Source organism: Sinohyriopsis cumingii, chromosome 7 (assembly GCF_028554795.1).
Source record: "Sinohyriopsis cumingii isolate HCF-2022 chromosome 7, ASM2855479v2, whole genome shotgun sequence".
In the NCBI taxonomy this organism is placed as follows: Eukaryota; Metazoa; Mollusca; class Bivalvia; order Unionida; family Unionidae; genus Sinohyriopsis; species Sinohyriopsis cumingii.
Window position 1 is genome coordinate 25,485,466 of NC_142967.1, and position 288,358 is coordinate 25,773,823.

General features: G+C 36.4%; 3 protein-coding genes across 4 annotated transcripts; all 3 read left to right on the forward strand.

Annotated features, from left to right (window-relative positions):
- Positions 1-35,127: 35,127 nt before the first annotated feature.
- LOC149794916 (uncharacterized) lies at positions 35,128-44,023 on the forward strand. 2 transcript variants are annotated; one of them, XM_089964558.1, is made up of 3 exons: positions 35,128-35,250; positions 38,163-38,280; positions 40,712-44,023. In XM_089964558.1, the coding sequence occupies exons 2-3, from the start codon at positions 38,181-38,183 to the stop codon at positions 42,997-42,999; spliced, it is 2,388 nt and encodes a 795-aa protein (XP_089820684.1). In that variant the 5' UTR covers positions 35,128-35,250; positions 38,163-38,180; the 3' UTR covers positions 43,000-44,023. The 2 variants fall into 2 exon arrangements, with proteins under 2 accessions (XP_089820684.1, XP_089820685.1); XM_089964559.1 differs by having other exon boundaries at positions 35,189-35,250; positions 38,168-38,280.
- A 23,986-nt stretch (positions 44,024-68,009) lies between these two features.
- LOC149794917 (uncharacterized) lies at positions 68,010-177,975 on the forward strand. Its single transcript, XM_089963731.1, has 28 exons — positions 68,010-68,111; positions 70,685-70,815; positions 73,008-73,142; positions 73,851-73,891; positions 76,632-76,700; positions 82,425-82,648; positions 89,679-89,796; positions 91,589-91,711; positions 92,188-92,237; positions 96,569-96,635; positions 97,609-97,747; positions 106,078-106,183; positions 111,371-111,436; positions 116,560-116,878; positions 117,383-117,547; positions 119,620-122,217; positions 122,713-122,957; positions 123,558-123,704; positions 134,093-134,218; positions 138,059-138,263; positions 140,304-140,449; positions 141,059-141,273; positions 142,203-142,352; positions 143,550-143,634; positions 155,541-155,702; positions 168,532-168,715; positions 168,932-169,017; positions 177,856-177,975. The coding sequence occupies exons 2-28, from the start codon at positions 70,691-70,693 to the stop codon at positions 177,973-177,975; spliced, it is 6,216 nt and encodes a 2,071-aa protein (XP_089819857.1). The 5' UTR covers positions 68,010-68,111; positions 70,685-70,690.
- A 4,327-nt stretch (positions 177,976-182,302) lies between these two features.
- On the forward strand, positions 182,303-258,357 carry LOC149794918 (centrosomal protein of 192 kDa-like). Its single transcript, XM_089964560.1, has 13 exons — positions 182,303-182,539; positions 188,505-188,605; positions 199,508-199,562; positions 203,291-203,356; positions 212,080-212,185; positions 213,868-214,075; positions 215,575-215,654; positions 222,525-222,620; positions 228,537-228,662; positions 239,888-240,123; positions 243,070-243,193; positions 247,551-247,615; positions 248,128-258,357. Exons 1-13 carry the CDS (start codon positions 182,310-182,312, stop codon positions 248,273-248,275), a joined length of 1,641 nt encoding a protein of 546 aa, XP_089820686.1. The 5' UTR covers positions 182,303-182,309; the 3' UTR covers positions 248,276-258,357.
- Positions 258,358-288,358: the final 30,001 nt, after the last annotated feature.

Consider the following 288,358-nt stretch of genomic DNA (forward strand, 5'->3'; position numbering starts at 1 on the left):
ATATTAGTACTTCACGCCATGCAGTACATAACACGACCCATATACCCATTACAAAGAACTTTTCTCATCTCAAATTACTAAACCTGTATACATAAAAATATCCAGAGAATTCCTTGTTAAGAAATTAGGGAATGTTCGTTTTACGAGACTACTCCGTTCTGTCACAAAGTCTCGGGAATGATGTACATCGTGAATTTTATTCCTAGAAATTGACAAATTACTTGGGTTGAGAAATACCGTCTCAACAGCGACTCCCCGTATGAAAAAAATCGCTAAAATCTAACAAAGAGAGAGACAGAGACAGATAGACAGGCGGGCAGGCAGAGACATGTAGACAGGCGAGCAAGCATAGACAGACAGACAGGCTGGCAGGCAGAGACAGATGCACAGGTTGTCAGGCAGAGACAGACAGACAGGCGGGCAAGCAGAGACAGACAAACAGGCGGGCAGGCAGGATTGTAGACAGAGATATAGAGCGAGGGAAAGCAACGCAGATTCAGTGACATATACGTACTATGATTCTTAGAATGATGTGCCAGTGTATGTTATGTTTATCAAAGCGACATCGTTGTGACTCCACTAAACTAGACCTTACAAGGGCGTTTCAAGTTTCATAAATAAACCTATGGCATCCTTTGTAGTTGTTGTTGTTGTTGTTGTAGTGAGGTTTAACGCCATTTTCCAGCACAAGATAGGCTATATATGGCGGCCAGTATTAATGGTGGAGGAAGAACCCGGGAAAACCTCGGAAAGAACCACCGACCCACAAGAAGCCACTGGCAAGCTTTCTCACATACCCACATTGGCCGAATCCGAGACTCGAACCCATGCAGACAGAGGTGAGATGGCAGTGATCCGTAACGGAGAGCGCTTTAGACCACTCGGACACTCGGGGCCCCTTCTCCTTTGTTGTTTCCCTTCAATCGTATGGTAGCATCAGTGTAAAAACGTTTAAAAGTAAAAACATAAAGAAAGAAAGACAGGCAGACAAACAGACAGACACGGTAAAATGAAAAGTCAGTTGGCTATGCATCGATGGATAAAACTCAGATATGGGTTAAATATACAATTGCATGCATGCAGTAATTTTCTTATTAGTTATATGAAACACCAAATATTATCTTGTAGCAGGCAAATGTATCCTTATGCGTTTCTGCCCTAACTGTTTCTCGTATGAACAACCTATTAGTCAAGCTAATTGGCGACAAAATATGCTAAGAATCATGCAAAATATTACAAGAATTATCAAACATTTTATAACCTTCCATTTAACATCAAAGATAGGATATCGTGTCTATAGCAATTTTTATAACAGACGTGCGTGGCGATTACCTAGTACCAAGGTAATATGATTAAAGTGGCTTGCCAAAGGACACAAGTCACCCGATACGTCCATTGTTACAGCCTACAAGCCTGGAATTGTTGATATTGTTAAGGCCTTCAAACCGCAACAACGTATATGTTCGTACGATGCAGTATACGTTATGTAGCTGTAACAATGGACGTATCAGGTGCACAAGTCGACCCTTGCTGAAAAAAATGATAGGATTCAAACCCCCCACTAATTTGTCAGGAGTAGGTTACGTTAACCTTTGAGCCACTGAAAATCCTGCCTACATTAGTCGTCTCGTGCGACACTGTGTAGGGCGCATCAGTCCTGTATTACAACCTTAAGGCCGCGGGAACTAGATCTTCACGATCGTATATGGCTGCCTTTTTGTATCAATCACTTTAATGAAAGTGTTTGATGAACTGTAGCATTATTCGGTTCTATTCAATTTGTGAAAATTCTATAATTCATTCATCAAATAAAAATGACGGAGAAAATTTGAGCATTGGGTTGTATCAACTCTGCTTTTCTACTTATAAATATATCAGCTTCTAAAAGAAGTGAATGAAACGATCGATTTCGAAATGTATTATATAGTGAAAACTGTCTAGGTGTCTGACTTCTATGCCAGAGAGTAATATCTCTCGTTGTTCAAAATCCCCTCTCTTTGGCGATATATTAATGAATGTTTCAGAAATTGTTTTCATAGCTAACATCGTGACTTGTCAGCTTGAAATGCAGACAGTTTGGTATGCATCAAAAGATAAACAGTTTGGTTGCACTCAACAGTTTGTATTTTGGCATAGGGTTTGATTTCTTTTTAAAGAAAAAGAATTTCCCAGGCTTTCCTCACTGGATATCGTGGCTATTTAAAAAAGACCGTGTATATCTTAGTTACTGTTAACATAGCTTGTTAATTCACTTTATTTTGATGTATGATTGGTGTGTGTTATTTGAGTTATAGAGTATACATCTTGGCCTTATATCAGATTTTGCACCTCTCAAAAGACTGCTCCGTCCGCTTGATCATTTATATTTCCTGGACATTAAAGTATTCTTTATATGTATATTTTTTTTTACTTTTTATTCATGACTGCAAATTGAAGTGATTATCTATAGCTAAATTTTGTACACGCGTGTATGTTCTTTTTTAAGATAAAAAGAGTGTAGATTGCGTGGGATCTATAAATATTTGTTGACGTAGGAGTTTACGACCATTAATAATGATATTAATAATACGTGTTGACAGCTTTGGGGTAATTTCTCATTGGCTGGTGGGTTCTTAGAAGAGTTAAGTTATTTCCAATTTTATTGGGCAGGTTACATGAATATGTATTTTCAAATATTAGATTGAGTAGTAATATCTGTCACGTGGGATATATTGCTACATATAGTCTCAATAGACTCTTGAACATGTAAGTGAGGAGAGAACTGAGCAATCAGATTTTGGATTCATTCCTATTTTGCATTCTTTTTTCTCATGTTGAAATCAGTCTGCAGACGTGTTTGATGTTGTGTTTAGATAATTCGAGAGGAGATATTTGTTAAAATAATTAATTGGAATTATAAAGTGCTCAAAGGAATTCTGGACAATGCCATTGTGATACGTACATTCAATGATCTGTAATTCATTCAGAACATCTGATTATTTTTGACTTGAATAGAATTTTTCAGGATTATTTTTTATTCCATCCATAATACTGTAAGTACCTTTTACATGTTCATTTTATAACTTTGATAATTAAATTATTTAAATTTTTCAAAACTTGATGGTTTTGCATCTTTGTGTTACTTAGTTTATGACCATAAAGTCGTAACAAAAAAAGGTAACTTAACCTTAAACCGGTCACACTCTCAAAAGTACATGCCAGCTGTTGATGAAAATGGAAGAGAGGAAGGAAGAAACCAACGGGTGAATGAACGAACAAAAGAATGAAAAGCAATATTGATGGACAGAATACATTAATTGATGAGTGCGTTAATGAATCAGTGAACGAACTGATTAAAAGGAATTGATTCTATACAAGTTATACAACCCTTCATCAAGTAACTATTATAAAGTATATAATGTATTTCATCTCATTCTTCTTATTCTTACTCTACCCTAGAGCGAGACTGATATGCTAGTAACTGGGCTGGTAGAGAATGTGATAGTGATTCATCATGTTTAAATAGACGACACACTCAAGCACTTTATAAAGAACTCTGATGTACGAGACCGAACGATAATTACTGGCCATTGCGAGATCTCCTTTTCTGAACAATGTGTACATATTTGCTCATTGATCAATTCTTTGGGACGTTGCAAATTTTGAAAGAATATTGAAAAAGGTGCGAAATCACTGGATGGGGCCAACTCTGTAGACCTTTCATTGAGTAGTTTTGTGAATACATCATCAGGACCAGCACCTTTTTAAGGGTATATACCATTTGGAAAATTTTGAAATTCTAAACATATTGCTACGTTATCAGTTATTTTTTATACGTTTAGAAATATACATGACGAAGCAATATCAACGGAGTAGTTAATAACGCCACTGAACCGTGTGCTCATTGTTTCATTTGTGGATCTGTTCCTGTTAATTTGTTCTTTGTCATAAACGGGTCAATGCCCTGGCTTCGTATGTACTTCCACAATGGTTTCGAATCTAAAGTTAGATTCCCAATCATGTTGTTGACGTAACAGTTTCTTTTATTTCCACTTTTACTACTTCCATTTTATTCATAATTTTTATTGCCATTTCACTTTCTTAGAAGTTACGTTTCTTCTATTAACTAATTTTGTTAGTAATCACAGCTGATCTACTCAAGTCTGAAAGAAAATTTTTATAGACTATAGTAGTTTGACAATAATGAATAATTTTCCCGTTTTCTTCCATATCGTCTCGCTCTTAAGACTGTTTAAATATTGGAAGCTTGCAACGTTGCCAGCTTCGGGTCTCGCTGAATCAAAAATTATTTTAGCCAACGAAGGAAATTTTCTAAGACTTCGTTTTCTATTTGTAGGTGATACTTGTTTAGAGAGAAAGTATTAGCTATGAGATGATGAGTACTAAAATGATGAGGCAAGCGAATGCATGAGGTCTATTCGAATACTGAGGTCACACTGAGGTTTAATATTTCTTTCTCAAGATGGAATCTAGATTTTGTTCTAAGTCATGATCATTCATAATGTCAATCAAGGATTGGTCCTCCGGTCAGTAAATGTATTTCCAATATGCATTTTATATTTGTCCGGTTAATGTTATTATAATTTAAATTCACCATAATTTGTATGTGAGCTCATGAGATTTTATCTTCTCAAGTTATTTTCCCAAGAAAAGATTACTGTTCACTAGGACTGCTAGATCTTACATATGTGACCAAACCTATTTTGACCCATTGTCCAATTTGGCCAGATACTTTCATGTCAGGTCTTTATGTTGTAGTAATAATAACCCTTCGTTATTTAAAAGTATATCATCCCAGCATATTAGAATTACATCCCTCTGGAAATAACTCGTCGATTCTTACAGAATTTTCCACTTCATTTTCTTCGATAGCCATGATATCTGGTTTTTCAACATCTATAAAGGGAAGTAACTTCTTATCACTAATGCTATTTGCCTTTGTTGATGCAAACTTCTGATTTATTTCTTCTTTTACATGTATAGGTACTTACATTTGGCTTTGAATGAAATTCAATTACCGTAATTACATTTGGCTTTAAATGAAATTCAATTACCGTAATTATATTTGGCTTTGAATGAAATGTAAGCATTTTCTTGCTTATCTTAGGTATTTGGATTTCTTTTTTACTTTCGGTGGTTCGGTTGTTCTCAATTTTAGGACATATCTATGTCCATGGCATAAATTATATTCTGAATGGCATATGTATGAGCAATTACTGCGTATCCATCAGCTGCAGTAGTCATATTGCACAGCCTTGTACGAACTGAGAACCTGTCCATTACAATGCCCATACTCTGCTTTACACTTGGTGCAAATTCAACGATTTTAGTCTGGTATTATCAGTCCTTATTAGTCATCACTTTGCTTGTAACTTGCCTTGAACACAATCCGCAAAGGTTATTGTTAAGACCAGGACTGAGTTCAGTATCGCCTGCTAGAACCAGTAACAATACCATATTAAGATGGTATCGTTGCTTAAAATCTTTTAAAAGTATGTTATTATGATCTCCAGGTTTGCTGACATGGGCTAAATATTACAAGAGGTCCGAAAGGCCGGACTCTATTAACAAATAATGCCCTTCTTCACATTCTCTGAGGACATAAAGTACTAAAATGTAAATATACTAAAAGTTGAATTTGGGAAATATGAGCTATGCTAAAGTCGGATTTTAATCCATAACTAAATTGCCCCACATTTATTTCAGTAGATGGAATGGTAAAGTTAGGAAATGTGTGATCTGTTGTTGAAGGCGACGCGAACAAAGGCCAGGAAAATACAACTTCAAAACGCATAATTGACAGAGGTAAACTTGTGTCGCACAGCAGCGATGATAAGCATTTTGTACTACTGCTACAACAATAATTACACTATATACATGTAACACCACCCTACCTTGAGACAAAGCACGTCTACATAGCTCAATCTCAAAAGTAACAAACATGTTTGAAAATTCATCCACAAACCAAGTTAGTAGAGCTGAAGAGGGGTTTTGTTCTTTGTTCTTTATATTACGTTCTTTCTCCTACACCGTAGCATCTACTCTCTAATAAAAGGGTGAAAAGATGAATACCAATGGCATTTGCATCACCTTCAAATTTTCCAGTTGGGAGCAGCAAAGTCTGTAACTACAAGTTAATACACCTGTATTTCGCCGTCCAATCAATTTTAAAGACAGAAACCTGCATTTTTATATTATGTGCGGTTGTGGTTATGTGTTTATACATATGCTTGCGCGTGCTTGCTTGCTTGTGTGTGTGTGTGTGTGTGTGTGTGGTGATGATGATGATAAATGAAATCCTAAGTCAATAGGTTTTTCTTGTTTGAAAGTGTATTAAATCTTAAAAGGAATCCTTTTTTTTCTTCTTTCTTTTGTTATTCAAATTTGATTTCAAGACATTGTATACAGCCTTATATGAGTAGATAGCATGTACAGCATCGCTTATTTGGGTTAGGAAAACTGACCGTGAATTGACCCCTTCCATCCCCTCAGGGACAATAAAACTGACCCATTCCCTCAATACTGCCTGCAAGGTCCGGCGGATATGAGTATGCGCGAATTTTGTAACATAAAAGGTGGTCTAACTTATATGTTGTTCATTTAGAACATGATTTGTACAAGAATTCCCCATCAAATTTAACATAACTTTTATTTATATTAGCATATGATTAAATTTGTCTTAGTTTCAACCGAGTAGGGAAGTACGAAACTACGTTATTGGAGGCAATTATGACTCCATTTCAGTTGGATTAAGGTTTTCGAAACGTGAAGAGGGAAACCAACATTAACAATGACAATCTAACATTACTCTATGGAGATTTCCTTTTTTTTTGTTTTGCAATTAAACAGCAATCATCAGACTCAAGACCAACATCAACATGGCTACCTCTAGAGAAAACCATTAACGTTCATTGAGTCACTTGAGGTAGTATAGTACCAATTTTATTTCACCAATGACTTTATTTTTTTTTATCATTAGAAAATGTTGTTTCCTTATGTAAACTTTAATATGTCACCAGCCATGAATACTTTCATTCTCTGAAATTATATGTAATGCTCTGAACCAGGTTGTGGAAACATATCACCATAACCTACTTTGCGTTCAGCTGCAATTGATGCTATGTTATTCATAGGTAGTAAGTATAATTTTATTTGAAGTAATATCATCTTTTCCTGGCGACAGTTCCGTGTCCAAGATTACAATTACCTCCTCCAATTAGAAATATGGAGGTCTAATACCAAAGCAGCACAGTCCCAGTCCGATGCATCATTCCGGATATCATCCTTCCTTTCCTCAGACTTTACATACATACACGTGGGGGGTTGGGGCCCTTCAGTCCTATCCTTTTATATATTTTAACCTACCTTTTTTCCCAAGTGAATGTGTTATTCTGTTATTTTTGTTAGAAATTTTGGATGTCCCCGTTCGCTCATTTGTTTAATTTTGTTTTTATCCTGTGCACACGTTGATTTGGAGGTGCTGAAATTAATACATTCCCTTGTTGCTTCCAATATTAGGGTAGGTATTACCCTTTTATAATTTTGCACAGGTATTTTGTGTTGGACTATTTCATTTCAGCCGTTCAGCAATGCCTGAAGATTTTGCCAAATGCGGCTTAAAGGTTAAGTTGGACACCTATTTGGCGCACTAAATATGCATATTGAGACCGATGTCTTTAATGAGCCTTATGGGAAGATGGAGTGTGAGATTTAGCACAAGGCGCTGTTTCTATAGTAACAGGAAAAATGAAGCTTCCTCTTCTTCTTCCAGGATAGACCATTCCCCTATCAACCCAAAGAAAACCCACCCCTGTGCCAGGGAGGTATTAAAAGCATCAGAAACACTTTCCTATATTCGAGAGTTGCCAGATTGTATGTCCCAATATGGATAAAGGCATTTCTCAGTTTCAGGTAAAACACTGATACTCCAAAGCAAATCATGTCTCTCTGGCGTAAGAAAAGTGTGGTCTGCTTGACCTTTCTCATCAAAGGGTAAATATCACTGATTATTTAAAGTTCCATGATTATGACTACTCTTGCTTATCTTTGTCTGTCGACCAGTCCTTGATCAGTCAAGGAGCGAGACACTGGATTAAGTCAATGGTCACTGGGCACTAGTCACCAAGCATTCGACAGAAACCAGTCACGAGGTACCATAGATTCGCACACCGACCTTTTTCTCGGCGGTCGTCTGTAACCTTTTAAGGGAAGTATCTCTGTTTTCAGCATGACAGTAAACACTCCCTCTCTGTGTTGATGGCGTTGTCGGCTGAGCTGTACTGGAATATCACCTTAGATTCATCTAAAGTCTTGCTGGATCACAGCAAAGATCTATTTGAGAAATCGCAGTGGACTTGGACTCCATGTCGGCTGGTTAATCGAATGGTGTCCTCTCAATATCCGAGAGATCAGCAGCACCAAACGCGAGCCGCCGTTCAAGGCGGTTAAACCAGAAAATAAGTGTCACTGGGTCTCTGATGTCTGTGGTGCACCGTCTAAACGCTTTAAGCAGGGACCCAGGCAGAACCGTCAAACTACTTTAAAACTCGTTCCCATTCATCATTTGCTCAACAGGCAGGCATAAGTCGCTCCATCTCCCGCAAATATCCCTTCATTCTGATGTAGGTACCAGTTTTTGCTTCTCATGGACCAAACACTAAAACAATGAAATAACTAAACTAGCAAAAAACGTTTGTAAACTGAATGGCATCCATGATCATACCCAGGCCAGCACGTGTCGGCTGTCGCAGTGTGTTATTGGATAAAAGCACTTAGCTACTTGTTTCCTTGGAATGATAATGTATCGAGAGTACTGTTAAAAAATAACAGTCAAGGAAAGATGACTATGTCCACCCTTACAAGAGTGACAGATGTATAAATCACATTCAACTCTATCCAGAAATGCAAAGTCAAGACCATTAGAACACACTGAATGAGAAGAGTAAGAACCCATTCCAACAAAGAAATTCAAGTAAGAAAGACAGACAATGAAAAAAAAAACCAAAGAATAAGAAAATGGACATTTGTGTTGTGTTATGAAATTTCATTGTGATTATTATTACAAGAGAATAGACCAGGACCAAAACTGAGAAAGGATCTAAGACAGGTGGAGGAAAAGAGAGGAAGGAAAAAAGTGAGGGGAGCAGCGGCAGCAGGTTTCGGAGCTGCCCTTAGTTCCGCAGGCGAAATATTTGGGAGCTAAGCATATGAGCCTAATTTTATGCTACCTGCCTCCCGCAGCGAAATAAGGATTAGGACTAGATAATTATGCATTTATTGAGGCCGGTCCAGAATGGGAGAGGAGTTGTCCTGGATACAGACAAACACCAACCCTCCCGGAAAGCAAAGCAACGTCTCTTTTCAGGACAATTGTGTTCTTTTGAAAATAGAAAACCATTGCCAATCTGAGTGTTTAATGTTTGTATTTGCTCGTATGTAAACCTCACACCAGTGTGATACTGTATAAATATGTTTATGGGCATTGAGTAAGCAAAAACTCCTAACATTGTGTGTGAAAATATATAAATACCTTTGCTGGTATAGTGTATAAGCACTCGTATCTTTTTCAGGGATATTCGTGTGTATGTTACGTTATTAAGGGTTTTTACTTATGTTCCATCCCCTTCTTTTGCATCCTATCGCTCTTGTGTGACTGTATATAAGTATATTTGTTTGTAAAGTTTGTATATATTCGTACCCTTTTCATTAATTAATTAGTGTGGGTTTTGGTCAATCAGACGGCGTGTTGATATAATGTATGTATATATTCCTTTTGTAAGACTACATTTTCTTTATCTGCCACGCAGTCCCATTATGTTAAATATGTGGACGTTTCTAAAACTGAATTTCCTATTGTCGCTAGAGATTCCCAGACCTAATGTTAATTTCCCATTTTTGTCGCCAGGGTGTCCCCAATTACTGTTAAGCACATTTCGTTTGTGCACTCTCCCCTCACCTCACCTGCCCACACCCAGTCCAGCCAAAGCAAAATATAAAATTAAAAAATAAAAAATGATTAAAAAAAACCCAACATATATGTAATGTTACGATGTTGTCAGTCGGGTCTGTATAGTTTCTAGTCCCTCCAGCCATAGTTATGTACCGAGTCTACCTTAACAGATTTTAAATATGTGGTGGTCAAGCACATTTGTTTTAAAAATTCATATATCAAAAATACTTCACACAAGTGTCAGAATCGGTATTTTTAATATTTGATGTGGATACATTGAATATTTTATGCTAAAAATAACCCCACCAAATAATTTATGATATATTATATTCTACACTATAAATATAAAAATTATAGTTTATTATATATTAATTCAAAGTCAGTATATAATAAAACTAATGCATGATATCTTAAATTCGATCGTTTATTATATATTGTTGTGAGTATATACCATAAAATGAAATTTTGTTCTAGAAATTTACAGAATAAACGCTATGATGCCTCAACATACTATTCGTTCCCAATTAACATGAAAATCGATTTGCTTGGCAAGTGAGATCAAATGAACAGCAATGGTTTGAGGTTAATATTAAAGTAGTCTGTAGCAGACAGGATACGTAAGCTCGAGATCGAAGTTACAGTAGTCCCTGGCAGACTGGATTCGTAGGCTTGAGGTCGAAGTTATAATGGTCCCAGTTTGACCAGTTATCAATGTTGACAGCTTTCTATGTAAGAACAAACGTTTATACTAAAAACAATATGATGTTCATTTAGTATTTATGTTTAAATATATATCATCAATTCAGTTTGTGATATTATCATGATTATGCAATAAATTCGAATAAAGAACGTCATACATTGTTTTAAAATATTAATGTAAAATTTCATAATATAATATTTAATATTTTTAAAAAATTAGGATATCAAAAGGTGAATTTTATATTATGCATTAAAATATACTCTAAAAAGGAAGAAAAGACTTAAAAGACGCCTAACAGGTAACTGTTTAGTTCGTAGTATCGAGTTTAGTATTGGACCCGGAATAGGACGCAGTAAAAAACGAGGACGATGGATATGAGTGCCCCTGGATTATACTGCACTGATTTATGTCGGTAATATATCGCGGCTATTGCTATTGTCTTATTTTGCCCCGATAACCGACGTTAAATAATATTTCTTGTGTCTGTTAGTTTGTATTCTGAGTAGATATAAAAGTGACTGCCAGAGTTTGAATTTCTATTACGTTTTCTATATATTTTAAGATTACAAATTTATACGTGATCAAGAAAGCCAATGATAAAAGCACGAATTATTTTTTAACAAAATGCAAATGGTCCGATTCTGTCGTGTTAAGTGACTGAGTTTTGTGTTAGATAGGAACAGGATACATATTCTTATGCTAACTGCATATCGACCGTCATTCTCGCAACTTGAATAAACCATTTATCCAGAATTTGTTCTCGCGCGTTTGTATAATGTAGTATGCAAATGAATCTCTTTACCAAGCGATTCACACATTCGCGTGGGTTCGGCAAGAAGTCATTTGTTTCCCCCTTATTTCCAAAAACTTCTAGACAACAATCATTTGTCAACTAAAGTTCTAACAACGCGCCAGGAATTTAATTATTTTTTCTTTAATCAATCAATGACCACAAAATATCCCAACTTCACAGTTGCATAACAGCTTCATAGTTATATGGCGACCTCACGACTGCCTGGTGTCTCCTTAGATTTCCGTAACGTAGCGCCGTACTTATATACCATAACATAACATATGAAACCTAAAACATTAAATACAGGGGACTATTATCATGCTCTATCCCAGGGTCAGGCGAACCTGACTTCACCTATATCACTCCACAATATTTACATTCAGAGCAACAATAATAGGCGTTTCGAAGTAATGGAACATGCCCTTCTCCATTATTCCAATGCAAAAAAATAAATATTAGTCCCTATCAAAGATATTGTAATAGAGTTGGAGTATGCGCACTTGGTTATAGCGCCCCGTTTTAAGGAATTCTTAGATTTGTATGATTACTTGTGTGATTATTGGAATTCGGCGCAATGGAAATATCCTTAGCCCGAAATAATTAGCCAGTTACCAGGAGCAAACGTTACAGAGTGAAGTGTTAGTGAGTTTCCATGATACCATGATTCACTAGTAGTGAATTCAGGCCAAAATGGAATGAATGTCCCTGAATACCAAAGTCCCTTTTATAAGCTAGTGGTGCACATTGATGGTGTGACTGCAGGTTGAGATCGAGGCTGTGCTGGATACGTGACCCTCGATTTGTAAATAGTTTTTTTTGTGTGTGAAGTAAACAATTTTTATTCTCGGAGGAAAATGATTGGTTCTTATCAAAGACATTCAGCGGCTACGTGATGATTTATATGTAAATATTATCACGTGACCCTTGTACGGGCATCTGTTTTGCGTAAAATTCAAGTTTTAATCCATCGTTTCAGAGAAATGATCTCAGTCGGGCTTCTAAACACTGAGACGTAAATGTGCTTCTTTTGTTGTGTCATTCTGGAAATCACATTTTATTGTTTATTCCAATTATCTGGATTCAAAAAAAGTGCGTTTCTCTGGAAATATTTTTGAGTACTCATACTAAATTCTTGAATAAAGACATTCATTAAAAATTTTGTTCGCATTTCCGACATGGAGTGTTATTTCTTGTGTTTTTACAAGGAACTGTAGACTACAACACAATACAAAATACAACGTACGTCATCGCCTTCCATCTTGGATTCTTCGTCTGGACTCGAACTTGATTTCATTGGAACATTTCAATATTATGACTTATAAACTTTTCTTCGTGGATTATTCTTGGATTATTTTTGGATTTTATTCTAAAAACCGTAAGTTCTTTTTTTATTTATTTGTACAGTATTTTTCCAGGAGAAAAAGTATTTGTTACAATTTTCAAAGCTTGCCGTTTTCACTCTTTCTTGTGCTGTTGTTTATTCTAGTCTAAACATAAGAACACTTAAATTTCTCGTTTCTAGTTGATCAGCGGTGATAAAGTTTGTATTTTTTTTGTTGTTGTTTTGTCAAGGGTATACTGGTAGATTTTCAGCCATTTCAAAGAAAATATCTAGAGCTTTTACTATTTTTTAAAAAATATTTTAATCCACTCTCCAAACAATGTAAGGAACTTGTCTTGATTTCTATACAAATCGTTTAGCTTGCATCAACATTTTATTTAAATAACAAAAGTTAATCCATGTAATTAAAATGATAATCTTTTGGAGTTTAGTTTTTCAAGATATACAATTAAACTGTTGTTATCGATTACACGTAAAGAGCACAAGAATAATTTACTTGTCATTTACGGGGCCCCGAGTGGCCAAGTGGTCTAAAGCGCTCTCTGTTACGGATCACTGCTATCTCACCTCTGTCTGCGTGGGTTTGAGTCTCGGATTCGGCCAGTGTGGGTGAGAAAGCTTGACAGTAGCTTCTCGAGGGTCGGTGATTCTTTCCGGGGTTTTCCCGGGTTCTTCCTCCACCATTAATACTGGCCGCCATGTATAGCCTATCGTGTGCTGAAAAATGGCGTTAAACCCTACTACTACTACTACTACTACTACTACTACAACTTGTCATTTACACCCAGTAAAGTGCTGTAACGTCTTATAGCGGACCTTATTTAGAACATAAGGCACATTCTATATTGCTGTCGCAACACTTCCATCCAAGGCGTGGAAATACACAGGTAAGGATGTTGCAACAGTATGGATTTTGCAGATGTCATTATTATTCATAACTGAGTGAATTTGCCAATGTTGTTGTATCAAAAAGCAATTTTAAATTAATGTATGTACTTTTGCACGGAGTTGAATAGGCGGTATGCTTGTAATCAGTGCGTCTGGTACAGACAAGACTGATTAGTAATGAGGTTCTTTTTGATAACTGTGTCAGGCGAGACCGGACAGAGGTGAATAACGGGTATTGTTTATCGAAATGAAAGGTTGAAAGGTTGCAGAAACAGCTTTCGTACAATTGGAATATTTGTCACAAGTTCAAACGTTGCAGAGATCGGTATATGAACATGAGCGGGGAAATGTAGAATTACCAAACTCTGGAGTGGTATGTTTTAATAATGGCGATTAAATGAACTGAAGTCTGATTGGATAAGCTGACGTGTGAGGGGTTCCGTGCGAATTATTGTTTTTGATAAGAACTTGATAAGCAGAACAGGCAGTCCATGTGTCTGAATGAGGCAGAAAAGGTCTTGGCTCCAGGACAGGGCGTAATCCCTCGTAAAAAAAAAAAACCGTACGAAGGAAGTGTAGTTGATAGTCTTTTAGAAACACGTAACAAGTTGTCCAAGGTGGTTCTGATAAATGGAAAAGAAAAGCAAGCTTCAACGCAAAAGGTACAATGTCTTAATTCATACATTTTTTATTGATATAAGTCTTCAGATAATTATTTGATTTCATTTGGCTTAAATGATATACGAATTGTGTATACTGTCACGGAACTGTATAAATCTCTTTATTTATTAAATACATCTACTCGGGTTTCGTTTTTTTGTGTACAACGATACCAGAGGGTGATTTATGTATATTGTAAACAATATTTCGAAACAGTAAGTTCGGTTCATCCGATGCCGCACGTGCAAAGTGCTTTCGATGGGAAAAACCCCATATTCATCAAGCGCACAGACGAGGTAGGGCTACATCATCATCTGTGTATAAATACCTCACCGTAGGACGAAATCTTTACATTACGGAACGTCTTGTCAGTGAGCAGTCTACATAAGGACTTGTACAGCTTCAGCTGTAGAGGTATGTGAGCTATTTATGGAAATTCGATAGGTGGCAACCTGATTATTCTTGGAGATTTCAACTTTCACTTTCTATCCCGGAAACCTAAATATATCAAAACTCCTAGATTCCATTAATGTTTTCAACCTCAAACAGTCGGTTAACCAACCCACCCATAAATATGGTCACATTTTAGACTGGATTCTTCATAGACCTGATGATAACATTCTACGGTCCTCTCTGGTATCCCATGAACTTGCATCAGTTCACCTCTGCATTATATGCCATCTTGACGTATCAGTCCATAACCCTCCACCTTTATCTGCTACTAAGAGAAACCTCCGTATGATAAATAGAACCAAACAAATGCATGACATCCAAGCAAACCTAACAACCAACTTGCATACCTTCTACAGCAGAACAACTCGATAACTGCCTGCGTTAATTTCTCGACAAATATGCCCCAGCTACCAAATGCAGAGTATCAAGTAAAAAGTGTTCTCCGTGGTATAGTAGTGTTAGGGACCAGCTTCGCACTGCTAAAAGAGACCGCCGTAAAGCTGAGACTCACTATTCATAAGCGAATCTATCAAGCCGCTAAGAAGAATGTCACAAATATAGTCCATGCAGCGAAATCAGCCCACTCCACTGCTAAGATCATGGAAAGTTCCAGCTGCAAAGTGCTCTTCGAGATTACTAACAAGCTAACGTCAAGGAACCAATCTACACCACTTCCAACTACCTTCTCTCCAGTGGACCTTCCGGACAAGTTTGCAAATTTCTTCCGTGACAAAGTACAAACCATTAGAGATAAGCTTGACAACACAATTTCAATTAACTCGTCACCATACAGTTGGGATACAGAATTTGAGCGGCAACCATTAGCAGCATTTGAACCTGTCTCTATGGATTTCGAACTTACAAATCCTGATGAAGAGTGCACCAAAGTCATGCGAACTTGATCCAATTCCAACATCACTGCTGTTTGAGTGCTTAGATCCACTAACTGATGTTATTAATACCTCTCTCATCAGGGGAATTCCCATCATTTTTCAAAACTGCCATTGTAAAGCCTCTGCTGAAGAAACCAACACTAGACCATAGCGATTTAAAGAACTACCGCCCAGTTTCTAATCTCCCATTCATTTCAAAAATCTTAGAAAAGGTTGTTCTATCCCAGCTTGTATCTCATCTGAAATCAAACAGTCTTTTTAGCAATGTACAATCTGCATATTGCCCTTGCCACAGTACTGAAACTACTCTTCTAAAAGTAATTAATGACATTCTCTCTGCTTTGGATAGAGGAAAGAGTACAGTCCTCACCCTCCTTGATTTGTCTGCAGCATTTGACATATTAGACCATGATATATTACTTCACCGTCTCCAGCATGTATTTGGCATTCATGATACAGCCTTACTGTGGTTCAAGTCCTACTTGGTCAACAGGACACAAATTGTGTCTGCAAATGGAATACATTCCAGCTCAGTTGATCTATGTTGTGGTGTTCCACAGGGGTCTGCTCTGTTCTTGGACCTGTTCTCTTCATTCTATGCACTCAGCCGCTCTCAAGTGTCATAGATGATCATCCAGTGTCTCGCCAGTTGTACGCTGATGACACGCAAATATACAAATCAAGCCACCCAGCTGAAGTTGATGCTACCATCCAGGGTGTAGAGAGGTGCATTTCTGATGATAAATCATGGATGACATGTAACAAGCTGCAGATGAATGATGATAAAACTGAGGCCATTTTATCACAACACAAAGACGTTTTCATTCACAATCTTTACCTCAAAAAATAATTATCAGCAACACCAACATTAAATTCACACAATCAGTACGAAACCTAGGTGTTACTCTGGACAGTACGGTCACATTGCATCAACTTGTCATGGACATATGCAAGGCTGCATATCTTGAGCTGAGACTCATCAGCTCCTAAGCAAATATCTTTCAGTTGATGCCACTAAAACACTTGTGTGTTCATTAGTACTTTCGAGACTGGACTATTGTAACTCAATTCTGTCTGATTTATCTCAATATCTACTCCAGAAACTTCAAAAAGTTCAAAACACAGCTGCTCGGGTCATACTTAGAGTACCTCGATCAGAGCACACCTCCCTTCTGCTCTGTACCCTACACTGGCTATCCATTCGATCCAGAATCAAACACAAAATTTGTTCTCTGTGCTACGTTTCATTGACGGACTCTAGTCCAACATACTTATCCGACCTCATCCATGTCTACACACCAGCAAGATACCTACGCTCCTCTTCTGACAATGGTATACTCATTATTCCCACTATGAAAACAAAGTCATATGGGCAGCGTTCTTTTGCATACCAGGGCCCAGCAACGTGGAATTGCCCACTGAACTTTGACACAAAGACACAGTGATCACATTCAAGGGTGCTCTCAAAACTCACTTATTTCGACTGCAAGAACAAACTTAAAGACCTAATAATGTTTCCTACCTTAAATATTCTCAGTATGTTTTTTATGCTTTCTAATTTCATCGTGTTTGTGTTTGTAATCATATCATTATAAATGTTTTTTTATACTTATAGGTGTTGTCTAATGTTGTAAAGCGCTTAGAGCTTCTAAAGATTAGGCGCTATACAAAGTCCTCGTTATTATTATTATTATTTATTAATTTCCTATGCATATTATGGGTTATAACTATCGTACTGCCACGTTTATTTTTGTTTATTTTCCATGTAGGTCCGTCTTGCGTGGTATAATGCAAATATTTTACTTAACAGGATATTTATATTAGCAATAAAGTTGCATTTTATTAAGAAACGTTTAGTAACATAGGATTCTTATCTGACACAGGTAGATTCACTTATGAACCTGTTTATTGCTTTATAATGTTGTGCCGATAATGTAATTTGTATAGCTTACCGAATATAACGTCTTTGCGTATTATCGTAAATGCCCGTGTCATTCATAGTATACGGTGTTGTATTAATATTTTCAGCTGATCAGAGCTGACCATGTGGAGTTGATCCATGGTGATCAGAGCTGACCGTGGCAGCTGTGTAGCTGACCATGGTGGTCAGGGTTAACGGGGTACCTGCTATATAGCTGACCATAGAAGTTGACCTGACGGCTGTGGTGCTGGCCATAGAGCTGACGATGGAGCTGGCGAAGGAGCTGGTTGAACGGCGGCCGTGCAGTTGATTGAACAGTGTTGCTGGTTGAGTAGCAGCTGATCGGTCAGCCGGGCGTTGCTGACCGATTGGTGGGCGCTGATTGCTTGATTGACCAAGGAATTGTATGGCGGTCGGTAACTACCTCTAATACTGATTGTTTGATTGACCAGTGTGACTGCTAGCCGAGTATTCTGGTGACGGAGTGCTTTGTGTAACTCCATACATGTATTCTTTTAGTCGTAGGATAATTTTGGGGTTTGTTATACCCAGTGTTTTGGGACTGTAAATATATTTTGCATGATATGTCCCATCGTTCCATCATTGTACAATCTGAGTGAAGTACCTCATTTTTCACTGTTTGTATCAATACATTTTACTATGAGTAAAGAACATCATTTTTACTTTTGAGTTGTTGTTCTTGTTGGTGTAGGGTTTAACGCCATCTTTCAGCACAATATAGGCTATACATGGTGGCCAGTATAAATAGTGGAGGAAGAACCCGGGAAACTCCCGGAAAGAACCACCAACCCACAAGATGCTATTTGAGTAAAACACATCACTCATTTCCTCGTGTGAAATTCCCGTGAATCCATTTTTACTATATGAGCAAAACACATCATCCTTTTCCACGTGTGAAATTACTGGGAATCATTAACCTTTGTCCTTGTACTGTGTGGGGTCATTACTTTGTTCACATTTATGTTACATTATTAGGTTCGTGCGGATTGTGTCAATTAGTCAGATATTTTGATCTTAAACACGCACGTATTAATCATAATTCATTTTCCATTCAAGTCATTCATCAATAAACATTGTATTTTTGTCGCCATCAAAAGTGTCCTATTATAAATTTGAACCCAACCCGGTTATCTTGTTACATATACTAAGAAGTGATTATTATTAGGGTTGTATGATGCTTTATGCCGATGAATTGTTAGTAGCAAATAATATAATTAAAACTAAAGTAACTTTTGTAGATCTTTATAAGATTTTAATTCTTTTAACCTACGATTCTGTTGTATTTCCGTTTGAGCAGCACGGCGGCACATGCGACTATTTATTGTCGACCGTATGTGTGCATGTGTTTCGTGATTCACACTGCATTGGCTTAATTGTGATTAAGCGAATGCAGACAATCCTATCGATCAATTAGGAATGGTAAGTAGTTCTGTTGGAGAAATACGTTAATTTTCACGTACTATCTTGATGTCTATGGTAATAGGTAGGCTCAAGTTTATATGGCATTGTTGTAATGAATGCAAGACCATGACCACTATATTGCATATCTCTGCTCAGATATTTTTTTCCCACCCATTAATTTCATTTTTAAATATTTCCTCGATCCGGGCTATAACATAGCAGCAGGGAAGTTGTACAGACCTTCCGTTCCAGACAAAATAAACCTTCCTACGAGAACTTTCTCCGTAGAAGCCTCGGAAAGCAGAAATAACGCCTTCTACGGAAGCTAATTTTCGTGCATTTCAGACTGAGTGCATCGGTTGGTCGCGCCGGTGTGTTAGTAAATATAGCACCCGAGAGAGGAAAAAAGAAATCCAGGGATAGATTTTTTGTGTTATGTTTTTTGTTGCAACGCGGGGCTGCTTTTTCATGAATAAATTTGATCGAGACCAATTCAATACCGACTGCGCGGATCGTGAAGATTTATCGTAATAAAACCGTGAGGCGTTGCCTGAGCGCGGCTAAATAAATTTTTGAATTTGTTTATGTCCATGTCGCCGTTACACCAAGTCTGATGGATATTTCTCAGCGTGTGTGTGTCCACGCCGTTGAATACCGATAGAATATTACAATTGTCCCTAATCACCTTCGGAATCTGCGTATATCTCTGTGTTACGTAAATAACATCGGTGTTCTTGTGTCTGCCACGCGAGAATATCCTAGCTGGGTTGGTTTGTTTATCTAGCATAACATCATCGAATACAACGAGATTATTAACATCGCCGTCTAAATTCTCCACGGATGGAGCTTCATTGATGTCTGTGATGAATTCGATCGTGCCCTCATCGGTATTGTCGCTAAATTCTTTTAGCACTTGACAACAACGTTGATCGTCAACGGATGGTGCAACCAGATACAATTTGTCCCATTTTAGCCATCGCATAATCAAATTTAGCAACAACTGCGTCTTACCAGATCCTGACGGGCCGATGATTATCATTCTTATCGAATTCGGTAATACCGCGTGATGTTTCACCTGCTCGCGTCGCTTCGTGGCTGAAAAATCAATTACATTCATGTTAATAAAATACATGGATCTATATTGTGTTAAGTGCCGCACGCGCACAGCTACGATAAATCCAACCGAAATCGTCACACGCAACAACAGGAACGCAATTGCAGGAGAATGCGAAGTTTGCAAGACACGCAAGTTCAGATTTGTAAAAAAAAAATCTAGAACCGGAGGAGATATCGCAGCCTCCTTGTCAAATCTACCTGGGACCCCCTGGGCAAAATATCCCGGAGAAAAGCATCTGCCAGGGTATAATTATTGTGGACCCGGAACGAGGCTCGATATCAGACTCGACGATAATGACCAACCAAAGCAAGGTGAAGATCCGGTAAACGCTATCGATAAAGCTTGCTATGATCACGATCTCGCATATCGCAGCGGGGATTTACAACAAAGGCATCTCGCTGATATCAAGCTAATTCACGCATTAGACGCGATTCCTAATAAAAGTTTCAAAGAGAAATTAGCAACTTGGCTGGTAAAAGGCGCGATGAAAGGTAAATTAGTACTCGGCGCTGGTAAATAATAATGGAGCAGATATATTATTCTCCGCGTGGATTCTGGCGAGGAAAATCAGCAATTGCCAAACTCGCCAAACCGGCTAAAGTAAAACAATCCGTCGCTGAATCGTGGCTATCGAAACAGGCAATCTGGCAAATATATCTCCCTCCACCTAAGAAAATACCATACGCGAGTTTCACTGTCAGTGTACCTAATGAAGTCCATCAAGCGGATCTTATGTTTCTTCCTCACGATACCGTTGACGGTGTCACGTACAAATATGTTTTAACAGTCGTTGATATCGCTAGTAGGTACAAAGAAGCCGAGCCGTTATCGAATAAAACAGCAACAGAAATTGCCAAGGCATTTAGCGAAATTTATTCACGATCCCCGTTGACCTGGCCGAATCTTCTCCAGGTTGATCCGGGTCGAGAATTTCTTGGTGCGGTTACTTCACTGATGAAAAAGAATAATGTTAAAATCCGTCGCGGTATTGTAGGTGTTCATCACAATCAAGCTATCGTCGAAAGATTCAACAAAACGCTCGCAGAACGATTATTCGGATACCAATACGCGCGTAAATTTATTCAAGATAATCGATCTCACGATTGGGTATCAAGATTTCCTCATGTGATTAACGCGTTAAATAATGAGACGACTCGAACAATAGCAATGAAACCCGCAATTGCAATTACAAAATCGAATATACCCCTAAAGCGAGATTCCACAATTCAGCCTGTACTAGGTAGTGTCACGGTCAGATATTTATATAAGGAAGGCGAAGCTGAAGGAGGCAGAAAAAGAGCAACCGACCCAACCTGGAGCGTCACAACACATAAAATATCCGCCGTAACAAGATCGTCAGGAAGACCAGCTATTTATATCCTAGATTCGTTAGCGCCTCAACGCGGATTTACCAAGGAAGAATTACAAATAGTACCAGAAGATACTCAACTACCGCCAGCGTCACTGATGTAGTTTACTCGAATTCTACCTAGCTGAGATAATTTTCTTACTCTCGACACGGCCAAATATACCAAATTTGACCAAGAAATTCTATCATCGACGATCCAAACTTGTCCATCTACGGTCAATCCCTGCGATGAGTGTATCGTTGTTGCGTAGCCTAATTTCCACGGTGATTTTTCTGCATTTATCGCGTCATTAACGAGACTAATATCAACAAAGATAATATCATTTAGGACCAAAATCTTTTCCTTTCCACATGGTAAAATAATATTAATATTTTGTTTCCTAGTATTAGCTGGCCTATAGCATAAAGGTACCTGCAACGTTGGAAATTTCTCACAATGCAGCTTGAATAGCATTTCCTGAATAATATCACGAATAATTTTTCTACTAGCAACGATCAAATGATCGGGACGCCACAAATTTAGAAATTCGCTCATCGGAGTCTCGTCGATTATTTTTCTCATTACGTCACACTGAATCTTATTCGGTTGTAGTCGAATCAATTTCTTAAATTCGGTCAGTAAAATATCAGTCGATCTATAATCGGCGTCGATTTCTTCATAATAGTCAACGAAGTTTCTGAGCCATTCGTGAGGCGATTCGCCATCGATAGGATCAGGTTGGCCGTGATCTCAGCACATTATCACAGCGGTATTTTTCCCTTCCAGCCAAGTCAAGATCGATTTTAAAATATCTAGATTCACCGTGCAAATTTCATCAAATATTATAATCTTGTTGATATATTTGTTTCCCATACGAGCCGAATCCCATGATCCACCGCTGTATTTGAAATAACTGTGATACGTGCAAGAACCAACTCCGCGCTGCTTTATTTCTCGCGCTAATCTGTGAGTCGGAGTCAACACAATCATATCGGAGTTCGCAAATAAATTTATCGCTCGTGTTGTTTTACCGCTACCTCCAGGCCCATTTACTGCGTGAAATTGGGTCAAATGCAGATGCGGCCTTGGAAGATTCTTCAAATCTACCTCGGTGGAATTCATCGCGATCTTTAACATCGGCGTCTTCACAATAATCTAGAATATCCTCGTTTTTTATCCTCCAAGTTCCCCAGGAACTACCATCGGTGATTAAATTTTCCAGCCTACATTGGTATTTTTTATCGATATAAAATGAATCCGTCGCGACTCTTACCGCGATATCAGAAAATTTATTTATCATCGACAGCAAATTTATGCTTACATAAGCGAGCATCGACGATCGTAAATGCGTATACTGTGCTGATTCTCCGTCAAGGTAGCTAATCACGGTACCTAACTTCGCTCCATCGATGATAATATTCTCTCTGTCGCAGAATATTCCTCGCGATACCGTATCGGCGATTATAAAATCCATCTCGGCATCGTTGATAAATAATCTAGCGTGCCGGTGTTTATGATCAACGGATCCACCTTGAGTAAATTTACCGATTATTTTTCTTCCGATATCTTTCGCGTTGTCACAATCTGTTGGCAACCAGACCTCGATCTGTTTTCTGTAGGATATAATCGCCTCGCTCACCGTCAACGATACTAACATCGACGAATCCAGCATATATCTCAACAACACCGTAGGAACCCAACGGCGCTGGGAGAAATGCCTACCGAACCAAATATAGCAAATTTTATGTAAATTTTCAGCAAACTCGAACGAAGTAACACAAGCGAATCCGGTCATGACAAAATCAGGTAACGGTCCATTAATTGCTACTCTTGTCATTTCGCTGGTAGGATGGCCGAATTTAGCAAAATAATCGGCACAATCGCCATATCCGAGGAAACTTCCAGGATAACACGCGCTCATGTCAACGGAGATCATATCTTCGAAATCGTACTTGGTATTCCACAATCCGCCATGGCCGTATTCGATACAGCTAAGTTGAATATCAGCGAGAAATTCGTTCCTTGTAGGCTTCCACGAGTTTCTCTCTCTAGCGGCGTGAGCAGCAACAGACGGAATTGTAAAGCAATTCGTTAGTAACTGATCGGGATTCGACGAATATTTCACCGCGAGTTTTTTCATCGACTCGTGTAATATCTCATCCCGGTAAATATCACCGCATGGCAAGATAAATTGGTCGTATCTTTCTTCGCTCGAGAACAACCAAATCGATATTGGATCAGATACGCTTAATTTTTTGATAAATCTGAACATGGCATCGGAATTGTCCTTCGCGGTGTCAACGGGATAAAATTTGACAATACGATCCCGCGGAAATATCATCACCGACTGCGACCACGCGTGGGAATTGTGATCGACAATCTCGATTGGCGCTCCTCGAGATTTATACGGCGACGAGTATAATATTTCTCCCGATAACGTTTTCACCGTAATAGGAAATTTAAGTTTTTTGCTCAACACAGCTACATCGTCCACAGATGCACCATCAGCGACAGTCTTTGCCCATGCGTTAATTTTATTCAACCTCAACTGGGTCAAACCAGATCCACGTCGAGCGTTTTTCATATGTTCGATAACACGCTCGGCCACGCAATTTATCATCGGTGATTCTTTCATCGCAGGTAGATTTTTCACGTCCGGGTTGTTATTTAGCCGATAAATTCCATAAACGACTGCACTAGATGGATATGCCCTGGCGTAATAAGGGCCATCGATTCCAAGTAACAATCCATGCTTAGAGTTTTTATCGAGGACAACGTTTTTCTTACCGCCACGCACTGGATCTCGTTTATCACGAATAATCCAAGTATCGTCGGGCATTTGTGCGATAAATTTTATTCCAAAGATAAATCGCTCTTCGGAGTGTTCGATTTTTATATGCTCGATTATTTTCTTAGCACGCTCCAGATTCATCGTAGCATCAACGGAATTTGTTTTCCAAGTCGACCAAGTGTGAATGGCTCCATCGTCGAAGAATTCTCTCTTGGCTCGGTCAACTTCAGGTATAATATATTCTGCCTCATCAAGATCAAATGCATCCATGATTATATTTTAGACAAATGTTTAAATTATAATAATGCATTGCAAATGGATATTAATCGGCTCAACAAAATTCTGTGATAAATCCTGCAGAGGCGATTATTGCGGAGCTCATATACACGCGATTCGGCGTGGTAGTAAAGGACCACAACGTTGCTTAGTTTGTCAAGTTGGCACGCGAGGAAAAACTCGGTTGTGCCTGGATTGTGGAGGAAAAAATTATAGGGAATTGCGGCGATATTATGAAAAAAGATCCTCGTCGGTGATAACCTGCGAAGAAGATTATATTAATCGATTCAAAGCAAATAACGATTTAAACAAATAGATTATCATATATGAATCCAAAATCAGCGATTCCAGAATCAGAGATTCTCAAATCAACAATGATTTCCGAGTTCAAATCTCATCCAACGATTACTGGATACGAGGCGTCATCGGATGGCGTTGTCAGAAATACCAGAACGAGATATCAAGTTGGTAGTATTAATAGATTTGGATATCTCAAATTTACTATTAACGAAAATAAAGATCGAAGATGCACAAATTATTTTTGTCACAGATTCGTATACGAGTGTTTTCATGGACCCATCAATAATAATTTGGTAATCGACCATATCGACGGAGATAAACTCAACAACAAACTGTCTAATCTTCGAGCGGTGACACAGAGTGAAAACTGCATATCCGGCAATACCGGCCGCGGATATCGACCAGCTAAGGCGGTCAAATCGATAAATCGAGAAACAGGCGAGGACCTTATATTTGAATCGATGAGTGTTGCTGCAAAATATTTTGATATTAATCCAGTCTCAGTGTGGCGAGCGGCAGAAAAAAAAAAAAAATGCGACGTTTTCTTACGAATTTGGTGAATGGATCGAGTTTTATTATATTCCGATAATTTTCGACTCAGAAAGTGAAATCGAAGATTTTGAAAATTAATTGAATATTACAAAAATTATATAAATGGATGAGAAAAATATAAATAACATCATCGAGGCCATCGAGGATTTAAAAAAGAAAAATATAAATTTATCCTCAGATTTGGACACAAGTAAAATCCGGTCCGAATTTGAGACGATTGTCCAGGGAAAGCTCGAATACAGGTACACGCTACCGTCAGAATACAAATTTATAAAGAAAAATCCAGATTGCGATGTACCAATCGCTTGCGACAGTCAGCGATGATCAAATCGAGGATTTCGTTAAATTATCGACGCTGGTAGAAAAAGTGAGATCGAGTTTATCTGATGAATACGAGTCAAGAAAAATTACCAGCTCGCGTGTCAGGCAGCTAAAAAAGCTGGTCGATGAGAGTAAAATTAGCGTCAAAGATTCTTAAGATTCTTAAAAATCTTTGATTTTCATTCTTGCCACAAAAAAAACAAAATTTCAAGAATCTTAAGAATCTTCGATTCTAATTCTAATTCTAATTTTTATTATTTTTTTTATTCATTTTACTGAAATTGTGCAATTTTCTTGTTTCTGACTACCATTTACCCCAACAAATTTACGAAATTATATAAATTACTCAATTTGACGGGTATTTACCCCAGCAGATTCACGAAATTATATAAATTACACAATTTGTTGGGTATTTACCCCATCAAAACCATAAAATTACACAAATTTCTTAATTTCCCTGATTTTTATTATTTTTTTTATTATTTACTGAATTAATTTATTTACTGAAATTGTGCAATTTTCTTAATTTTGACGGGTATTTACCCCATCAAAAACATAAAATTACACAAATTACTCAATTTGACGGGTATTTACCCCAACAGATTTACGAAATTATATAAATTACTCAATTTGACGGGTATTTACCCCATCAAAATTAAGAAATTTTACTAATTTTGAAAAATTTCCTGGTTTTTATTTATTTTTCTCTTGCGGGCAGATATAAGAATCTTAAGAATCTTTAGAATCTTAGATTATTTCACGATCTTACCAGCAAATTGATACTTAGCGTTTCCCCGCGTATATCAAGCAAATTTCCGTTTTGATCCGTCAGTTTGAAATTTATCTTCGATAATAATCGATTGTGGCATCGCAGGTAAAACGGATTTACTGGCTCTTTTATTATCAAAAAACCCGGAGAGGCGCTAGGTGAAAACGAATATAAGATAAATCCCTGCTGTGCCTGCTCTGACACAGACGAATCCACGTTGTAGCTACCTTCGACGACATCCGCGTGAAGATAAATCGCGATAACTTCCGTTATGTTAACTATACCTGGCGAGATATGCCGCCCTTGCCCGGCAGGATCATTACTGTGTTTGAGAATCGATTCTGATTGTATTTTTTTAGTCCACGCGGCATGTAATTTCGGAAATAAATCATCGATGGTATCAACGACAGATTTTCTCATTTTATCAACATCATAATCGGGAAATTTGAAATTTGGTAGCGTTTCCTCGGTTAATCCAAATACTCTCATGAATTTTTGTTTTTCTCCTGAATTTCTGATCAACTCGAATTTGCTAATAGGAAGAACATAATCGGCAATTGATATATCGTCGATTATCGCCCGAATGAACATACCATGATAATATTCAACATCATTCGCGAGTTGATTTAAAATCTTCACGCGTTCGATAATTTCGCTACATGAGCCTGATTTATTTAAGATGCATTCATGAAAGGATTCCCGCAATAAATTTAATTGTAATTTATGTTCTTGAATAAATTCGTCGAGGGTTTTTCTTACCAAGATACCATCTATGGGGAATATTGTCCTGTTAATATTGGTAGCGTCGAAGATTTTCACACCGGGGGGAATTTTAGGAAGAGGCAACCACGAGAGAATTCTTTCGTCCCTAAAAGTAAAAGCGAACACCACCAGGTTAAATTTGTGGTTATTCATGAGGTTGATGGCGCTGTGGATCAGAGGCTTGTGTTTGATATCTCCGTACCATCCTTCGTCGGTGGTAAAATCTGATTTTTTTGGCTCCGGTAGCTCTGGAGGAGCTTCTTCGTGCCAACCTGGAATAATAAAATCTGGTTTTTCTGGTTTTGCCAGAGGTGCGATTTCGGGCCAACCTAGAACTGTCCTAATCGATGACTGGTAAATATCAACGATATATGGCGATTTTACCTCGATTATCGACGACAATGTTGGATCGTGCGAGGATATTTTTATTCCTGGTGTAGCATCGCCGGTTATATTTGATATCCTACTGGTAAGTTCCTTATCTAGTTGCTCAATTTCGTAACTGCCTGTTGGTATGCCAACGACGATCCAATCGGGAGTTCCATCGAGACGGTTTTTATTGGCAAAAACAAGCGAATTATTCGATGATAATCTACCAAATGATTTCGATCTAACATTGGGCCAGCTATTATAGACGCGTAACTGTGACAGCGCAATTTCCTTGACGCTAATTGGTATTGGAAAGTCGATACTAAATTCTGGCCTGGTTGAGCTTGCCGATATCAGCGTTGTTATCGGCGGTGTCGTGTTTGTCACGATTTGAGTTAGTTCCGACATTATTGATATTCATTTGTTCAATCTCAGAGTAGATATTTATCATTGCTGAAAATTCTAGATCGGATATAACGCCATCGTTGAGACTCTCAGAAAGCAACGATGATAATTTCGAATACGCCTCGTTGACCTGGGATAGTTTACTCGTGTACAGGGACAATTTTTCATTTGTGCATGAGGATATTTTTTTGCGATGATATTGAGAACACCGGCGATTGTCGTTGTCGATGAGATTATTATCGTTGCTGCGATCGGCGCGATTGTTGTTACCGCGGATAAGATTATACCTGCGCCGGCGATTATTGCACTTACCGCGTACACAGCAACATCGATGGCAACTAATCTACGCTGATATTTTTTTATTTTTGTTTGATATTCGTCGAGAAGTTTTTTTTAGCGAATCCTGCCATGAACGCGCCTGATTGTATCGGTAGTCTGATGCGGTCATTTATTAAATTATTTAATAACCAATTGATCCTCCGATTAAAAATTCGAAAATTACAAAATAGGGATGTGGTTCTGTCACGTGTCTGCCTGGTGGTGATAGCGTGAATGTATATTGGAAGGAATCATATACGGGAAATATTAAAAATCCGGGATGATATTCATAGAAGTCACGTCTGACAACTACATTGAAATTTACCGGGGAAATAACATATATTCGATATATACCAAAAATTGGCGCGGTAAAGCTAAATGTGTTATTCTCGGGTGTCCATGTACCTTTTTGTGTTTGTACCACAAATGGTACATTGCAGGGAAGATTTTTTGTTTCTACCTCCGCTGGTATCGAAATACGCGCTAATATTCCAAGATTCATTGACGATATTTTTGTGTTAATATCGCTAATTTTTGCTGTTGCGTCGAGAAGTTTCGTGTTAAAATCTCGAATTTCTCCGTCGTACAACGATACATCGATCTTTTGACGCGCCAATTCACGTACCACGTTAATTTCCTCGTTGATTTTGGCAATATCCTCGTTGATTTTTTTTTTTTGTTTTCTCGCTGAGATCGTCGTGCGATGTTTTATCGCTTTTCTGACTCATTACGATATTTATTTCGGTAATATCGGCGAGAATATTAGTAATATCCTCGTTGATTTTTCTTACTTTATCGCTAAGATCGTCATGCGATGCTTGATCGGCTTTTTTCTTTGCTAGTTCGTTTGCGGAGGAGGAAGTATCGCTGAATGTTTTATATCTTCCTCGATTTTTTTACTAAATTTAGTTAAGGTATCGTCGAGTTTTTTAAGATCGTTATTTAGCCTGTTAAGTCTTTTTGTCACTCTGTCCTGAAGATCGTCGTATAATGTTTTATCGGCCTTCAGAAGCAACGTTGCTGATAACTCGTTGTTCTTTTTTTCCACATCCGCGATATTAGCCTTCAGAGGTAACTTCGCTATAATATCGGCGATATCAGCGATGGATTTTGATACCGAATCTGATAGGCTAGTAAATTGATTAATGCGATCGTTATATTCGTCTCGCTTGATTATATCGGTTATTTTCACGTTGCTGGTTTGTAATCTTCCTTCGCGGCTCTGAAAAACAGCAACTTCGCCAGGATCTACTTCTGACAACGACAGAAGATTATTAATATCATCCCTGGTTGCGAATTTTGATAGATCGACGTCAGTCACTTCTGCTTCCTTCTTCCTGTAGATAAATCTACCGTAAATATCAACCATGATATTTATCTATGGCATATTCAAATACGATTCTATGATACGGACCGGATGATTTTGAAATTGCGTCGAGGACATCAATTGATTCTGGGCCGCATATCGGTGGATCCATTAACGTCTGCGTCGGAAGTGTCGAATACCAAATCGGAATATTTAACTTTGACACGTAATTGATAAATTCTTTCGGTGGCGCTAATCCGTACGAGTCAAAGTAAACAACTTCGCGTGGATTAATCGCGTAGGCGACCCAATGTGTGCCAGGGCCAGTATTTGAATCGAGATTTATTATTCCTGTCTCGGTGGGGTTTGGTTTTTCTGGTAGTTGATCCCGCATAAATACGCCTCTGAAAAAAAATTTTTTTTTTTTCTTTGCTTCGTTGAATAAATCTAAATTTGAATAGGCCGTGCTAATCTTAGGCCGGATCCGTATGGGGGGCGTCTTAGATAAAGGCCGCTTCCCTTTTTTTTACCGTATCGCCCTCCCATTACTTTGTGTACTAGTTTGTCGCCTACAGCTCCGGCCGCACCTAATCCTATCGCTTTTGCAATTGCCGGAAGAGCCCCGGATAATAATCCAGGAATAGCAGCTAGGAAAGGGAAAATTCCGCCCGTTTTGACCATGTCTCTGATGGCACCTATACTAAGATTCACATGAACGCCGGAATTCGCTGATTTGGCTTTGGTGAAACGTTCACGTTGACCCCTAGTTAGCGACAGTTTGTTAGGACCGCCCTGAATTTGATCATTTTTCAGGGTTAATTTCACACCGCATCGCTTTGATATCGCTGATTGGAGCTTTTTCATCTCACCCGGGGTCAGAGTTACGCTGACGTGTTCGTATGGCATATTAATAATCGTTTAATCTAAATTTAGAAAATCTTCAAAGTTACATTTTCTCAACAGGTGCGTCGATAATTCTCATTCTGCCACTAATTCCTTCCAAGATCATTGTTCTATCCCTGAGAATAACCGCGATCGCTTTGTGATTAAGTCCACCTGTGTTAATTCTGGCTTTGAAATGGATATCAACGACAGATTGCTTTACCAGATCAAGATGCTCCAGGGAAAAGTAATAGATAGGATAAAATTTATTAAAATCTAGCTGCGATATTTGCAATCCCGTATCGATATTTTGATCGCGACCCATGAAACTTAGCAAGCGATGATACGCACGAGCCGTCGAATGATTTTCAAAATCAATTGATATTTCCTCGGATGGTTCTTGTTGGCCATTTACTCTCAACGACACATTTGTCGCTCCAATGTGATCAAATATCATATGACTGTATAATTGATGATATCTACTGGTACGCAAAAAAGCGATAAAGATATGCCTAGGTGCAGAGGTACCCTGCTGCGATGCAATACGCCAGGTAAAATCACCATTAATATTGGTAGTTGTGGAATCTGTTGTTGTTGTCAGCCATGACATGACAGATTTACCACCCTGGTTCATGAATGACAATAATTTTTCTTCTTCGATAATTGATGGGGTTATCGCTGGCATCCACAAGGTAAATTTTAGTAATCTTACTATGCCGCCATTATTCGCGGCATCATTGCCATCTATCACGCCAGTAGCGTAATCGACGGTACCTTCTCGCCAGATAGCATCGTTGCTATTTTCCTTTCTGACAAACGTAACGGTGTGTTTTGCTCCGTAGATAATTTTCCTGAAATGTCTGCAAAATCCGAATATATGGGATAACGGGATAGCACAAGAGAATCTTCTGTTACCTGGTGCTAGCATAGACTTTCGCGTGTAAAATCCGAGATTATAATCAAGATAAGATTTAATGATCATATCTTCGATACCAGCGGGAGCAGCAGGAGCGGCGCGATCATTTGGTCGTCTGATATCGAATTGTCTACTTTCCGGACGATCAGAATTATCCTTGGCAAACATCATACTAGGGCCAGCTGATCTAGTAAAATCATCCGAGTATCTAGCTAGGCCTATTATCGTTGTTGCTAAGTCAATATCGTTGGTAATTGACTCAATTTCTCTTCCGTCGATCATGTAAGTGGCGCTCTTGAATAATGCCATAATACCGTTATTGACGAATCCGACTCTAAAATCTGCCCCATAATTGGTACCATCCGTTTTAACAACTTCCCCAATAACTTCGATATATGCCTCAGATGGAAGAAAATATCTTGTTGTATCGTGAACTTGAATTTCCAAGCGATTAGGTGTATTTGGTTCAACTGCAATATACGAAAAATACTGGAAATCTCGTACGGATATGTCCCTACCTACAGGCTCGTCCATATCGAACACTTCGTTTGACACTTGTGCGAACATTTATTATTAAGAATATCATCTAAAACGAAGACCGCTACCCGATACGAAACTTGTGTTCGCGACTTCCCTTGCTACTTCCTTTGCGAGATTTGTGTTAGCAACTTCCTGTGCTAGGTCATTTATTTTTTTATTTGCTGCGTCGTTTATGGCTTTGCTGATTTCGGGGGGCATTTCGCTGGTACTAGGTAATTTGACAGGCTGCTTTTTACGCATTAAATTTGATATTTTACTCTTGACAAAATCGAAGCCTTTACTGGCCAAATTACCAACACCAGAAATGACAGTCTCGCCGATTTTTCCTATTGATTTTGACGCAAATTGCTTAGCCGCGGGTCCTATTTTAGGAATTACTCGCGTAACGAGGCTTTTAACGATGTCACCGAATCCATTACCGTGAATATATTTGTATACAGGCAATCGAGAGTTAACTATGCGGACCTGTCTAGGTCTGCGCTGATGTTTGTGAACAATCATGTTATTTCAATTGTGTTGTTTTAATCGATGAGTTCGTCAATGAGCTCTTTGTAAATGTAAGAGTCGATGACGCCACCGCGAAATAATCGCTGACAAATATCTGAGGCCTCGTTGATTATTTCACGAGAGTTATTTCCGGCTCGTTTTCCTCCGATTAATATTTCGAGGCGAGATACATCGTTGACGACGCTGTCAGGGCAAACGGTATATCCTTCTCCTATTTTTGGTTCTGGACTACTTCCCCACCCTGACAATATATCTTCCCCTTCTTCTTCTTTTTCTTCTTCTTCTCTTTGTATTATTTTTCCCATAAAATTTTGGTAACCCGGGTCATCAAGATTAATGGATTGTTTCTTTGAAGCAAAATATACCGCAGGAGCCCAATTTTCTTTAGTAAATTTATTAGCACGCCCAGATTTCAAATATTTGCTTCTTTCATCGAAGCCAAATCTGGCAATGTTGATTAAATTATCCTCGTCTTTGTTGAAATAATTGATGGAACTTTCTTCGGAATTTGTGTGAGGAAATTTTCCTGTAATTTTGGCTTTCGGATCTGCGGAAAGGGATGCAGAAGGTTCATCGATGGGTTTTATTGCCCCTAATTCCTGTGGTCGTGGGTTTTTTTTCCGGTTTTCTCCCCAATTCATATTGTTTGGCATCTGCATAATTTATGAACTCGGCATAACTCGGGACGCTGATACTATCTGCTCTAGGTAGTTGATATTTGATTCGATATATTGCATTGCGCCAATCTTTTCGTGCGACAAATCTTTTCCTTCCCGCTATCGTTAAAAAATATTTTGTGTCTCTTCTGTTGTAAGAATCTTCCGCAAACTCTCCAAGTTCCTTATTATTCCTAATTGAATTTATCTCCGCAGTCATCGAATCCCAAGTTCCAGAGGTAAAATATCTTTCTAAATCTTCGTGGGGGCCTTTTAACGCTTTCCGTAGTTCTTCTTCTTCATCTTCTTCTTCTTCTTCTTCTTTCTTTTGTGCTTGTGCTTGTTCTTGCTCTTGTTCTTGTTCTTGTTGCTCTTGTATTTGTTGCTCTTGTTCTTGTTGCTCTTGTTTTTTTTTTGCTTCCTACCCCGCCGTAATTCTTTTCGAAGTTTTTCCCTCCCCCGCCGTATTTGTTCTTGCTGCGTTTGCGCTTGTGCTTGTCCTTGATGAATTTGCTCAAGCTGACCCGGCACTACTCGAGTGTGTTCCTCAATATCTTTCACCATGGGAACAATTCCGCGTTTCCTGAGTTCCTTATCGTCTTTTTTCTCACCATATGCGACTCTCTCGACGGTTTCGGTGACTGGCCTTAGCCACTTCGACGATATCTCGGTAATTCCGTATTGCGTATCTTCGTAATCACGAACATTTTTCTTAAATAATTGTTTTGCCGGGATAAGTTTCTTTAGTGACGCTAATTGTTCTCGCGCTAATCTAGCAGAACGAGGCTCTCCAACTGTGCTGGTTTTCCGACTCATATTATTTTCAAGTATATTATTTTAATGCGACGTAAAATTGGCCAAAGCAGCCCAACCATGCAACAAAAAAATTAACACAAAAATCTTTCTCCGTAATTTATTTTTCCTGTCCTGGACGCTATATTTACTAACACACCGGCGCGACCAACCGTTGCATCCGGAGAGAAATACACGAAAATTAGCTTCCGTAGAAGGCGTTATTTCTGCTTTCCGAGGCTTCTACGGAGAAAGTTCTCGTAGGAAGGTTTATTTTGTCTGGAACGGAAGGTCTGTACAACTTCCCTGCTGCTATAACATCGTATTCGATCATCTTCTAGACGTCGATAACCACAATTTATAGACAGTAGGCTAGGATAGGTGTCATCCCAGTACCAAAGTCTCCATGATGCTAATGTTTTTGTGGAAATGTTCAGGAAATTGGTTTCTATCCAGGTTACTGTATAAAATTAAACTTTTTATATGAATTTAAACATGAACATTTCTCAAAACAAATAGGTTCATATGTAAATTTGGAATTGACATTTTCTTAATTCATAATCTCCGGCCGAGTCATACCAAAGACTTACAAAAATGGTACTTACAGCTACCTCGCTTGGCGCTCAGCATTAAGAGGTTAGTGTTAGGACTGGTCGGCCTGGTGTCAGGATAATGTGAATAGGTGGGACATCATGCTACATGTCTGCGGCATGATGTTCCAGTGCTAGACATCACTATAAACTGTCACACTGCAAACATCGTAGCGATATGACTAAAAAATTGTTAAAGCTAAGTTTAAAAATTCAAATCACACACACACACACACACACACAATTCATAAATCGTCTCTTACAACGGTGTTATTTTTTACTCAAATGAAATTATTGTTTCTTGCACGTTCTCTAGGCAATATTTATAGAAATTTCATATTAACAGTCACTGACACAATTTATACATGTACTTGTAAGAGATTTTCAAGGTTTACCTTTACAACCTAAACTGTGTTGAACAAAGTAATAAACAACAGTGCTTACATGGTCCTTTAATTTCACCACGTTCATGTTATTCTTAACATATTCGCCCATGCAAAATGAACCAAAATTCTGTCAACTACCTCCACCGTGAACTCACTTACAAAACTGATGCAGAACCAGCCTCTCGGTCTGTTTATATCCTTTCGCACAGTCACACAATTTCTCGAGAAAGTGCGTAACTAATCAGATTTCTAATTGTTGCGTTGTTCAAAGTTGTAGCCCATCAACAATACACCCCGAGTTGTCAGTTTTGAAATATTTTAAAAGGTAATTCCAGGTCTTAGTACTAGAATAAGCATCATTAATATTTAAAAAAAAGTATTTTTTGCATTTTATTTTTATTTACAATGTAAAATCATATTTTTATTCTTCATACTGAATCATAAAAACACGATAACTCCCTATTTCCGATTCTATCTTGTTGAGATTCAACACCAAACATCGACATCATTAAAACGAAAATAATACCATAATATTGCAGATAACACCGCCGCACATTGTTAAGTTTAATGTTATAGGACTAGCCACCCCATGAAACCACAGACGTATGGTGCAGGTGTCAGACACATTCTTGAGTTGAACTTCCTATTTTCGTGGTATTTAACGCTTCCTAAATTTGTAACCAGCCTAATGCAAACTTCAGTCCTCTAGAGAACGCATCTGTCAGTGTCGTCACAACTACAACATTTTATTTGCAATGATCAACATCGAGTACATAGACAGAAATGTTTGTTGTAAATCCTGTCATCAATTATAGTCCTACAATGTTTTGTTAGACTCCTCCCCTGATGTGTTTTTTATTTAGGTCGCCAGAAAAACACATAAGGGGAGGCGTATTACATTGGTTAGCTATATCAGGTGCAGATAAATTTAAAAAAAGATGCAAACCATGAAAACTCAATTTTACTGATTCTCATTTTCCAATCAGTACTTACTGTTTTAAAAAAAAGAAAGAAAAACAACAACAAACAAACAAACAAACAAACCCAAACAAACTTTAATATAATGTTGGCCCTGTTCTATTCTGAATCGTATCCCATGATCGGTTTTTTAAAATATTGATCTGGCACAGTTGCTTTCTCTAGAAAAAGTCATAAGTCATGTATTCATTTAGAACTATTTCAGTAATGAGTGTTATATTTTAGAATTTGATTACACATACATTTAAATGGCAGTTATTCACTTTATTTAGATTTTCATACATGACCCAAGTACATACAGCAAAATCAATGTTAAATTATATGGACATTGCTAGACAAGGTCAACCCAAGGGTGTGATCCAGTACATACCAAATCGAATGTCACACAGTATGATGTCACAATGAAATATTGCATGTTGAAAACAAATTTGTTGTATATTATGATAGACCTGACATAATCTTTCCCTGACCTAGTTTAGTACGAGCTTCACCATTGTACACTTTCATAAGAATCAATAATTTGCATACAGATTTTGTTTAAATGACATTTAAAGTGCAGTGCATTCAATAGTCTGGATTAAAAAAAAGTCTTTGGTTACACTTTTTTAGTATTAAGTTTTTGATCAACAATTAATATTTAATCTGAATATCTGTGCCTACATGACCACATTGACATTTCCATTCCTGTAACATTACGTCTTCTGTCTGATTATTTGCACTTCTAGAGAAACGAGTTATGATGATGCAAAACAGCTCTGAAGTTCCAAACACAGTACATTAAAAGATCGAGGTTTCTTTATATCCACAATGACAGTTATGTGTTGGAAAAAGTCACATCACTCTTACTTAATGATTTTTCATAGAATAAAATTCTTATGCCAGGATTTTTTCTTGGTGAGAATTTTGAACCAAGTGGTCATACCATGCATGTGCTTACATAATAAGTCACGTGTCAGAGTAAATCATAATGGAATGAAACAAGGATTATTTTGGTCAGGATTTTTATAATATTTCGAACAGCTTAGTAGATTTGAATTAGTAGCAACATAAAATAATTGCGACCTTCTGATACTAGATACATTATCATATAATTGTTGCCAACAAATATTTTAGCAAATAGTTATCTCCCAAAATTTACTAAATTTTTGTGATTTATAGAAAGTCTTGTCCCTTTTCATTTTGTTAGTTCAGATGGCAAGTTCATGTAGTATCTGGCATAAAGTTCCACTTGTCTTTCATACATGGATGATGTATACTGACACATGTATTGCATAAAGTTCCACTTGTGATTCATACATGGATGATGCATTTGGACACGTCTTTTCATTTGTCTTTCATACATGGATGAAGCACAGGGATACATGTATGGCATAAAGTTCCATTTGTTTTTCATACATGGATGGTGAATTTGGACATGTCTTTCCACTTGTCTTTCATACATGGATGATGCATAAAAAGTCATATGGACACATGTATGGCATAAAGTTCCACTTGTCTTTCATACATGGATGATGCATTTGGACATGACTTTCCACTTGTCTTTCATACATGGATGATGCATATGGACACGTCTTTCCACTTGTCTTTCATACATGGATAATGCATATGGACACGTCTTTCCACTTGTCTTTTATACATGGATGATGCATGTGGACACGTTTTTTCATTTGTCTTTCAAACATGGATGAAGCACAGGGATACATGTATGGCATAAATTTCCACTTGTCTTTCATACATGGATGATGCATTTGGACATGTCTTTCCACTTGTCTTTCATACATGGATGATGCATATGGACACGTCTTTCCACTTGTCTTTCATACATGGATGAAGCACAGGGATACATGTATGGCATAAAGTTCCACTTGTCTTTCATGCATGGATGATGCATTTGGACATGTCTTTCCACTTGTCTTTCATACATGGATGATGCATATGGACACGTCTTTCCACTTGTCTTTCATACATGGATGATGCATATGGACACGTCTTTCCACTTGTCTTTCATACATGGATGATGTATGTGGACATGTCTTTCCACTTGTCTTTTATACATGGAGGATGTATATGGACACATGAATGGCATAAAGTTCCACTTGGGTTTCATACATGGATGATGCATGTGGGCACATAAAATATAAAATGTTCATTCTTCTTCAGCATAAAATACAGTTGATGCTTTTTATGGTGATAAATGCAATTGAACCCATTATTTGAGATGCATTTTTGTCAACTGGTTTCATTCTTTCATTTGGAAAGTACAGAAACGATTGAGGAATGGATGGAGCATACTTACTAATGCTGTTTGTGACTCTGGAGCAGGAGAGGTCCATCAGGGCATTGTTTAAGGAAAGTGGATGGCTCTACAGAGGGAAAGGTATGATACAGTGAGACTAAAGACATTTCCTTTAGGCATCACCACATTTATTGAGCCAGTCATCTTATTTTGCATCCTATTATAGTCCTAAAGAATATGATTCATATAGTTTGCTGGAGATTTGCAGTCCAGTTAAGAATGTTACTTGCATTCAGTAGATAGCAGCATTAAAGCCTAAGCAAAATTATTTTTTAACTTCAGCTTCTTGGTTACTGCATAGAATTACAGAATAAATGGGTGCAGTTGTGCTGTTTATTGTCAACTCAGACTACCTATGCTGATTTTGTTATATGTTAGGTCTATGTTAGTGTCTGATAAAAGATGATAGTCTTAGGTTTCAGATTAGTGCCTTACAAAAGACAGTCTTGGTGTCCAAATTATTACTGTACAAAAGTAAGATGGTCTTGGTGTCCAAATTATTGCTGTACAAAAGTAAGACAGTCTTGGTGTCCAAATTATTGCTGTTCAAAAGTAAGACGGTCTTGGTGTCCAAGTTAGTGCTGTACAAATGTAAGACACTCTTGGTGTTCAAGTTAGTGCCTTACAAAAAGTATGACAGTGTTGGTGTCCAATTTAGTGCCTTACAAAAGTAAGACTGTCTTGGTGTCCAGTTTAGTGCTGTACAAAAGTAAGACAGTCTTGGTGTCCAATTTAGTGCCTTGCAAAAGTAAGACAGTCTTGGTGTCCAGTTTAGTGCCTTACAAAAGTAAGACAGTCTTGGTGTCCAAGTTAGTGCTGTATAAAAGTAAGACAGCCTTAGTGCTGTACAAATGTAAGACAGTCGTGGTGTCCAAATTAGTGCCATACAAAATTCCTTGGTGTCTAAATTAGTACCTTACAAGTGTAAGATAGTCTTGCTGCAACTAAATCTTTAACTATTGGACTAATCATGAGAATGGTAGAAAAATAAAGGAAATATTTAATGGACTTGTAGGTTGATGCATTTATGGATGGTTGCCATACGTTTATGGATGACTTCCATAACCTGAGGCTGTGCAAAGCTTAAACCTTTTAATTATTCTTGACATAAACAAATGTGAATGGAACATAAAATTAGTTTTATTAATTGATATCTATCTTACATTAATAATGTGGATGAAAACAAATAGTGAGATAGTGTCTGGAATAGTTTGTATTGTAAATATTGATCTTAACAATTAATCTTTACTCTAGGAAAAGAGAACAAATTTTCATCATATCCATAAATAGTTGTTGTTGTTGTTGTAGGGTTTAACGCCATTTTTCAGCACACGATTGGCTATACATGGCGGCCAGTATTAATGGTGGAGGAAGAACCCAGGAAAACCCCGGAAAGAACCACCGACCCACGAGAAGCTACTGGCAAGCTTTCTCACATATCCACATTAGTCGAATCCGAGACTCGAACCCACGCAGACAGAGGTGAGATGGCAGTGATCCGTAACAAAGAGCGCTTTAGACCACTCGGCCACTCGGGGCCCCTCCATAAATAGAATCACAGTAAAATATGCTGTAATTGTAAAATGATTCTTTTCCAGATGTCCTTTTTATTGTACCTCTTGTTTTGTTTTGTTTTCTCTTAAAAGTTCTTAATGCCTTACTATACTCATAATTGTTTTATTATTTATTAATACGCAGATGTTAATTTAGTTTTGCCTAGATTTATATATCTGCCTTTGGTACCCTGCAGTAAATATGTTTTGCCTAGATTCATATATCTGCCTTTGGTACCCTGCAGTAAATATGTTTTGCCTAGATTCATTTATCTGCCTTTGGTGCCCTGCAGTAAATATGTTTTCTTTAATTATTTTAGTGAACTTCAGTTTAAGCTACAAAACTAAATAAGAATTAAAATTTAAGATACTGAAATAATGATATCATTTTTGTCATAAACTACATTTATAATTATTGTCAATATGTAACAGATGTATATTTCTATTAATAATATATATAGTTTCCTAATTATTGTGTATTGAGGAATATACCATATTGTCTAAATTCACAAAAATTTGTGAATCTATTTTTCTTAACATTAATATGAGAAAGTTTGTGTACTTATATAAAACTGTGTAAATGCATAGTCTCCGTCTTCATCAAAAGCTCGGTTTGCATAATGTACCAAAGCTATCTGCATAATGTACCCAAGAGATCTGTTTGCATAATGTACCCAAGCTGTCTGTTTGCATAATGTACCCAAGCTGTCTGCATAATTTACCCAAGTGATCTGTTTGCATAATGTACCCAAGCTGTCTGTTTGCATAATGTACCCAAGCTGTCTGCATAATGTACCCAAGTGGTCTATTTGCATAATGTACCCAAGCAGTCTATTTGCATAATGTACCCAAGCTGTCTGTTTGCATAATGTACCCAAGCTGTCTGTTTGCATAATGTACCCAAGCTTCTCATTTAAGTATCATTATTATATTTTAATGTTTTTTATATCCAATTGCAGAATTCTCCTCATGTACCATGGAGTCAGCAAAGGATGTATTTCAGTCAGCCACAACAGGAATTGAAACATCTGTTGGGAACCTAAGTGCAGGTGGTTTTTACACAGTGTTTATCACATTGCTCAGAGAATTTCTGGTGTCACTTGAGTGCAATCAGAGCAATGTATCCATCACCAAAAGTAATAAATCTAGCAAGGCAGAACATAATAAAATCCCTAAAGTATCCAGTGTTAAAAAATCAAAATCATCAGGGAGTAAGAAATTTAAAGCATCAGCAAATAGGAAAAGGTCCCATATATCGAACAGAAGCAAAAAGAAGTTGGAGAAAATGCATGAACTAAGACAGGCCTGCAGTAAAGTTTCAACAGTATTACATAATTCTGAAGCATATACAGTGAGAGCAAAACCATCCCAAATACAAAATGCTGAAGCAAATCGAACACCAAAAAGAAGTCCAAAATTAACAAAATCAAAAGTTTTTGATGTCCTAATTAAAACAGAGAAAGAAAGAGAAGAGGAATATTCTGAACATTCAAAAATGAAGCCATTTAGTTTGGAACAGAGTGGAGTAGACCATAATGACACCCGCATGGAATCAGACTTAGATGAGGATGATTGCCATGATACTGTTACCTTTGTCAGTGATTCAGATTTCACTGGCATGCCATGCACTCAGTCTACCAGTTCATATGTAGAGAGAGACTGTCTCAGTGCACATCTGGAAAAGGGTAATGAAGATGAAGTTGATCAGTCAAGTATAAAAGAAAACTCTAAGGAGAAGAAAAGAAACAAAGGAAAAACAAATAAACGGCAGTCTAAAGTTAGCAATAGCATTAAAGTTAGAGATTCATTTCCAGGTGAAGTAGAATCTGTCAGTTTGAATATTAATTCGAAACAGAAGTCAAATGTCAGCTGTATGAATCAAACTAGAAAGTTATCAAAGAAAGGTAAATATGACTGTAGCGAGTGTGAGGGGACATTTATGTTTTTGTCAAAATACCAAAACCATAAACGAGACGGAAAATGTAAGTTTGACTGCTCTTTCTGTGGCAAGACTTTCACTAGCCGGAATTGGTCCACCTACCAGGCACATCTTCGATGGCATAAAAACGAACGCCCATTCAAATGTAATCAGTGTGACAAAAGCTACAAGTTTGTTACAAATTTAAATGACCATAAAAGGACACATTCAGGAGAAAAGCCATTTATTTGTGATTTCTGTGGTAGTTCTTTCACTAAATCATTGCTAATGAGGGCACACATTAAGCGAAAGCATCTGGAACAAAAATGTCTTCACTGTGATCAGTGTAATTCATCATTTTCAAATGAAGCAGATCTAAAACAGCATTTGAAATACACACATTCCACGGCAAGACCATTTGAATGCCATATTTGTCACAAGTTCTACAAGACCAAGCCAACATTAAACATTCACTTGCTAACACACAACGAAGAGAGAGGATTTACTTGTGATATCTGTGACAAAAGCTTCAAACTGAGGGGTACACTTAGGTGTCACATGATACGACACAAAAAGCAGTATAGTGTGTACTGTGACATTTGTGGAAAAGGTTGCTATGATAACAAAAAACTCAGAGAGCACAAACGAACACACAGTGGAGAGAAACCTTTTGCATGTTCAATATGTCACTACAGATGTGCCATCGCTGGCAACCTGAAAAAGCACATGAAAGTTCATGAAAAAGATACACTGGCCATCACATCCATGGTTACACAAAATATAGCCACAAGTGCTGTAGTCTCCACTACTTACATGTCAAATACCTATTCAGATATAGAAAGCTCAAGAAATCAAACTGTGTTCACTACTCCACAATGTGCAGATTCAAGGCACTTGATTACAGAGAAGTCAGATGATATTTTGAGTGACAGAATGAAAGTGATAAAGAGCAGTCAGACAGGATACATAAATACATATGTAAAAGTCTGTAGCAATGGAACAGATCTGCAGTCATCAGAGTTACAAAAACTCGGTGAAAATGTGAAAACCTTGAACTATGACCTGTGTAATACAGGGGATGTTGGTAACATTACGCAGATTCATGAAAATGGGGTGACTTACATTCATGATGCAGAAACAGGAGTAACCTATGCACATGTGACCAACCAGGAGGCCAAATTAGGACAGGTCCTGAGTGATGTACGGAATTTCCATGTCCCAGCAGAGGAAGCAGGATTCACATATCAGCCAGCAGTGTCAGAAAGTTATGAACAGAATATGGTGACGCAGTATGACCATGTTACTAACCAGATATATCAGAATTTTTAATATTAAAAAGAAAATTCTAAAGGATGGTTTGGGTACAAAAATGTTTCCCTTTTCACTTTGTGTGAAGATAAAATTTGTTTTTACATAATTTTAAAGCCAAAGTCAAGATCGTGTAAGTAGTCAGTTCCAGATGAAGTTAAAGTAATGAATCACAGATATTGAAGTGATGCACTGACAGACATTTACCAGGTGCTTTCATTGTGTGTACCAGTAGCCTGCATTTGAAAGAATATCTGTGCCTTTTTTACCAGGATTTTTGCTAGACTCAAATATTAAATGACTTCTCTGCCCTACCAGAATGGGATGAATTTGTGGAAAATAGGGAGAAGTGGTTACAGTGGTACGAAATTAAGAATGGTTAAATTGTTGCCGTTCTGGTGTACTAAACCTAGGATTGGTTAAATTGTTGCCATTCTTGTTTACTAGACCTAGGATTGGATAAATTGTTGCCATTCTTGTTTACTAGAATCCAGATAGTAATAATAACAAAGGAAATACTGACAGTATTGTAATTACAGATAAGTAAGGGAAAATCCTCACAGCATATTCATTGTTTCCATTGTTTAATGCAGCAAATGTTTTGTATGAATTTGTTGTTGGAAAGACTGTAACACTGGAAATGGGTTACTATAAAAAAAACAAATACAGTTATTGAGGTGCAAATCCTCACATCATATCACAGGATTATGTATTTTTAATTTGTTTCCTTTACAAACAGTCATCGTGATATTCTATTCCATCAGAAAGCACATTTTATGAATTTTCTGTGGGAAATTTGTAGATTGATACTTTATTATTAAATTGAAACAAAAGTTGATCATAAGCATAAAATATTATGTTTAAGGTTTCTGTGTCCTTGGAAATTATACCATGTGACTTCAGCTGAAAATATACATTTTAATTAATTCTAAAGTGATAGAAGTCAGTAGATTACATTGTTGTGATTTCAAATAGGTAGAAACAGCAATTGTTGGGATTTTTTGTGTGTCCTGAACTTCATTAAAAAATGACCATGTCCAAACGAGTCACATTTAGTTTTGAATTGACCCCTAGACATGTACTTGCATTGTTGAGGTTACTCCTTGGTAACATCATTTTCAACATGGTTTCAAAATCTTTTTGGTTTTGTCATTTTATGGTGAAGTTTTTAGATCCCCCCCCCCCACCAGTTAAATTCCTTGTTTAAGTGGCAGATGATTAAATATTTGTACCTCCTTTTTCTTCTTGTTGTGGGTTTAATGCCACTGTTCAGTGCATGATAGGCTGTACATAGCAGCCAGTATAACTGGTGGAGGAAGCCCTGAGAAAATCCCAGTAAGAACCGTGGACCCATGGGAAGTTCCTGGCAAGCATTTTCACATAGCCACATTGGCCTAACCTGAGATTTGAACCCATGCAGACAGAGGTGAGACAGCAGGAATTGGTAAAGGTGAACACTTTAAACCACTTGACCACTCTGAGTCCCTTACCTGTTTGTAATTACAGTGCTGTTGGTAGTACTATCAGTTAAAATACAACATATATTTTCAGCTCAACTCGTTTGAAATCATATGGCCAAAATACTTAATGTAATTTGACCAAGAAGGACTCATAAACCTTAAAATGTTTTACATTGCTCTTTAAACAGAGAATAGATAAATTGATACTGCACTCAGAATATGAAAGCATTCAATGGCAAGAAAAAATTGGGAAGTCCAGTTGAAAAGGTGAATTCAGGTTTGTTTTTTCTGCATATTTGGGTGACGTGACCATTTTGTCCTTAATTGCCTTTTAATATGGACCCTGATTACCAGTCTTTGATACCTTATGTATATCCTGTTATTAATGTTAATTGATCCAAGAACCAATTTTCTTTATATATTAGTATAATTATAAGTCAATACCTATACCTATATCTAAAAAAGGAGTCCTTGTTAACTTTGGACACACACACAGTGAAACCCCTCAAAATAAAAATCTGTTGGGACCCTAAAAGTTCTGCTTTGGGTTTTACCAAATCTTTTTCTAAGTGCTTGAGAGAAAAGAGACAGAGAGAGAGAGCGTAGTTTCAGCTGCATGATATATGAAGTAATGTCCTCAGAATGAAAAGTAACCAATCAGTGTGAATGCTTGAACATTGTACTGTCATTTCCTCCTTTCCATTTGAATATATCTCAGTGTCTGGAATGTTTCTGTAAATAATTGCAATTTTTGAAACAGTGTTGTTCTAATTTGTAGGTTCGTTAAACATTTGCCTACGTTTCAATGGAACCATTGTAAACCTTGGTACCCCAACAGGGAACTGCGTCCACCACACTCTGAATCCATTTTTCAATTTGATACCCATCCATTTGTTTGTTGTAAATGAATCAAACTTTAATCCTCATCACATAGTGAGTGAAAATACTGTTTGGGGGCTTATGGTAAAAGTTACATCTTACTCTGCAGTATTCCATAATAATACAGTATATGTATTTAGTAGTATTTCGCAGTACCTCAGCACAAAAGTGGTAACATAACTGAAACACTTGAAAAGTAAATGAACTCAGACATACATGAAGAATGCATAAAGTACACTTTCAGGTTTATATATATATATATATATATATATATATATATATATATATATATATATAGTATGCACACTATATCAATGATATACCACACAATGTATAAATGTTTCATTAAAAGGAAACGAGGCTTGTTGAGTCTCCTTTTAATGAAAAATGTATACAATGATTGGTATATCATTGAGTTAAGATTTTCTGGGCAACTGTATATTGAATGAGTGAATGAACTCCACACATCCCTGCGAGCGTGTCCGCTACAAAATGTAGTTCTATGCCTTTTCTTGTTGTTCATAATCACTTTTGCAAATTGATGAGTTGATTGTTTTCTTTCTAAGTTTCTATTTTTATTCACATTGATTAAATCAGTATAAGACACTCATGATTTAAAAATGAAAGATTGTTTTTATGAAAAAAGTAGAGTACTACGAATACGTTAGCTTCTGATACACACCGAATGCTCAGGCATTCACATACTGGCATATGGAAATGAGTATAGAAGAGAAACTAAGCAAGATGACAATTCAATAAGAGGTAATTAAAATATTTTAATTTATTTACTGTTGATCTAAGTCATTATTCTGCTTTAATGAACATTACTAATGACCATAAAATTCTCTCTCTCTCTTTTTCCTTTGGATAGCTTGCCATCATTCATAGGTCCAGAGACACTGTCATATGAGACAAGCGAAAATCCCCAATGCTTGCATTTTCATGGATTTTTGCCTATATCATGCTACAATGGTCCAGAGTGAGAGAAAGAGAGAGAAACGGGGGTGGGTGGGGTACCGTTTGGACATTTTCGTATTTAATATTATTTGATTTTTAGAACATTATAATAGGTTTAAGAAAAACATTAAAGCATTAAATACATTATAGTATGTGTGCCTCATAATCAACAAATTTCACTTTTAGTGTTGACAGGCTATTGCAACTCTGTATCATTGATATTATGAACACTGTAGATAGATACTGAGGATGGTGTAAACATATTGTTACAATGAACCATATTCTTATAGGTTTCTTGGTGCAGGTTCAGCTTTAAGGATTTCAACCAGCCCAAAATGTTTTTCTCTCTCATTCCATATTTTTGCTTATGTTGCTCTTTATGCATGTTATGGGAGAGGGGAACAGAAAAAAAAGAAAGGATAGTGATTAAATTGTGTACCATGTTAAAATCATTTAGAAAACAGGGATATTAATACTTTTTATTATTATTTTCATACATCAGTAGTACTGGTTTATCAATTTGCTCTATACCAACACTTTAAAAGCCATGTTATTTTTAATTTTAATGTATACTTTATATCAATATATTACACACGTGCACACACAACAGAAAACTGCTGAAATGTGTTACTATCGGAAAAGAAAGAACCTCAAGATGAAAAATAACATGAATACTATTTTCATATTTAGGCCTGCATTTCTCTACAATCCTTTTATATTCTGAGGAATTTTTAACCCTTAGGTTGAATATTTCAACTTTGTTACATGTATTACATTTGTTCTAGCCAAACATGTCATTCTTTTTTAGGAAAAATAAATGTGAAGAAACACCCAAACTATATTCAAAAAATGTTTATGATCCTTCATTCATGTTCTAGAATAATATATTTGTGTGTGTGTGCATGTGTGTTTGTGAGTTTATTATCTGTTTCAAGCTACAGTTGCACAACTATAGCAATATGGCACCGATTAAAATTAAAGTCCTAAAAAATATAAATTGCAGACAACTTTTTAGAATGTATATATTAAGTGCTAAAAGATAAAATATAAAGTTGTTAAAATTCTGTTAAATTTTTGAACCCTTAAATCATATATAATTATAAATATTTTCAAGTGGTACATTAGTATAAAGGTTCTTGAAATCATATAACAGGAACTTTTCTCTCACTGGGTAGAAGTCAACAGGCTTGAGAAAAATGAGTCATTTTTTCAGCAGAAACTAGCTGAGTATGGGGGGCCCCCGAGTGGCCGAGTGGTCTAAAGTGCTCTCCGTTACATATCACTGCCATCTCACCTCTGTCTGCGTGGGTTTGAGTCTTGGATTCAGCCAATGTGGGTATGTGAGAAAACTTACCAGTAGCTTCTCATGGGTCGGTGGTTCTTTCCGGGGTTTTCCCAGGTTCTTCCTCCACCATTAATACTGGCTGCCATGTATAGCCTATCGTGTGCTGAAAAATGGCGTTAAACCCTACAACAACAACAACAACAAAGCTGAGTATGTACTTTGGTCGAGGTTCACCCTTTAGGCGGTATACATGTGATGGACATACATGTCCAATAAGCCGTTGACAAATAGCACATTATATCTGCTTTGTTCCCAATGCCACACTCTAATGGTGGATTTTTATGTACTGAAGTTTGTGCATTTTTCATTCCACATATTAGATCTAATAGTGAAGGAATTAACACTTTTTAACCAGGAAACTTGTCAGCAAAGTATGTTGCTGAAGGAAAAAAAGACATCTAAAAATAATTAACACTTTTCTAGATTTTTTAGGGAATTTTATACTTTAAAATTTCAAGAAATGCACAATTCTTTGTCTCATTACCTGTTCACCTTAACAAATCACAGGTGATCCTCCATATCCGTATAAATTATTATATGTTAAGTCAAATAACTTTCTGCAGAGATATTTAGGTAATATTTTAACACTTTAAAGTGCTGCAGCTGATGTCGATGCAACCACAGATGGCAGTAAAAGCAACTTATCATGTCTGTCAATTTCATTGTGAAAAAATACGAATATAGATATGTACACTCTGTGTGTGTGTGTGTGTGCATGCGTGTGTGTTTTTTCTGCAAAATACTATTGCAGTCCGTATCATAGATGTAGGACACATTTATAATACAAAGCACAATATGAATTGAGTGAAGTAAATGAATTCAATGAGTAAATTTTAATTATGTATGTATACAATTTTGCCAAGAAAGTTTGCGAATAGAATACACTATAATTAGTTGAACAGTCAACCATAAATAAGTAAACTGTTTTATATTTATTACTCAGAGATTGAGGAAAACCCTACAATTTATTTCAGCCTTTTACAGATTAGGAATTTATTACTTGGAATAAAATTTTAACTTTGAACAAAGATAAACTCTTACAGCTCAAAGTCTCCTTACTGAATATAAATGTTAGGCATACCCAGCAAACTAAAACATTGGCAATGAAAATGGTGATACATATATATGGTTTGGGATATAAATTAAGTTAATTTATATTTGCTCAAAACCAGATACCAATCATGTGCAACAGAGCTTAGAAGAACAAAAACCAATATAAAAATTAACAAGAATTTAACAAGTAAAAGACATACAAGCAAAGTAACTTTGTAAATAATTTTGCTGATGATGTAAATAACTGTTTTAAACAGATGTGTGTGTTGAAATTTACAAGCCTGCTAAACCTGCAACAATCATAAAAAAGTATAATTATTTCCAGCAGAATTAGCTCCAATATTTCCTGTCATGCTCAAAAGAATCTTATTTTTCTATTTTGAAGAAATCTTAATGTCCTTATTTTTCTTTAACGTTTGTCACATCTCTCAGATGCATTATATACCTAAATATTATAATATGTCGTACTCTACATAGTATACTTTGACAGTCAGCCTGGAACCCTCAACCCCAGTAGTCATTTTTGTTATCAGGGCACCATACCTACACTGTACTTATTTTAAAGGATGACTGGAGATCTTGGCCCATAGTATACTTGGCACATTGCTGAGTTGGTCCATAGCAAAGTCCACCCGTTACAGATTCGGTCCATACAAATTTAATCAAGAACTCATTACTGTTATGGTCGGCCTATACTATCAAACAATGTTAGGTTTGGCCCCAAGTTTGTAGTTTTTTTGTGATCTATACTTATGACCATGTATGGTTTTGTAATAGTTGTTATTGAACAATAAATATTTGCTATAAATGTTATTTACTAATTAATCGGATTATAATTGATGATTATGAGAAAGTAACAGGTTTGAGTAACCATAATGACAAACAATATTATAAACTCTTGTAAAACATGTATTTTAAGGCATAAACAAAACATTATCCTTAACTCAAAAAGTCAGAAAAACACTGACCTCATTTTGAAACTTAGCATTTTAAATAAAATTATGTAATATAAAAAAGGAATAGGCCATTGATATTTGCATTCATTGAGATTATATATATATATATATATATATATATATATATATATATATATATATATATATATATATATATATATATGTGTGTGTGTGTGTGTATTTAATGTAATTATTTGTCTGCTAGTGTTCCATTTTTTTTATTCCATTCACGTTATTGTAATGTAATATGTTTTGCTGGACCTGACCTTGTCCAAAATTGATTTCAGTTCTGTTTAACCTGATTTACTTTTTTTATTTTTCTTATTTCATTGATGTAAACATCTAATAATAGCTTCATTATTTTGTATGTATATGAGCCAATTAACCAAATTATTTTGCTCAACATTTTGATTTTGGTCAGGGTTTTGGAGAATCCAAAGTGAATTTTATAGGCTATTATGTTTTAAATAAACAAGGCTAATTAAATCATGCTAAAAAGTTATTTTCCATTAGGTAATGTTTGTTTTTAGAAAATGATAATTTGTGACCTGTGGTCAAACAACCATATTTTATCTTGTGGCTCAGAAGTTTTCCAGATGTGCTTTAACATCATGTTCTTTAAGTTCTGTTATGTTGTGTCCAGTTTGGGCTGAATATTATTTTCTTCAAATTATTGAATTCAAGTGATTATTTTCTCTGGAAATACAAAAATGCCATGTTAAAATTCTTGGACATTTATTAGAATTTATTCTGAATTAAAACCTGGAATAATATTTCTGTGAGTCAACAAGTTACTGTTGACACATCAGCACTTCGCTGGCCATAATATACATGTCATTGCCTTCAATTTTGGATCTCATCAGGACTTTAACTCAGTTTTATTCAGGACGTTTTATTATTCGGACTTGTGTTTTTAATTCTCAGATCATTTTTGGATTTAATTCACAATACCATAAGTTCTCTATTCTCATTTTTCACTTTGTTTTCTAGGGAAATAAATTATTTGTTAAATTTTACAAAGCTTGTTGTCTTCACTCATTTTTGTTACTTATTTTTAGAGCATAGACTCCTAACAGAAAATTGGGGGCTCATCTGGGATACAGATTTTGCTAAAATATATAAGAAAAATATGTTTTTGAAATTTAAATTCCCCTAGTTTTGGAATTTTTTAAATCGCATGTATTATTTCACATTTTGGAAATCTTTAGTGTAATCAGCGAGCTTTTTACAATGTCATCAAAAGTGGAGATCTTTATTTCAAATCCTACACATTCTTCTGGCAAGAATAGAGCGCAGATGAAGCCAGAGAGTTTGGTTTTGGATTCGCTGTCAGGAACACTCTGCTGGGGATAATAGAACCCTGCCAACAAGGAAATGGAAGACTGCTATCCCTCCGCCTCCACACCACAAATGGGCCTGTCAACCTGATCAGCGTTTACGCTCCCACAATAAGATCCTCCACAGATACCAAGGATGAGTTTTATGACGAGTTAAACTCGCTCATCGACAAAATTTCCAAGGAAGAGAACTTGATTTTGCTGGGCAACTTCAATGCTAGGGTGGGTGCTGATCATGACTCTTGGCCCTCCTGTCTTGGCAAGTTTGGCATTGGGAAGATGAATGAGAATGGGCAGCGCCTTCTAGAGATGTGCTCGTACCACGAACTCAGCATCACCAATTCATTCTTTCAGACAAAGCCACAGCACAAAGTGTCTTGGAGGCATCCCCAGTCTAAACACTGGCACCAGCTGGACTTGATCATTACAAGACGGTCAGCCATGAAGGGTGTGCTTCTTACGCGTACCTTCCACAGTGCTGACTGCGACACGGACCACTCGCTGGTGTGCTGCAAAATGAAGCTTCAGCCAAAGAAGATCCACCGCTCTAGGCAATAGGGTCAACCACGCATTGATGTGAGCAAGACATCATATCCAGACAAGGCTGAGGAATTCACCTATGCTCTTTCCAAGACGTTTGACTCAGAACCCCCTAACGGCAGTGCCAAAGAAAGATGGGATCACATCAGAGAGATTGTATACAGCATAGCCACACGGATCTTTGGTAAGAAGCAATCAAAGAACAATGACTAGTTTGATGCTAACTCTGCCACACACATGCCAGCCATAGAAGAGTGTCGCAGTGCTCACCTGCAATACAAGCGATCACCCTGCCAGAAGACACTACAGGCATACAGGTCTACCAGAAGCAAAGTGCAGAGATTAGCATGGCAGTGTGCCAATGAATACTGTCTTCAGCTCTGTCAGAGTATCCAGTCAGCAGCATATATTGGAAACATCAGAGGCATGTACGATGGCATAAAGAAAGCAACGGGCCCCACGAAGAAACTGACAGCACCACTGAAGTCTGCCACAGGCGATACCATCCACAACAAGGGCAAGCAGATGGAGCATTGGGTGGAGTTCTACTCCAAACTGTACTCCAAAGAGAACCACGTGACCAATGATGCCCTCAGTGCCATTGAAAACCTCCCTCTCATGGCCGAACTGGACGAGAAACCTACTGTAGACGAACTAAAGAAGACCTTAGAGAAACTGTCCCTAGGTAAAGCCCCAGGGAAGGATGGCATCACAGCAGAACTCATCAAGTGCGGATGTAGCGTACTGCTCACACACCTGCACGACCTCCTCTGCCAGTGCTGAGACGAAGGTGCAGTGCCTAAGGACATGAGAGACGCTAACATCATAACCCTGTACAAGAACAAGGGCGACAGAAGCGACTGCAAGAACTACAGTGGCATATCACTTCTTATCATCGTGGGTAAAGTTTTTGCACCCGTCATCCTGAACAGACTGCAGACGCTTGCTGACAGAGTTTACCCAGAGTCGCAGTGCGGGTTCCGCGCCGAGAGGTCCACAATCGACATGATCTTCCCTGTCAGGCAACTGCAGGAAAAATGCCGAGAACAACACAGACCCCTCTTCCTGGCCTTTATAGACCTCACCAAGGCATTCGATCTGGTCAGCAGAGACGGACTCTTCACAATCCTGGCGAAAATTGGTTGCCCTCTAAAGCTGCTAAGCATGATCCAGTCCTTCCACGATGACATGAAAGGCACAGTGCAGTACGATGGCTCAACATCCGACCCCTTTCACATCCGTAGTGGAGTTAAACAGGGCTGTGTCCTTGTCCCCACGCTCTTCGGCGTCTTCTTCGCAGTCCTGCTCAAGCACGCCTTTGTGACGTCCACAGAAGGGATTTACCTGCACACACGATCAGACGGCAGACTGTTCAACCTGGCACGACTGAAGGCAAAGAGCAAAGTGCGTGAAGTAACCATCAGGGACATGCTCTTCGTGGACGATGCTGCTCTAGCCACCCACACAGAAGCTGAGCTTCAGCGCCTGATGGCCCGCTTTGCTAAAGCATGCGATGAGTTTGGATTAACAATAATCCTAAAGGAAACAAACGTGATGGTTCAGGACGCGGACCCCCAAGCATCATCATCAACAACTACGAACTTGAGATGGTGAGTCAGTTCATGTACCTCGGCTCTACCATCACCAACAACCTCTCGCTCGATGCTGAGCTCAACAAGCGGATCGGAAAGGCATCAACAACTCTCTCCAGGTTGTCGCAGAGAGTGTGGAACAACAGCATGCTGACCATGAACACTAAGATCTCCGTGTACCGTGCATGCGTTCTAAGCACTCTCATGTACGCCTGTGAAACCTGGACTCTGTACGCCTCACAAGAGAAAAGACTGAGCGTCTTTCACATGCGATGCCTCCGACGCATACTCGGGATCACCTGGAGCGATCGAGTAACAAACAATAAGGTGCTTGAGCGTGCCAAGATTCCCAGCATGATCACACTCCTCCGCCAACGCCGCATCAGATCGCTGGGCCATGTACGTCGGATGGATAACGGACGGATCCCCAAAGACATTCTTTATTCGGAACTCGCCTCTGGCAAAAGGTCGATCGGACGGCCACATCTCCGCTTCAAGGATGTCTGTAAGCACGACATGAAAGCCCTTGATATCGATGTCAACACCTGAGAAGAGCTCGCTCTAGACAGATCAAGCTGGCGACATGCTCTGATCACTGGTCTGAAAGCCGGAGAGAACAAGCAACGCTTGCTAGCTGATGAAAGATGATCGCAGAGGAAGAAGAAGCAGCTCCAACCAACACCTGACGCAACCTTCAAGTTCAGCAAGTGCAGCAGGAACTGCAACTCGCGCATTGGACTACTTAGCCACAGTAGACGCTGCACAACCACAAACCGGGGCATCTCTCATGGGCGCAGTTCCATCGTCTCTCGAGACTAACGGATGCCAACACACACACACACACACACACACACACACACCCCTATGAGCAGTTACACTGTTGGAAAAAAGATGAATTGCTTCAACTTGCCAGAAAATGTGATCTTTCTGAGGCAAAAGCTTCTTTAACAAAGCACAAAAGATATTTTGGTCCAATATTTGGTGGAAAAGAAGGTTTTGGATAAAAGTGCTTTGGTTTTGATTAGTATATCTTTATCAGATTCAATCATAAAAGTAAACGGATTAAAATTGAAATACAAGATATAATTAGACAAATGCAATTTGATAAAGAGGAAAATAAGAGGAGAATGCAGCTGGAAAAAGGAGAAACAAATGCAATTGCAATTAGATAAGAAGGAAATGAGAGGAAAATGCTATTGGAGAAAGAGGAGATAGAGAGAAACAAATTCAAATACAATTGGAAAAAGAGGAGAGAGAAACAAATGCAGTTTCAGAAAGAAGAGAAACAAATACAAATACAAGTAGAATTGCAGAAAGAGAGAAGGAAGAAAAGGAAATTTTCATGTTACTAAGAATTTTAGGTTAGTGTCCCCTTTTTGAAAACATTGCTGAAAATTCGAAATGGCCAAGGAAGTTTTGGACTGTATTATTTAAGAGTGCACTTTTTGGCAAATCCAGATACATTTATGCATCCCCCTCAGTACAGCAGAGTGCTGACTACGATCTGGTTATGGAATGCATCTTAAAGGGTTATGAGTTAGTCCCTGAAGCTTATCAGCATAAATTCAGAAACTTAAAAAAGAAGCTGGACAAACTCATGTCGAATTTGCAAGAGAAAAGGTACAATTATTGGATAGGTGGTGCTTATCCAAGAAAGTTGATCAAGATTACGAAAATCTATTAGGGGTTCAAGAATTGTGTCCATAGAGACATTAAGACTTGTCTTGATGAGCATAAGGTCGAAACATTGGAAAATGTTGCTCGTACTGCTGACGAGTATTCCTTAGCTTATAAAGTTTTTTTGTAAGAAAGTCTTCCACTCAGCAGTCTTCTGGTAGAAATGTATTTCAGCGTAAGATGATCCATTCTGAATTTCAATCTAGCACAAGTTTCTGATAAAATTGATCAGAAGTCCTTATCTCTTCCTATGTGTACCTATTGTAAGAAGAAAGGACACTTTGTTTATGATTGCTACAGATTGAAAATTAAGCATCAGAATCAAGACAGGCCTAATGCTCTTATTTCTCAGAGGTCAAGGTCACCGTCATGTATTGAAAGCAATACATTTGTTGGGTCTAATAAACCCCAGTCTGATCTTATTATGGAGAATTATGAACCATTCATGTCGAACGGTTCTATATCATTCACGAGTTATTCAGCCAATCTAATCCCTATTAAAATTTTAAGGGACACGGGAGCCTCTCAGAGTCTTTTATTATCAAGTACTTTGCCTTTTTCTGAGAAGTCTTCTTCTAATGAGAGTATTCTTATTCAGGGAGAAGAGCGCGGCTTTGTTAATGTTCCTCTCCATTGTGTAAATTTGTCATCAGACTTAATTCAGGACCCGTGACAGTCGGAACAGTCTCTGTTTTACCCGTTGCGGACATTCATTTATTACTAGGCAATGACCTAGCTGGAGATAAGGTTGTGGTTAATCCACTTGTAACTGACAAGCCTTGTTTGGATCAGAAAGTCGATCCTATTGAGAAAGAATTCCTTGATTTATACCCAGCTTGTGCGGTTACTAGAGATATGACAAAGAAAGCTCTTGAGAATGATGTTGATCGGGAAAGTATTCCTTTAGCTGACATTATATTGATCAGGCTTTTCATGAGATCACTTTCAGTCCTTGTTTGGATCAATCAAAGGGTATTGATCACAGTGATCCACTTTAACTACTCATTCATTTTATTGTAATCAGGGTGAAAAACGACAATAACATGTCGTCGAACAGGAAGAAGATCCTAAGATCTCCTGTTTGTTTCAAATGGCCATTAGTACCCGTTTGTTATTTCATTAAAAATGGGATTCTTATGAGAAAATGGAGTCCTCCCGATGTATCTGCTAGTGACGAGTGGTCAGTGAACTATCAAATTATAGTTCCAAAATCGTACAGACAGGAAATTCTTAGTCCGGCTCACGAAACTCCTTTGGCTGGTCATTTAGGGATTAATAAGACTTATCAAATGTCGAAAGTAATGTTTCTAAATGCTGCAGATCTTGTCATATTTGTCAAATGGTAGAAAACCCAATCAGAAGATACCTAAGGCTCATCTGCAACATGTTCCTGCATTTGACGAACAAGTTATCAGAATAATGGTAGATTGTGTCGGTCTCTAACCTAAGACCAAGTCAGGTAATCAATACTTGTTGACCATTATGTGTGTGTCAACAAGATTCCTAGTGGCATTTCCTTTGAGGAATATTAAAACTAAAACAATAATAAAAGCTTTTATTACGTTTTTTATACTCAATTTGGCCTTCCCACGTCCGTTCAATCTGATCAAGGTTCCAATGTTATGTCTGGAATTTTTCTAACAAGTTATGTACGAATTAGGCATCCAACAATTCAAATCTTCTGACTGTCACCTTGAGAGACAATGGGCTTTAGAAACATTTCATCAAACTTTGACAAATTTGATTCGGTCATATTGTTTCGATACATGTAAAGATTGGGATGAAGGCATTCATTTACGACCGCTCCTGTGGCCTAGTGGTTAGAGCGTCCGCCTCGGATGCGGGAGGTCGTGGGTTCGATCCCCGGCCGAGTCATATCAAAGACATAAAAAAATATGGTACTAACATCTGCCTCGCTTGGCGCTCAGCATTAAGAGGGTAGTGTTAGGACTGGTCGGCCTGGTGTCAGGATAATGTGAGTGGGTGGGACATCATGCTACCTGTCTGTGACATGATGTCCCAGTGGTAAACATCACTATAAACTGTCACACTGCAGACATCGTAACGATATGACTGAAATATTGTTAAAGCTACGATAAAAATCCAAATTACACACACAAACACACACACACATGCACGCGCGCATTCATGTACTTTTCTTTGCTGTCAGGGAGTCAGTTTAAGAATCTTTAGGATTCAGTCTCTTTGATCTAATTTTTGGACATACTGTGCGTGGACCACTGCAGTTGTTAAAAGAGAAACTTCATTCTAATAAAGATACCGAAATCAATCTTCTCGATTATGTTTCCAGTTTTAAGTATTAATTATCTAAGGTTTGTGAGGTTGCGAGAAATTTACTCAGTCAAAAATGAAATTAAAGTATGATAAAAGTGCAAAGGAACGGATTTTTCAGTCAGGTAATAGAGTTTTTTGCCCATACCACAAAATCCTCTTCAGGCCAAGTATTATGGTCCATAGACAGTTGAAAAGAAAGTAAATGATTTAACTTATATCATACATACTCCTGGGAGGCGAAAACAAAAACAACTTTGCTACATAAATATGTTAAAGGAGTATGTTGAGAGAGATAGCCAGGTTAATCATGCAATTAATTTAGTTTTACCTGTCCCACTTAGTGAGGATTTAAGTGAAGGAATGCATTCGGACTGTTGATTTTGGAAAAATAAATCTTCGGAATTCAGAAGTTAAAAATAATCTGGACATGAAACTTTCACATTTTCAACAAGAAGAAAGGAATGAACTTAAACAGTTATTAATTGAATATGAGCACTTATTTCCTACAAGCGCAAACAATATCTACCATTACGTTGAAATTGTAATTTCCACACCTGTGAAACAACACCCGTACAGAATGAACCCTCTCAAACAGACATGCTTGAAAAAAGAAACTCAGGATTTGCTGGAGAATGATTTCATAGAGCTGAGTAAAGTGAATAGATTTCACCGTCTATACTTATTCTGAAACCAGATAATTATTTCCACAAGTGCACTGATTATAGAAACGTTGACAGTGTGATCAAAACAGATTTATTTTCATTACCAAGAATCGGTGACTGCATTGATAAAATTGGAAATGCAAAGTATGTCACCAAATTTTAACTTCTTAAAGGATTTTGGCAAATTCCAATGACAGAAAGGGCAAAGGAAATTTCAGCATTCATGACTCCAGATTGACTTTATCAATACAAAGTGATGCCTTTTGGGATGTGTTTCGTGTTTAGGCTCGAATAAACAGTAACACAAGAAGAATTTAAACAACAAGGTTTGAGAAATTTAACAAACTGTTTATTTCCCTGGAAAAATACTGTAAAAAATTAAAATAAGAACTTCCGGCTTTATGAATCAAATCCAAAAATAATCCACGAATAATCGACGAATAAGATTTTAGAAGACCTAATAATAAAATGTTCTAATGATTTCAAGTTCAAGTCCAGACGAAACAGATGGAAGGTGATGACGTTTGCTGTATCCCTTTCAATGTTGTTGTCTTCAGCTCCATGTAGAAACATAATAAATAATCCGGTGTTTGAATTAATGCAATTTTGTGTCCAATAATTCTGAATGAGCACACATATATTTCCAGGAAAAAAGAATTAATACTTTAGAATCCAAATAATTCAAATACACATTTAAATGTAATTCCCAAAGTGACTCCACAAAAGAAACAACTCTACGTCCCAGTGTTCAGGAGCCCGACTGAGATTATTTCTCTAAAACAACGTTCTAACACTTGAATATTCCGCAAAACAGATGCGTTGATAATGGTCACGTGATCATATTTACATATTGAAAAAAAAATCACGTAGCCGCCGTATGACCTTGATAAGACCTGATCATTTTACTACGATAATTTTTTTTAAAAAATGTTTACTTCACTAACATTTATTTACAAGTCGAGAATCACGTATGTGGTTGCTTAAACCTTTTGTCTATTAATGACCCACACCTTAAAAGATTATGACATAAGTAGTTGCTACTGAGGTGAGGACAGAGGCATGGTTGGTAGCATCCAAACCCCTTGAGGAATGTTCATTTTGGATCTGACAGTGGTTTGGAATGAAATCATTACCGTCCATCCAAACACAGATTTCACATGCTTGGTTTGACATGCATTGTGCACAAGACTGCTGGTTATTTTCAAACTGCCTAAATGTTTTATACGCCCAGCATATGATCATGCCCTTGTTACCAATAATAAATGTGTGTGTGTGTGTGTGTGATTTGGATTTTTAACGTAGCTTTAACAGTTTTTCAGTCATATCGCTACGATGTCTGCAGTGTGGCAGTTTAAAGTGATGTCTAGCACTGGGTCATCATGCCGCAGACATGTAGCATGATGTCCCACCCAGTCACATTATCTTGACACCAGGCGGACCAGTCCTAACAATAACCGCTTAATGCTGAGCGCTAAGCGAGGCAGCTGTTAGTACCCTTTTTAGAAGTCTTTGGTATGCTTCGGTCGGGATACGAACCCACGACCTGCCGCATCCGGGGAGGACCCTCTAACCACTAGGCCACCGGAGCGGCTGAGGTTTTAAGCGAATGTGAATAGTAATTTTTGTTAGCTGTGTGCATAATCATGTACAATTACCATAAGTACAAGATACAATGAAATTTCAGCAACAATACATGAAAGTAACAGTATTATGTCAACATTCTGTCCATTGTGCATGTTGCAAATGCAAACAACTTCACTGTATACCGATCACTCTCTCAGAAGTGGATAATATATATAGAACGCCCCCATACTTATTTGGCAGCGAACATGAAACAAACGTTGAAGAAACTAGCCAAGTTCATTATTATTTGAAACTTGCCATATCCAAATTTTTACATGAAAAAATGTAGTGTCTGATCATGTAGTGTACCAAAGACTGCATCATGAACATTTCAGTCCCAAACCTTGCGCCTATTTAAAATTAGTCTCAATCCATCATTTAAGATTGTTCTTTAAAAATTAATAAGCTACCTCATAAACGAATATTTCCCGAGTTAAAGACAATTAAATTGTGTGTAAAGTTATGATTTTCTTACATTCTTAGAGAAAATAAAGTTTCCAGTCTGTGACGTAATTCTTACGGACTAAAAAACCAATTACACTTCAAAGGTGTATGCACTTTTGGACCTAAACTGGCACACCATATAACAGTTTCAAAACTTTTCAATCACCAGATATGTAATTTTAAAAGAACTAATCGCCATCTTGAGACGTGTAAACTTCTGGGCTGTTACTTCAGTGGTTGTTAGCCACAACCTAAATGATTTATAATGTTGTGGAAACTTCCTCGGCTACATTACCCCAAGTCTCGTTGTCTCTGGTTCTTTATGACAGGTCTTTGTATTTGGAGTGATACCGTGCTGTATCTGTCTGAGGACTGGCTCTCCAGAGTGTAACAGATTTCTACCCCAGCGGAATACCGTCTTATTGCTGGATTTTTATTGTCGACTGGTTTCTGTTTCTCCGTCGTTTTGGGACTAGTCCCGATTGCTTGGTACTCCTTACTTCAGTCCTAAGTATAGCGACCAATCTCGTCAGCTCCAATAGTTGTCCTCTCAGTTCTCTGATTAATGGCCCTTGTTCTTCTTCCTGTGCCGACTCTCCGCGGATATGCTTTTTCCCTCCCTGTCGTTGTAACTCACCTATATCAAATGCCTCTTACTCGACAGCTATCTGTACAAAGTAAGTTAATCGTAGCTGGTCTCGCCTGTTGAACTTCTAAGTGCATAGCAGAATCGTCCAAGGCATCAATGAACTGCTCCTTCGCGAGAGTGTCGACCAAAAACATGACTCGCCTCTGGGTAGGCTAAAGTTACAAGCCACCGTATAGCCTGCGAAGGCTTTGGTAACGCTTCCACGTTCTTGTGAACTCTACTTCTGAGCTGAATTCGATATAACTAGGTTCGATGATGCGAAAATCTGTTTCAGAGCCTGAACCGAATCTTCTCTGGTACTGCCAACAATTGCTGTGCTTGACCTCTCAGTACAATAACTAAATACAATTTCTTCTCTTCTTCTGTCCAAGAATTTAAGGTTGAACACATCTCGAAGTGAACGCTAAAATCCATCAAGGGTGTAGTCTTGTCGTACGATATCGGAGTTAACGACCGGCTTCTTTAAGGTCTTCCGCAGAAGATCGGTCGTACCACTTCCTTCTGAAACGGCTTGCTTTCAAATCTCGATCTGTCTGTAAACGCTGCCCATACTGCATCTTCTGTGGAAATGGTATCTTGATCTTCGGCGACTCCGAAAGTGTCAACATTGCCTGTCCACTAAAATGATCTGTCGTATGGAGGAGATTCTTTGTCTCGACGACTCCCCTGCCTTCCTGGTCCTATCCAATAGTCATCTTTGTAATAGTTTGTCTTTTCTCTGCATCCTTCAAGCAGCAAAACTCATCATCGAAAGGAATTGCTGTCTTTACTTCCATTTCGGGAGTAAGCATCCTGTCGCTGAATTTTAACCCTCCGTAAGTCATCTTGATTATGTCTTCTACTCCACGACCTATCCCACCGCTGCCCACCAATTAGTAGCGGCACCTCCCTCAACTACACAACCCCGATTCTCACTATCTCGAGTTCTTTATTTTGCGTGATACCCCGCTGTATCTGTCTAAGGACTGGCGCTCCAGAGTGCGACAGATTTCTACGTCATGGGTTCTTGTCGCCGACTGAGTCGCCTGAGTCGCTAAATCGTCGAATGGGTCGTCCTTCTGGGTCGCTAAGTTGTCGACTGGGTCGCCGACAGGGTCGTCGACTGAGTCGGTGGGTCGTCGATTGGATCGTCGTTTGCGTCGCTGAGTCGCCGACTGGACCACTGACTGTTTCGTCGCGTGTGTCACGGAGTCGTCAACCGGGTCGCCCTTCTGGGTCGCTGACTTTGTCTTAGACAAGGTCGTTTTCGCGAATTGTTCCCGGCTCAAGATCGACATAGAGAGAGACGAACCGTGCGAAATGATGAGAGAATATATATCTTCAATCAAAAGTGTATTGTCGCAATGTCGTTATTCCAAGATCTTCACGCTTCTCGAAAGAGCTTTGTATAGTCTGTATTCTAGTCGACGAAAGACCTTGTCCCTACACTTTTTAGATGCCCGTTCCTGTTCGAGGAACTTCGACCAAATCTGCTTGCTCAGGCGGGATGTATATACTGCTTCACTTGTAATGGGGGCGTCTTCACACAATACCGTTTCATACTACACCACCATTACAGTTTTGATTGATTTCTTGGATTTACGTCACGTGCGCCCAAAAGGGCATATGCGACGGCACCACCAATACAGTTGATTGATTGGTTGATTGGATTTACGTCGCGTGCATGTGCGACTGTCCCCAATACAATTGTAGTTGGCACGTATATTTATAGCCAGGCGGAATCAACTGACCCAAAACTAAGTGGTCAGACGGTTCTACAAAGTCCGCTAACATTTAAAATCAAACTTAAACTTTAACGAAACGAAAATTAACTGATACGAAACGAAAATTAATATCGATGGGTTTTCTGATTACAATAAATACGACATAACCCCTTCGCCATCTTGACGAAGTGTCACTAAATATAATCTCACTCAATTTATTACTCATGTTTTAAGAAAATGGAAACAGTGGATAGTAACACGCAATCTGTTTTGTCTGACTCGCCCGAATCGTGCTTCAATTTGGGAGTAAATCAAAGCGATTTGAAATCTAACGCACAACGGGAGACGACTAACCCCCAAATTACTGTACATATGAATTAATTTCAAAAAACGTTTTAAATGGCTGCTTTAATTTACTTTTGCAAATATACGAGTACCTTAACATTTATTTAGTTTAAGGTATTATAGAAAATATTTCCACTTTTACATTTTTGTTGAGGAGAAAACTGTTGATCTTCAAAGTCGCAAATTTGGGAATCATGATAAGGAGACTTGATAAATCCCAATAACTAAATATTACTCGTGGAAAATGCATTTGAGCATAACCACATAGAGTCGTAACAATAGCGTAGTATCGTACACAGGTTCACTTAAGACCAAGGTCTATGAGCATCGCTTGTAATTTAACTATCAGTCATCATGCATATAATATTTATTTTAAAAAATTATACTAATGTATGACTGACAGTTAAAATGTAAGCAAAGATACGAGCCCCTGTGATTAAGACTAAGAAACCCCCAAAATAAAATTATTGTTTACAAAGAATATTATATCAACATTACTATTATATAAAACGAGGACCAACTTAACGATACACCAAAAACGTTAGTGGACTGATTTTGCTATGGACCAAGCAGTCCTGGAATCATTATGAAATTACAAAGGAAAACTAAAGAGAGTAATCAAACATCAGGTCAAATTCTAAGCTGAAATTAACTGTAGCTGAAAGGCAGAGGACGGAAAACAAATTATTCCTTAAGCGTATGTGATAATCTCGCCCTCTTATCACCAGGAACCTTTAAGACGCAAAACCATTCGGGTTAATATTTCCTCGGGATATATTTTGCTAGGAGCCAATAATAGTGTAGCGGAATACTCTCCCCAGGCTACACTACCCCGAGTCTCGTTATCTCGAGATCTTAAAGACAGGTTGTTGTATTTGGAGTGATATCCCACTGAATCTATCTGAAGACTGGCGCTCCAGAGTGCGATATATTTCTACCGTCCTATTCTCGGTTCTTATCACCGACCGGGTCTCCGACTGAGTCGCTTAGTAGTCGACTGGGTGTCCTGTGGTCTCCAACTGCTTCGTCGACTGAGTTGCTGAATCGTCGATAGGGTCACCGTGTCGCCGACTATGTCGCTGATTGGTCACAGAATCGCTAACTGGGTCGCAGACTGTATCGCAAAGTCGCCAACTTGGTCGCAGTCGCCGACTGTGTCTCAGAGTTTCTGACTGGATCTTTCTCCGGTAGCAGAGTCTCCGACTTGGTCGCAGAGTCGCCGACGGGGTCTTCCTTTGGTCGCCGACTTGGTCTCAGCGTCGCCGACTGTCTCAGAGCAGCGACTGTGTTGCTGACTGGGTCTCAGAGTCGCCGACTGTATCTACCTCTGGTCACCGACTGGGTCGCAGATTCGCCGACTGTGTCTTGCTCTGGTCACCGACTGGGTCGCACAGTCGCCGACTTGGTCGTAGTGTCGCCAACTGTGTCTTCTTCTGGTCACCGAGTCGTGTCATTATGAGAGAGAGAGAGAGATGACAGTGTGAAATGTTGAAAGAAGAGTTATCCTCAGTCAAAACGTGTACTGTCGCAAAACATCTGCGTTCCTTGGTCAAGCCTCGTAGCTCCTGTCATTTAGTCGACTTTCCCGATTGGCCTGGCTCTCTCCTGTCCGACGAATTACGTTCAAATGTGTTTGCTCTGGCTGGATAGTTATACTGCTTCACTTGCAAGGGTTTTTTTTGTTCGTACGTCGAGTCGTCGAGGACCACTCTAGTCATCCGAGGGTTGGAGGGACTGATTCTCTTCTGTGCGTACGCATGTGGCTGGTGAGGCCAGTCATTGCACGGAATGTTCGTTTTCATCAGGGACAAGGGAAGAGTGGGACATCTCCAGGACGGTTGATGGCACGCGCTTTTCTGGCTTGCCTCTTCAGCTCTTCAGCTGTTGTCCAGCTAAATTCTTACAACTTGGAGCCTTTGTGCACGGAGGAACGTCAAGTAACTCGATCGCTTTCTGTTTGCTCATACGAATCAGGGTTTATGTTGAACGCTTTCAATGCAGCTTTCAGATTGTTTTGAAGCGTTTCTTCTGACCTCTGTGGGATTGCTGTCCTTGCTGTAGCTCGCCATAGAAGAGTCTCTTAGGCAGCCGGTGGTCTGGCATACCTGCAACATGTCCCGCCCAGTGTAGCTGGGACTGCATCAGGATGGTGTTGATGCTGAGTAGACCTGATTGGGCGAGTACCTCAGTGTCTGGAACCTTGATGTTGAAGATTTTCCTGAGACTTGTGGTGTGAAAGTGGTTCAGCTTCCTAGCGTGGCGTTGGTACACCGTCCTTTTTCGCATGCGTAAAGTAGTGTCGGAAGCACAACTGCCATGTGGACCTTCAGTTTGGTCTGGATGATGATGCCTCTTCTATTCCAGAAGTTGGCATTCAGTCTGCCGAATGTTGCGCTGGCTCTGGCAATGCGGAGGTTCAGCTCGTCGTCAATAGTGGCGCTCTGTGACAGTGTGCTGACAAGGTAGATGAAGCGGTTCACTACATTGAGTTTTTGACCATTGATGGTGATGTTGGGCTCAACATAGGGCAATCCAGGGGCCGGCTGATCCAGAACTTCAGTCCTCTTGGTACTGATAGTGAAACCGAAGCTTGTGCAGGAGTTGGATAACTTGTCAACGCTGCGTTACAGATCGGCTTCTGAGCCAGCGTTGAGGGCGCAGTCATCAGCAAATAAGAAATTCCTGATGGTGTCTGCCATAACCTTGGTTTTCACTTGAAGCCTCCTGGAGTTGAACAGTTTTCCATCTGTACGGTACATGATGCTGACTCCAGTATCTCCGCCTCTGAAAGCATTAGTCAGCATGGCTGAGAACAATAGACTAAACAGTGTCGGTGCCAGAACAGAACCCTGCTTGACGCCATTGGTTACTGAGAATATCTCAGATGTCTTTCCATTGTCCTGGATTTGTGCCTTCATACCGTTGTGGAAATGCTGCACCATGGTTATATATTTTCTCGCGGATCCGTTCTTGGCCATTACCTTCCACAGTCCTTCTCTGCTGACAGTATCAAAAGCCTTTGTCAAGTCGACGTAGATGGAGGAAAGGTCGGCGTTTCGCTCTTGATATTTCTCTTGTAGCTGCCTGACATCAAACACCATTTCGATGGTCCCACGTTCTTTCCGGAATCCACGCTTGCTTTTTGACAGGAGTCCCTGGTCAAGGCGCGAAGTGAGGTGGTTCAGTAGGATTCTGGCAAGTATCTTTCCTGCGATAGAGAGCAAGGATATACCCCAGTGGTTGTTGCAGGCATGGTGGTTCCCTTTGCGCTTATACAGGTGTATTATGGAAGCATCTCTGAATTCCTGTGGGATCGTCTCTTGCAGCCACATCAATTAAAACAGTTGGTGAAGCCTTTCTATCAGGGCTGTGTCCCCTTCCTTGTAGATTTAATCTGGGATGGAGTCTGAACCAGGGGCTTTGCCACTGGAGAGCAGGCGTATCGTTTTCTGTGTCACGAGCAGGGTTGGAGGGTCATCCAGTGCTTCGTTGATTGGTAAGTGGGGGAGACGAATGATTGCTTCATCATTGAATGGGTGAAGGACGAGTCAGGATGTTATCAAAGTATTCAGCCCATCGTTAAAGAATCTTCTCTTTATCAGTAATTAGTGTGTTCCCGTCTACGCTGAGAAGGGGGTGGGGTGGGGGTCCGGAGGATGTAGGTCCATACACTTCTTTTAGGGCGTTATGGAAGTTCTTCATGTCACGCTTATCTGCGTAGAGCTGGATATCAGCTTTGTTGCTCAGCCATGTGTCTCTCGTTTGGCGGAGATTCTGCTGTACAGTTCTGAGTATATTGTTGTACGCATCTTTCCTGGAGGTGGACTTGGGGTTGTTGAAGTAGATTTGATGGATGCGGTGTTTTCGTGGATACACTGTCTGACATTTATGGCCCACCGCCCGACAAATATGGTCACTGATGTGTATATTGGAACATTTTCTCCAATACAGATAGATAGAGACATAAAATACATAAGAACAAAGGAATCTGTGAAGAATGATCTTAAAGAAAAACTGAAGCATGATTCAGCGAAAACAGCTGAAATGATGATGAATAGGTATTGTACACATTCTGAATATTTGCCGATACTTCTTTTTTCATTTTTCCCTAATGTATACATACCTTTTACAGATTTATTGTATCTAGTGTATGTATTTGGAGTGCACAAATTAGTAAGTAAATGTCGATCAATTGATCGATAGATCGAGAGGCTATAGTGAAATTTTCTATAATATGCTTTATTATACGATAAATTCAAATGGTAACAGCCATCGCGTTGCTCCCAAGGTTTTACATTAATTTTAGTAATTTCTTGAAAGTACTGCAGTGTTTTAGTGCCAGAAAAAGGATTTCATTTAATAATTTGACAAGATGTGTTGTATGCTCGAAGAAAAACATGGGATATCATTTCAGGTATGTCAGTAGTCAATCACTGCAATTTTATCTTGAAAAAGTAGATAATTGTAAATGCAGTTATAACTGAACCATCAACAGTAAAGCCATCCAATCTTCTTTTATGTTTGTTCTCAATGTATCCTGCATAATATTATTCCTCAGTCCAGGGTAAACAAGAACCATCTTCACATCTGAGGTGTGTTGTTGATAGCCAATGTCTGTAACTTATATTTAAATACGAAAATGCATCAGTTTTTTGTTCTGTGACTTTGCTTTCCTTCTTTTTGTCCCTGCCATCATGCGTGTACTCGGAACTTTACAATGCTTCTTTTATTATCAACGAAACACCCACATCCCTTTCTTCTTTCTTGAAAAGTTATTACCTTTCAACTTTATATTAAAACGAAATATTAAATACTATGTAAGATGAGTTAATACACAACTTCATTTCATTCGTGAAATAAAAATATATATTGAAAATGTTAGTCAATCGTACTGGGTCATTTTCGCGAAACTGGACCCGTTTCGTAAAAAGGACCTATTTTGATACTTTATATTCAAAAAGATATATTAAATGCTATGCAAAATAAGTTACTATACAAAATAATGTGAAATATAACTATTGAACGATCTTGTTAGTAAAAACGTACTGGGTCTTTCTCGCAAACGGTAAGTCCTTTTCGCGAAAAAGACCCATTTTTACACTTATATTAAAACAATATGCTATGTAAATGAATTACCACACAACATAATTTCATTTGTGAAATAGAATAATTGATTGAAACTGTTACTAAAAACATCATCGGTCCTTTTCGTAGAAGGTAAGTCCTGTTCGCGAAAAGGAGTCCTGTTCGTACTTTATATGTACCCCTAATTGTACCTAATGCAAGTAAGGTACGACTTCGGGCGAAAATCCCTTTCATAAAATTTATACCGGGTTTATGTTGTTGAGAACGTCTATATTGTATTTAATTTATAAAAATATATTAATGGCAAGGTTTGTATAACGTTCAGCTGGAAATTGAGGGATTGTGTATAAAGAGAACAATATCGACAGTACTGCCATTCTAATGACCAAATTATATTTTGTGTACATAGTACAATAATTGAAAACAAGTTTGTACGATTTTAGTATTTACTTTGTCGACTAGTATTTTATTTAAGTTTCAAATTTGATAAGCATGAATCTCCGCTAAAATTATCAGAGGGTGTTGATCTAGGTAAATAGTGCAACAATGCAATAAGTAGTTCTTAAGAATAGTAACATGTTTGAATTTAGTTCGATAAGTAGTCATAGCTTCGGGACCGACAATTTAATTTTTATGGGGTTATGGTAGGTTTGCCAGCAGTTACTTATTTGAAGGTACCGTTCCATATTGAATAGTAAAATGTAGCGTTATAGCATAGCTTGGAGCTGTTCAAGTGGTTACTTAAGTTGGTGGTCCTGGAATTTTCGCGACATTTTTTCTTGTACCTGAAGATCATTTGTTTCAAATAGTTTTCATACTCTACTCAGTAACGCTGTATTATCGCGGCAAACGGGATTTTCCGATTAATTTTGGACACACGATGTCTAGCGGTTGTTTACATATGTAAAGCTGTAGCCAGTAAGGACGCAAATATCTCAGCAGAATTTGCTCTAAAATGTCAAAATTTGTAAACATAAGTTTAAATTGAAAAAGGATGAACATCAGTTTTTTTCTTAAAGTGCATGCATTTCCATTGATCATCATATATGAAACTCCAGTGAAAATTGCTATATCTACATTGGTTTTGATTACAGTGTATATTTAGTATAACCTCTGATGTTTGATGGTTATAGGTCATATATGGTGACATACATGTCCTTAAAAGGTTATGGTTGCAATTTCATTCCATGATGGCCAGTATGGACCAAGATTGACGAAATGTTGCTTATGATCATAATTCTCATACGTAAATAAGAATACAATAGCAGGTAAACTTTCTTGAAATCAGTAATATTGGAATAATAATATTTCTTTGCCCACTTTGCATTTAAAATTCATATAAAGTTAAATAATGATTCTTTTTAATTTGTAATACTATACCTATTATAATCAGAATATTTCTGTCAAGCTATTTCCAAAATATTGTACCCTTCCCCCTGCTCTCTGAAACTTCAATGGTCACTCCCTTAAGTTTGCCTTTTGCTACTTAATAATTTGAGACCTGGTTAATTAATGAAGGCAGAGTCAATTCACACTTTCACCTTGCACCTTAACTAGGAAGACTGTTCGCATTGCCACCATCCACCTAATCTTGCAAGACTATTTTTCATGACGACTTAATATTTTCTCATTTCTTGAGTCCGTGTATTTTATGTTTAGTGCCCCTCTCAGATAAATATCTGTCAACACTATCAACATCTTTTACAGGGTGTCAGCTGTTGTGAAAGCTTTATAATTTCATTTTAGTTAAATTTTTTAGATGACTACTTATTCAATAATTAACATCAGTACAGCACATTCATTGATTATATGGTATGGATTATATAATTTCTGAGGAGGAGCTGCAATATTCTTTTGAGCCAAGATAGTCCCAATTTTTATTTCAGGATAGTTAATTTTATATCAAATATTATAATGGATTTAGTATGGTGTTATTTTGCTATAAATCATAGCAGATATTTTTTTCAAGCTATTGACAGATGGAAATAATTTTATAAGTGTCTGGCCTCTAGCCCAGAAGATTAAATTGCTGGTCCCTAATATAATTGCGGTAGACTTTGGTACATATCATCCTATGTAAAAACTACAATGGTATATTTCAGTACAAAATTTTTGAATTGCTCCGCTGGCCTAGTGGTTAGAGCGTCTGCCTCGGAAGTGGGAGGTCGTGGGTTTGAACCACAGCTGAGTCATACCAAAGACTTACAAAAATGGTACTAACAGCTGCCTGGCTTAACGCTTTGCATTAAGAGGTTAGTGTTAGGACTGGTCGGCCTGGTGTCAGGATAATGTGACTGGGTGGAACATCATGCCACATATATGCGGCATGATGCCCCAGTGCTAGACATCACTATAAACTGTCACACTGCAGATTTCATAACGATATGACTGAAAAATTGTTAAAGCTATGTTAAAAATCCAAATCACACACACACACACACACACACACACAAAATTTCTGTGGTACCAAGATTGAACAAAATGTTTAATTTTTTGCTAAATAGCTAAAGCAACTGTCTGGAACCTATAAATAATACCAAGAAATACCATTACAAATAGGCTTTTATATCATTTTTAGCTTTTTTTCTGTCCAGCTTAATTTTCCTAGTTGGTCTAAAAAACCGTATTAATAACTATAAATAATAAATGTCATCATTTATGTTGCCTGCAAACTTCTTTTATTATCATACCTTTAAGGGTCATTTCTTGGTAGAAACCTGTTCTGTTCTTCTTTAGAGTATATATGATTTCCAACACTTTAAAATTTGACAGGAGATTGTCTTTAGAATGCTGCTTTTGTAGCAGTAGTTTTCAGAAAGTACACCCTAAGATTCAGTTTGGGGATTTTGTGTTTTTCTTGAATGCCAATGGTGTCCATGAGTTTGGGTATCCAAAATCTTGTTTTCATGACACATGCCATGACGTAGCAAAGATAGCTCCATGTATGAAGGTATTTATTTTAGATGTCTACATGAATTTTGGTTTAAACATTTGGTTTCGTCGTAGGGTGTCTCTCAACTACTGGTCAGTATTGTTTGACACAGGATTTTTTGTAATGAGTTTTTTTTAAATTTAAAGAATGAAAATAATATTTGTTGTTTAAGGCCACAATGGACTCAGAGAGCTTTGAAGAACCCCTGGCTGAAGATGGGCTGTACACTTCCATTGGCAATGAGAGCCAGTTCCAGAGATCTGCCCCACTTGCGGCCTCCACGGTGTCCAGGGATAGACCTAGGTAATGCCGGGCTTGAAAATCAGTTGCCCAGCTTAAAATGACAAATGAAAATTTTGGTTCATTGAGGGATTTTCCAATTACTCACTGAGTGCTTTCGAGAGTATCTTTGTAATGAAAAGGGTGTTCTTTCGAAAATTTTGCCAACTGGTTGAATTGAAATTTAGCAAGTTTCTTTTTTCTTTGTTTTCATTGAGATCTACATGCATCTCACTCTCTCTCTCTTCTGTATAATAAACACCTGAGGGAGAGCAGTTGGGTCTCAGTTTATAATTACTAACAGCTTTGTTAGATGAGTTGCAAAATAAGTTGTGGAAAACAACCTTTCAAATGACAAAGTTTAGGTTATCAACCTTCATCTTTCTATAATAATTGGTTCTGTAATGGTTTATTCAGGTTGAGTAAAAAATATAGTACAGTGGTCCTCCGCTTATATGGCCACCCCTTCTGCACAGCGAAAGTGGCCTTATAAAACAGGTGACCTTTCCAGAGGGGGATTAAATTTGTTGTGAGAAGTACATGTAATGTACTTAGTATGAAAGCTACATACTTCAAAGCACTTAATATCTTCATTTAATATCTTTGTTTAAAAGTAGCATTAATTATTAAAAGGTTCTTCTTATTATAATAATAGACTTATTTCAACTGAATATACATTAATTATAATAATTCTTTTTCTTGGTGTAAGCATGATATGCGAGCGGGTATTGTTGTCATGTACATTGCAGAACCATTCAAAAACTTAATTTAAATTTTGGTACATAATTCATTTTCCCACTGCTGCTGAATAACCTTCTTATCGGTTACGATGTTGTTTATTCGAGTCTTAAAAACATAAAATTGTTTTATTCGAGTCTTTTCTACATAAAATTGTACTGCAGGTCACCCCCACCCCCCACACCTCACCCAATGTTATCAAGTAGAATAACTGACTTTCACCTAAAATAATATGTCTCAGTTAATGTGATGACATGTTAAGGTTTGGTAATGATTTATCTTATGTTGGTAATAGCAACCCCAGATAGTACCTACTCCTTATCGGTAAAGTGGGTGAAAATTGACTTTTTTTTTACTGTGTGCACTTAATTTGTGTAAAAGTCAATACTGATAAAAACATTTTTAAGAAATAAGCTTTATTTTAAAGGCCTTTAAATTATCTACAAAAGGATATAAATTTCATTACCATATTTACCGTATATGTCGGAACATGATAAAAGAATTTTTTTTGTCCTGTCCCAGAACTTATGGTGAAACATTTTTTCACTTTGGTCATATGTCACAAGACTTAAGAAAGAAAATAAATTTGTATTGCATTTGTGCTTGCCCCCCCCCCATGTTGCAATAAAATAGATAAATAAAACGCTTAATTGATAATAAAAAGAAAGAAACTAACCTTGTGTTGTTATTGTTTATTCCTTTTTTCAGCATGAGCATTAAAGAATAAAATATATCCACAAAATCTGTATAAGTAGTATAGGCTTCCATATTGTAGCTTGTATCAATTATGTCCGATACCACACACCATGTTGTTCATTGACATGAACATTGAGAAACAATTGTGTGTGGTTGTGCTCAAAGGTTTGAACATGTTATCCGACTGAAAACTGGAGCCAACAAAATCGCAAACAAGAGCGAAATAGTCAACCGATATATTGAAGATGCCATTCACGCATGACATGGTGTTGGGTGCAACTTTTATAACTCATAAACAAGATTAGAGTGAAGGAGTACTGTAGAACCATTTGTTCCTTGTGTATTGAAATTTCTGGTTTGTAGCAGCCACCAGATCCACTGAAATTGGTATCCCTTAAAAAATAGTGACTTTATAATACATGAAAAAAGTATTCCATCTGTATACAACATCTCGGTTTAATGTGTTTTCTTTTAAATGGCTGGCATAGTCATGGATCCCATTTCATTATGATTTGTGTTATTATTTAATTGTATTATTATGTACATAACATCACAGTATAAAGTGACCACACATATCAGGCAGTCCACTTTTATAATTCCCATGAACAGCACTATAGCAAATGAGTACTATATGGTGGATTTGTTTACTTTAATGGGTATCAATTGTGACAGTTTCATTGGTTTTGTTTTAGCGACCATAAATCCATGAGAAATGGTATACTACCATTGAAAGTGAATTCACAGTATTGAAGGTACAGTGTCAAACTTTTTTCTATTCTCAGCAAAAGGCCCATCCGATCAGACAACAAAGAATCATTCCTAGACAGCGATTTTTCCTACAGATCTACAACTCCCATCACTGATGACCAGGATAAGCCTCAACAAAGCCTGTCCTTCAGGAATGAAATATCTCGCAGGTATAGAAGATATGTGTGAATAATAGCTCTTGGTATGATTTTGACTTCGGGATTGCTGGAACACCATTCCGAAAAGACAGAAAAAATGATAATGGGTTTCATTTGGAAAAAATGAGTAGCGACGCTTGAACGAAATCAACGACTCTTCTCCAAAAACATGATGTTACTGTTAATGTGTGTTTTTTTGTAATGGTATGTAATTGCCAAGACGAATGGAAATGTCAATGGTATTTATTACATTTAGTATGAGCAGAAAGCTATTAGATACATGGAAAACACAAAATCAGGAAAATGTTCTTTTTATGTTATTAAAAACAAAGTCCTTGTATAGTTATTATTGTCATTTTTTGCAATGCTAAAACATAGTCTTTGATCACTGAAAGCTGAAGCGTCTAAAGTTAGTAAGCCCCACCATTATAAGTATGTAAACTTTTCTTATGGGTACATGCACTCCTAGATTTGAAACGAGTTGAAAACAGTGCCTGAATTAGAATTTTGTATTTTATGAAAGAAAGTTAAGTGTTCCAGATATAAAATGGTGAAAAAAATCATGTAATTCTGTAACTATATAATTACTTATATTGTGGATATAAGACGTTAAAAGATTTTGAAGTTTCAGTAAGTAATATCAAAATGAAAATCAAAGACATGAACAGAAAAAAAAAACATTTTATGCATTTAATTTGCTACCATTGTTTCTTTTTTCAGGCAGGAATCTTCTCTTGGCATTCTGAAAATGGATGAATTGGGTAAGATGGAATATAAGTCATATGACATCTAAAAAATGGGTTCATTTAAACCAGTCAGTGCTTTGATATGTCTGGAAAATAAACTTTTGCAAGACTTAGGTGGCACTATACAGTTTCGCATTTTGCATAGGGTTAGGAATTTAAAGAAAAAGAATGTCCCCAGCTTTCCTCACTGGTTATACTGGCTATTTAAAAAAGACCTTGTATATCTTAGGTATAATGCAAAGAACCTTTAATTCCCTTTATTTTGGTGTATGATTGATGTGTGTACTATGGGTTATAGAGTATACAGCTTGGCCTTACTTCAAATGTGCACCTTTCAAAAAAGTGCTAGCTCTACTTGGTCATTTTCACTTCCTGAACTTCAGAGGTAAGTTGTATAAAAAAGAGCCGATAACTTTTTTTACATTTTATGTATTTGGTAATTCATTCATTGCACTTTCAGAAGCTGGTATTGTCTAGTCTGGCAAAATTCATTTTCCCTATTTTAATAGCTGCTATGTATAGTGTACTTTAGACTAATTCAGACTGATTTTTTAACACAAGGGAGCAGTCATTTTAGTTAGCAGTGTGCTTAAATCATGTAAATTTCCAAAAGTACAATATCCAAAAGAAATATCATCCACATTACATTAATGTAGCATAGAGGTATGCAAACATTCTCTCCACTGTGCATGTTTTAAATGCGAACTACTTCACCTTACATACGTCACTCTCTCAAAAGTACATAATATCCGGTGAGCGCCACCTTAACAGTGATTTTGTTATGCCAAAATTGTGTTAGGACATTTTGGGGAATTATGTCCATTGAATTATATGTCATGTTTATTAACTTTATTTTGGCAAACTGTATTAGGAGGAGAAAATGTAAATCTTTAATGCAATCTTTATTCTGAGAATTTGCTTTAAATGTATTATCATTAACCACAACAATGATTATATTTTGAATTACCAGTAGAAATGAAATGAATTCAAAAACATTATGAAGAGTAGATATAAGTCAGCTTAGGCACTGGACTAACCACTTTAGGGAATGGATTTAAGCCAGTCACATTGCAATTTCCATACATACAAGTAGTCTGGAATGCAAGAGAAACTGGTATTGATTGGTTCAGTTTCATCAACTCAATGCAAACAGCAGGGATATTGGCCAATCAGTCGTGTATCAAATCTATATTGCTTTCTGGTGCATGAAATTGGCATTTTTATGAAAGAACAAAAAATATTACAGAATTAGATCCTTCAATATATTTTCCAAAAATTCACTGGGACAGATTGTCAAGTCTGGTCAGATTGTACTTGGACATCTGGAAAATTTATGTGTGTCTGATGACTGATGTCAAACAAAATTCCTACCTTTTGGAAAAGGAGATGTGGTGGTTTAGTAGTTATGGTTTTGGACTCCTTCCTACCATCAGATAACTTCTTGTGGGTCGGTGGTTCTTCCTGGGGTTTTCCAGGGTTCATCCAACAGTTATACTGGCCACCATATATAGCCTATCTTGTGCTGCAAACTGGCGTTAAACCCTAAAACAACAATATCAACAACAACAACAACAATCAGATAAACCCAGATGACCAACTGTGATGTGTCCTTTGGCAAGGAACTTTACTCTATTTGCCATGCCATAATATAGCCTTCATAGTGTTGCTGTGCTTTAAAACACCCCAAACCTTGTAGGAGCTATAGGTGAGAACTCCAGTGAAGCTGATTAATCCAAGCTTCATTTATCAAATGTGTTTATATAAGAATAAGTACTTGGTAAGTAGCACATTTATAAAAACAAATTGACCAAAAATTACCAAAGAAAGTTTTGAATGCATCACAATTTTGCAGAACAATGTAATTTTAAGCATTTTGTGCAAAGTTACCAATGTATTGCTCCAGCTGTAAGGGCACTCCATGTTTCATGATAGTTTATTAAAGCAATGTCAACTTTGCTGTTAGAATACGCTCTGGATGTTCACTGTACTGTATGCAATGATAGTACTTGATAATTGAAAACACTCAAAAAGAGCCATAAAATTGAGCACACTAAATTGGTCTGGTCATTGAGCCTTTTCGTGCATTAGAACCATTTAATTGAAGACGCTGAATTGGCCATGGTCACTTTTCATGCAGTCTAAATGGCATGATTGACATACTCTTTGTTTAAGATTTAGTCTCACAAATTAGTATTTTGTGTTATTCATAAAATACCACCTGCAGTTTTTTTAAAAACATGAATGATTCCAAAGTAAAATAATCAATTTATCGAAAGCTCTGCAACATGTCTGTTAATGGGGACAGATTTTCTCTGTTATTCCATAAAGGGATTTGTAAGTCCATATTCAACAATTATTGATACAGAATGGACATGGTAGGAACAAAAGTGCTGCGATTACTAGTGTTTTCTTGCATTTGAAAAAAAATTGTTTGCATTTAAGATTATGCTACAGGTGTTTGTAAACATAATTTCACATCAGTTTGCTCCATGTGAGCCTGGGATGTAGAATAGGCCTGGTGTACTCTTCTTCATGTTGTAACAGGGGACCAGTGGATGCAGTCTTTTTGTCCTGCGATGCATCTTGTGATGATGTTTCAGATAGTTGGTACTAAAAATTAAAAGCTTTCTTTAATAAATTCTTCAAAAAACACTCAACAGAATTTGACCAGATTTGACAGAAAGCATTACTGACTCTGGTGGCTTTCAGGTTTGTACCAGTGATCCCAGGCTCACTTGGGCCTCTTCTTTTTCAGATATTTCTGTCGAGATGGGAGACAAGACAAAGAAATACTCCTACAAAGCAACAGCTGCAAATGAGATGGGTAAAGAAAACTACACCTTTTGTATACATTTCACAAAATTTTAACATCATTACATTCTTGATTTTAGTGCAGTATGATTAAAACTAGATCTCTGCTGTCACACTTGAAGATCTGACAACGACCATTAAGGGTCATGTTCTGGTGACTTCTGAATTAGCCAGTGGAAATGCAGCTTTCAAAAATCTGAAAGTTAATCAAATTGTACACATTCATGCTCTTCACACTGCTCAGTATCCAAATGCAACTTCATCTGATTGCTTGAAAAAATTAGCGATTATGGATATAACATATGTTATCAGAACACGACCCCTTAATGGTCGCTGTCAGATCTTCATGTTTAACAGTGAAGATTTGATTTTAATCAGATTGGCTTGTAGTGCATCATTTTTTTTATATATAATTTTATAAAGGGTTTATTTCCAGATATTTTTCATAGTTTTTAATCCTATGCGGGCAAAATTGCGCAAAAAATAAGAATTGTCCACATTTTTTTGTGAAGAATGCGTTATTTTACTATTTATTTTTTTGCTGTAAAATTCCCTGTACTTGTATAGTTGTAAATACATCATGTATTTCTGTGTGTCATGTGCTTATTTCTGATTGGTTAATAAGAAAAGTCAGAAGAACACGTTTGATACAGATGCTGGCTTGGCTGGACAATGTGTTAAATGGCAAAATCAGTTAAAACTCTGACCCTTTTTTATTATTTTAGCAGTAACACTTATAATAACAGTCAAGGTGCAGAAGTTTCTGTCAATAGGCACAACGACAGTGAACAAAACACTTCCTAGGGCTAATTCCGTATCAGATGATGCTAGTGATGATGTGCTTAAAGATGGCAGTGATGAAAAACTATGAGTCCATTGAACACCAAGAAAAAAGAGTACTCTTTCGATTCAGACTGGAAACAAAATTGACCATGGCTGGAAATGAAAGAAAAAAATGAGATGCTTTGCAGATTGTGTGTAAAATCTGGCCCAAAAAATTCTTTCACACTTGGAAATGCTAATTTCAGGACATCAACCCTTGACAGACATGTTGAATTACCAGCTCACAAAGAGGTGATTCAGGATTTGAAACTAAGTGAAAATCTTAAAACTACATGCATGGCAGCTATCAGCAAGAAATCTGAATCAGTTATTCATGCTATGTCAGTTGCCTATTACTTGGCGAAGGAGAATATTGCTTCTCGAAAGTATGGCCCACTGTTGGATTTTGTTGACTTTCTGGATGTTGGTGTTGGCAACATGAGAGTAGGAGGAAATGTAACATATTCATCGAGGGCTTCTGTGGAGGAATTTCAGGTAAGTTCTTTTATGTTATTTACATTTTTTCTATTATAATTTAGATGGAAAAAGGGTGTGTACTAACAAGCAACCATAACATGAACAGTTAGGTTCCGATCAGTGCTTATCTTGAGGAATCCCTTTGTTAGTAAAAATAGCACCAAGCATCATGCTTGGCCAATGAAATTGCATTTGGTAGCTTGTCGTCATAATTTCTTGTCAACATTTTTCTTTTTTAATCAATCTGGATTATTGGTACCTGTTTCTTTTGTCATGAAATTCATTCTGTCTAGACAGGTCACATTTCAGTATTACTGTAATGGGTTTTTGTGTGCTTGAAATGATGATACAGTAGCTGTCTTTTGAATAATTTCCTGAGCATGTAAGGAGTTGCTGTCGACATCGTGATATCATACAGTAGTTAGACAAATCCACTGCTTGAAACTTATATAATGCTTTAGCAAATAAGTTATTATTTGCTCTGATGATCATTGCAGCAAATGACATTGACCCTGATATGCTTATATGACAACTGTGCATACGTAGGGACTCATCAGTGATGTATTTAATACCAACATTTTTTGTTTTTAAAATCGTCATATACAGACAGGCATAATCACTTCCTTCATTACTATAATTGAATGACTTTAATTAACAGAGGGAGAGAGACTGTAGTGCCGTATTATAATTAGCATTTAAACACCTTGAAGAGATTTCTTAAAATCAGGACCGAATTATCACAAGGCAACATCCTTAGACACTCCATGGTCCAATGTAAGAATCTTGCAGAAATTGTATCTGATTTTGGTCATTTTACCTTTTTTTTAAAGTATATTTGTTTTACATTTCTAAAATACTTTAAATTTAATAATAATAATAATAATGATAATGATAATAAAATACTTTTATACTTTGATTTATCATCAAGCTTTATTTTTTTCCAGGATTGCATAGCAACAGTGATAGAATCTAAGTTAATGGAGAAAGTACGATAGTACAGACATTTCAAATACCAAGAAGTTGGTCATTTATGCCAGAATCATTGAACCAACCATGTTTGTTTCTACAACTCATTTTCTTGGTAATGTGTAAGCGGAAGGCCAATCACACACTGCTGAAGTTCTTTTGAAAGAAGTTGTCCAGTTCTTGGAAAAGAAGGAGATTCCTCTTGAAAAAGTTGTTGGTTTTGACAGTGATGGAACATCAACGATGACAGGCTGCAAAAGTGGTGTAGCAACATGGTTCAAGGAAAAAAAGCCCTCACTTGATCAGCATTCATTGTATGGTTCATAGACTGAATTCGTGTACCTCTCATGCATCAAAAAACATTCTGTACCTCAAGGAAACCTTTGAAGGCACAGTTAAAGACCTGTACTATTTTTTATAATAAATCTGCCAGAACAGCTGAATTGAAGGAAATCCAGAATGTTCTGAACAGTCCTCAACTGAAAGTCTGAGAGGTTCATGCAATTAAATGGCTGGCATTTTATGATGCACTATATGCAATTTTTCACAGCTGTTGTGTGTGGGGGCAGCTCTCGTGAATTATTTCAGAAAGAATAACAAAAGAGTGTCAAGACTTGTTGAATAAACTCATAGACTACAGGTTTGTGGCATGCATAAATATCATGATCGATATCATACCTCACTTAGCACAGCTAAATATGCTTTTTTTAGAAATCTGACATGGATATAGCAGCTGTGTCACAGGCACTTGATATTTTCAATTCTACCTTACAGAAAGCAGACACGGGGAAAATCCTATCACCAGATCTGCATGTCTGAAAAATTTAAATCATCTAAGGATGGAGACAAAACTAAAATCACTTATGATTGTGTTGAACTCAAGTTACACAGGAGCACATTGAAAAAAGTTTCAGATGATGTGTCTAACCTTTGCCATGAGTTTGTTACAAATTTGCAGGTGGAGATGGCTGCAAGATTTCCAAAGAGCAGCACACATGTGGCAGCAGCATTTGAGGTTCCTGGTCTACATAACCTCACATTCCTTTCTTCAGAAGAGCAAGAAATGTATGGTTATGACAAGATAAAATTTCTCTGTGATCATTTTGGTCATAAGAAGAAATCAAAAGAAGCTATCATTCTCCCTTTGTGGATCATTTTGGTCAGGAGAAGAAATCAAAAGAAGCTATCAGTCCCATTTAGTGTGGCCCAAAGCATGTTTTGACAGAGTGGTCTTTTGCTAAGACTATCATTAAAAGATAAATGTACCCTAGAGACAAAATGTGCGGACTCTGGCAGATTGTACATCAGCATCATACAGACACATTTCCAGATCTTCTTCAATTAGCATCAGTGGCCATGGTTATGCCATACCAAACTGCTGACTGTGAGAGAGGAATTAGCAATCAAAATCGAACCAAAACTGCAGGAAGAAGCCATGTAGAAGAAAGGGTTCTCAACAGACTCATGATGATTTCAATTGAAAGACCTCCTCTGAGAGACTTCAACTTTAACAAGGCTTTGGTAGAGCGGAGGATGAGGAAGGACAGGAGGCTATTTAGGAAATAGTGATAATATTTGCAGAATAATGCAGTCACAATTACAGTCAGTCTGGATGCAGGTGTATATATGTTTCAGTTAAGAGTTAACTGTTATAGAAACTGTATATATACTTTCCCTAATTCATTTAGAGCTTTGGACTTTTCCTTAAAAATTATTTTTTGTCATCCATGAAAGGAAAATATGTGCTTATCTGATCTTTCTTAGTATGAATTTGTAACCAATCAGAATTGAGCATGCGACATGCAGGAAGTACATGACACTGTTTTGTAAGATTGGCCAGAGGAATGACACTATTTGCAGTCTGTGGTTTGATTCTTTAATGGTTAGTGTGTAGATATACTGTTATTAGAAAACATAAAACTTTGATTTCAGTTTTAAGTGTTATACTATAATATACAGAAGACATGATATGCATTTAATGCACTTATTATACTTGCTATTGATCTTTTTGTATACATTGAGGTATTTTTACACCATACTGTAAGGCCCCCCTTATGGCTACATTGGCCCCCCTCCCTTTTTTCAGATTCAGTGGGGGCAAATACCCACATTTATCAAATCCTAGATGCAACCCTGCACCATATAGCTATTATTGTGCTAACTTACCATTAAACACTAATAGATATACTTTGAACGTTTTGAAAGTTTATTCAAGACTTCCATCATGGGTGTGTTGCAATTAAAGAATCAGGTTTGCACATTGAGATAGGTTTAGTTTTCTTCATTATTCGGGGTCATCTCTTCCATTGCTGTTATCTCCCCATGACGGTCCAGTTTGTCTTTATTATTGTTATAATTATTTTGTAGGAGCAATATCCTACTTGAGATTATATTTGTATAGATTTTGGTTGCAACTTCAGCTCAGCCTATAATTTCTCTTGTGTCTTTATACAAAATATATGAAAATTCACAAAGCATGGTGTGACAGAGAATTGAAAAAAACATGTTCTTAATCAAAATAAAAAGTAATATTACATGCACTTATTCTTTCTTAAATATTCTGTGGTGAGATTAAAAGTTTTTAAAAATTTAGCTGATTCCAAGCATGGGGGCTTGCCAAGCCACACTTCCTTTTATTAATAATTGATTTCATCATGTTTATGTCTGAGACTTTGGTTTGTTACTAACACACTCATGCATTTGTTATCTCCCCCCCACCACAACCAAACTTCTTTGGGGATGAGGGGGTATACTGATGTCAGCTTGTCTCTCTCTCTGCCTATCATTATTTTGTTTACATATCTCCTGAACCTTTTCATATATCTTTACGAAACTTGGTATACATTTGTTTTATGACTAGGCATTGCATCCTGTCAAATCGTTACCATCATACTCTTCTCATGGACCAGAATCAAGACCGAAGTTTGTCACATATAAAACTTGACTTTGTCAAACTAGTGCATTTTAGTTATCTCCCCATGTTTGAAAGTTGCATCTACACTTGGTGTCAATGAACTGTTTGAAATAGCTTCATCAAACTTGTTAGTATGCTTTTGCATTAAGATCAGCCAATGTGTCTTTATCTGTCTGGTCGGCATTTTAAAAGTGATCTGTTTGATGTAGTTTCATCAAACTTTGGTATTCTTTTGTATCAATATCAGCCAATGTGTCTGGTCAGCAATAGAGTTATCCCAATTTTAAAATAACAAATGTGCATCTGCCCATCTTTTACCCACATTTTTGACCGTTAATACCTTCCAAATGTTTGGACTGTCTTCGTCAAATTCGGTATGCGTTTTGCATCATGTCAGGAGTTTATGTGACACACAAACTGACTTTGTCCGATTCTTATAGTCAGAGTGGGTGGTTTTCTGTAACCATTTACAACAGATCTAATTAATATCATTATGAATGAATTGTTGAAATCAGATGGGACAAACAGTTATCCTCATGTGTCCTCATGTGTCATCAGGCCTGGGTACACAGGGCAGTTCTCAGGAATGGCAAGAACGATCATCATCTAAACAGGACTCAAAACAGGACCAGCCATTTGCAATGTCCCAAGAAATCAACACAGTCAGAAAAATGGAGGTACCTAAGCACAAGGCCAAGGAGCCTTTAGGAAGTATACGCCAGTCTCTTTTTTCCAACATGGCACTAGGAGAAGAGTCTGAGGTGAACCAAAGTGTGTATGAGGTAGGTAGCAATTTTTGATGTGTTTTAGAGGTTCCCTTTGCATATTCAGAACAAAATGAAACACAGGTATCACTTATCTATTACAGCAGAACCAGGAAACTGTAGAAAATGTGTTAAGATTTTATTCTGAAGTTTTTGTTCAGGTTTTGAAAGCCATTCATTGAAACTACTAGTGTAGCAAGGCTCATGGCCAAGTTGGTATGAAAAAATCTAGACAGCTATATTAGGCATGCTTGTATGCCTTCTCTAAAGGATTGTGTTAAAAAAAATTATCCATGAAGAAATTGTGTAAATTATAGGTGCGTGGTATCACATGCAGGGCTGAGCAAATCCCATAGCCCGACGTCCCGGACTAGTAATTTTTGAAGTCGGACAAGTAAAATATTCCAAGTCGCTAGTCCGGGACAAGTGCTTTTTAAAAAAGTCGGGCTAGTCCTTATTTTCGTGCTTTAATCACTATATCTGCCTTTATTTGGCCAATCATGCCCCCCTGGGCGTATACTTGAATACTTGATTCTACCCCTCTTCGCGTATACATGTACATCCTGTTACCGCTCAACTGCATATTGGGCTAAGTGACCAAATTATCGGCAAATCAGAACAGGTCAAACAAAAGAAAGCCAGTATGATCAATTAGCAGTGTTGTAAATGGTTTTGTTGCAGTAAGTTTACTCAATCTAGATCATAATGAGCGGCTCACTATGATTTTAATCCAGCGAGTCAGTGCATTTAAATTAATGAAAGGTACTTTACCGACATCAGTGTTGGCTTCCTTTATGAACTGATTAAATGACAGTAATAATTCTTTAATTTGTAATTGATTATACAGATGATTAACTTCCACGTGCGATAGTGTGTTTTGAAGTGAAACAATTATGCTAATTAATGAGCTGTTTCAGTTCGTATTTAAAAGAGAGATTGATGTTATGATCACTTTAGAAGTAGTTGTTAAGCAAGCTGATAGTTACTCTGTGGATAAAATGAGTTTGCTAAAAAAAATTGCAAGGAAGGTAATAACGGCGATTCGGCGAAGGTAAATTTCTTTGAAAATGGAGGGATAAAACGTAAGACGGATACTGAGTGTGCGGTAGCTATAGTGTGAACGAGGATTTAGTTCAATGAACTTAATCAAGACTTCTTTAAGGAATTCCTTAAACCAAAATAGTTTACAAATGCTAATGAACATTTCTGCAAATGGACCAGAGCTTGATGACTTTAACCCAGACACAGCTATCAACTGCTGGCTTAGTGCTGGTGCAGATGGCAGAAATATACATGGACATATTTTCAAATCCATCAACTAAAACATATATCAGTGAAGATGAGGAATCGAAATGTATGACAACCAATGTTTTTGAAAAATTAAATTCTTTTAAGAAATAATTATGTTGTATATTTTTTTTTTCTTTCTATGGATTAAATACATATGTCTCATCAAATCTTGGCAAGTGATTACCATTTTGGGACCAGTGAAAAGTAAGGTGGGACTAGTGAAGAGTAAGGTGGGACTAGTGAAAAGAAAGGTGGGACTAGTGAATTTTCTGAAACCACTTGTCCTGGACTAGTGGTAAAAAAAATTTGCTCAGCCCTGAAATGGCATCCTGCCTGGCAGCCACAAAGATTATCTTGAAAATCTTTGTTTTTGCTACTCCTGATGAATGTATGGTCTTATCAACATGAGGTTTTCACTACAAGATGAATGTATGGTCTTATCAACATGAGGTTTTCACTACAAGATGAATGGATGGTCTTATCAACAAAAGGTTTTCATTAAAAGATGAATGTATGGTCTTATCAACATGAGGTTTTCATTAAAAGATGAATGTATGGTCTTATCAACATGAGGTTTTCACTACAAGATGAATGTATGGTCTAATCAACATGAGGTTTTCACTACAAGATGAATGTATGGTCTTATCAACATGAGGTTTTCACTGCAAGATGAATGTATGGACTTATCAACATGAGGTTTTCACTGCAATATGAATTTATGGTCTTATTAACATGAGGTTTTCACTACAAGATGAATGTATGGTCTTATCAACATGAGGTTTTCACTAAAAGATGAATGTATGGTCTTATCAACATGAGATTTTCACTACAAGATGAATGTATGGTCTTATCAACATGAGGTTTTCACTACAAGATGAATGTATGGTCTTATCAACATGAGGTTTTCACTACAAGATGAATGTATGGTCTTATCAACATGAGGTTTTCACTACAAGATGAATGTATGGTCTTGTCAACATGAGGTTTTCACTGAAAGATGAATGTATGGTCTTATCAACATGAGGTTTTCACTACAAGATGAATGTATGGTCTTATCAACATGAGGTTTTCACTACAAGATGAATGTATGGTCTTATCAACATGAGGTTTTCACTAAAAGATAGATGTATAGTCTTATCAATATGAGGTTTTCACTAAAAGACCTCTTTGATGTCTAGCTGGTTCTAAATGAAAGAGAATTGTGGCAATCTGTCATTAAGTATGCCCACAATACCAGACATCTTAAATAATCTTATTATTGCTACATCCCCTAAATAGAAAGTCATTGCCAGGTGTTTTCCACTGGAAGACTTGGTTATAATGTCTGGTTGGTCCTAACTGAAAAATGGTGTAGATGTTATGAAAGACTTATCATCATTACTCTTCTGATTGGATGGTCATACCAACATGAAACATTCATTAATTACTACTTATGACATCTAGTTGCTGCTGCATGAAAATGGTGCCAATCTGATGTCTAGTATGCTCACCATAGCAGCTATCTTGAGAGACTAGTTACAGCTACTCTGGTGGAACAAAGTCATATTGAGATGGGGTTTCTGCTAGAAGACTTGTTATGATGTTCTCAAATGAAATGGTGGCACTCACGCATCCAGTATGATTGCTGCAGGACTTTCCTTGGAAATATTTTTCTATGTGCCATGAAATTCTGCAAATTTAAAAATATGGAGCCACTTTTCAGCCAAAGGAGCCATTTATGCCATGATGCAGGAATTTAAGTATATGCATAGTATTATATTGGCACTATTTTTAATCTATATAAACATGATAATAAAAGTTTTTGCATGTTTTTATTACATTTCAAAGCACAAGAACAATTATTAATAAATATAACCATACCATTATAAACATGTGAAGTTCAGTGTATAGCATATGAATAGCAAGAACAAATAAGGTTTCTTTCGAGCTGATAATACAAAATGCTGCTTAGTCTTTATGAACAATATCACTGACAATTCATTAATATCTGCCTCATTTTTTCCCAGACCATTTTATAAATGCCTTCCAGAAATCAAAATTCTCAACACTGGGCCCATCAATAGAAATTCTCATTAAATTTTTCAGAGTAGATGTACCCACAGAATTTCATAAGTTTGTTTTGATCAGATTCTGGCAACTGAACCCTGTCTCAGTCTGCAGTAGAAATAGGGGCAGTGAGTGACCTGGTAACTGCCTCAGATGCAGTAGAAAAAGGGTCAATGAGTAAACTGGTAGCTGTCTCAGATGCAGTAGAAATAGTGGCAATGAGTAACCTGGTAGCTGCCTCAGATGCAGTAGAAATAGTGGCAGTGAGTAACATGGTGGCTGCCTCAGATGCATCTGGATATTAATTTTTGTTTTAAAGAGTTAGATTAGCCATATTCTTTGTGCTTTGTACAGACTTGTTTTATCAAGTAATTTTTAAATTTGTGATTGATATAAGCAACTCAGGCCCCTTTACAGTTAACGACTTGCATTCTTATGGGGGCACTCACCAGATAATATGTACTTTTGAGAGAGTGACGTATGTAAGGTGAAGTAGTTCGCATTTAAAACATGCACAGTGGAGAGAATGTTGGCATACCTCTGTGCTACATTAATGTAATGTGGATGATATTTCTTTTGGATATTGTACTTTTGGAAATTTTACATGATTTAAGCACACTGCTAACTAAAATGACTGCTCCCTTGTGTTAAAAAATCAGCCTGAATTAGTCTTAAGTACACTATACATAGCAGCTATTAAAATAGGGAAAATGAATTTTGCCAGACTAGACAATACCAGCTGCTGAAAGTGCAATGAATGAATTACCAAATATATAAAATGTAAAAAAAGTTATGGGCTCTTTTTTATACAATTTACCTTTGACGTTCAGGAAGTGAAAATGACCAAGTAGAGCTAGCACTTTTTCGAAAGGTGCACATCTGAAGTAAGGCCAAGCTGTATACTCTATAACCCATAGTACACCCATCAATCATACACCAAAACAAAGAGAATTAAAGGTTCTTTGCATTATACCTAAGATATACAAGGTCTTTTTTAAATAGCCAGTATAACCAGTGAGGAAAGCTGGGGAAATTCTTTTTCTTTAAAATCCTAACCCTATGCAAAATATGAAACTGTAGAGCGCCACCTTAAAGCAAATATAAAAATGTTTGCAATTATTTTTTTTATTTTCATATAATTATGTATGATGTTCTGAATAAAATGGTGCATTCATATTGATGTTAAGCATGAAAATAAGCTAATTATTATCATTTTGCTCTTGCTTACATAATTTGCCATGAGGCATGTTTGTGCGAGTAGTGACCTTAATTATGGGGAAATCAGAAGTCTTAGAATATAGGAATAGAATCAACTTAAATTTAAAACTGTTGCTGTAAGTGACAGAAATATATGGTGAAAATGTTTCTTTTCATTTATTTGCAATGAAATAAAAAATAAATGATGAGAAAGTGAATTCGCTTCTTCCATATTAAACAATAGGCAAATATTTTACACTTTGACTTTTATGAACCTGATGAGTTACCTCCCTTTTCTAATTGTAAAATTCATTGTTGATATCTCAAACATAATTCTGGCTAGTTTCATGTTCCTGTCATTCAGAATAACATTGGTTGCTATGTTTACAAAATGTAATGTGCAGTCTTAAAATAGCTCACTTTTTATCATGGGGGGTGGGGAGGCTGGACTTGTTAGAGACTCTGACACTCACAAATACTGTTCTGTGGGGGGAAAGGAGGGAGAATTATTCAAAAGGATTGTTTTGATGCATGCGACTTAAATGCTTCAGCCATATAAACATAATTAAATCATACAAAAATAATACCTATATCCTCTTTATGGGGGCACTCACCAGATAATATATACTTTTGAGAGAGTGACGTATGTAAGGTGAAGTAGTTCGCATTTAAAACATGCACAATGGAGAGAATGTTGGCATACCTCTATGCTACATTAATGTAATGTGGATGATATTTCTTTTGGATATTGTACTTTTGGAAATTTTACATGATTTAAGCACACTGCTAACTAAAATGACTGCTCCCTTGTGTTAAAAAATCAGCCTGAATTAGTCTTAAGTACACTATACATAGCAGTTATTAAAATAGGGAAAATGAATTTTGCCAGACTAGACAATACCAGTTGCTGAAAGTGCAATGAATGAATTACCAAATATATAAAATGTAAAATAAGTTATGGGCTCTTTTTTATACAATTTACCTTTGAAGTTCAGGAAGTGAAAATGACCAAGTAGAGCTAGCACTTTTTCGAAAGGTGCACATCTGAAGTAAGGCCAAGCTGTATACTCTATAACCCATAGTACACCCATCAATCATACACCAAAATAAAGGGAATTAAAGGTTCTTTGCATTATGCCTAAGATATACAAGGTTTTTTTTAAATAGCCAGTATAACCAGTGAGGAAAGCTGGGGAAATTCTTTTTCTTTAAAATCCTAACCCTATGCAAAATACGAAACTGTAGAGTGCCACCATAGCAGCATCCTGTTAAGTTCAGACCACAAAAACGTGTTATCTAAGTAAAAAATCCCTATAACACTAAACAGTTCAATTTGTCTCATACTCAGTTTGCAATAAACATAAATTAACAACATGTGTAAATGGCACTGAATCTTTTTGCCAACTGACAGCTTGCAGTTAGCTGCAGTCATGTTCGAATATCTTATTCATTATCTACAGACATTATCCACTGACTGCTGCTGATAGTGAAAACAGATATTAAATGGCCCGAGTCACTTATATCAATGAAAACTTAAAATTTACTTTATAAAAAAATTTCACCAGCAACTTTTGCCAGTCAATACAATATAGTGCCATGTTCGCATTTGGTGACAAATGCAAAGCCTAGCAGAGGCCCTGATTGATGATGTTTATACATTTTAAAGTGGAATTCTGCTTTTCACCTAACTTGAACATGGTCCTTCTTTCTCTATCATCATCGATCCAGTTTTTAAATAATGGTCTGTCCAGCCCAATTCTGCTATTAATAATTTAACTGTATAAAGACAGTCCTTGTAAGAATTCATTATGGTATTTAACATATCAATGTAAAGAGAATTTTGATTGGTCAAAATTTTCTGCTCATCCAAGGAATCTTTGCATGATGGAAACTGATGAAAATAAGCTTGCTTGCCAAACATAGCACCTGAAATTATTGATAGATACATGGATACAAAAAAGTTGGATAAAGGTTTGAAATATACCTCAGTATATTTAGACCTTTTTTTATAATGCAGGTCACTGTTATAGCTTCCATATACAGTGTGTGTGTGGGGGGGTAATGTTTTAGACTTTTGTATTTATTTGATGTCAAGAATTGGACCAATTAATTTAAAGTAATGGTTTCATATAAATACTGTGCTGTTTTTGTGTTGTATTGGTTACAGCCTTGAATACACCTCAGTATATGATACCTCACTTATAATGCAGGTCACTGTTGTGGTTTTCCTGATCAGTGTAGTAAAGGGGGAGCAGTTTATTAGATTAATGCATACATATTATGTCAAAATCATCAAAAGTGTTTAATGTTAAATATTTTGTTACGATAATAAATAATGAGCAATGCATAAGACTTCTGTATGAACGTGATGTTAAGATTTGGACCAATTTATCCAAGTAATTTAAAAACAGGTTTGTCTAGCAGCTGTACTTCTTGGGTATTTATTGGCAACATATTGCTTTGAATTAACAATCCTAAATTGAATATTTATGAATGTGGGTCTGTTTACTTTAAGGTGGAGCTGGAGGAAGAGGATTTGAACAGACTGGATGATGACTTTGGGGACTTTGGAGGACTCCAGGAGTCCAGTGATGAAGAGAGTCATAAAAAACAGAAATCACAACAACAACATGGTAAAGATATCTTTCTTTTAATTCTCACTGCAAGAATTTGGCAACCTCTTATTTCATAACAGTAGAAATCCATATTTCAAAACTGCCATGGAAACTCCCTGTTGTTTGGATATGAGGACATTTAGATATTTTATCAACCTTTTTGTGAAAAGGTATGGGGTTATGGGTTCAGCTCAGATCTAAAAGCAGGGTCCATATTGGATTAAAATTTTAGGGTCAGATAATTTCTTTGTCCTCCAGATTTGGGTGAAGTGGTGGGAAATAGGTAAAAGTGAGTATAGAAAGGTTAGGAATTTAGCTGTTCAGGTCAGGGCTGCTGTTCACATGTTTGTTTACTGGACCTTTTTTATTAGCGGGAAACCTAAGACATATTTTCTGTCTAGGCAAATGCAACGCAAAAATGTGGTTACCATAACATGCACTTCTTATACCATGTTAGGAAAATATGAACAAAATGGACAACTATACAGAGTGAAATTTTTCACTGAAATATTTTATTAAATGGGGGAAAAAAATCCATGTTATTTAATAACATTGAGGAAAAAAAAATCAAATAAAAATTCACCATATGTGTAAATGTGGTAATTTTTGCATGAATTTTACAGGAAATAGTTCCAAGAAAACAGATAGCTTTCTTGAATGTGAAACTTGTCATAGATTCATTCTGTTTTGATACTACATATGTAGTGGACCAGTCTGAATTGAAAATAGATGGTACCAGATATTAAAATAAAATAAAATAAGGGATAGGACTGATGGGTACCCAGTATAAATTTCCCCAAAATTTGACATTTCTAATCTTCAAACATGTGCTTATCATGATATAAATACAGTATCCAATTTGATACCTCTGGTAGCTTTAAGTGTGCACTTTATGTTTTGATGTGCAAAGTTTGCAATGTTTCTTGAGTTACCAGCAGTATTTAATTTTCTTATGACTGTGTGGCTGAGGAAAATTTCTTTTCCTGATTGGGCAAAATTGGCTATGCCAAGGCCAGTTTAGTACTTACTCATCCCTGGGCTGAGTAGATGGAAATCTACCTTGAGAATAAATTTGTATGCATTGCTACCCTTGCTGACCATGAATCAAGCATCAATTATTGAATAATTTGCATGTTTTGTATAGTTCTTCTTAGTCTAAGACTTCTTATGCATGGACCCAACACATGATACTAAAATGTTTTGCTTGTCAATGAGTGATGACACCATTATGAGTTGGAAACGTGGGATATTAAGAGCCAAAAATATTATTTTTATGTGTACTGTGTTGAATACAATAATGACAGGGACAAGTATCTGTGGCAAAGGACTTGTCCCAAGGACAAGTGCCAGGAAACATTTTACCTGAGCCCTGCCATAAGCCATAATATAATGCCAGCTTCTAATATTTGAGGAGGGATGAATTCTTACCAAAACATATAACTTGATTGAAATTAAGGTTGTTATAATTGCTTGGTATCATGAATTATTAGAAACCAGAAATAAAGATATTTTAAATCTATACAGAAAATCATTGCTCAGTACTCATAACTGTTGGAATTATTTGCCAGCCTGATGAAAATAACCAACATCTGAAATTTAAACTGACTTATTTGTGGGTATGAATTAGTAAATGCCTTGTGTGTTGTCTAATGTTGTAAAGCGCTTAGAGCTTCTAAAGATTGGGCGCTATTCAAAGTCCATATTATTATTATTATTATCTCTTCTAACAGACCAAATTTGTTTTTGGTGTTAAAATGCCTAGTAACCTGCTGCTCTGAAAAATGCATTATTTTCTCTCTGTACTTAACAGAAGACTTGCAGCTAGATTTCAAGTACGTGAGTCCTGCATTTTTAGATGAAATTGGGGATGGAGATGAGGGAATAACGGATGAAGAAGTGTTACCCTACCTCAGCAAAGTCTCTCTCTTTGACGGTAAGTTGTATTTTGTAATATAAATTTACTTGATTCTGAAAATGTTGAATTATTTGAAGAAAGGCTAAATTCTTATTAAGATTGCTATCATTGCATAGTTAAGATCTTTCAAGAAATCTTTATCAAGGTCATATAATTGTATAGGCATAAGGCTACATTTTGAACTTGGAAATGCTTATAGCAAGAAAAAGAAAACTGATTTCTATCATTGATTAAAATGTTCCTTTTGAGGACTGACTACCATGTAAGTTGCCATTTGTTATATATGTATGTGTCATTTCCAAAATGAAGCTTTGGTTTGAATATCAGATATTTCGAGATCAAATTCTTGTTCTGGTCAACAAGTAATTTCTATTATTTGCTTCTGTAGCAATGATACTCTTTTTTGACTGAAAAAGTTCTTAATTGGTTTTGATTATTTACTCAGACATAAAATGCCATTATCTTTACATTAAAAAATGTTTTGAAAATTTCAGACACAGGGGAAAATGGTCAAGAAGGAAGTCCAAACCATGAGTTGGAGATGGTATGTGACTTCTTCATGTACATTGACAGAATGTGACCCATGGGTATCACTTTTAAGCAGTGACCAGTATAATTTTCCATTAGGAGTGGATAATTGGTCCCAGTAACAGTGATAATACATTAAAAGCAATACCAAATGACCAGTCTAACACCTAATTCCTGATAAGCTTGGCCCCCCCCCCATTAACATTATTTGTTTGCTAAATTCATGGACCCAGGGTCCCATTTCCAATCACCACAGAAAAAAAATACCTGGTTGCTCACATAATCAGTCATAAAATTAATGTACATTATAACCGTAAGACATATTGTTGCATGCCCCCAACTCCTTCACAAATCATTGGTATTATTTCACCATGCAAATAGCTGCTGTGGAATATTTCATTATTACATCTAGAGGAGTGCAAAAAGGCTAAAAAGCCACCCTCCTCAGATGACAGGTATTTTTATTTTCATTTGGACATCATATACCATATTTACCATGTATTTTGGGACACTATATTTGTTGGGACACCACAAATTAATTTTTAAACTAATTTTTTTGTGCATACTGCATGTTCTGGGACACATCCACTTTTCAATTTGTAAGTTGTGTGACATCTTTTAAATCGTTTGAAAATAAATGTTGGAAAATGCATCTAACTGAAATTTTATTTAAAAAAATATAAAACTGTGTGCTTGAGATAAAACTCTTTAATCCACTGCAGCAGCATCTCATCAACACAACTCTTCTGCACAAGATTGATCCATTCTTTCAGTGCATGAATATTTCTTTTGTTTCTCATACTGTGAAAAATTATCATTACAGGCAGCACATCACCTGAAGTGAAAACTGCAAGGTCTAAAGTCAGATTTTTACAAATCTGCACCAGTCGTGCTAATTCTGACACTTTTAACCACCATGTTATCGTCAATCCATCCAGGAATGAGATCAGAGTATGCTAGAATTTCATCCATGTTAATGAATAAATTGTCTGCGAAATCATCTTCTCTTCCGGCCTTCATGAATTTATCAAATAATTTAATTTTCCCCAAGTCTTCTTAATGATGCTGGGCTGTCGATGCACGAAGCACTATATTGCATCACTTTAAAAAATGTTCCATTGTTTCAATTTTTTTCTCTCAAAATTCCCTTGAATTCTGGTGAAAAGGAACCAAATTTTGCTTCTGTATCTTGGCTGTCTTTGTTTTTGCCACAACAACAAAACATTGGCACACTTAAAAGAATCCAAAGTTGGCTTCTGAGGTTGGTTTGCTTTTTAATAAAATAACTTTTGTATTGATATCCTTTAAAAAAAAAAGACTTCCAAGGTTGGCTTCCATTGTAATAAAAATAATATTTGTCTTTGATGTCTATTTGGTAAGTTCAAACATTGAGTTTACTGCTTGCTGCCAGTTTGTTTATTCACAATCCCGGGCTTCTATTTGCTTGGCATCTGTAGTTATAATTAATACAAATGGGCATTGTTGTTTGCAGGTAAATAGTATACACAGCAATAACTTGCTTTTGATAATACTTTTTGTAACCCTTGCTGGTGAAAAGATTGTCACCTGCACTCAAGTGAATTTATTTTCAAATAATAATTTTTATTTGAGAGATACTGTCATATAGTTGACCTGGATATAATTCAGTCTTGGATATTTTGCACTTAACACCATGTCATGCATGAATGGCAGTTGGATTGAGTTTTCAGTTGGATAACATATTCAAACCTTTGAGTACAACCAAACACGACTTGTTTCTCAGTGTTCATGTCAATGAACAATGTCTCATGCATTATTGGACATAAGTGATACACGCTACAGTATGGAAGCCTAATGCTCATGATGAAAAAAAGGAATAAATGATAACAATACAAGGTTAGTTTCTTTCATCATATTATCAAATAAGCATTTAGTTTGTTTATTTTATTGCTACGTGCTGTGGGGTGGGTGGGCGCAAATTCAATACAAATTTATTTTGTATCTTAAGTCTTGGGTCACATGACCTAGGTGAAGAAAGTTTCACCATAAGTTCTGGGCCTGGAAAAAAAGTAATTATTTTATCATGTCCCAATATATACGGTAAATGCTGTAGATCAAGGGAAGTAATTCTTACATATTACCTCACTTTACCCCACTTGGTGACCACCTATGTATTGGGTGTTGACTAATTTAGGCTTTTTATTCAAGACTGGCAACTTCCATTGCAGCATGCCTCCTGAATCAATGGCAACTTAGACAGTTTTCAATCCATCCATTAACAATGTTTTATTATTTAGACACATTTTAGTGTTATTATGGTCATTTATTTGGACTTGTTGTACAGACAGTAAGTTGCAATTATCAGCTATATTCACCTGTGTTTATTGAAGTGAACAGTGGACACTACAGTTGATTCATTAATATTTTTTAAGGCATTTTCTCATTGTTTCACCTTGCTTTTGTTGCATTATGGTCTTTCTCTCTATATATTATTTAAGTGGAAAATGACTTCAGAATGTGGTACTTTTGAAGATAACAATAAGTCTTGGCCGACATGCATTAAGCATAATTTTTAATCCATGGATTAATGAGAAGAGGCCAGCTGCTTTATAATGAATGGTCTCCATCCATCTGTCTTTCATTGAGTTTACACACCATTGGATCACCTGATGATAGTCCTCTTTGTGACATGGCGGAACTCCAAACTATGGCGGAACTCCAAACTGCCTACCGTTGGCTCTTTATTTCCAAGACACATAGACCTGGGCCATTGATGCACTGTTGATCAGCGGGGGAAAGGGTATGTGTTTGCCTTCAGCAGTCATGATTTTGATGGTAGTTCATAATGTGAGGGACCAGACATGCAGACTAGTTCTGATTACTCCCCTCTGTTGAGACAAATCCTGGATCATCAAATTCTGTTTAGTGTCATAACATTTCTAAGTGTAGTGTGCTATACCACTAAGGCCGCTTACCATTTCTAAGATTATTGGAGCAATACCTTTTGCGACTTGAACATCTGGCCAGGTTGAAGTGGAGAACTGGTGCATATTGGAGGCATCCGTGCTACCCCACCCCAGGTCCTGCTCCTGCTTGAGTTGCAAATAAGGAGACTAGTACAGGAGGTGACATTGCAATTGTGAGTAAAGGGGGTAGTTTTTATTATGTTTATCATGTGTCAAAATAAGGCTTGGTGTTGACAAGATTTGTCTCCCACATTTTGCCAGCTCAGTAAGCGCAAGTCCACAGCATGTCCAAGCATAGCTTTAACACCTGTTTGACTATATGCATAATGTACAATGCTGACCTTGTGGGCATGTATTATCAGCTATTTTTGCTATGTGGCACCACTCTTGTTGTCGACTAGCTAGTCCATCCATCCGTCTGGCCAGACATATTGACTAGTAATCAGAGATTGTTTGCGTCAATAAGCTGTCTAGCATACCAGTCACCATCCTGTTATATGCAGAACTGTATGGGGATCCATATAATCGGTTCTTCCACTTTTGCCAGCCACCTAGTTGGCGATCCAGCCAACCATCCAGCTGGCCTTCCATCCATCCATTCATCTGTCCATCCATCCACCCCAGTGACATATACCATTTTGTTTGCCAGCTGCCACTCTGTCTAGAAGTGTCCTTTGTTGCTGGTTTTATCTATTGATAGGTACTGTATTCTGCTAATGGATAATGCCACTTAGAGTATAATACACAGATATGGAAGCTACACCTGATGAGGGCATCCCTTACATTGATTGCAGGGACAAGTTTGATCAGTTGTCTCACTCCAGTCCCATGATGGAGCATACTGAGTTCAGTTTTTTAAACAGCAGTTGAAGATTTTGTTCAAGTGCCCACAACTGCAATCCATGAGCCAGGCCTGCAAGGTTAAGGCCTCTGCAGACATTGAGGCATTGAGGATGAGGACAATCACACCTCATGCCTTCTACTGTCACAGTCAACAAAGATCAAGGAAATCTTGGACTATTCGCTGGACAAAGTCTGGGACCCAGGGAGTTCTCTGGTCTTCCATTTTTGAAGAGCTAGATGCCATCCTCCTTCACACACTTGTACCACACACATTGGAACAAGTACAATATTGATGTACCAAGCCTGCATGATCACCTTGACACCTCCACAGTTCATTAAACTCGATTGCCATATTTTCACACTACTTTGAGCGGACCATGGTGGCCATATTAATGATTGGCTTGATGTTCTTATATAATTTTCATCAGGCTGAAAATTTGCACAACGAGCATGCAATGGAGTCTATAGTCTATAGTAATGTTGGAAATTTGAATCACTGGAAAAGATAGACTTGTTTTCTTTTGATTTTGATTTTGATTTCTTGTCGTCTTTTACTTAGGTTCAAGGAACAAGACAAGAGGCAGCAGGAGAGGACTCAGGCCATGAAGATAATGGCTTAAGACCAGGTAATTACTGGAATTCTCTTTTTTTCTCCACATTTATTTAGGAAAGGACATTTGAAAACACCTTAGTACTGGAAATGAACATTTGAATAGTGTTTTGTATGTTAGATGTTAGCACTAATATGAACACGTGCTTGGCTGGAGTTTATTGCCATTGGGAAAATATCAGAACTGCTTGAGATAACAAATTACAAGATTTGGCTAGCTTTGTTAAATCCTTGACTCACTAGCTTACTTGGTAAATGACAAATTAGTACATAGCTTTGTTAAATCCTTGACTTGCTAGTTTACTTGCTTGGTAAATGACAAATTAGACATAGCTTTGTTAAATTCTTGACTCGCTAGTTTACTTGCTTGGTAAATGACAACTTAGTACATAGCTTTGTTAAATCCTCGATTCGCTAGTTTATTTACTTGGTACATAATCATTACATTGTTATGCTAGGAAACGTTTTTGGGAAGGAAACATATTTTAGAGTTTCTTGGTAGTTCCTTTCATTTTAATGATTCCATCATATTGAAAACTTCCAGATCTGATCAGTCAGGTATTTTACAAAATTTTCTGACATAATGGGCCTTCGTGCCTGCATCAAGAGTCCAAAACAAAATATCACAGTTTGGCACAAATAGGTCTAAGATCTCTTAGATAAGACACTGATTTGTCTCCCCTGTGTGGGCAGATAGTGAATCTCTGGTTTTACTGTGTGAATGTCATATTATAGTGACAGTCTTAGGCGTTTTTCATTCTTTTTTCTATTTTTAGAATAAGTAGGAATACAAAGGTATTAATTACTAAATAGTACTTTTTCACCTCTAGAAATTGTTCTTGGTTTCAGTTAACAGCTTATGTGGTTTTGTAAGCGTGTAAAATGGAGCCATTTACAATTGTAACACATTTTGTTCTTAACATTGTATTAAATGAATCTGAAATGTATCCATGTAATGTCCATAAGAAAAGCTTCCCTTTTTCTGTCAGGCTTAGAAGGAGTCAGTGCCCAGGACAGTGAAGGCCAGTTGCCAATGGACCAGCGTCAGTCAGCCGAGGGTGATGTGGTTGAGTCCCCTGTTCCAGGAGATGGAGGTGGGGGAGGTGATGGAAGTAGTGGCTCCGACAGGTACAAATAATAATTGGCATTTTGTCTTGTTAGGTAGTCAAGGCAGACATTGAATCTCCTGTATTGTGGGGATGTTGATGAGAGAAGTGGCTCACATAGGTACAGAAAATGATTTTTTTTGTTGTTACAACAACACCCCACTAAACTGTAATATTCAGGTTACATGTGGTGTCAGATCTATGTTACCTTGGCATGTTAGACTTTGAGTTCCAACCCCTGGATATATATCCTGCTGTGAGTTTGTAAGTGAATGTAATCTACCATATACAAGGTAGTCCACACATTTTCCAGGTGTATCACACTTATGCCTCTGTTGTTAAGGGCTGATCCACTAAAACATATATCCCCCCTGGGGATGGCACTTCAAAAAAACTTCTGTAGGAGGTTGTGTTTCAAACTATTTTGATTCTGACAGTGGAAGGTTGGTTAGGAAAATCACTTCTGTTGTGGGTTGTGTTAACAAAATGAGAAATCGCTGGTGGGGTTGTCAGAAAAAACCCGAATATATATTTAAAATTGCATCTAACCCCCTCCTAGTGGTCTAACATGAATAAAACGTTGGGTCAGAAAATGTTGCCAATACACGTGAGTGCACATTATTTGTACAAATTCACATACTTTTAAAGCAGTGATACGCATTCCACAAATTACATCAATGTTGCGGATATAACATGCTTTGCTCAGTAAGCAATTTTTATTAAACTTTAACTTTAAAATTACATTTTGCGATGTAATTCATGCTGCCAGTAGCAGTCTCGCTGCACTTGATGTGAGATCCAGATAACTGGATACTTTGGTTTGACATGAATGGCTGTTAAACTAAATTTTATTGGTTCATTGGGCCCTGGAACAAGCATTTTATGGTAGTTTTAACCTTATTTTCATCATGGAAGTTTTACAAATGCGTGTTTCGAATAAGGGCCACACAGGAAACCAAAATGGCTGAATTACAACAGGGTTTGTCTTCAGATGATGTTTTCAGTCAGCAAATACTGGCTGGTGAAAGCTATGATGACAATGAATTTCATGTATATTGGTCTGTTGAACATTGGGAAAATGTCACTGGTAATACCATGTGTGTCATTTTGAGCCCAAAATTTATATTGATTGCGAGTCCGATGTACGTGTTGGATGGACAATATGCCGGTTATATTTATTCAAGATACCAATGTCTGAACAAGCAGACTATGGGAATGTTGGACTTAAAACCCTAATACAGCATTATGGAAGTGAAAAAATCTGGCATAAGAGGCAGCAAAGCACTGATTCAAGGAAGTAAATCTTTGGCAAAGTTCATGTTAAGCATTTCCGAGGTCTCGAAAATGCTTAATCATGGGTATTTGGAAGCCAATTTTTTTATTGGGGACGCAGAAAATCACTTAGGCGAGAGTCCTCCGTATGCATGTAATAGGTGTAATTTGAATAATGTAATTCAAAGACTTGCTAGTCCTGCTTCAGCTACCTACTTAGTGGGAAAATGTGTTGATCAGTTAGCTGTGCTGATATTTACAATGACAGAATTTAGTGGCTGAAAGCTCCCCGCACATGTACATGTCACCATTATAAGAGTACATCAGAAGAACATGCTGCAATAGCTGGGCGGCAAGATCAAAGGCTTTGACTGGCAGCTGGGTGGGAAAATCTACTGATATTTACAGTGCTTGAATTCAGAGGCAGAAAGACCCAGAGATGTACATGTGGTCATTTATAACAATACATCAAATAAACGAACTGTAGCTTTCATTATTGTGTTCATTTCCAAGTGTAGCGGAATAAGCAGTGCATGTGACCTCGGAATCATTACATGTTGAGATTTAGACTTGAATGAGTATTTTGGGGTTCAACGGCAAACTGATGAAGATTGTAGCAAGATTCAGGAGAGTGCTAAAGTTGCTAGAACTGGTAGTTTGGATGGGACAGTAGCCAAGTGTAAGAAAGTGTGTGATGCCTAGCTTAGTGCTTTGAATAAGATCTTCCTTAGATCGACAAAATTCAGACTGTGTTGGACAAATAAGAGCTGTGTCAGTGTTATAAAGAATGTAGAAATTAAACTCAACGGCAACCAATAGTTCTTATCATTTGCATAGTTTTCTGGGAGGGGACTGCAGCTTTTGCTGGTAGGACTCCTATTTTTACCAAAATGGGAGTCCTGGACTCCTAGTTTTAAAATCCTAGTTAGACCTCTGGAAAACTTCTTTTTGGAACAGAGATATCCAAGAGAGAATACCCATGGGGCCATACCTGTGAGGTGTTGAAAATTGCACAACCATAAAGAACAGTAGCTTGTTCAAGCTAGTCATGCATATGTGTTTCAGACAGCAGGCAAAGAAAGGAATTCTCAGCACAGAATAAAATTCATGCACAGAGGAGGAGGATCATATTAAATTCAGAAACAATGAACAGATTAATGATCATAGGGAACATCAGAGAACATAATTACGTGTTTGTAGATCTCTAGTTGGCAGAACCACTATGGCAACAAAAGAATAAAGAGACAAACTTTCATATCATGCAGATGTATTACCAAATAAAGTACATGCTCTCTATGTGCAAAAATTAAAGGACATTAAATATAAAAGACTGACTGATCTGTGTAAACTCAAAGCAAATTGGATAAAATTGGTCCTGTTGGTGTTTGGTTCTTCCCATGTATATTTTGATCATGGTGATATTTTCTGCAGACCTTTTGGCACTTAGTTCCAAGCCATCATTTGGTATTTGTATTACAAATTGGATTAATATTATCTAGTACACAACATTTTGAAGCAGTGTAATTAACTAATGATGAAATTGATAACAAAATACTTGAAGTCATTCTGATATATGGATTCTTTACTACACTACTAATCTGTTCATCCTGATTCTTTTTTACCATCTCCTTTAGTTTTACTGGTACCAGTATTTAAAAAAAATTGTAACTTCTATTTTCTTGCAATCTAAATATTTGTAATCATGTATCATTGTCAAAAGGTAAAATGTACTTAGTTTTGTTGTAAAATCTAAAACTATTAATTAGCAGGGGACTAAAGTAAAAAGTGGGTCAACTTTATGTGTGCAGAAATTATTTCCACATTACAATGTTTTTAGAAACAACAGAATAGTTATACAAGATGTATTTTGCAAAGTTGTAGAACCAGCACTCGTATTGACACCACATATTCCATTTAAACAATAATATTATTATTTCTGCATATTCCTATCAATATTTTCCCAGTGGTATTAATTTTCTGATCTGATGTTGTACGTTTCTTGTGCAGTTTTTACACATCAAGAATTCTCACAGTATCATTAAAAAAACAATGTAATCTGCACCAAATTGAGTTGCTTGAGATGGAATTCATTTTTTAACCCAAAAATCACTGAAGCTATGAGTTCTGGCATTTAAGTCTCACATTATATAACATTTGAGGTAGCCATGATAGTAATTTAGAATGCAACTGTACTAATTTCACCTTTGTTATATTCAAATCCTGAATGTGATGGAGGAACATGGCTCCAAAATAAACATCAATTTTAGAACCTTTTCATTTACTATGAATCAAGTATATAATCCGAGTCCAACTGAATTGTTCGAAAAAAAATTAATTCTTTTGACAACATTGTAATTAGCTGTCAAATATGGAGTAAGCATTTGGTCTTTCTGCCATCACAGCCAAGACCTCATCACAACCATGAGACCATGCCCGATGACATCATAGTAATAATAATCGCTATACAACTAGAGAGGACATCTCTTTGAGTATTTTGATTTGAGTAGAGCCTTGACAGAGTGGAACAGTAAGAAAGAGTGACAGATATTTAAGTGTTAGTGAGATATTTAACAAGGGTTATTCCTCCTACCACCACTTCCTCATTGGAGATCACACACACACAAAACTTAGAGTAAATCCTGAAATCCTGGTAGCATCCCTGCAGGGGAGATAACTTGACTTTTTTATTTGATTTTATTAGTCTCTGGTTATCCCATGGTATTTCTGTTACTTGAACATTATCCTACAATATCTGGTCAGCATTGTCAAAAAAGACTTACAACCATTGAGAGTTGTTGAAGGACTCACATCACTACAGATATGAAAGAATGAGAACCATACTATAAATCAGTGAAGACAAAATAGAGTATATTTGGGTTGGACTGTCCCTGATTAGTTGATAATGAAAGTAAGATTTTAATAAAAAGAACCATTTGAGAGTTTGTCCTACTTGTAACTGAAAAAGTTGAGGGACATTGTTTTATTAACATAATTTCAGTCCCTCTACAGACCTGAGTTTGGAAGACTCTTTACTGAAATCAGCAGCCAACTCTTTGGTGCAGTATGGAAAGCACACATTTCAAATTTGTGTAGGTCCAGAAAATGGTGCTTTGGTTTTCTTTTCACAAAAGCTGTTGCCATAGATGTGTCTATACTAATACAAATTTGATCATGAGCACTCAAAATTTTAAGTTATTGAATTTTAATACCATGGTGTTTGCACCGGTTTACAGTGGGAACTGAATTAGTGTGTATGTGTTTGTGTTTTTTATATTTTTAATGTAGCTTTAACAATTTTTCAGTCATATCGTGACGATGTCTGCAGTGTGACAGTTTTTAGTGATGTCTAGCACTGGGGCATCATGCCGCAGACATGTAACATGATGTCCCACCCAGTCACATTATCCTGACACCAGTCCGACCAGTCCTAGTACTAACCTCTTAATGCTGAGCGCCAAGCGAGGGAGCTGTTAGTACCATTTTGTAAGTCTTTGGTATGACTCGACCGGGGATCAAACCCATGACCTCCCACATCCGAGAAGGACACTCTTACCACTAGGCCACCGGAGTGGTCAACTGAATTAGTACAGCGAGTCCTGAATTCTTGAGTTTTGTGCAGAAACTTGGAATCCAAGCAGAATACATCCAGAAATGTAGAGATTTTCAATCTTGGATTTAATCTCCCCATTACATTTCACATTGATATGCATATTCACAAACAATTAGTATTGTAGTAGGAAAAGTAAGTGAAAATTTTTAATGCTTATCATAAACAAGAAAAACAGTATATGGGGGGATAAGATCATAAGAACAGGCTGGAATAGAGAAGTATAATAAAACAATAATCAGTAAAAGTGTGCCTCTTTTTTTATTTGTGCAACATTATTTTCTCAGCTTCAGCAAGAAATTATATCAAAGTGAAGACAATAAAGGGTGCACAGTTAACTAAACCAATGTGAATTTAGCTATTTAAAAGATGTATCAAATTGATTTTTACCTTCTGGTTATATCTGTTCTGGTCTGTTTCTGTCCATTCTGGTGATTATGTCCACTGAATCAGTATGGTTGGAAAATAAATTGGCAAATTTGGTAGATTATGATTACTGTATACACTGTACTTCTGCCTGAGAGATGTGAATAATTTTATTTCTCGGTTTGTTGATTCTGGTTGTTGCTCAGTTCAAATGCATCATTGTAAAACATTGATGTATTCTCATACTTTGTTACAAATATTTATTACAGTTGCATATCTCCAGATATCGGTGAATATAGCTTAAGTTATAACAGGTCTAGTTGGAACAATGGACATTGTCAGAGAAACTTTATGTGAACTAAAATGTAAACTTTTCGGCAGCGTGTGATACAGGATTGCTTAAGACTTCTTCATCTCATATGCTCACCATGAAATTTCCATTTGTACCAACTGATGATGACTTTTTGGTAACTGTCAGAAAGGCATAACTTATGATATTCAAAGGTCTACAAAAGTCAAAATTTATAAACTCATACCGCTGTGGCAGAAATGATGGACTAGTATCTTTGCTGCTGTTGCCACAGTAGATTAGTCGGTTGATTTAGTTTGGTTTGGTTTTTTTGGGGGGCGAGGGGTTTAACAATATATAAGGTGGAGGAAGAACCCCGAAAGACCACCAACCCAAATTGGTTGATCTGTGACAAAGACTCACTCTGTGAGATGTGCAAGTGATGTAAAAGCAAGCACCTTAGTATACTTGGGCACATGGAGCCTCTGTTGATTTGATGTTTATCTCCAATAGCTGAATTCATTTAGACATGAGATCTCGGGTTTCGGTAGATCATTGTGGCCTTTACACCATTTTCAGATGAAGAGAATCTATATATATGGCAGCCAGTTTTATTGCTGAAGAAAATCCAAGTACTTTTGAGACACCAAACACCACTTATGTAGAACCACTGACTTTCCACAAGTAACTGACAACATTCTCATTTACACATTGGAGGCAAGTAATCACGTGACAAGCATCTTGTACGATTTGGCCATGGAAGCCCCTCAGATCTGTATCACAAGACAAGCATCTTATACCACTCTGCCATGAAATCCCCTCAGGCCATAGCTGTAAGTCTCATATGAAAGACTAGAAGTTGGAGATAGAACCTGTGACAACTGGATTGAAAGTGCAGAATGTTACTGCTAGGCCATCAGTGATAATGATGCTGTTGACAATACAGTTAAATGCAGTGACATTGATTTTATGAGAACTCTGGGAAAAATGATTCCTTGACTTTCATCCATTTTTAAAAATCTAATTAATGAAATAAAAATGTTTGACTTGCTATATTTCTTTTGTTTTTTTTTTTAACTTTATATTAGTCTTGCAACAAGCATAAAAATAAGTCATAGGTAAATGAACTATATGTTCTTACAAGAAATGATATAGTGTAAAAGTAGGCAGAAATAATGCAACATCACTTCCACAGGCATTAATGTTTTTTTTTTCTGACAAATCATGTATTATAAGTTTACCAAAACATTTATTGAAAAAATAATAACAAGGAATCATAGAATCTGAGCACACATTTAAAGCAACACAAGATTTAGCTATTATTCTAATCAAAAGCAGCATGCCTGAGAACAAAGAAAAATAGCAAAACATAGTGATCACTTTAGAAAAACTACAGTTTAGTAAAGATACAAATTCATGACTTCTATATTAGAATAGAAATCCCTATTATAAAATCTGTATTCATGGACGTTAAATTAGTAAGTATTAAGGGACTGATCAATGACATCTACAAATAATAAGCCATCATGAAAATGTGTGATTTCACAGTATCAGAGACATACATGGCTGACAGACAAACAAACAAAAGGACAAACGATTGATTATAATGAATAGATGCAAATAAAAGTATGCAGTAGATTATATGACCTATAAGAATTCAGTAGATTACCTCCAGCCAGCTGTCATTTAAATCGCTTCTATCCCCAACCCAATATTAAAATTGCTTCTACTGCCCACTAACCCAGATCCAGAAATTATGTTTTAAAAATATGCTTCTGTAGGGGGAAGTGTTTTTTTTTTAAAGATATCTGATAGTGGATCATATTTTTTTTTTAATTGCTTCTGTTGTGGGTTGGTTGAATTTGAAAGTGTCTTCCCTACGGGTGTATATATTTTACTGGAACAGCCCTAAGCATAGTTCATATCAGGTGAGTGTTTTACAGCCAGTGCAAGAATAAAATGTTGGCATATATCACTGAACTACACTCGTTTTCAACCAACAGCAGCACAAGTTTAATATGTTCATTCCATTGTGTGTATTTTATCTGTTGCTATTATACTTGTTATTATTAATTTAATGTCTCTTCCCAGTGTATAGTACAAAGTTTGACATTTTGGATGTCGCAAAAGTCCTTACAGATGTGTATATTGCATACAGTTAACTTAAGTTTCCTTGTGTATATATTGACGTTTTAAAAAAATTGGTTCAAGTGTTGATTTTTTTTAAATGGCCATAAGTGGAAGCTCAACATGGGAATCACATTTGTATCCATGTGCTTGTCTTGTACAGCCATTCACATATCCATTTGTACTTATGTCCACAAGCTAGATTAACGTCAGTGTTAAAGCTTTTTACCTCATTAGTTTCTCAAGTTATGTTGTCCACAATGTCATGTTACTTAGTATGCTATATACATCTTGATGTGTATAACACCGGTTTCTGACATTTTGAGGGTAGGTTAGACATGCAGGCCATGAGCATCTATTCTGTTACATTTATTTGTGATAGTTGACTATATTCTTAAAATTGTCAACAGAAGTACCACTGAGTTCTGTTCCATTTTTTTGTCGAAAAAATTGATGAATAAACCACTTTTCTTGGATCATTTTTAAAATGCTACCAAACTTTACCAAAATTCTCCATATTAATATATGTTCATGGAAACTTTCTAAAATAAGATAAGATTATTACTTCAATATTTGTGAAAGACTTGGTTTTTCTTCCTAATTTTACAACTTGTATTTTGAGTAAATAATTTATGTGACTCATCATAACTAGTGATTGACAAATACCATCTTCATTTTCATTTGCCACTAGTGATGATGGAATACAGCAGAGTTTGACAGAACAAGCAAGGATTTTACGGAATCGTTTCCGCATGTTCCATCCGATAGACCCAGCACCAGTACAACAAGATCATCAGGTGTGTAATCTTGTTCATTCTTTTTAAATTACATTTCCGAATCATAATATAGGAGTCCTTCTAATGTGTTTCAGCACCTCCCAAGCAAATAAATATGTTAACCTCCACATTTTTGTTTTAGCAATAAAAGTGCTGAAATATCAACAATGATTTAGGTCACATGAGAATGACCTTCTCTTGGATAGTGATTGTCACCAAATTATCATTTATCATGTTTCTATTTAGCTTTTATTCCATATCTTGGCATCCACTTCACTGTAGTTTTATAGAAATCAAGACTTATTTTGGCTGTGTATGCCATTGCTTGTTCTCATTTATTAGTGACCGCTCCGGTGGCCCATTGGTGAGAGCATCTTCTTCAGATACTTTAGGTCGTGAGTTCAATCCCCAGCTGAGTCATGCCAAAAACTTACAAAAATAGTACTAACAGCTGCCTCGCTTAGCATTAAGAGGCTAGTGTTAGGACTGGTCTGCCTGGTGTCAGGATATTTTGACTGGGTGGGACATCATGCTACATGTCTGCAACATGATGCCCCAATGTTAGGCATCACTATAAACTGCTACACTGCAGACATCTTAGTGATATGACTGAAAAATTGTTAAAGCTACATTAAAAATCCAAATCACACACACACACGTACACATTTATTATTGGTAACTAGGGCAGGATCAGATGCTGGGCATATAAAACATTTAGGCAGTTTGAAAATAATCAGCAGTCTTGTGCACAATGCCTGTCAAAGCAAGCATGTGAGATCTGTGTTTGGATGGACAGTAATGATTTAAGTCGAAACCACTGTCAGATCCAAAATGAACATTCCTCAAAGGGTTTGGATGCTACCAACCATGCCTCTGTCCTCACCTCAGTACCAACTACTTATGTCATAATCTTTTAAGGTGTGGGTCATTAATAGACAACAAATTTGAACCAGCCACACAGCTACAGTATCTTTTGGAAATCAATACAATCAATAAATGGTTTTATTTCATATAACAAGAGTAAGGTCCATTAATGTAGATCTCACATGATTTCCATTTGGTTCATTTAAACAATTCAGTTGGTCTTTGTTTATATTAATTTACTAGAGAATGTAAGATATTGTGGTGCTGGAGTTTTGTGAAATGGCCCTAGAAAAGTTATGGAAAAGTCATTAAATCTGTTTTATTAAGATTGCAGGAACCTTGTACATGAAATGGTGCAGATTTGAAGTTCTATATGGCACCAATGACAGCCAATTTGAAAATCTTAGTATCAATACTCCCCATACCTGAATGATCATATTGACATGGGGTTTTCAATTAAAGACTTTTAGTTGGTCCTGATTGAAAATGGAGCTTTCACATATCCAATGTGACCACCATGGTGGTCATCATCAGAATATTGTTACCGCTACTCATCCAGAATGGTTGGTTATATCAACATAGGGTTTTCACTGAAAGACTTTTCATGAAATCTAGTTGGTGTTGTATAAAAATGGTGCCATTACACCAGCCATCTTGAAAAAATCTTGTTACTGCTACTTTTCTGAATGAAAACCAGAATACCACAGCTGCTAATTTGAAAATGTTTTTATCACTGAAGAATATTCAAAAGATGGTTCAACTTTCAGCAGTTAAAAGGAATATATGTTATTATCATGAATTTCTTTAAATTCCTTTCATCCAATAGAGCTTGAGTCCCTTGAGGGGACCACTCTGGTGGCCTAATGGTTAGAGCATCCACCTTGGATGCAGGAGGTCGTGGGTTCGAACCCCGGTCAGGTCATACCAACGACTTGTAAAAATGGTACTAACAGCTGCCTCACTAGGTACTCAGCATTAGGAGGTTAGTGTTGGGACTGGTTGGCCTGGTGTCAAGATGTGACTGGGTGGGACATCATCGTATGTGTCTGCAGCATGATGCCCTGGTGCTAGACATCACTATAAACTGCCACACTGCAGACATCATAGCTTTATGACTGAAAAGTAAAGCTACGTTAAAAATCTAAATCACATGTACACCCACACACTTCAAGGGACTCTTGTTCTTTCATAACTTTCAGTTTGATATCTGTCCCCAGTAAATGTCAGTACATAAAAAAGTATGGGAAATATATAATTGTCAATAAAATAATAGCTGAAGGATTTTTGAACTAATTCATCAAATTTCTCAGCTTAAAGATCAGTGACTCTTATTAAATGCAGAAAGAAAATGGGTATTCTGAGGTGTAAAGTTTTAGTGTGTCACAGTTATTGAGATCACCAGTTTTTTTGTGTGTGTTACCGTTATTAAGATTACCGGTTTTTTAGTGTGTCACAGTTATTGAGATCACCAGTTTTTTTTTTGTGTGTTACCGTTATTAAGATTACCAGTGTTTTAGTGTGTCACATTTATTGAGATCACCAGTTTTTTAGTGTCACAGTCATCAAGATCACATTTTTTAGTGTGTCACAGTCATTGAGATCACCAGTTTGTTAGAGTATCACAGTCATTGAGATCACCAGTTTTTTTAATGTGTCACAGTCACTTAGATCACCAGTTTTTCCACAAGAAAAACAGTGTAGCAGCCTATTTGTGCAGGTGGTAAATAACTCAAATTTCCAAGTCATCAGTACATTTTGTTTACTTTTTTTCATTCATAAACCTGTTATTGTGAATATTAAAGTTGTATAGAAAATTTTCCTTTTTATTGTTAAATAAGAGAAGTCACAAACCATGTCATTTTATATCCAATCCCATCATAATGCTGTGATATGCTTGGGTAAATGGCATATCATATCAATGACATGTAAGAATCCTGTCATTTCAAGTTGTGCAGTAAGCATTACTTCTACAAAAGCAGACTACCATACAATACCCAGTGAGGCAAGCATCAATCTGCCCTGAATATTAATCTGGTGCCCAGCTAAACATTTATCGCTCTGCCCTTAATGGTCTAGGGGTTTGGGTTCATGCCTTCCAGTTTGATACATATGATGTGGAAACAAATATAATTTATTGCATGCTACAGTCTATCAGCCCATTTCATAGTGACATAAAGTCTATCACAGACTGGTCCCACTGAATAAATATTTAACTTGGTAAGTCAGAGTCAAATGAGCCCAACAGTATCATTGATACTTTTTGAAAATGTATGCGGACAATGAGTTTTAGCAGCAGGGAGGGTGAACAGACCAGGATTCGAGACCGAAATTCACATTCTACTGTTTTCAGAGTCAAATGAGCCCAACAGTTTGATACATATGATGTGGAAACAAATATAATTTATTGCATGCTACAGTCTATCAGCCCATTTCATAGTGACATAAAGTCTATCACAGACTGGTCCCACTGAAAAAATATTTAACTTGGTAAGTCAGATTAACAGGCATTGATTGACATAAATTGATTATTTCCACTCAGTGTTATCACATAGAGCAATAGCTGGATAAACACGAGTATGGCCAATAACACTAGACATGTTAAAAAATTAATTTATCTCTAATTTGTATTCAATCACAACTAGAGCAAGTGCAGTTTCTTTCAGTCACTTATCCTGACATTTTCCCCCTGCAGATTTTAATCACCAACTCTCCTTCCTCACCTTCTTATTGCCCCTTCCCAGGTACTGTCCCACATTCCCCCGACAGTGACTCACTATATAAAGTCAGTCACACATATCATGTGCTTTTTCTGCTATGATTTTGAAGTTACTTTGGAAAATATATTGGAATGTCATTGTAAATTGTCACAGTGTTTGTATATTTGACTATTTACCCCTTTATAAGAGAATTCATGGTTGTAGTAAAAAAAATAACACCACACATACAGATGATTACCACATTGTCATCATAACTACACTTTGAAAATGTATGTGGACTATACGTTTTCAGAGTCAAATGAGTCCAACAGTATCCTTGATACTTTTTGAAAATGTATGCGGACAATGAGTTTTAGCAGCAGGGAGGGTGAACAGACCAGGATTCAAGACCGAAATTCACATTCTACTGTTTTCAGAGTCAAATGAGCCCAACAGTATCATTGATACTTTTTTAAAATGTATGTGGACAATGAGTTTTCAGTCAAATGAGTCCAAAAGTATCCTTGACACTTTTTGAAAATTTATGTGGACAATGAGTTTTCTGAGTCAGATGAGTCCAACAGTTCTTTTTTAAAATGTATGTGAACAATGAGTTTTCAGAGTCAAATGAGTCCAACAGTATCCTTGATACTTTTTGAAAATGTATGTGGACAATGAGTTTTCAGTCAAATGAGTCCAACAGCATCATTGATACTTTTTGAAAATGTATGTCGACAATGAGTTTTCAGAGTCAAATGAGTCCAGCAGACTTAATATCTTTAATATACCAACAAGTTCATCTTGATTCCATCATATTTGCACATATTATCTATATATGGACCCAATGGGAATTGATATGCAGGCATGTAGATGCCATATTTGCGTTTGGAAAACAAATACAGTTTTTGTTTAAAAAATACATTGCGTGATGGGTCCATACGATAACTTTGTTGTAAATTGGTAAGATTAATAACTGAACATTAATGAAAGGAGGCACAAACCTAAAACATTTGTTCAAGGTTTTATCATTTTTATAACATAGCTTTTGCTAAAAATGTGTGTGTGCATATGCACACATCTACACACACACATACACAGAGGCATGTCCTGTTTTTCAATGATTTTTATGATCCACTAGGGTAATGTATTTTTGAGATTCTATAAATGATTTTGGGGAATAAATTAGCATAAGAACTTGAAAAAATGCACAATTTTGAATATATTTATATATTTATAAGTTTGAAAAGAAAAGAATTTATGAGAAGGAAATTGCTTATAAATAATGTAGAAGACTAAGGTCAATATATAAAATGAAAACTTCAACAACATGCTCATTTTGTGTTGTACTTAGACATTTTTGGGGGTATGATAATATTTGACAATTACACATGTACTTGGAAAGTTCTTGTGCTAACTTTGAAAGTTTTATTCATTGAGTATGTATAGATCATTGAAATTAGTATGCAAACAGTTCCAGAATCATGAAGTTTCAGGAAGTTCTTTGATTGTTACATACTGATAATTAAAGCTGGAAAATATTTGGACTTTGAGCTTCATTTTAACAAAAGTCTGGGAATACAAGGCATAATTTGAACTAATAAACAAGACCTGTTGTCATATTCTAAACGTGCATTTAATATTGTGACAGGGACAAAGAGTTCGACCAATGGGAGATGACCTACTAACGGAGATGAATATTGACAGATTTGATAATGTAAGTATCTGACTTTCAATTATATATTGTACATACACTGTATCTGTTGATTGTTGATTTAAAGGGACTTTCAATTATATATTGTACATACACTGTATCAGGATATGGCTTTGCAGGCCACATACACACGGGCCACGTGTTTGAGAACTCTGATTTAAAGGGACTTTCAATTATATACTGTACATACATTGTATCTGTTGATTGTTGATTTAAAGGGACTTTCAATTACATGTTGTACATACACTGTATCTATTGATTGTTGATTTAAAGGGACTTTCAATTATATAGTGTACATACACTGTTTCTGTTGATTGTTGATTTAAAGGGACTTTCAGTTACATGTTGTACATACACTGAATCTATTGATTGTTTATTTAAATGGACTTTCAGTTATATAGTGTACATACACTGTGTATATTGACTGTTGATTTAAAGGGACTTTCAGTTATATAGTGTACATACACTGTATCTGTTGATTGTTGATTTAAAGGGACTTATATATATTGTACATACACTGTATCTGTTGATTGTTGATTTAAAGGGACTTTTAATTATATATTGTACACACTGTATCTGTTGATTGTTGATTTAAATGAACTTTCAATTATATATTGTACATACACTGTATCTGTTGATTGTTGATTTAAAGGGACATTCAATTATATAGTGTACATACACTGTATCTGTTGATTGTTGATTTAAAGGGACTTTCAAATATATATTGTACACACACTATCTGTTGATTGTTGATTTAAATAGACTTTCAATTATATATTGTACATACACTGTATCTATTGATTGTTGATTTAAAGGGACTTTCAATTATATAGTGTACATACACTGTTTCTGTTGATTGTGGATTTAAAGGGACTTTCAGTTACATGTTGTACATACACTGTATCGATTGTTTATTTAAATGGACTTTCAGTTATATAGTGTACATACACTGTATATTGACTATTGATTTAAAGGGACTTTCAGTTATATAGTGTACATACACTGTATCTGTTGATTGTTGATTTAAAGGGACTTATATATATTGTACATACACTGTATCTGTTGATTGTTGATTTAAAGGGACTTTTAATTATATATTGTACACACTGTATCTGTTGATTGTTGATTTAAATGAACTTTCAATTATATAGTGTAGATACACTGTATCTGTTGATTGTTGATTTAAAGGGACTTTCAATTATATAGTGTACATACACTGTATCTGTTGATTGTTGATTTAAAGGGACTTTTCAGTTACATATTGTACATAAACTGTATCTGTTGATTGTTGATTTAAAGGGACTTTCAATTATATAGTGTACATACACTGTATCTGTTGATTGTTGATTTAAAGGGGTTTTCAATTATATATTGTACACACACTGTATCTGTTGATTGTTGATTTAAATAGATTTTCAATTATATATTGTACATACACTGTATCTGTTGATTGTTGATTTAAAGGGACTTTCAGTTATATAGTGTACATACACTGTATCAGTTGATTGTTGATTTAAAGGGACCTTTCAATTATATAGTGTACATACACTGTCTGTTGATTGTTGATTTAAAGGGACTTTCAATTATATAGTGTAGATACACTGTATCTGTTGATTGTTGATTTAAAGGGACTTTCAATTATATATTGTACACACACTGTATCTGTTGATTGTTGATTTAAAGGGACTTTCAGTTATATAGTGCACATACACTGTATCTGTTGATTGTTGATTTAAAGGGACTTTCAATTATATATTGTACACACAATGTATCTGTTGATTGTTGATTTAAAGGGACTTTCAATTACATAGTGTACATACACTGTATCTGTTGATTGTTGATTTAAAGGGAAGGTATGTGATCTTGAAAGGAAATAGATTAATCAGTGAGGTTGCTAACTAAATCCACGATGGAACAGGATGCTTTGGTAGGTTTTTTTAAAGCATTGTTTGGATTGGCAATATTGTCTTTCTCCCATCAAAAGTATAATGCCTGAATTCTCAGTAGGAAATGGCAGTGTAGGAATAAAAAGAAAGAAAACAACAGAAAATAGATATCTAATAAGCATAAACTTAAAACTTCATGAACATATATTGAAAATTATGATAGAAAACATTTTATACCAGATTTAGTTGACACAGTTAGAAAACATATATCAGATCAGCTGTCATGGAAACCAATAACCAAACAAGTCACTTAGCTGTCATGGAAACCACACAAGTCACTTAGCTGAGAAAATGATGCATGTACTAAGAAAATGGCCAGGGTAGGGTGGGTAGTAAAAGCTGGTACAAAAATATGTACTTCATTGGCACAGTTACCATCTTAAATCAGGGCATGTTAAGTGAGAAATACAGTGTAGTGAAAACAGAAATTGCATATGTGATATTTTACTTTATGTAGAGAACCACACATTGGTACATACACATGTATATTGTTTATATATACATGTCTAGTACATAGCATGAATAGCATATCAACACCGTGTAGATGCCAGCTGATTTCACTACGTGCAATTACTCCATAATACATGTAATAAATGTTTATTGAAACAGTATAAAATGGTTTAAATGAAATATCTTTTTGAAAAAAAACAAACCATAGAAGCTAATACTATATTAGCTGATTACAGAAATAACACTGATTTATCCAGTGCCTTTGTTGATGTCTTGGTATGAAACATTGTAAGAAAATAAGGGTGGGTGTAGCTATATCATTTATGGCATATTTTTTGTCATTGGGTCTTTATATTTGCAGTTTGGTGCAACAATGAAATCAAGAAAAATTAATGCCCATAGAAAATGAATAATATATATTCCAAGAGATAGAGGAAAAGCAATTCATGTCATCCAGCTGACATAGAAACAATATAAATACAGAACATATTGCATGTCAGATTCAACTGACTATATATATATATATATAGAGGGGGGGGGATAGAGGACAAATTTTATATTACATTTAGCAGACATGGATACATTATTTTTGGTGTTGTCATTAGAGTTTTGCATTTAGCAGTTTTTTTCTGACCTACTTTTGTGTTCCATTTACTTTTTAACAAAAAATACTTTTTGTATTTCCCAGATTTTTTATGCTGTTGTATGTACAGGCATGCAACATGATGATTTTATTCATCTTGGATGATTCTACATATCATTGGCAGTGGTAGGCGACAGTGATTTACTTTTCTTTCTATAACTACTTTGCAATTTTTTATATAAAACATTTTCATTATTTTATCCTCTTCTGGTTGAGTTGGGGACTAGAAAGGGTTATCTGATAGTCCTGCATCTGGTGTCTGTTTAGCAGTTATTGTCATCACAGTGCCTATACTACATGTAGGAAAGTGATAAAACTTGGCATTGAGGTTTAATCTTGAAGTCTAGTTGATCCTAAATGAAATGGTGCACATCAGACAACCAATATGGTCACTGTGGTTGTCATCTTGAATATTTTATAGCTTCTCATCCAGACCATGTATAAGTACATTTTTTTTTTTTTTTTTAATGAAATGATCCTTTTGACATTAGGTTTATGGTAAATGTTCTGGATATCCTGTTTAACCATGATAGCCTTTGAAGATAGTTGTTATTTTATCAAAAATTAACATTGTGACATATATTGACATTGTTTGAGATCAATGATCTTTTACGCTATCAGATTCCAGGTCAAAAGCAATGGCAGATTTCTGTACTGCACTTTTCTTGTAAACATGCTAACTCAGCATGTAAGAAAAAAAAAATTCTCCAGAAATTGGTATGCTGGAAAATACCAGTACCTTCTCAAATAGTTTCACTACTTAACAGTGAAAAAGAATGAAAGGACGGTAAAAGCTGATGGATTCCTTCAAATTATCATAGACCTGTTGGGCATCAGTCTGTTCGATGGTTTCTTATTTCATAATAGAGAGAGCTTCCTTGTGGAAGTCATTATTATTGTTTGTTCCACAGCAGGTTATTGCTAAAGAGGTCCCCCTCTTATAACGTCCTCCCTTCTGTACTGAAAAGCTGGCTTATGAAAGTGCATGGCCTCTCTTGATGGGGCAGAATTATGCATATATAGTACTATGGTGTTATGTAAGGTGGTCACTGATCAGAGAATTGTACATCTTGAGGGGGCAGAATTATGCATATAAAGTACTCTAACGATTTTATGGTCTTAAACTAAGTAACGGAATAGAGTGAATACCAACAAGTTTTGTAAAATTCGAAATATTTATTTCCTTAAAATAGAAGATGGAAAATTAAAAATAACTTGCAATACAGTGAATGAAATCCTAAATAATCCTAAAAGTTATAGCACAAGTCCAGAAGTATCAAGTAATCCAAATGAGTTTCAGTTGTAATTCAGATGAAGTTCACACTGTTGTGATGATGTGCCAATAGTCTTTATTTATCACAGTGATTTGATCCCAAATGTCTTTAAATGAGTTTACTATAATTCAATACAGCCGCTAGATCCAAAAAGTAATTCCAATGAATAATTGAGATAAATAAATTCACTCAAGTGATCACAATTATTTGTCTCTTCAAAGACTGACATTAATGTGAAGAATTACTATTTCCCAGTGGATTATCCTTTATATACCAAACTGAGATGCAACACAGAAAGTGAAACAGGGCTCATAATGGCATTTTAAATCAATCTGACTGTAGACAATTTCATGTACTTTAGCAGCTAGCCAATCAGAGATTAGATCAACTCTAATTTCCTTGGGGGAATCTCATGACTTGTATTGAATCCATCAGCATGCTTACTTCAATACAGGTACACTCACTATCTTTGAAACTATGAATGTGTTTACAAGAAATACCTCATCTTACGGTACAAACCAACAACTGTAAAAAATATTAGTATTTAATAATTTAATTAGAAAATAACCCCTTCAATTTAGAATTATGAAAATTAATGAACATTGTATAGATTTACATATTAGTACTGTTGGATCAGGTAAGATAGCATCTGACCAGTGGATGGCCTCACTTGAGGAGGCAACATTATACAAATATGCTACTGTGGTGTCAGGCAAGGTGACCTCTGATGAGGATGTGGCTTCTATTGTGAAGGGCCTCTCAAGAGGGAAACCACTGAAGTTGCAGCATTATGTTGTTTACTATTTTAAACAGAGAGATGATCTTGAGTCCAACAACTGGGGTCTAGAGTCAAGATTCTTTGCTCCATCAAGTTCTCATCAGTCAGATGATACCCAAAACAGTCAGAATCAAGGAACCCATCTTCAGTCTCTCTTTCTGGCCACATTGAGTCCCAACAACCTGGAATCCCCTACGCCAAGTGATCACACAGAAAATGAGCGGTCTATAGAATTATCTTCCCCTGGCTCACCAGCTCCTAGTGGGGCACAGGAGGCAGCATCACTCACTCTGGGAGAAAAACCTGGAACAAACCCCAGTCATGAAGAACAAAGTTCAACATATTATGACAAAGGTGAGAAATTGTTATTCTATCATACCATCAAATTGTAAAATTTCATGTTTAGAGTGAGTCATCTTCTCCATATATATATATATATATTTTTTTTTTTCTTAACATAAGTTTTCATTTGGGATAAAATTGTCTACCTAAATCATTATGTTCTGATTTATAATATAGATTCCATCAACTAGCTGTTGATCAGTTTTTGTAATTGATCTTTACATTTTTCCATAAAAGTTGTCCTTTATTAAAACATTTTTACTATCAGTTTGGCAGATCTAAACAGTGTACTATGTTTCATTAAGAAAAGTAAACCAAGACTGAAATATTTAAGTCAGACATATTTGGTATTTTTTGTTTGGTTTCTGTTCTACCAAGGTTAAACCTACTTTTTATCATAGGTACAGCAAATGGGGTTAGGTTACAAGTTCACATAAATTGTTTTGTTTCATAACATAATTTAATATAAACTTTAGTCCAATTCACAAAATGGTGAAATCATATTTGTTCTGTTAGACATTGACAAGACATTGAAGCTAGAGGACCTAAGTGCTAATGATGCCAGAGATGAGCTCCTGTCCCATGGGCCAAGAGCACTCCAGTCCCTTGGAGCAAGGCCTAAGGAAACAAACACAGATTTCAATGCCAGTGCCTTCAGGTCCTCTTCCAACCTGGACCTAAGTAAGTTCCCAAAGTCCTAAAATGCTAAGGAAAATACTTTGATGTCAGTCTGCTACGGTATGGTGTTTTAAGGGAAAACAATATAAGTAGAATTTTTGGTGTCAGGGTGGATGAAGTAAGAACCTTGTGCAAAATTTTGCCATTGTATCAAACCTTGGCTGATCTGGTTTCAGGTTTTAAACTTGCATTCTTTTCAAGAGTCTAATATGAAAACCACTGGGCCACTATGATACATGCCTCTATTAGTTACTTCTTGCAGTATGCAGGAGAGTCACATGGGCCTATTTTACAATCTAGCAGATGGTGAGAGACTCTAAAACTTGTCATTTGAATTTATGTTGAAGTTTTAAATACATCATACAGGAAGGAACATAATATGGTTAGCATTCTGTTGAGCCCAAGTTTTGCATAGTGATCTAAAAGTAGGCACGACTTTATGAGTTACTACTTCAAAATTTTGTTTTTCCTCTTCTGAATCACCTCTATATTTACCCAATAGGGTCCCATTGGACCCATTTTTTCCATTATTCGAATGAACATTTCAAGTTATGAGACTTGTCAGCAAGGGCCAAGGAGATTAGCTGAATGGATTTGTGGTATAAAAAGTAAAATTGAGAGTAATTGCAGGACACAGGACATTGCAGTAGTACAGTCATAAAACTACAAAAGCTTGTGGGATGGTTGTTGTCCATTGTTCATCATCCTTTGTTGTTCATTCCTCATTCATCAGATGTCTGTTAACACAAGTATGTTATTGCTACTGGATTTCTACGAAAATTTATGCACACACATTTAAACCATAGTCTGTCTAATTCAGGGGTCTCAAACATACAGCCTGTAGAGTTATTTCCTTTGGCCTGCAACAACATCTGGACTTTGCAACATAATTATTAATGCAAATTTATCTTCACAGTCAGCTAGTTTTGATAAAAATTTGATTGTTTTGTTTACTTTTTTTTAACATTTCAAATGGCTACCTTTTATACGAGCCATTTTAGCTGCATGAAAAGGTTTCATTGATGTGGCACTTCAGCCAAAGTAATAGTCCTCATGTCGCCCTCATGGTAATTTGAGTTTGAGACCCTTAGTATAGTTGGTCCTAAAAGGAAATGGTGCTGCTCAATCATCCAATATGGCCACTACAACAGCCATCTTGAAAATCATGCTGTCACTATTCCTTCTAAATGGATGGCATATCATCATGAAGTTTTCACCAGAAAATTTCCTATGATGACTATTTGGTCTTAAATGAAAATGATGCTAATATGATGTCCAGTATAGCTACCACAGCAATGATCTCGAAAATCATGCACAGAGAGCAATATTGAGATGGGTTTTCACTGAAAGAATTTTTGTAATGTTTAATGGGTCCTCAGTGGAAATGGTTCCACTTGGACATCCAATATGTCCTCCACAACAGTCATCTTAAAAATCTTGCCACTGTTCTTCCTAGATGGAAAGTCACATTAACATTGGGTTTTCACCAAATGACTGATTATGTCTTATTGGTACTATGGAAAAGTAGTGCCCATCTGACTTTAGTATGGCCACCATGGCAGCCATCTTGAGAATCATTATTTTTATTCCTAAATGGAAAGTCATATCAAGATTCTTAGTTGGTCCTGATTGAAAATGGTGCCAATCTGACCTCAAATGTGGCTGCATCAAATGAATGCACTGAAAATCTTGTCATCATTAATTCTTCTTAATGCAGGGTCCTATCATTGGGGTCCGGGGGGCTCACCAAAAGTTGTCTAGTTTATCCTGAACAAAAATGTTTCAGATCTTATAGTATGGCTACTTCAGTAGCTAAGTTCAAAGTCTAATCACAAGAATATTAGTGATGGTTTCAAAACTCAGTAGTTAAGAAGAAGTAATGGTCTTATATTGAATTCAAGAATCAGGGCATAAATCTGTTTGAAGGACTCTTGTTTTAGATTATTTGATGTATTTTTAAAGTTTGCCATTATTTGTCTTACCTCACATACATGCATTTATTATGTGTGCCACTTTACAAACTGACATTTTTTAAGTTATTAGTAAAACTTGATTTTGATTATGTCTTTTTTCAGCCAAGATCAGCCCAAGTGAACTCAGTAAGTTCTTTCTGTCCCTTCCAAAAGAGCAGGATCCAGAAGATCTGGTAAAGGCATACTTAAAGACCACTTACCATCTGCCTCAGAAATCCAGGGAAAAATCAGCAAAAGTGGAACGCAAAGACAATGCCCAAGGGCAGAGAGATGCAGAAACAGAGCTATGGTTGGAGAATGTAGTGAGGAAAGACAGTACTACAAAAACTTCTCCTCGATCAAAATTGCCTGTATTTAAAGGATCTAATGTAAACAAAATTGCTGAGAAAAAACAGATGTCTAAAAAGTTTGATGAGATCAGTGAAAATTCTTTGGCAGGAATAAAACCTCCTGATGTTGCAGGAGACCTACCTCGATCACTAGACAGTCAGGCCATGTCTAGGAATCAATGCACAACCAAGTTTCAGACAGACTCCGATCCACCAAATAGTGTTGATTTAGTTAAAAACTCCACTAGTATTGATGCACAAATTGAGCATGATTCAGGTAGAAATTCAGGAAGTTCAAATGCAGTTGAATCAAATAGTGAATGGAGCTCTCCAACTGTTCATAGAGGAAATTCAAATGTAAATGAGATGTTACAATCAATTAGATCCTCTAGAAAAAAGTTGGAATCTGACAGAAAAAGTTCCACAGATACGTCAGCTTCCTCTGATTCCCAAAAATGGGGCCAGTTAAAAACAAGAGACTCAGGTGTGGAAAGTCTTTCAGAAGCAGAGTCTTCAAAACAATCCTGGTATGTTAGGGCCAACCAAGCAATTGCAAAATCAAATGAACTCCAAGCTGAGGCACAGAAAGAGCTTGCTCTCAGGGTTAAAACGGACAGTTATGAAAATTTGGCACATGCTCTTGATCAAGTATCAGAAAGAGAAACACCACCTGCTGATGGTCAAGCAACTCCAATTGATTTTACAGGGGCAGGCACAGTATCACTGCCGCAGAGGTTTCAGATGGTTTCGCCAGCTGGGAACAGGATTCAGCCTGATCCAACTCAAGTCCACTCTCCTCCAGTTCTCTTGAGACCAGAGAGAAGTGAATCTCTGGAACATAAGACAGAAACTGACAATAAAAAGAATGCTATAAAGGAAAATTTAAATATAGAACATAATGTTCATGCTAGTAACTTACAACAAGGACCCAAACCTGAATCTCGCATATTCAATTCACATGAAGGCCATCACATTAGAAATCAAGATCTTAGAACTACAGATCATGTAAACTCTGAAATAGTCTTGCGGATGGGAAGGCATGAAGATGATTGTCCCACATCTCATAGTAGTAGCTCGAGCAGAAAAATAAAATTAACAGGGTCCATTCAGGGAGGGACAGCAGTCCCCACATTGGCAGGGGAGATGGACAACAGAACTGGTTTTGTCAGGCAAGACAAAGCAGCACGGACAGTACAAACAAGTGTTGGTCGTGTTGTAATGGCCGGTCATCATATTCCAGATGGAACAGAGTACAGTCTTCCTTCTGACTATTCTCATGTAGATCATAGAGGAATGCTCAGGGATGATTTGATTGGAATTTCTAATATTGGCCTTGCTGAATCACGTGGGTTTGATGCTATCATCGGCAAGCAAAATAAAGTAAATCAAAAAGAGGTTAGACAGACTGGTCCTTTAGAGTCAATAAGAGAATTTGGTCAAACAGGGAGATTCATGCCCTCTTTGTCACAGGATCCAGATATCTTATTTTCTTCTAGGAGAGTACAGTATGACCCTCAGGAGCAGGTTCCCAGAAAGATGGCACAAAACGTCACGTCTGAAAGTACCATTTCTGTGACTTATACAAGAAGTTTTGATGCAATTGGTCCAGAAACAATAATTGGAGATGACTCCAGTACCACTAACGAAGGCTGGGTCCATCCTTACATGACTGTGAATTCTAGTGTTAGTCTCTCTGATGATAGCAGTGATAGGTCAGGACCTATCAGTCCCTCAAGGTCTTCAGTTAACCCTAGTAGACCCTCAGTGGACAGAAATCCTGGCGCTAATCCCCCAGTGGTCATAACAGAATCTTCAAACACTTTGGAAACAACTTCGCAGGCAAACATTTTCAAGGTTCCCCAAGCTCCCATTTCTAGCTTCAGACACAATCTTCTTCCCAGTCATCCCAAACCCTCAACAAGGCCAGTGCTCTTGTCGAGAGACTCTATGCTACACACAGACTTTGCTCAGGAATATTTGAAGAGAGACTCTTTTGCGGAGTACAGACCTCAACCAGCGGTGAGACCCAGACCCAGATCACTTCCTGGAGATGTGTCTCATCAGGAAGCAGAGACACTCAGAGATCAACTTCAGCAACCTCAGCAAGCTTATGATGCTCAAAACCAAGTGCCTTATGAGAGACAGATCTCACACTTATCTCAGCAAAGCCACTTGGACTTCACAGCGATGAGTATTTCTCATGCCCCTCCAACATATCACAGTACTCCTTTTAATGGCTATACCACTATGGATGCTGGACGCATAAGACATACAATTCTTACACCCTTCTCAGATGCCACTGGGCTGTCAGTGAGGTCACCTAATGCAGAGGAGAATCTATCAACACAGCAGCCTGAAGATACAAGAAGGGGTAAATTTAATATCTAATTCTAGCTAAAAACATTTATTAGAGTAGAGGTATCTATTTCAGTAGATTAATACTACTTTTAACATTGCAGTTTTTCATGATCTGGCTGGATGCAAAGATACAACAGTAAAATACCTTTAACAGCTCATTTAATTTGTGAAATTAGCATTCCAAATATGCTTCATTGAATAAATTTATTACAACAAAATGACATGAAAATACTGTAATTTACAATAGTTCAGGTTTTTTTCTGCATTTACTTTGAATTGAGAAGTTCAGTTAGTATTATATACTGTACCTTTTTGCTCCATTTTGTACTTCCATTTTGTTCAGCTAGTAAGTATGTAAATGGATACAAAACATTATTTCTTGTACTGGTATCATTTTGTTGTGATAAAGAAACCATGATATAAGAGTAGATATTCAATAAATATAAAGTAAGAAAAGCTTTTTGCATAATTTTGTATTTAAGAGTTCTATACTTGTTGATCAATGCAGGGCAAGCGAGACACTCCCTTTGCCCAATAGAAGCTCCGGGCACATTGAACTTTACTGAGGTATGTTGTGTTGGGATCTCAACACGTGCTGACCTTGAAGTAAAAAATCCTACTGGACGATGGCTTGAGTGCTTCCTAAGTGTAGGGAACCTGAGTTTAGATGGCCAAGCCATATCAAGCGAGTATTTTCCATTTGAGATGAGAAGGAAAGTCATAATTGAGCCAAACTCTGTTGAAATCATAAATGTAAGTATTCCATTGAGAATATGTAATGATTGAGGTCAAAGTAAGAGCTTAAGTTTTGACTTCTATTTCTTTGACTACCATAGTTCAGGTATATTTCATTGTCAGTACAGCTTATCCACCCATTCATGCTTAGATATAGTTGGTTTCTGTACAATAACTTATCCTGCAGTTATTTTCTGTCAGGTTGGTAAGACCTTTTGGGACCAAAAGGTCAGAGTTCATGATAACTTAGTAAAGATTTCTATCTTTCCAGACATTTTTCATCCAACTTGATAAGCATGTTGCATGTTTGATTCATTTTGAATATAGTTATCTAAGGTCAGTGTAACATTACACAATAATTTCATGTGGTGGAACTGTGAGGCAGAGAACATACACTTGTCATGTGACAGGAGCCAGATGTTATAGTAAAGCTCCCAGTTACAGTTACTTATATTAGCAGCGTGTGGACATTTAATTTTTTAAGAAGTGAAGCTATTTTCAGAATAAGAAAAGTAGGGTTAATGTGGATTTAACATTTAACACTTTTGAAATTATGGAATTACAGATTACATTCTAAGAAGCTAACTTTCTAGAAAAATGTTTTCTTAAATTTTGCAGGTAATATTTATTCCAAAGTTACCAGGTGCATATGTGGCCCAGGTGAAAATTGTGACTCAATCTTTTCTTAAGAAACATCAGGTGGAGCTAAATGCAATACCTGTGGAGGTTATTTTCCAGGCCATTGCTGAAACACCTAAAATACAGGTATTCCTATGATTCTGTTGCGTGATATAAGGGTTTTATTTGGCTTTCTTGCTGCTTTGAACTGGTCATTTGAGATTACCTTCTATTGAAAGAACAATTTCTCCTTTAATTACATTCCTCAGTCACAAAAACATTTGGAAAATAACTCCCCAACCTTCAATTTCAGCCTTCCTGAAACATAAAAAAGGTTTGTTTCTATCTATATACCATGTAGGCAAAGGGAAGAAACTCTTACTCATTACTTTTTTTCTCACTGCTTAGTGGCTACCCATTAATTAACTGGTAACTGCCAGTTTTAAACTTTTACTATCAACATAGTACTACATGGCCTCCTAAAATCCATGAATATCTTGGGTTTTCAAAACCATCCATCCACAAAGTTCCTTTAGCATTGTGTATTAATGCATTTGCTACATGTGTAACCATGTAGCTTTTTCAATTCATCAGTATTTACCTGAGTTTGTTTGTTTTGGTTGACTGTTTTTTTCTAACCTTGTGCTACAGGATGGTGTTGTTGGTGCTTGTTGTTGGTTGATTATTCACTCATCTCCTTGCATATAATTTTTTGCTTCTTTAAGTTACACATGTTGTTATTGTTAATTTTGAACACTTACGGGTTGCTATTTTCCAGTATTTTCATTTCTCTGGCACAAAGAGTTTTTCTGTTGTTATTATTGTTATATGTAAACACTTTCAGTTTACTTTTGTTGTGTTTCTTTTTTGTCATTTATGATTATGTGCCAGAGTCAGCAAGGGTATGCTTGAATTGTGTCTCACTTGTACAGGTGTTGATCAACTTCTAACTACAATGTATATGAAAAGTTGTCAGAAGAGATTTGGCCTATGCTTTTGTGGGGAAAGTTTGAAGAGACAGGTGATGTCTCAGCTGATAGAAAACAAAATAATCTCCATTATTGGCTTGTATGTAAAGGGAGAGTGTCCTACACTATTCCTGCTTCCCAGTGGACATTAGAACCATCCAAGCATAGCTTTTGAGTATGGTGCATGCAGTATTTGACCATACCTTCCATCTACAAGTGAGCAGTGGAGATTGTTTACAGAATTAATTTTCCTGGGTTTTACTCCAGCAAATGGAAAACTCCAGTCAGTTTTAGACCTCTGCTTTCTCAACAAGTACATTACGGAGGTTCAAAATAGAAATGACATCCAAGTAAATCCATCTTTCCATGCAAAGAGACAAATTTGCAGTCGGTCTAGATCTACTGACATATTTTCATGCCCCTTTTCACCCAGCTTCCTGCCAGTTCCTTTGGTTTGCCTACTAAGGAATAAGACACCAATTTTGTGCACTCCCATTCAGTCTTGACATCAATCGAGAGTCGTTCACACAAAATATAAACTGTATCATCACTCTGTTCTGGTCTGCATCAACAGTCACTGCAGGTTATATGTACAACCACCTCCAAATGTACATGGTAAGTTTAATTTGGTGAAGCGCAGGAATGATGTTCTGGTCCATTTAAGTCATGTAGGCTTTTGAACCAATTCCAGCATTTCAGTCTTGTCCATCTCCATCAAAGATTCTTGGTGGGGAGATGCAGCAGCAGATTTGTCTCTTCTTGGCATCCCTTTATGAGCTGACTTTAGCAGTGAGTTATGATAAGCAGATTTGGCTCTTCATGGCATCCCTTTTCGAGTTGACTTTAACATTGAGTTATGATCAGAACCATGGAAGTTTTCTTATATCTGTAATGTAACAAAAATTGGTTGAAAATAGGAATCATTCTTGAAAAACCCCAACCAGACGTTACAGTATGTATGGATGGTTTGGGAGCCCAAATGTTGCCATGTTTCACCATGGTAAGAGGCAAGTGGGGTCTGCAATAGTTGCATTGATCTTCTAGAAATAAAGGCTATAGTCCACACTTTTCCCTTTTTGATGGATGAACTCTTTGGGAAATGTAGTTCTTATCATGTCAGACAATTCAGATTGCTGACCTGCCTCAAACAAAATGAAATCACCTGGCTAATGCATTGGTGCCTCCAGCTAAAGATAACCAGTATCCAGATCAGACACATTCCCATTAGGCTTAATGTCCAGGCCAGCTCACTGTCAAGATGATGGTGGTTCATTCATCTGGTGGTTTTTTATTGAATTCATATACTTTGGGGGATCCAACGATAGACCTTTTGCTTGGGCAGTATTTGTTCAAGAAGACATTTTCATGTATCATTTATAACAATATAATCTATATGGAGATTTAGTAGAAAGCTGGAAGCTTCTTGAAAACTGTCTCTCCTATAAGAGAAAAAGTTTTAACAAACAGTAGTTGTCATATATGGATATAAACGTATACTTCATTTCTATGTATGTAATTGTTTCGAAGATCATTTAATGGTAAAAAGATGGAATACATTTTTGTGGTTATGACCTGTGTGTCAACATAAAAAAAAATTAAAATAATTTATGAAGGTTTTGCACTTCCATAAATATTTAAAAATTAATTTCATAAGAATACATAGGACTTCTGGATAATAAAGACTTAAGTATAAGACGGGTCAGTAATGTAGAGAGAAGATAATGTCTCAGAGTTGTATAATTTTGACATTTTAACAGAAAGTGTTCAGCTGTTTCTACTTGTCTGCATGTGCAGTCCCTATTTGTTAGAAACATACTTTAGGAATAAATTCTTATTTACGTTGCTGCATTTGTGTCTCAGTCATGTATTCTGAACTTGAGCCACCTGATCACCACCAAAATAATATGTTGAAATTATTATGTTTGTCCCAATCCAGTTAAGTTTTAAAGTTTTGAATGGATGGGTTACTATTTCAGTCAGCAGTGTGTTCCACAATTGAATTGTGGGAGGTGGAAATTGTTTTTCGATACAGGTTTGCTCGGCGCAAATGAGGTTGAATAGTATTTGATGATTGATATGTGTAAGTAACAGTGTTAACAACAAGAGGATGGATTAATTCTTGTGAGTAATTTGGAACAAAAACCTCGTATGTTTTAAATAAATTAATTCATTTCTGCTTATTGCATTGAGTGTTCAGGCTATCCCACCTGGTTGCCTTATATAATAACACTGGTCAACAGTGAAATCATTACTGACTTGAAAAGGCCCTAATCTGTAGTATTTTGGTGTGCCGAACACGAATATAACCGTGAAAAATTTGTATTGGCTCTCGTTTTGAAGATATTCATATACCTCATTTTCTATGTTTCACTGTGTAAATTTCTCCAGTAGGACTGCAGCAACATCCGGAATAATGATGTAACATTGCATAATACCATCATGCTCACATCATCCACAGTTGATTGCATCATTTTCTGATGCAATGCAATACTAATGCCATGCGGCTGCTGAAGTAAGTTGACGTCAGCAGTGTACTATACATGTGTAGGCCTATTATACTAATGCCAGGCGGCTGCTGAAGCTGACGTAAGCAGTGTACTATATAAAGCCCAATCAGATAGGTTCAGCATTTAAAATATTTTAGACGTTGTGCGAGACAGTTCAAGCTACTGTTACATAAAACTTATTATTTTATCCATTTACGTACAATAAAGAACAGTAATGCCTCGAAAGTGTGTTAATACCGCGGACAATTTTTGCTATATTTGTGGGGAAGTGACATTTGCCAACCAGAAGAAAAGTATCAATTCTCAAGTGAAGAAGGCATATCATCTTTACTTCGGATGCAAGGTTGGTGACCAAGACAAGCCTTGGGCTCCGCATATATGCTGTGCTACATGTACAACACAGCTTTCACAGTGGTTGAATTGCAAAAGGTCATCAATGCCGTTTGCAGTCCCAATGGTGTGGAGAGAGCCAAGCAACCACCTAAATGACTGTTACTTCTGCTTGGTTCCTCCTCTTTCCGGCGGAATAACGAAGCGAAAGAAGTCGAGAATAGTCTACCCAAACATTCCGTCTGCATTGAGACCAGTTCCACATGGTGAGGGACTTCCTATTCCAGAACCTCCAGCAGAATATTCTCTTGATTCATCTGACGAAGACAAAGGTGAGTCGACCTGTTCTTCTCCTGGTCCATCAGCATGCAGTGATCCAGATTTTCACTGTGGTGCATCATCAACCCCACACAGAATAACACAGGAAGAACTAAATGACCTGATTCGTGATTTGGACTTATCAAAGAACAAGGCAGAATTGCTAGGATCAAGACTCCAACAATGGAATCTTCTAGAAGAAGATGTCACAATTACTGCATATCGAAAGCGCCACCAGCAATTGGAGCCTTTCTTCAGAAAGGAAAGTAATCTGATATTCTGTTCCGATATTGAGGGCCTCATGAATGCTTTAAAAATCACTCATGACCCACAAGAATGGAGACTATTTGTGGACTCTTCGAAACTGAGTCTCAAGGCTGTGCTTTTGCACAATGGAAACATTCTTCCATCTATTCCAGTAGCGTATGCTGTCCACATGAAAGAGACATACGATAACTTAAGGCAGCTACTGAATTCCATTGAGTATAACAAGTACAGCTGGCACCTCTGTGGTGATTTGAAGGTAGTTGCCCTTTTAATGGGACTGCAGCAAGGATATACAAAATACATGTGTTTCTTATGCGAGTGGGATAGCCGAGCAAGGGAAATGCACTACATGAGGAAGGAATGGACTCACAGGCAGAATGTAGCCATTGGAGAGAAGAATATCCAACACCCAGCTCTGGTTGAGGCTCAGAAAATCTTGCTACCACCCCTTCACATCAAACTAGGTTTGATGAAGAACTTCGTGAAAGCCATTGACCGGACTTTGCCAGCATTCCGATACCTGCATGAAAAATTCCCTCGACTCAGCGAAGCAAAGATTAAAGAGGGAGTTTTTGTGGGTCCTCAGATTCGAGAGCTTTTCAAAGATGACCGGTTCAACAACTTGCTGGAAGGTGACGCGAAACAAGCATGGAATGCTTTTCGCCTAGTTTCTACAAACTTCCTCGGAAATGTTAGGGCAGAAAACTATAAGGAACTAGTAGAAGACATGTTGATGAAGTATAAGAAACTTGGCTGCAATATGTCTCTAAAGATTCACTTCCTTCATTCCCATTTGGATTTCTTTCCTAGCAACTGTGGTATTGTTAGTGATGAACACGGCGAACGTTTTCATCAAGATATCGCAACAATGGAACAAAGATACCAGGGAAAATGGTCCACTACAATGCTGGCTGACTACTGCTGGACACTCCTCAGAGATGCTCCCGAACAGCTGTACAAGAGACAGGCGAAGAAATCTAAGATGTAGTCAATGACTTGATTTTTTATAGGTAGGCTATTACAGTTGACCTTTTACTATTGGAATGCATTTCGTTATGTAAACATTAATTTCTTGCAGATTACAAAAAAACTAGAGCCAATTTTGCAATTTGACTGTCATATTCGTGTTCAGCACATAAAAATTGATAAGAATTGACTAATTTTATTTCAGTAACATGACTTTTGTAAAAATTTGTTGTCCAGTGTAATTTTGACTCTGTGGTCATAAACTGAGTAACAGAAAGAAGCAAACCCAAAAAGTTTTGTAAAATTTAACAAATGCTTTAAATATTAATTATAAATGAAAATATGAGAGGAACTTAGAGCATTATGAAGTGAATCCAAAATAATCTTGAAAAAGTTCATTAAAGTCCAAAAGTTTGAAAAGTTCTATGTAAATTTCAGAACCAGCATTGTATTGGGCTGCCAAGAATTGTGACGTCAAAATGGCATTGTCCAGAACTCCTTTGAATAATTCTCAATAGTTCAGAATAATATTATAGTCCGATGAGCACTTTGTATTTCCACTGAAAAGTCCAAATGAATGTTTTTACTCAAATAATATCTAAGTACAACATAAAACACATCTGCAGACTTGATGTTACATCAGAAACACCAGAAATAAGAACTAATCCAAATAGGAATCAAATCTGATTGCTCAGTTCTCTCCTAATGTACACTTTCAAGAGTCTATTACAACTATATGTTGCAATATACCCAAAATGACAGATCTTACAACTGAGTCTAATATTTCAAAATACCTGTTCATGTAACCTAACTTGTCCAATAGGAATTAAGTTAAGTCTTCTAAGATACCACCTGACTGATATGTCCAGTAGGAAAAAGGCTCTATCTCTTAAAAATATTTACTAATAATTTTATTATTAGTAACTGTCAACACACATGTATGCATCTAATGTATAGATCCTATGCAATTTTATGTTCTCTAATATACTAAAAGAGACTCTATGTATATATGACTCCTTTGCGAGAAATACCTTTAGCATGAGCAGAATCTATACCATGTTTTTAAAGATTTCCAAAAGGCCTTTCATAGGGTATGGAATGCGGCCTTATGGGCAACTATGAGAAAGTACACCATCAGCTCAAACCTGGTGCAGGTCGTTGAGCACCTCTGTAACAAAGCCACCAGTGCTGTCCTCATTAACTGCAGCAGAGGAGATTGGTTTCGAACAACAGTTGGAGTCAGACAGGGATGTTTACTGTCACCTACACTCTTCAAAATTTTCCTGGAAGGATCATGGATGATGCCTTGTGTGACCACAAGGGCACTGTCAGCATCAGAGGAAGAACAATCACCAATCTTCGCTTTGCAGATAATATTGATGGTTTAGCAGGAGATGAAAAAGAACTGGCCGACTTGGTTGAGTGCATCAACACAACCTCCACAGCATACGGTATGGAGATTAGCACCCCCCCAAAAAGAAATGGATGACAAATAACACCAATGGCATCAGTGCAGAAATAAAGGTCAGTGGACAGAAAAAGCTGGAAAGAGTCAAGTAATTGGGATCAGTTGTCATAGATGAGGGCTCCAAACCAGAACTACTTTGCAGGATTGCCCAGACAGCAGCATCAATAACAAGGCTGAGACCAATATGGAAATATATCAACATTTCTTTTGGTTCCAAATAAGGCTGATGTGCTCAGTTGTCATATCCATCTTTCTGTATGCTTGTGAAACATGGATGCTCACATCAGATCTACGAAGAAGGATTCAAACTTTGAAATGAGATGCTACCTCAAGATCTTGGGCATCTCATACATTGACCATGTAAACAACGAAGAAGTCCACATCAGGATCCAACGAGCCATTGGATCCTATGAAGTCCTCATGACCACTGTAAAAAAAGCATAAACTGAAGTGGTACAGTCATGTCTCAAGATCATCTGGACTGGCAAAAACAATCTTGCAAGGCACAGTGAATAGGCATGGGATTTGGAGATTCCCGAAGGGCAGTAGAGAACAGGGAAAGATGAAGAGAATTGGTTGTAAAGTCAACTGTAGTCCCCAACGACCTCTTGAGTTAAGGGTTTGATGATGATGATGATGATGCACATATGAAATACAACTATAGATAATCAAAAAATTTACAGCAGTTAATCCAAATTACAGAAGTTAGACAAAAGCATGTACCAGGAGTTAAAAAACAATATAGATATATATAAAACAATAATGTCTGAGTCAAAATCTTGGCAGCACCTATTCTCATAGCCTCCCAAAAAAAAAAGTCTTTGGTGATTCTGTTTCTTGCATAGTACAATTATCCCAGATACAGTCAATACAGGCAAACATAAGAGATATAAAAGATGTATACATTCTTTCCAAGGACAAGCAATCCAATCTATATTTAAAAAATTTCAAAATATTAACTTTCTCCCGCACCTTTTCAGACAAATGCTTGCCATGCAGCATCAAAGACAATATAATATCTCAGTTAGAATACTTCTTTAATATATTTACTGGACATCTGCAGTCTAGGATGGTTATTTGAATCTTGCTTTCATGCAGGATATAGAAATGGTTTCCTTCCTTCCATACTTCTGTTTTTGATTGAAATTTTAGCTTGACAGTTTAACTTCAGAACTGGTCAAGGTATCTGTTTGAAGCTGTGATATGTATTAGGCTAGTGGTCCACCTTTTGGTGGTCACGGTACTTCAGTTTCAATAGTGCTGATCTTCTTGTCCATTTGTCTGTCCATCCATTATTCACATTTTTGTTATGGGGATGAACACCAAAAATACTTTTGATATCTCAGTGATTACACCACATATTAGAATACTGGTATTGACGTGTCCTTTTGGTGTTCAGTGTTCTGATATTTGATGTATTTTTTTCCATTAGTCTGTTCATCTATCCATCTTTCGCACTATATCTATTCACACTTCCATTTTTGAGTAATACTCGATAATCTTTCAGTATATTACTTTGACACTTGGCATATATATCAGTGGGTGCAGCTGGTTGTGGTTAAGGGCGCTTTTTGTCAGAGAGGCCTTTGTTACAAGTGGCAAGGCGGGGCCCCGAGTGGCCAAGTGGTCTAAAGCGTTCTTCGTTACGGATCACTGCCATCTCACCTCTGTCTGTGGCGGTTCGAGTCTAAGATTCAGCCAATGTGGGTATGTGAGAAAGCTTGCCAGTAGCTTCTCGAGGGTCGGTGGTTCTTTCTGGGGATTTCCTGGGTACTTCCTCCACCATTAATACTGGCCGCCATGTATAACCTATTGTGTGCTCAAAAATGGCGTTAAACCCTATAACAACAACAACAACAGCAAGTGGCAAGGCTGTATAGCTATATTGCTATAATTTCAAAATAAATATTTTAAAGAGATGGTAGATAAGTTTTAGCATATATGATTTTAATGACTTTTAGAAATATGAAAATTGTAATTTTCATGGAACAGTAAGAGGGAAAGGATGAAAAGCCCATTTTCTTGGCAGCAAATAGCAAACTGTAGATAAAGCAGGCATATGCGATTTGAGTGAGGATAAATACCTGCTTGGAAGCTTTTGCTGTGCTATAATTAAATTATAGATTTGCACATGTAAATGATATGGATGGATTGACAGACAGATGGATGGAACATTACAGAACAATACACAAGTGCAGTCATTTTCTATAAGAAAGCATTTATAAAGCAAATAAACTCATTCAGTGATGAAATGGATAGTCTGCCTTTGAAAAGTACAAATTATCTGAGCTAGATGTTGAACTAGAATCAACGTGGAATAACTCCGTTATACGCTGACATTGTATACTATCCAAAAAAGAAGGCAAACAGTGTGGACAAATTTTATTTTAAAATAAACAAGCAAGATAAAAAAGCAAACTGTGTGAAATTTCGTCACTTGCCTACCAAGATGAGGTTGTATAATCTTTAAGATTGAGCTGTAAAAATTAACCAAACTGCATTGCCCAGTTGTAATGTTACAGGGCAGACATGAAAATTAACCAAACTGCATTGCCCAGTTGTAATGTTACAGGGCAGACATAAAAATTAACCAACTGCATTGCCCAGTTGTAATGTTACAGGGCAGACATAAAAATTAACTGCATTGCCTAGTTGTAAAGTTACAGGGCAGACATGAAAATTAACCAAACAGCATTGCCCAGTTGTAAAATACAGGGCAAACATAAAATTAACCAGACTGCATTGCCCAATTGTAAAGTGCAGGGCAGACATAAAAATTAACCAATTGCATTGCCCAATTGTAAAGTTACAGGGCACACATAAAAATTAACCAAACTGCATTGCCTATTTGTAAAGTTAAAGGGCAGATATCAAACTTAACCAAACTGCATCGTCCAGTTGTGAAGATCATTGGCGGAAAAGTGCAGAATAGGTATTGAATAGTGTATCTGAGATTGGAGATAAAACCGTGACTGAGATACATGAGATGCGATCAAACTGGGAAGCATAAATGTACCATAGTTCATGCTTGTACTTCAAGCAGCTTTTATGATATAAAGCAAAGACTAAAGAAACTGTGAAATAATGAGTTGCAATCATGACACTCAGGATAAGATGTCAAACAAACAGTGCTTCATTCATTTACTTTAAACTTGAAAGCAGAAGGTCAAATTTGATTTAGGCCTATACTATTGACCTGTGTCCTTGACTTTAAAGATAGGAACTCACTTTGCTATCCAACACACGTTATAGTGATGATAACTTGCTTATACCTTGTTTTATTCAATAATTTCAATTGGCTCTTAAATTACAGAGTGAAAAGGAAAGCATAATCGAAAAATTCAACATATGACACCATGACATTGGCCTGGTTCAGCTACTATAGTTTGCCTTTGGGCAAGACACTTGACTCCCATTGCCCTTGTAGTAAGTTACATCCGTAGGTTGCTTTGTCATAAAACACTAAACCAAACCGTCAGTCGATACATCCTTCTGTTTCCTATCAGACATTTAAGCTGGGTGGAAACTCTAGATCACTCTGTCTTGTTTATATTGCTGCTGCATTTTTCTGTCAGCAGAAGGTATTGTTTCTATGTAAAAGTGAACTAAAACCTTTCGTAGTACTTATTTCATAAGTCTTTTCAACAGTTCAAGTCTGCCTATACAAGGATGAAAATGGTTAAGAATAGTCACTTTCATTTCTCTTTACAGGTGGCTTCAGAAACAGGGGATCTCATTAACTTTGGTCACATGAGTTGGGGCAGTAGTCGGATGAAAACAATTGAATTGAGAAACATCGGTCGAGCTTCAGTACCTCTCAGATTGGCTATAAGCTCAGTAAGTATAGGGCCATTATAAGTTATATTAACTATAAGCTCAATAAGTATAGTACCTTTCTAGTAAGATTGACCATAAGCTCAGTAACTATAGGGCCTTTTTAGTAGGATTGACTATAAGCTCAATAAGTATAGAGTCTTTATAATAAGAATGGCTATAAGCTCAATAAGTATAGGGCCTTTATAATTTAGATTGACTATAAGCTCGCTAACTATATGGCCTTTATAGTTTAGATTGATTATAAGCTCAATAAGTATAGGGCCTTTCTAGTACAATTGACTATAAGCTCAATAAGTATAGGGCCTTTATAATTTAGATTGACTATAAGCTCGCTAACTATATGGCCTTTATAGTTTAGATTGATTATAAGCTCAATAAGTATAGGGCCTTTCTAGTACAATTGACTATAAGCTCAATAAGTATAGAGTCTTTATAATTTAGATTGACTATAAGCTCAATAAGTATAGGGCCTTTATAATTTAGATTGACTATAAGCTCTCTAAGTATAGGACCCTTTATAGTTTAGATTGATTATAAGCTCGATAAGTATAGGGCCTTTGTAATTAAGTATAGGACCTTTATAATTTTGATAGACTATAAGCTCACTAAGTTTAGGGCCTTTATAATTTAGATTGACTATAAGCTTGTTAAGTATAGGACCTTTGTAATTAAGTATAGGGTCTTTATAATTTTTTGACTGCTCCGGTGGCCTAGTGGTTAGAGCGTCCACCCCGGATGTGGGAGATGGTTCAAATGCCAGCTGAGTCATACCAAAGACTTCTAAAAAATGGTACTAGTAGCTGCCTCGCTAGGTGCTTGGCATTAAGAGATTAGTGTTAGGACTGGTTGGCTTGGTAGCAGATTAATGTGACTGAATGGGTACATCATGTGACAAGTCTGCAGCAAGATGCCCCCGTGCTTAGGCATCACTTTAAACTGTCACACTGCTGACATCGTAGCAATATGACTGTAAAATTGTTAAAGCTATGTTAAGAATCTAAATCACACACACACATTTATAATTTAGATTGACTATAAATTCGCTAAGTATAGGGCCTTTAATTTAGATTGACTTTAAGCTTCCTAAGTATATGGCCTTTATAATTTAGATTGACTATAAGCTCGCTAAGTATAGGGCCTTTATGATTTAGATTGACTATAAGCTTGCTAAGTATAGGGCCTTTATAATTTAGATTGACTATAAGCTCGTTAAGTATAGGGCCTTTATAATTAAGTATAGGGCCTTTATAATTTAGATTGACTATAAGCTCGCTAAGTATAGGGCCTTTATAATTTAGATTGACTATAAGCTCTCTAAGTATAGGACCTTTATAACTTAGATTGACTATAAGCTCTCTAAGTATAGGGCCTTTATAATTAAGTATAGGGCTTTTATAATTTAGATTGACTATAAGCTCGCTAAGTATAGGGCCTATATAATTTAGATTGACTATAAGCTCTCTAAGTTTAGGGCCCTTATAATTTAGATTGTTGTTGTTGTTGTGGGGTTTAACGCCATTTTTCAGCACGATAGGCTATACATGGCGGCCAGTATTAATGGTGGAGGAAGAACCTGGAAAACCCCGGAAAGAACCACTGACCCATGAGAAGCTACTGGCAAGCGTTCTCACATGCCCACATTGGCTGAATCTTAGACTCGAACCGCCGCAGACAGAGGTGAGATGGCAGTGATCTGTAACGAAGAGCGCTTTAGACCACTCGGCCACTCGGGGCCCCCTAATTTAGATTGATTATAAGCTCAATAAGTATAGGGCCCTTATAATTTAGATTGATTATAAGTTCAATAAGTATAGGGCCTTTATAATTTAGATTGACTATAAGCTCTCTAAGTTTAGGGCCCTTATAATTTAGATTGACTATAAGCTCGCTAAGTTTAGGGCCTTTATAATTTAGATTGACTATAAGCTCACTAAGTTTAGGGCCTTTATAATTTAGATTGACTATAAGCTCGCTAAGTTTAGGGCCTTTATAATTTAGATTGACTATAAGCTCGCTAAGTTTAGGGCCTTTATAATTTAGATTGACTATGACCTCAGTAGGCATAGGATCTTTATAATACAGAGTCATCAAGGTAAAACAGATTAGTGCCAGAAATATGCAACGTTATATTTATGTTTAAATTAATATATTGGTTATAAACATATGTGTTCCTTGAATATGATTATATACTGAAGTTCTTTTATCTCTTTATGCTAAAAATATTTATAGACTTTCAGTCTGTTGAAATTCATGGATATCAGATATTGTAATTTGTCTCTCAAATACTTCCAACAAAAATATTCCTGCTATGATGTACCAAAGCAGAAAGAACCATGGTATTAGTTGAATAATTCTTAAAGTAAAAGAAGTAAAAAAATTACAGGCTCTAATGAAAATCCCACCCCCACCCCTGCACCTGAAAAGTAAGCAAATAACAAGCCTTGAATACATCAGTTATGCAATATTCACATCAATGATGAAACATGGTAATGGGTGAACTTATAGGTCTGGTGCTTAACATTACTCCTTCTATTACCTATTCTCCGAATATTAACATGATCAGGGAATATGTTTGAAGGAGAAACCCTCCTATCCACCCTGTAAGCATCCTTGTTGGTATATCGCTCAGCATAAAAACTAGTGACACCTTGTGGTGTAAAGGGGAGGTAATGGGCAAGAGATATTGTCTTTTGTCTGTACGAGATAGACAGAAAAGACAAATTTTCGTCTTTTTAGTAGGGTTGGGTTCTAAAGGTAGCAACATACCTAACATTAATTTTATCAGGTATGTATTCTCAGATAGATATAATTTACTTACAGATTTGTTTTATCCAAATACTCAGCATAGAAAGAGCAATTGGACTTTCTTGCATTGTGCTTAAGCCGTTTGTTTTGATTTGCCAAGCATTTCTGGTGCTTTCTTGGTCTCTTCAGTTGATCATATTTCTGGTCACATGTCATCATCAAATTTCTGCCATTTTGGTGGCAGCTGCACACCTTACGGTTGTAGCCACACAATGTATTGAATGTTTATTAAAACACATTCTTAAGTATAATTTCCTGAGTTGGTTAATGTTGCCTTTTCAGCACAAGCCTAAAACCCTATTTGTTTTGCTATCATGAGTAATGAGATCAGTGCTTTGGAGCAATATACCAAGCTAGTTCCTTGTGTGTGAAGACTGTTTGGACAGTAATCACATTAATTTACTTGTGGAGTGAATGAAATGGATTAAAACCAGTCCTTTTATGCTGTGAATCATTGATCGTACCTTGCCAAATGCAGGTTGATGGTAGGTGCTCAGTTTACTATTATAGGGAATTCCAACTGATAGGTGACTGCTGCTAATTTTCACTGTTCCAGTGGATTAGTGACTGATGGGTTTTACTGATATACTGGTTGGATCAACAAACTGTTTGATAGATAGTGGATTAGCATTCATTTTGAGCCCTCCTGTTAAGTATGGCTGGGTTGAAGAATAATAGAGTGCATTGAATATTAACTTGGATTATATTTTGTTGTGACTTTAAATGCTTGGTAAAGCATAACCACAATATCCCCCAAAATTGGTACCCCATTAATAATAGAACTCAAGGTTGCTGGAGGTATGATATTTACTAATGATATAAAACTACTTTAACTTTTTATTTGACTATTTTAGGAAGAGGAATAAAACCACATACTTTCTTGAGTCAGAAGTTTATCAGATTCAGAGGGTTATTACATCTTGTAAGGACATCTGTCTCCTTTTGTTTCTAATTGTTGTGTGTGTCATATCTGTCTCTTGGTTTATATTAAAATTTAGATACATGTTAACATGCTTACTATTTTTGAAATTTTAGAGTAAGGCATGGCATTGCTTCTCATTCTCGGAGAAAGATTTGCGGACATCTGATATTTCAATAATATCATGGAGCAGTCGGCCACAGTCCCCAGCCCTCTTGAAAACTATCATCAATTTGTGTCTTCCTGGAATTGACAACCAGAAACCTAAATATCATGAGGTGTGCATCTACTGCAAACCTCCTGAAAAACACTGTGATAGAGGTAAATGTTGCATACATGTATATACATTTTAGATCACTTTTGCATGCCTTGTACTAATATAGAAACATGTAAGCTTGTGTTCATTTTTCCACATCTATACAATTACAATGATATAAAAATAATTTAGAAAAATAACATTTTAAACATTAGTTACATTTCCATGCAATAATGGTGAATAAGGGCTTGTATTACTCATAAAGCTGTTAAGAAACATGTGGACAACTTGGAACAGTTCAGAATACAAAGCATAATTAAAAAACAATTTTGGAGATAGGTAACAAATGTGAGTAGAGGCAAAGTGTAATTGAAATGTGGAGAAAATGAATAACATTTCACGTACATGTGGATGGAAACACTCAAATTGATCAAATCTTTGATTTAAGGTAATACATATATTTATGGAAATTGAAATGTAATAGAGGAAATAGCTAGCCAAAATTTTGTTTTATTCAGTTCATGATAATTAACTTGCAATATCAAGTTGTGTCACCAGCTAGTTGGACAATAAATCTTTCAGTTGTTGAATTTCCTGAATCAGTAACAAAGCCATCCATGAATAACTTCATTGGAATTATCATTTTTGACGACCCATGTTAGTAGGAATTATCATTTTTGACCACCCATGTTATTGGGAAGCATGAAGCAGGACATAGCATTCACTTTGCATCTGAAACGGTTTGCTAGGATTTTTGGTTCAGCTTATTCTTTGCAGATATTTCCTAAAACCCTTGATAGATTCTTATCATGCTTGGTATGCATCATTGCGAAACAATGACAATTCAATGATTTGCTTGATTGCCCCACTTGTAACTAGTGTTCATGGTCACATTTATAGGAAATTTGTATTAATGTTTTTGTTAAAGATCTTTCATTTGCTTATATTTGCTAAACTCCTTGATGCATTTAGTTCATATTTGGGATGAATTATTATAAAGACAATTCATTCTGCAGCATACTTGATGAAACCTTTTGACTGTCTGGTCAGGGTCACATATTTTAAGGCAGTGCTTTGATCATTGGCTTGACATGCGGTCCCAGGCCCTGACCTTGTTATACGTGGGCCAGTCCCAGGCCCTGTTCTTGTTATATGTGGGCCAGTCCCAGGCCCTGGCCTTGTTATATGTGGGCCAGTCCCAGACCCTGGCCTTGTTATATGTGGGCCAGTCCCAGGCCCTGGCCTTGTTATATGTGGGCCAGTCCCTGGCCCTGGCTTGTTATATGTGGGCTTGGCATGGAGTCCCTGGCCCTGGTCTTGTTATATATGGGCTGGACATGCATGCCCTGGTCCTAGCCTTATTGTATATGGGCTTGACATGCATGCCCTGGTCCTAGCCTTGTTATATGTGGGTCTGACATGCATGCCCGGGCCATGGCCTTGTTATATGTGGGTCTGACATGTAGTCCCAGGCCATGGCCTTGTTATATGTGGGTATGACCATATGACATGCAGTCCCTGGTCCTAGCCTTGTTATATGTGGGCATGACATGCAGTCCCTATCATTCTTTTTAAGCAAACTTTTCACTAGAATCTATTAACCAATCCATCATCAGATATAGCTGTTGTTACTAAAAGCAGAAGTCTTTAAAATGACTTCTTTTTAAAAACTGACAGAATTTGATCAAATTTGACAAAAAGCAATGTGGCCTTAAAGTTTATACAAAAATCATGTTAATATTCCTTCAGATATGTAGCCATTTGCTAAAAAAACCCATAAGTTCTTTTCAAAAGATGCTAAACGAAATTTAACAAAAAACATTGAAGCATGAGATCCTCAAAAATCTATATCAGTGCTACTATTCCATTCTTCAATATAGCCATTGTGCTCTAAAAGGCTTCTCAGGCACTAGTCAGTAGTTGAAAAAATTTCACAGAAAGTATCCTGGCTTAAGTCTTTAAAGTTTGCACAAATGATGCTGATCCGCTATCTAATATGTTCAATTGTTTTTCATTTAGTTTTGAAGTCGATGTCAGTTGGATGGGTAATCTCAGGCTCACATGGGCCTCTTGTTTAGTGAAACTCTCTTTTTTCTTTTCATCAGCAATGGCTCAGCTTCCCCCAGAGGAGTTCACAGCGAGGGTGGATGTGGAGGTAGATATTCCATCATCACGGCTTCCTGTGTTAAAATCGCTCAAATTGCAGGCGATTGTGGGTGTGACCAAACTTCACATCCCCAAGGATTTACAGGTAATTGCAGGCTGAATGAGAAAAGTTTGCATTATTGCTGGAAATTTATTAAAACTGAATCAAGTCGCAAATTTTCCAAACTCAGAGATGAAAAGGAGTACAGGGTTTTATCCAGATAAATGCAGATTCAGTTATATAGTTATGATGATCGTGACAGAGAGGACAGAAATTATTGCTCCCACAGTTATAACAATATGCTCAACTCCTTATTTTATGCATGAGGAGGACTTTATATTCAAAATGTTGAATAAGATGTTAGCATGGAGGGGGTGTCCTCTTGAGCCTCCCATAAGATTGCATAGTCAGAGTGTTTGCTGTATAGAATGGTGTGAAGGTACCGAGATTCTATGACTCTCTATTAATGGGATGCCAGTTTCTTTTTTTCTTGAGTTCATTATGACAACTACTTTGCCACTTTGGATTCTTTATCTGTCCAGATGAATAATAAATGTAAATAATCAGCATGTGAAAAAAAACAACATATTTTACCATAGATTCTTCTATCAGACACCTGAGTTGAAAATTTCTTGTTTGTCATTAAAATCAACAGACAAACTGGAGAAGTAAACCTTTACAAAAAGCATTTGTTTGGTACCTCTTTATATCCAGGTTGTGGAATTGAAGACAGTTCAAAACCAGCCTGTTAGTAAGGCCATCAAACTGAAAAATGCAGGTAATATAGATCTACAGGTGTCGCAGTCTGTCTTTGAGCATCAAGACCTGATATCTGTCATGCCAGCACTGGTCACAATTGGACCAGGTAAAGAGGAGGAGGCCATTGTGACCCTGAAACCAAAGGGGGAATCTGTCGAATGCTTTAAGACGTAAGTTTAATAATTTTTGTTGTTGTTTTTTTATACAGTTTGTATTTTCAAGGACACTCGTGTATTTTGGTCCAGTCCATATTTATGAAGCCACTTGTGTATTTTGGTCCAGTCCATACATTCAAGGCCACAGTTGTATTTTGGTCCAGTCCATATTTTCAAGGTCACCATCATATATTTTGATACAGTCCATATTTTCAAGGACATTCATATAGTTTGGTCCATTCATTATTTTTCATGATCACTGTTATGTACTTTGGTCCAGTCAATATTTTCAAATCTAACATCATGTAGTTTGCTTCAGGCCTTGTTTGAAAAAGGTCCTAACTTTATACCTACCTAAACAAGAAATTTTTGTTTGCAGAACTCTTATTAAATTTTTTTCATTAGCTGAATCGTGCGTGTAAATTTAAACTCCTTTTGTACCATTTTTTTGTAACCACATTATTTTTGGTAAAGAAAAAAGATAGTAATATTTAGGGTGGGTACAGATGGATTATTGCTGGTTTTATTTTTTAAGGGTTCATGTGGATGACCTTTACAAAGGTGTTTTTGATCACTAAACTTAGGGATCAGTTGGGAAAATTTCCATGAATTAACCAGTCAAATTGAATTTGTTTAAACTGTATTTGCAACTGTTTGACAAACTTAATAAATTATACCTATATGCAGAATTTCATTGATGCTTAAAACTTTTGGTTTTGCAAGTTTTGGAAATGTCAGCAGTGGTTATAATTTTTGCACACATTCTTAATATTTTTATCTTTTGAATACATTTTCTAATTTGCTTTAATAATAATAAAATATATGTTGGGTCATTGTCATTACAAAACCTGACATTTTTTAAGTACACAAATTGGAGATATTTAGGTAGACAATTGTTGTTAAAAGAGTTGGTGACCTTAACCTGTATCCTGCTTATTTTCCAGGCATCTGTTGTTGTACCTTGAACCAGATGGCCCTCTATATGAGATTCAGCTTCATGGGGAAGTAACTCTCAAGACTAGATCTTCTGCACCCCAACTTCTCAGTGACAAGCAGTCTTTGGTGTTTGGAGGAGTAGCACTTGGAAGTTATTTGTAAGTATAAGTGGTATTTATGAACAAGTGCTCCTCTGGAAAAGGGATCAAATGGCCAACCTTTTTGTTACAGCAACATGCAATGCCACCATCAAAATACATTAAAAGTATGTTTTGCTTGTGTAATTAAGGGAGTAAATGTGAGTGGGATAATGTACCTATTAAAAATAAAAATTAAACACTATCCACCTGAAGCAAAAATATAGTATGCATCATTTTTGCATTGCAAGTTGTTGAAATATGATTAAAATAGTAATTGTTTTAACTGAGCAAGCTAATCTACCAATTACAAAAATAAAAAAAATTTCCTAAATACTTGAAAACAGTGTCCTCTAGATTATATTTGATAACAAAGATAAATGACATATTACTGAAATATATGTATAGCATATACATTTTTGTTATTGTTATTTACACTGTTATTGTTTCTTGTCCTGATCTTAGTCCTGGTTTTTGTCTGGTCCAGCAGAAAGTTTAGGGTTAATAAAATTAGGAACCAGTTAATTCACAGTGACATGGCTGGGGGTTTAAATGATATATCTAGATCATTTTCCATGAGGCATTTGCTTGCTTTTTTACTCTTACAGACAGAAGCAACATCATTAATTATCTAGATCAGTGTCCATGAAGTACTTGTTGTTTTCTTCACGCTTACAGACAAAAGCAACTTCATCATATATGTAAATCATTGTCAATGAAGCACTTGCTGTTTTTTTTTAATTCTTACAGACAGAAGCAATGTCATTAATTATCTAGATCAGTGTCCATTAAGTACTTGTTTTTTTTCATGCTTACAGAGAAAAGCAACTTCATCATATTTGTAAATCAGTGTCAATGAAGCACTTGCTGTTTTTTTACTCTAACATACAGAAGCAACATCATTAATTATGTAGGTCAGTGTCCATGAAGCACCTGCTGTTTTTTTATTCTTACAGACAGAAGCAGCTTCATCATATTTGTAAATCAGTGTCCATGAAGCACTTGCTGTTTTTTTATTCTTACAGACAGAAGCAACGTAGATCAGTGTTCATGAAGCACCTGCTGTTTTTTATTCTTACAGACAGAAGCAACTTCATATATGTAAATCAGTGTCTATGAAGCACCTGCTGTTTTTTGATATTCTTACATATAGAAGCAACATCAGTAATTATCTAGATCAGTGTCCATAAAGCACTTGCTGTTTGTTTACTCTTACAGACAGAAGCAGCTTCATCTTTTGAATCAAGATGAACATGCTCTGACATTGAAGGTTTCCATACGATCTGACTGCCTTGATTTCCAGGTAAGTCCTTTGTACATCATGCCTCCAGGTAAGTCCTTTGTAAATCATGCTTCCAAAATGGCAGTAATTCCTAATAATTGATAAGATTCCAGGTTGGAATTGTCTAATTAAAGGGCTATTAAGCTATTGCCATTGAAAGCCAGTTGACCTAATTATCCTTTAACTTTTATATAAGTATGATTTAAAGCTTATAAAATTGGTAGTTCAAGTACAAATTAATTATGTAAATTTTGCCACTTCATTTTACTAGCCTTATCGCTATTATAGTAAGAGGTATATTCTGTCTGCAAAATCTAACAAACAGAAGTACAGTGTCATATATTTCAGTAATCCAGCAGGGAAATAGTACCTTGTCCCCAATTTGTGTGCTCTGCCCTTATTCCTGGCCTTTGATTTGCATCTTGCCCTATTTCATGTGTAAGACTGATGCCATATCTGTATTTTCTGGTACCGTGCTTCTTCTGAGTTGTCATGCCTCTTTGTTCCATATGACAAAACTTACTAGGTACCTGTCTGGTGTGCTATGTTTGTGACTTCCTTCAGTTTGGTTATCTGATTATAATACCTTTTGGGTACATCCACTACCCTGCGGTCCAGCTATCTCAGTCAAGGGATATTAGTAAAGATCTGTCTGTCTCGCCAGGATACATCTACAGTTACGGATATCTTAATGATTGATCTGTCTGTCCTAAAAAGCATATGGCTACTCACAATTACAATTACAGGGATCTTAGCGTTGGACCTGTCTGTCCTAACAAGCATGTGGCTACTTACAATTACAATTACAAAGATCTTATTGATGGATCTTTCTGTCCTAACAAGCATATGGCTACTTACAATTACAATTACAAAGATCTTAGTGATGGATCTTTCTGTCCTAACAAGCATATGGCTACTTACAATTACAATTACAAAGATCTTAGTGATGGATCTTTCTGTCCTAACAAGCATATGGCTACTTACAATTACAATTACAGAGATCTTAGTGATGATCTGTCTGTCCTAACAAGCATATGGCTACTTACAATTACAGGGATCTTAGTGATGGATCTTTCTGTCCTAACAAGCATATGGCTACTTACAATTACAATTACAGAGATCTTAGTGATGGATCTTTCTGTCCTAACAAGCATATGGCTACTTACAATTACAGGGATCTTAGTGATGGATCTTTCTGTCCTAACAAGCATATGGCTACTTACAATTACAATTACAAAGATCTTAGTGTTGGATCTTTCTGTCCTAACAAGCATATGGCTACTTACTATTACAGGGATCTTAGTGATGATCTGTCTGTCCTAACAAACATATGGCTATTTACTATTACAATTACAGGGGTCTTAGTCATGGATCTGTCTGTCCTAACAAGCATATGGCTACTTACAATTACAATTACAGAGATCTTAGTGATGGATCTTTCTGTCCTAACAAGCATATGGCTACTTACAATTACAATTACAGAGATCTTAGTGATAGATCTTTCTGTCCTAACAAGCATATGGCTACTTACAATTACAATTACAGAGATCTTAGTGATGGATCTTTCTGTCCTAACAAGCATATGGCTACTTACAATTACAGGGATCTTAGTGATGGATCATTCTGTCCTAACAAGCATATGGCTACTTACAATTACAATTACAAAGATCTTAGTGTTGGATCTTTCTGTCCTAACAAGCATATGGCTACTTACTATTACAGGGATCTTAGTGATGATCTGTCTGTCCTAACAAACATATGGCTATTTACTATTACAATTACAGGGGTCTTAGTCATGGATCTGTCTGTCCTAACAAGCATATGGCTACTTACAATTACAATTACAGAGATCTTAGTGATGGATCTTTCTGTCCTAACAAGCATATGGCTACTTACAATTACAGGGATCTTAGTGATGATCTGTCTGTCCTAAAAAGCATATGGCTACTTACAATTACATTTACAGGGATCTTAGAGATGATCTGTCTGTCCTAACAGGCATATGGCTACTTACAATTACATTTACAGGGATCTTAGTCACGGATCAGTCCATCTTGCTGAGCAAAAGCCTGCACAAACAAATATGACAGTAAAGTAATAGATCTGAATGTCTAGTCATACCCATGGCACAGCCAGTGCTAGCACCAGCTGCCAGTAACCATGCCAACCATACTCCCAGTGAAACAAGTCATCTGCACCAGTATATCAAAATCATCTGAAGCTGTCATGTCCTGTATTCGGTGCTTACCAGCCAGGTATTGACCATGATCATTGTTACCACGGTGAATGGTTTATCCTGACATGGAAGCAGACCTTGAACTTTAGACTCCATACAGTGAGTGTGAAGATAGTCCCAAGTAACAGCCCTTCTCTGATTTGACCATGAGAGGATGGAGTTTTTTAAAATCTGCCATCCAGTAGATATAACAGGCACTGCCAGCTATGGAATGCCCTCCACACTCTACTCTCATATAAAGTTAAAGCATTGGTTGACATCATTGAAAAAGTCTTCAATCTTTAGGCTGCTTCCCCAGTCAACAGAAATGAAAGGAGATTAACAATAGACTGTCTGGATGTATCTGTGACAGAGGAATGCTAAGGCCTTCTTTACTAAGAGCCAGTTAGCTGTGACATTTTCACCATGCCGGTACAAGATACATTCCACCATCTACTATACTGAACTCTCAGAATTAGATAAAAATATAGCAGCAGCTAACATGTCTGTCCCACTTTTTTATAAAGTGGATGAAAATATGTTTCTTGCAACACATCTGGCAGAAGAATTGACCAATTGAAATTCCTGGGAGTTGATGGCCCAAATTGCTTTAATTGTTAACACAACAGCTCACCATTCAGTGACAAATGTGATGAGTTCCTTGGCCATTCTTAACTTGATATGACACCACATTATGTTGCTAAAGCTGCATCTTGCTCTGGCTTTAAGGACAACTCCACTTGGCTCACTATTGCTGCTTGAGGGCAAAGTTGAGGAAGTTCAGTGACTAGCAGCTCAAGAACTACCCCTCCAAGTTGCCACTTCATTCTTATCCGTGTTTCAAATATTGGCCGGTGCTGCAACAACTGAGAGACAATGGGCAAACCATGCAAAAGGAATCTCTTACAGCCTGTGTGCCATTCACATCTCAGCCTTATGCCAGCATACAATAGCGGAACCAGTTTAGGGGTATCTTATGGGGAGGTAAGAAACCAAGTTTCTTGACCCTCAAACCTCATGTCTCCATCTGCAGACTTAACACAACCCTGAGATGGTCTGCCAGAGCTTGCTAGGCTCCTGCAATTCTGGTCACATTGGATATACAGTAGTCTCCCTCTTATAAGGCCACCACTGCTGCAGCAGTAAAGTGGCATTATAATGAGGGTGGCTTTTCTAGAGGGGGATGACAAATGTGAATAGTAAATACATATGAAGAAAGTCACAAGTACATTTAATTCTGAAACATTTAATATTTTCATTAAAATATCACATGCATGTTGTGAAATAAATGAAAAACAAACTGTTTCATCATTTTCAAAAGAATGTTATGAACAACAATTGATATAGTTTTAAAACTGCCTTTATAATTATGTTACAGATCACATCATCTGTCACTCTGTTGGTAACAGTCGTAAAAACAAACCAGTCTCATTACAATTAAAAATATCCTTGCTGTCATATCCCCTGCATATATCGTTTAGTCTTTTGTTCCAATCTTCGACAACTTCATTATTAACATCAGCTGATTCTCCACTAAGGACAGAACACTTAATATTGTGTCACACTTGAAATCTGTGCAACCATCCGTTACTTGCGGTAAAGTCATCACATCCCAATTCAACTGACAAAATTGTTGATTTTTCTTGTCATTCAAATCAGGATACAAACATCTCCTGGCTCTAACAATCTTCCTTTCTCTGTCCATTTCACCTTCCCACTTCTGCAGAATTGTTTCCTTATCTTTCACGATATTGTTTATCGGAGTCTTTCCGACATTAGTTTTCTGCAAGGATCCTCGACCCCCCTCCCCGAACCTCTCGGTCAGTTGAATTACTTTCACTTTCTCTTCTATTTTTCTTTTCCTTGATGACATGTTGATCTTTTTGCAGTAAGTTATTCATGTTGCCAACTACAATACTGATAAAACAAATTTTTATGCATCTAAACAAATTGCCGTGTGTTTTTAAAGGAGGGGATCTTGTCACGTGATTTGTTAGTTGCAGTCTGGTACTCTATTGTTTTTATACATTTTTTACACTGAGTGAGTGAAGCCAAAATGGCTTTGATATGTACCATTTAACATCACGCAGATTTGACCTCACGCCCATTAGGATTTGTAATTTTAACAATTATTGTCAATAGTATTAGCCACTAATTATCAAAGTGAACATCTATCTAAGGGAAGCCATAAAAACTATCAAACCATTTTCCTGCTGACGCTTGTGTATTGTACATCGATGCTGCCACTTCTCAGCTGTTACTACTGTTCAATAATTGTAATCTTAACAATTATCGAAGTGACTAAACCGGACATCTTATGATAACACAGAAGTAAGGCTAATTGGATTACATATACTTACCCTTTTGTATGGATTAAAATTTGAGTCTTTCTTGGCTTTATGGAATAAATGTGGCTTCTCGTGAGGCATAATAGATATAATATTAACCTTAGTGGTACATGTACTTTAGTCAACACTTCTTTCAGTAATGAAAACCTGACATCGGGAAACAGAAATCGGATTACTTAACACACGTTATGAATAAAGTACTGGTTCTGGATACATATCAAAATAAAATGCGGCTGCTTGTGAGGGGTAAATTTTATATTATTGCACTAATATGCTGGCCGCTGGTCACGTTAGCTGGTTGGCCTTTCGTGAGGGGTACTTTTGAACACAAACGTGTCGGTGCCAACGGATTCTGCCTGTAAGGAGCGGGTGGCTGCTGGTCAGGGGGGCCGTTCAAGAGGGGGACTACTGTACCTGTTTCTGCAAATTGATTGAGTAATCCATGTTATTTTGGAGAGTCAATAGATTTTGTTTATTCAGGCCCTCCCTCTTTCTTCCCCTCCCCATCTAACAGATGTGCTGTCAGACAGGGAAAAGGACATCATTCTTCAGCAGGAGATAGTCATTCATCGACAAAAGGGCAGTCAAGACTACACAAAAACCTAAATCTCCAGAGTTCTATTCATAGCTGTTCCGTACCAAAATGGCCAACAGTAACTTGATCATAGAGTTGAGTTGCCACAAAGAATTCATTCTTCCACTTGAATGCTATAAATAGAGAAGGCAATATTCATATGATTCTTCATCTAAAAGGATGAGTATGCCATCAGTTATCATCTCACAGAGGCCTAATTTCATGGCTCTAATCATCTGGCATCACAAACGTTTTTTTTTGTTTGCATACGGCAACAAAGTTTACCAATTTGGAGTCCTTTTGTTGGGTCTTTATCAAATTATGGAGTGGGTTGTTGCCCTGTTCTGGTTGACTATCTGGTAGAGTATCTGGACAGTCTCCTTCAAAACCATATGGTCAGTTCGATTATCCTCAGGGACAGAAGCATGGACATTTGCCTCTAAAACCATATGGTAAGTTTGATTCTCCTCTCGGTCAGAAGCATGGACAGTCTCCTCCAAAGCCATATGGTAAGTTTGATTATCTTCAGGGGCAGAAGCGATCTCCTATCCCTTTTGAACTTCGTGAACTTGGCAATTTAGAATCCCAGGAAATCCTCCCTTTCCTTTCCTGCTCAAACAGCTGTAAATACAGGTCTTTTCTCCTTACTTGGGGATGGGGAACATACACACTTGCCTTATATCAAGAAAGCACTTGTTTTAGAACAGTTCTTATAAAATATAGTGGACAGGTTTGCTCCAGCAGTGCCTGTTTGTAAGAAATGTGAGTTTTTCTGTTAGTGGAAATATGTTGCTTCAAAAAGCCTTTGATATCATAGGTAGCTATCTCCCTTTGGATGCTTTGAGAGGTTAGTCCACCTCTCCAACCATTTTATGAACGATTTCTTGTTTTGACTGAAGGCTTAGCCTGCTATCTCTGTTGTATCATTTGCCCCAGTGGCATCAACAAGACCCTGTAAGAGATCTGAAGTGGGACCAAAGGAGCTGAGCCAATTGGACAAGGGAGAACTCGCATGTTTTTATCATTTAAAGAGGAATTATTTCCATGAAGACACTGTATTCATGGATACAATGGATCGTTGACTCTGTTTATGAGAAACTAATGCAGGACCAATGCAGCATAACGGGCTTCATTCCATATTCATTCAGATGTAGGCTACTCTACTTATGGAATTTGCAGGAGTGAAATATTTTTTCCAAACCACCAGATACAGGGTCTGTGCTAGAGTTAGGGATGTAACTTTCTCCTCCTCCTGCTTATTATTCCAAGATATTATGATCAGGTGATGTAATATAAGATGAAAACAATTTTTGTTACTAAAAGGTGTTTTTCTTTGATAATACTTACACAGTCAAAATAAGGCACACCCTCCCAAGACCTCCCTGCAGTTTGACTCATGTAAGAGCTTCCACATCCACTCCTGTAGTGACTGATATATGGATAGAATTTTTGTACCAAACCCTCTATCTAAGGGAAGACTTCCACCTTTGGATGAAGATGACTTTTTTGCAATTCTTTTCTATGTGAGGGTTGGATTTGCAAGGTATTGGATGTACTCTGAAGATATTATGACTAAGTATGTGTTATTGAAGAAACATTTTGCTCAGTAAAATATTTTCCATGCATTGTTGGAGAGAATTATTTGCTGAAGAAAAATGGCTTTATTTATCAGGAGTGAAATAAAATACATATCTGTTTAATATTAGATAAATCATCTGATTTTTAATGATGTATATTTATTTGGAGTAAGATTAACTGGTTTCTTCCTAATTAATTGCCGTTAGACTAAATCCTAAAAATTATTTTTTGGCAATTCAGATAAATAAAAATTGAACTAGATGTTTAGAAAGTCTCAGCATAATAATAATACTTATCAGAACTCTTCTAGAGTTTGTGGGAATATTCAAAGTGGGGAGGGGATCTAAACTGTTACCAACTCATGGTGCCACATATGAAAGAGTGAAGCCCACAGATGTAAATAAGCTTCTTCTAATAGTTTTGGCTGTTAAATTTTGTAAAGGTAATTTAAAACAGCTGTATGGTATATTTTGCTAGAGGTTTAATGGCTCAGGCGATACATACTGAGATCTCCATATTTCTGATAATATACTGCATTGATATACATGCTATTGCCAGAAATGTATTTTATTACATAATTATGTGTCAATAGATTGCTGTAGTATTACTTGAAGTTAATGTATACAGTATCTACCATATTTACCGATAAAAAAATTTTTTTCCTGTCCCAGAATTTATGGTGAAACATTTTTCATCTAGGTCATATGTACCAAGACTTAAGAAACAAAATAAATTTGTATTAAATTTGTGCCCCCCCCAATGCACGTTGCAATAAAATATATAAACAAAACGCTCATCCGATAATAAAAAGAAAGAACTAACCTTGTATTGTTATCACTTCCTTTTTTTCATCACGAGCATTAAAGAATAAAATATATCCACAAACCTCGTATATGTAGCATAGGCTTCCATACTGTAGCTTCTATCACTTATGTCCGATAATACATGACACATTGTTCATTGACACTGAGAACATTGAGAAACAACTCATGTTTGGTTGTGCTCAAAGGTTCGAATATGTTATCTGACTGAAAACTGGATCCAACAGAATCACAAATGAGAGGGAAATAATCATCCAGTATCTTGAAGACAAATGTCATTCACACATGACATGGTATTGAATTATATCCAGGTCAACTATATGACAGTATCTCGCGAATAAAAGTCATTATGTGAAAACACATTCACTTGAGTGCAAGGGACAATCTTTTTGCTAGCATGGGTTACAAAAGTATCATGCAAGCAAGTTATTGCTGTGTACACTGTTTACTCACAGAAATCAATGCCTCTTTGTATTAATTATAACTACAGATGCCAAGCACATAGAAGCCGGATGGTGAATAAACAAAGCTGGCAGCGAGCAGTAAACTCAGTCTTTGAAATTGCCTACAGGACATCAAAGACAAAGGTTAATTTTATTACAAAACAAGCTGACCTCAGAAGCCGACTTTGGATACTAATGAAGTTGGTTTTTCTTTTTTCTTAAAGGATATCAATTCAAAGGTTATTATATTGCAAAGCAAACCAGCATTGGAAGCTGACTTTGGGTTCTTTTAAGTGTGCCGATTTTTAAAAAATAATAATTTTAATATACAAATATGGCAGAGATATGGAGGTTAACTTTGGTTCCTTTTCATACAGCGTTCATGGGAATATTGAAAATAAATTGAAACAATGGAACAGATTTTGAAGTGACACAATATAGTGCTTCATGGACGGACATAGTGTCACCCAGAAGATTGGAGAAAATAAAATCATTTGATGAATTCATCAAGACCAGAAGAGAAGCAGATGATTTCACAAACAAGAAGGAAATAATCAACTGATATCTTAAAGACAAATGCCATTCATGCATGACATAATGTTAGGTGAACTATTGAATTACATCCAGGTCGACTATATGACAATATATTCACACAAAAAAAAATCATTATTTGAAAACACATTTACTTGAGTGCAAGTTAAACTCTTTTAACTAGCACGGGTTACAAAAGTATCATTAAAGCAAGTTATTGCTGTGTATACTTTTTACCTGCAGAAATCAATGTCCCTTTGTATTAATTACAACTTAAGATGCCAAGCATATAGAAGCTCAGGTGGTGATTAAACACAGCTGGCAGCGAGCCGTAAACTGATTCTTTGAAGTTACTGACAGGACATCAAAGACAAAAGGTTATTTTTGTTACCAAGCAAGCCAACCTGGGAAGCCGACTTTGGATTCTTTTATGTGAGCCATTTTTTTTTTTTTTTGTATACAAAGATGACCAAGATATGGAAGCTAACTTTTCACTAGTATTCATGGGAATTTTGAAAATAAATTGAAACAATGGAACAATTTTTGAAGTGACACAATTTAGTGATTCATGCTTAGACATCAATGACCCAATGTCACCCAGAAGTTTTGGAGAAAAATAAAATCATTTGATGAATTTGTGAAGTCCAGAAGTGAAGCAGATGATGCAGCATGATCTGACAGACTGCCAGCTTTTATGATTTTGCTGTAAGTCTTACAAAAATTACCCTTAAAATACGGACTTATGGCATACTAGCAAGAACTACAGAAAAATGATCCGTTGCTGAAGAATCCTGATAATTGGTTCATCCATGTTTTATTTGGATCTGGGTTTCATCTTAGAATTAGTAAAATTAGTCAGGGAACCAGACTAACTTAACAGCAGCACCCCAGATGTTTTAAATTGCACCTTTTTGTTCATGCGAAGCATCTGCATGATCAAACTGTTGATTATAGAATTTTTAAAAATGACAACCAGAAAGCAGTGCTTTATATGGTGCTTCTATTTTAATGTGTTTAATATTATACCTCCATGTTTAAGATGAAAGGGCATACAAGCTTATTGAACAATGTTAATAATTGACAGAGAAGAATAAAAAGGATTATTCAGATTCTTGTGAATAAAAGCTGGAAAGGACACAATTACGTTTATTGGACATCACATGCCAATTTGAGTATGTCTCATGGCAGGAGATATGATTGCCATCATCATCTGAAATGGAAAAGAATTTCCAAGAATTATGTCAAGTTGAGAGATAGCAACAAGTCATTGAGCTGCACAGGGTTTGGAACTGGAGTTTGTGCAACTGTACTAGTGGTAAATTAAGTCTACGCGTACATTACAAACTTTTCATTTGAACATAATATTTATTGTCAATGTGTCAAACATTTAATTACATTTTCCAGCTTTACAATAGCAGTTTACACCCTTACTAAAAACTGGTCAATCTTGTGGAAAAAAAATCAACTGCCTTACTGAGACGGACTCGTCAGGGTTGGCAGGTCTGTGATCATTAACATGGATGAAATTCAAGTTTACTTTTATCTCATTCCTGGATGGATTAATGATAAGATGAGGGTGAAAAGTGTGAGAATTAGCATGACTGGTGCAGATTTGAAAAAAATCTGACTTCAGTCCTTGAAGTTTCCACTTCAGGTGATGTGTTGCCTCTAACGATAATTTGTCATGGTACGAGAAAGTTAATAAAAATTATTCATACACTGAAAGAATGGATGGTACACATGCAAGAGAAAGGTTGTGTTGATGAGATAATGCTCTGTGGATTAAAGAGTTTTATCTCAAGTACAGTTTTATATTTTTTTAAATAAAATTTCACTGTTAGTGCGTTTTCCAATTTGTAATTTTCGAATGTTTTAAAAGTGTCACACAACCTTTGACTTAAAAAAAACAATGTGTCCCAGAATGTACAGTGCACCAAAAAATTACTTTTAAAATTAATTTATGGTGTCTCAACAAATACATTGTCCCAACATATATGTGAAAATCAGTTATTGTGTCCATCAATCCATCCATTATGATTTTATCAGCTTAATATTTCCTGAACTGGCTTGAGAGATCTTCATTAACTTGGTATGCATTTGTATCATGACATAAGCTTGTGCCCATATGAACTGTTTTGAGACATCTTCATGAACTTGGTATGCATTTGTGCCATGTCAGAAGCTTGTGTCCCATATAAACTGTTTTGAGAGATCTTCATGAAATGGTATGCATTTGTATCATGACATAATCTTGTGTCCATGTGAACTGTTTTGAGAGATCTTTATGAACTGGGTATGTATTTGTTTCATGACAAAAGCTTGTGTCCCATATAGTCTCGACTATTAGTACTCTTTGAGTTTTCTCCATATAATTTAAAATTGTAGTTAACCTTCATATATCCTCAACCATTTGAGATATCTTATATCAAGATGCTCTCTTATCATTACTTGACACTGTGTTTGTAAAAGGTTCTTTCTGATCAGGATCTTAAATGTTATCGCAATTTAATTTATTTTTAAAAAAATGTTAATGTCCATATGTCTCAAATTCACACACTTGGCATTTGAGATATCTTCCTGAAACTTGGTATTTTATTTTGGTACCATGACATGAGTTTGACAATGATAATGATCTTTACTTAGAGACTGGGAGTGGGAGATATTCTATAAGACCTAGTTATAGATGGGTATTAGAGAGTGGAAGTGGGAGATATTCTATAAGACCTGGTTATAGCTGGGTATTAGAGACTGGGGGTGGGAAATATTCTATAAGACCTAGTCATAGCTGGGCATTTATTCAATGCTAACCAATGAACTAATAGATTTTCCAAGACAATTTTTATTACTCACTGAAGAGAATTATGAAAAATATTTGTTCAGTGTTCTCAACAGGCATTGATAACATTATGTTAAAAAAAACTGATCCAGCAGAAATCTATTTTAATCAGTTTTATTGTTAGTCACTATGTTTGAACATAAATAAGAAAGAAAATGTATTTGTTCCAAGTTAATAACATGTATATTTTTGTGGGTGAAAAACTCAAGTATTATCAATTGTGGCTTTGTCACTGGTGAAAATACTGAGTTTGTGTTCCATGCGATAAAATGTATCCATTGTACACTTGATGCAAGCAGATATCCACTATGCACTGTCTCGTACATTTGGTGTACATTGGTGTGAATTACATGCCTTTCTGTGCCCTCTTTAGAGGAACTTTCACCCTGTCCTTTTTCAGATTCTAGAATTACTAATTAATATTTTATGAATATTAGTATTGCAAACAAATGATGATTCTACATACTGCTCCAGATTTTTATTTATCAAAAATGAAAGCTAAATAAAAGAAATTCATGTTATAATATCAACTTTTAAGCATGCTGTTGTTGACCTCTATGATAATGAATTTGCCTGTTTAGCTCCAGAACACCACATCCAATCAGATGGGACTTACGAGTCAGGAGATTGTAGTAGAGCCAGGACAGAAGGTACCAGTTTATGTGATTTATGCCCCCTCATCGACTCGTACAGCCACTGGAAAACTTGCCATCAAACCACAGTCTGGCTCATTCAAATACTCTGTAAGTTGAATATGCTTCTAGAAATGGAACTGTCTTGCCTTCAGTGTTTCAAATTCACTATTTTGTATATAGTATTTTATGTTGTAAGTCTTGTTTTCAGTGTATTAAATTCCCTACTTTGTATATACTATTTTAGTTTGCAGAAAATATGTTTGTAAGTCCTGTTGTCTTTAGAAATCAGTCTGGTATTTTATGATTTATATGGAAAAAAAAATTTCACATGATGAAACTAAATATTTCATGAGCTGGAGAAATCTACAGTGGACAGGGTGATAGATGTACTGTAAGACTAGTCAAGGTGAGATATCTACAGCAGACAGGGTGATAGATGTACTGTAAGACTAGTCAAGGTGAGATATCTACAGCAGACAGGGTGATAGATGTACTGTAAGACTAGTCAAGGTGAGATATCTACAGCAGACAGGGTGATAGATGTATTGTAAGACTAGTCAAGGTGAGATATCTACAGCAGACAGGGTGATAGATGTACTGTAACACTAGTCAAGGTTAGTTATCTACAGCAGACAAGTAACATATTATCAACATCGGCTTGTACATATCATAATCTCTGTCTATTGTAGTGTTCTCATTGACACTAAAAATGTTTATAAATTAGATTTTTGTTATGAGCAGTGTAGTTTGGAAAGAACAATGACACCCTTTCCTGAATTAATCTCTGACTCTTCTTTCCACCAAAGGTAAATATGTTTGAACTGGCTGATTAGAACAAACTGATAACATAATCTTGGATATAGAACTTTATAAAATGTTCCACCAAATGTTAAAACTAAATTTATGATCGACAAAAGATCCAATTGTTAGACGCAACATCTAATCTTAAGTAAACATAAAATGTGCAAATTTGTAGGAAATTAATGATTCAGATTTAATTTCTAATTTCAGGAAACAGTGGTATTTAAAATATTAGCTAATATTGAAAGTGTGAAATTAAATTCAGTTTAATACTGGCATGAAATTCACATCTAGTATAAAACCCAGACTTGTTTTTGCTGTCTCGTATATGTTAACTGCATGTATCAAATGTTTGTTCTCACATGATCAGACAAGTTTCTCCTTTGAATTCATTCCCTGATCCCACTAACATCAGGAAGAAGCTCTGTTACCTATCAGATCCAGTAATCACCGAAAGACAAACATTTCCATCTTTCTCATCTGTATACTATATGGGCGAAGGGAAGACATTCTCCCACTTTCCACTTACCACCTCCTGCCGCTGCTAGGCATTGACTTTCAACTTTTGCTGAATATGACATTTTGGATCCTGTACCTCTCACACAATCCAAGTTGTACCTTGTGGATTATTGATAATTGATCATCAAAATTGGTACAGCATTAATTGCAAAGGTTATTACTGCATGTTGCAGTTATTATTTTGTGAAATTTGTCAATGTTTATGATCATTTTTCGCAGTTGTGGGCTATTATTTTTAGGCACTGTTCTCCAGGATGGTATTGCTGGTGCTAGTCTTTGGTTGTTTTTCCGCACAATGCTGGTGTTTCTTTGCTTATTAAGTGTTAGTTCTCCTGCATATCGCATGTCTGAGAATGGCCCATGAGACTGTATTTTCTTTATGTGAATGACCTGTTTTGCCAGTAGTCCAGGCCATATAACACGGTTTTCGCAGCTGATCACCCAGTCTGGCCAGATATAGTCTATAATCAGTGACAAGGAATCTGTCATTTGGCAAGCCATACTGCATACTGTAGTCTATAATCAGTGAAAAGGAATCTGTCATTTGGCAAGCCATACTGCATACTGTAGTCTATAATCAGTGACAATGAATCTGTCATTCATTGACAAGGAATCTGTCATTCAGTGACAAGGAATTTTCAATCAGTGACAAGGAATCTGTCATTTGGCAAGCCATACTGCATACCATCTGTTTGCACCTTTGTATGAACATACATCTTTGGATAAAGCCATTATCGCAGTCAGTGTAACAGATATGCTGTTTTATAAGGTAAACAAAATTTCTTGCACACCACCCCAAACTTGGTGTGAAACATGATCACTACTGTCTCTGTAGATGATCCTATGTGTTGGTGCTCTCTTCTGGTTAACCTCATCAGCCTCGACAGTGGTGTATTTCAGCATCTTTACCATTGAGTTGGTTAGGGTTTCAGGTCAGTTTCAGATCTCACTCCATCCCACTATATTGTCCTTCAGAGTATGGAATTATTTTACAAACCTCTGCCTTGTTTGTGTGCATTAGTTGTAAGCAGCACAGATTCTTTAACCAAGTAAATTTCTGACATGGAGTGGATTTCATTGAGAGGGGTATTGTAGCTAGTCAGTCTGATCAGTGTGGTAGTTTGTTTGATTCTCCTCAGCAGTCATTGCATATGCCCTTAGCAGATGGTCCTTCTTGCTGAATTTCTCATCTTTGCGGTCGAAATGATCAACAAATCATGATCGCAAATGAAGTAGTTTATTTTCTGCATTAGTGGTTTATCAAATAATGGCTCACAATAATAATTCCACTGAAAATAACTGGAACTTTATCTGCATGGATGCCAGCTCATATGGGGTGGTGGACTAGAAGAGTTACCTCTTTACATCAGCATTCTAGAAATGAAGGCCATAGTGAACATGTTTCACTTCTGGAAGAATGAATTACTTGGATAATTTTTATGTAGTTCTCATTATGATGAACGGTTCTGTAGTGGTGGTGCATGTGCATATTTTCTGATTCCTCCACACTCTACAATGCAATGAAATAAATGTATTTAAAGACTTCATATTTTGCAGGCTGCCTAAATTTTTTATTTTGGTGACAAGGGAGAGCTCCCTCCTTTAGATAAAATCCTAGCAGCAAATTAGTTTAGGGGCTATACCTGCCCACTCTCCACCACCATCCCATCCCCACCTCCCAACAGTCTTGTCACTGAAAATAATTAAGAAAGTGAGGATTCACAGCAGTTGCAAAGTGATACAGGTGGGACAAGTCCTGGGTGAATCTAGTGATAGTTCCAGGCAAATTACCCCAAGACCCATGACTGTAGTGGGTAATATACTAGGTATATTCAGTGATCTGAGTACACCTCATGAAAATCTCTGCTCATGGGATTAGAGTTACTTCTGCTATCCTTGTGTTTAAATGAAACATGGTGATCCAAAACATAAAGACACTATATAGTGTCAGCCTTCTCATAATTTTATCTGTATTATAAAGTTTAACAGAGACAAAAAAATGAATCTGGTAGGTCCTGGAGCTGCAGCCCAGAACATCATCAGATCAGTTAGGAGTCAACACAGCCTTAACCCAGTGGATTGAAGAGTTTTCTGTGAATTTGCTTGGTGGTATTAGTTTAAGAGGAAAAGTCATTAGGTTTCTTCTCTCTTATTTGGGTATTGTTCTCACAGCTTACGTGACTGTCGGTTTTGCTGGTCTCATGAGGAATTTAGTTTACACTCATACAGGGAAGAATCATGGGAGAATTAGGATGTTCAGCATTGTCTTTTGCTGTTACCTATTCTCACAATGTTTATGTAATTTGGGCACTTATCCAAAGGAGAAGCAGATTTTTAATGAATTATGTTTTCTTACAAAACTTACACAATCACATTACTGTTAAATACTCACACATCCTTGTTGAGGTATTGCTGAAGCAAAAATTTAATAAACAGTGGTAGCCACCTTTTGATGGAAAAGGGAATTATTGGAATTATTCCCATTATGAATAAGGTATATAGATGAGACAGACAAATATTTTCATCTTTCCATGGTTGCTAGAATCAAGATTTAACAGTGCTTCTTCCTGACTTCAGGCAAGTTTTCTGTGAGAAACATAATTTACTCAAACATTTGCTTTTGCTGTGTGAGCTTTAGTGATATAAGCTGAACTCAGGGAAGTTCATGTTCCATGTATTTTTTAAAATTACTTTAGCCAAATTCAGAGCAGTCTTGCCTGGGTTGCAGATGGCCAGTGGTAAACAGTGTAAGGTTAAATAGGCATGAGTCTGTTTGGCCAGTGGTAAACAGTGTATGGTTAAATAGGCATGAGTCTGTTTTGTGCCTGAAAAGACAATATGTTAGTGTAACAGGGAGATAGAAAATGAGTTGTATAGTTACATGACTTTACAGACCTGTAGAAATGTGAAAATTTGTCATTTTCAAGGCACAATGAGAGAAAGGATGAACAATCCTTCTTGACAGCAGTCGGCAAACTGCCATGCAGACAAAGGTTGCACGTGTGACTGGATTAAAGATACTACCTGTTTGGCAGGTTTTGCATGGCTAGAACTAAAAATAGATCTGTACAGGTACTCTCCTCAAATTATGAAAACTTCTTTACAACTTTTATTATATTACAAAGCACAGGTGCAGTCATTTCATTTTTACAGGAAAATGTTATTAAAGAAATATTTTCTTTGGTGAGAAAATGGATATTCTGCCTCTGAAATTCAGCAATCATTTTCAAAAAGACTCAAAATGGAATTAGTTGGGAATAAATTCGTGTTGTATTAGACTTTACTGTAATGATGGTAAGTCTTGAAACAGGGGGAATTTTTTTTTTTTTCATGTCCCAAGACTTGTATGCATGTTAAAAATAACACATTTTGGCATCCTGACACTAATATTACAAAATGTATAAAGAAACAATTTGCAAGATCATGAGTGATTAGCCATTATTTTCATCATTTTAATACTGTTATCGCATTTAAATGTTTGGTATTTAAATTGTTATGACAGAAAATATAACTACTGGTTAATTCTTTCTTTTTTAAAAAATTATATTACAGTTGATAAAATACACAAAGCAGTTAGTAGAAAAATATTTCTTCTGTTGTGTCTTAAGACTTACATTAAATGAAAAAAAAATTCTATAATTTCATCGGTCATAAAAAATTATTTTTGAAAATAATATAGGACGTGCATTAGACTTATAGAGTCCAAAGACTTACCATCCTTATGGTAGTGACCTAATCTTAATTACAACAGTGTGAGAGGTCTCACAGTTTAGATTTAGTGACCTAATTCTGATGACAACAGTAAAAGAATATTTGCATTATAAACTTTATTGACCAAATTCTGATAGCAACTGTGGGATGACTGATATTTTAGACTCTAGTGACCTAATTCTGATAGCAACTGTGGGATGACTGATATTTTAGACTCTAGTGACCTAATTCTGATAACAGTGTGGGTAGACTCACATTTTAGACTTTAGTGACCAAATTCGGATGGCAACAATGTGAGGGACTCACATTTTAGTAGTGTTTGCTGTTTCCAGACTTTGTCTGGAGCTTTGGAATGCTGTCACACGCTCTGGTTGTAAGTATTCTCTTGTGCTTTGGCAAATGTTTGCACATTCTGGTTTTCAAATAAGATATGAAATGTTTGTAGTCAGGACGTTTATCTTACCTTCCCATCTAGATATCTATTCCTGAGTGGAAGGCTATTGATTTAGTGTTTTGCTTCATTTGCAGATGTTGAGACATAGGTATCTTTTTTGTGGCAGTGGCATCATCATCAGTGTTATGATTCAAATATATCTTGTGACAATGGCATCATCATTGTTGTCATGATTCTAATCTCTTGCAGCAATGACATCATCATTATTGTCATGATTCTAATCACTTGTGGTAATGGCATCATCATTGTTGTTATGATTCTAATCCCTTGTGGCAATGACATCATTGTTGTCATGATTCTAATCTCTTGTGACAATGGCATCATTATTATTGTTATGATTCTAATCATTTGTGGCAGTGGCATAATTGTTGTCATGAATCTAATTTCTTGTGACAATGGCATCATCATTGTTGTCATGATTCTAATCTCTTGTGGCAGTGACATTGTTGTCATGATTCTAATCTCTGGCAATTACATCATTGTTGTCATGATTTTAATCTCTTGTGACAATGGCATCATCATTGTTGTCATGATTCTAATCTTTTGTGACAATGGCATCATCATCAGTGTTATGATTCTCAGATAAAGTTGCAAGGTAGATAGTGTGGCATTATGTTACAGCACAGGACACAGGTGAAGTACTATGTTTTACAGAACCCTGATGTATTTAATGGTGAGATAGAGTGGCATTATGTCACAGCTCAGGACAAATGTGAAGTACAACTTTTTACAGAACCCTGGCATATTTAATGGCAAGATAATTCTGAATTTTGTCATAGCACAGGACACAGGTGAGGCACTGTTTCACTGAACCCTGTTGTGTGAGATGGTTGGATAGCATGTCAGTATTGCACATCTCGGGTCACAAGTGAGGCACAATGCTTTGCAGAACCCTGTTGCATGCTATAGTCCATTTTGATAAATCATCTGTTACCCGCATTTGTCCATGATATATGTTTATAAGCTGTTTTTGGAGTAACTAACTCAATATATATTTGAAGAAAATTATCTATACAATTTTATTTGCCAAGTAATAACTTGCAAAAGTAGTAATTTTATAGGATTACACCATTTTACAATAGTTTTTTAAAAAAAAGCATGGATGGTCGAATGCATCCATGTTGGAAAAGTTAATAAATAAGGGTTATTCTGGTTATGCTATCTGGGTTAAACCCATGCAGTTGGAAGTTACTCTATAAATTGGCAACTATTTTGTGTCAGAATCATGGAAACTTTTGTACACTCCAGGCATGTTACAGAATGGAATTCTTCTAATTATGGAATTGATCTCATATAGCAACTGTTATATTGGAAAATAAAAAAGAATATTTTTTTTACCATTCCAGAATCGAATAATCATGGTTTTTTAATATGGAGATATCTCTCACTCACTCCACACTATCCCTTGCTGGTAGCATCTTCTGTTATGTGCACTTAGAAGTTGTTTTGAAAATATCATAATAATTTAATTTTACAGAATTACAATTACTTCCATTGCTTTCACCAAATTAATGCCTCACTATATAAATGTTGGGGGCCCCGAGTGGCCAAGTGGTCTAAAGCGCTCTCCGTTACGGATCACTGCCATCTCACCTCTGTCTGTCTAGGTTCGAGTCTCAGATTCAGCCAATGTGGGTATGCGAGAAAGCTTGCCAGTAGCTTCTCGTGGGTCGGTGGTTCTTTCAAGGGTTTTCCCGGGTTCTTGCTCCACCATTAATACTGGCCGCCATGTATAGCCTATCGTGTGCTGAAAAATGGCGTTAAACCGTACAACAACAACAACAACAACAACAAATATAAATGTTGATGAAATGCAGAGTATAACAATATGGCACATCATTTTTATTCACCTCCTGTATCATTCTTTAACATTCTTCCATCCATCCATTTTGGTTTCCACACAGTTACTTTAGTTTAACATAATAGACTATGACCGATCTTTGTGGATGGCTTGCACTTGGAGTAAGGAAGAAGTCTATCGATTTTGAGTTAAAAGGTCAAAGATCAAGACCACTATGAATGAGAGAAGAAAAATGACTGCACAGCAACTTTATGTCTACATCACAGACATGTATAAAACTGTGTGGATGGTTTGCAGTTGGGGTGAAGGAGAAACATAATGGTTTTTTAAGTGAACAGGTCAAATGTCAAGGTCATTGTAATTGAAAGATGAAAAAATATTCCTCTAAAATAACCTAATTTCTGGACTATATAGCTTGATTACATTTTGTATATGGTTTGCACTTAAGATAAATAAGAGCCTGATGATTTTAGGGTTGGCAAATCAAAGGTCAAGGTCATTGTGGCTGAAAGAAGAAACTTCTTTTTCTATGCTGCCTGAACCTTTTTGCTATAACTTGCACCATGGTAGGATACTTGGTGGCTCATGCGCTTCTTTGTTTACCATATTTGTGTAAAGGAAGCACCCAGTTGCAAATACCTAGATCCAGACCTGTCATCTGACAAATCTAATAATGACCTAGACCCAGATCTGTCTTCATTTAATACATTGGCAGATCTTTATCTACAATGTGGAGCCTGCTAATGTTTTATGTACAGTAAGCACCCAGCCGTAAACAGCCGAGACCCAGATCTGTCTTCATTTAATACATTGGCAGATCTACATCTACAATGTGGAGCCTACTAATGTTTTATGTACAGTAAGCACCCAGCCATAAACAGCCGAGACCCAGATCTGTCTTCATTTAATACATTGGCAGATCTATATCTACATTGTGGAGCATGCAAATGTTTTATGTACAGTAAGCACCCAGCCGTAAACAGCCGAGACCCAGATCTGTCTTCATTTATTACATTGGCAGATCTGGGTTTATGCTGTGGAGCCTAGTAATAATTTATATACAGCAAGTACCCAGCTGTAAACAGCATAGACCCAGATCTGTCATTCTAATAATAAGTTCAGACCTTTCCTCAGATTGAGATTTCACATTATCTTGCAGTTATTTGTTAGCAGTTAACATTACCGATGGAAACCTTTTTGTTTTTGAAGAAGGAGCTGAAGAATTCCTCATATTTTAGGAAATCTTCAAAATTTAATCAGAAGGACTAGGGGTGAAACGATACACCTATCAATATGATTCACAATACACAGCCTGCGATATGATACATATCGATACACTTGATGGTCTTTCCATATTTGGAAGGTAGGTGGTGCCCTTTAAAGTATGTTCACATTCTTGGTTGTATTTCCAGTATGCAGAATACAGAGATACATATAATTATCATATATTTATATGTAATTCTTACTGATGACAAGGTAACAAAAATGACTTTAAAAAGACTACCTGTTGGTTGTCATTGAGTTTTATTCAACATTTTAGGCCATTTAATGGTGACTCTACCAGGCTGTATGTTTTGCACTTCATTAATGCTTTGGAAACATCTTACTACCAGTTTCACGGCTCACTTAAACTTGGAAAACATTACAATGTTATCTTCAAAACAGAGGAAATAATGCAATTTTCTCATGCAAAGAAAATCTCATCTAGAACAAATTCAGGCATGAAATGAGGATGAATGCAGCAAAATCTATCATATTTTACATCCTGCAGATGTAAAAACTGCTGTAGCCACAGGTACTTGTATGTTTTAGTGAAGAAGGAAAACTATTGAGAACGAGTCCTGTTCTAATTTTGGGGGTAACGTACACAAGATAATAAACTTGAGTGGTGTGAAATCTGCCCCATTGCTGATTCTGTGCTAATTTTATTTATTCCATTGGCACCTTCATTCACTGGTTAAATATCTCTGCCTTTAAAAGAGAAATACCAAATTTGTTCCCCATGTACAATTTAAGGAGAGATACTGCTAGGATTTTATCTTAAGGGAGACCTCCCTTTTGTCAAAGAAATAGGGGGGCAGTGGTTAAAAAGGATGGGAAGGAAGAAACACCCATAGTTCACTATTTACCTAACACTTCAATATCTGTCTCTTTACCTTTTCCACCTTCTTAGAGATCTACTGAAATCAACATCTTTAAAAGATGTCACCTCTAGTTGTATAACCATGAATCTGTTAATATTTTCAGAGCATACTCTGTTTCTTATCTGTGTAAGAATATTGTTCTGTGCTTCTTTCTGAAGGGGTATATATATAGCTAGCTTTGTCAGCTTGGATATGTTTGGAAACTGATCTTTATGGCTGTTATGTACAATTTCCTAGAGCTCACAGATATTATCTTTTGGATGCATCTGCTCCAGAACAGGATTTTTCACTAACATAAACTTACTTTCTTGAATCAGTAGTTTACTGACTACCATGCCAGATTTCATATTTGTTCCATAATGCTTTTTAGGGGTTTTAGTCAATCAATGCCATAGAGAGTTTTTCAATTAAATATCTTTACTTTTTAGTTTCATTTTTTTCATATTTATTCAGTTTATCTTAACTCTGGTATGGATATATGGTTTTGTAGCATTTGATCCAATTGGCTGAATTAATTGATAACAAATGAAAATTACATTATACTTTTAAATTGTCTTTATTTTAATTAGGCTCATTACTCTAAATTTAATTTTGAGAGACCACAAAAGAAGAGATTGACTGTCATGCCATCTGTTTTTATCCATCCAACATGTACATCTGACTCATATTTAACACCGCTTTGGGCTCAAAATAAGTCACTCATATGTGCATCAACACTTTTCTGGCTCCAATAATTTGATATTGTTCATAACGTTAGAAATAATTGTCATCATTACCATCATCAGCCAGTATTTGCTGAATGAAATCATAATTAACCATGCCAGGAATCAGACATTTGGGGATTTCTAGGCAACCCATATTTTAAACATGCATTTGTAAAATTTCCTTCATGGAAGAATCAAACTACACCATAATAATGCTTATTCCTGGGCACCATGTGCCAATCAAATTTAGTTTAGTAACCATTCATGGCATGCTTGAAAAACCCAGATGTGCAAACAGTTGCCATCCCGAAAAACAGATGTTGTAAGAAGAATGGTTAAATAAAAATTGTATACTTTGTAGAGCACATTTTTATATGGGGGGCTTTCAACTTATTTGCATGAGTTCTCATGCATCACTGTTCTCCAATTTGGTGAATTCATACAAATTTGGCAAGATTCAAACAATCGCTCACCCTGACAGCATATCTATTTAAGTACTTTACATACCAATTAATGACTTTTACATGGTTTCTCTATTGCTTTGCCAGCACTTCCTGTTTATCATGCAGGGAATAAGCCACATTAATTTCTGATTGGTGGTTATTGTTTATCATGGACCAGAACAAGCAATAACACACTGGAAGTGTAGCCTTCAAATCGACCAAAGTAAACATGATAAAATTCATCACAGAAACGTCGTGCAAAGTTAGTTATTAAATGATAAGTAGAGTACTTCATTATACATGTGGAACATGTTTGGAATGTATTGATTATGCTGAACATGCTGCTGGGTTAAGATAAATAGCATGGAATGGGGGAGAGACTACTAACCATGTCATTTTGTATTAATTCGTAGATGTCACAGCAAGTATTCTTAATAGACTTTTTCATTTTTGCTAATAAAAGTGAGTGTCTGTGACTGCAGATTCTGTTTCAGATGAATTTTAATTTTAAAGAATAACAAGGCAAACTAATAAAATAATTATTTATGACTGCTGAAGACTAAAATGACGTACATACAGTAAGTATTGTTTTGTATCGATTCTCCGTCTCTTGTATTGATATGTGTATCGTTACAGAAAAAGTTTCGATATATTGATGAACTGTTTCACCCCTAAAAGTAACACAGGGCAACTTTAAGGAAATTCAGCATATGATTATTTTAATTGCTGATGTTTGCTGCATGTTCAGTGAGAAAAACACTGTTACCAATTAAGCAGTAAGATAGATAATTAAAGGTCTCATATGAAAAAGACATTTTGAAATTTTTTTGTGAAACTGAGGCAGATCTATGTTCACATCATGTTATGTTAGATCTGGGTCTCTGCTGTTTGAACTTGTGTATATGTTTTATACAGTCACATGAATATTATGCATAGCCATGCTACAGTAAATCTGGGTCATTGTTGTTTGAATTTGTATATATAACAAGATCAGTATGGTATGTAGACATGCTATGGTAGATCTGGGTCTATGTTTGAATTTAAGTATTATTAGGTCATTATGGCAAGTAGATATCCTACAGTATACAAATAGCTCTAGTTTATCAGAATTTGTAACCACATTAATGTTTTTATATCCCAGATCATTATGGTTTGAATGTATTCTTCCATGACAGATTTAAAATGGCTAAAATAATTTTCAGTTTTGTCCAACTGGTCAAGACCAGTGTTAGGCTGTAAGAAGACTTTTTTGCTTATTTTTAACCATCTTTATCCCAAACTTACAGACTGTATGTAACTGAGTACATCCATTAAGACATTTGTTGTCCGTAAACATGTTGACGCAATAAATAAGACCAGTTAATGTTTGATGATAAAAGTAATTAGAATTTAATACAACAACTGGTAACATTCAGTACCTACAAAAGACTCAAGAATTACCATTATATGATTACCAACCATAGCTGTACATGTACAACATGTGTCAAAAATGAGTTAAAAGTACAATTTGTTTATGTTTATGTCATACGTAGGTATTATTTTCAGGTAATTACATAAAATAGTGGATATGAGAAAAAAAGTATCAAATGTGGCAATGGGTTCCATTCTAAAATGTATTGTTTCCCAGTAGATTAAGCACTGCAGTCACTACAAAAACTGATTAAGCTGGCACGCATAAAGTTTCATTCCCTATGTCATATTATTAATATACTCTAAAGATGTTGATTTTCTTTTATATACAATTCAAACACAATAATTAATCTGTGATCTCCAGAACCAAATTGAGGTCAATTGTGCCCCATCCCAATCCCAAGTTTTCTGATAGATTTTGGTGATAGTTCCTCATCCCAACCGCAACGCTAAGTTTTGAGATGTATTTTGGTGGTAATTATTTTCTTTATATTTAGGTTTTGGACATTGAAATATATAACTATTTTTATCATCCAAAAGTATATCATAAATAATTTCCCTATTAATAATAAACAAAACATTGCATATATTCTGATATACAGTTATATTCTGCAGGTATATTTTGGCCTATTGCTCTTATAGTATTGACTTCCCTTGCAATGAATGATTATGTATTTCAGTAAAAGAACAATTCAAGGTTTATACTGTTAAATCGCTCTAATAATCCATATACAATAAATCCATTTGTTCATGCCTACATACAAATGAAACACAGTCATAGGACAATATTTTCAATCCTTTCTCTTATTTTCATTATCATTTTAACCTTTTTGAAGGAAAGAATACACATTTGTTCTTGTCTTTAGTGTCCTTTACAGAAAGGTTTAGTGTGTGAAGGAGGACAAGAGTTTTAGTGACATATTCTGACCAGTAATTTAATTCATTATCAGGTACCTCTGTCAGGGTATGGTGGCGTGGCCCAGTTGCGGCTACAGAATGTGGAGACCTCCTTACGGCAGGATCATTACTGGATCAGTATGGGCCAGTTGACTGGTGGCAGACAGGTTAAAAAACACTGTGTCATCCAGAACACTGGATCAAGGCCAGCCAGTGTCCAGATAGCATCATTCATGGGTAGGTTGAGTAAAGCTTTCTTTCGGGTTTAAATGGTATTGCTCTTTTATCTAGATATAAATTTATATCGAAGACCAGATTGGTTCCTCCCTTGTTGACTAACAGTTTATCAGCTTCCATAACAAACTCAGCTGCACCATTGTGGTCCTTGATGTTTCAAAATGAAGAAGCTAAGTTTTCAGTACTTGATCAAGTGATTTTTCTTTTGCTGTTTAGACAAGAAGTGTAGAGCTCCACTCCCAGCTGGAAGAGCATATGTCTCCCCAGTTGAAAAATTCCAGCTCAAGGAGAAAGAGGTGAAGGTTAGTAATCCATTGGGGTCTTTTGCTTACCATATTTCTTAATTGGTTATGTTACCCAATCATAATACCTTTTGGAGAACTACTACTATCTCACAAATCGAGCCCTCCCAGATTGCAGTTTTAGCTAAAAAAGAAGCTAAAGCCACCTCCCCACATAGTTGGCAGTTGGGCAGGGTGATCTTTCCTTGGTACAGGGATTAGCACCAAATCCCATGAATATATCAGTTACTACTTCCACTTGTACCAAGTAGTACGCTCTCACCAAGAAGGACCTCACAAAAAAATCCGCTACTGAGTTTCTCTACACTTTCATGTTGAAGGAATCTTCACTTCAATAAGAAGTAAACTCATTATATATTTCCAACTTTCCTTTCTTTCTTTGATGATAAAATTCTGCCTTTTCAATTAAATCACTTTGCCGTCACTTGATAGTATTTACATACTTGCAGGGATAGCCTATGTGTCTTCAAAATAGTTCTGGCTATAGTTTTATTCTGTATGTGTGTGCAGGTCTTTAGTGGCAATAGAAAACTCTTAATGTGTATAATTTCTGCTACAACTGGATACATACAGGTTAGTTTTCTATTCCAATGCATGTAGCATCTGGGCACCAAGTTTCTCTGAATTTTCATGTACCAGCCATCATTAAGAGCCTTCCTAAAGGTAGTATTATAAGTTGCATATTGATGCTTCATTACTTTAATTAGGCCTTGTGCTAGCATTTAATAGTTGTATACATGATACTTTATCTATTGTACCTGCATAGAATGTCTTTGGGTCTATTTATACAGTTACATTGCCTCATAATGGATATAGTCACACCTACAGTGTATGGTGCTTCAGTTCCTTTTTAATGTGCAGGCTTTTGTGTGTAATATAGAAAACTTGTTTATATTACTGTGTAGCTTCCTCTCTGGTCAGATAAGTACAGGTCAGTTTTTTATACATGGTTTACTCTGTACCGTCCAGCTCATGCAATGTTAAAATCATTGATGCTTGAGTGAATTTTTATGGCCATCATATGGGTCAGCTGTTACCAGAATTGACTTTTTGTTTGCTTTCCAGTTTGTACATGCAAGTACTATAAGCAAAGCTCATATTTTTACCTGGACAGGCAGTCAAATTCACATGCCTACAGGTCATTTGTGACTTTAATTGTTTATGTATCATCCATTTCTAATTATTAATACTGAGGATGATTTTCTACTGTACAGGTCATGTGCACCCCTCTATAGATGTTTATCATAGTGGGTAACCCTGCACAGTTTCATACATGATCAAAACAGGACACTCACTGCACCAAATCTATATAGGTTCTGCTCTATTTTGTCTTGCAGATTTAGACTATGGGTGAGACCTATCTGACAACCACTCCACTGTGTAATTTTCTTGGTTGTCATTCCTACAATACATGTCAGCCTTCCCCATTATGAACAGAAGTCAATCATAGCTTGAGGGATGAAAACATTGCCTGGGCAGCAAGATGGAGAGCAACAAGGATCAGTTACGGCCTCGTATATTGGAATTATGGACCAGATACTTCGAGCAATATCCCGTACCTGTCCCAACCTCAAGAACTGGACTATGTCATGCCAGCCAAGATGGCCATGTTTCTTCATCAGACCTGTCAACCTTTATGATTTTGCCATAAGTCTTATGAAGATTACCCTCAAAATATGAATGTACGGCATACAAGCAAAACTATGGAAAAATCATCGTTGCTGAAAAATCTGGATAATCGGTTCATCCATGCTTGATTTGGATCTGGGTTTCATCTTAGAATTAGTGAAGTTAGTCAGGGAACCAGACTAACTTTACAGCAGCACCCCAGATGCTTTAAGCTGCACATATTTGTTCATGCGAAGTGTCAGCAAGATCAAACTGTTGATTATAGAATTTTTTTACAATGGTGTCCAGAAAGCGATGTATGTTTAGACGAAAGGGAAAATAAGCATCTAGAAAAGTGTTAATAATCACACAGAAGAATAAAAACGAATATTCAGATTACTATGAATTAAAGCTGGAAAGGACACAATTACGTTTATTGGACATCACATGCCACTTTGAGTATGTCTTGTGGCAGGAGATATGATTGCCATTGTCATGTGAAATTAAAAAGAATTTCATAGGATTACGTAAAGTTGAGATATAGCAAGAAGCCATTGAGTTGCATAGGGTTTGGAACTAAAGTTTGTGCAACTGTATTAGTAGTGAGCAAAGTCTACGTGTACTTTGCAAACTTTTCAGCTGAACATAATGTTTATCGTCACTGCGTCGAACTTCTAATTATGTTTTCCAACTTTACAATAGCAGTTATTGATATTTTGTTACACCTTACTGAAAACTGGTCAATCTTACAGAAAAAATAAACTGCCTTACTGAGATAGACTCATCAGGGTTGGCAGGTCTGCTTCATAGTCAAGCTTGGCCTTATAACTGATCACAATGGGCCATTACCACAATTGATCATACAGTATCAGACACCAGAAAACAAACTTTAACAGTTCCACAGCTCACTTAATGCTGCCAAACTTTTATAAAGGATGATGCCCAGTTTAGTGCCATCGTACCAATGAACCCACTTCATGAAACCAGTTATACATGGTTTAGTCTAACTTGCATAGTGCTGCTAGGCACTTTCTGCGGACAACACCCAGTCCATACAGTCACTCTCATGGATCAGTCTAACCACAATGTGCTGCTAAGCACTTCTGTGGAAGATGTACAGTTTATATAGACACCCTTATGGATCCATTTTACCCACAGTAGTACCTGAAAATACTTCTGTCGTATGATGTCTATCTTATGGCCACCATTTACAAGGGATGTCTCTCCACTCACCCTCAAGCTTCTGTCACCCAATAGACCTGATTTAATGACACATTAGAAGTAATGGGATGAGTTATGTTTTTCTACATCATCTGCTAGGTCTACAATTCTGACATCAGGTGAGAATTATCTATTCAAGATTCTGGTTTCAATTGCTCCCCCAATCTGAACAGCTGTAGATGTTTTGGGACTGTGTACTGTTCAGCTACGAGTTCCAAGTATCTACAGGTGTATTATATCACAGAGGACCCCTTGTTTTCCATTCGAATACACAGGTTTATTCATAACATCGTGACTGTGGGATCAACCTTGTATCCAATATTGTGGTGATATCGATAAGCTGACCACAGCTTATATCCTTCCACTGTAAATCTCAACGAAATAAGCAGTGTGTATTCGTAAGAGGGTCCATTTCATAACATAGAGGTACAACATACTAAAGTCATAATAGCAAATATGAACTTACAACAGGTGGAAGAGATTAAATGCTCTCTACCACCACCTTACAGACCTACTTTGGTCCAAGATATTCTTGTAACCTCCATCCTCTTTAATGATCCAGTTAATATAATTCGCTACAAACCTCCATCCCTCTCAATCTCAGCTATTGCGGAGGGATTTATAAGGCCACAAGTAAAGATATAGGGACATACCCAGAGTGTATGCCAATGGAAAGCAGTCCTATAACTTCTGAAATAAGTGGAAGAGTCAGACAGAGGTCTAGCTTTTCCATGAGACTATCCCTGTCTTGATTACATGTATACAGGCTTCACATCCAACCCTTATATCAGATCCCAGTAGGAAGGAGACTCCAGTATTTGAGGGTGATTGGAGAAGATTTGCCATGATGACATGGGGATCGAACAGTAGTTCTGAGGACTGGGTATCACGTTGAGTGCACAGTCTTTGGCCACTTCTTTGTCAATTACAAGACAGCACTTGTCAACTGATCTCAGCTTAAGCGCATTCAATCAACTCTCTTGTGCCCTTTGAGTTCGTAATGGGTCCAAATGCTCATTGTGGAGACTGCAATCCATGTATGCTTGTAAGAGACATGATTTCATGGCCCAATCAAATGGCTTTCAGAAGTTGTTTGATCCGCAAACAACAGGCTACAAACAAGAACATATTAAACCTCGTACCCTTTCAAGTTGACTAGGTCAAGACTCTTGTGTTCAATTAAGAAGAATGTATTCCCCAGGAAAGAGATTTGAATTCATGCAATAGTCAGTTCTGTGCCTCTTTGAAGCAATTTGTCAGCTAGAGCATTCATTTACCCTCCAAGTTTTGCTCATTACGATATCAGACATCTTAGAATTTGGTCACTTTATAGGGCTCGGATAAAAATGCTTATTTGATCCAAGTGGAGTGTGACAAATGGACCAACTCTCTGAATTGGCTGCTTATCAACCATTTGGTGTTGCTTCATGAATGCACTTGGGACTCACATCAGCGATATCTCTGCAAATGCATCTTCTGGCAATCACGATCACTATGGATACGGACACAGAGGGCAGTGGATGGCAAGTCTCCTACCATTTAAGACAGACATAGGAGTGTGGCCTTCTCATAATCATTATTTGTATGTCCACCCCATTGAAATATATGCTGTTTTTGAAAGAGTGTCATTGGTGGCTAGCGAACCTACAAGGGAATATAGTTCTCATTCTGCCTAATTACTTCACTATGGTGACTGATCTCAAACAGTAAAGTGGAACAAATACTTCAGCCCTTATATTCATTACCAAGATCAGGCTCCCAACCATGGGTAACCAGACTTGTAATGAAATCACTGTCTACTCTGGACACTTCACTTCAAGACCACCTACAAGATCCAGTATGAGCTTTGAAGTGGTATCTTAAAATGACAGCCATTATGTTGATCACGTTTTTGTTTACCTCTCAAACAGGAGCAGGAAGATATCTTGGCACAGACCCTTTCATCCTGGGTTATTTGCTTTGCATATCAAGAAATAACCCCAGCTCCAGTGAATTTATTATTCATTTTGGCTCATGAGGATATAGCAGTTTCCACTTACATAGCATTTTAACAAAACTGTTCTCTAATATTATCCAGGCCATGGGATGGAGTTCAGAGTCGACATTCTCCAGTTTTTATCTGAGAAATCTTTCATCAGAAAGGGCTCAACTTGATCTGGTAGGACCTATAGCCATGTTGCAACAGGTCATCCTTCCAGTTTGACAGCTTTCTAAGACTCGGCTTCACGACTTCCACTGGATTTGTTGGAGGGAAAATTCTTCCCTTTTTGAAGCTGCTCCCCAACAGAGGGAGTCTTCTCCAGTCAGGTTATCTAGAAGCTGTCTCACATACCTTAGGAGACCAGAGATGGTATCTCTGGGGCAAAATTATTCTCCTAAGGTATTATGATTGGGTAACATATTCAAAGAAACTAATTTTTTTCTAGTAAAATATGTTTCGTCATGAATACTTACCCAATCATGATACATGTACACCCTCCCAGCCTCCAAAAGTTACATCCATATAGAGAGCATGCCATCTGCTCCAGTAGTAACTGGCACCAATCCCTGTACCAAGGGGAGATCACTCTGCCCAACCGCCACATAAGTGGGCAAATAACTGTAAGCTTCATTATCTGGGACGGCTGAATTTGTGAGGTAGTAGTAGTTCTTCTATGATTGGGTAAGTATTCATGAAAAAAATTTTACTAGAAAAAATTAGTTTCTCAGATGATATGTCTGTGTGTATATGTATGCACTGATCAGTTATTGAAAATATACACGTAGGTATTGTTTCTTAAAGTGATGTTCAGTTGCTCTATTAAAATCAGTTACTCAGAAAGCTAATAATTTCAGAACCCATCAGCTGTCATAAATTTCTTAAATGTGAATGAAAACCTCAATCACTTTGTGAACAATATCCTCACCTACCAAACTGTGATGAGATAACTCACCACACTGTCCAATAAAACACTTACAACACTGTGATGAATTACTCATCACACTGTCCTTTAAAATACTCGCTTACCACACTCTGAATGAAGTACTCACTACACTTGATGAAACATTTGCCACACTTGATAGAATACTTACAACACTGTGACTGAAGTACTCACCACACTGTGATGAGTTACCACATTGCCAAATAAAATACTTGCTTACCATACTGTGAATGAAATATTCACTTACCACATTGTGATGAGTTAATTTCACTATGTCCAATAAGATACTCACTTACCACACTGAATTAAGTACTCACCATACTTTGATGAGTTACTCACCACACTGTCCAAAAAATACTTAACCACATTGTGAATGAAGTACTCACGTACCACACACTGATGAGTTACACATCACACCGTCAAATAAAATACTTGCTTACCACATGTGAACAAAATCCTCACTTACCACACTTTGATGAGTTACTCACCACACTGTCAAATAAAATACTTGTTTACCACACTGTGAATGAAATACCACACTCAATGAATACTTGACACACTGTGAAAACGATACACTGAAGTACATACATCACTAAATGAAGTTTTCACAAGAGTGAATGAAATGCTTGTTTACAACATTGAATAAAATACAATTTCTTGAAATACATCACTGAATTAAATATTTGCTCACTGCGATGAATGAAATACTCACTTACAAAACTGAATGAAATACTCACCACTCTGTATGAAATACTTACCACATTGAATGAGATATCACACTGATGAAATACCACTCTGAATGAAATACAAAACTGAATGAAATACCAGGCCGAATGAAATATGACACTGAATGAAATATTCACTCACCACACTGAATGGGATACAACACTTAATGGAATAACACACTAAATAAAACTATGATGAAACACCACAGTCAGTGAAATACTTGCTTACGACATGGTAAATAAAATAAATGTGATGAAATACTAAGCACACTGTAAATTACAGTACTCTCCACAGTTTGAAATACAATTAAACCTGCTTGTTAAAATATTGTATGCATTCATCTGTAAACAAAATTATATAGCAATAAAGATATCCTTCCATCATTAAACACAAATCACATTTATATTTGTACATGTATTAGCACATGAAATCATTTCTAATTTAATTCTTGTCCTTTATAAGACCATTAGTTTATTTTAACGGATGTTTAAACTGCTATTTTATATGTTGTCTCCTTTTTTTCACTTCTTTCAATTACACTAATTCTTCCCTCTAGTGTTAAAATGTCTCTTTTTAATTGGAATTTCTGCCATTGTTATTAAGATGCTAGGTGTTAACATTATCAGTGCTAAGTTGTAAGAACAACTGTAGTCCTAATTTGGTATCTGTTGCAGACCTAATATCCTTAAACAAAAACGAACCATTGACATGAATCTAGCAGATATTCCAGATTATTTTATTGTTTGAATTTGAAATGACATTGCTGATATTGTTGATACCTTAAGGCATCAAGACATCAAGCAATCATCACTATAGTTTATTCCATTCAAGATTGCTCCGGTGGCCTAGTGGTTAGAGCATCCTCCTTTGAGACTTACAAAAATGGTACTAACAGCTGCCTTGCTTGGTGCTCAGCATTAAGAGGTTAGTGTTGGGACTGGTCAGCCTGGTGTCAGGATAATGTGACTGGGTGGGGCATCATGCTACATGTCTGCGGCATGATGCCTCAGTGCTAGGCATCACTATAATCTGCCACACTACAGACATCATAGCAATATGACTGAATAATTGTTAAAGCTACGTTAAAAATCCAAATCACACACACACACACACACATTCCATTCAACATATTGATTGATCTGCGCATTGTATGTCCGTGAATTTTTATGTGAGCATCTTGAAATGTAGCTGACATTACCTAACACCTTCACCACATGAATGATGTCAACACTTTTTGTATCAACCACTGTTTTTTTACATTGTCTGTTCATTAGACAGATCATATTATAAACAAACACTGTCAACTCATTAGACAGATCATATAAACAAACAACTCATTAGACAGGTCATATTACAAACAAAAACTGTCAGCTCATTAGACAGATCATATTACAAACAAACACCATCAACTCAATAGACAGATCACATTATAAACAAACACCATCAACTCATTAGATAGATCATATTATACACAGATGTTATAAACAGACATTGTTTGCTCATCAGACAGATCATATTATAAAGAGGCATGGTCTACTCATCAGACAGATCATGTTATAAACAAACAAACACCATCAACTCATTAGATAGATCATATTATACACAGATGTTATAAACAGACATCTGCTCATCAGACATCATATTATAAAGAGGCATGGTCTACTCATCAGACAGATCATATTATAAACAGACATCTACTCATCAGACAGATCATATTATAAACAGACATGGTCTACTCATCAAACATATTACATAGAGACATGGTCTACTCATCAGACAGATCATATTATAAACAGACATCTACTCATCAGACAGATCATATTATAAACAGACATCTACTCATCAGACAGATCATATTATAAACAGACATGGTCTACTCATCAAACATATTATTAAGAGACATGGTCTACTCATCAGACAGATATTGTAAACAGTCACATCTACTCATCAGACAGATCACATTATAAACAGACATTGTTTATTCATTAGACCGATCATATTATACACAGATGTCCAACATGGTGGATTACATGTCACTGACTACTCAGTTTCAGTATGTATTAAAAGATTGGCGTTGCCCCATATGTTGACAAAAATGGTATTAAAATTATTTGTGTGCAAAATGAGTAAGAAAATTTTGCTACGTTTTGAGATACATAAAAATTCACTTGCTTCAGAAATGAGATCATTTGAGATGCTGAGCTGGACGAACAGTTATCATCTGAATGTTGATACATGATGGGTTTTTAAGTAAATAAGACTTTCCCATTGTGATCAGCTGCTGTGGTGAGGACATCATAGGCCAAGCTATCACATTGTCACGGAGATAGTGCTAATGTTTTTAATTATGATAATATTGCAGACTCTGTCAATTGTTCTGATGCCCACTGAACGGGAGGTATGCATGTGTTCTGATCATGAGGAGGTGGTGGCAGTGATGGAGTTTTCATACAGAGATATTGTTGGTCAATCAGCCAGGTAGGCTTTTTTGCATTGAAGATGTGATTGTTTCACAGCATGAAAAAATCCAAGGATATAAAGTGCAGAAAATTCATACAAAAAATGATACAAAGCAACAACATGTTGATTAGAGTAGTAGAAGTCATAATGATATTTATAATTTCATAATTAAACTTTAGATTAGTATGAGTCAAAATTATATTTATACTTTCATATTGAAATATTAGATTAGTATGAGTCAAAATTATATTTGTACTTTCATATTGAAATATTAGATTAGTATTAGTCATGATGTTTATAATTTCATAATGGAAATTTACATTAATAAGAGTCAGGTTGACAATTGACATTGTATGTTGTAGTCAGATGACACTATACACATTATTATTAAGTGATAACCTGTCAGCAAATATAAATGTAAACAACAATAAATATAAAGTCATGATAACATTTATTAAGGAACAAAGAAAATATTCTAGTTATAATTAAGTTTTCATATTGATGTATTATAAATATCCAAATAAGTATAACCTTGTTTATATGTAACCTTCACCACCACCACAACACACACAAAAACATTTGTTAAAAACTTTGGTTGCAAAATTTTCAGGTAATTGACTTAATTTCCCTCTAATAGAATTTATTTAGCATTGAAATATTCATGTGAAATTTGCCTTTTTTTAATAGATACCTTCAGATTCACTAAAATTTTCAAGTACATTATATTTGTGGTAAAATACTAGTTCTGTTACTATCTTGTGGCTGGAATGGTATCTTCTGATGTAACAGACAGACCAGAAATAGAAAGTGTCAACCCAGTGACATTCTTTTGTGTACTGTAAACACTTGTAACCATATACTTGTTACATGTGCTAGGTTGGGAGGTTGAGTTTAAGAATGATGATTTGGTTGCAGTTTAGAACTTTGTATTTTTTCAAATGAATTCTCTGAGTAATCTGAGTACCTGTGCATGTATTTTTAAAAATGTGCCTTCCCTGGGTACTGTCTATGTTTAAATGGAAAACCCTACTTAGGCATTGCAGAAAATGACAATGTTTATAAAAAAGCTAATTTTACCATTCAACAAGACAATAGAGGTGCACTAAAAGGGGCAGAGTGGCATACAATAGGGAAAGAGTGGCATACATTAGGGAAAGAGTGGCATACAATAGGGACAGTGGTATACATAGGGACAGAAGGGGGAGTGGCATACAATAGGGACAGTGGCATACAATAGGAACAGTGGCATACAGTAGGGACAGAGTGGCATACAGTAGGGACAGAGTAGCATACAATAGGGACAGAAGGGTGAGTGGCATACAGTAGGGACAGTGGCATACAGTAGGAACAATAGCATACAGTAGGGACAGAGTGGCATACAGTAGGGACAGAGTAGCATACAATAGGGACAGAAGGGTGAGTGGCATACAGTAGGGACAGTGGCATACAGTAGGAACAGTGGCATACAGTAGGGACAGAGTGGCATACAGTAGGGACAGAGTGGCATACAATATGGACAGTGGCAACAATAGCGACAGAAGGGTGAGTGGCATAAAATAGGGACAGAGTGGCATACAATAAGAACAGTGGCATACAGTAGGGACGGGGCATACGATAAGGACAGAGTGGCATACAGTAGGGACAGAAGAGTGAGTGACATACAATAGGGACAGAGTGGCATACAGTAGGGACAGAGTGGCATACAATAGGGACAGAAGGGTGAGTGGCATACAATAGGGACAGAAGGGTGAGCTTATCTAGGGCAGGGTGCCTCTATTTCTTTACAGCTAGAATGCAATAAGAGAACTGTGGTATGCCTTGTATTTCCTTCGCTATATATGTTTGTTTGCTAGCATGCCTTGTATTTCCTTTGCTCTATATAATGTTTGTTTGCTAGCATGAATTGTATTTCCTTTGCTATATATAATGTTTGTTTGCTAGCATGAATTGTATTTCCTTTGCTACATATAATGTTTGTTTGCTAGCATGCCTTGTATTTCCTTTGCTATATATGTTTGTTTGCTAGCATACCTTGTATTTCCTTTGCTATATATGTTTGCTTGCTAGCATGCCTTGTATTTCCTTTGCTATAAATAATGTTTGCTTGCTAGCATGCCTTGTATTTCCTTTGCTATATATATGTTTGTTTGTTAGCATGCCTTGTATTTCCTTTGCATATATGTTTTTTGTTTGCTAGCATACCTTGTATTTGTTAATAATTACTGTTAAATCTATTATTAATAAATTTTATTGTCACTATTCTGGTTACAGACCTCAGGAGTTTATATTACATGAAGTTTATATCACATGAAGGCATGTCATGTAATTTCAAGAGCCGCCCATCTGCAATCATCTTTTCCATCTATCTGGTCACACTTTACCAGAATAGTTCTTCAGCCATTACTAGATGCCATTCATTTCATAGATTCCTACTGTAGCATATTTTTATTGTCTCCAAGTGCAGAGATGAGGGGACACAGAAGTATTCTTCTCCACCTGTCTGTCCATGCTATTCTATTGTGTATTAAGTAGTCTCTGTTTGTGAAAGATTGTGTTGTTATTTGATACATTTTTATAATTACCATTGTAGTTGATATGTAGGATCTTGAGATTTTTGCAAGAGTTATGTCCCACTTTAAACTTTTTATGTATGCAACTTATCTTACGGTTTTTAATGTCCAATTTTTTATATTTGAAAGAACCAAAAATGAGGGATGCGATTAATTCGCAGTCAAGAATGTAAGAAAAAATCTATTTACTAATGAAATGGTTGCATAGTTAAAACTATGTTCTTCAAAGGCTGCAGCCTTGGCTGAATAGAGCCTTGCAGCAAATGTAACCCTACAACAGAAATATCCCAGGGACAACATGATCAATTTGTGGAAAATTATATTACATGAAGAACATTTCCCAAATTTGTTTGAATTGGCAAAAATTGCAATGGTTCTCCATTACAAACAGCAGATAGTGATGGGGGATTTGTCTCACAAAATGTAATTCATTCTGCTCTTTACAGCAGAAACAGTGAATAAAACTGATGACTATTTAGATGCAAGGAGGTCATGCAGTAAATTTCCTATTTTCATAGGCTTTGAAGAAGTAGAATGATAAGAAGCAAATATGTACTAACTCAGCAAATTAAAATATGTACCAACTCAGCAAATTAAATTAGGTATGCAGATACTTTATATATTTGTTGTAAAAAAACTGATGTAAAGTCATTAAATGCTTAAATTAGTTATGAAAATTCCTTATAATAATGTTGTCACCTACCATTAAGCACTGTCCTCACCAATCCTACCCATCTCGAGGTAGGTGGATGGGACCTACCCCTCTTAAGAAACTTCCTGGCAGCATCTCAGTATATACCAAATGCCTACACATCCCAATTAATGTGTACATATATACTAGATGTCTGCACTACCCAATTACATCAAATGTCTAAACTACCCAATTAACATATACATATATTTTAAATGCCTATATATCCCAATTAGCATGTACATGCATACTAAATGCTTACACCCCAATATAAATTTACATATATGCCAAATGCATACATATCCCAATTAACATGTACATATATACTAAATGCTTATACCTGAATTAACATGTACATATATGACAAATGCCAACACCTGAATTAACATTTACATATATACCACATGCCTACCTCACTTAATATGTACATACATTTCTAAATGCCTGAACCCCAGCTAACATGTACATATACCAAATGCCAACACCCCATTTAGCATGTACATATATACTACATGTCTACACATCCCAATTAACATGTGCATATATACTACATGCCTACACATTCCAATTGACATGTACATATATACTTCATACCTACACCCAAATTAACATGTACTTTGATACTACATGCCTACACATCCCAGTTAACATATATATATCTATGTATGTATATGTGTGTACGTGTGTGTATATATATATATATATATATATATATATATATATATATATATATATATATATATATATTACATGCCTACACATTCCAATTAAAATGTACATATATACTACATGCCTATACATTCCAATTAACATGTACATATATACTAAATGCCTACACTTCCCAGTTATGTATATATATATATATATATATATATATATATATATATATATATATATATATGAGTACACTACCAAATCACAAGCAGAATGTGCAATTCTGACATTTGATTATGCCTGAAGCTACTTATTCAAATGCATAAAACCAGCACAGATTTTTAAAAAAATATCCATTTGATATGAATTGTATAAGACAAGATGTACTTCATGACATTTTTTTGTTTACATTTGACACCATAATTTTTCAGTCTGTCTAAGATGACCTTGTCCTTGGTTGGGGCTGCATCATTGACAGCACCTGTCTATTCAACACCTCACTTGTCAGAAAGAAGTAAAACAAAATCTAGGGAAGTACTACTACCACAACCACCACCACAGCAACAACGAGGACCTGAACAAAGAGTACTACCTAGTGTGAAACCCCCAGAGGTGCCCAGTAATATTGGAATTCATGATGTCTCTGTTGTGCCAAGTAAAGGCCCTCACAGGTAAGATACTTTATTGGTGGCGCCAGCTTTTCTTTTTGTTTGGAATGGACCTAGGATGTGGGCTCTGGGAACATAGGGTCATTACTAGCATATTTATTAAAAAAAACAGATTTAAACATTTCTCAGTCAGATACAGTGATCACATTAATATTAAGTAAAAAGATTACTGCCTCCTGAATCCAGCATTCCCAAAAAGAAAAGAAAAAATCTTTCCATCTATATAGCGTATGTATGAATGGAAATAACTCCCACAGATTATCTCCCCTTTCCTTTGCTAGGTAGTCACTCATCTACTGGAGGTTTTACAGTTTTGCTCAGGACTGCAATTTCAGTTCATTGTGCCTTCTGAATCTATTGATTTTTTTCTCCAGCATTTGGAGCCACTCATCTGTTGACATTTAATCATCATTGGAAGCCACCCATCTATTGACATTTGTTCAGTATTTGAAGCCACTCAGCTGTTGACATTTGTTCGGTATTTGAAGCCACTCATCTATTGAAATTTATTCAGTATTTGAAGCCACTCATCTGTTGGCATTTATTCAGTATTTGAAGCCACCCATCTATTGACATTTATTCAGTATTTCAAACCACTTATCTACATCTTGGAGATTTCGTCTGTTTTGGTGTTGGTGTACTGGATGCATGCATTTGTGCACTTTGGGTGAATTCATATTTTTACCAGTGATTGTGGAGCTGTTCATCAGCTGTTATCAGCTGTATTGTGTTATGTATATTTAATTTAATTGTTTGTTAGTTTAAAAAAAAAATCATTCCGTTACATGCTATTGTAATGTAACATTGTTTACTGGATTTTACATTGGCCAGAATATAAACATTTTATCTAGTTTTTGACCTTGTTCCAAAATCAGTGACAGTTTTGGTAAACAACTTTTTATAAAAAATCTTTCTCAGAATAAGAATCATTAAGTTGAGTCAAGGTCATACCTGGATGATGTGACAAGTATCATGTGTCAATTGGTAAACAAACTTCCATTTTTTTCCAGAAGGATGAACTTTTGACCCCCATCCAGGAATCTGTTTTGCGTCTCAAGTAGTCATTTAACTGATGTTATGTTAAAATTATGTCAGTCATGCTTTAACATCTAACACATTAATTTGTATTATGTTGTGACCAGTTTGGGCAGAATTTTATTTTCTTCAAATTATTGAATTCAAGGGATTATTTTTTCTGGAAATACAAAAGTGCTGTGATATAATTCTTGGACAAAGACATTTACTTTAATTTATACTAAATTAAAAACTGGAATAATATTTTCTGTCTTTTAACAAGAGAGTGTTGACACATCTGCACATTGTAGGTTATTACCGACATCATCGCCTTTGATCTTGAATTTCATCAGGATTTGAACTGAGATTCACTTAGAACTTTTCATTGATAGGACTTGTGTTTTTTAAATTCTTGGATTAATTTTTGATTTGATTTGTAAAACCATAAGCTCTTTTTTCTCATTTTTCACTTTGCATTCTAGGTAAATAAATATTTGTTAAATTTTACAAAGCTTGATGTCTTCACTCTTTTCTGGTACTTTATTTTAGGAGCACAGACTCGTACCAGTTGAACTGTGTAGTAGATGCTGTGGTACATTACTTTATTTGTGTTATGTGTATTCTTTTTAAAAGTGCTATCAATTTTTTTAAAATATGGCATTGTGATCTTTTTAGCCTTTTATAATTTCAAAGGAAATATCTTCAAAATGCAAGAAGTGCAAAGGTTTTAAGGTCTCTAAAGACAACCCTGAGATGTTCCTGTCAAGTATTCTTCTAGTCAGTGCAGTGTTTGAAGTATGAGAGCCAAGGAAGTATGGTCTGACATCTTCCATAAACATCTGAAAGTTGGGAAGAAGAAGTCAAGGTCCAAATTACCAATTGGATGTTATTTGTCTTTAACCTTCATCCAAATTAGTGGTGAGCATCATGTGGGTTCCTTAATGCTCACCTCTTACCCCCATGAAGTCTTCTAACACAGCTCTTATGTAAGCTGTCATGTTTGATGCACAGGTGCTGTCATAGTGAACCCCACTCACACCTAATATAAGTTTCAAGTGTGCTACACACAAAATGTTAGATTCTGGGGATTTTTCTGCTAGGTCTACACAGCTGTGTACTGGCAGATAAGAAAACTGAGGGGAGGATAATTAAGTTCATACTTTTCTAGTTGTTCTACCTTTACATTATGAGAAAATGCTCAACCTTTTTTTAAGGGTATAGTCATCTTTCCTGTAATGAGTGACAGGGGTATAGGTTTTGTGTTTCTGAATTCCCTCTTATCTATTCTCAGAATATTCATATGATCAGAAAATGTACAGATAGAATAGGAAATTCTTTATCAAGTTGACTCCTTACCCAGTGACATTGCAGTCAAATCATCCTACATTTGCCCATAATTGCAAGCAGCCTGTTGAATTTTTTGATTGAACTTGAACTGGTAAAAACATTAGGTATAAAAATATCAATCTTTTCCGGGCAGGGGATGTCATTTGTAAGAGTTACTTCTCTTTGTTTATATTGTATTCGATAGAAAATGTTGTTATGGATTTAGGAGGCAGTAGAGGTTTTCTAAATGTTAATATGATGGGGAAAGTGTTCTCAGAAAAATATAATATACCAAAAAGAAACAGTCTTTAATTTTTTGATTCAAAGTTCAAATATTTAATGCTACTGTCTATAAATTCTTGATATGTTCCTGGTAACCACATTCCCCCTCCCCCATTCACTTCTCGATGTATTTTATTTAGCAAGATTTCCAAATTTATTTGTAGCAATGTAACATTCTTTGATTATCACTTTATTTGAATGTTTGTTATATATGATAAAGAAATTTTTAAACTGCTTGAGTCAAAAAAGGAGAAGGTAATTGAAGATGTGTCTCTAAGTGAAGAAATGTTTTGCCAGAGTATCATGGTCAAAGATGGGTCACCCTTAGATTTGTTTGATCTTATGAATTTGTATTTATCCTGGGTTGATGGCTTTTCAAAGAAAATTTTGAAACATGATCCTGTCTAGCATTTGAATTTATCTAATATTGTGCTTATGGTCAAAAGGAAGAGAAACCCTGACATTTATTGGATTTGGTTCAGGCTGGAAGGGCAATCGGATGGTGTATGGGGAAGTGAATACCTGGGTTAGCTAAATGTTCAAAGATGATGTAGATGGACTGCAGAGACTTGCGTACAGTACTATTTGAATGACATATGACTACAGCTAGATGCACAGTTTCAGTCACCAGGGGCAGTTTTCAAACAAGACTGCTGTTTAGTAAGGCACAATTTATTACAATTGTAAAAGAAAAGAAAAAGAAAAAAACTGCCAGTTCAAGGTTGAGTATAATATGACAGCAATACAGGTTTTACAAATCACCAGTGAATCTTTAGGATGTTTATTTGAATATTTTGATCTTCATTAAGTTCATAGCATAAAGGTTGTAATTTTGCAGGCAGCATTAAAAACTACTAGTATTCATACAGCATCATGTCATGTCTACAAGAAACAAAGAAAAAATGTGTTCCTAAACTAACAGTCACAGATGCAGAGTTTCACATTGCTATTATTGAGACAGAAATTTAATAACTAGGACACGAGAGTTTCACATTGCTATTATTGAGACGGAAGTTTAAATAACTAGGACACGAGAGTTTCACATTGCTATTATTGAGACAGAAATTTAAATAACTAGGACACAGGAGTTTCACATTGCTATTATTGAGACAGAAATTTAATAACTAGGACACGAGAGTTTCACATTGCTATTATTGAGATGGAAGTTTAAATAACTAGGACACGAGAGTTTCACATTGCTATTATTGAGACAGAAATTTAAATAACTAGGACACAGGAGTTTCACATTGCTATTATTGAGACAGAAATTTAATAACTAGGACACGAGAGTTTCACATTGCTATTATTGAGATGGAAGTTTAAATAACTAGGACACGAGAGTTTCACATTGCTATTATTGAGACAGAAATTTAAATAACTAGGACACGAGAGTTTCACATTGCTATTATTGAGACAGAAATTTAATAACTAGGACACGAGAGTTTCACATTGCTATTATTGAGATGGAAGTTTAAATAACTAGGACACGAGAGTTTCACATTGCTATTATTGAGACAGAAATTTAAATAACTAGGACACAGGAGTTTCACATTGCTATTATTGAGGCTGAAATTTAAATAACTAGGACAGAAGAGTTTCACATTGCTTTTATTGAGACAGAAATTTAAATAACTAGGACATGAGAGTTTCACATTGCTATTATTGAGACAGAAATTTAAATAACTAGGATATGAGAATATAAAAGTAATGATAATGAGAGCACATTGAAAAGTAGAAAGAGAACAAATTTATACCAGTAATGCCAATCCATTAACAAATATGGCCACTGTTATTAAAATTAGAAAGGCCTTTTAAATTTTTACCAGTAATGCCAATCCATTAACAAATCATAATTATTACATTAGAAAGGCCTTTTAAATTTATACCAGTAATGCCAATCCATTAACAAATCACAATTATTACATTAGAAAGGCCTTTTAAATTTATACCATTAATGCCAATCCAATTAACAATTATGGCCACTGTTATTATATTAGAAAAGCCTTTAAACAACATTTAATTAATTGTACAGTCTTTGAAAAACATTTAGGGTTACCATGAAAGATTAATTTGCAAAAAGTTGGTCTTGTACAATACTTGAAAATTCCTTGAACTATTTGAAAAGCTCCTTGAATTTGGCCAAAACTCACTTAGATTATGTCTGAGGGAATACAAAACATTAAAATTTATTAGAATATACTGCATTTGTGAATACTGAATTTTAATTAATTATGTATTTTCCCAAAAATAAAACGGGATAACATTTTGGTGGATCAAGTCATGCCTAACACTTGTAGTTTCCAAATAGAGTAGCATTCATTTGCTGTCACATTAGTTTGTGACATTGAGAAATCTGCGCCATATGGAGTCATGTGAAAGGTCTGGTTGAATGAAACTGTAATCATGTTTATTGATGGACGACGAATTCATAAGGAATTTGCCCCACAAGGAATGAACTTTGTTTACAGTTTCAAATGGGAAAATTATCCATTGTAAAGTTGAGTGAAGTTTCATGTTTGGGTAGAACATCCAAGGGAGACAAACAAAGCAGTTTGCAAGACATGAGACAAAGTTATTGACATTTGCAATACAAGAGAAAATCACGCATGAAAAGCACAAGAAAGTCACATTACTAAGTTATTATCTAATATCTTGCACTGTTTTATTTAAGCACTGCTACTTTTCACTTGCTTGTCACATCATTTGAAACATTAAATGTGTCCACACTGATTCCATCAATGGACACTTTTGCACCCATTTTCAGAAGAGACAATAATCCTTGAAATCTTGATCAAACCCTTGAATAGTTAATGACAGAACCTTTTGGGATGTTTGAACCATGCTTTTTACAAACTTCAATGGAATTTGTTAAAATTTGACATAAAGACATTTTAAGTTAAGACAAGTGATGCTCATCAAATTTGCGACATTACTAAAAATAAAATATAAAACTTAAAATTGCTTTCCACAATGGCTAAACAGATTTTAAATCAGATCTGACAGAAATCATCCTGGCTTAGAGGTTGTTCGGTTTGGAACAATGATGCTGTGATACTGGTCCAATTTTTAACATAGCCATTATTAAACCTTAGTTCTAAAAAGAACCCCAGTTAACTTAAGTTGACCATTTATCACAGAAAGCATCCTAGCATAAACCCTTTAAAGCTTTCACCAATGATGATTCTCCGCTATCTAATATGTCTGCTGTTACTAAAAGTACTAATCTGTAATTCCAGAATGCATTATACTAACATTTCTTGGCCAATTGCCCTTGATTTGACTTTCAGATATATATCAGCCAGATGACCAATATTAGGTCCACATGTGCCTCTTCTTTTTCAATCAGGTCTGATGACAGTGCAGCAAAGAGTCTGGAGAGAATGACACAAGAGAAGGACACCTGGATTGTACAGCCAGATCAATTGGTTCTCTACAGTCCTGCATATGGTATAGTATTTGATGTCAGGAAATATATATATATTTGGGAGTCTGTCTTAATGCTGTGTACATTACAACAGGTTTATAATGATTCTGACAAGACTTGCAAGATTACCTTGCAAGATTGTATCTATTTCAGTATATCCCAAATGCATCATTCTCACATTATGCTTCATTGGGCATTTGAACTCACTTTATACAAACAGTTTATTCACTATCTCCGTGTTCATATTAACCATGGTTTACTAAATCTTAACAGTTTTGATTCCATAAGAAAACCTGAATGTCCTTTGAAGTCTTACCTGGCAGTTTTACTGAGTATGTCAGGTTAATGATACAAGACTATAAGACTATATATTTAAATATTATTTTAAAGTAAGTTATTATTGCCTACTTCTTATATAAAATGTCTGAGCTATGTAAACTTGAAAACTTTCAGACAAGCTAAAATACCCCCTACAAATGTGGGCCTCTGGTGGCTGAATAGTTTAATTCACTCACTCTATAGGTCATTGAAATCTCATCTATCCATGTGGGTTCGAGTCTCAGTTTGGCCAGCATGGATATGTGAGAAAGCTTGCCAGTAGCTTCCTGTGCATTAATGGTTCATCCTGTAGTTTTCCAAGGTACTTCATCAAATATATGGGCTGCCATGTATAGTCTATCATATGCTGAAAAATAAACACAAAAACAAAACAAGACTAGAAAATATGCCAACAATAATATATCAGTTTCAGTGAGACTTAAGAACACTATCTACATGGTAGTCTGTTAATTTTTTGTTTCTTTCATGTGGTTGTTTGATATGCCTCTATTCAGACCACAATATTGTTTTGTGACACTGGAAGTGCTACTCAAAAAGCAAAGTCTTGGCTCTCTACATTGCACAGTCTTTGATATCCAAACTTTGAATCAACTTGCAGCCAACTAAGCTTAAATGTGCAGTTTTTAAATAGATGTAAACCCACCCAATCCTATCCCCATCAAAGTTTAGAAATTGCATGCTTTCTAAACTCATATGCTGAACACTGTTAAAATACCACATACGGTATATATTCACATATAAACTGAGCCCCCAACTGAGTAGCTGTAACCATTAAAAAGTGCATGACCTGTGAATTAGTCAACCCATGACAACTCACAAGATGCACATTGTAAGTTTTAAATGCATTTATTTAAACAAACCACATTATTTAAATATAATTTTATCTTCAAGCCTAATGAAAATGAATTTATGAACATTAAATTTTATGTTGAAAGTGAAACACAATATTAAATAAAAAATTTAGTTTTAAATGTTAAGCTTTAATTAAAAAAAATACAATCCCCATACTAAGTTCCTTTGGCAACCAGCATTTCCAATGGAATCAGATCCCATGGAATCAAGCCCCATGTGTCTTTTGACCCACTTGATGACTATGTCATTGTCTGGCTTCATGAAATTTCCACAATTTGTCAGCTTCACCACACCTGAACAAACCATGTTGAACCACAGCTGTCGTAACCTATCTATAAATGACTCGTCTACACAGATATCAAGAGGTTATAAAACTGACATTAAACTTCCAGGCATCACAGCCAATGTAGTTTTAATTTTTCTTTGCAACATTTTTGACCTTGTCTAACTTATGTGCTCATATCAGTCCTTGACAAGCACTGAAGGTTTCTTAAGAAATGAACATGGTCTCTTGTCATGAACTTATGCAAGGCTACATATCTTGAACTGAGATGCATCAGCTCCATTCGCAAATATCTTTCAGTTGATGCCACTAAAACACTTGTGTGTTCATTAGTACTTTCATGACTGGACTATTGTAACTCAGTTCTGTCTGGTTCATCTCAATATCTGCTCCAGAAAGTTCAAAAAGTTAAAAACACAGCTGCTAGGATCATACTTAGAGTACCACAATCAGAGCACACCTCCATGCTGCTCTGTACCATACACTGGCTATCCATTCGATCCAGAATCAAACACAAAATTTGTTCTCTGTGATACATTTCACTGTCGGACTCTAGTCCAACACACCTATGCGACCTCATCAATGTGTACACACCAGCAAGATACTTACGCTCCTCTTCTGACAATCATATACTCATTATTCCCACTATGAAAACAAAGTCATATGGACAACGTTCTTTTGCATACCAGGGCCCATCAACGTGGAATGAATTGCCCACTGAACTTATACACAAAGACACAGTGATCCCATTCAAGACTGCTCTCAAAACTCACTTATTTCGACTGCAAGAACAAACTTAAAGACCTAATAACATTTCCTACCTTAGATATTCTCAGCATGTTTTTTTTTTATGTTTTCCAATTTCTTGGTGTTTGTTTTTGTAATCATATCATTATATATGTTTTTTATCTTATAGGTGTTGTCTAATGTAAAGCGCTTAGAGCTTCTAAAGATTAGGTGCTATACAAAGTCCTCATTATTATTATTATTATTGTTGCAGACTTTTCCAGTCATTTAAGCATTCTAGTTTTGTTTCTTTGATGTGCATAAACAATGACTCCAGCAGAAAATGATGATATGAAGCAACTTTGAGCCATCAGCTAAACAGGCCCAATCAGCTGTGAAATGTGTTTTTTCATGACCGGTCATTTTTATCAGAACAGTTTTTCACCAGTAGCATTGACTGTTCTGTTGCTTGGGAGGTCAAAGGTCATATGTGTCTAATCCATATTTCCAATTTGCAATGATCGCTCCTTTTGATGTGTGATGTTTAACGTTTGAAACAATTCTATTTTTTCTTCCATGACTTTTGTGTGATTTTTGATCGCTGCCGGAGACAGAAACCATGCCAGTTTATAAAATGTGTAAACCAACAGGCTGATGTGAATTTTTTTTTTATGAATCTGCAGATTTATATTTGTTGTCTTTTGACCTTTGTTTGAGTTTCCTCTCCAGTAAAGGGAAAGAAGCTATTCCAGTCCAACATGCTATCTTTGTTCTTGGCTTCTCTTATACTGCTGCTTTGCTTTTCTATCAATCTCATGCTTCTCATGCACACAAAATTGGCATGCTGCAGCACAGTTGTTATTTGCTTTGGCATATTGAATAAGTTTAAGTTTGAATACCATGTCATAATCAGAATTTATTTCCGCCACTGTACAGATTCGCTACTGCCTTAAATTTCTAAAAAAGAATAAACTTACATAACTTTTGATAGTGTTAAGTATCTTATTTTTATTTTTCATTTAAGTTTTTAGTGGTTGGTTCTTCCCGGGGATTTCCAGGGTTCTTCCTCCACCAATTATACTGTCTGCTATGTACAGCCTATCTTGTGCTGAAAAATGGCATTAAACCCTACAACAACAACAAGCTTTATTTTAAAATATCAACCTATTAATCATGCTGTCATATATTACTTCTTGCTTATTGCTTACCCTTCCTAGATAATTGTACATCACAAACTCCTATGGAGCCTCTCATTCTTCTTGCTTATTGCTTACCCTTCCTAGCTATTTGTACATCACACACTCCTATGGAGCTTCTCATTCTTGTTGCTTAAAGACTAACCATCATACATGTATTTCTACTCCTGATACCAAATTATTTCTGTCATAATTTCCAAATAATAATTCCTAGATCTTTTTTATTTAATGGATAGTTTGTTTTCATATCTTATTTACACAGGAATACAGTTTGCATACATTTGTAACGTAGATTATAATGATCACCAATTAGCGGAGGGTTAAACACTGGATTGAGAGATTATTAATATGGTTAGAAATACACATTGAAATCATGGCTCTAACACATATGGCTAAATATGGATGGACATGTATCAAAAAGACCAAACAAAACCACTTAATGCCTTGTTTTTCATTCATATCTGACCCGTAAAATTAGAAAAAATACTCTTTTCACCTTCAAATACGTTCCCCAGTCACATTAACATTAGGTATATATACCTCCTACCTCGTGAATCTGGCACTACTAAATGACGAAAATAGTTGTTTCCTGTCTATCTCATATCGACAAAGGGAAATAACTCTTGCCCATACCCCCTTACCACCACTAGGTGTCACTAGTTTTTAGCTGCACTGCTGTACTTACAACACAAACATTATACCTGTAATAATCCAAGCCATCTTAGTGTTCAAATTTGACCATTCAATTTTAAATTTGGACTTAATGTGTTGGACAATCATTCTAGAGATTGTATACATTATTTTTTAAAACTTTTCCAACAAATTTGAGCTACTTTATCAAAATTATGGACTTTGTCTTTTTAAGACCACGCTACACCATGCTATCATTGAACTAATGTTGTCATATAAGAGTTAGTATGACACTGACTATTTTGCTGACTCCATTAGTAATGGGAGTGGTATTAGCACATTAGTAAGATGCTGAATCGCTAATTTATGCTTTGTTTTTTTTTTTTCTTCTCTTGTGTAATTTCAGTAGAATCAATAGTCTAGAAGGCATCAAAAGTACAACATGGAATATTTTGGCATACTCCATTAGTAATGGGGGTTGGTATTAGCAAGTTAGTAACATGCTGAATTGCTAATGGATGCATTGTTTTCTCTTCTTTTTTTTGTTTCACTAGAGATGTCAACTAAAGACATGAAATACAAAAAGTTCAAAGCAAAAGATGACAACCATAATTTATGTATCTTATGTCGGAAATGAAAATCATCTGTACCATGTAACATGTGTAATACACGGACTGAGGAAATCTGGGCTAAAGTAGTCAAGAAGGCAGCAAAGTGTTATACATCCAATGTCAACCTCCATTATGAGTCTTGTGGTGGACACTGGTATCCCCCCAAAGTTTGTTGCTTGCAACACAGTAACATTAGTGGCAGGGGAGGATAATGTTGAGATGGTACCACTGTCCACCTTTCAACAGTTATATCGTCTAGTCCAGGAAATGACAATGTAATTATTGATCTCGGCTATATATTACCTTTATTTTCCTCGCTCACTTCCACACCTTTTCTAACTCACTGGGGGAGTGTCCCCAGAATTTTAGGCTGCCCAGTGGGCATCACTCCTCCTGCATGTCCAAGCATGGTCTAGAGGCCTGTAAGTACGGATGCATGTTTTTTCATAATTCAGCCATGATGTCACTGGCCATCCAGCTGTCACCAGCTGTCCAGCATGGGGAAGATTCTGATGATATGGTCCGGCCAGCTAGGATTTGTGGGGATCTTAGTGACAGATCTGTTCATTTAGCCATGCTGTATGTAACATACCCTTACTATGATGGATATTTCATTGAGAAATCTGTCCATTTAGCCATACTGTATGTGACATACCCTTACAGTGATGGATATTTCATTGAGAAATCTGGCCATTTAGCCTTACTGTATGTGACATACCCTTACTATGATGAATATTCCATTGAGAAATCTATCCATTTAGCCATACTGTATGTGACATACCCTTACTGTGATGGATATTTCATTGATAAATCTGGCCATTTAGCCATACTGTATGTGACTTATCCTTACTATGATGAATATTTCATTGAGAAATCTGTCCATTTAGCCATACTGTATGTGACATACCCTTACTGTGATGGAGGTTTCATTGAGAAATCTGTCCATTTAGCCATACTGTATGTGACATAACCTTACTGTGATATATATTTCATTGATAAATCTGTCCAGTTAGCCATACTGTATGCGACATACCCTTAATATGATGAATATTTCATTGAGAAATCTGTCCATTTAGCCATACTGTATGCGACATACCCTTACTGTGATGGATATTTCATTGAGAAATCTGTCCATTTAGCATTACTGTATGCAACATAACCTTACTGTGATGGATATTTCATTGAGAAATCTGTCCATTTAGCCATACTGTATGCGACATACCCTTAATATGATGGATATTTCAGTGAGAAGTCTGTCCATCCAACCAGGCTCTTGGCTCAGCCTGTACCAGCGATAGCCAGACCATCTTCTATGCTGCCAGCATTCAGGCCAACCATATAATAGGCAAACCAGCTGGCCATTCTGGCAGTGCCTGACTTTCATATGTTCACTGATTATTCACATGGAAGGTTGTTGACATTTTCAAAGAGAATGGAAGTGAGTCATCAGTACCACTTGGTATGACTTATCCAGAGCTGCATACATAAACAAGTCAGTTCTCAACGCACAGTGAGTGTGACAAAGCTCCTACAAACCAACATTTCTTGGATCTATCCATGGAATGGACTGAATTTAGCTTCAAGGCCACAGTCAAGGAAATTTATAAGGTGTTGGCAACTTAGAATGCCATCCACCTTCTACCGCTACTCAGAACTATAAAGTTAAAGCATCAGTATGTTTTAATGAGGAGGGAGAGATGCTGTCCTTTCAACTCCTTCCCCAATCAGTTAAAATTAAAGAGATCAGCGAATGGCTGTCAGGTAGAATTGGTGATCCTGGGAATTCTAAGTCTTTCTTTTCAGAAATCCAAGTTCCAGCAACATTCTCATCTCCCTGGTAAAAACTCACACCTTCTGATCTCCCGGCTTTTGACAAAAATCTAGCAGCAGTTCATGTCTGCTTTGTTGTTTTATAAAGATAACAAAAATGTGTTCCATGCCATGTCAGGGCTAATCTGGAAAAGACAGCAAAAATGTGTTCTATGCCATGTCAAGGCTAGTCTGGAAAAGGCAACAAAAATGTGTTCCATGCCATGTCAAGGCTTGTCTGCAAAAGACAACAAAAGTGTGTTCCATGCCATGTCAAGGCTTGTCTGCAAAAGACAACAAAAATGTGTTCCATGCCATGTCAAGGCTAGTCTGGAAAAGGCAACAAAAATGTGTTCCATGCCATGTCAAGGCTTGTCTGCAAAAGACAACAAAAATGTGTTCCATGCCATGTCAAGGCTAGTCTGGAAAAGGCAACAAAAATGTGTTCTATGCCATGTCAAGGCTAGTCTGGAAAAGGCAACAAAAATGTGTTCCATGCCATATCAAGGCTAGTCTGCAAAAGACAACAAAATGTGTTCCATGCCATATCAAGGCTAGTCTGGAAAAGACAACAAAAATGTGTTCCATGCCATGTCAAGGCTAGTCTGGAAAAGGCAACAAAAATGTGTTCCATGCCATGTCAAGGCTTGTCTGCAAAAGACAACAAAAATGTGTTTCATGCCATGTCAAGGCTAGTCTGGAAAAGACAACAAAAATGTGTTTCATGCCATGTCAAGGCTAGTTTGGAAAAGGCAACAAAAATGTGTTTCATGCCATGTCAAGGCTTGTCTGGAAAAGACAACAAAAATGTGTTTCATGCCATGTCAAGGCTAGTCTTGAACATAGTCACAATGTCTTCAAAGTTAGATTCAGCCTCATTGGCAATTTCCAACTCACAGAGAACTCTTGCAGTGACAATGATTGGGAGTCAATGGCCAGTACTGCCAGAATCATTAAACAGGCAGCTTACTATACCATGGCCAGTGCATTGACTGCTTCAGCCAGTTTAAACCTGATTGACATGACACAAGACTGCTATCTACATTGCTCAAGCCTCATCATACTCTGCCTTTACAGATGACCCCATATGGGTCACCATTATGCCGTGGAGGAAAAATTTAAGTTCGAAGGCAGGCAGCTCAGAAAATGCCCCAACTCACCACTCTTATTCACACATGCTTTTTGAAACATTGAGCCACCTCCACTGTGAAGAGACGATAAACAGACTAGGTACAAAGGATCTTTTTAGTCAGATGTACAATATAGATCCCAGTCCAATGCCAAGAGTCTAAACAAGCTAGGAAGCAACCATACAGGCAGTAAAAAATGAAGTTTCTCCACCTTTGGGCCTCCTAACTAGACAGTGCCCCCACTGCCCACAGACCACCTGCCTGATCATTCCTGCATCAGTGGTGCTACCCAGGTTTGCTGACCATGGGGATCACATGGAGAAGCCCCAAGTGGATATAACGTTATATGCCGATGCCAGTACATATGGTTGGGGATCCCACCTGTTGCCAGACTTCACTACCATCAGTGGCACATGGGAGCCAGAGGAAAGGCCTCTCCACATCAACCTTTTAGAAATGAAGGCTGTCATCAATGCCTTTCTCTTCTGGAAGGATTGACCTTAAGGCAAAATGGTCCTTTTTATGTCCAACAACTCTGGTGTTGACCTATTTCCTCAAACAGGGAAGCACCAAATCACCTGACTTTCAATCTTGTCTTTATTTGGATCAGCACACTTTGGGGGCATCTGATGATCAATCTTTTGAGACAAGGTGGATTCACAAGTTGCCATCCTTTTATCTCTCAGGTTCCAAACACAGAAGCTTGAGTCATAGATGCTCTGTCAATCAGTGTGTTTTTGGATTTTTAACGTAGCTTTAACAATTTTTCAGTCATATTGCTACGATGTCTGCAGTGTGGCAGTTTATAGTGATGTCTAGCACTGGGGCATCATGCCACAGACATGTAGCATCATGTCCCACCCAGTCACATTATCCTGACACCAGGCCAGCCAGTCCTAACACTAACCTCTTAATGCTGAGCGCCAAGCGAGGCAGCTGTTAGTACCAATTTTATGTCATTAGTATGACTAAATTAATTGAGATGGGTTGTGGTCATTTGCCTATCCTTCAGAAGTAATCAAGAAGTTACAGGGTCAGAAATGTAAGATAATTCTGGCAGCCCCTCTTAGATGGGACAAGTCTTGGGTTATCGATCTAGCAATAGATCTGCTTAAGAAGATTCTGGCCAACCCAAATCTTCTCAAACAGCCATGTTCATGGGTGTTCCATCCTTGTCTGGACTGTCCTCTTTATGCTTAACTCTTGTGTAAGACAAAAAAATTCTGAAGTCTAGCAAGAGAAAGTGGCAATTGTTCAGGGGCTGGTGCCATATCAATTACGTTGTCCCTCTGAGTGCCTCAACTGACTAAATTTTTTCTATGGCTCTTTGAGGAGAAACATTAGACCCAAATTACTATCAAAGGCTATAGCTCCATGATATCGGACACATTCTGGCATCATGGTAGACATGATAGTGGACATAATAAAGACCTAATGAATCTTTTATCTGATTTTGATCTTTATTAATCAAAATCCTTCACTCTGTTTCTAAAATGGAGTCTGTCCTGGGTTTTAACATGGATCAGTTTATATAAATTTGAACCTTATAGTCCACATTTCACTAAAGCTGCTATCATACAAAACACGTTTCCTGATAGCTTTAGCTTCAGCAAGCAGGGTGAGTGAGCTACATGCCCTTTCCATCGACCAGAACTGTCTTCAGTTCTGATCTAACGGTTCTTTGGTGCTTTTGACACAACTAGGCTTTGTAGCTACAAATAGGTTACCATCTGCTGGCAGTAAGAGTTGTGATTCACTCTTTTCCATAGACAGGTAGAGAGCAGCAGTCATGTTAAGATCCTGTTTCGAGTAGTGTTTGAGTGCTTGAGACAAGTCAGGGCAAGCACAAGCACCTCTTTCTTCCAGTGAAAGCCAGGAAACAGGATACTACCCCTCAAGCCCATACTTCATGGCTGAAATGGTTATGTACTCTGTATACTCGAAGGTCTCACAAGATCAGAGTTGCTTCTTGAAGATAACCGCTTATGAGATTAGAGCGATCTCTGTGAGACTTACATTTGAATGTAATTTTTCAATTCAAGATATATTAGAAGCTGTTGGCTGGCATGCAGAGTCAAAGTTTTTCAGAGATTTAGCTTCACAGAGGCATACCTTGAATCTGGTCTGTCCAATGGCAGCAGCCACGACAACTGCCTGACCCAATTAAATCAATCAACGGATCCCATATGCTTCGCTGGATTTGCCAGTGAAATTTGTAGATAAAAAGATTTCAGTAATTATCTTCTTAACCATTTATAGGGGGTCACAGATGAAATGACCCAGGCTGTGTTACTAATTAGGAGAATGGATTGTCATTAGTATGGGTATTCCAGCCATCATTCCCTAGAAGGATAAATTTTTTAAGTAAATTGTATTTCGCCGAGAACGTTTACCCAATGACATCACTTAAAAAAATCCTCTCAACTAGCCCGCCATGTGAGCATCCTCGTTAGTATATCGCTTAACTTAAAAACTAGTGACACCTGGCAGTGCCAAGGGGAGTTAATGGGCATGAGTTTTAATTGGTCTTTGTCTATTTGAGATAGGAAAAGATGTTTTTCATCTTTTAGTAGAGCTAGGTTCACAAGGTAGCAGGCGTATATCCTTACAATATTGCAATTGGATAAGCATTCTTGGAGAAATGCAATTTACTTTTTAAATTTTTTTCTTCATGACAGCATATCATCATATGAGCTGTGTGGCATCATTAGGCATATGATGTCATCATCGATGATCAACAGTAACAATATAGGTCAAAATGAAAACTTAAACACTTTAAAGATTGGACCTTTTCCTGTGGATATCTGACCTTCCTTCTTCCAGGTTTTTATGTGTTCCTAAATTATGTGTCTGGTATGTGAGTTTATACAGTACCATCAATCAGTGATACATGTGTCCATCCTCCTCATCACATAAAATCATTTAAAATGTAGTTTTATGCATAACATTGCAGTTTCCTAATGCAGGATGCTGTAACATTTTATAGAGACATAATAAATAAAGATTAAAGACAAACAAATTGATTCAGAATGGCAGGCACATTTAATGAATGATTGGCTATATTTGAATTCTTTCCAATTCAATTATTGGTTGGTTGGTTGTTTTTTAACATCACTTATAATGCTTTGTTTGGTATATGATTCCAAGGATATAGGACCTAAGTGCCTTTCCGAGGAATACGCCAAGGAATCCAGTTCAGCCCAACCTAAGCAGATGTGAAATCTACAACTATGGGATTTTATGTACCAGTTGAACTATACATGGTGTCTGTTTTGAGTGCATGTACAATTAATTATGGTTTTTGGCACATACAAATCAATTTATGTTTCAAAAATTCCTTTCATTGCAGGACCTATTCCTATTTCCAAGTTCAAGATCATCAACTTTCAGGATCGAGAACTCAGGTACAGTGAAAATCTTTATCAATAGTACATTGCTATAAGTTGTTGTTGTTATAGGGTTTAACACCATTTTTCAGCACAAGATAGGCTATGCATGGTGGCCAGTATAAATGGTGGAGGACATTGGCCGAGCCCGAGACTCGAACCCACTCAGACAGAGGTGATATGGCAGTGATCCATAACAGTGAGCGCTTTAGACCACTCAGCCACTCAGGGCCCCCATTTCTATAAGTAAGGAAGCCCGACCACAACGGACACATTGAAGAAATAATCATGGAGCCTTTAGTATGATTTTCTTTAGATGCAAAAAAAAAACAATAGCCTAAATTAGGACACCTGATTGATTATGAATGAGACCACCTATCATTAAAAAATTTGGTTTTGTTTGTTATTGTTTTTGTTTTCTATATTCTGTATGTATGTATCTATGTATGGTTAAAATTATATAAAATTATAACGGTTAAATATTGCAATGAAAGATTTAGTTAGAATCATTGTCAGCCTTATGTTGTCAAAGTCACTTCATTCTAATGTGCCCTGCATGATAATGTTTGAAGTTTTGTTCTTCACTGAACTTATGAACACAGTTACTTATACATATAAAAATTAATTTTATACTTGACTATTGTACTTGGTTGTATTTCAACAAACATGTTAATGGTCAGCAAAGGTCTTTTGTAGGAATTTAAGCTACACTAACTTCTGAGCATGATGACACAAGCAAGTAGGAATAAATTTTTTATCAAGCCCTGTTTGCCTATATATCAGAAGACTACCGTCAGTCATTTTAGTCAAATAATGTTTTTGTTTTTTCCCAAATCACACTTAACATATCTTGATAGCATCTGAGTTTAGCAATATTCAGTTTATTATATAAGGTTTAGAATAAAAAGAACAATAAAATAGAATTTTGTTCTGCACTTTAAGGTTTATTGTAAACATTTTAACTTAACCGTATTTCATGTTATTTTTCGTACACGAAAAAATAATTATTAATTTCAATGTACGAAAAATTATATGTAAAATAAATAATTATCATTTTGTGGTAATTACCATGTATGAAAAATAAAGGGATCATACCTGACAAGGCCTGTGGAACACACGACACTCGACAACCTAAGGTACAAAACTAATGTACAAAATTGGTCTCATTCTGCTCAACTCAAGAAAAATCTGTTGTTATTATGAGAGAGATAGAGAGAGAGAAATAAGAAAATAATCTTTATTATTCAGTTACCTGTCATTTGTGTTATTCTTTATGTAAACACTACAAGGGCACTATTATATTCCATTAGCAATTAAAACCTGAATAAATAAATCGTTTTGGTTGTAATTATGAGATCCATTGTCACTGTGCCACATGGCTATGCAGAGGTAATATACATGCTAATTAAATACGCTTGACCTTTAGCTTGGTCTTTTCCAGTAAATACTGGATTGAAGACCAGATTCACCTCTACAGATCAAATTAAGGAGGCTGTACGTAGGGAAATGAGGCTACCCATGGGGTATTGAAAATGTGTACGACAAATCTATTAGCTCAAGAAAAACATTAATTTACTGATACTTGTTCTGAAGCCAGTTGAAAAAAGGGCAAATGATTTTAAGAGAGAGAGAGAGAGAGAGAGAACAACAAAGCAACGTGTATATAACAATATTTTTGTATTATAAACATAGCATGTTATTTGAAGAAACTTAATAATGAAGACATGCCCAAGCATGAACAGACCAAGATTTTTGAAGATATTAACCACCGGTATAGATAACTCGAACTCACAGAGTCAATGACTTTTGCATTTATGATTAAAAGTAACTGGGTTTTTATAGTTTTTTTACTGCATTACTATATTGAGCCAATAAGATCAATTGCCAAATGGTCTGTGGTCTTCGCGTCTTCCTGTATTGAGATATTATTATTTTTACTGGATAAATAAACTCAAATGGCTTCTGAACGCATTTTCAAATGCACGCTTTGCTTTGTTACACTGACTGACGTAATCAAGAGCGCTCATTAATGACGCTGTCCAGCTGTTGATGAATAGCAGTATATATTGTAATGACAACAACAAAACAAATACATCAATCATTATATTTTCTTGCCGATACAAAAGACGAAGAAGGTCAATAAAATAAATGTGAATAGATTCTCAGTTAACAAAACAGTTGCCCTTTCTGAGAAAGCTGAGCAGTGGGCTTTCTACACACTTATAATTGGTGAATTCTTTGGAAATCTTTCTGTACATTTGAAACTTCAACACAGAAGGGGCATTTTTCGGATTTCTTGGAATTATTGGAATTGAAAGGACTTTTAGGAAACAAGAATTCATTCACCATGCTGTAAGTTAATTTAATTCTTTCACTTCTGTATTTTGAGAAATAAATTATTTTCAATTATGCAAAACTTGTTTGTTTTGCTATTTCTTGTTACGTAGATTAAGACACTGGAGTCGTAACATGGTATTGATGGCAAAAGTAAAAGATCAATGAACAAAATTAACATACATGTATTACTTACCCCGCCTGGATTCATGTTTGGTGACACACTCCTTCTTCAAAATATCTTAACCAGTTGAAAATGAATTGACAACTTGTGCCTCAGTTAAGAACATGCCCAAAGTTAGTCATTACTCATAACTTGCTTAGCAAAACAATACCCTGGTCATTTGATGTACCTAAATCGAACTTTGGTATAGTTTTGAATCCGTTTGAAATGGGAACCTGTCTTCAGTTTTAACAAAATGAAATAAAAATAATGGATAAATAAAAAATAAAAATGCAACTAAAACATTGATTTTTATCTCTTATTCTAGGCTGTAAAATTTAAAGGGCCGTACTTTTTTTATCACATTGGCATAAGTAAATCTTCACAGAAGGTCGTTTTATGTATGAAAAATAATAGGATGACCGAAAAAATATTAAATTTTGTGTACGAAAAAATATGATAGAATTAATTATTATTTTTATGGCTTGATGGTGTATGAAAAATTAAAGGGTACGAAAAATAACATGAAATATGGTAAACAAGTAGGAAAATATATTGGTTACTAAATTTGGTGCATTGGAGTTTCTTAGCAATAGATGGCTTCAGTAATCTGCAGTCAGTCAGAATAAAATGATAGAAAAAACTGACTAATCTTGGATTCCTGGCCTTTCTATTTGATGTGTAGGGCATCAGTCCCATTGAGGGAGTTTTGTTTATCACCTCCTTTATTGTTTACTTTTAACATATTTCATGATAAGTGTACACTTTAGTTTTTAGATTGTAGTTTGATTATGTTTGATTATGCTGTTTGATTATGTTGTTTTTGCACAAGTAGCACACATGTCCATGAATACATGTAGACACGTGTAGTTTTTTGGAGACATATGTGTAAATGACACCTGTTTATACGAGATGAAATGTGACTCTCCTCAATATACAGATCTTGTTGAATGATTATTTTGCCAACCCTTGAGGTAGAATAATTCTCCTAGTATGTCATGCTTACCTTCACTGTAACACCTATCCTGTATGTGATAAAGCCCTGCTGAGGTTTTTAATATAAAGCCACATCCTATGTACAGCTACTGTGTAATTGAATGCTTGAGTATTTAACATTTGAAAAAACTTTCTCAGCTCTGAAGAGTAGCCCTTTTGGAATGATTTTAGTTTTATAATGTACCTTTAGATTTATTATATTTTAATTGCCTTGAGATAGTCTGTAAGATATGCCTAACTTTACCTATTTCAGGTTTGAACTCTCCTGGCCTGGAGGCTGGTTTTGTGTGACCCCCAGTTTTGGCATAGTGGAGCCAAGGTTTGTTTTGAAGAAATAATACTGGGTTCAGTTTCATTTCTTCCTTTATTGCCCTCACAGTTGGTATAGACTAGCAACTTGGGGTTTGGTGAAGGAGGGGTGGGAATTTAAATATTTAGTCTGGTATCATTTGCTGGAAATCTTTTTTGTTCCACATGTATGCCCATGAGTGAACTCTTTTCTTTGTAAAATAAGAAATAAAAACAAAACTCCCTTAACTTCGTACATCATACAGAACCAGAATAACAAACCAATTGATATTTTAAAAAATTGTTCAGTAGATTGACTTCTAAACCATTTTATTGATATAAATTTAACTTGTTTCAAGGGAATTGAAAAGAAAATAAGTGATTCCTTTTACATAATATGATTCTCTTCATTCTATATTAAAACAGAAAGTTTTGATTCTAATTCAAATAGATAATGCTGCAATAATAACGAATGAATACCACTCAGGGTATTGTCATTTAAATGAAAACGAAAGAGTTGTAAATTCTGTTGTCCATTGCATAATGTGTTTTTATGAATAAAAACCAGATAAACATTTTTTTCTTTCACTTCCTTCACAAACTCATGATTGGTGCCCACTGATGACATTCATTGTGATTAATAAGTTTTACACTGAATGGGCTGTCAATAGTTTCCTGGTCTAGATTTCACCTTGAATCACTTTATATAGTTTTGAAGAATGGAGAATGTACTCTGTATCAGCATTAGCAGTGGTCATGACAAAACAACCATGCTCATTCTGCGAAGAAGTTCAAAGTTCAGTTTTCCTCTGGCTGGACTTTTAAGGCTACTGGCTGCTCTCCATCACCCCTCCAAGCGAAGTTCACTTCAAGGAGAAAGTTCCTGAGTTTGACTACCAGAGTCTCAAATGTTTTAGCTGACGGTTTTTTTAGCATTGGGAAAAAGCACATGTTTCATAATTTTGACTTGAATTGAACTAAACAAATATGAGCTGCTCGTAAATATTGTGCCAAAAGTATTTTGAACAATGCAATAACAATTAATATAAAAACTAAATTACAGACAAGTGTTTCTGCCGAAATAATGTTTTGATTAGTCTCTCCTTTTTAACTTACCTCTAGTAAAGGTTGGATGATTTTTGTTCAGAGCTCCTAAAACCATCATAAACCAGCTTGGATCCCTTTATTACTTATAATACTGAATTAAATATTTGGCATTTGACCTTAAACCCTATACATTACAACAATAGGATATCAATTAACAACTTGACAATTTGTTGTTTACACGTTAGTGTTCTTCAGCTGATTACTCAGTCATATATTATTGCAGCAGTATCGCATTTGTGGTCCCAAGTCAGGGCCTCCCATGGAAATATTTTTTACAGCTAGATTAGCCGTATTCTTTGTGCCTGATACAGACTTGTTTTATAAAGTACATTTTTAATTTTTCATTGATCTAAGTGACTCTGGCCCTTTACAGTCAGTAACTGGCATCCTTGTAGTGGCATCCTGTGCTAGTTCAGACCACAAAAACGTGTTATCTAAGTAAATAATCCCTATAACACTGAGCAGTCCTAAGTGTGTCTCACACTCACAGTTTGCAATAAGCATAAATTAACAACACGTGTAAATGACAAAATCTTTTTGTTAACCTGGTGAACAATAGAGTATATACCCCGGTCATTCCTTATTTCCTGCTAATCACATTTAATTGCTTCTCAAAACTGACTGACAGCTTGAAGTCAGCTGCAATCATATTCAAATAACGTCTCATTCATGTATTGCCTATCGTGTGCTGAAAAATGGCATTAAACCCTACAACAACAACAATCATCTACTAATATGATCCACTGACTGCAGCAGATATTGCAAAACAGGTATTAAGTACCTTATATCAATGAAAAATAAAAAATTTACTTTATAAAAATCTGTTGCCAGCAACCTTTGCCAGTCAATAAAAAATAGCACCACTTTCAAAATTCATTTGCATTTGGCAACAAATGTGAAGCCTAGCAGAGGCCCTGCTGGTAGACTGGTTCCTATAATGTGGGGATAGAATGCATACAAATTCCATTGCTTTTTTTATGAAGATTTAAAAAAATAATTAGTCTTTCAGAATTGATAGCTTTCAACAATAATACAGCATGTGCAGTATACGGTCTTTAAAATTTATTTTTGTCCTAGCACCAATAGAATCAAATGTATAATAATAATAATATTAATAATAATGAGGACTTTATATAGCACATAATCTTCAGAAGCTCTAAGCGCTTTACAACATTAGACAACACCTAAAAGACATAATGATATCTTTACAGAAAACAAACACCACGAAATTAGAAAACAGAAAACATGCTGAAAATATTTAAGGTACTAGTCCTATCAGTGATTGAAAATAATATGGCTTGTGCCCAGTTAATACCTTTATTGACTGAAGAGAAATCTTATTGACTGTTTCACTGGAACAAAAAAAATCATAATATGTCAGAAAATATTCACAATGTGCTCACAAAAGAAGGCAAGTACTATTGCAAGCACACTTATTTATAACATAAAGAATTCACTTGTATTGCATATCAGAAGAAAATAATTGATCATAATTATTTATGCCATTATAACATGCATTTATATTTAATATTTGTCACTCATGGTATTTATGTATCATACTATGAGCCTGTTAAATCATTTGATATTGTGCTCTGATTCCCAGTATTTTCCATCATATTCCAATACTACATGGTATTTTTTCTTTAAATACATTACCTGATCATAATACCTTCGGAGAACTACATCTAACTTGCAAGACCAGCCCTGTCAGTTTAAAAACTTTCAGCTAACAAGCTAGAAGTTATCTGCCTGCCTTAGCAGAATGATCTCCCATTGTTAGAGGGTTTGGTGCCAAATCCCAGTAATATGTCAGTTACGACTTCTGCTTGTGCCAAGAAGCACACTCTCATCACGAGAGACCTTGTAAAAGCTAAAGTCTACTTGGAAGATGTACCATTACAAGTTAGAGGAGTTTTTCACTTTTAAGGAAAGTATACTTCATTTGTATTTCCAACTTGTTATCTTCCTATGCTGACAAAGTTCTACCTCTAAATATTTCTAACACATTGTATGCAACTTCACATTAAGTTTGGGCTATAATTATTTTTTATATTCATGCAAGTCTCTAGTGCTTATAGAAACTCCTAATATATGTGTGATTCCAACAAGGAACAGGTACATACATGTGAGTTTCTTTACCAAGGCACTCTTAGCATCTGGGCACCAAGCTTCAATTTTTTTAATTGCACAGGCCATCCTTGAGCTTTCCTACAGGTAGTATTCTAAATTATATTATACCTGGACACTTTGCTTTATTAGCTTGTCTGTATCACTAATTTCCAGTTAGTCATAGTATCATATAACTGTGAACCACACCCTGCATTCAAAGACGGGTTCACTGAACTGACCAATACAGGTCATCATTGAACCTTCCTACAGGTAGTATTATGAATTGATTAAATAAAATATATTGATGCTTCATTGACCTCATTAGTTCATCTGCTAGCACCAATTCATAGTAATATACATATATATTATTGCACCTCTACTCATAATGGGTACCTACTTCTTAAGTATCTAATAGTGCTACAGGTCCCTTTTTATGTGCAGGTTTTTTTTGTGTGTAATATAGAAACTTGTGTATATTACTGTTATGTCTTCCACTCTTCTCAGGCAACTACAGGTAAGCTTTATGTACATGGTTTACACAATCATATCCTGCTTTTGCATGTTGCTATAGGCAACACTTGAGCAATGTTTATCTCTGTAGGCAATCCATTGCCCTTCCGACAGGTAAGCTGTAACTAGAATTGGTTTTTTTTGTTGTCTTTCTCGTCATGCATGTATTAAGTACTATAAGTGACACCCCAATGGTTCTATCTGTACGAGCAGTAAAAGTCACATGCTTGTGGGTTATTGTGGCAAATATAGATTATTTAGCATCTACTTTCTTAATATCCATGCTATGTTCTAGTCTTCCTGTACAGGTCATGTGCACCCCTTTACAGGTAGTTATCTTCAGTCACTCTGCACAGATACTCGTATGCTCATAAAACAGGACAATCACTACACTACGTGTGTGTAGGGTCTTCTCTATTTTGTCTTGCCGATTTAGACCATGAGCGAGACCAGTCTGTCAACCAGTCAACATGCGTAGTTTCTCAGGTTGTCACCTCTTGAGTACGTGTCAGACTTGCATATCATGGACAGAAGTCAGTCATTACTAGGGGGATGAACACATCTGATGGCACACAAGGACAGTGAGATGGAGACCAGCAAGAAGCATCAGTTGCAATCACTCTTATCAGAATTATGGATCAAACATCCCCTACCTTGTCCCAACCTCAGGAACTGCCAGCAAAGATGGCCTGGTTCCTCCACAACCGGACTTGACCATATAACTCTGATTGTAATTGGCCACGACCATGATCTGACAAACATAGTGCTGCGCTTCATTTGTAGACACTTCCAAGTCTATCTTTACTGCATGGTACCTTGAACACTTTCAGCATACAATGTCCATTTTGGGGTCTCAGTTTTCTAGAGATGTCTCTTCGTGCCCACTCATGCCCCTGACAGCCAAGAGACTCTCCTTAGTGACGTGTTAGAAGTAACGAGATCGGACTTATAAATGTTGAAAGTCATGTGATATACCATGATCAACATTCTTGTTCAACTATGCAGGTAGCACAGGAGATTTCAACTTTGGTACCTTCTCCTCTAAACAATAATACTGGCATTCAGGTTTCCTCATCATGACTAGTTCTTGCATGGATAAGCTAAGCTCTGCCTTGCAGGATTAAACTGAAGTTTCCTGTCCAATCCCATTAGACTTCTGTCCTCTTTTCTCAACATCAACTGCAGGGTCCAAAGTTCTGACATCAGTTGAAAATTATAGAAGATTTTACTTTTAGTTGCCACCTTAGGACTCACTACTGTTAGCAATTCCTATAGACCTTGCCAATTCCACTCTATTTCAATTTCTGTACAGCAAACAGCCCAAGTTACCTTTCACACAGTAGATGCACAGACAGGTTATGTGGATGAAACGTACCATATTCTGTCCCAACACAGATGACATACTTTGTTTCAACTGGACAAGGCAATATTGAAGGAATCATTGAGACCTCAACCACAACATATCCATGATAAGTCACAATATCAGTTCAGGGTGCCCCACAAGTTTAGTCAATGAAACAAGCAGAGCATATTCATAGGACAGCTGATTTCGTAACAGACGAAACATCCTTTAACTGTAATAGAAGGTATGAACTTAAAATGGGTGGGGAGAATATGCAATACTCTCTACCTCCACCTCACAGACCAATCATGGCCAAAGATATGCTCACAATGTTCATCATCTAGTTTCTGCTTTAATGATCAAATTGATGGAATTTGCAGCATACCACATCCCTCTCAGTCTCATGTACACCAGAGAGATTTGCAAACGCAACAAACAAGGTTGCAGGGATGTTCCCAGAGTTCATGCCACTGGGAAACAATCGTACAACTAAGTGAAAGAGTTGGAGAAAGATGAGTCATTTTCACCAGCTTACTGAGATATCTCAATGATATACATATCACCTTTATCATAGATCCTAGTGAGGAGAAGATTCCATCTTTTGTGCTTGAATGGGAAAGATTCACGATGATGTCATGGACCCAACAGTAGTACCAGGGAAATTGGTATCATGTTCAGCACACATACTAAGTTTTTGGCCACAGCTCTTTCAGCTACAAGGGTTTGCTATGGAATACAACAATAGGTCCTAATGGTGTCCATTTTTAAGACTGCGCAGTAAGTGTTGACTTACAAGAGAAGTGATTTCACACCCCACTCAGATAACTTTCAGAAGTTCTGTGATTCACCTGCATCCTTGGATTCTGATCATGGTACAGGAGACCAAGCATCTGAGTTTATCTTCATCCTGATTAATCTACTAAAATAGGGAATATAGGATCAACCAGGTCAGTATTGTAAGGAAATGGAGTATAATCTCAGTGGTTCACACCAGAATCCTTTAGTTCATTGGAGACATGCATACCACATTAGCTAACTTCCTGGGCTCTTTAGTGAGAAGCATTTAGCACCCATCACAGTTAAACTTACTCTTCCATGATCACTAGCACACATTGCTATCATAGAAGAGAGGTTATCACACAAATCGATGACCTGTCTGATATTCTGCTCATATTGACTTTTCGTGGGGACTAACCAGGCTGAAAAAGACACCAATGGAACTGCTCTCAAGAGCTTAATTACTTTAACTATCATACAAGTTCTTACCACTTTGGCAGTCAGCAGGCAAAGTTAGCAGTACATTTCTTGGTTGACCCATCTACTTAAAGTTCCAAGATGATGGATCAATATCACGGAAAAAGCCCCCTCCCCGTGTTGCAAGGTTGCAAGGGCCTCATTGACTCGCCTTTCTTACCAGACTTGCTTCCTCATTTGCATTAGCTTTGGAAGGCAGAATCAACAAATATATGCCTTATCAATGGACCCAAATTAAATGCAGTTCCATCAAGTCGGATCAGTTTCACTCATGACAGTACCCTCTTTCATTGCAAAGGAAAGGATCCTATCCATGCTGGTAACCAGACTTTTGTAACAAAACCACTGTCTACTCTGGACACATCAGCACAAGACTTCTACAAGATCCAGTATGAGCCCTGATTAGGTATCATAAAATGGCAGAGTTGTTTCTTCAAGAGAGATCATGTTTATTTCTGCCTCTTAAACATTGCCACAGAACAGACAAATGGATGGTTGGAATGCTGCTTATGGAGAACATAGAGACAACAGAGATAAAAATTCAGATGATTTAATTAGAGGATTATGAATAATAACAGAAAATATATTCAACAATAATATGAAAATAAATAACTGTAGTTAAAATGTTCTTATTTATTGTCTTTTCTTAAAGACCATTAGAGCACTTTTATGTTCTCTAATACATCTACACTGAACAATAATTATTCACTGAATATATACTTTCCCATGCCATTTTCACTGCATAGGTATGCCCGCCAATGGCTTATCCACTGTGTAATGAATTATTAGATACTTGTGACTGGGGCTCCCATCCTGAGTTTGTCCACCCTTGTGACAGGATTCCCTGGCTAGCGCTATCTTCCATTTGCAGTTTCAGCCTGGCCTTTTCTCTCCAGGGTTGGAAGCAGCTTAATCTGGATGCTCCAAATATCCAAGATTTAGCTCCTGTCCCTAGATATTGTATGTGTGACTGCCCAAGTTTTACATTGCATATGGTTGCTTTATACAGACCCATTGCAGTATCATGAAGTGCATAAGCTTCTCTCCTGGTGAGGCTATTATGCCACTATCACCATCATATTACTTACATGTGTTCTGCAGTGAACTTCGGATAATATGTTTTAGCACAGTTGACTGCAGATACATTTTCAGGTCTTTATTATACTAAGAATCTAAACTTATTTAATGCATAAATAAAAGATAGGAATAATTTTAAGTTAGTTTGTGACAAACAGGAACAGGAAGATATATCAGCACAGACCTTTCATCCTGGGATAAGTGGGTTATTTGCTCTGTGGATCAAGAAATAACCCCACCGCAAATGAATTTGTCACGCATTTCACCTCACAAAGTTTGAGCAGTTGCCACAAGCATAGTATTTGAGTGGAACTGTTTCCTTAACGACATTTTCCAGTCCATGGGATAGAGACCGGAGTCAACATTCTCCTATTTTTATCTTAGAGATCTTTCATCCCAAAGGGCTCAACTCAATCTGGTAGGACCTATAGCCTGTGGCAAAGTAGGTTACCTTTCCAGGTCATTTGACAGCTTCATAAGATGTGGATACACGACTTCTGCTGGATTTGTGGGAGGGGAGGTTTCCCTTTTGAACCAGCTCTCCACCAGATGGTTTCTTCTCCGGTTGGGTTATCTAGAAGCTGTCTCACATATCTTAGGGGACCAAAGATGGCATCCCTGGGCTAAGGGGATATATCTCCCTCCACCTCTTACCGACCCTCCTAAGGTGTTATGATTGGGTAATATATTTAAAGAAAAAAATCAATATTTTCTAGTAAAATATGTTTCTTCAAGAATACATATACATTCATAAATACACACACCCCCTCCCAGCCTCCCTGCAGTTACATCCATATAGAGAGTATGCCTTCCACTCCAGTAGTGACTGACATTGTTGGGATTTGGTGCCAGTCCCTGTACCAAGTGGAGATCACTCTGCTTGACCTGCGCCTAGGTGGGTTGAAACTTTTTGCTTTTTAGTTTAAATTTTTTACCTGGGAGGACTGGATTTTCGAGGTAGTAGTAGTTCTCCTAAGGTATTATGATTGGATAAGTATTCTCAAGAAAAAAATCAGTTTCTATCATGATCCAGTACTCAATATTTTCATATTTATTATCTTAGAAAATGATGTAATAATTGACTGTGAATTTATTGTTGTGGATATAAATTTTTTCCTATAAAAACATCATATGCACTTAAATTCATGGAATGGGATGGGGAAGGAGTGAGTGATCTTTATGTTTCCACAAAGTAATAATTGTTGATTGGATCTTAAAATTTAATGTTTATATCAACCACAAAATAAAAAGAAAATTGATCCTCTACTGAAGATTGGCAGTCACAGTTATTAAATTTAATTTTAACCATGTACATGAATAACCTGTGCTTAATGGCTTTTTATTCTTTATGCCAGGAGTAGCACATCAATCTGTATCAGCTCTGGGGCTGAGGTGATGCAGAAGAGAAACCTCCTCCCTATAAGCGACTCCATCTACATCAAATGTGGTGGCCAGTACAAAGTAAGATTTTTATGTTCCTTTATAGCACATTGAAGACATTGTTTATCCACACAGCCAGGGTTTTATTTGCTTGTACTTCCATGCATGTAATCATTCTCCACAGATACATAACAAGTTATTGTAAACTTCATGTTAGAGGATAGAGATACAAAACAAGTTTTGGGGTCAGTTGTGCAGCTGCATAAATAGATTTGAAAGGTTTGGATTAACGTTTTTCAGCAATGCTTTGAATTGTGAGTTCAACATGCAGGGCCTGGCCTTGGAACTTTTAATATGTCAATCAACCAAACAGCTAATTGTTTGGAGGAAATCCATGTCTTGAAACAAATCAGGAAAATCATTACTTTACTGTACCTAAAATAGTTGGGCATAGAACAGAACAAACTTTAGACAAACACAGATCTGACATCACATTATGCACAGGGAGATCTGCCATCACATTATGCACAGGGAGATCTGACATCACATTATGCACCGGCAGATTTGGCATGTAATGCACAGGGGGATCTGGCATCATGTAATGCACAGGGAGATTTGACATCATGCAATGCACATGGAGACATTATGCACAAACAGATCTGGCATGTAATGCACAGGGAGGTCTGGCATGTAATGCACAGGAAGATCTGGCATCATGTAATGCACAGGGAGATATGGCATCACATAATGCACAGGGAGATTTGACATCATGTAATGCACAGGGAGACATTATGCACAAACAGATCTGGCATGTAATGCACAGGGAGGTCTGGCATTTAATGCACAGGGAGATATGGCATCACATAATGCACAGGGAGATTTGACATCATGCAATGCACAGGGAGACATTATGCACAAACAGATCTGACATGTAATGCACAGGGAGGTCTGGCATGTAATGCACAATAAGATCTGGCATCATGTAATGCACAGGGAGATGTGGCATCACATAATGCACAGGGAGATTTGACATCATGCAGTGCACAGGGAGACATTATGCACAAACAGATCTGACATGTAATGCACAAGCAGATCTGGCATCATGTAATGCACAGGCAGATATGGCATCATGTAATTCACAGTGAGATCTGCCATCATGTAATTCACAGGCAGATCGCAGATCTTGGTCTGTGTTGTTTGTTCTACTGATTAATCTTGGCAAACTGTCCCATTATGAAGCACATCAATATTGAAGTCCTATAGGTTTGGTTATGGATCTAGGTATAAAGCACCTGTATATGGCACTGTCCCCAGGCATGCTTTTGGATCCCATTATACTTATTGAATTGTATTTTCAATATAATGTACTGTAGTATTAAGTGACCTTGTATATTATGGTAAATGCTATAGTGAGGAATCAAAGGGACTCCATTATCTGCCTCACCTTTCTGACATGTTTTAGATCTGTGCCAGTAGATTTAAAAATATTTTGCAAGGGCTTTCAGCTTATAATAATTTTTAATTATTAATTTCTCTCTGTAGTCCCTAAAAGTGCAGATTCATGATGATGTTGTACCAGCTTATAATAAGTTCTAATTTAATTTCTCTCTGTAGTCCCAAAAAGTGCATATTTGTGATGATGTTATAATAAATAAGCTTATAATAAATTCTAATTTAATTTCTCTCTGTAGTCCCTAAAAGTGCAAATTCGTGATGATGTTGTACCAGCTTATAATAAATTCTAATTTAATTTCTCTCTGTAGTCCCTTAAAGTGCAGATTCGTGATGATGTTGTACCAGAGGATTCAGCCTCGTTTAGCAGTAGCACACTTGTCCCACTGTACACCAGTCACAGTGCTACACAGTCTATCTGTCTCCCACCACCACGGAAAGCTGATATAAAATCTGGAGGATTGGAGGTATCCACTGTGGAGGTCAAATTCCCCACAACAGCAAGTCAAAGTCAGTCAGGTACATTGTTAGGCTTCTTGTGTTTTGTAGGCACAAACTGTTACATACAAATGTACTTAGATTACAAAACTAATGATTGATTTTATTTTTCCCTGGGGAGGAAGAATTTCAAACTTATTTTGGGGTTGTTAATATAGAGATTGTCATTTTTTGATGATATTTAATTATAGCTTTACATGGTGTTTGTAATTGTTGATTTTTACAAACAGTTTTGTGAAAAGTGTGGGGGGGCAGTGGTAGGGGCTGATTTCTTATTGAAATATTTGCATTGAAGAAATACTGAAGACAAAGAAAAAGTAAATTTATGATCTGAACAAAATAATATAGTTACATAAGTGTTAAAAATGAACTGCAAAGCTGAAAATTTAAATGCATTGAAAGAATTGTATCAATTTTGGCACCTTATTTACAGCCCTCATCACAGTTCATATCGAATTTGAAAGAAATCATTTTGAGTTCCCACTGATTTGTTTCTATTACTAGCAATTAAAGTGTCAGTATATCTTTTCAGATTTATTTGTAAGTATTTTACAAGTGTCATTTAATAAAGACTGCAGCTTTCTTCTGACTTTTTGTAAAACCTTTCATTTGAAGTGTGTCAAACTTTGAAGTCTTCTTGGAAATATTTACTTTTTAAATCCATCAATGAACGTTGTGTGGTGTTTACTAGCATACACTGGGGCATGCAACAGGCAGGCATCCATTTTGCTTTCTGGCCATTAATTTTTGTGTTCATAAAGATATTTTAGTACAAATTGGAATATATGTTTCAGCTCAACTGAAGGAAGAAATCTACTGATATCAGAATCTGTAGTGCAATGATTAAGTTCATTGTTGGATTTTGTTTCCTGATAACTTCCATTTCTACATAATGGACTTTAATTGAAATTTAGTACATGTTTCCTGTATCCTCCAAATAGAACGCTATTGATTTTGGAATGTGTATCTCCAAGGTCACTGTTGACATTATTTTCTAAAATATATTTGATTTTACATTTCATTACTGGCCATAACTTATATTTTCTTTACATGTTTTTGGTGAAACTTAATAGATTTACCATAATCAGGGTGTATATTAGAAAGAGCCTTAATTGATTTGGGAGTTACTAGTTTTTAGTTCAGGTGTATTTAGGAAAGAGCCTTTATCGATTTGGTAGTTGGTAGCTAGAAGTTCAGAATGTATTTAAGAAAGAGCCTGGATTCAGGATTATGTGACTGGAGCAGAGATGAGGTGTTATTATGCTGATTTTTTTATAGTACATATATACCTGACTCATACCTACTGCCTCTGATCTGAACCTCAAACAGGGTGCATCCCTTGGCAATCCACTGTCTATTGTGCTCAAGTGCTCTTGAACTGATTCTCTGTGTGCGTCTCTCTCTCTCTCTCTGTCTCTATGTCTGTCTCATATATATATATATATATATATATATATATATATATATATATATATATATATATATATATATATATGTATATATATATACTTGTTTTTCAGATACCTCCATTGAGCTAAAGAACACCAGTGATAGTGAATTAAGATGGCTGATATCTTCATTTGCATCACCTTATGTCAAGGTTAGCAATACAGTGCAGTCTTACTTATCTAGTTTAAACAATATCTATCAAATTGTCAGATAAACCCAGTCAGTCAACTAGATGGGCAAGTGCACTATATAATTTATAAACAGGATCAGTGCCACAAGACTTGGTTGATATGCAAAATTGCTGAGAGAGAATTAAAATATTGCTAATATGCAATCTAGAGATGTAATGCAGAGTTCCATTGCTGGATAAATGGGTTTCAGTTTAAATTACTTTTGTTCCTGTTGCAGATATGATTTTTTCTGTTTTAATGTGGAATTCCACTTTTCTCCTGAGTTGAATCAGATTTTTCTTGATATAGTCTGTTTTTTATATCATCTCTGATCAGGTATTTTAAAAATGGTCTGTCCGGTCCCATTCCACAATGACACTTGTAAATTGTTTATTCCATGTATTAGTTAGTACATGACTCTAGTAAAGATAATTTCTGATTGGTCTAGGTTTAAATTCATCCAATTAATCTTTGTGTAATGGAAACTGATGGCAATGGAAAGAAGATGCTTGCTTGAAAAACGTGGCATCCAGAGTTGTTGAGAAGAGACCATGACACCAAAATTTAGATAAAGGTTTAAAAAACATATGGAAATGGGAATGGCTGGAGTGAAAAGTTGATGGAAATTTAGTTGGTAAGTTTATAAGAAAACTGAATGCTAGAAGACTGGCATTTTGTGACCTTTGCAAGAAAGATCTGAATCAGAGTATTCATGGTTGGAAGAGTTTGGAACAGCACCTTAAAAAGAAGCTGCATATGGAAAAATTGAAGCTCAGAAGGCATCTGGAAAAAGTGCAGTTGATTACTATAAGAAGAAAGATTTATTGCATGAGACAACAGATGTAGCCTTCTGTCAGAATATGTGCACTGCATGTTGCCAATACAAGCACCAGCTTGAAAGGAAAAAGGCTCTTATTGAGAAGGAAAAGAAAGAATTGAGCCAAAAACGTCAGTGGTGACAAAAAGGAAGGCTGTAGAAATCTTTGCTAAAGCTGTGAAAAGAGCTTGACTGGCATATGAACAGGTTGTGTCCATTGGAGAAAAAGACAAGTGAATGTATGGGATTATTTGTATATAGTTGAGTTCCTGGGGTTTTATTTTACAGATTTGTTATGAAAAGAGAGAAGTATAATATATTAGCTGCAAAAATTGAGAAATTATTGTGACTTAATTACAATGTGAACACTGACATGCACATGCAATAACTTCAGCATCAATAGTATTGGAGAACGAATTCATGTGACTATAAATATTGTGAAATTATTCAAGTCAAGTTGAACATTTTTGGTAAGTTTATAGGTTTTTCAAATGATTTGGTTTATTTTATCATCATAAGTTGCACCAGGAGCAGTTATTTTATGAGTGTAAAATGCATTTTTGGACCCCCAGATCAGGGGCGGTGCCTCTCAAGACCCCGTTGGGTAGGACCCACAAATCCCCCTTAAAATTTTTTCAGCTTTTTTATGGAAGACCAAAATCATGTCTGCTGTTTATGGCATTGTATTCAAATGATAATTATTTCAACAAAATTAATAAAAAAAGATGAGATGGTATTACTGTCTCACATTCAATGCTATTTCCTCTTTAAAATCAGATGTCAATTTGGGGCAACATGCTTTGGGATTTTCACCCAAATACAGAATACGTGCTTGAAGAAGCCTTTGTTCTGAAATATTTTGTTTCCTTCACTCTTGTTACAGAGATGGTGTGAGATATTAACCTATTATAAATATTCAGTACTCCATCCATGATGACATCATTTGTGTGTCAATAATGGCCTTGCATATAGTTTCACAGATTGTTACCAGAATAATCTTCTGGAATAAATCTAATTTTTCAGCTAATTTTTTTTTGAACAATACAGCGCCACTGAAATTATTGTTATTTTACTCTTTCAGTTTAACAATGGCTCTTAGAAAATGATTTCCAGGTACATGTCTGTAATACCTCAAAAACAATACAAATCTTACTCCCATTCATCATAGGGGTATATAGTAATTGCCAAGTCTGTCCAGCCTTCATCACAGGGGTATATAGTAATGCTGGTGTCTGTCCAACCTATATCATGGGGATGTATAGTAATTCCCATGTTTGTTCATGAGTGTGTAGTAATTCCCATGTCTGGCAAGCCTTCATCACAGGGGTAAATAGTAATCACATGTCTGTCCATCCTTTATCACAGGGGTATATGGTAATCCCCATGTATATCCAGGCTCTATCACAAAGTATATAGTAATTCCCTTGTCAGTCCACCTTTTATAACAGGGGTATATAATAATCCCCATGTCTGTCCACCTTTTATTATGGGGTATTTAGTAATCCCCGTGTCTGTCCAGCCTTTATCACAGGGTATGTAGTAATCCATATGTCTGTCCAGCCATTATCACAGGTATTTAGTAATCCTCGTGTCTGTCCAGCCTTTATCACAAAGTATGTAGTAATCCCTGTCTGTCCAGCCTTTATCACAGGGGTATATGGTAATCCCCATGTCTGTCCACCCTTACATCTGGCACACAATCTCATTACTGCAATGAGCCCCAGTTGTGTATTTATTGCCATGAAACTTTATAGCATTATGGTTATCACCTGAAAATCTGCATATCAATGTCTCTTTGTAAACATTATGGTCCTTATCTGGAAACATGCATATCAACTGTCTCCTTGTATACATCATGGTCCTCATCTGGAAACATGCATATCAACTGTCTCCTTGTATACATCATGGTCCTCATCTGGAAACATGCATATCAATGTCTCTTTGTAAACATCATGGTCCTCATCTGGAAACATGTATATCAATGTCTCTTTGTAAACATTATGGTCCTCATCTGGAAACATGCATATCAACTGTCTCCTTGTATACATCATGGTCCTCATCTGGAAACATGCATATCAATGTTTCTTTGTAAACATCATGGTCCTCATCTGGAAACATGCATATCAATGTCTCTTTGTAAACATCATGGTCCTCATCTGGAAACATGCATATCAATGTCTCTTTGTAAACATCATGGTCCTCATCTGGAAACGTGTATATCAATGTCTCTTTGTAAACATTATGGTCCTCACCTGGAAACATGCGTAATAACTGTCTTTTTGTGAACATTATGGACTTACCTAGAAAAATGTGCATATCAACCGTGTCTCTTGCTTCATGCTTTTGTTGGATTTATTATTCTTTTTATCTTGTAGCAATGTGTGATGCAGTCTCATTAGTGCAGCTAATCCTGAAATTTGTAATGGATTGTCATGGGACCTGGTAAATAGGATTATCATCTGATGTGAATGGAGACAGAATACTTTGCTCTCACTACATTTATTAGGGCTATTGCTTTTTCATGTTGAACCTAATGCATTGTACAGCGTAATCTTACTAGCACAACTTGTGCTGAATTGTTTATGGAATGCTGTGAAACTTTATTCTGCTCATCACCTGAAGTGGTGCATATCAAACAATCATTCTGTTCATGCAATTGTTTTTAAGAGATATTACTCTTTTTGTCAGGTCGCTTAGTCCAGTATATGACACGATATCATTAATATGAATAGACCTAAAGTTTTCACTTAATTATGATGAAACATTGTGCATATTATGGTCATCAGTTGAAGGTGTGCATATTGACAAATCATTTTGCTTTTTTGTAGCTATTGAACCTTTTAGTCTTGTAGTTAAACACAGCATAAGGCTGAATTAGATTTAAGCAACTACTTGTTTTGCAGATTTTCTTGCATGTAAGACAGAATCAGGTTTAAGCAACTACTTGTCTAACTTGCAGATTTTCTTGTAGTGTAACACCGAATCAAGGGAAAAGCAACTACTTCTATTGCAGATTTTCTTGCAGCATAAGACTGAATCAGGTGAGAGCAACTACTTGTCTTGTAGATTTACATGGATTGCTGGGAAACTCAATAAATAATGTTGTCAACACATGAACTTGCACTTGTAAATAACTATATAACCCCATGATTTTGGGGCCCCATGTGGCCGAGTGGTCTAAAGTACTTACTGTGCCTGATCACTGCCATCTCACCTCTGTCTTCATGGGTTCAAGTCTCAGGCTTGGCTAACTTGTTTTGTGAGAAAGCTTGCCAGTAGCTTTTCGTGGGTCAGTAGTTCTTCCCAAGGTTTTCCAGGGTTCTTCTTCCTCCACCAGTTATATTGGCCGCCATATATAGCCTATCTTGTGCTGAAAAATGAGGTTAAACCCTTCAACAACAACAACTCCCTTGATTTTTGTAAGAGTTAGTGCCCACTCTGTATACAGCTGGATGCAGTGTATGACAAAAATTTCTTAGTGCAACAACTCTTGAACTCTTTAATATTTTAGTAAATTGTTTTGCAACTTCATACATATATTCATTGTTTGAAGATATGCATGTTGAAAAGTCATTGCACTTGCACTATTTTCAGATGAGTTGTATACTCTGTTTGGTATGGACTTTAAAAAAGTCTTCATGTATACCTTTTGACGGTATGTGAGCATATTTAGTATGGTATGGGTTTTATTATGAGGATCGGTAGACGATCTTCACAGGGCAAGGGTTACCACTCCACTGTCTGATTGAAAGAAACCAAGCCAATCAGTTTGTATGTTTCGTAAACTCAGGAAGATTGCTGAGAATAACTATAGCAACCTCCATTGACAGCAGTACATGTTAGTCTGTCAGATTTGAAAGATTTACTTGAAATCCTATGATGGAAGTCACCATATTTATTAAGAATTATAATGAATTTCCTCATTGGTCAATGGATTTTCGTTGCTATATACATTAACTCTTTTATGAGCAAAATAGCAGTTGTTCAGACCACTGTTTTAGATATCTGTAAATGGATAAAGTGGACAGAGTACCTTTGGCTGGTGAAGATGCCAGGGTATTGTCTCATTTAGCAAGACTGATATAGATGCCTCGGTATTGTCTCATTCAGCCAGACTGACATGCCTGGGGATAGTCCTACTTAAGCAGGCCCTCACATAAATTCCTTGGGAAAATGTCATTTAAGCAGACTTTCACATAAGTCCTAGTAAATGTCTATGCAACTGATTCTTGCTGATCAGTGTCTTCATTTGTTTTTCTTTCTATTTCTTCTGTCCTGAACAAGACACCATTTATACGCCAAAGTCGGTTAGAAATATTTGAGCACAAGCAGTCAGTGTAAACAACGTTTATACTGTACTGAAAATTGTATTGGTGAAAAAGTGGGCAGTGTGTGCCCTTGATATATACTGTGTAAGGTAGTGTTATAGTTTGCTGTTATGTACTAAGTAAGGTTGCATTACAGTTTGTTGTTTATGAACTGTGCAAGGTAGTGTTAACAGTTTGTTACCATGTACTGTGTAAGGAAGTGTTACAGTTTGTTATTATGTTCTGTGTAAGGTAGTGTTACAGTTTGTTGTTATGAACTACGCAAGGTAGTGTTACAGTTTGTTACCATGTACTGTGTAAGGAAGTGTTACAGTTTGTTGTTGCGAACTATGCAAGGTAGTGTTACAGTTTGTTACCTTGCACTGTGTAAGGAAGTGTTACAGTTTGTTGTTATGTACTCTGTAAGGAAGTGTTACAGCTTGTTGTTATGTACTGTATAAGTTAGTGTTACAGTTTGTTCTTATATTGTGTGTATGGTAATGTTACATTTTGTTGTTATGTTTTGTGCAAGGAAGTGTCACAGTTTTTTGTTATGTACCGTGTAAGGAAGTGTTACAGTTTGTTGTTATGTACTGTGTAAGGAAGTTTTTCATTTGTTATGTTCTGTGTAAGGTAGTATAATGGTTTGTTATTATGTTCTGTGTAAGGTAATGTTACAGTTTGTTAATATGTACTGTGTAAGGAAGTGTTACAGTTTGTTTTTACATACTGTGTATGGATGTGTTACAGATTGTTGTTATGTACTATGTAAGGAAGTGTTCCAGTTTGTTGTTATGTTCTGTGTAAGGAAGTGTTACAGTTGTTATGTTCTGTGTAAGGTAGTATGAAGGTTTGTTGTTATGTTCTGTGTAAGGTAATGTTACAGTTTGTTAATATGTACTGTGTAAGGAAGTGTTACAGTTTTTACTTTGTACTGTACAAGGTAGTGTTACAGTTTGTTATCTTCTGTGTAAGGTAATGTTACAGTTTGTTAATATGTACTGTGCAAGGTAATGTTGCAGTTTGTTGTTATGTACCTTGTAAGGAAGTTTTATAGTTTGTTGTCATGTACTGTGCAAGGTAGTGTCATAGTTTGTTGTTATAAATTGTGCAAGATAGTTTTAGTTTCTTGCTATGAGCTGTGCAAGGTAGTGTTACAATTTGACTATCTGGAAGAGATTTATGATCTATGCATTCACCTGTACTGTATTTCCTCAGCATATCTTTTGTGGTCAAGTCAAAATAAAGTATATTTTTCAAAATTCTAATTCTTAGCTAAAAAAATGTTTGTAAGATTTATTCAAGGTTTGAGTCATTTGCCAGACCCTTGCAAGACAATGATCTCACAGGTTTAAAAATATGAGAAGTTTGGTTGAAAAAAACTAGCCTGAAGGATGATGGAGCAGTAGTTAAAGGTAACATTTTTTTGTAGGTAACATGGTCACCTCATCATAACCAGAACTCCATCTACATCAGTTACAGGAAAAAGATCATATTTGGTGTTTTGTTTATTTGCTGGATAAATTAGAATGATATTTGAAATGCTGAAAGTAGTCTTGGAGATGGGTTGGGATAGGGCATGGTAATAGGGTGGGGTAGGGCAACAAAAATAAAAAGTAGTGTTGAAATTTGTTATGGCTTTCATCACTAATTTTTAATTTGGGGAAAAGCCCTGTATCTTTCCTCTGTTGTTTTTCATACAGTGTTCTACCGTTGCATCTTTTCAGGGTGCTGACAATTCCAAAGAAATTTTCAGAGCCAATTACAAAGTGTTTGACTTTTCCAAGCAGTTTGGAAAACTACCTGCTAATGAATCTATACAGGTAAGTGATGCTGTCCACCACTTTTGCAAGAAATATAGAGTAATAATTTATTGAAAAAATTTTAACTTTGCACAGAATTATTGAATGCACTTTTGATCAGTGGAATATGATATTGTTCAATGTTACTTTTATGGTATTTCTTAACCATTTTTTTCATAATCTATTGGCCTATTTATGGTAGTAGTATTGTTAAATGGCTATACCAGTGGACTGTGCCATTAATAGCACTAGTTTTAGTCTGTCATTCTGTCTGTCTATCAGTACTTTGTCTTAGGGATTATGTATCTGTTATTCTGTCTGTCTATCAGTGCCTTCTCTTCGGGGGGCCCCGAGTGGCCGAGTGGTCTAAAGCACTCTTCATTATGGATCACTGCCATCTCACCTCTGTCTGCGGCGGTTCGAGTCTAGGATTCAGCCAATGTGGGTATGTGAGAAAGCTTGCCAGTAGCTTCTCGTGGGTCGGTGGTTCTTTCCGGTGCTTTACCGGGTTCTTCCTCCACCATTAATACTGGCCGCCATGTATAGCCTATCGCGTGCTGAAAAATGGCGTTAAACCCCACAACAACAACAACAACAACCTTCTCTTAGGGATTATGTGTCTGTCATTCGTTGTGTCTATCAGCACTCAGGGAGTATGTGTCTGTCATTCTGTGTGTCTATCAGCACTCATGGGATGTGAGTCTGTCATTCTGTGCGTCTTTCAAGGATTATTGCATATTGGTAAAAGAAATAAGAGTGAAGAGGAAATGCTGAATTCAGAAGCATAATTTTAAATGTTACAGTTATAGAAGAGATCAGAAACTTCGGAAGTAAATAAAAAATAAAATGAATGATATGTTGGGTATAAAATGATAGACTGTGCAAACTGAAAGCTCATAGCTGTGTACCCCTCGAGAAATAGAAGAATTCTCTTGGTATTTTTGTTTTTTGTCGAGGATTTTTTTTAATTGTCCCAGTAATAGGTTGACCATTGGGTCCGTAAACCATCCCAAGGTCACCTTGCATCTGGCATAATCTAGGGACAATAAGTATTGTGTATAAAAAAATAATACACACATATGCAAGCACACTTGCACACTTTCATATAGCACATAATCTCTTTTGAGACAATTACAAATGTACAACATCTAGGTGACACACTGTACACTATAACATAATACTATTAAACATACATATAAATTAAATACATCATTCTTAGTTACTGTGGAATAATAGCTCCCACTGTTCCCAAATCAACATAAATTCTTTTTTCCTTTCCACTATGATTGCAGTATACATTTCCAGATTATAATGGTCTTTAAGAAAGACTTTAAACCATCTAGTCCATGCATATCCTCTTTCATTTTACATATATATATATATATATATATATATATATATATGTAGTATTTAGCTAAAAGAAAACAAAAATAAAAGGTTTGTTCATATATTCTACTTGCATCTCCCAGTATAACAGTTGCACTTGGCTCAGTATCTTTATTCGCTTTATTCTGAATCCAAAGGGACATATACTTATTTCCCGGAGCTAAATTCTGATTAGCCTCTGAAACATAGACCTACTAATTTCTCTTGGTATTTTAATTTTACTGGTTGTTTCTTGTAAACAGTATAAATCTACCTTCACAAGCATCCACATCATGATCCTTCACCTTGTAATGAAAATTTGACTGTCCGTCCGCTAAAAATGCAGTTTCATGTTAACGGGTTAATTTTAAATGGATTTTGATTTTATTATTTGATTGCATTAAAATAATTTCAATGACTGCTAGTTATCATCCATCATAAAATCCTATCCTTTAAATTATAGCATAAAAATAATATTTGTATTACTGAGAACGGTTTTGTTAAGATGTATCTGGACCCAGGTAAGGAATTTTCAATGTGGAGTAGTCACCCATAGACGTTATTTCATATTTTTTGCTATTTTTATAACTCATTGAGTAATCAGGACACCCTGGCATACATTGAGTAATCAGGACACCCTGGCATACATTTTGTGTAAATTTCCTTCTCTGGGTACAATGTATGTTTAAATGGAACAGCCATGACCCTGTCCAATAATACATATCAAGGGAATGGCAGATAATGAACAGTTCACCTTAAATTTTAGATAGGTCATAGATAAATGTATTTTTTTATAGTATCAGAGTAGTAGTGATTGATATATTGTTACCTAGGATATTGGAGATGTGATCATAACTTTTAATGAATAGGTAACAATGCTTGTATGTTTAAGTAGAAACTGAGATCAAAATAGCATAAATTCTCTTAGTCCAAGATCAAAAGTAAGGGTATTACATAATTTATCATGAAATGACAATGAATTTTATTTATTATGTTCTTAAATTATGTTTACTGGTTTCATTGTATACTAACAAACCATACTTAAATATGAATACAGTCCTACTGTCTTGACATTGCATGGTTCACATAGCCTTGAAAAGTCTTTGAATTTCATGGATACTCTTGAAAAGTCCTTAAATTCAAATCAAAACTGAATTTTGACAGATGGCCTCTGAAAGTCCTTGAATTTTACCTGATCAGAGCTGTTCCACAAAAGAGTTATAATTAAAGTAGATCAAGGTTTTTGGTTGTTTTTTTTTTTTCTTCAAAATGTATGCATAAAGAATAACATACACCAGTCATAGAAATGTGCAAAATGCTGGCATTGCATGGTTACCAATATATCTGTACTTTTGGATCTCATATTATACATATCAAGCTGTTGCTGTTACTCTTTGTAGGCAACATAATGATGTTCTGATTAGTTGAGAAAAAGCAAATTCTGATTTGGCAGAAAAGACTTTGAACAAAATGTTGCAATGCAAGCAGATGGATGTAAGGTACTCTTGTGTCATTGAGGACACTGTTAAGACTTGGCACATTGTTCCCAATTCTGGGCCGTATTTACCTTGTTCCTGATTCTGGACCGTATTTACCTTGTTCCTGATTCTGGGCCATATTTACCTTGTTCCTGATTCTGGGCCATATTTACCTTGTTCCTGATTCTGGGCCATGCAACCACAGGATATGGTTGAAGATTTTTATAAGGACTCAAACTAAGGAGATGTTACAAATATCTATGGATGGCCCAAATGTGAATTGGAAATTGTTTTATCTTATGAGGAAGTTACGCAAGAGGACTATACTGTGTCTTTAATTAACATTGGATCATGCAGGCTGCATGTTTTCCATAATGCATTCAAAACAAGAGCATTGGCTACTGGTTGGGGTGTTTCATCTCTGCTGTCAAGTTTATACTCTCTTTTCAAAGTTGGTCCTGCAAGAAAAGAGGACTACAAGAAAGTTAATGACTCCAGTATCATGCCAGTGAAGTTCTGTATCACATTGATAGATTACAAATATGCTTGTGTATGGTTGGACAATTTATATCTAGGAATTGGTATATCTAAAGAAAGTTTAAGCCAAGGAAATCAACAGATCAATGAATAAGTCAGATGAAGTTTTATCTGCGGCAGTCAAAGACAACTTAAGAATAAAAAATGGAATTTTTCAGATGTAATGCTATTCATTTGCAAGTAATATTTGGTAACTTAAACCATTGTTACCATTTCTGCTTACAGACTTGAATATAACAAGAATGTTACCTCAAAGGGTATTAAAACCTAGATGTACTTGCTACTGCAACAGGAACAAACTTTTCAGTATCAGTTTTGATGACAATACATTTTACCTTCTGCACTACAAGACATAATAGGATTCCAGGGTACATGTCTTATGAGCCCTTCTCTAGGGCACAGGTCTTATGAATCTCATCCCAAGGCACAGGGCTTATGATTCCTTCTCTAGGACACAGGCATTACAAATCTCATCCCAGGGTACATGCCTTATGAGCCCCTCTCTAGGGCACAGTTCTTACAAATCTCATCGCAGGGCACAGACCTTAACAAATCTCATCCCAAGGCACAGACCTTAACAAATCTCTTCCCAAGGCACAGGCCTTATGAGTCTCATTCCAGGGTACAGAACTTTTGAGTCTATTCCAGGGCACAGGTCTAGTAAGCCTGCTTTAGAACACGGGCCTTTTGAGTCTTTCCAGGATACAGGCCTTATGTCATTTTTTTTTATACACTTAAAGAAAAAATAAAACATATTGACCATAGCGTCAGTAATAACACATATATGGGCTTGGACAGCCTAGCAAGATGACCTAAGACTTAATCATCTCTACATTGATAGACCTTTGTTTTTATGAATAGAAGCAGTTCATGAGTGACTAAATGTACTTGTCATAATTCAAATGCAGGGAAAAAAATATCCAGTTCATATTCTGCACCCCTTTGTGACTTGGACAAAAATATGGTCGTATTTGTCAGAACATATTGTAATAACGTGACATACAGGTTAATAAATAAGCTAATGACCCGTGCATGTCAATCATTTCCTTGGATCCTTGGTTATGAAATACTGGCTGGCAATGTGACCCTGTCATTAAAGTAGCAGAATTTGGACTTTTCAATAGGTTTGAGACTAATATTGGCAGAATGAACTATGAGACTCGGATTTGCACAACACCTCGTTGACTGTTTTGACCTGCAATAAAATTAAACCCTCTCAAAGACTTCTGATTGCTGGGTTACTGAGTAAAATCTTCTAATATGCCTAATCTACTGGTGACCTAATTAACATCTTATAACATGAATTACAGTTTTTCAGCGAGGATAGAAACCACTCATTATGACATTTCATAGATGTAAGGCAGCATTGCTCGTATCATAGCATTTACAAACATGATCACCTTTCATGCATTAGAAGATAAGAAGAAAAAAGTACACTTAAGTGGCAGTAACAGTGTCTTTGCCAAAGATTTTATAATGTCCTATAATTTGGCATAGTTTTACCAATTTTGCACTGAACCTTGAATATATATCATCAGCAAAAATCGGGTTCTTTCTTAAAGTGTAGTTTATATTAAACAAAAAACAGATCTTTCTTTTTATAAACCTATCATAGAATTATTAACAGCTTCAAATTTGATCCTTTTTTGGTGTACAAGTGTACATTTTTCTTTTTAGGAAGTGCATTTATGTTTACATTTATTTGGAATTGTGTTTGTTTTCCTTCTTTTTGGAAGTGTGTGTATGTTTTCCTTATTAGAAAGAGTGTATGGTTTCCTTTATTGTGAAGTGTGTGTGTTTTCCTTTATTTTGGAAGTTTGTGTATATTTTCCTTTATTTATTTGTCTTCCAGAAGATTTTAGCAGCTTTTAACATATATAATTTTAACCTTTGCATAGCACTATCAAGCCAGGAATATGCTGCTGTGCTGTTAAACCTTATCATCATCATCATCATCATTGTCATCAAACCCTGAACCCAAGAGGTCGTTGGGGCACCACAGTTTACTTTACAACCAATTCTCTCCATCTTTCTACTGCCCTTTGTAAGCTCCAAATCCCATGAATGTCCACTCCTTAATGTTGTCTTCCCACTGCTTTTTCTGTCTGTCTCTGTCTGCACCCTCGCACTATGCCTTGCAAAATTGTTTTTGCCAGTCCAGATGATCTTGAGACATGACCATACCACTTCAGTTTACCCTTTTTTACACTGGTCAAGAGGTCTTCATAGAATTTGATGGCTCGTTAGATCCTGTTGTGGACTTCTTCGTTGGTGGTTACATGGTCATTGGTTAAACCACATATATATATATATGTATATATATATATGTATGTATATATATATATATATATATATATATATATATATATATATATATATATATATATCTATACACATATATAGATACATACATATACACACATACACACACTCGTCTTTTTTATCTTGATGTAACTAAATCCTATGTAGTTTTTAAAACTTACATGTTCAACCAATCTAAACTATGAAGTATCATAAAATCTGAGATAAATTTAAATTTATTTCATCTATTTTACAGATTATAATACAGTTCAGACCACGATCTCAAGGTACATTCAGTCAGTACTGGGATGTCCAGACCAGGGGAGATCACTCAGAAAGTGGTGTTGACAAAGACTCCATCAGGATTCATCTCCTGGGAGAGGTTCATCTACTTTCTCACTCACCCTCTCTGTCTCTCTTCAATCTCCCTCCATTTGTTTTAAACCATAAGACTTATAACATGATGATGATACCAGCAGCTGTTTATATTAGGAATGTTTTCTTTATGTAAATTTCTGTGTATGTAGCAAAATTATTTTTACCTGTGAATTACAACGGTTGAAACAATTCATTTTATCAGAAACTTGAATAGGTTTCTTATCATATCGATATTCATTATGGTTGTATTGCATTTAATCCAATTAAACGTTTGATCTCCATCCTACCATCATTTAATATGCATCCAATCAAAAGTTTGATCTCCATCTTACCATCATTTAATATGCATCCAATCAAAAGTTTGATCTCCATCCTACCATCATTTAATATGCATCCAATCAAAAGTTTGATCTCCATCCTACCATCATTTAATATGCATCCAATCAAAGGTTTGATTGCCATCCTACCATAATTTAATGTGCATCCAATCAAAAGTTTGATCTCCATCATACCAGCATTTAATATGCATCCAATCAAAAGTTTGATCTCTATCCTACCATCATTTAATATGCATCCAATCAAAGGTTTGATTGCCATCCTACCATAATTTAATGTGCATCCAATCAGAAGTTTGATCTCCATCCTACCATCATTTAATATGCATCCAATCAAAAGTTTGATCTTCATCCTACCAGTATAGCATACTTGTAGCTGTCAACATTTTTAATTTTCTGGTGGTGCTGCAACATTTTTTCATTATCTTAATTTTTGCAATAATATTGCTGTAACAACCACTGACACTGTTAAATTAATGGTTTAAAACCTGTTCATATTGAGTTTGCCCAGTTTCTGAAGTCAGATTTTTAACTATACTGATCATCTGTCATCTATCTGTTAGCACAAGTTTGTTATTGCTGCTCTGCCTAAATTAGTTAGTGGATTGCCATGAAACTTTACCGACACATTTGTCTCAAGGTTTAATTGGCCATAAATGATGCCTCTTGGACACACAAAATACCACCACAGTGGCCATCATGAAAAGCTTGTTATTTCTACTCCTCATTAATGGATGGTTATAAACATGGGACTTTCACTTAATGACTGCTCTTGATGTCTAGTTGGTTCTAAGATGATGCTGATCTGATATTTTAGCCACCATGGCAGCCATAATGAAAACTTATCACTAATCCTCCTTATCAGAAAGTCATATTGACACGTGTTTTTCGCTAGAAGACCTTTATGTTTTCTAGTTCTTTCTAGAGGTGATGCCTTGTTGTCTAATATAGCCTCCACAAAATCTTGTCACTACTGTTCCAACATGGATGGTCAGATCGACATGGGGTTTTCACTTTAAGGTTTCTTAAGATGTCTAGTTGGTCTTAAATGATATTTGGTGCTAATTTGATGTCCAGTTTGGCTGCTACAGCAGCCATCTTGAAAATTTTGTTAATGCCACTTCTCCTCAACAACAAAAATCTTATATTTGCATGGGGTTTTCACCAGAATGATGCTTATGATGTTAATCCTAAATGAAAACGATGCTGCTTGCCTTAGTATGCCTGCCATGGTGGCTATCTTGAGAATTGTGCTTTGCTACTTCTGAATAAATGGTCATATTGACAGGGGGCTTTTACATGGACTTCTTATGAAGGCTAGTTGGCCCTAAATAAAAATGGTATTGCTTAGAATCCCAAAATGGCCACCACAGTGGCATCTTCAAAATTTTGTCATCACATCTTCTCCTGAATAATTGGTCATATGACAATAGGGATTTTACTGTTAGTCTTCTTATTGTGTCTGGATGGTCATAATGAAAATGATGATAATCTGACCTCTGATATAACCACCACAAATCTTGAAAATCTTGTTATGGCTTCTAGAAGGATGATCATTTTGATTTTTTGCTGTTCTATTAGACTTCATATGATGTCTAGTATACCCCAGATGGAAAAGTTGTATTATTAGATTAGACATCACTGTAAACTGTCACACTGCAGACATTGTAGTGATATGACTGAAAAATTGTTAAAGCTACATTAAAAATCCAGATCACACACACACACACACACACACACACACACACACGTATGACCCAGATGGAAAAGTCATACTATTAGACTCCTTATGTCTAGTATGCCCCAGATGGAAGAGTAGTATTAATTAGACTCCTTATGATGTCTAGTATGCCCCAGATGGAAGAGTAGTATTAATTAGACTCCTTATGATGTCTAGTATGCCCCAAATGGAAGAGTTGTACATTTAGACTAGACATCAGTGACTATAAACTGTCACACTGCAGACATTATAGTGATATGACTGAAAAATTGTTATAGCTACATTAAAAAAAGTCTTGTATGCCCCAGATGGAAGAGTAGTATTAATTAGACTCCTTATGATGTCTAGTATGCCCCAGATGGAAGAGTAGTATTAATTAGACTCCTTATGATGTCTAGTATGCCCCAAATGGAAGAGTTTTACTATTAGACTAGACATCAGTGACTATAAACTGTCACACTGCAGACATTATAGTGATATGACTGAAAAATTGTTATAGCTACATTAAAAAAAGTCTTGTATGCCCCAGATGGAAGAGTAGTATTAATTAGACTCCTTATGATGTCTAGTATGCCCCAGATGGAAGAGTAGTATTAATTAGACTCCTTATGATGTCTAGTATGCCCCAAATGGAAGAGTTTTACTATTAGACTAGACATCAGTGACTATAAACTGTCACACTGCAGACATTATAGTGATATGACTGAAAAATTGTTATAGCTACATTAAAAAAAGTCTTGTATGCCCCAGATGGAAGAGTAGTATTAATTAGACTCCTTATGATGTCTAGTATGCCCCAGATGGAAGAGTAGTATTAATTAGACTCCTTATGATGTCTAGTATGCCCCAAATGGAAGAGTTTTACTATTAGACTAGACATCAGTGACTATAAACTGTCACACTGCAGACATTATAGTGATATGACTGAAAAATTGTTATAGCTACATTAAAAAAAGTCTTGTATGCCCCAGATGGAAGAGTAGTATTAATTAGACTCCTTATGATGTCTAGTATGCCCCAGATGGAAGAGTAGTATTAATTAGACTCCTTATGATGTCTTGTATGCCCCAAATGGAAGAGTAGTACTAATAAGACTCCTTATGATGTCTAGTATGCCCCAGATGGAAGAGTAGTACTAATAAGACTCCTTATGATGTCTAGTATGCCCCAAATGGAAGAGTAGTACTAATAAGACTCCTTATGATGTCTAGTATGCCCCAGATGAAAGAGTAGTATTAATTAGACTCCTTATGATGTCTAGTATGCCCCAGATGGAAGAGTAGTACTAATAAGACTCCTTATGATGTCTAGTATGCCCCAAATGGAAGAGTAGTACTAATAAGACTCCTTATGATGTCTAGTATGCCCCAGATGGAAGAGTAGTACTAATAAGACTCCTTATGATGTCTAGTATGCCCCAAATGGAAGAGTAGTATTAATTAGACTCCTTATGATGTCTAGTATGCCCCAAATGGAAGAGTCATACTATTAGACTCCTTATGATGTCTAGTATGCCCCAGATGGAAGAGTAGTACTAATAAGACTCCTTATGATGTCTAGTATGCCCCAAATGGAAGAGTAGTACTAATAAGACTCCTTATGATGTCTAGTATGCCCCAGATGGAAGAGTCATACTATTAGACTCCTTATGACCACCATGTTAGCCATCTTGAAAATGTTACTCCTCCAAAATGGAAATTCATATCAGTATGACAGTTTATAATGTCTTGTTATAGTCTGATAATACAAACCCGTTTATTTGTACCCCCTACCGATTTAAATAATGGAAACCTTTAATGTCATAAAAAGTGCAAGGAACTTAGTCAGTTCATTCATTGATTTATAGTTTCTAACCCGACTCTGAGTAGAGTGGCCCTAACACCGTCATCTTATGCGCGTTTCATGCTTAACAGAAGTTTTCAGTGCAATAGACGGACATAATCGGATCCATTTCCAGTTGCTGGACAAGTCCATTTTCAGCAAAGGGGTGTATCACGACTATAGATGTACATACATAAGTCGTCTGCTTCTGATATTTACAATGTCGAATCAAGCAAAGGAAAATGACAGCTACGCTTTTCATGTGGATTTAACAAGCGGTTTAATTTCTATGTTCATGTATGCAGAGGGATATAATTCCAAACTCTCAATGTTATGTAATTTACGCAGTTATTTAGCATTTGCCGAACAGGATGAACTACATCATTATGTTGTCTGAAGGAAATAAACTAGCCTATAGTGTACGCAATATGGCGCCGTGTTAGTATGGAAGTCCGTTAAGCATGAAATGGTGCAGGGGATGGCAGCATTATTGCCATTCTGGTCACAGTCAGGTTAGAAATTATAAATCAATGATTCAGTTGACTTAGTTCTGTGCATTTTTTATCACATTAAACGTTCTCGTTTTTGAAATCGGTAGGGAGGTACAAAGAAAAGGGATGTAGAGTCAGACTATAGTCCTAAATAACATTAATATGACAGCTTATAATGTCTTATTAGTCCTAAATAAAATGGTGCTGATCTGACAACCATGATGATCACCATGCTGGCCATCTTGAAAATCTTATCACCACTCCTCTTAATTGTTAAGTCATTTTTACATTGGGTTTCATGAGGAGAGTTCTTATCATGTCTGGTTGATTTGAAATGAAAATGAAAACTAGTTTACCCCTACCATTTTAGTGTATTGTACTTGCTGGCCCATAAGACAATACTTTTTTGACCAGGAAATCATGGCTTCGTCTTATACTCCAAATCGACTTATATATGGATTATATCATCCAAATTGCTTTATCATATTTTCAGATGGAAAACAATTCTCCAAGAGTACGAAAAATAATGTTTAAGAAATATTTCATTTTAGGGAAGAGATCATGTATGAACAAATAGAGGATCTCACATTTAGTATTTTAAACAATTACATGATCGTCAGTATTAAAAATTAACAGATCAGATGTAATTGCACTAAAGCAGCAAACACTTGTAATGTACGTTGTTTTTAATATACATTGTTTAAATTTAATTACATATATGTGCCTTAGAATTTACAAGTTAGAAGATGAATAACCATGACAAAGACATATTCCATCACAATTTTCTTCTTGCACCTAATGATCAGATAATCCGTATGCCTCATTCAGAGAGACAGTCAGACAGACAGACAGACAGACAGACAGATGTCTTCATGATTGTAAATCTGTGTTGTTCGCTTACCTGATGACTGATTTTACTTGTGTACAACTGCAGTACCATATTCCATTATCAATTAATACTGCTAGTCAAGCAATTCCTTCTAATTTTTGTTTCTGCTTCCATTATTAAAAGAATCACAATGCTTTGTAGTGGTATTTACATTCTAATTAAATATGATGTGGCTGTATTTAGTCATGCCAAGATAACATCTGTTTGAGGTCAATATTCTGCAGACCTGATCAGATTAGCGAGGTTACCAATAAGGAAATGAGGCTACTCATGGGTATTATGAATACCATACCATATAGTTAAAGGATATTCCAAGGTGGTTAGTATTGTCAATTTCACAGGTGGTGACATTTTTGAACTTGCGGATGGAACTGACACAAATTTAAACTACATCTAGCATGAGCAAAGATAAAAAACAATTGCTGCCTAAGTACAGGAAGAGTACATTCACTTTAAACAAAATCTTAATTGTTGGGAATGTTGAGGTTGCAATACTTACAAAGAAAATTAGACAGCATGCAAAATGGTCATTCTTGGGATTTAACCTATTGGAGACTATATAGAAATAACTATTGTGGATATTTAAATCATGAAGGAGTATAGTATATATTTTCATAGTTTACATTCACTGTTTTATTTAGTAATGGTTTCTCTCTTTGACAAAAGCTTCAGCAACATGGGGGGGGGCAAAAAGTTTTAAAAAAGAAAAAAAATCCACTGACTCAGAGATGAACTTTTTCCTTTTCTCTCTTTCTCTCTCCTGTCTCATATATTGGACCATATTTTATTTTTATCTCGAGGTGCAAAAAGAAAAATTTAATGGAATACATATGCATCCTTCTCTCTCTATCTCTCTTTTCCACCCACCACCCCTGGAAAATGCATTTTAGTATTTATGATGCAATTTCACTATTGCAGATAATCCGAAATAGCATACAGTGATACTTGTAATATTTATGAAACTAGAAATCATTATAATTCCACACAGCCTCGCCAGTTTTATCCTATCTGTAAATCAAAATTTTTGGGGGTCAGCATCATTATATGTAGCCAAAAGTACATAATACATTTAAAATACTTCTTTTGAAACAAATTGGGTCCTAATAGTTCCATTTAATGATCCTGACTGGAAAGGATACTGAGTTACAGGTAGGATAAAAATCGCGATGCCATGTAAAATGAAGTGAAAAACACAATCTGAGGTGTTGATCTGGTCTTATACTCAGCATCGACTCATATAAGGATGAAGGATGGAAAGTTTGCCAAATTTGCTGACTGGACTTATACTCCACATTGACTTTTAGGCCGGCAAATACGGTAATTTGTTTGCATTTCATCCTTAAATCAGGCCCTATGCTTGGAGCTAGTAATTTATGCATTCTTTCAGAACTGTTTCAGAAATCCCAGTTGTCCATTCCAATTCTTGACTTTGTTCTTGAAAACATTCTGTATCACAGCTTTAATGGAAACATCTGATTCTGCCCACACAGTACAAACATTATGGGGAAGATGCTGGTTAGAGATGGAACAGAAATTGCAAACATGAAAGCTTTTTGGGCTTTTCACCATTAATACATATTTTCAAGTCTTGAATATTACAGATTTGTACTCAAATAACAAAGGACTTGATTTCATGTTTATGCCCTGTACAATTAGAAGTAACAGGAAATTTAAGGCAGTACTTCTCTTCATTCATTAAATTTAGTTAGGGTGGCTTACAATTTGTCCTGTATTGCTGACATTACTGTAAAAATGAATGATTTTCTTGATAAATTGGAAGCTAGGGAAGTGCTACACAATTAGGATGGTGTGTGTGTGATTTGTATTTTTAACATAGCTTTAACAATTTTGTAGTCACATCATTATGATGTCTGCAGTGTGGCAGTTTATAGTAATGTCTAGTACTGCGGCATCATGCCACAGACATGTAGCATGATGTCCCACCCAGTCACATTATCCTGACACCACGCTGACCACTCCTAACACTAACCTCTTAATGCTGAGCACCTAGCGAGGCAGATGTTAGTACCATTTTTATAAGTCTTTGGTATGACTCAGCCAGGAATCAAACCCACGACCTGCCACATCCGAGGTGGACACTGTAACCACTAGACCAATGGAGCAGTCCACATTTAGGATGGAAAACTACACTTGTTTACCTGAAAGATTACATGTCTTCAAATGGGAGGGGGTGAAAAGGTCTGAAAATGATGCAGCCTGACCCTCAACATGGCCACCATGGTGTCCATCTTGAAAATATTCTTGTCTCAACTCCTCCCAAAATAGTTGGTGCTGAGGTGGTGCTCTGCAGTTTCATGTTTTATATAGGATTTGAATTTTTTAAAGAAAAGAATTTCTCTGGTTTTCCTCACTGGTTATACTGGTTAGTTAAAAAAAGACCCTGCATATCTTAGGTGGTAGATTGGTCTGAGATGGTCATATCAGCATGGGGTTTTGACATCTTTTTTGATGTTGTACCTAAATGAAAATAGTGCCAATCTGAAGTACATGAAAGTAGCTTCAAGTTATGCCAACATTCTGTCCTATTATGCATGTTGCAAATGCAAACAAGTTCACCAGTCACTCTCAGAACATCAGAATATCAGTAGAGCCCCCCCCCATATCTTGAAAATATAGTTATCTCAATTGCTTCTGAATGATGCTATAACAACATCGCGTTTTCACCATTACATTTTTTATGATATCATGCTGATCCCAAATGAATATTGTATTTATTGTGCATCCAATATCGCTGTTACAACAACCTTCACTATCCCCCCCACTTGATGGTCATATTTACATGGAGTTTTCACAATAAGTCTTCTAATGCTGGGTAATAAATTAAAATTAGGCCAGTATGTTATCCAGCTATTTAGAAAATCTTATCCCTGAAGAATAGATAAGATGGTTTCAGCACTCAGCATTTAAAATGAAGGAATGATTTTGAATTCCTGGAAATTCTTTTCACCTAGAAAAGCATCAGTCCATTCTAAGGACTCTTGTTTCTTGAAACATTCTGTATGTCAGTTCTGGAAGAATATATCAACATCAGGTTATAGACACAAGGAAACAGGTTATAGACATAAGGAAGCAGGTTATAGACATAAGGATGCAGGTTATAGATGCAAGGAAATGGGTTATAGACATTAAGAAACAGGCTACAGACATAACATTCTGAATAATTTTTATTAGCTCTACTGATCAAAGTCCTGTTGGCTATCATCTATCCAGCATCAGCCTTCCAGTATCATCTGTATGTCTGTTTGCACAACTTATATATCCAATATGTCCTGAACAAAAATTGGGTCAATCTGACATCCAATTCGGCCATCATGGCAACCATCTTGATAATCTTCTTATCATTCCTCCTCCTGAACAGAAAGTCATTTTTCACCAGAAAACTTCTTATGATGTCCAGTTTGCCCTACATGAAAATTGTTTCACTTGGACATCCAGTCTGGTCTCCCCATTAACCATAACAAAATGTTTTTTAATGAATGGATGGTCATATTAGCATAGGGTCTCTATAAAATATATTTTAAGATGTTTTGTTGATCTTCAGTGAAAATGGCACTGATCTGATGTCCAATAATATGACTGCCACAACTTGAAAATCTTATTATTGATGCATTTTCTGAATGCAGTCATTTGACATGGGATTTTTGCCAGAAGATTTCTTCTAATATCTGGTTGGTCATACATGGAGATGGTTCTGCTCAGAAATGCAATATAGCCACCACAGTGGCCATCTTGAAAAACTTGTAGTAATGATTATTATACCTTTGGAATTGTACCTACATGGTTTCACTAAATGACTTTTATAATGTCTTGTTGATCCTAAATGAAAATGGTGCTGATATGATGCCCAATATGGCTGCAGCCATCTTAAAAATATTGTTATTTTAATTCCTCCTGAATAGGATGTCATATTGGGGTTTTTAGCAGTAGACCTCTTATGGTGTCTAGTTAGTCCTAAATTAAAACAGTGCCACCCAGACATCCATTAACCATGGTGTCATGAGAAATCATGATATAAACTACTTCACCTAAATAAATGGTTGTATCAACATGTGGGTTTCACTAAAAGGCTTCTTCAATGTCTGGTTTATACTAAATGACATCCCGGGGCCCCAGGTGGTAGTTTGGTCTTAGATGGTCATATCAGCATGGAGTTTTGTCATCTTTTATGATGTTGTTCCAAAATGAAAATTGTACCAATCAGAAGTCCAGTATGGCCACTTTCGCACGCATCTTAAAAATCTTAGCATCACAACTCCTTCCAAGCAGTAAGTCATATTTACATGGGTTTTTATCAGAAGATATTTTTATATTCTTTTAGTTCTAATAAAAATGCTGCTGATTTGATGTTCATTATGGCGGCCACACAATTGTCATCTTTGAAAATCTTACTCCAGAATTAATGGTAGTATCAACATGAGGTTTTCACTGAAAGACTTCTTATTATGTCTAGTTGGTCCGTGATGTAAATGGTACTGAATTCATATCCAGTATGGCTACTACATCAGTTATCTTGAAAATCTTGTTAATATTATTGCTTTTCCTCCTGAAAGGATGGCTATTTCAGTATGACATTTTCACTAATACATTTGTCATGCAATATAGTTGGTCTTCAATGAAAATGGTTCCAGTCTGATGTCCATTATGGCTGCCACAGTAGCCATCTTAATTTAATTATCACAGCTCCTTCAGAATAGTCATATTGACGTGTCATTTTCACCTAAAGACTTCATACAATGTCTAATTGGTCCTAATTGAAACATGTACTGATCTGAGGTCTAATAGCTGCCACAATGGCCAACATTTATTTTCTTCCTACTAAATTAAAATGGTGATGATCTGACATCAGTATGTGGCCATCTTAAAAATTTTGTTGTCACTTCTCCTCTTGAATGGAAAGCCATTTTGTCTTGGAGGTTTTTCATCCAAAGAGTTGTTATGATGTCAAGTTGATCTTAAGTGAAAATGACTAAACTACCATGATAGCTATCTTGAAAATATTACCTTTTTTCCTCCTAAATGAAGATGGTTCCAGCTGTATGTCCAGTATGGCTTCCATGTTGGCTTGAGTGAAAATCTTGTTGCTGCTTCACCTGAGTGGATTGGGATGAACAATATGATATGGGTTTTTCACCAAATGACTTCTGATGATGTCTGCTTGATGTACCAAATTGAAATGTGCCAATCTGATATCTAATATGCCATCTACAGAAGCTAATTTCAAAGTCTTCTTATCACTGAAGAATATAAAGACAGTTTTAGCATTTAGCTGCTAAAAGGAAGAAATTATTTTATCTTGAATTCCTGGAAATTCTTTTCACCCAGTAAAGCACCAGTTCCTTTGAGGCTTTTTATTCTGTAAATTAAAGTGAGTTACATGAAAATTTATATGAATTTTGGAGTTGTTCTACTTGTTTCTAGCAAGGCATCCTATGCTTTTGTACGTGGTCAAATGTCTAATTCAGATGTTATGGGAGAATCTAACAATATAAACAGCTTTTGATTTAAAAATGCATCTTTCATAAGCCAAAATGTTTTAAAATTCCTTTCAATAATGATCATAGGTGAACCTTGAAAAATAAGTTTCATTCAGGAAAAGACCTGGAAAGTTTTGTTTCAAAAAGTTTGGGTACCATGCATGTACAAAATCTTGTCACAAATTCTCCTCAGTAGATTGTTATATCAACCTAGGCTTTTCACCAAAATTCTTCTAATGGTGTCCAATTTTTCTTTAAGGAAAATGGCACCAATCTTACATCCAATTAGACTGCCACAGTGACTAATTTGAAATTCTTATTGATCAAGAATACCAGAGATGTTCTTCAGTTAAAATAAAGTGGTATCTTGAATTCCTAGAAATTCTTTTCAGAGTGTTACCTCCCATTCATATATAGCATTCATTTACCTACAAGTCTAATGATCTATTTTAAACATTTAAACTTCTTTCTGGTAAAGGGTGTTACAGAGAGGATTCCTCTGGAGAAACCCAGACATGAGGTCAGTACACAGCTGAGTCAGGTATCAAGCAAGGCAAAAGATACACAGATGAGTCAGGTATCAAGCAAGGCAAAAGATACACAGAAGAGTCAAGTAGAAAGCAAGGCAAAACATACACAGATGAGTCAAGTAGAAAGCAAGGCAAAAGATACACAAATCAGTCAAGCAGAAAGCAAGGCAGATGATAAAGCTAGGTAAGTTTCGTCCCTAAAGAAGTCAAAGGAAGTAATTTACAGAGTTACTTCCTGTTTCCAGTTTTCTGTGATAATGGCAACACAATCATAAAATATTGTCTCAAAAAAGAATTGTGTGTGTGGCATCCACAGGAAATCAAATAAAAGTATTTGTAACACATTTTGAGTTAAATATTACAAAATCTTTTGAATTTGGAATTCTTATACATTCTCATTTGATCATGATGGAAATACAGTAGTCCCCCTCTTGAACGGCCCCCCTGACCAGCGGCCACCCGCTCCTTACGGCCAGAATCCGTTGGCACCGACGATTTTTTGTTCAGTAGTACCCCTCGCGAAAGGCCACCCGGCTAACGCGACCAGCAGCCAGCATATTAGTGCAAAATTATAAAATTTACCCCTCACAAGCAGCCGCATTTTATATGAATATGTATCCAGAACCAGTATTTTATTCATAATGTGTCTTAAGTAATCCGATTTCTGTTTCCCGATGTCAGGTTTTCTTTACTGAAAGAAGTGTTGAATAAAGTACATTTACCACCAAGGTTAATATTATATCATTTACGCCTCACGAGAAGCCAAATTTATTCCATAAAAACCGAGAAAGACTCAAATTTTAATCCATACAAAAGGGTACGTACATGTAATCCAATTAGCCTTAGTGCTATGTTATCATAAGATGTCCGGTTTAGTCACTCTGATAATTGTTAAGATTACAATTATCGAACAGTAGTAACAGCTGAGAAGTGGCAGCATCGATGTACAATACCCAAGTCAGCAGGAAAATGGTTTAATAGCCTTTATGGCTTCCCTTAGTAAGATGTTGAGCTTGTTCACTTTGGTAATGAGTGGCTATTACTACTGACAGTAATTGTCAAAATTACGAATCCTAGTGGCCGCGAGGTCAAATCTGCATGATTTTTTGGTACATATCGAAGCCGTTTTGGCTTCTCTCACTTAGTTTCAAGAAATGTATAAAAACAATAGGGTACCAGACTGCGACTAACGAATCACATGACAAGATCACTTCCTTTAAAAACACGGCAATTTGTTTAGATGCATACAAAATTGTTTCATCAGTATTGTAGTTGGCAACATGAATAACTTACTGCAAAAAGATCAACATGTCATCGAGGAAAATAAAAATTCTCATTTTAGAAGAGAATGTGAAAGTAATTCAACTGACGTGGGGGGTGTCGTCGAGGATCCTTGCACAAAACTAAGGTCGGGAAGACTAAGATAAACAATATCATGAAAGATAATGAAACAATTCTGCAGAAGTGGAAAGGTGAAATGGACGGAGAAAGGAAGATTGTTTGAGCCAGGAGACATTTGTATCCTGATTTGAAAGACAAGAAAAAGCAAAAAGTTTGTCAGTTGAATTGGGATATGACGACTTTACCGCAAGTATGAAGTAACGGATGGTTGCACATATTTCAAGTGCGACACAATATCAAGTGTTCTGTCATTAGCGGTGAATCAGCTGATGTTAATAATGAAGTTGTCGAAGATTGGAACAAAAGACTAAACGATATATGCAGGGGATATGACAGGAAGGATATTTTTAATGTGACGAGACTGGTTTGTTTTTTAGACTGTTACCAACAAAGTGACAGATGATGTGAACTGTAACATAATTATAAAGACAGTTTTAAAACTATATCAATGGTTATTCATGGCATTCTTTTGAAAATGGTGACAAAGTTTGTTTTACATTTATTTCACATCATGCATGTGATTTTTTAATTAAAATATTAAATATTTAAAATTAAATTTACTTCTGAATTTTTTCATATGTATTTACTATTCGCATTTGTCATCCCCCTCTAGAAAGGCCACCCGCATTATAAGGCCACTTCCCTGCTGCATTAGGGGTGGCCTTATAAGAGGGAGACTACTGTAGTGTCAGCATTTCCATTTTTCCATGTCAGTACAGAGAGATGCATGATCATTAATTGATATGCAACCAGATTGTCTTTGCTGGTATTGTATGGCACAGCAATACTTTGAAGGTTATATCATGATAAGTCAAACAGTTAAGTACCATGCCACAACCCAATAACCAGTCCAATTTGATGCTTACCCTTCTGATAATGAGACCATTGCTTTAACAACTGACCCACCAAGACTTTCTACCACCAGAATAATTTGCCTCCCCTGACTCAGCTCATGGTGATCTTTCCTGAATTTTCTGGACATATGATAGAGTTCTGATAAAATGAAGTAAAACATTTTGTAATTCATTAATTTACATCACTTTGGCATCCTTTTCTAAAAACTTTGGTATCATTTTCACACTAGAACAAGTCTATATGTTATAGAACACCTGATCTCTGACAAAAAAAATAATAAAAATGCTTGAATTTTTAATTCCTTTACAATGGCACTAGTGTCATCTATTCACAAAGCATATTACATAGTAACTGTGACATGTAAATGTGTTTTAGGTTCTTAGATTCTTTGTTGAGCCTGTCTTGGCAGAAGTTGCACATAGCGATCACTTTGGTGTCCATGTGCATGTTTTCCACATATCTGCCCTCACCTTACATTTACCTTAGTGTTCTGGTTTTCTACTTCCTTTTTTCTATATTATTTTCTAACTAAATAAATTCCCTCATCATAGAAACTCAGAGGGTTCTTGACTTGCAGGCAATAGCCATATTCTTGTTGTCTTTTCTTTTTGTAGCTTCTTTCTTAGCTACATGCCGCTGAGCCAAAGAACATAAATATATTTAATGGATTATGCTTTTATTTCCTTTGTATTTGATTCTAGGGATATTAAATATTATCTTTACTGATCACCTATGTATCACCTTCCATAATGACATTTTTTGTGGAGTAATTTCCTCACAAAATTTTAAAAAATCTGAAGTCTTGGAAAATTTATGTTGATGTACCATTGTTGCCAACAGTGGATGCGAATAAAACAGATTTTTTGTATTTCAGAGAAACAGATGTGAAAGAGGTCATTGTTCCTCGACAGTCTGAACTTGAGTTTGTGGTTTGTAATGGGGGAGAAAACCAGATCCACAAAGTTGAGCTTAGCAACATGTCCAATGAAGATCATACTGTAAGATATTAGATTGACTATATGCTGTTTTCTATATTTAGACTACTAAAAAGAACTATGAATTTTCCCTTCTTATGAAAATTATGTAAGTTTTATATATTTGTTATCGTGTATAATATGCTTTCATGGAATGGGGTACCTGCATGATGTGTAATGTCATTCTTGCCACCATAGCAGATTTAAAATCAGTTTTTTCGGGAGGATAGAATGCATATTCATGTACCAACCACTGAAATTTCTTTTTCTGTTCATTATTGAATTTCTGTGTGATATTTCAGTTCCTTAGATTTTGGTACTTTAACTCTGGAAGATAACACACCACAAACTTTAAAACCAAAGTCAAACCCTTTTTTATGCCATTTGAGCTCTTTAGTGATCCAGCTGAAATCAATTAACATTTTTAATCCTGTTCAAATTAATTACTTTTGATCACCTAAGGATAAGCTATGCTATTGAGAGAACTAAAGTAATTTTGATTGTTTTATGCTGATTGAGCTTTTTATTAATTCACAAATAAATGATGAATGCCTTTAATCTGTTCAGAACTACTTCTGATCATACATAGTTTAACCTGTTTCAACAAACTTAAAACACTGAAGCCAAAACTAAATTGTCATGCCCTACTTACATCAGTTTACAGTCAAGCCATCACAAGTAATATTATCATAAATATACTACACTGGAATCAATGTGTGAAATATAATTGGCAAAAATACATGTTCCAGTAATAATTTGCTTACATAGGAGATTTTGATTGAGGGATGGGAGACACCCTCATCTCTAGAGGAAAACCCTTCAGGCCAGAGGTTCATATGTAGAGAACACATTATTTCTATATGTATCAACTTCCTTGCTGTGAGACAGAAGTTTTTATCAGGTTAGTTAATGAACATTACCTGTTGATACTGACAGGAGTAAGTACCCCTGCATGGTTTGCACAGGAATATTATGTTACTGAGCAATCAGTAGGTAGGACTATATCGACAAATGAACAAACCAAATTATTGAATGCAGGATTAACAAGTCAAGTGGAGCTTGAAAATAACTCTTCAAACTTAGTGGTAGCTGAAGACATCTTAACTCCACAATCGTCTTGAGCACACATCAATGCATAAAACAAGAAAGTATAGCTAGTGGAACCAGCTTTGAGTCGGATGAAATCATATGCCAACCGTATGTAAACCCCATTGATAACCTCAAGATTCTGCAAAGACTTTTAATCAGCAATCATTTTGACACTCTGGTAGACTCACTTCTACTGATGATTTATACAATAACATGGCAGTTCCTTCTGGTATTAAAAAGAGAACAAAGTGATTTATATAATAGCATGGCAGTTCTTCTGGTATTAAAAAGAGAACAAAGTGATTTATACAATAGCATGGCAGTTCCTTGTGGTATTATAAAGAGAACGAAGTGATTTATACAATAGCATGGCAGTTCCTTGTGGTATTATAAAGAGAACAAAGTGATTTATACAATAGCATGGCAGTTCCTTGTGGTATTATAAAGAGAACAAAGTGATTTATACAATTGCATGGCAGTTCCTTGTGGTATTATAAAGAGAACAAAGTGATTTATACAATAGCATGGCAGTTCCTTGTGGAATTAAAAAAAGAAAGTTTTTTTAGATCAAAATAAATATTCTTAGAGGTTGCTAGTCATTTCTTTTTTTATTTTATACCCCTCTTTAAATCATGTATCTTCATGTATCAGAAAGTCAGCTACAAGACAATGGTTTATTTCGGCACCCATATACTTCAGCTATAAGTCATGTCACTACTAGTCACATGACCTTACAAGTAGTTATATAGGCTGCACCAGCATCACCGGTGACAAAGGGGTATATAAATCACACACGGACATAATACAGTGAACAGTTGAACAAACAAATCAACCCATATTATTCCCTCTGATGAGTTACAATAGTAACGAAACTGTACCATTGACAGGGGGTGACTAGAACACCCCAGGAGATGGGAGGGTTTGCCTCCATATCCAAACAGTCATCTTCTTCCTTCAGTTAAAGTTTTAGTTGAACTTAATTTGCTGACATGGTAGATATTCAAGTCTTATCAGATACAACTACAAGATCATTAGGTTTTTGACTTTATGTTGTTTGGTATATGTGACCATAGTTTACATTTAATGTGCAGAAGGTGTGTCCATGGTCATGCATCTAATGAATCATTTGCCCTTCTCATCATTGTAGTCGGGTAATATTCAACCCACTCTTTTTCATTGTGGCTTAAATGCTGATACTCTGTTGTTATTGGAAGTGTCCCTATTTGGCACTCATATATTTAATCTTACATGAATAACAGTGTTTGTAAATCACACTTCTGTGAATTAATCTATGTTTGTAGATTTTCTGCACCCAATCACATTTTTATTGGTGCTTAAATTTGTGGAGCGTGCATGGAGTTCTCTTGTACATGCAGATGATCATTGTTCATAGGGTCAAAAATTTGTGACGTAGGTACAGAGTCTGTCAATTGTGTAGATGGATCATCGTTCAGTGGGTCAGTACATTTTAGAGTGGGTACACAGGTCTGTTATTTGCATGGATGGATGGATCATTGTTCACTGGGTCAATAAATTTATGGAGTAGGTACAGATGTTTGTTATTTGCCAAGATGGATCATTGCTTGTTGGGTCTGCAAATTTGTTTAGTGAATACAAGGTCTGTCATTTGCACAGGTGGATCATTGTTCATTGGGTCAAAAAAGTTCTGGAGTGGGGGAGTGGAGTTTTGTTTGCACAGATGGATCATTATTCATTGGGTCAATGAATTTGTGGAGTGGGAGGGTGGAGTTTTGTTGTTTTGCACAGATGGATCATTGTTCACTAATTTGTGTTTTGTAGAAACCAGGTAATTAGTACCCCATGAAAAATGTTGCATTTATGTTATTTTGAAAATGTCTTGGTAAAAAAAAATTTTTTATAGCTCATCTGGCCAAAGGTTAATCGGGCTGATGGTATGGCTAATGTAATCATCTGTCCATCAACTCTAGTTTCTGAATGCTTAGGGGGCATATTTTCTGATCAGACTTCGTACATAAGCTTATATTTTCTTGACCTACATTGAGTTATGTGCAGTATGCATATATACTAAATTAAATGCAGTGATATTGCATCAGATTAAGAAAGTGAACACTGTAAAAGCTCTATTTCTAATTAGATTTTGATAGAACCTTTTGTAAAGATTGTATCGTCATGCTTTCATTATATTTTAATTACAAGCAATATCCATGCATGCTAATGAGGTGATTTTACACCTTATTGGCTGAGATTTTGAACACTCTAGAAGCCATATTCCTGATCAGAACTTGCATGTCTAGTTTGCTTCATCAAGATTTCATAATATCGTGCCTGGTACATAAAATTGTATCAAGAAGATTTAAGATCACTTGAATTATGAGTGACATCAATGGACATCAATGAAGTGGTCTTACATTTGATTAGCTGAGCTTGGAATATATCTAGAGACTTTATTTTTAAACAGCTTTTTGATCAGACTTCCTATTTAATATTCCGTTTTTAAGATAGCAGATTAGTTAAATTAATTATGAGTGTGAGCAATGCTTATGAATGAGGTATCCAGACTGATCAGACGGTGGGCATTTAATCTACAACCTTCTGGTCATGAATCAAGTGCCTTAACCACTGAGTTACAGCAGTGCCATTGAGTAGGAATCATTTATGAGAGAGATCAATGCTTATGAATGAGAATTTAGATTAATCAGACAGTGGGTATTTAATCTACAACCTTCTGGTCATGAATCAAGTGCCTTAACCACTGAGTTACAGCTCTGCCATTGAGTAGGAATATCAGTGGTTTTAAAGTTACGTCTACAATGGGGTATGGGCTAATGCATGAATCCTTGCAAACTGTGCATGTCAAATCCCCTTGTTATGCCAAGTAAGTGCATTTACTTTAAGGGCAGGACTTTGGACAGTTTTAAAGCTATTAAGCAGGGCTTAATGTCCAGTGGCAGGAACCAGGGGACTAGGATGGTTTCATAAATGGCTCATTTATTTTATGGCCAAGAAAGTTTTATTATGTGTATGGCCTAGAATAGAAGATAATTGACACCTACATTAATAGACCATATAGCACTTGATACTTAAAGCTTTTCTTTCCCTCTATGGTTTCAGTATGTACATGTATGTGGATTTTCAATCACAAGCTGACATATGTCAACTACCCTTATGAGTGATATTGGGCCCACTTGAGCTTCTTGTTACCAACAGAGAAGGAATCTGCCCACTCCAATTTTTTATAGTGTTTCTTATGTTTTATTGAAGACAGTTTCCAAATTGTATTCCCTTACCTAAGATCAGCTTTATTTTGCAGGTAGAAACACCTGGACCTGAGCCACCATTTTACATTAATCCCTCACATAAGAAATTCCGTGTGTCGTAAGTATTTTGTATTCACTTGGTTGATCATTGTTTTACATTCTTTGTCCTGGTGTGATTTTGTTTTGTTGCTCAAGTATTAACACCTGACACAAGGTTAATCTTATCTGGTAAATTTAAATACAGATGGTGACCTCCATTGTTATAAACCCACCAGCCCTTTTAGTTTCTAAAATTACTCAGTCAATGAAATCTGAAACAGCACTCTTGATTCCTACTAAGGGTTCGGTATAATGGAATTGAAGTATCTCTTTTTATCAGAGCACTGTGGCAGGTCTTTTTTTTGCTCCAGGTAGTCAGAAACTCACATTAAAACAGTAGTTCACAGCAGATAGAAATCTTTTCCTTTCTTGATCTTTTATTTGAATGCCAAAAAGACAAATAATCCAAATAGAATAACATTATATAGCAATCTCTCTTGCATCTTCATTTCCTCTACCTTGATGTTACATTTTATTGTGTTGTTTTTGTTCAGATTTGTGTTTTCTTTTTACTTTTGTCTTTCCTTGCAGGAAAAAGCGATATCTTCGATTCCCAGTTGAGTTCCGCCCAGCCTTTGAGGGTGCCTTTGAAAGCACTATTAAGTTTTATGCAGACACAGGCCATACAGTATCTGTGACTTTAAAAGGAGTGTGCAAGTCACAAAATGTAAAGAAGTAGGAACAAAGGCAAAATGTTGTTCATCTCAACTTGGAATTCAGTCCACATTTTCCATCTTCAGACCTGAGTACTTGAAGGATTATTTATTATGTGTCAGAGTGTTGTACTATAAATCCGACTGATTCATAAAACCACAGACATGCTTAGTTTCAAGATATCAGAAGGAACAAGTTTGATATTCCATAGTGTTACATCGATGCCGTCAGACCAAGACTTGTACATGATATCAGATCAATCATTTACCCAGACTAGAACAAATCACAAATGGAGTTTTATATTTACTGCACATTTTAAACACACAAAAATAATTTCAGCTATAAAATGTGAATAAAGCTGAAAACAAATTGTTTGATTTATAAAAGATTAATTTGATGCAGATGGGACTAAAAACGCTTAAATAGTTCCTGTTATGGTGTATAGTATAGACATGCAGATTCAACATTCATATTGAATACCCAGTCAGTCATGAAACATTAGCGGGTTTACAGTGAAAGAAAGTACTGGACATAAACTCGGATTCTGATAGAAACAGTTATGAAATTCAAGAAAAGTAAACTTCAGCCTCATTGTAATACACTTCATTATTATGTGATTCCAGATATAATACAATACTGTTGGGGAATTTGGACCAGAATTAACCCTTTACCTCATGCAAGTGCCTTTGGATGCCTCTATTTCATTCTCATGGAATTGCCTTTGTACACCTCTACTTGATTTGAATGGAAGCTTGTTTTGATGCCTTACACAATTTTTATGGAAGTGCCTTTCAATGCTTGCTGTAAACATCAGCCATTTTGAGCTGGTTTTCATGGCGCCATATCCAAGGATAAAACCCTATTTGATATTACACACTGGTGTGAATGACCATTATGTCAGATCATGTTGTTGCTGTTTATCCAGCTACTTAAAGTAACTGGCTTGTATTCACTCTCCTAAATGGAGGCTGTGGATTTCGTTCAGTACTTTCTTGAGTTGACATGATTAGAATCACTACTATGAAAGCTTCAGTAACTTAGGTTAACACTGATATTGATTTAGGCAACAATTAACAAATTCAGACGATTTAATGATGCAGACATAGACAAAGAACTTGTAAATTTTGAGTATGAGAAATGGCAGCCATGGTTGGTCACATGGCTTCAGTGGCTTGGTGGTGAATGAGTTCTTTCAAGATTTTGAAGCACATACAAAATTCTTCAGTGAAAAATAATTAACAATCAAACTTTCCTCTTAAATCTTTCTATACATAATAGATGTCTACCAAAAATGTAAAGTGGTTAAAATTGATACTAAACATAGCATATACTACACTGCGTAACAATTAACAGGCAGGCCTATGTGTATGGTATCAGCTAGGTAACAAGTGTTCTATTTATAGTGCATTGCACTGTTTGACTTTGGTACATGTATATCAGCTGCCTAGAAATCCATACACTCTAGGAGGCAAAGGTTTAAATTATTGTAGAAATCCATATGCTGTATGAGGTAAAGGGTTAAATCATTGTATTTTAATTACTTTATCAATTTTTTCACAATTTAAGTGGACAAAAAGGACAATAAGTTTGGCATTATATCTATTTCTTTTTTTAAATGTTATTTGACAGAACCTGATCATGAACTGTCAGTAGCAAAACATTATACCCACAACTGCAGTTTGATAAATGCAGTTCTCGCAACACCATGGTTAGTTTATAATGCTGTTCTCACTATGCTGTGGCTCAGTATATAATGCAGTCAACAGCTAGGTAGACAGATTTTCACATTATAAGATAGGAAAGTTGTATAAACATTTGGATATTATCTTTCCATTGATTCAATGCATTCATGTGAAGTTTCTTGGTTACACTGAATTCACATGATGTCAGTTGTCTTGGACCATAGATTTCAGGGAGTATTCAGAAAGGTGGACATTTGAAATATTCCAGAAGAAGAAATTGTAAAGGTAGAATCCAGGATGGCATTTGATTTATGAGGGAGATCATTCTTGTCACAGCCTTATGTCCTTAACACCACAGTTTACTTGGAATTGTTTCTGACCAAAATTGCTAGCTCTTGTTATTCATTCAAGAAGAGGTAAGGAGATTATTAAAAAGCAGTAACTAGAAATGTGTTTAAAAAGAATGTGTATGCCCCACTACAGAGCCTGAAAACTTATCTAAATGAAAAACTGTAAAGTTGGGTTATAAAGTACAAAAATTCAGACTCAACATTTGGTTGTTTGGTTGGTTCGAGAATGTTTTTTTTATGATGCCCTGATTAGGATAACAGAGTGGGCATAATATTTTGCCGCTGACTGTCCATATGTCTGCAAGTCCTGAAGTCCATATGTATCCAGGTCCTGAAGTCCATATGTCTGTAAGTCCTGAAGTCCATATGTATTCAAGTCTTGAAATCCAGGAAGTCGGCAAGCCTTGGAATCCAAATGTCTGCAAATCCAGGAGTCCATATTTCTGCAAGTCCTGAAATCTGTATTTCCCTCCTGAATACATTGTATTTGATAGCACATACTATTTTAGCCATTAAATTATGCACACAATATCAAAGTCATAAATAGATTACCAGGCTAGATTTTTAGGCTGTTGCTGAATGCTTTCAGTTTTTCATGTACAATCATAAAATAGATTGCATTGTTAAATTTGCAGGCTATTACAAAATGTTTTCAGTTTTTCACACTTTTGAACTTTTCTTGTCTTTTGATTTTTGATGAAAACCTTAATAGTAAAAATACACTTGTGGTAGACAAAAGAAATTTGTTAAGCATATTTTTGTTCTCACAGAGATGACTTTATTAGAATTTCAGGCCAGTTTAGCAGTATTTTATTTTTTTGCAAATTGTGTAATTTTTATTACCTCTTTTAAGCTCACTTAAATAAGAAAGACTTGTGGAACACCAATTAAATTTTGGTTGGCTTCTATTTTCATGTAGGTGACCAGATTAGGGCAATTATGTTTGAGCATACATGATAACCTGGGAGGGCAGTTCTGTTTTAAAATTATGTGCCATGGTTTTCTGATTACTTAAAGAGTTCATATGAAACTTATAAATTTCCAGATTACATCTGTGGGTGACTATTCCATGTTTAAAGTGTCTTTCCTGGTTCCCAAGTATGCTTTACTAAAATGGCCTCTTAGATGTTTGGCAATTAAAGCAGTTTATTTTATAGAATGGAAATTTAAGGACCTACTCTTTTATTAAAGAAAACTTACTAACATGATTGAGCAACAGCTAGTTGAATTAAATTAAATAGGGTATGCATGTTTATAAACATGTTTAGACATTTTATTAGATTTTCATGCCTTTATAATAAGTGTATGCCCCACTGTGTTAGGCTGTTAATCTTCAGAAGGGCATTATGGGTACAAGACAAAGAGAGTTACTGGGAAATAAAATGTTGTCCTTTAAAATCTTTAGGTCTGGAATATAGCATTACAGTAAGTTTGTACTAGAAAATGCATCATTCTCGTGCATAGAAGCATTATTTTCTTAAATGTGCATCCTATACTTTTGCATGGTACAATATAAATGAAGCTGAACACATTATTTGTGGTCTCACACCAGCAGATTGTCAAACTCTCAACTGTTATTTGTCTATCCACTATGAGCTGTAGTTAACATGTTTTGATATCAAGATACATCTGTCTGCTTTCAGAAGAAATTGAACTATATTTCTCCAACATGATTATTCGGTCCAGTGTCTTAAAACAACAAGGCCATTAATGTATATTGAGATTTGAAACACACTGTAACAAGCAGAAAATTTGCTACCTGATTTATGTTGAAAATTCTGATTAGAACAGTTTTTGCAACCAAGCGTTTGGAAAAGAGGATGTCCCCATTGACACTTTTCCACTTGTTTTGCCATATTGTGACAGAATTAGAAAAGTAAGTAGCAAAATTCTGCATTTGTTTGTGGGCATAGTAATGGTACTTTTTTATTTTACCAATTCAATCATGTTTGCATATGTATGTATTTTGTGCAAGTGTATATGAGTTGCATCTCTCCTATTCAGTTTCAGAGAGGAGACTTCAAATCATAGGTGTTTTCTTATTTGCATTTCCTAAGGTATTAACTTATCAGTGCAGGTTGTTACATAGGATAATGAGTATCTGTGTAAAGCAGGGACATGCATTTGTTGCTGAAGACTAGTTTTTGTCTCACCTGCAAAGCATGGGCAAGAATTAGGGATCACATCCAATGGTGTTGACATTGTTGCTGTTGGCATAGACAGCAACATTCAAGTTTGTCAGTTACTTCTTAAAATACATTACCAAGTTACATTGTTGGGATCATATTGACTGCCTGGCAAATCCAGCCATGCCAAGTTACATTGTTGGTATCACATTGACTGCCTGGCAAATCCAGCCATACCAAGTTACATTGTTGGGATCACATTGACTGCCTGGCAAATCCAGCCATACCAAGTTACATTGTTGGGATCATATTGACTGCCTGGCAAATCCAGCCATGCCAAGTTACATTGTTGGCATCACATTGACTGCCTGGCAAATCCAGCCATACCAAGTTACATTGTTGGGATCACATTGACTGCCTGGCAAATCCAGCCATACCAAGTTACATTGTTGGGATCATATTGACTGCCTGGCAAATCCAGCCATACCAAGCATTAAAAAATATTTACATCATCTTATGGCTTGAAGATGCATCTCTTTTATTTACTCAATTTTCAGAAGAGTTATTCCATCACAAATTTATGAAAAGTTAGCCAAATGGTCTCCTGCAGCAGTGACACGTCAGTTAAGTAAGCTGTACAGTGGTGGTTGTTTACCTCAGATTGCATCACCTTTCAATCACCTTTATGACCATCAGCTGAATAAAATGTCCTGAGATAATAGTTTTTCTTTCACACCTGCGAGCGAGTCTTACATATGTTTCATATACTCAACAGGTTGTTCAAAACTCTCTAAAGCCAAACCAGTTCAGAAAGATATCCAAGCCATGCCATGCTGCCTAAAGATGATCACAAGCCCAAGCTCAGTTTTCACCCTGTATTTTCCAACATTTTATTCAATGGCCAGATAGAGAAGGTCAGAAAATAGACTGCGAAACAAAGGAATCTTGCACTAACCAATTACCCAGTTATTCTACTAACTAGAAAATTAATTCACCTCACAGAAAGAATGGTTGATTTTTATTTCAGCACAACTGCAGGAGAATCTTTTTCATTTTCAAGATCATAGGTTTATCATCCAACACCATTAGGCACTCTGGTTCTGCTTGGATTATCCTAACATTGTTCCCAAAGCCATTTATATTTATGATGTGCAGTGCATGCCCAGCCATTGAAAAGCGTCACATCAGCAAGGTGCAGAGCCTGTATTCCACCTGGGAATTTTATCAATGGACAGTTTTTCATAGTGTGTGACATGGTATGTAGAGCAACAAGCTACAGGAAGAGTCAGGGCATGGCTCCATCGGACAATGTTGACTGCACAATGACCCTGTCCTGTCCAGAAACGGTTTGGCTTGGTCCACATGTCGTGGAAGGTTGAAGCCAGGAGAGGAGACAGATAGCTCAGTTATGAGGGAGTGGTTTACAATATCTGTTGAAGACCACACATTACTCTGTCAGTGGACCTAACCAGTCTTGAAGCCAAGCAGACTGCTGGATGTGAGATGATGTCCATGTACAGTGGAAATTTCTTACTGGCATAAACCTTAGTCATCAGTTTTGCGGTTGCTTCCTGACGATGGAGATGTGGAGGACAAATATTTGCTGAGTACCTGCAGCCATGGTAAAGGAGTAGAATGTGATGTTTAAGAGATGTGCATTGTTGTGTTGAGCTGACATCAGTTAGCTTGGTATGGGACAATCGAGCCCAGACAGGAGTGCAGTACTGTGCTGTTGAATAACAGAGGGCCAGTGTTGATGTCTTGAGTATCTGAACACTAGTGCCTGAGGTTGAGCCAGCCAGTTTGTGGAGTAGCTTATTTCGACAGCTCAGTTTTGCTGCAGTTTTCTTCAGGTGGTTTAGACTGTCAGTGATCTGTCTAGAGTCATACTAAGGTATGTTGGTGTCGGGTCGTGTTTTATTTACTGCACATTAAGGAGGATGGTTCGCATTTGCATTGTTAAGGTGGAAGATGCTGGAGACTCTTTGTTGTGCTTGCTTGTAGTCGCCATTTCTTGAAGAAGTCTGTCATTTCCTCCAGGCCCCCAGAGCCGTTGGGAAGTAAATCCTAGAGGCAAAAAGAACTGCATTTTTCTGTCTCTTTAGCAAGACACAAAACTCTTTCTTTCTTAATTTATTGCTTCATCTTGGAATCATTTTCAGTATGGACAAGTCCTACTCATTTAAGCCCCAGTTCTTTATTTATCTGGGAATGGGGTCCAAAAAATGTGTATCAAATCCATAATACACTGTGTTTGTCTCCCAAAGAACATCCCTTGGATATTACCTGGTTGGTGTCTCACCTCCTCTTGAAGAGTCATATCATAGCTTGGGAATATCCTTGCCTCTGTAGTCTTCTCAATGTGACTGCAAACCTCACATCAGCCTGGTCAGTTCATGAGATCCCTGCAGATCACATTTGTACTTAGTTGTTTGCCCACCAGACTTTATTATGTACCAGCTCAGAAAATGGGAGGATCACCCCCAGTTCACAATGGGTATCTCACTGAAAGATCAACCATCAGACATCACAGTCTGCATGGATGCCAGCATGACTGGCCAATGTGTCAGCATCTTGTCTTCCTTCCTATTCAGTGGGACTTGGCCCATTCAAGAGTGCTCACTATATGTCAACTCCATGTAGATGCAGCCATAAACAAATGCCTTGCAGTCATAGCAGGAGATATATGGATAGGCATCATATGGTTACTTTACATTCTCTCCTCCCTCCAGTTATTTTTATCTCCCATCATGGGTACATTTATTCCACAGAATTTCAACATGACACTAATATGCCCACCATTACGTTACTAGAACTTTGGTATCCCTGCTTTAATCTCTTGGGTGGAGTGGGGAGAGCATATAGTGCCAACTATATATGTTTATAAATGTTTGTGCTTTTCCATCCCAATGTATTACATATTTTTTTTTCATCTCATTAAAATTTGAATGACTGAGTGGATTTAAACCAAATTTAGTCATGAACAAAATACACTTTCCAAATAAACTTTTTACATTTTACTGTTAAAATTCAGTTAACTTGTTGCACCTGGGGTATTATATTGATTTGTAGGGAGAAAAAAAGCATGAAATAAAGCTTTCTTGTTACTTCTGATTGAGTCCAAGCACATCTGAAACGGAGAGATTTTCATGTAGGTAGATGCTTGTTACATAAAAGAAGTTTTTGATTGACTCATTTGCTCACTCATCAGATGGGTAAAAATTATCCTGTTTTGGTGAAATTTGTTACTTTTTGCCACCAGTCCTTTTTTGTTTATCTCAACTTGCTCTGATTCTTGCCTAAAATAAAATCTGATCTAAAACATTTTGATTTTTCTACTGTATAATTGAACATGAATAGAACCCTAACATTATTTGGCATCCTTGCTCATATATGATTCTACATCAATCTTTGTTATGACGACACCACAGACCTTGTGACAAAGATACTTCCTCATTATGAAAAATGCAGAAATCAGTGATAACTAGTTAGGGCTCATAAAAAACGCCAAATAAATATTTGAAGTTTGTAGAAATGTTAAGTGCATATAATTTGCCACTCAGCTTTTAACAATTCCTTTGTCTTTATGATGTTAGGTAAATGACCTGCAAGGTTACAATGCATCACGTACATAATTAGACATGTACAGTCTGTTTTCCTGGTCATGATTTTTAATAAGTTTAGGCCCAAATTACTTATTCTGTCTTGGTAAATAACTGTGTATTTACTACTACTGTACATTATTTTCAGTTTTAATCTAATATTAGTTCTGTAATTTTGTTCTTGTTATAATGTCTTTTATTTTCAGTTTTGTCACTAACACTTTTTAGATGTGTCACAGTGTCCTCTACATATATAAAACAAAATTGTTTATTTTTTTCACACTTAATGATAATTTTCTTAATATTTGTTCACGTATGTTTGTCTATGAGTCACGTAAGCAAACGTAATCAAAATTTAAACAGTAAGGTGTTATCATTTTGGTTTATCAGTATCTTTGAGTTTAAGGTGTAGCAGATAAACTGAATTTCTCATTCAAGACAGTTGTCTTGCAGACTTGTATTCATGTACATGAACTTTATATGTTGATGAACATCTATGTAATTCTGAAAATCTGAAAGAATGCTATCAAGAAATTAATCTAAGAGAACCTACTGTAGTGATAAGCATGCAAACAAATTGCTTTTCCCATTTGTGTGACATGTTACCACAGAAACTCTAATCAGATATGTATTTCTGTTGATTGATCAACAATAATACACATCATTATTTTCATATTTGTATATATTTGTAAATTTAAGCATTATATTCCTGTGAATGTTCAACATTATACTTATATCAATTTAATGTCATTTAATATTATATCATATTGATACAATTATAATATCAGTCTGATGTCATTTAACATTATATCATAGGGACAGAATTATAATATCAATTTCATGTCATTTAACATTATACCATAGGGATAGAATTATAATATTTATTTGATGTATTTAACATTATATCATAAGCATAACATTATAATATTAGCTTGATGTCATTTAACATGATGTCATAGGGATAAAATTATAATATCTGTTTGATGTCATTTAACATTATATCATAGGGATAAAATTATAATATCTGTTTGATGTCATTTAACATTATACCATAGGGATAGAATTATAATATCTGTTTGATGTCATTTAACATTATATCATAGGGATAGAATTAAAATATCAGTTTGTTGTCATTTAACATGATTTCATATAGATAAAGTTATAATATCAGTTTGATTTAATTTAAAAAAGGCAGCAAATTACATGTGTTTCAAGATTTTTGTATGTTGGTAAATACTATTTGTTCATAAATCCATTGATATTGTCGTGTTTTTTGTGGGAGAAATATTTAAGTTGTCTTTCATTTATGTCAAGCTCTGCTGTCTCAACATCTTGATGACTATGCCAGCTTTTTATCTGTGTGCATGGTACCTGCAGTTACCTTTAATGACATCATGTGCAACTTCAAGAATGTTTTATCTTGAGATACAGTCGTCACAACTGACACTTGGATATTTCCGAACACAGTTCACATTATGATTAATAATTTGACAGTTTGAAATTACTATGGATTTATTATGATTGTCAGTCTGATACAGATCCTTGTGTTGAAACTGTTTTATGATGAATTAACCAGAAAGTGTTACTCTCTTTTACAAGACCATACAAACTGGGAAGCTTAAAACATGAAATCTGTCTGCCATTGCAAAATATTATGTTTGCAGTATGAAATTACAAAATATTTTACTAAATGAGATCATGTTTAGGTAATTGCTGCCATTTTACCTTGTTGGAGCTCATTTAGAATGATTAGGTCATAGGAAATATTAGCCTGTGTCTACAATGTATTCTGAATTATTCATGTTTTCTGTTCCATACATTTCTTGCTGCAGGATAGATATAAAGAAATTGGATTTTTTTTAAACTGTTTAAAACCAGACTGACTATTTTTGTATTTTATTTGGTGATATTGTTTACCAAAGAAAGGCATGAATGTAATGTTCAGATCACCAAGCTACACCTGGTGTTTTATGAGTTTGATACACTTTTGTTACTGGCAACAGGAAAATAATAACTTTTGATGTACAGAATATTTTGTCTCAGTTGTTGACAAAATTACCGCACAACAATGAGTAACATTCATGAAGAAATATGAATGCACTAGTATGTAGAACCTCCTTGACCTTTCCTTCATCTGTTTCATTTTCCTCACACTATAATAAGTATATTTTTATATTTATACATGTATGCTGTTAGATCTGTGATATTACTAACCATGGTGCTAGTTTTCTTGAATGACCTCCAGTTAGTATCTATCATATATGTATGTAGACCCATGTTTAATCATGTTAACAAAATGTCAACTCTACAGTTTTGGTAATTTTTGCAATAAACAACAGAGCCAAGATATGTTGTTTCATTTTACTTTTAGTATATATGTATGTATATATCCCCAACATTATCGCTAGTTGCAGAAGAATATATTTTATTGTAATGGATTGATTGAGAATCATGTTTTAAATGATAAATCGAAAGTCTATTCAGATCCAGTTAATGAAACAATGTAATTTTTTCAGTTCAAGACTTGTCATGAGGATATGCAGTTTTTGTCCCATAGCCAGCCGTATCTTAGCAAGAGAACTCCATGGCAAGCTGGAATTCTTTGTAACGTTATGATTTTACATGAATTTTACTACAGTAAAAAGTTATGGTATGTATGGAAGAGCATGTGAGCCAAAATGACAGCTAGTATGTGCTAGTATATGTGAAAAGGTATAGTAACATGACCTTGAGCAGCAGAGAGGGTGAACAGACCACTTAGGGGAATGGTCACCCTTGTGTTTGACCAAAAAAAAAATAGTGACCACTCATAGAGGTAAATTACCACGTCTACGATTATTGTTTGTCCCAAACAGAATTGTAGACACACCTCTCTGCTGCTATCAATATTGGGAATCATCATCTGAATCATGGGAATCTTCATCTGAATCATCTTCATCTGAATCTTCGGAATTTGTTCTATGTTTCAAGTAATATTCAAGTTCTGATGGTGGTTTTTCTATTTTGGGATTTATGTTTTTTCTGTGTTTATAATATATCATCAAACTTCTGTATTCCTCTTTTGCTGATATTAATTAAATTATTATGTTATAATAAAAATGGTACATCCAGAATCTCATACTGCAAGAACAGCTCGAGAACGATTAGAAGCAATTAAAAAATTTCTTCCTGTCAAAGACTCATTTAGAAAAAATCTACAAGCGCAGCAAGAAGCAAAAGTTGAGTATGAAGAGGACACTAAAAAACTGTTTAAGCCCGTCACTGCAGCTACTGAGAAAGTTGCAACTGTCATCAAAGAAGATCTTCTTCCGGTATCAGAAAAAATAGCAAGAAGAACTAAACAGGCAAAGAAGATTTTACGAGACCTTCCAACTGACATAGCTGCAGCTCAGCCTCCACCTGTTGGTAAGGAAATACTTGAAGGTATTGGAGAACTTCGTGCTGAAGTCGCCGATGTGAGAAAAAAACTTGCATCTGAACCCAAAACAGCAGAAGAAAGCTTAAGATTAATTGCAAGATTTAACGAAGGAGTTGTTGAGGAAATTAGAAATATTGAAAGAGAGAGATTACCTGAGATGATATCAAAAAATATATCTAATAAATCTAGTATTTTAAAACCCGGTCGTGAAAAAACAAATGATGATAATTTCATTAAATGGATATATCGCGTATATTACAATAAAAAACAAGCTAGAGGTCAAGAATTTAAAAGACTTAAAGAAGAAGTAAATAGACTTAGAGGGAGACGGGAACAACCAAAACAAGGAGAGTCCTTCCAGTATCAGCTTCCTCCACCTCTGCAACAAATAGAACAACAACAACAATCTTCTTCGCCACAGCAAAGGTTGATGTCGGAAATTAAAAAGGCTAAAGAGTCACTTAAATCATCCTCCTCGAAGAAAATTCCTTCACCTTTACGTAAAATTTCTGCACCGAAAATGACATTTACACCGACAGATTCACCATCTGAATCACCCCCAGACACCACTGAAGTACTTACTCCGGTAATGCAACCACCAGTATTTAAAACACCCCAAGATGAACCTAAAACAGGACGTGGTTTATGTCCTGATAATATCATCAATGACGTGTCACGGTTAGAGGTTCTCATAGGAGGAAAACGTGCCGGAAATAATTCACCAGAAATAACCAATGAAGCAGCTGATATTTGTCGGCGACTATTTCAAGGTGGTATCATGGATATTGGCGTTTACCGAGAACTTATTGATGAGCTCGTTGATGACTAGTTGTTAGATAAATGGTAAATAAAATAAGATGATTGTGCATGATAATCATCGTAAACCCACACAGGTTAGAGCGGTAAACTCACGATTACCAATCTATAGTGTTATTTACGGAGATGGACTTGGTGATGTCATTCGGGGATTATTCACGAGGATAGCTCCAAAAGTAGCACCTGTTGCAAAACAATTATCGATGAAGGCTATTGATATTGTTCGTGATAAAGCTCCTGGTGCAATTGTCAATGTTGCTGGTAAGGCGTTCTCGGCGATCAAAGAAAGACTAGCACGATTATTGCGACGAAAACAACAACCACCGGTGAAACTGGCAAGTACTGAGGTGATGCCCGCAGACGTAAGTAAAATAATAAATCAGGCTGCAAATCAAAAACTAGCGGCGTTAGCAGATCAAGGACTCGGTGAATCTGGAAATAATATCTCAAGTTTGATATCAGGAAGTGGAACTTCCCGAAGGCGGTGATCAACGTGTTAGACGAAAAATAATTATAATAAAATGTTCAAGCGCGTATCCGACACAGCATTTGACATGGAAGCACCCGTCCTTAAGGATGAATCTGTACGTGATTATCAGTTTTATTCTTATGACGCACGAGTACCAGATCAACGTGGAAGAATTGAACTACAAGTTCATGACACAAGTAGATACTTTTTACCCGCTGATGCTTTTCTTGAGGTAGAAGGTACAATTGTAAGAACAACTAATGCTAATTACGCAGATGCGATAAAAGTTAGTTTTGTCAACAACGGGATCATGGCGCTGTTTGATAGCGCCACTTACATGATTGATGGAAAAAATATTGAATCAATTCAGAAAGATGTCGACGTTGCTACAACAATAATAGGATTAGCAAGATATTCTGATGATTATACAAGATCAGCAGGTCCTACAATGATGTTTGCGAAAGATAATACTGGTCACCCTGAAAGCGATCCGTATAATATAAGACGACCAAGAAATTTTGCAGGAAACGCTGATGTTGATGTGGCGCCAGTGGTTCATGGTTCTCATGAAAATTTCAACTTGGGATTTGCAGCGCGTAAAAATATGTTGCTAGGAGCCGATAGAAGATTTTCATGTACAATTCCATTATCGCATATTTTTGGATTTTGTAGGAATGTTAGAAAGGTTATTTTTGGAGCTAGACACACGGTTGTTCTTGTGAGAAAAGGTGATGATAATGATGCTCTGTGGAGACCTGCTGGTGATGCTGGTAAAGTAGTATTATCGAAACTTTCACTGTGGATGCCGGTAATGACTCCAACGATCGCAGAAGAACAGCGATTAATTTCTTTCATGGATGCAGGTGGTAAATCCTTGTTGTCATGGTTAACAACAAGCACAGACAGTATGCAAACTAACGTTAACGGTCAGTTTACATGGTATATAGCATCACAACAGGGTGTTTCTGCACCACGACATATTTTTATTGCGTTTCAGGCTATCGATCGTTTAGGTAATCAAGAACGTACTCACATGATATTTGATAAACTAGGTGTCACAGATATTTCCTTACGGATAAACGGGCAACAAGAACCAACAGAGAGCATACAACTAAATTATGAACAGAATAGTATAGGACGTGCATATCATCGTTTAATATCATTTATGGGACGTGATCAAAATGTTGATACTGGGTTGCAAATATCACAATATGATTTCAGAACTTTATATCCGATTTATTATTTTTCATTAGAACATCTTGATCTATCAAAACAATCTGTCGTTGATATACATCTCAAAGCAACATTAAATACCGGTGGTGTTGATTACAGAGCGATCGCGGTCATATTTAGCGATAAAGCCATGTTACTTGAAGGTGGTAGTGGTCGAATGAGGGTTGTTGATGCACCGGTGGAAAATATTTAATCGTGTTATTTAGAAAAATATATTTTATATAAAAATGTCGTATAGTCATGTTAATGTTACTCTGACTCCTGGTCAGGTAAAAAAGCTTCAATCAAAAACCGCCAATAAATGCGGAACTAAAATATCACTAAAACGAGATCATATTAGTGGTGGTCCAAACAAATTATCGTTGACAAATAATCAGATTAAACATTTCAATAAAGCCCTAGAATCAAAAACTGGAGTTCAATTCCATCTCTCCCCGGGCGCCATCAAAGACATGGTTAAAACGGGTGGTATATTTCCATTTCTTGCGGCCATTCCGGCATTACTAGCTGCGGCTGCTCCAGCCGTAGCAAAAGCGGCCGCGTTAGGTGTTGCTGGAGCGGCGGGTAAAAAAATTTTCGAAAAAGTTACTGGTGGACGATATAACAAAAAAAAGGGACGCGGTCTAAGATTACCGGGATCTCGTTGGGGGAGATGCCTAAGGCTTCCAGGGTCATTTCGTTAGACGTTCCAGCATCAAATTTTGATTTACTTGATGCTGCTAAAAAATTAAAAATATCAGCCTTTAGAGGTGTTTTTATGCGAGATCAATTACCGAAACAACCAAACAAACTAGAAACAGGTATTATTAATCTTGACAAACGTTCCGGACCCGGTACTCATTGGGTATCATACGCGGTTGATCCACGTGGAATTGTTTATTTTGATTCGTACGGGTTAGCTCCACCTGTTGAATTTATCAAGTATGTCGCACCACTCCACGCAACAACCTCTGGTTACAAAGTTTGGTATTCAACGATACCCACACAAACAATGACAGATCCGCCAATATGCGGCCGTGAAGTAATTAATGTACTCGACGCTATATCAAAATCATCCAGGCCGCCACATAAAGTCGTGCACGATTATACAAGCAACCGATTTGTTGTGCGTAAAGCATTTTAAACAACGGATCTTATTATAATGGTTGATATTTACGGAAGATCTTCTACTAGTAAGAAAATAAAATCCGACGTTGATCTGTCAAAGTATGCGACTAAAGATGACCTCGCTGATATCATGAACCTGGCTGGAGTTGACCCAGATGAAGTTGTTATTTTTCAAGATCGATATGGTAAACTAAAAACCAGCAATATCAAATGGAATGATATAGTCCGGCGAGTACTCGGTGCAGTTACGGATAATATTCCCGTGTTTACTGACGGTGGTAGAATCAGAGATTCAAGTATGTCACTTAAAACCATCAGAGATGAAATTGCAAAAAGTGTTGCTAATCGCGTGAGAAACACCGGTGACACGATGACAGGTGAACTTAGCATGAACGGGAACAAAATAGTAGCTGTAACAGCTCCAAAATCTGACAACGACGTCGCAAACAAACTATACGTCGACGACGTGGATGGAAAACTATCCACGCTACGGGCCGAATATGACGTTCACGTAACCGGTTTTACAAGGCTTCGAAGAAATTTTCAAAAAACCGATGATGCCATAAATAAGTTCTTTGGAAATCCTTCCGTCATCGATATAAAACTCGTTGATATCAAAAGTAACCTAGACACGATCAAACGAACACAGCTAGACATCGTAGCGGGAATTCCTGAGATTATCAATAAAACCAATCTGATTAAAATTCCAGCTGAAATATCTCCCGGGCATATCACAAACATCGTATACACGGTATCATCGGGATTCGCAACATGGTCAAAACAAAATAATACTATCGAATATACCGCAACAACCACTGGCATGTACAGGCTGTCTGTGTTTAGTGCTGCAAAATTTGAAATATTTCCAACGTTTCCATGGCGTCATTCCACCGACAGGTTTTCCGGGGTTGTATCTGTTATATTAAATATCGGATTCAAAGAAATATTTATCCTGGAAGCAGATGATAAGACATTAACCGCAACATCCTTCTGGTGGTGTTTGGAATTTGTAGCTGAAACACCTCAGTTGGTTACTGCATAAAAATATATATGGACGGTGCACAATACAGATACAATCAAGCGCGTGAATGGCAGGCGGCGCTAAAAGATCAAGTCGATCAATATACAGTAAAAGTAAAAAAATATCGACGACGATTGGTTATCGTTGATGTGATTGTTTATTCAGTATCCGCTGTTGTTGCTGGAACCGGTGTAATATTATCAGCGTTGACAACGATGGCACCAGTAGCTGTAACTATTTGTATTTCAGCAGCAACAACTATTGCAGGTGTGCTTGGTATCATCACAAAAAAAATATGTACTTGTACGAACGAAAAATTATCCGATTACAAAATAAAATTACATACAGCGACGGTAGCATACTCGAAATTATCCTCGTTGTTATCAGCGAGTCTCAGTGATGGAATTATATCTGATTTCGAATTTTCAATGATAACCAAAATATACGACGAAGGTATCGGTATTAAAGATACAAGTATCAATAATGACAGAATTACTCCAGCAGATCGTGACCAACACAACTCCGCCAAAGATAACGATGATCTCGGTAAGTTCAATTAATCCTGAATTTAGTGTTAATTTTCCTACTGCAATTCCAGTAAAAGAAATAGCACTAGCACAATTACGAGTATATTACAGCTGGCCAAATATCAGATCAAAATCATTTAATGGTACACCAGCAAATAATTCGCTTGTATTTACTAACAACAACAAACCCGATGGAACACCTGACTGGGTTGTTGTTGGAATACCAACCGGCAGTTATGAGATCGAACAAATCAGTGAGGAATTTGCGCGTAGAATAAAATCAATAACAGGAAAAGAATCAAAAATATCAATTAATGTTCATGAACCCACCCTGTCCTCGACGATTGAAATAAACTCGCCTGATTATGCCGTTGATATTTATCAGTCCACGATAAGATCCGTACTAGGTTGGCCTGAAATATCACCACCGATAACACCGATACCACCAGAACCGAAAAAGTCTGATTATGTCACGGATAGACAATCATATCATGAAATTAATCCATCATACGGGGAAAGACTACGTATTATAAAAAATAAATCAATGCTTCACAGTTTTTCCGTCTTCGGTGGAATTGAGGCATGGTTTTTTAAAAATCCGGGGGAAACAGGACATTTTAAGGGTTTTTATCGAGAAGATATTATTAAATATTTTCAGGAAATCAATCAAGAGTGTAAAAAACAACTAGATCAACTAAATCAATATTTTAACGAACATATTTTTGACATATCAGCGTCATCGCGTGAAAAAATCATCACGCGTGTGGAAATATTAAATCAGCTTATATCAGATATGGAATATATTAATAACCGAATAGTTCAAGCGATGCTTAGTTTAGAATTTTCTGAAGGAACTTATGCAAAAATATGGTTAGAAAAATATAAATTAACAGAAGCCGATGTACCGAATTATAAATTTCCCGGGTATAGTGTAACCGAGTTAAGAAAATCTATCAATGATGTCATTGATGAGTTTTTTCCTAAACTACTCGATGCATGGAGAAAATTAATTCCACCTCCAACTGTTCTTAGACATGATAATGATCCACACGGCGGCGGAAGACACGTATCTCCGGGGATCGTTAATATAACACCGACGGTCGCGGTCAATCTGGTTTGTGACGTAGTCGATGGCAGCTATCAAACAGATCTCGGAAGATCAAATCAAGCTCAACAAGGATACATCCTGTACACGTTCACACCACAAGTCCCCCCTGGAAGTTTAATCGTGCAAGAACCAACTAATCCCGTGTATTTGCGGTGTCACAATAATATGTTAACACGAATCAATTTTAAACTCACAGACCACCTTAATCGCTTGATTGACATACGTGAAGAAGAGCTTGTAATAAATCTGTATGTAAAGTCGTAAGACTTCCGTCGTAAGGACTTCCGTCTTAAGGATTTCTGTCCTAAGACTTCCGTCGTAAGGATTTCTGTCTAAGGACTTTTGTCGTAGATCTTCATGTAATGGAGGGTTTTTACACGCGAGGATTTCTTAACAGTTAGAAGAACATTTGTAACAGAGATCAGAATCAAATTCCATCAACTTAAAAAAATATTTTTTTATTACTAGCACAAATTTGTGTTTGGTACAAATTAATCGGCCTAGGCAACTAAAAAGCTAGTCGATGAAAGTAAAATTAAAATTTCTATCACAAAAAAAAATAATATTTATTAATTTTCCTGATTTTTACTGAAATTGTACAAATTACTTGATTTTAACTACCAACTACCCCCTCAGAAACATAAAAATGCACGAACTACTTGATTTTGACTACCAACTACCCCCTCAGAAACATAAAAATGCACGAACTACTTGATTTTGACTACCAACTACCCCGTCAAAATCAAGAAAGTTCTAACCTTGTCAAATTGTTCCTAACAAATTTTATTTATTATAAATTAATTTTATTTATTAATAATATTATTTTTACTGAGATTTTTATTTTTTTTTACTAAAATACAACGAAATTGCTCAATTTTCCTGATTTTGACTACCAACTACCCCGTCAGAAATCAAGTAATTCGTGCATTTTTCTTTGATTTTGACTACCAACTACCCCGTCAGAATCAAGTAATTTGTGCATTTTTCTTGATTTTAGTATAAAAAAAAAAATCCTCAGTAAATAAATAAATTAATTCAGAAATAAATAATTTGTAAAATTAAGAAATTTGTACAATTTTATGTTTTTGATGGGGTAAATGGTAGTCAAAATTAAGAAATTTGTACAATTTTATGTTTTTGATGGGGTAACTGGTACTCAAATTAAGAAATTTGTACAATTTTATGCTTTTGATGGGGTAAATGGTAGTCAAAATTAAGAAATTTGTACAAATTTGTTAAATTTCAGTAAAAAAAAAACAAATTACTAACCCATCAAATTCAGAAATAATATTTCTGATCAAAGATCTCAGTCATCTTCAAAATTACTACTTTGGATCGTTTCACCAGTAACGAAGTTACCTTGGATCGTTTCACGATCTAACATTATTTTTCTTAATAGTCTTATACGGGTACTAATCGTTTTCTTTGCCTCATACTCGTGGGATAATAACGACTTAATTCTTTCTACGGCGGTAGAAAGAGGAACGAACTCCTTCACATGATCATCTTCTACGGTAGCTAGCGACTGAAACATTGCCGATTGAATCCGTTTCATGAGCCTGTATTCAGATGATAGTGTGTGTGTCCCCATGGTTTTACGTTCTTGTAAAATCTCAAAGTCAGAAACTATTTTTTTCAGGATTAAGTTCATCAGATATATTAATTCCATCTTTTTTTAATTTTTTAATAGCGACAATTACGTCATTGATATTTTCATGGTTCATTATATAATATATAAATCTTTAAAATAAAAAAAAATATCCCTAGAACACCTATCGAGTGTATTAGCGAGTTCGTCGGGATGTTTCAGGGACAGCACAACCAAGAACTCGTAGCTTGCCACCGCAATCTACCAAGTTCATTAGGCAAATATTCCCTCTACGAGAGCCCCTAACCCGCCAAACAACGGTCTAGAGGCCCAAGAGGGAGGACAGCACAACCCTCATTAAACTCGTAGCTTGCCACCGCAATCTACCAAGTTTAGAGGATATACATATAACATATAACTAACTAAGGACGGCACAAGGACAGCACAGTCCTCATTAAACTCGTAGCTTGCCACCGCAATCTGCCAAGTTTATAGGATATACATATAACATATAACTAACTAAGGACAGCATAAACTCGTAGCTTGCCACCGCAATCTACCAAGTTTATCGGATATACATATAACTAACTAAGGACAGCACAAGGACAGCACGGTCCTCGTTAAACTCGTAGCTTGCCACCGCAATCTACCAAGTTTACAGGATATACATATAACATATATACAATGAAATGGTTATATACAATGAATGAAGAGCCCCTATCGAGTGTATTAGCGAGCTCAGATTATGAATGAAACGGCACTAACTAAGGACAGTACAAGGACAGCACAGTCCTCATTAAACTCGTAGCTTGCCACCGCAATCTACCAAGTTTAGAGGATATACATATATACAATGAATGGATATATACAATGAATGAAGAGCCCCTATCGAGTGTATTAGCGAGCTCAGATTATGAATGAAACGGCACTAACTAAGGACAGTACAAACATGTACGCTCAGCAAAATCACACCCACAATAATTAATCCAGTGGGTGATACGAAAATATGTATCAACCACAAGTCAATATTGTGGTTGGGAATTTGCTGAGCGGGGAGGTTCTTGCGGTTCCCCCCACTATTATAAAAATCGCAATTATGCGCACCACCGACAAATTGTCAGCCATGGGGATTCGATCCTGGACCGCGAGCGTCACAGTCCAATACCATACTGATCGAGCTATCAAACATTGTTACGAACATATGTTTCGGAAGTTAATATATAGCTAAGGAACTAATATTTACACTAAACAGCGGTTTCTGAATAATAACAGTTTCTGTATTTATAACAGTTTCTGTATTTGTAGCGGTTTCTGAATAATAACAGTTTCTGAATAATAACAGTTTCTGTATTTGTAGCGGTTTCTGAATAATAACAGTTTCTGTATTTATAACAGTTTCTGAATAATAGTTTCTGTATTTGTGGCGGTTTTCCTAAGTAGACTGAGAATCAATAATAACAGTGGCATTAATGCACCAGTCAAAGAACTTTCCAGAATGTAAGTTCAGTGAACACACAACTGCAGGTCGATTACAATGAGCAACGGTTTCTGTTTCACACACAGCTTCCTACGGATCAATAACATTATCATGTGTTGTATGATGGGGAAATATTTAAAAAACATAAATAATACTTCTACGAGTAATTAGTTACGATGTAATTAGTTACGATGTAATTAGTTAAACTGACTAATTACGATCATAAAAAACCAACCATCTACGAAGAAAACTATATATTACAAAGTAATCTCCCCTTATGTAATCAAAAATTCAGTAGTGTATGGAGGACCTACTGTGACATAAATTAAAAAAATTAATTCAATGTGGTGATGATAGTTAATAATGTGGTGATGATAGTTAATAATGTGGTGATGATAGTTATTGATACTTAAAGATAATTTTAAGTTTATATTTTTTCGATAAAGCTGTTTTATATATATTTTCTGCGACTTTTTGTACTGATTGCGGGTGAATATCAAAATATTTCGCAGCAGAAGATATTGAACGAAACATAATTTCTTTGCCAGTTTCTATGTTTGAGGAAATTACCGCCCTCTTTCCGATTGTCTTACATCTTCCTGTATTACCGCGTGTATTATTCTCGCTGTGAGAGATAGCTTGTAAATTGGATAAATTATTGTTTTGAGTGTCCCCGTCAATATGATCAATAACAAGACCATCATTGATCACTCCGAAGAAACATTCATACGTAAATCTATGACACAGATAATGTTTCTTTCCCCCCCCCCCCGCATGTGAACATTAGATAACCAGCATTAGTAATATAACCAACTTGTTTCTTCAACTTGCAGTGTCTGATGATACCATTAATATTTGATTCATAGTTTGTTATGACAGGATGTGGGACAAATATATTTTGCTCCATTATAATAATATTATATGTTTAAATCATTGTTTGTCTGAAATCTTGATATATAATCCCTCACGGATTTTATAGCGTTTTCACCGCTATTATTTTTTTTGTCATAATATCTTTTAAGTTCTCTGAACCGTTTTCCGCCGCACTTCCCACATAATTCTGTCTTTCCTCGCACTCCAATACCACACCGTAGACATGGTATTGGTCCTAGACTTCCTCTTCGTATGTTTTGTGAGTGCATCCAACAAAATTCCTTTCTACAGGATTTGTTGCACCGATTTACTGAGCCGATCATCAACCATCTACATTGGGACATTGTATATATATATAATTTTCTTTATTTAAATATTTGTTTTAATTATATGAACGAGTTTGAGAGATTATCCCAAACTAGGCCTGTTAAGTATAAATTCAACCTTGACAGATTATCTTCTGACTTGCCAGTACGAGATCTGGTTGATCCGAAAAATAAAAGTTTGATCTCGAAAATTCACGACGCCAAGAAAGAATTTTACACGGATGGTGCATCTCATACATGCTCAACGTTCAAGATTATACGCAACACTGTCACGGACGCCACAATGAACGACAAGCGAGCGGCAACTATCATTAACTACATCGCTGAATACGAGGGCAATCAAAAATATTTCTTCAGAGTAAAATTTATTGTATTAACAGAAACAGATAGTTGGATTATCCGTGACAAATATGATCCTGTCCTTGGTAATAATAAAACTATCATATTAAGTAAAAATTCCAGACCGGGTCTACTGACGGGTATTGATAAACCGTATTATGAGCGAGCGTATCCTGTAACAGCAGTTATTTATGGAATTTATGAGATAAATAAAAAACCCAACGTTGATAAACTAGCGCCGATGAAATTTTCAAGGTTAAATTGTGTAGCTGAACGAGTAATAGAACACTTTACAAACGCGATGCGTGGAAATGGATTAACTGATTTAAGGCGTGAAAAAATAAACTCGTGGGCTGATTCAGTTAAGGATACCGGTGCTACAATAAAAGATGTTGCTGAGTTAGGAAAAATATTAAAATTTCCAATAACTGTGGCGACAATAACGGGAGAAGTACTGTATCAGTCGAAATATAAATCGAAGGGAGCTCCAATAAATATTATCGATCATAACGCGCACGCATGGACTAACGCAGTAACAATATTTCCACATGATCGAACTGTTAGATTTTACTCCCCAGATAATTCTGGGGCAGATAATTCTGTGGCAGATAGTATGTTTGATTTTATCAACGAAATAAGTAAAACCGATCCTGTATCGGTATGGTTATTTAAAAGTAATGAGGAGGGTGAATTTGATCAGTTTGTCAAACCGAACGGTGAAATATATCGCACAGAATCCCTCCATGACGAGACGAAAAATCTTGCGACGTTTTTACAGTGCAAGCACGCGGAAAATACTGACAAATTACTAACTAATTGTTTTACCGTTCCATCTGTTGCGGCTCATTTCGCCAGAGAACGAAATTCATGGAAACCAACACGATTTGATTTACTCGAGGACGTACGCGCAAGTTGCGTCGAATATGGACATGGCGGATTATGGAATACCAAATACAATTACAATGATGTTATTTCGGTTGATATGGTTGCATGTTATCCAGGAAGTTTTCTGGGATACGGAGATTGTTCTGTGTACTTTGAAAGATTTGGTCACCCTACAAACGAGATGAAGCGAGTGGCAATTAATGGACCATTACCTGATTTTGATCTGACTGGATTCGCCTGTATTGAGTCGTTCGAGCTTAACGAAAATCTTCACAAGATTTGTTATGTTTGGTTTGGCAGACATTTTTGTGAAAAACGTTGGGCACCTATAGTTTTGTTGCGATATATGCTAGATTGTATGATACTGACATCGTTGGTGGTCAGTGAGGCAATTATATCATATCATGCACAGACCAAAGTTTGGTTGCCCATGTCAGATTCTGAAGTTATCAGCGAGTTTAAGGATATTTCCGAAGATGATATTCCTAATAAACTCAAAACCGCAAAAGATCTCGGTAGAAAAATTATAGGAAAATTTACTCAAGGTGGTGCATATGATTATAAAAGACATCACGCACGATTAATTTTAGATGATGCCGAGTACGATTTTATAATCGCTGATACAACGGCGAAAAATACATTTGTAAATCGAGAGAGTGTTTATTTATCCGACGGAACAAAATTAGGTACGATCGTTAGTTACATAAATGACGTATCCCCGCAATATACTCATCTAAGATCTTCCATGTTGGCTTATGTTTCTATAAATTTATTATCGATGATTAATAGATTTCCTGAGACCGCAGTCAGAGTCGCAACGGACTCGTTTTATATTTCAAGTAAATATTTAGAACCTGTTATGAAATTTACAAGTAATGATGAACGATGGGGTTGGTGGAGAATAAAAAAGGAACTATTACACAATTATGTAGAATCAGCAGATGTTCCAGTGAGAGATTTTTATCGTGAGGGTAATAAAATATCAGAAATGTCGAAGGCACCATCGTTGAGTGATCCAATAACGAGATATAAGACAGTATATCTCAATGGACCTGGTGGATGCGGCAAAACAACTCGCACGATTAATGTTTTTAGAAATTCAGATATAATCGTGCTGACACCCACACATAGACTTGCACGTGAGATGAAACAGCGGCAAGTACAATCGTGTACGTATCATAGTTTCTTTCGGTGGCGCGGGGATACATGGACTCCTGAACGGATGGGAGAAAAATATATACCTAAAATAATTATTTGGGACGAGATATGCACGGTCTCATTGGATACATTAAAAACGTTTCTTGATTGGTTGTTGACGAAAAATACCGCCATAATAATGTGTGGCGATCATGGTCAACCGCCGCCTTTTGTTGGACCATCTCCACATGATTGGTTAAAAAATTTCGTTGATTATTACGAGGAAATAGATGATGATCATAGAGCTCTTGATGCAAATTTGAAGGAGTTTAAAAAATTAATCAGATTACAATCAAACAAAATTCAGTGTGAAATAATACGTGGAGTGATCTCAGAGACATCAATGAGTGATTTTTTGAACTCATGGAGACCCACCGATTTGACCGTAGCAAGTAGAAAAATAATCAGAGACGCTTTACAACAACAGTTATTTCAGCTGCATAAAGAACAATATTCAGAACTACCCGTTCCGTTATGTTATAGACCATCAGATACACGAAAACAGAATATTAATGTTGATATTCCAGGACCCTTGACAGAGTCAAGGAAACAGAATCTCGTATTAAATGATATTGTCGCCGTTGATATCAGTGTGGTCGAAGATGCATTACGCGCTGACAAATCTCCATGGGTGTTGGGATACGCCATGACAATCCACTCGTCTCAGGGATTAACTATTTCTGATACACGAGTCTGGATTGTAGACGATCGCATCGAGTGGTCAAATTTAGTTTATTTGGCGGTATCGAGGGTCAGAAATATATCTCAATTACGTAGAATCATAATTCCTGAAATCGTTGATAAATTTAACATCATCGATGATGATATAATAAGAAAAAAATTAATCGGATACAAACAATCTGACAAAAAAAATAAACGTGACTTTGATCTTGATGTTGAATTTATTATTGAGTTAAAACAGCAGCAGAACAATCATTGCGCATGTTGTAATTGTATAATGTTATGGCGGTATTCGAGTAATGATTCAAGACAATTTACCGTAGATAGAAAAGATAATAGTCGCGGTCATATACGAGAAAATACCATGTTAACCTGTCTTGAGTGTAATCGACGTAGAGGCGCTAGCGCCTTGAGTGCTGGCACTAGTGCTAGTTAAGTGATCGAAATCACCGAAGTGATCGCGGTGGTAGTTGTGTATCCGCGGGAATTATTTGTAGTTGTTCACGTGTAAATCCACGTTGAGGAGCGGCCGAATCTAATCTGTAGATTGCAGGTCTGGAAACGCCTACATTTCTTCCAGTGGATCTTGTCACGGTAGATATTTTGTGTGTGGTAACACTCCAAATAGGATCAGTTGCTCTCGCTTTACCACCTTCAAGTTCACCAGGCTCATATAAATATCTGACTGTGACATCACCTAATATTTTTTGTTTTCCAGCATCTTTTCGTTGTGTTGGTATATTTTTTTTTTGTGACCGCGCTAATGGGTTTCATGTTGGTTGTTCGTGTGATCTCATTATTTAATGCAGCTATCACGCCTGGTAATCTTGCCACCCATTCGCGAGATCTTTTATCCTGAATAAATTCCCTCGCGTATTGATATCCAAATAACCGTTCAGCAAGTGTTCGATTAAATCGCTCAACAATTGCTTGATCACGATGAATTGCAGTATGACCTCGTCGTATTTTGGTATTATGTTGTTTCATCAACGATGATACTGGACCAAGAAATTCCTTGCCAGGATCAACCTGTAGTAGCTGCGGCCATCGTAGACCACCTTGTGGTCCACCACCTCGTTGATAAATTCGTTCAAACGCATCGGCTACTTCAGATGATGTTTTCGCTGATAGCGGCTCTGCTTCTTTATATCTACTTGCAACATCAACTACGGTTAGCGCGTATTTGTACGTTTTTCCACGCACAGTATCATGCGGTAAAAACAGAATATCAGCTTGATGAACTTCATTAGGAACACTGACATCGAAATACGAGTACTGAATTTGTTTAGGACGTGGTAGATAAATTTGCCATATTGCCTGCCTGGACAACCACGCGCTAGCAGTAGAATGTTTAACCGATGCTGCATCAGCGAGTTTACCAATTGCTGCTTTGCCTCTCCAGTATCCTCTCGGTGAATAATAAATTGATTCCATTATTAATTACCAGCCCCAATCGCTAATTTACCTTTCATCGAGGATCTTACTAACCAATTAGCTAATGCTTCTCTAATATTTTTATTTTTTATAGAATTTAATGAATGAATTAATTTTACATCTGCAATATGCCTATCTTGTAGATTTTGACTTTTATAAGCTACATCATGAGCATGACAAGCTCGATCAATAGCGTTTATTGGTTCCTCGCCTGGTTTTGGTTGATCTTGATTATCGAGCCTGATATCAAGTCGAGTACCAGGACCGCAATAATTATATCCTGGTAGATGTTTTTCTCCACTATATTTAGCCCATGGAGCACCTGGAAACTTTGACATCAAATTAGCAATATCACCACCCCGCTTATTAGGTAAAAATGAAAATTTCTTTCTACAGCACATAGAACATTTTCCACCGTACGCTATTGTTTTGTTTTTTGTTGTAACTGTAGCTAAATCAATAGTTGGAGTTTTAACTCTACAGCGTAAACAATATAAATTCATGTTATAACATATATGGATATAATTGATTTCTCAGCAACTCGGCAGCGAGAGCCAGTTAAGCATCATCCTGCGCTACCGAACTCCATCAGAATGATTATCATAGGACCATCTGGATCGGGTAAGAAGCAATTATTACTTAATCTGATAATGAGATGGTTGAAATGGGATAAGTTGTATTTAGTAGCACCATCCGTTGATGATCAGCGATGTTATGATGTACTTAAAGATTTCAATGAAAACGCGCGATTACTGGATGAAGATAATGATGTTATAGAGTTTATAACCGATATTGATGAAGCACCATCCGTAGATTCCATAGACGGATTTATTAATAATTTAGTTGTATACGACGATGTGATGCTAGATAAACAATCAAATCCAGCCAGAATATTTTCCCGAGGTAGACATAAAAATACAGACGTGATCTATGTTACTCAACGATATACACAAATACCAAAAGTGATCAGAGACAACTGCAACATTTTAGTTGTGTTTAATGGCGTAGACACACACACGTTGCGAAATATTCATCAAACCTGGTGTGGTGGTGACATGGATATAATTAAATTCAAAAATTTCTTCTCACGAGCGCAAGCTACCCCGCATGGATTTATAACAATAAATTTACATGATCCAAGAACAAGATATCGTGTGGGTATTGATAAAATATTTGGGTAACAGGGGTGATAATAAAATTAAATTGAATTAAACAGATATCATTAATATAATGAACAACTGTGCGTGGCTGCGTCAAGGAACAACAGATAAATGCAACAAAAGGTGCCGTGGAGAATATTGCAAGAAACATAATTATCTTATAAAGAAAAACCCTCATGCTGGTCCACGAAGATGTGTTGGATGTAACAACGGCGTTAGAGGATTATATCAGATTTGCAAAAATTGCGGTGGAGATCGATACAGAAGTTTGATGAACTATTACAGAAAAAGAAAGAACATAAATCCCAAAATAGAAAAACCACCATCAGAACTTGAATATTACTTGAAACATAGAACAAATTCCGAAGATTCAGATGAAGATGATTCAGATGAAGATTCCCATGATTCAGATGATGATTCCCAATATTGATAGCAGCAGAGAGGGGCGTCTACAATTCTGTTTGGGACAAACAATAATCGTAGACGTGGTAATTGACCTCTATGAGTGGTCACTATTTGTTTTTGGTCAAACACAAGGGTGACCATTCCCCTAAGTGGTCTGTTCACCCTCTCTGCTGCTCCTTGAAAACCTCTTACCATTGTGTGAAAGTATGTTTGTGTGTATGTAAGTATAGGGTGTATGTTTGGACAGTAATAAAAAAAACTCATGCTGGGTGGTGATGTGTGTTTGACTAGTAATCAAAAGTGTGTGTAAATGACATGAAAGGAACAGTTGCTGGATAGTGGAGTGTGTGATGGATGGATTAACATTACAATGCCCATTTGTCCCCGTAGAATTTTTTACCCTTTGTCCCCATAAAGCTTTTTTCCCCATGATGCCATTCCCATGTGAAACCAATGGACAATTTTAACATAATATTTCCTGTATGTCCCCTAATACTGCCATTGAATTACTCACATATCTGTTTCACGTCACATCTCACATTATGGTTTGTTTATATGAGTAAATATCCTAAATTGAGTCATATTTTAAGTTTTTTTTCAATAACTTGGCAGTGTATCCAGTTGTATTCTAAAATGATCTTCATGCTGGTAAGTCTACACTGCACAGACGATGTAAATTTCTCAACTCTTTTGCAAACAAACTGTAACATGACCTCATCGTTGTATTCAGTTTAAAGAAAACAGGTAATATCAGTGCATCCAAAACAATGTATGCAGCTGGGAACGACGCAATGTCTATCCGTTGACATGGATTTTCTTCTCACTTAAAATGCTCAAGCTTGTCTGATGTTGAAAATAAAATGGAAAAAAAAATCTTATCGGCATTGATCAACATCTCAGCTGGAATTCACACATTTGTCACATATGTGCAATGGTCATCAAAAGAATTGCTCTCTAAAACTTCCTTTGGAAGTTTCTGTCTTCCACGTCAATTGAACTTTTTTAAAATATATTCTACCAGCGATAGACTATGCTGTACCACTTGGAGAAACATGTCAAACTATAATCTATCCAGAATTAACAAATTCCACAATTGTATCTTTGGGTGAATGTCTATCTATATTATGTGTATAAAAAAAATTCATGACGTTAAATTGCAATGATCATTTATAACAAAGATATTAGATAACTAATTTTAGTATTTATTTTAAGATATTAAGAGTAAAAACGGCATAGGATCTATAAATATGTGTTTATGTAAGTGTTAATGATCATTAATAATAATAATGTTAATAATACAACTAGTTGGAAAGTTTGGGGTCATTTCTCGGTTGCTAGTGAGGTCAGGTGAGTTCACAGAAGAATTAAATTATATCCTAGTGTATAGATTAGGTCATGGGTTGTTTTATGATGTGGGATACTTGTAAATTTCATGGAGCGAGTAGGCGCAAATCATATTTTTACTTTTTGAAGATAAGTAGGACTGGACAATATTCTCATTTTAATTTCCTATGTTCATATTGTAACATCAATCTGCAGAGGTATTTAATGCTGTGTTTAGACACTGTTTAAAAGGAAACATTTTTGATTATTTATTAGAATTACAAAGTGCTCTTTGGAAAAAAATATTATTCTGGGACTACTGTGAATTTATTCAAATGGGTTCTGAAAAATGCCATTGTGATACATTAGAATTGTTAGCAGACCAGTACAATCGTGGATTTGAATTTCATTCGATGCATTCGATTCTTTTTGACTTGACGAACTTTTTTAGGACTAGTTTGGGTTCAATTCATGATGCTGTAAGTTCCTCTTAATTCTTCATTTGATAACTTTAAGAAATGATTTCGGTTTCACAAAACTACTTTTTTTTTTCTTTTTGTTATTTAATTTGTGACCATAGAGTCGTAACAAACTAGGAACTTATCTGGGATTCGAATTTTAAAAATATGTTAGATGTATTAAAATTGTTGTGAAATTTAAATTCATTATGTTTCTGAACATTCTTAATCCTTGATATTTTGATTTTTTAATAGTGAAACTAAGATACTTTCACCATATGATATAGAGTCGAGACTTTTGTTATCAATCCGACCCAGTAAGGTGTTGAATGATTAAAGAAAAATAAGTTGCTGTGCTTGCCAGCTGCTTTTTTCTTATGGACGTAAACCCTTCTTTGTTAAAACAAGAAATTAAAAATATTTGGTGAAGTATTTGGTGGAAAAGGAAATTTTTATTTAATTGTTTTGGTATTAATTAGTAGGTCTCTATCTAGCTCTGAAATTAAATTAAAAGACTTAAAATTATAAAACCAGATAAAATAAAATCAAGAAAACTTTTGATGCAAAAAGAAATGACGGAAATCCAAAGTCAGAAAATATAAAGAGAGAAATACCTTCAGAAAGAGTAAAGAAAGAGACAAGTGCAAATTCAAAAAAGAGAAAGAGAAAGAAAAATCGAATTCAATTGAAGAAAGAAGGAGAAGAAATGAAAATGATAATGCAGAAGGAAGAAAGGCGCGAGTGACAATTGCAGATGCAAGTGCATAAAGAATAAAGAGAGATGCAAATGAAATTGCAAATACAAAACGAGAGACCGAAATGCAATCGAAATGAAAAGAATTAGAACTGGCAAGCAGAAAGCACTCCACTCTTAATACCAAAATATTACGTTAGTACCCATTTTAAGTGAAAAGTTGAAAATTTGAAATGGCCAAGAAAGCACTGGACTTTTTTTTTATTACAGAGTGTATTTATTGGTAAAGCTCGCGAAGTGTAAACTTCAGTGGCAGGAAAGTAAAAAGTAGTTACCATTCTAATTTGGTCAGAAAATGTATCTTGAAGGATTATGAATTGGTACCTGAGGCATATGCCTCAGAGGTTTAGGAATTGCAAAAAGGAAACCAGGCAAACCCGTGTCAAGTTTCCTACGGGTAAAACAAACCCAACACTTAAATAAACTAAAATTAGTTGAGTACAAGAACTGTACCCATGGCAACGTCATGACTTACTTTGTTGTACACATTCATACTCTTTGGAAAACGTTGCTCAATTAGCTGACGACTATTACGTGACTCACAAAGTTTCATTTGTCAATAGGTAGACCTCTAAGCAGATGCTAGTAATTAAACCAAGTTTCATCGGTCTAACACATATCAGGAGGCTCTCGACAAATTAAAAGGCCATTCTTAAAAGTGCACCAATTATTTCCGCTCCAGATTTCAACCAATCATTTAGATGTTTGTTGATGTTAGTAGGGATTGTGGCGTATTGATTAAAGAAAACAAACATGGCGTGGAACACTATCGAGAAGAGTGTTTGGCTCTAATTTTGGCTTTACAACGCTTTGAAGTTTATATTAGTTCAGCTCCTTCAGTGATTATAACTCCCTACTTTCATCAACAAAATGAAAAGCAAAAGTCAGAGATTGTTGAGATCGAATGTGGTGTTGAAAGAATTCAGTACATAATGGGAAAAGACAAGCAGATCGCGGATGCACTTTCATGTTTATAGAAGTTTTGTATTGCTTTAATTTATATATATTTTTTATCATCTATATGTCATCTTCCTGTGCGATTTCATTATTAGTATAACGTGTGTTTCATTAATATATAAGAGAAAATTTTATTATATAAATCGTTATTTTTCTTTACGAGGAGAGGTGATATGTATTTATAGGTAGGTTATTGCATTTGTATAGGAAAATATGAAAGTTTTCTTTTAGTAATACTGTATGACCTATGGCAGTACAGTATTAATATGAACAAAAATCCGAGTTCATATTTTCCAATCCAAATGCAGGTACCATTTTATTATTTACTCATTTATTTTTCCTACCGAAGACTTAAAAATGTAAAGGAATACAGTACAGGAAACAAAGTAATTGAATTTATCCTGTATTTCAAAATAAATACATAACGTAGATTCATTAATACACATTTTAAAATATTAATATGTACTTTGCACCGCCAAATGACCTTCGTTTTAAAACAAAAGTCTTGTTTTGGTCTGCTTAAACCTAAATTTTATAGGTATATTTGAATAAGTACGTATTGAAAAATCTTTTCCAGTTGGTCTGGAATGGATGGATTTTGTTTTTCTTTTGATCAAACTCATTTCTGCTTTTCTGCCTATTATATACTGGATTTATTTCATCAATTCAGTGTAGTAAGGAGAATGCAATTTCGTTTGGTAATATAGTCGAAATTACAGTACAATTTCAATGCGTATCAGGTTTTCCATAACATGGAAGTAGTGAATGGGGCCACTTTAGCCTCAATGGGACTTAGCATTAAAAACACCCCCGGGCCACTATAGCCTCAATGGAAATTTAACATGGAGAAAAACCCTTGGCCACTATAGCCTCAAGGGAATTTAACATGGGAAAAAGTCTTGGGCTACTCTAGCCTCAAGGGGAATTGAACATGGGAAAAAGTCTTGGGCCACTATAGCCTCAAGGGGAATTGAACGTGGGGGAATGAAGTGTGGGTCTATTTAGGGACAAGGGGAATTGAACATGGGATTCTTTTTTTTTTTAAGTTTAAAATTTTTTTTTTAAAATTTAAATTTAAATTTAAAAAAAGGGGTAGGCAATTGAAAGTCATTCTCTTTTCGAGAAATATGCGTGACCCTGAAAAGGGCCTTTGGTTTTTCTTCTGCTTCTAATTTCTTCTTTTTCTCAACCAACTTCTTATTTTCTCTCCTACACTCTTTCTCTTCTTTTTTTTTCTCCTCCTCTTCTTTCTTCTCCTCCTCTTCTTTCTTCCTCTTCTCATTTTCTTCTTCTTTTTCAATTTTTTCGTTCCATGCTCTTATCCTTATCCTTTCCTCTTCATCCTCCTTCTCCTCCTTTATTTCTTTCATCACACCACTTATCATGTCCTTTACTTTTCTTAAGCTGTTAATCTCCATCTTTACTCTATGCGGGCTATAAGAATAGTGGTCTTCATTTAGTCTCACTAGCATTTGTTCCATCATGCCCAAATTGTCAAGGACGTATTGCAATGTTTGCAATTTATCGAGGTGGTTGAAGCCATCTTCTCTGTAGAATGGTTTGAAGGACGAATACTGTGGATTCTTATACTGAAAGCGCGGACGTGATGGAAAACATCCCCCTAAAAAACATAAAATTGATCTTACCTAGATCATGACCAAAAAACAACGCGCGGACGTGAAGGAAAACATCCCCCCTACTTTTTTTCATTTCAGATAATAAAACCCAAACTATACTCTCCACATACGCTAAGAAACCCATAATCTACTATTCACACAAACATACCTGAGCTCTTACAAACACTAACACACAAACACATACACTCGCACTATGAAAAAAGAGTTAGTGTTTATATTCACACTACTCTACCTACACACATTGGCAAACTGATGGTTATTTCTTTTCTAGAGTATTGGGTAGCCCTGAAAAGGGTTGTTGGTTTTTTTTAACTCCAGATGCACCTATCTAATGATGGAACCTTCCTGGCCTGGCGCCACACACGCATCTTCTTCCCCAGTCTCCTTTCACCTTTCTTCTTGGGAGTGCAGAGGCGGGATGATTGGCTTCAGCACCCCAGTCCTCTGTCTCTGGTATCTTGTAAGTCATCCTCTCTCCTATTTTCTTTTCCTCCTCTTCCCTCTCTCTTCTCTCCTCCTCTTCCTTCTTTATTCTTGCCTCTTCTACTATGGCTTCCGCGGATAGTTCATTTACTATGCGCCTGGCATATTCCAGGTGCATCTGGAGTTCTAGCAGTTTCACAATTCTGGTGTTCATTCTTCTGGTGGTGTTGATCAATCAACAAGGGTAGCTAGACTACCGAGCGAGTTTCAATTTATACTGAAAGCGCGGACGTGATGGAAAACATCCCCCTAAAAAACATAAAATTGATCTTACCTAGATCATGACCAAAAAACAACGCGCGGACCTAAAAGAAACACTCACTCACTTTTTATGCTACCCATTACTATTCTAAAAATTTTTGTTATTAACCACTTCAATAGACTATCCACATACGCAACGCAATCCAATCTAACCCCAAATCTACACCTCAAACACCAAAAAAGACATCGTTTTAATCTACTATCCATACCAACGTACGTGAGCACTTACAAACACAAACACACAGACACACAAACACATACCCTCACATTTTTTTAAAAAAGAGTTAGTGTTTATATTCACACTACTCTACCTACACACATTGGCAAATTGATGGTTATTTCTTTTCTAGAGTATTGGGTAGCCCTGAAAAGGGCTGTTTTTTTGTTTTTTGTTTGCTATGGCAATCTTTTTTTAGTTTCTAAGAATGCGATGTCCTCTGAGGATAGACTTTCTGGCGATAGGTCTGCTTCTTCGGAAAGAGAAGAAGAACTCTTTGGTGTCGATACGACAATCGACAAAGCCTCTGTCAGGTTCAGGTTGCTGTTGCTGTTGTTGTTGTTGTTGTTGTTGTTGTTGCTGCTGTTGCTGCTGCTGTCTCTGAAGTCTGTACTTCTCTGTCCATTCTTCTTTTTCCCTGTTCACTTCTTCTCTGAAGAGCTCTTCTATCAGGTCTTCAGTGACTTTTAGCATTCTCACATTCTCTATCTCTTCTGGCTTCGGTATCAGACTGTGTCTGACCCTATGCAAATTCACGTAGGCTTCGTTTAGCTTAGCTAGTTTGGAGCACATCTTCGTAGGAGGATGAGTCGGCAATGGATGGTTAGACTGGAAACAACCCGGTTCTTAAAGTCAAAGCGCGGACGTGAAGGAAAACATTCCTCTACGGTTTTCGAGTCGCAACGTTCAGTGAGTGTCATGAGAGGGATAGTAAGAAATGAAAGAGCATCAATCAAACATTCTTGTAGCCAAACAAAAAAAGACAAAGGCATTTTTTTCAAAACACAACATTTTTTATTCAATAATCACTTAACACTAACCAACAACAACTCTAAAAATTTTTTTAACAGTAATCCAACACTATAACATCAAACATTTTTTTATAACAAATGACAAACATTTTTTTCTCAATTGACAGTCTACTTTAAACAGGGCTGACAACATTGTGAATAAAATTGTGATTTCCACTGTTGGAAATCATTAGGCCATTGATGGACACTACGTTTCCTAGCTTGAGACAAAAGATAAGCATAATGGTCACAAAACCATCGATCTACTTTCACATCGTTTCTAGAAGAAGAAAGAAGAACGAGGATCAAAATGAGTCACTAAATGTTCTAAGGAATAGCCCAGGCTGCGATGATGCAGAAAATACACACAGTACTGTCCACACACCAAGGAATCTGTGCCTTGTAATTTCACATTATTGAATCGGGTGGTTTGAGCATTTCTTCTCATAAAGTCAATGATATCGTCTTCCAAAGGAGGCAATCCATACGAATCGAAATATTCCACACATCCTTCTTGAGGAAAGTAGACGGCTACCCAGTGGGTTCCTGGGAGATGACTGTCGTCCTTCTTGATGACATAAGCTTGATGGTCTTGAGGTTCGCGATGAGGGAGTTCATTTTTAGCACAGACGACAGGATTCCAAGAAGCCGTGTACGAACTGTGGTTCAAAAGGTAATAAAGTTCCCAGGTATCCATTGATTTGTGTGTTTCCTTCTTCACAGGTAATAATATGTCATCAATTCGATCCTGATTTTTTGCTTGAAAATATCTGACAAATAACCGTTTCTTCGTTTCGTCTCCTCACTCTGATTCAGGAGAGCTTCGATACGATGGATCTCTTGAGTGGTTAATGGTGGACAAGAATGTTCACGCAAGTCTTTATACCACTGGTGCCACACGTCTTCGTCCGAGATGAGACTCCAAGCTTCGTCCAGATATTCGTCCAATTTTTCTTCTTGACTCAGCATCAGGCATTTATCGTGTTGAATTTGACTGGGATGATCGTTTTGACATCCATAGCAATTTTTCTTGATCAATTCCGTCATTTTTTCGGCCAAGTGTTTGGCAAAACAGCAGACTAAATGGGCTTCTTGTTCTGGCCATCTCGACTTCATCATGATCACTTCTTCTTCTTCCACAGTCTCCTCACATTTCATGTCCAAAGTTTCTCCACTAGGTAAAGAGGGATAACAGTCTTCCATGACTTCTAATAGTCTAGAATGACTTCTCTCAAACTGTTGATTTCTATCGTATTATCGAATTCTGCATACAGGATGACGTTCACCGTTACATCAGGGTCTCGGTTTGCAAACTGAATTTCCACACGAATTTGGCCAGATTTTATAGGGTGGAAATGTCCCTCGTCGCTGCCTTGGTCTGGAGTGAAATCGAAAGCCCACAAAGCATAGCCTTTTCTATAATCCTCGTACGTAATGCCGTGACTGGTGTTGGTTCCTAACTGGCCTTTGGCTTCGTACAGGGACAAGTACGATCTCAAGTAATTCTTCTTGGTAAAGTCAGGTTCAAAAGGTCTGGTACACAAGGTCTTGCCATCGCGACTGACTTCGATCTTGGACACGCCAAAGTGATGAAAGTGGAAAGGATTTTTAGCCAAAGCTCCGTTGAAGGCTTCATTCTCGACGATACCAGTGATCAAACGTATGGGTAGCTGTCCTTGGAACAGATGATCTTCGATCATGTATCGCTGTCCTTTGGGAATGGTGAAGGTTTTCACTTACACGCGTCGTATGGGATACTTGGCGGTCGTTCTGCTCAACGTCTGACTGATGTCGTTTCCCACTTTAGGTAACACTTCCACGCGTCGTACGTAGAGCCTGGCTTCCTCGATGACAGTTTTGCAAGCGGCAGTACCTATCAAATGGAAAGCGGCACTGCTACGATTCAGTCTCAGGCGAACATTCACCCCGTTTAGCAAATATTTCTCTTGCAACCACATGTCCAGATGTAAACGATCCATCAGTTCTAAACTCTGTCCATCTTTGATTTTGCTTCGTCTTTCCTCAAAGCCGTCATTGTCACTTGCGTCAAACTTGCCCCCTTCGTCAGGTTCCCACAGCATACAAGCATTGAGATGAGTATTCTTGGCGTCTATTCCGTACGTCAAGAGATTTTCCAGGTACGCTCGATAAGGGTAAGTATCCATACTGCTGCTGACCAGTTTGTTGTTCAAGTACAAGTCCACTCCGCTAAACAAGGAATGCATGAAATTGTTGACGGGAGCTATTACCTCATCGCCATCTAGGGGCGAATTGTCCTCATCGACAACTTTGACTTTCAAGTACAAGTAACTGCTATTCAGATCGATGTAATCTTCGGGCTGTCCTTTGATTTCAAACTCGATGGGAGCTGAGGCTGTCAATGAGGAGACGGGGTGAAATTCCACCCACTGGGATTCTTGCATCGTCATCATGGTGGGCGGCATGGCAAACAGATCCAGTTCCGTCTTGGAACAGGCGCATGACTCTCGGTGCATCATTTTTTCTCTGTGTTTCAATAATCGAAAACGTCTAAGTCTCGAACGGTTCTTCTTTTCTTGGCCTTTCTAGCTTGAAGTCTGGTGAAAGGGTGTTTTCTTCGTTGTCTCTTTCTGCCTTGTCCTTGCTGAATGCTTGACTCGGTAGCGTGCAGGGCATTTATAGGTGTGTCTCGTCGGCCCAAAATGTCTTTGCCCGTTTGCAACAAGACATTTTTGCCTGCCCTCATGAAGGCTTCTTTAGGGTTTTGTTTGTCGATGATGACATTTTGGAGAAATTCTTTGCCTTGCGTCAGTGCCGCATCTTTCAAGGTGTGCAATCCGCGTGTCACCATCGGTTTCAACACGGGGCCACCGAACGAAAGGCCGATTTTAACATATCTCCTAAACCGTGTCCTCGCTGTCGTGCAACCCCTCGGTACACTGGATACATGACTTACTTACGAGTCGTGAAAGAACCGTTTCCGAAAATGGAGTTTCACCGTGACTTTTCCTTTGGTGAATGAAATATTTTGTCCCAAATCTCCTTTTATACTATTGTTGACCGTGTCCAAATACGACTTGCTGACAGGCAAATAGTGAGGATGGACAAATTCGCGGTGGACGTGGTAAGTGTTTCCACCTTCCTCGTCAGCGTTCGTGGCAGAATCCACTTTGAAAGGAATGACACGCAGTAACGGTACGGAGGTGTGTCCCACCACGTTGTACTCCACCACATCGGAATACACGAACATCAAATTCAGTCCTTGATTCAGTTCTACCGGGGTACGAAATGACTTGCTAAAAGACTCGTTGTCGTAAACGATGGGTAATTCGTTTTTCTTCATCATGGTCATTCTCTCCGCCCAACATGTCAAACAATTCTGGACAAAATAAGAAAGACATAATTTTACCCCCCTCAGGAAATTTCATCAGGAAGCGACGAGCTGTTTTGTGGTATTCCAGGGTGACACGTTTTTTGAAATACTCCAAAGCTTTCAGAAACACGCCATTAAACCTGGTGGCTATGGTGCTGACCAAATGTTGACCACTAAAATAATAGCCTGGGGGAATGAACAAGTGATAGGTAGTGAACTTTTGATTTTGTGCACGAAATTTCTTGTCATATTTGACATGGGTATCCAACCACTGTTGCATTTGTTCGTCATGAACTTCCACATCAAATTTATTTTGATTGGGAAGGACATTGAGGACTTGGGTCGGGTGAATGATTTCCACTAAAGCCACTTCCCAATGGGCTTCGTGATCTAAGGGGATGGCTTGAGGTAATTTGGCCGTGTAACAGCACAACGTGTTGTTGGGAAACACCTCCATGGAACTGTCACTGGGTAAGGTTAAGTAAAATTGGTTTTGGTGACTCATAATTCCAGAGTTCTGTGGCTGTCCGAGGGGTTATTACTGGACGTCAGAGCGTGTCTCCGCTCAAAATGGGGTTCTGGTTGTGGTTGGACTGGTGACTGGCACTGACACTGGCACTGGACACAAGGTTCCCGTGGTTCCCGTTCGAGGAGAATTTCAGGGAGGGATTGGGAAGCAGGTAACCGATGCAACTGCTCAATAAAATGGTCCACAATTGTTTGTCTCCTTGTTGCAAATTCAAATTGGCAATGGCTGCCCCGATGACACAATACACCACGAAGATTTGGCAGAAAAAGACGATTTGCGTTTTAGGCCCACGTTCTCCGCACCACACCCACAAGGGTTGTTTTTGTAAATCTTGCACAGAAGAACTGGGTGAAGGAGGGCTGGTCGACGTAGCTGCGTCTGTGTGAAAGGGCATGATGGTCACTTCTTTTTATAGTCGATGACTTGCGAAGCGTCGATCCAAGAATCAAAACTGGGTGGATATCCTTTCCAACGTACTTTGACTTCTTTGACACGTCGTTTGCCCACTTTACGGGTTCTGCGTTCGAAAATGCTTTCGATGTCGTACACGTCGTCTTCGTTTTTGGTGACACGTTGTAACTCGGGCAAATAAAACGTTCCTTTGAGCACTTCTCCGTTCATGTCTTCCAATTTATAGACGGCAGGATGACGGCCATGCACTCGTGCAGTGACGCGAAACAATTCGGTCGTCCAGGTAGGTAAGTAACCTTTGTCGAAAGTGCGTTTGGTTTTGCCAATGCGCACCCAATCTCCTACGGCCAAGTCTCCAATTTTCTTGGGGACAGCCGTCGTCGGGGACGTACCAAACAGGCGCTCAAACACCAACACTTCGTTGTCGGGAGTCACGTCTTGCGGGGCACGTCCGATGCTTCGATGGTAAGATTGGTTGTACGCTTGCACCAGGTGCGGTAAGATGTCGATGTACTTCAGAGTGTGGTGATGCGTAAAATATTTCCACATGCGTTCTTTCAATGTGCGTTGAAAACGTTCCACGATGCTGGCTTTGGTTTCGGGATTCTCGGTGGTAAAAAAATGAATGTCACGTTTCTTTAATTCTTTTTGGAAAGCTTGGTTCAGAAATTCGGTGCCTTTGTCCGTTTGCCATCGAAGAGGGTGACGACCACTTTGTTTCAACACCCGTTGCAGGGCTCGCACTAACTCGCTGCTCGATTTGGAAGTCAAGGGCACGACCCAGGCAAATTTGGAAAAGACGTCGATGACACAAAACAAATATTTGTAGCCACGATTGTAGCTGGCCAAATGAGAGACATCGGCTAAATCGGCTTGCCATTGATGATCGATGCCTTCCACTCGGGTGCGACTTCTGGCAAACTTGCGTCGAATGGGTTTGTGTAAAGTGTAGGTAGCTTGTTCTTGTAACCATCGTTGCACTTGAGGTAAACGGAGACTTTTCAGTCGCGTTTTGGCAGCACGATACAATTTTTGAACTCCTGCGTAACCTGCATGATGGGAGGGATCGTAGTAAATGCTGGCTAAAACTTTTTCCATTTTTTATTTTTTT

Coding starts and splice junctions, on each gene's coding strand:
- LOC149794917 (XM_089963731.1), top strand. CDS start 70,691: ATGGACTCAGAGAGCTTTGAAGAACCCCTGGCTGAAGATGGGCTGTAC. Junction 73,143..73,850: donor AGGAATGAAATATCTCGCAG/GTATAGAAGATA, acceptor TTCTTTTTTCAG/GCAGGAATCTTCTCTTGGCA. Junction 141,274..142,202: donor TCTGTCGAATGCTTTAAGAC/GTAAGTTTAATA, acceptor CTTATTTTCCAG/GCATCTGTTGTTGTACCTTG.
- LOC149794916 (XM_089964558.1), top strand. CDS start 38,181: ATGGATGGAGCATACTTACTAATGCTGTTTGTGACTCTGGAGCAGGAG. Junction 38,281..40,711: donor ATGGCTCTACAGAGGGAAAG/GTATGATACAGT, acceptor ATCCAATTGCAG/AATTCTCCTCATGTACCATG.
- LOC149794918 (XM_089964560.1), top strand. CDS start 182,310: ATGACCTTGTCCTTGGTTGGGGCTGCATCATTGACAGCACCTGTCTAT. Junction 199,563..203,290: donor TTTCAGGATCGAGAACTCAG/GTACAGTGAAAA, acceptor TACCTATTTCAG/GTTTGAACTCTCCTGGCCTG. Junction 240,124..243,069: donor AAGGCAGATGATAAAGCTAG/GTAAGTTTCGTC, acceptor TTTGTATTTCAG/AGAAACAGATGTGAAAGAGG.